The 288,358-nt window shown below is 41.1% G+C and overlaps 8 protein-coding genes across 11 annotated transcripts; 2 read left to right on the top strand and 6 right to left on the bottom strand.

Moving 5' to 3' along the window:
• Positions 1-18,798: 18,798 nt before the first annotated feature.
• LOC146614583 (uncharacterized) lies at positions 18,799-21,214 on the bottom strand. The gene is made up of 3 exons (XM_085376142.1): positions 20,778-21,214; positions 19,434-19,448; positions 18,799-19,184 (listed from the first exon to the last, which is right to left on the bottom strand). The coding sequence occupies exons 1-3, from the start codon at positions 21,199-21,201 to the stop codon at positions 18,799-18,801; spliced, it is 825 nt and encodes a 274-aa protein (XP_085232268.1). The 5' UTR covers positions 21,202-21,214.
• Positions 21,215-34,962: 13,748 nt separating this feature from the next.
• Positions 34,963-37,378, top strand: LOC146614582 (uncharacterized). The gene is made up of 3 exons (XM_085376097.1): positions 34,963-35,399; positions 36,729-36,743; positions 36,993-37,378. The coding sequence occupies exons 1-3, from the start codon at positions 34,976-34,978 to the stop codon at positions 37,376-37,378; spliced, it is 825 nt and encodes a 274-aa protein (XP_085232223.1). The 5' UTR covers positions 34,963-34,975.
• A 23,020-nt stretch (positions 37,379-60,398) lies between these two features.
• On the bottom strand, positions 60,399-202,811 carry LOC146614580 (inactive tyrosine-protein kinase transmembrane receptor ROR1-like). Of its 4 annotated transcripts, XM_085375475.1 has the most exons (13): positions 202,652-202,811; positions 112,314-112,376; positions 101,782-102,072; positions 101,489-101,522; positions 98,587-98,589; positions 76,570-76,697; positions 75,053-75,370; positions 74,726-74,971; positions 74,419-74,621; positions 62,769-62,948; positions 61,866-62,093; positions 61,300-61,664; positions 60,399-61,101 (listed from the first exon to the last, which is right to left on the bottom strand). In XM_085375475.1, the coding sequence occupies exons 1-13, from the start codon at positions 202,755-202,757 to the stop codon at positions 60,399-60,401; spliced, it is 2,868 nt and encodes a 955-aa protein (XP_085231601.1). In that variant the 5' UTR covers positions 202,758-202,811. The 4 variants fall into 4 exon arrangements, with proteins under 4 accessions (XP_085231601.1, XP_085231598.1, XP_085231599.1 ...); XM_085375472.1 differs by lacking the exon at positions 98,587-98,589 and having other exon boundaries at positions 101,489-101,528; XM_085375473.1 differs by lacking the exon at positions 98,587-98,589.
• On the top strand, positions 66,382-69,556 carry LOC146614581 (TOG array regulator of axonemal microtubules protein 1-like). Its single transcript, XM_085376565.1, has 9 exons — positions 66,382-66,437; positions 67,112-67,130; positions 67,339-67,678; positions 67,899-68,138; positions 68,302-68,425; positions 68,542-68,647; positions 68,745-68,983; positions 69,079-69,234; positions 69,322-69,556. Exons 1-9 carry the CDS (start codon positions 66,382-66,384, stop codon positions 69,554-69,556), a joined length of 1,515 nt encoding a protein of 504 aa, XP_085232691.1.
• An 11,018-nt stretch (positions 202,812-213,829) lies between the features above and the next one.
• pgm1 (phosphoglucomutase 1) lies at positions 213,830-222,909 on the bottom strand. The gene is made up of 11 exons (XM_085375787.1): positions 222,555-222,909; positions 219,817-219,979; positions 219,554-219,697; positions 219,215-219,340; positions 218,831-219,021; positions 217,875-218,029; positions 217,661-217,776; positions 217,432-217,567; positions 216,928-217,111; positions 216,445-216,579; positions 213,830-214,584 (listed from the first exon to the last, which is right to left on the bottom strand). Exons 1-11 carry the CDS (start codon positions 222,798-222,800, stop codon positions 214,495-214,497), a joined length of 1,686 nt encoding a protein of 561 aa, XP_085231913.1. The 5' UTR covers positions 222,801-222,909; the 3' UTR covers positions 213,830-214,494.
• A 3,873-nt stretch (positions 222,910-226,782) lies between these two features.
• On the bottom strand, positions 226,783-237,358 carry efcab7 (EF-hand calcium binding domain 7). Its single transcript, XM_085376086.1, has 13 exons — positions 237,072-237,358; positions 235,599-235,810; positions 235,133-235,219; positions 234,498-234,681; positions 232,974-233,095; positions 230,706-230,847; positions 228,800-228,909; positions 228,437-228,600; positions 228,076-228,209; positions 227,816-227,964; positions 227,480-227,689; positions 227,014-227,121; positions 226,783-226,863 (listed from the first exon to the last, which is right to left on the bottom strand). Exons 1-13 carry the CDS (start codon positions 237,199-237,201, stop codon positions 226,783-226,785), a joined length of 1,833 nt encoding a protein of 610 aa, XP_085232212.1. The 5' UTR covers positions 237,202-237,358.
• Positions 237,359-251,788: 14,430 nt separating this feature from the next.
• On the bottom strand, positions 251,789-270,886 carry alg6 (ALG6 alpha-1,3-glucosyltransferase). Its single transcript, XM_085376329.1, has 14 exons — positions 270,805-270,886; positions 270,483-270,567; positions 270,103-270,192; positions 269,790-269,878; positions 269,493-269,575; positions 269,041-269,105; positions 267,565-267,750; positions 265,183-265,318; positions 262,007-262,092; positions 260,540-260,624; positions 260,278-260,348; positions 259,130-259,198; positions 254,629-254,821; positions 251,789-251,986 (listed from the first exon to the last, which is right to left on the bottom strand). Exons 1-14 carry the CDS (start codon positions 270,884-270,886, stop codon positions 251,789-251,791), a joined length of 1,518 nt encoding a protein of 505 aa, XP_085232455.1.
• A 5,904-nt stretch (positions 270,887-276,790) lies between these two features.
• foxd3 (forkhead box D3) lies at positions 276,791-278,577 on the bottom strand. The gene has a single exon (XM_085375903.1). It carries the CDS (start codon positions 278,185-278,187, stop codon positions 276,994-276,996), a length of 1,194 nt encoding a protein of 397 aa, XP_085232029.1. The 5' UTR covers positions 278,188-278,577; the 3' UTR covers positions 276,791-276,993.
• Positions 278,578-288,358: the final 9,781 nt, after the last annotated feature.

The raw sequence follows: 288,358 nt of genomic DNA, 5'->3' as shown, positions 1-288,358 counted from the left end.
CTGTTGTTGTGTGTGTTTGTGTGTATTTGTCTCTTTCAAACAGGTGCCGGTCCTCACCTCTGCAGTGCTGCCGTCTCCTGTAGCGCTGCATGGTTCTAAGCTAAGTTTCCTTTCCTTTTTCTGTTCTCTTAGTTTTTGTCTTCAGGTTTGAAGTGTCTGTGTTGTGCAGCTGGTCTGGTCTGTCTCTAGACAGTTCAGACTGCACCCACTAGTAAATGGTGGAGGCTCACAGCGACATACTCAACACGCAAGTTTCTGAACTCTGCATGAGGGTTTCTCCGACGAAGTGAGGGCCGTGAGGCACAGCTCCCCGTCCCCCGGTGACCCTGCTAGGTCCACCTTCTTAGGGAAACCCTCTGCAGAGGAGCCGACAGAGCCAGGAACTTGTGAGTTGTGTGTGTCCACTCAGGCATCATTCATACTTGTTCTGTAGGCAGTTCCTGTCAGAAGGAGGAGGCACAGCAGGAGCGTCGGGGGGCGGAAGACGGTGCCTCAGTGCCTCTCTCCTTCTGACATTGTTAAAAAAAAACCAACAAATTTATAATTATTTTTATATATTTACATGTAGGTAATGTCCTCAAGTTCTGTATAACCACTTTTTCCTCTCTCTGTGTTTGTTTCTCATCTGTTGTTGTGTGTGTGTTTGTGTGTATTTGTCTCTTTCAAACAGGTGCCGGTCCTCACCTCTGCAGTGCTGCCGTCTCCTGTAGCGCTGCATGGTTCTAAGCTAAGTTTCCTTTCCTTTTTCTGTTCTCTTAGTTTTTGTCTTCAGGTTTGAAGTGTCTGTGTTGTGCAGCTGGTCTGGTCTGTCTCTAGACAGTTCAGACTGCACCCACTAGTAAATGGTGGAGGCTCACAGCGACATACTCAACACGCAAGTTTCTGAACTCTGCATGAGGGTTTCTCCGACGAAGTGAGGGCCGTGAGGCACAGCTCCCCGTCCCCCGGTGACCCTGCTAGGTCCACCTTCTTAGGGAAACCCTCTGCAGAGGAGCCGACAGAGCCAGGAACTTGTGAGTTGTGTGTGTCCACTCAGGCATCATTCATACTTGTTCTGTAGGCAGTTCCTGTCAGAAGGAGGAGGCACAGCAGGAGCGTCGGGGGGCGGAAGACGGTGCCTCAGTGCCTCTCTCCTTCTGACATTGTTAAAAAAACCCCAACAAATTTATAATTATTTTTATATATTTACATGTAGGTAATGTCCTCAAGTTCTGTATAACCACTTTTTCCTCTCTCTGTGTTTGTTTCTCGTCTGTTGTTGTGTGTGTTTGTGTGTATTTGTCTCTTTCAAACAGGTGCCGGTCCTCACCTCTGCAGTGCTGCCGTCTCCTGTAGCGCTGCATGGTTCTAAGCTAAGTTTCCTTTCATTTTTCTGTTCTCTTAGTTTTTGTCCTCAGGTTTGAAGTGTCTGTCTTGTGCAGCTGGTCTGGTCTGTCTCTAGACAGTTCAGACTGCACCCACTAGTAAATGGTGGAGGCTCACAGCGACATACTCAACACGCAAGTTTCTGAACTCTGCATGAGGGTTTCTCCGACGAAGTGAGGGCCGTGAGGCACAGCTCCCCGTCCCCCGGTGACCCTGCTAGGTCCACCTTCTTAGGGAAACCCTCTGCAGAGGAGCCGACAGAGCCAGGAACTTGTGAGTTGTGTGTGTCCACTCAGGCATCATTCATACTTGTTCTGTAGGCAGTTCCTGTCAGAAGGAGGAGGCACAGCAGGAGCGTCGGGGGGCGGAAGACGGTGCCTCAGTGCCTCTCTCCTTCTGACATTGTTAAAAAAACCCCAACAAATTTATAATTATTTTTATATATTTACATGTAGGTAATGTCCTCAAGTTCTGTATAACCACTTTTTCCTCTCTCTGTGTTTGTTTCTCGTCTGTTGTTGTGTGTGTTTGTGTGTATTTGTCTCTTTCAAACAGGTGCCGGTCCTCACCTCTGCAGTGCTGCCGTCTCCTGTAGCGCTGCATGGTTCTAAGCTAAGTTTCCTTTCCTTTTTCTGTTCTCTTAGATTTGTCCTCAGATTTGAAGTGTCTGTGTTGTGCAGCTGGTCTGGTCTGTCTCTAGAAAGTTCAGACTGCACCCGCCAGTAAATGGTGGAGGCTCACAGCGACATACTCAACACACAAGTTTCTGATCTCTGCATGAGGGTTTCTCCGACGAAGTGAGGGCCGTGAGGCACAGCTCCCCGTCCCCCGGTGACCCTGCTAGGTCCACCTTCTTAGGGAAACCCTCTGCAGAGGAGCCGACAGAGCCAGGAACTTGTGAGTTGTGTGTGTCCACTCAGGCATCATTCATACTTGTTCTGTAGGCAGTTCCTGTCAGAAGGAGGAGGCACAGCAGGAGCGTCGGGGGGCGGAAGACGGTGCCTCAGTGCCTCTCTCCTTCTGACATTGTTAAAAAAAAACCAACAAATTTATAATTATTTTTATATATTTACATGTAGGTAATGTCCTCAAGTTCTGTATAACCACTTTTTCCTCTCTCTGTGTTTGTTTCTCGTCTGTTGTTGTGTGTGTTTGTGTGTATTTGTCTCTTTCAAACAGGTGCCGGTCCTCACCTCTGCAGTGCTGCCGTCTCCTGTAGCGCTGCATGGTTCTAAGCTAAGTTTCCTTTCCTTTTTCTGTTCTCTTAGTTTTTGTCTTCAGGTTTGAAGTGTCTGTATTGTGCAGCTGGTCTGGTCTGTCTCTAGACAGTTCAGACTGCACCCGCCAGTAAATGGTGGAGGCTCACAGCGACATACTCAACACACAAGTTTCTGAACTCTGCATGAGGGTTTCTCCGACGAAGTGAGGGCCGTGAGGCACAGCTCCCCGTCCCCCGGTGACCCTGCTAGGTCCACCTTCTTAGGGAAACCCTCTGCAGAGGAGCCGACAGAGCCAGGAACTTGTGAGTTGTGTGTGTCCACTCAGGCATCATTCATACTTGTTCTGTAGGCAGTTCCTGTCAGAAGGAGGAGGCACAGCAGGAGCGTCGGGGGGCGGAAGACGGTGCCTCAGTGCCTCTCTCCTTCTGACATTGTTAAAAAAAAACCAACAAATTTATAATTATTTTTATATATTTACATGTAGGTAATGTCCTCAAGTTCTGTATAACCACTTTTTCCTCTCTCTGTGTTTGTTTCTCGTCTGTTGTTGTGTGTGTTTGTGTGTATTTGTCTCTTTCAAACAGGTGCCGGTCCTCACCTCTGCAGTGCTGCCGTCTCCTGTAGCGCTGCATGGTTCTAAGCTAAGTTTCCTTTCCTTTTTCTGTTCTCTTAGTTTTTGTCTTCAGGTTTGAAGTGTCTGTGTTGTGCAGCTGGTCTGGTCTGTCTCTAGACAGTTCAGACTGCACCCACTAGTAAATGGTGGAGGCTCACAGCGACATACTCAACACGCAAGTTTCTGAACTCTGCATGAGGGTTTCTCCGACGAAGTGAGGGCCGTGAGGCACAGCTCCCCGTCCCCCGGTGACCCTGCTAGGTCCACCTTCTTAGGGAAACCCTCTGCAGAGGAGCCGACAGAGCCAGGAACTTGTGAGTTGTGTGTGTCCACTCAGGCATCATTCATACTTGTTCTGTAGGCAGTTCCTGTCAGAAGGAGGAGGCACAGCAGGAGCGTCGGGGGGCGGAAGACGGTGCCTCAGTGCCTCTCTCCTTCTGACATTGTTAAAAAAACCCCAACAAATTTATAATTATTTTTATATATTTACATGTAGGTAATGTCCTCAAGTTCTGTATAACCACTTTTTCCTCTCTCTGTGTTTGTTTCTCGTCTGTTGTTGTGTGTGTTTGTGTGTATTTGTCTCTTTCAAACAGGTGCCGGTCCTCACCTCTGCAGTGCTGCCGTCTCCTGTAGCGCTGCATGGTTCTAAGCTAAGTTTCCTTTCATTTTTCTGTTCTCTTAGTTTTTGTCCTCAGGTTTGAAGTGTCTGTCTTGTGCAGCTGGTCTGGTCTGTCTCTAGACAGTTCAGACTGCACCCACTAGTAAATGGTGGAGGCTCACAGCGACATACTCAACACGCAAGTTTCTGAACTCTGCATGAGGGTTTCTCCGACGAAGTGAGGGCCGTGAGGCACAGCTCCCCGTCCCCCGGTGACCCTGCTAGGTCCACCTTCTTAGGGAAACCCTCTGCAGAGGAGCCGACAGAGCCAGGAACTTGTGAGTTGTGTGTGTCCACTCAGGCATCATTCATACTTGTTCTGTAGGCAGTTCCTGTCAGAAGGAGGAGGCACAGCAGGAGCGTCGGGGGGCGGAAGACGGTGCCTCAGTGCCTCTCTCCTTCTGACATTGTTAAAAAAACCCCAACAAATTTATAATTATTTTTATATATTTACATGTAGGTAATGTCCTCAAGTTCTGTATAACCACTTTTTCCTCTCTCTGTGTTTGTTTCTCGTCTGTTGTTGTGTGTGTTTGTGTGTATTTGTCTCTTTCAAACAGGTGCCGGTCCTCACCTCTGCAGTGCTGCCGTCTCCTGTAGCGCTGCATGGTTCTAAGCTAAGTTTCCTTTCCTTTTTCTGTTCTCTTAGTTTTTGTCTTCAGGTTTGAAGTGTCTGTATTGTGCAGCTGGTCTGGTCTGTCTCTAGACAGTTCAGACTGCACCCGCCAGTAAATGGTGGAGGCTCACAGCGACATACTCAACACACAAGTTTCTGAACTCTGCATGAGGGTTTCTCCGACGAAGTGAGGGCCGTGAGGCACAGCTCCCCGTCCCCCGGTGACCCTGCTAGGTCCACCTTCTTAGGGAAACCCTCTGCAGAGGAGCCGACAGAGCCAGGAACTTGTGAGTTGTGTGTGTCCACTCAGGCATCATTCATACTTGTTCTGTAGGCAGTTCCTGTCAGAAGGAGGAGGCACAGCAGGAGCGTCGGGGGGCGGAAGACGGTGCCTCAGTGCCTCTCTCCTTCTGACATTGTTAAAAAAAAACCAACAAATTTATAATTATTTTTATATATTTACATGTAGGTAATGTCCTCAAGTTCTGTATAACCACTTTTTCCTCTCTCTGTGTTTGTTTCTCGTCTGTTGTTGTGTGTGTTTGTGTGTATTTGTCTCTTTCAAACAGGTGCCGGTCCTCACCTCTGCAGTGCTGCCGTCTCCTGTAGCGCTGCATGGTTCTAAGCTAAGTTTCCTTTCCTTTTTCTGTTCTCTTAGTTTTTGTCTTCAGGTTTGAAGTGTCTGTGTTGTGCAGCTGGTCTGGTCTGTCTCTAGACAGTTCAGACTGCACCCACTAGTAAATGGTGGAGGCTCACAGCGACATACTCAACACGCAAGTTTCTGAACTCTGCATGAGGGTTTCTCCGACGAAGTGAGGGCCGTGAGGCACAGCTCCCCGTCCCCCGGTGACCCTGCTAGGTCCACCTTCTTAGGGAAACCCTCTGCAGAGGAGCCGACAGAGCCAGGAACTTGTGAGTTGTGTGTGTCCACTCAGGCATCATTCATACTTGTTCTGTAGGCAGTTCCTGTCAGAAGGAGGAGGCACAGCAGGAGCGTCGGGGGGCGGAAGACGGTGCCTCAGTGCCTCTCTCCTTCTGACATTGTTAAAAAAACCCCAACAAATTTATAATTATTTTTATATATTTACATGTAGGTAATGTCCTCAAGTTCTGTATAACCACTTTTTCCTCTCTCTGTGTTTGTTTCTCGTCTGTTGTTGTGTGTGTTTGTGTGTATTTGTCTCTTTCAAACAGGTGCCGGTCCTCACCTCTGCAGTGCTGCCGTCTCCTGTAGCGCTGCATGGTTCTAAGCTAAGTTTCCTTTCATTTTTCTGTTCTCTTAGTTTTTGTCCTCAGGTTTGAAGTGTCTGTCTTGTGCAGCTGGTCTGGTCTGTCTCTAGACAGTTCAGACTGCACCCACTAATAAATGGTGGAGGCTCACAGTGACATACTCAACACGCAAGTTTCTGAGCTCTGCATGAGGGTTTCTCCGACGAAGTGAGGGCCGTGAGGCACAGCTCCCCGTCCCCCGGTGACCCTGCTAGGTCCACCTTCTTAGGGAAACCCTCTGCAGAGGAGCCGACAGAGCCAGGAACTTGTGAGTTGTGTGTGTCCACTCAGGCATCATTCATACTTGTTCTGTAGGCAGTTCCTGTCAGAAGGAGGAGGCACAGCAGGAGCGTCGGGGGGCGGAAGACGGTGCCTCAGTGCCTCTCTCCTTCTGACATTGTTAAAAAAAAACCAACAAATTTATAATTATTTTTATATATTTACATGTAGGTAATGTCCTCAAGTTCTGTATAACCACTTTTTCCTCTCTCTGTGTTTGTTTCTCGTCTGTTGTTGTGTGTGTTTGTGTGTATTTGTCTCTTTCAAACAGGTGCCGGTCCTCACCTCTGCAGTGCTGCCGTCTCCTGTAGCGCTGCATGGTTCTAAGCTAAGTTTCCTTTCCTTTTTCTGTTCTCTTAGTTTTTGTCTTCAGGTTTGAAGTGTCTGTGTTGTGCAGCTGGTCTGGTCTGTCTCTAGACAGTTCAGACTGCACCCGCCAGTAAATGGTGGAGGCTCACAGCGACATACTCAACACACAAGTTTCTGAACTCTGCATGAGGGTTTCTCCGACGAAGTGAGGGCCGTGAGGCACAGCTCCCCATCCCCCGGTGACCCTGCTAGGTCCAATCTGGGTCCAAAACTCCGTGGGCTTCAGCTCCCAAAGTCGGATGAACACTGAGAGTTAAAAACGGTCTAAATTCTTTCATCTTTAATAAAATCATCAACCTTGCTGCTTTACCAGGTGTAACAATTAAGTTTAACATCCATGCATCAATGAAAACAGAATTTATTAAATTTAACGGAGTTACAAGTTAACAGGAAGTTAGCTTGCTAGTTTCCACCTAAACATTTCATACCATGTTCTGACTGAGAGATTTTTTAAACTAATTAAAACGTACAGCTCTGCTACCACTTCCAACATAAATGAAGACAGAAAAGTAAACAGCAGTGGCGTTTGCAGGGTTACTGAAGTTGGACTACCTGGTATATAAATGCAATGGCATAGCGATGACCTCTGCTCCTGTTTTGGGTTTTTATATTTTGCTTTATTCGTCTTGTGATTTGTATTTAAACAGTCGTTTTTGGTCATCTTGTTTCTTCAATTTCTGCATTAATACTTCAGTTCCCATTTTATGGCTTCCTCTTAATTTGGCTTTTGTTACTTTTCCAATCAGCGTAAATGAGGAGGAATGGTGAGTCCTTGCACTGCTTTGCTTGTTTTCATTTGACTGAACTAACTTCATTAGAGTTATTTGATATTGTATTTTGCACTATCCTACTGTATATTACTGTAATAGTAGTATTCTTATTGTATATATGGTATATCTTATTCCTCTGTTCCTCTGTCTCTCTTGCTGCATTGAGTATGTGTATGACTAAAGAATTTCCCTCGGGATAAATAAAGTTCTTCTTATCTTATCCTTAAGATTTGTACAACAAAGTATTTTCAGTTTTAAGCTGGAAGAATGGGGTTTTGCACAGCTTATCATGTTAATGCAAGGAAAAAAGGGCACGTAGCGCATCGGTGATGTGTTCACTAATATAGAACTAAAATGTGTGTTACCTTAAAATGAGCAAATCCTTTGTCACAAAGTTGTATATGAATACTGCTCATTGTATAAATTCAGTCATTTTAAAGTCTATCAAAAACAAGTCAAATCCTGACAATATTAATGAGACGTTTCTAAAATTCTTCTACACAGATGGTCTGAATTTGTGAAGCGAGTGGTATCGCTCTCCGTCCCCGGCAGTCGGCTCCTCCTTGTTTTTTCTAAGCCACGATTAGGCTCGTTGAGAGCAGGCATGTGCATGCAGACAGTGTTTGTTTTTACATCTGGTGGGTAACGTCCCTCCCTATATTTTTGGAACAGTACCTCTGAAGCTTGATTTAGATTTCTGCAGGAAATTTACGTTCTAACTTCAGATGTAACACCTCTTAACACTAAACCGGTCCATTCCACGCTGTTGTTTCCAGTTACAGCGTATATTTCCTGCTGAAGCATATTTCAGGCATAAGACAGAAACATTACAAAAATATACACCTGCAGGCCACTCTATTGTCTTTATTTGACTAAATGCACTAAATTGCTGCCACAAGCTTTTGAACACATGTACCTAATAAAGTGGCTGGTGAGTGTAAGAGTATCCTCAGTCCCAGCTTGGATAAAGACGTGTCTGTGTGTCTTTGTTCCCTGCAGTAGTGCCCTCTCCAGCTCAGTCATCATCCACATACCCCAGGACACTGTCCGAGCCAAAGAGATCATCGCCCACGTCAACACGCAGAAGACTCAGGTCAGCTATTATGCAGAGGCTATCTCAAGCTGCCAAAGACCAATCGCTCGCCAGTCTGGCTGACAAGGTACTAAAAGTGTTTGACGTTACGTGGGGACGCTTCATATTTCATTCATACCCTCTTCCTTTCAGACCCGTCAGCTGGTGACAGTGTGCGGCTGCAAGCTGCTAGCTTCAGCTATTTAGGCCCTGAACGCAGTACGGGGCGAGTACATCGCAACCAAAGCTTCTCCTTCCGCTGAGTCTGAACAAGTAGTGCTCCGCAATGACCAGGATACGCTGAGAGCAAAGTACAGCAGTCACAACAGCCAGTCGTCACTGCACGTGGACTGGCACGAAGAGGAGTGGGTGAGTTGATCAGCAGTTATTGGCTGTTTTCTGATTCCAGATTTTTTATTTCTTTAGCATGAGAACAGACAAGCTTAGTTTCTTGGCACACATTGTGGATACAGCTTAATATCTTAACTAGACTCTGAACTCTGTTTTTCTTTTCTTGTTGCTTCTTCTTCTTCTTGAGTCATCCCTCTCATGTTGATTTCCAGCTCAGGTCACTCCTTACTTTTAAGAAGTTGGAGGATTCGTGAGCAGATTTTTCCTTCACCATATCAGCCGACTTTATTCTATGAGAAAATACTCTTAAATGACTCTTCTTTAAAAAGTGTTCAGTGTTTTATGTCTGGTCCGTGTGTCATCTTTGTCTTTACAATGTTGCAGCAATACTGTAGTAATGATATGATATGATATACCTTTATTAGTCCCACAAGGGGAAATTTAAATGTTGGTTTAGTGTAAGCTCAGCTTTTTAACTAATGTAAGAAGTGTTATGACTAGGGTTGCCAACTCCCTGAAAAATAAATAAGGGACACCTCGTGGCCAGGGCCGGGCGACCCAGTTGTCTTCACCCTTCCCAGTGTGGTGAATTTTCTAGCTCTTTTTTTGTGTGTGAAATTATTTTTTTAACCTTTTGACTTGAAGTTGATTTAAGTAGATGCATATTCTATTCTTTGTGATATGAACACATGTGAAACAAATGATCATTTAGCCATTTATTTTTAGCTCAAAATGACAACATTAACACAGTAAAACAGGTCTCTTTCTTAAACAGAAGCCTGTCATGCTTAACTTTTGAGAATATAAGTAAATCTTTCTTTAAAAGAACTCTGTCCTGCTTAACTTAAAATAATAGAAAACAATAGAAAGAAAAATATTCTTGTAACAGTGCACATTTAGTGCATTTAGTACAATTGGCTTCAGTTGAGGTATTATTTCAGCTTTTCTAATGCTAATCAGCTGCTCCTGTTTGTAAACCCGCTTGTTCCCATGATTACGCATCATAACTCATCATCATTATTCATCTATGTATTACTTTTATGTATTAGTCATCAATTTGTTGTAATCATCTATCCTTGCAGTTGTTTATTACACAAAATAAATTATATTATCACACTTCTGGCCACATAGCGCTAATATTCACTGCACATGCCCATATTAACTTTTTCCAGCCAGGTGTTTTCCTTTTCCCATTCTTCCCTTTCTCTGAGGGGAACAAACATTGCTGCTCTAATGCTGGGCTCACACTGTGCGATTTTTGGCCCATTTTGAGCCGATTTTTGAGTGATCGGACCGATTTTGGCCTTCATCGTGCGTCGCTGCTCAATCACAGCTGCCTGATCAATGTTTTTCATTAGCAATTTAGCAAAGTTGATGGTAGTGGTGTGTCTGTGTGAGTGAAAGACAGAGAGAGCGAGCGACAGATTTTCTGTTATAACCTTCATGTTATGGAGGCACAGTGTGAGCACTCAGGTCGCATCAGAGCATCGGGCGGTATAGTGTGAGACCTGCATCGTGACCTACCAACTTCTAACCCCTGCGAGTCAATCGTGCAGTTTGAGCAGGAGCTGAATAACGTGACTGAAAAAAATCGCACAGTGTCTGCCCAGCATTAGGTGTACTGTCATCCGAGACTTGCACCGCAGAGTCGGCGTTTGTTTCCCTGTTGGCCATGCTTCTTGTTGTGGTCATCTGTTGTCTTCCGGTATTTTCTCCGCAAGCGACCTTTCCTCGACCAATGAGATGAGCGGTAATCTGAATTGTCATACTCGAATTGTCATAAGTGTGCTGTCAGCTCATTGGTCACAAAGCAGGAGAGGGGCTGGGAATTATGTTTTCAAACAAAGTGTTAATTCCATAAACATTTATAGACTACTTTTGATTCTCACTGTATTACGGGACAAAGTGCGTCCCTTATTAGCTCAATACGGGACGTGTACTTTTGTTTCGAAATACGGGACGATTCCGTATTTTAAGGGACGGTTGGCAACCCTAGTTATGACTGACTCGTTTTTAATACCTAAATCTGGCCTCAGTGCACAAACCTAAATGAATCGGTACATATGAAAGCGCCCAAGTCACAAGCTGTGTTCAAGGACATGGATAAAACAAAAAGGTTCAAATTTGTGCACAAAAACCCCACAAATCAGTGTCACTGTTTTAAAATCTGCTGCGAGACCGCTCTAAATGTCAGCTTTTTCTTTACGTAAAGACTGGGGTCTGTAACATATCAGCTCGTTTCTTATTTATTAAAGAACATGCCTGACACCAGGCTTTTGAGTTAACGGCTCCATTAGATCTCTGCAAGTATTTTTAAGTATTTTTAGGTTCTTTCCAGCAGGATTTGTGGCTAGTTCTGGAGCTTGACCCTAAAAGATTTCAGTGTGTCGGTGCTTCTGCTTTCCCTGTTGTCCTTCTGTTCCGTCTTTTTTTCTGTTTCTGTCAAATTTAAAAACAACTGCACTCTGAAATACACACTCTTTGCAAGATGTTGTCGAAACTAGTGGTTAGAAGGCATATTTGTGTTTGGTCTCTGATGGTTTATTTACACTTTTTGCAGGCCACGCCCACGGACTACAGAGCCACGATGAGCAACAAAGCCAAGAAGTCTATGGACTTCCTGCTGATGCAGGACACCGCCCCGACGATAGCCACGGACGTGTCACTGCAGTACCGCCTCGACATCGTCTTCTGCCAAACGGTCACCTACACATATTTTAATTATTGAATGTCTGAGCTGATGCGTTTATCCTGCAGTGACTCAGAGTGAAGGAGAAGGCCAAGAAGAAGTGTAAATATCATAAAAGCAAGGAGTTCAGAGCTCTACGACTTAGTGTCTTTATGGTATTTATGTGTGTAATGGAGACCAGGGGTTCCATTACCCTTACTTGTATTTTTATTAATTGACTGACTGATTTGTATTTAAAAACCATAATGAAGAAAAACACACACTGGTTGATTGTGATCTTTATTAGGTTTTTTGGGTTGTTATTTAAGTGACTCGTGAAAGGTGAAGAGACAGGGGGACTGGCCATCCTACCTGTGTCAGGAAAAGAACCCGTGTTAGAGCTGTTCACATTTAATCATTTGTCTGTAACCTAAATTAGTTGTATATGTAAAAAGAGAAGTGTTAACAGTACTCACTTTGTAAAGAGTAAAAGCAGCTCAATCACCTGCTTATGAGCTCCTGGAGCAAACCAATGTGCCAGGCTAGGGGAGTGTGTGTTGGAGTGATTTTGTTAAAAGTTGTCATTATTGTGCTTGGACCTTGTCTTGAACTGTATGTTCAGATATTTTTCTGTTCCTCCCCCACATGTAGGATGTTGGGGATGTTACTAGCTATAGTTTTCAACTGCAGGCACGATCTATGTAAGATTCTGGTTTCCTTATTTGGTAAGGAATGTTCACTTCCTGCCCTTTACAGTATGGGCTCACCATGTAAATGGTGGACTGTTAAAGAGGTTAAGCCATATACGAGGTTGAGGGGAGATACCCTTTTATGACTAGAGATGTGGTTAAAACGTTTGTAACCAGGAAGTCACGTATACACACACACACACACACACACACACACACACACACACACACACACACACACACACACACACACACACACACACACACACACACACACACACAGTGCCTTAGCTTTTACCACACAACATATGGGGTTTACAATGGGCGGTTGTGTAACTGTTTTCATTCAATAAAAGGCTGGAGTTGGAGTTGTCTGAGTTTGGGTGTAGAGCTTGCAACTCTGAGAATCTGACCAGGCTTCCCCTGCACAAGTAAAAACCAATCGAACTCTGATTGTCTTACTTTGTTCTGAGTCAGCGAGGGCTGAAACCTAACTGTGTGGTTAAGGTGTTTTAATGCAGCGGTCCCCAACCGCCGGGCCACGGACCGTCGTTTGGTCGAGAGATGAGGCTCGGGTGTGAAATGTATGGTTTTCAGAGTTTTTATCGTTATTTTGTTATCGTTTTTATCGTTAACTCTGTTTTCCTGGGTCTTTCACGTGTGTTATGAATAAATCTTCTTTTTTTCCGGTACCGGTACTAGTTTTATTTTGTTGTATTTATCTGTGACACCTTAAAGGCCGGTCCATGAAAATATTGTCGGGCATAAACCGGTCCGTGGCGCAAAAAAGGTTGGGGACCGCTGTTTTAATGTATATAGAAGAGACTGAAGTTTATATGTTATGGAATTATTTATAGGACTTGTTCCAAATCTTCATATGTCTATGATGTGCTATATCAGCCCATTCTCACTCCCGAGGCGTAACATGTCGACGTTTTGTCACGTCCCGCGGCGTTCCTGAGGAACGCGAAAGGAGACCTTCTTATGGTACGCGGCGGGCTATGGCTGGAATCCAGTGCAATGACACTCCCGCGGTAATAGACGTTCCAGCCCTGTATTCCAGCCCTAAACCTAACCTTATCCCTAGCCCTGACCATAACCTTATTCCTGACCTTATCCAGGCCTTTAATGATGTTAAATAGCGTGTTTCTAAGCAATTTGAAGAAAAAGAGCAAACATGTGTAGATTCAGTCCAGACGGTTCTCATATTTCCTCTTTTTTCTGAGGTCGTCATTTAGGAACGTGGTGGGTAGCCGAAAACGTAATATGGTGACGATTTGTCACCTAGCGTAAAATGTTACGCTTTGGGAGTGAGAACGTGTTGGTTATATTGTAGTGGTTTTCTTATGGGGAGGGTTTTGTTTTCCTTTGGTTTGCTGACCCCCAGACTTGGTCTATTCCAGATGCTCACCTGAATCAGGTAGAGTATAACAGGAAGCCATTTGCTTTTCAGAAGGGTTGGATTCTTTGCTGTATCACCATGTGTTCTCATTAATAAAGTACATTTTACTCCAGTCTCGTGCTATTTTAGTGGAAGTGACCCATGACCGTCGGCCAAAACTGACAATATGACTATTAAAAGTCTGAGTAATACTGTAATTTTCTGCTGCTCATTCCTGTGCAACATCCCATTTGGCCTCCCGTCATATTTCTTTTCAAGATTTTCTTATTTAATCACTAGTGTACATATATTTATATTTATAGATACATATATATTTAGTCATCTTTTCTCTTTTACCACGTCTCTCTAATATTTTGCTCTTTACTATTTTTCTATTTTTTATTTTATTATATTTTATTATATTTCTACTGTACCATGCTGCTGAGTGACTGCTGCTCGTCAAACACATTTCATTGCAATGTTGACCCTGTGTTAACTTGCATATGACAAATAAAACTGAAAACAGTAAAGGCAAAGGGAACACATCAAGTAAGGATTTCACACTCCCACTCACAACGGCACTTTCAAAGCATAAAGCCAAATATTTCAAAATTTCATTTTGAGGCATTTTAAAAATGAATGTGTTTGAGTTTCATTGCTCCAAAGCAATGTTTTCATATAAGCAAGACAACAACCAGTTTGCAACCATGTAAGTACAGTCCTCTATTGTAAACAGACGTGTTGGCAATCTGTCTGCGTTTATAAATTAGACAACAGTTATTTGCAGATCTTCATCAATCTGCCTGAGAGTGATTGCAGTCGGTCTGAGTTGGACTGCAACTGTTTTGAGTCAGGTTGCCTCCAAGGAGGCAGTTTATTATTTTCCTTTCCTAGTTGGAGAGATGGCTGTTGTTTTGTTTTTACTGTAGTGTGCTGGGCCATTAATGGCTCAGGGGCTGCAGCGTATCCGCGCCAACACCTAAGGCCAACGTGGAAAAACCCTGGATTAACGGAGATGTTCGCGCTTACAGGGAGGAGGTCAGCGCCCTGACCCACTGGTGTCAAGACAACCATCTCACCCTCAACGTCGCAAAGACAAAGGAGTTGATAGTGGACTTCCGGAGGTGCAGAGAAGTACACACCCCCATCACCATCAACGGCGCTGCTGTGGAGAGAGTGAGCAGCTTCCGGTTCCTTGGCGTACACCTGGCTGAGGATCTTACGTGGTCAGTACACACAAACAAAACAGTGAAGAAGGCGCAGCAGCGCCTCTTCTTTCTCAGGAGACTGAAAAGATTCGGCATGAGCCCCCGCATCCTCAGGACCTTCTATCGCTGTGCCAAGACAAGTCAATAAAAAACAAGTAATAACTATAATATTAAACTACAATAGAGAGAAAATCCAGTAAATATAATTATATTATGTAAAAAAATATACAAATATTTACCTCTAATTTAAAAAGACATTACAAGGGTACTAGTTTCATTTTAATCTAAACATAATCTAAATTGACACTAAATCAGTTTAAATATTACAGCTGAAGGTGATTTTAATAAATGTACTGCTGCTTGACTTTGTTTTACTACTGCAGTATAATTTATCATGTACAAAAGCTCCAAATGTTGTTTCTCTGACTTAATGTTCTGATGACGTTTGTGTTATTTTGCAGGAAATAGTCAGGACCCAGATGAACCTGTGCTGGAATTCAGTGTGGGTGAGTAATATGAGCATTTATGAAGGCTGTCCATGACCCGTAATTAAATTTAGCGTCATTAGTCTTATTTTGTCTCTCAGTGCAGGTATGTAATGTGACAAAACCTCTAATGATCTGATATGTTTGGGATGGATGGGCTGTGAATTATATAGTGAATTGTCTTATTTTGTCGCTCTGTGCAGGCTTTCTACTTACAGGGTGGTGGGTCTCAGAGGACAATTGCTACCCCTGTTGAAGTGAACAACGTGTGGAGTGCAACTGGCTTTGTGGCATAGCTGGCTCTGGCCTTGGACTGTGTGTTTTTACTTTGTACCTAAATGGGACACTGGACTTTTAACTATTATTCATTGTGTTTATAAATAAAATTTTAGAATTTTATTGACTGTCATCTTTTTGCCCACGGCGGAGACGGTTGGTCAGACCTAGAATCTCTTTATGTGTGTGTGTGTGTGTGTGTAACATCAGCAGGGTTTTGCATAAAAGAGTGTGAGCAGGTCAAAAGGTCAATTCATTTATTGTAGTTTTATGGCAGCACCTTCTAGTGGCCTTGAAGCAAACAGTCTCCTAACTAAGCCATGGCATCTCCGGTCTCTCCTACTTTTGTGTGCTGTGCTGGAGGAGCAGCATTGGATCTAGTGATACTGAGTAAGCTGATTAGGACCGGCCTGGAGAAATGTGGTTTGCATGAAGTATCAGGAGAAAAACAACCTTGTATTGTAAAATAATAATACACGAATAATAAATACTTTTCATGACATTCAGATTTCTGGACTCACGAGTTCATAGAACATTAATGTTACGAAACATTGAGATAAGTCTTAAAACTACATTGTATACTTATTATTTATTTACTTTAATCAGATTTGACTGGTATTTTTAAACATTAAGTTTTTGTTCCTTCAACTATTGTATTTAAGCTTATGACTCACTCACAGTATGTTTATATAACTGTCTAAAAAACAGTGAGGATGTGGCCGCAGTGGCTGAGAAGCAAGAAGTTTGCTTTTTCTTTTTTTTTTCTTTTTTTTAAATTGGGAAGCATAAATGAACATACCAGAAAACCCTGCACGAAGGAGCCATATTTGTTTTTTGTGTGTGCATAAGATGAAGCTTTAGTATTATTACACATATGATAATGGTGTTAGCATGCAACACACAAACTCAAGTGGTGTTGCCAAGATAGTTGGTGACTGGCAAGAAACTTCTAGAAGAAATCTGGTGACAGTCCAAAGCACAAATGAACATGTTTAATACTCGTGCAAGACCCTGCGGGAAGGTGCCAGATTGCTGTATTTTGTGTGAATCAGGAAAAGTGCACGGTGATGACTAAAGCTTATAAAACATCTCTCTCCTTATGTGTGCATATATGAGAAAGAAAATTCTGCCAAAGCAACTTTAGCTTCTTGCAAGCATCAGTACACAAAGGATGCTAACACAAAGCTAGCCAAGAACCAAGAGTGATTTTAAAGTTGAACGTATGCCGACCCCAGCAGCCAAAGGGAGCTCAGGGGAGAGCTTCTTGGGGTCCAGTGATGTGTCCTGAAGAGACGACATGAGCTCTCCCTCCTGTAGGCCCACCCCAGCAGTAGGTGCTGTCTGTCTCATTCCGAGTTAACTGCTACTCCTCTACATCTAAACGAGCCAGTTGAGGAGGTTCAGGCATCTGACAAGGGTGCCTCTTGAGCGCCTCCTGGGTGAGATGTTCCAGGCATGTCCCACCAGGACAGACAGGACACACCCAGGACATGTTGGGGAGATCACAGCACTCAGCAGAGAATGCCTCAGTGTCCCCCAAATAATGGAGGAGCTGGCTCGGGAGAGTAAGGTCTGGGTCTTCTCTGCTTATGCTACTGCCACCGAAACTAGACACCAGGTAAGCTCAGAAAAATGAACAACCTGTTTAAATAAAGGTTAATTTAAAAAAAATGTTTGTCATTAGCTAGTCTGTGTACATGTACTTCTTCTCCAGTGTTGAAAATGTTAAACTCACAACCTGCACATTTTCTGGTTGCATCATCAAATAAATACCCCCAAAAGTAGTCTGAGTACTTTTACACTGGTTTTATGCTGCGATATTTTCAAAGTCTTTCACTGAACACATTCAGTCACACATTGTTCATAATTTATTGGAAGTTTATTGTTTAATGTCCTGTCTAAATAACTTCAGTCACCATTTGTATTCATTAATGAATAACTGACTTCTAATATTAAAAGAAATAGAAACTGTTGTGCTGTTGTTCACGTAGAAGGGCCTGCTTCTGGATGTCCAGACTTTGTGCGTCAGTGGGAAGGTCAGGGTACAGGGTTCGAACCTCCTCATGAGATGTCGTATCTGCTGGATAAAAGCAAGCTACATCACATCAGGGATTGTCCTAGAGCTGCCCTACAGTAACAATCAACTGACTAATATATGAAATACTTGCAGTAGCACAATAATAAACACAAAGCAAAAAAATGTTTAGTGAAGATAAAAAAAACCCATCAAAGTTTTAGTTTGGATAAAGGGAGACAGAGCACCAATCTAAACAAGTCTAAACCATCTACAAAGTGATTGTAGGAGGAAACAACCTTGACTTCCTTTACATAGCTTAGTACTGAGAATAAAAGAAAAGCATGATTAGAATTATTTGTGCTTCTTCTTCTTTCGGCTGCTCCCTTTAGAGGTCGCTACAGTGGATCATCCGCCTCCATCTCTCTATTTCTAGCATCCTCCTCAGTCACACCAACCCCCTGCATGTCCACCTTCACTACATCCACAAATCCAGCACCACAGTTACTCTCTTCGCACCTTATCATAGCCTTCACTCCTACCCTCTCTATGCCTCCCGTCTCCATCCTCTTCAGAGTTGCCTCGCTTCCTTCTCTAATTCAATTTTCATCCAAAGTACTCCTTCTCTCTTCTCAACACACATTCTTCACATTAGCACATTTCCATCTCTATACTTGGTTACTCTCTTCCAGGACAATTTATGTGCCTTGCCATTCATTAAAAATCATTTTCTCCTTAGTGTCCAGCCTCACATACAACTCACTACAAGCCTTTTCCTGTGCCAGTGACACCTCTCTCTTTGCTGTGCACCTAGCCTTTTAGTACTCCTTCCTTCAGCTCCCTGACTATCCCACTCTTTCTTTGCCAGTCTCTTCCTTGAATACATTCCTGAATCTGTTATTATTTGTGCAATGAAAATTAAATCAAGAAAGATTTTGCTTTTACAGTCTCACTGCAGGTTGATACATTATAAGCACGCCTGTGGTTCACATAAGCATTAAAAGCTTGTATTACTCCCTGATGTTTTGCCTGTTAGCATGTGCAGCAGCTGGAGAAGGACTCCTAGCTGAAGACAGGACAGCTTCTCGATGTGCAGATTGGTCGTCTTCTACGCAGAAGCAAAGGAGAAAAACCCCAAATTAAACAGAACAACTACTTCTAATTACAAACAGACGTCTCTCTAAAACCGTGGCAGCAGTTCACCATGTCAAATGCTTTCTTGTCGTGCACAGTGACTATAACAATTAGCAGTGGCGTGCACAGACATTTTGGGGGGCAAGTGCTCCAGGGGGGGAAAAGGGCACTTTTTGCATATGTGGAAAACCTTTTCTTTTTATAATAAAAAAATCGCACAGGTTAAATGCAATTTGACTTTTATTTCAAAACATTCTCTAAAAATCAAAAATCACACCACAAAAAGATAAAATCTGTATCCAACTCTAAACTATATACATACATATTCTCAAGTGTCCATTAAATGGAGTGTACTGCTCTAAAGAAGCATCCTTCTTGGTGCCATGTCTTTGTAGATGTTGATGACCTCGTTGTAATTGATCTCCACATCTTTCTCAATGGCCAACAAGAGGAGATCAGACAACCTTTCTTCTCCACACAAACTTCTTAGTTTATTTTTGATTATTTTTAGCTTTGAAAAGGATCTTTCAACTGTCGCAGTTGTCACTGGTAGTGTTGCGTAGATCTGAATCATTTTGACAAAGGCAGGAAAGATCAGCTGGCCATTGTTTTCCCTCAGTATCAGAAATATTTCTCTGAGGTCTTTTGAACTAAAGCTGGAGTGGAAGACCTTTAATTCTGTTTTGAGCTGGTCCTCATCTTCTCCATAGAATTCACAGAGGATGTGGACAGCTTCAATGGCTTCTGGGTTTGGTGGGCCTACCCAGTTAGCATGCACAGTTAAGGGCTGGAAGGACTGAATGATTCTGGCCGTTGGGCTTCCAGTATTGTCCCCTTTGAACCTCCTGTTCAGTTCCCCAGTCATGATGTCCAGAAAGGTGAAATATACACCACTCCTGAAATATGCCTCCACTGACTCAAACTGAGCACCTACTTGAGGCACTGTGGTGCTGTGTTGGAAACGCACTGGAACTTTCCGCTTTCTCTCCTGACCAGGCACCACGGTAGGTACTGGAATGTTGAAACTCTCTGCCTTCTCTGATGCACATCTAAATATCTCTCCAAATTTCTCCTCAGACCTCATGGTTTGCAATGTGTGAAGCACACCATCAATTACCTTGTAGGCAGTGGAATGGTCCAACCCTTCTTCCTGCAGAGAATCTGATGCCAAAGCAGTGACTTCGAATACTGGTGTGGTGATTTCCATGCAGAGAATGAACATAAAATTAATGGCATTTCTGTACATCTGAGCATCACCTTGGGCCAGGTTAGGTGGGTCACTGTCACTGATGTCATCAAGGAGCATCAAAATGGCTTTCAAATTTCTCTGAAGTGCCTTCAGTGCTTTTTCCCTGCAAGCCCATCGAGTATCTGACAGCTGCTGGAGCTCCATAACACGTTGTCCAGGAAAGAGAGACTCCTGAAATTTGACCAAGGCAGCATGACGCTTTGGGGAGCCTGAGCAAAAGGCATACAATTTCTCCACCAAGTTGAAAAATGTCACAAAATGCTTGCTGGACTTTGATGCCTCCACTAGTACCAAATTGAGGCAATGGGCTTTGCAGTGCACATAGAGGGCCTTCTCATTGTGTGCACGGATTCTAGCTTGGAGACCTTTATACATGCCACTCATGTTGGCTGCTCCATCATAGCCTTGACCATACATGTTCTTCATCTCTAGGCCATTCTTTTGCAGAAGCAAGAACACTGTATTCTCCAGCTCCTGGCCTGTAGTTGTATCAACATTGCACACTTCGATGAATCTCTCCTTTATTTGCATATGATGAAAATATCGCACAACAAATGACACTTGCTCTTTGTGTGAAACATCAGAGGTTTCATCAAGTAGAATGGAATACATTTCAGCCTCTTTTATTTCACGTTGTATCTCCTTCCTGATGTAAGTTCCTAGTGCTGCAATGATGTCATTTTGACTTCTGTTGGAAAGCAGTGACACCTGGGGCCTTGTCTTGGTGGCTTTAACTGTGGCAATTTTTTCCAAATGCATTTTCAGCACACTATCGTAGCGGGAAAATACATTGACTAATTCACGAAAATTGCCACGGTTATCACTGGACTCACTCTCATCATGACCTCGGAATGCTTGTCCCTGACGTGCAAGATACACTGTTAGGTCAATTAATCTTGTCAGGATTTCTTTGTTTGTCTGCCTCTCTCGCTCTCTAACTTCCACCCCTTTTACGTCTGAAACATCAAATGCAGACTGAAGGGCCTTTTTCTGGAAATTGATCCATCTAACCATGCTTGTCATGTGCATCTCTGCGCTGGAGTGTTGTTTGATTTTTTCAAGAGCAGTACTCCACTTTCTGATGCCATCAGTTGTCCAGGCTGTTCTGCTTTTATATTTTTCATCCGAGAGGAAAAGCCGACAACTAAAACAATGCATTGAATTAGCAGTGGGTGAGTATTCCAGCCACACATTAGCAGAAAACCACTGTTTCTGGAATGATCTCCCCTCAGTTTTTGGGTAAGGTATATCAGGCTGACATGGGCCCACATTGCAGCACATTGAAACGTATCTGTCATTGCGCTTTATTTTAAATGTATGGATGTGTGTTGGATCTGTTGGGTATTGTAAAGCTGCTAACTTTGACATTATGTGATCGATCTGTTCTTCCTCATTGTGGTCTTCAGAGAGCACTACATCAGTGTCTGTAGGCCTAACTGAACCTGTTGCTGCATTGGTCGCGGCTTCATCTGTTTCTATATCTCCCTCTTCTGCTATGCTGGTAGATGGCATAGAGCTGCTTCCCTGCTGTGACTGACTACAATGGAACAATAATAATAATAATAGTATTATTATTTATCATAATAATAAGCTTAAACAGATAGTTTTAATAATAACCCATACTGCAAGTCTTGTAACATAGAAATAACTTTCGTAGGTACAAAATAATAGTTAGCTCAATGCCTGCTGATTAAGTTCATTAAAAACTAAGTGTGAACAGCTTTTAAGATTTTTCAATAGAATTAACTGCAAGGAGCAGGTTACATTAAAACATTAAAATAGAACCTGACTCTGCCCTTGACTCTGACCTTTCATCTTCATTTTCCTTTGCTTTCATCCAGGAGAGCAGAGAACTGCTTCCCTGGGCTGCCTGTTGTAGATCCCTTTCTTTCTCCTTTCTCAGCCTCTCTTTCCTAGGCATTATGCTTGCTGAAATTAGTAAATAAATAGACCAAAATGTATGAGAACGAATAAGACTGACTGTGGTCATTACAAGAACAGGGCAGAATGGTCGTTTTCACAGGCAATTGGGAACTGCCTATTTTTCCTTTAGCAAATTAATGTGTTAATGTTGCCAATATGTTACACCAAAAAAAATTAACATGTCTAACCAGTGCTTCTCAAAACTTTTAACATGCACCACCCCCAACACCGTACCCTTCAAACTACCAATAACAACGTCACTGTTCTGTCACAATCAGGTCGGAATTGATGGAGAGTGGGGGTTGCCTAAATGGTTTAGGTTACATTTTAAATGTGTCATTTTTTTGTTTATCCATATGGATGGATGGAGGGGGCAAGCTGGCAAAGTTTGTCATGTGCAGTTTCTGACAGGCTACTTCACAACAAAACAATTGCAGGTTGGTCTTAGAGGGCAAACAGAATAATTTCACTCGATTCATGGGTTACCTGACTGGTTGGGAAGGGAAAGAGCTGCCTGGGCGGAGGCCATTGTGGACTCCTGCCTTTGGCCTACATACCTGGGAGATGGTGAACACTTGCGTCTCATTAACCGGCCTCTACTTACGGGAAGAAGTTAGACTGCTCTTTGCTGGATTGTTGCTTGACTCATGTTAGTGAAGTCCTGGCTAGGACACTAGTAATCTAGTTCTCTTGGATTTTGAATCTTGTGCTAACACGTCGTTTCCCTGTGTACAGACACCCTGGACCTGCCCTTGTTCCTTACAGAAATTCCCGGTACGAGAGAGGAGTGAGAGACTGGTGAGACGCCAAGAGAGACAGGAGGAGAGTGAGTGTGTTCCCCCTGCTTTTCCCTGCAGATTCCCTGGAGACCTGATCCCTGCACCCTTGTATATAGCACTTTGACACTGTCGCACATTTAACTTGGTCTAACACAGGGCCATATAGGTTTTTTCCCTCTTAATAATAAACAACTTCATTTAGGAATTGCATTTTGTGTTTATTTGTGTCATCTTTGTCTAATATTTAAATGTATTCATCAAGGGTCATCAGTTCAGAGACTGTGACAGTTGAGACTGAGAACAAGAACGAAGTGAGACAGAGAAGCAGAATGGATGAATTCAGATGGATTCAAATGTTTTTATGTCTGATGCTGATGATTCAGATTGTAGGTAAGAATACAGGAAACATTTTTATAGCAGTGAAATAATAATCGTATCAATATTATTACAATCACTTACCAATAACATGAATAAGACAGCTGAGCATGATCTGCTGTTTTAGGGAAGCATGTTTATAAAGTTGTTTCTAAATTGATTTTCACTCTTATTGTAAAAAGTGCTGTATTCTAATGTTTTTTATTGGTTTTCTTCAATGAAGATTGTTGATGACGTCATTCAGCCTCGTCTAAATGTGATGACCAGAATAACTGTGATGGTACTAAATGTTTTTTTATTTCAAGAAACTAACAGCACAGCTGATCAAACTTTGACAGATCGGTGAAAAGGCCACAACTAAACCAGACAGATTGATTATTGAGGTGAAATGTTCTCTCTCTGTTATAAAGTATTACCCTATTTACTCAGCAGGATACAACACAGTGAAGTGTGAGGTGACTGATACACACAGGAAGAGTGCAGCCATTTACCTTCAGCCCTCAGCCCTCAGGTGAGGAAACAGGTGAGCTCACGATCAACTGTTTAAGATGACCTCAAATATTAGTTTGATAGATTTTAAATTTTTAAGATCTTTTTTTTTTCATTAACAACCACACTTTTTGGTTTGGTTTTGTCATTTATTCAGCTGAAGCAAACACAACAAAGGAACCAGCGAGAAAAACTGAAAGCAGCTGTCACAGTTCGGCTGTGTGGCAGGCAGGAGAGGACCCAAACGCAAACTCACAGAGACAAAAGGTAAACTCAAAAAACACAGCTTTATTGCTGGCGTGAAGTGGGACACGAAAAAACAATACAAAATAAACTAAACTGGGAAAACTAAAGCACAAAGAACCACAGGGAAAAATCACACAGCTATGATGGAGGACGCAACACTGACAAAGAGAAACATGGGGCTTAAATACACTGAGGGATAACGAGGGGGAATGAGCCACAGGAGGAGAGCACAGCTGAGAGTAATTGAGCAGGACGAGGCAAGGGAAGCAAAACTAGAAACATTAACATAGAACAGACTGTGAAAGTAAAACAGGAAACACACTGACGGAACTCAAGACATGTGGACTAAACAGACTGGGGGAGACAGAACATAGGGATCTGAAACATGGAACAGAAAGGCACAGTAAATCAACATGAACATAACAACGCCACAGGGGAAGAGTAAAACTGAACACGATGAACACAGAAACACCAGACCTCTTCACAATAAAACAGGAAACATAATGAGACGTAGACATGACAACCCAAACTTCACAATGTAAGACACAGACATGAAACACATGAAAAGCAGGGGAGATTTACCATAGTTGGAAACACGAGGGGGAAATAATAAGAACTAGAAACACTTAAGCATGATAACAAATGAACTTAGGAACCTGAAGGGCTTACATAAACTAAAACATCAAAATGAACTAAAACTCAAAACACTGGGTCATAAGACCCAGGATCGTGACAGCAGCACAAAAGGAGAGTTCATACTTTAGTTTACATCTTTTTTCCTAATGAATATTATTTACATTTTGATGACAGAAAATCACTTACCTATCCTATAGGAAACATAAGATGTAACATTTGATATGATGGTGTGGTTTTGGCAGGAAACATTGTTCACTTGAGTATCATGGCTGTTAAATGGTGTGAAAAGTTTTTCAAACATTAACATGCAAAAATGTTTCAAATTTGTTTTGTCTGCTTTATCGCAGCTATTTCGTGGTACATCGATGGAGCTATTGGTTTGGTCGCACTGCTGATAACAGCTGTGTGTCTCATCATAAGGAAAAGAATGAAAGGTGAGAACATTTACAGATACAACATTTGTAAGTTGTTCTATGAATGTTAGAGTTGACTGTTTTTGTCTTTCCAGGAAACAAAATGCAGAAGAATGAAAATCCTGTGAGTTTTGAAACATATAATTAAATATTCCTATATCTGCCACTAAAAAGACAATTAAATAAACCGCTCATCTTTGAGGGAGTGTTAACAAGAACTAAACTGCCTTCATAGAAATGGTTTTCCACTAGATGTAGCCGCACTATTGTCTGTTTTTCAGGGACTGAGTTCAAACCCTGCGGAGACTCAAACCAATTAGAACTCGGTGAGATCTCCCACTACACCCAGAGTTAAAAACACTTCTTCTTATTCTCTAAAAAATTGTAAATGCATGACACTAACTGAAAAAGCATCCAAAAGATAAGAAAGTTAGGCCAAAAATAAAATCAGTAGACCACACCATGAATCGTAAAACCTGAAGTAAGAGGTCAAAACACAAATGCAATATCTTGAGACATCATTTCTGAGAAATTAAAGTGATGAATGAAGAGTTGTTTATGTTGCATTACAGTGAGACATATTTTCAAGGATAACTGTTGGCAAAGTAGGATCCAAGTGCAGAACTCAAATCCATGTTAAACTCAAAAAGCAGCTTTATTGCTGACCTTAGCAGGCCAAAATGCAAAACACAAAATAATTCAGGCAACACTAAAAACCTGGAACTCACAAACTAGCCTCTAAGGAACATAGAACATAACAAAGAACAGAAGCAAACTGGGGCTTTAAATACACATGAGGAGATTAGGCCATCGTGGAGACTAGGAACTCAGTTGTACGGTGGCCCTGAGAGGCCACTGCAACTTAAGAAAACACCAGCAATAAGAAAAATGCTGCAAAAGCACACAAAACACAACGAAAAGAGGAAAAACGACAACGGAAATAGGAAAAAAAAAAGATTTGCAAAAGCACAAAGTGTTTCTGGGGAGACAATAACCTGACGGACCAGTTGCAGGAACCAAAATATGCTAAGAATTGCGCTGGGAGACACTTAAAAGAAGTGGAGGATTTATCGGTTTTGTGAGGAAAGAAAAGATGAGTGGTATATGTGTTAGCCTAACTATTAGCCTAAAAATCCATCATCAGTATTATATGAGTCATGATAAAACACACCTAGCATGTTTTGGGTTCCTGCAACTGGTCCGTCGGGTTATTGTCTCCCCAGAAACACTCCCCTTTGCTTTTGGAAATCTGTTTTTTCCTATTTCTGTTTTCGTTTTTCCTATTTACGTTTTTTTCCCTATGTCTGTTACCATTTTTCTTATTTCTATTTTGTTTTGTGTGTTTTGCAGTGTTTTTTTTTATTGGTAAATGGACTGATTCTTATATAGCAATTTTCTACTCTCCCAGAGTAGTCAAAGCACTGTAAACAACATGCCAATACTAATTCAGTTGTCTTTGTATCAGTTCTCATCCCACTCAATAAACCAGACAGGATGATGGTAACAGTATTACCTACTTAAAATTGTGTTTGATCTTCTTTACGTGTGTGTGTGTGTGTGTGTGTGTGTGTGTGTGTGTGTGTGTGTGTGTGTGTTAGTCGGGTTAATACATTTTCTGTTTTTATGTATCCTTTCATGTACCTTCCCCCTTTTTTCTGAAACAAAACTCTGTTCGATCCAAATTTTGTTTCAGAAACATCTAAATGAAAAACTCTGACATAGTCAGGCGCAGCTAAACCCAAATGCTTGTAGGTTACCATAGGCAACCACACTGAGTATTCTTAACCCCTTCTACAAATACCCTCTTTTAATGTGTAACACTTTGTGTATGAGTTTGTGTTATCTCTGGTGCATATTAGCTGCATGTGTGGTGTCACCTTTCCATTTTCTAACAGTACACTTGCATACCTCAGTGCTTGTCTTCCTCCCCCTTTTTTGGTGGTCTGGACACTGTGTCAATCCTCCACTTCCAGGCAGTCGCTTGTCTCCCCGGATTCCTTAACCTAATTTGATTCCCCACACTAAAACAGCCGCCTCAGTCCTCTTCTGCTCCTTTTCTTCTCTCCCACTTTTCAGTCCAATGGCAGTCAGTTTTTTCAGCTTTGTCCCGTGTCTCTCTTTGTCCCACTGTCTCTTTCATTGCCATCTCACTCCAAACATGGCAAATGTCAAGCTCAGACAGTCTTCTCAAAAGTCCTTCACACACAGTGAGGTTGCAGCTTGCTGGAAATGCATCTCCATCCATCGAATCTAGATGGTGGTTCTTCTCTTTCTGATGCCGTTTGCCCACAGCGCTGCTGGACCTCTCTGCTCAGAACTCTGGTATTGTCTCTTGGACTCCTGTCCACTGTTGATGTTCATGCTCGTGCTTCTGAAACTGCACTCGGTGTCTTCAGGGAGAGATCAGCTTCCTTGGAGCTTGCTTGTTCAGGATGAGGATGGGAAGCTGCAAAACAATTCAGCCAAAAAATTCTGGCTGGGTGTTTTCTTTTTTTTTTTTTCTAATGATTTCAACCTATAATTTTCTTCCGACTGCTGCCCGTGGAGAATTGATCCAGGTCCGTTCCCCACCTGTAAACGACAGACTGAGAGACTTTCATTATTCACTGTGACTGCATATGTTTTCATCACTCCTAAAGCAACACATCTCTGCTTATTTTGTTTTGATCTCTACTGACTTTAAACCCCAAAAATAAAATTTTATTTGGTCTTAACCGCAAACACAAAAATCTTCCTGATGTTGTTGTTAATTATTTTCATCCACCACACTCCAAATTATGTTTTCTTTTGTGTCCAGCAGGGGAAGAAGGTGACCTGTAGCGTCACTGCTTCCCCCAGTTGGAGACAATTTCCCACTCACACTTCCACACTTTTTATTTTCTTTGTTTTCATGATTTTCTTTCTCTTTTTTTTATTACCGCATTGTTTTACACCCACACATTAACCTGTTAACTCACTCCTCCAACCTCATTTTCCTTTCACCCCAACAGCTCTCATACAGTCAGCAATCAAATTCTCCATTCATCCTTGAGTACTTGATCACCTTTAAATATCACTGTTAATTTTATCAATTTATTTATCATTAGTTTAACACTGATCCACTGTTTATTTTTCTTTATTTATTTTCAGTTCACTTTCTCCTCTTTGATCGCTACGATTTCTTAACTCTTATTATTTCACAGAAAATCAAATAATCTACTTTGTCTCCCTCTTTGTCATCAAGGAATTCACACACACTCACAGGCTGCTCACTCGCCCCCACCTTTTCTTTCTCTCTCACACACACGCACACTTTACTCTTCGTTCGTCCCACCTGTGAACCCGCCCCCTCGAGGCTGGCTGACACACACTTCATGCTTCTCGCAGTCCCATTCAAACTTTCTGCGAGACACTTCTGCTGATTCAGGACAACGCCCCAAGCGGCACACAGAGCGGGTACCGTCCGCTCGTGCGCCTCACGAATTGTTCAAACATGCGCCACGGACTCGATACCGCGGTTTCTCTTCCCCGAAAAAATATAAAACCAAATTAAACCCCCCAATTGACTTCACAGCTTGCAACAATTCGCGACACGGCCTCCTGCCGCGATTTCTGCACACCACAAACACACACTTTTAGACACGAATTCTTTTTGTTACTTTAATTGACTCCCGTACTTCCGACGAGACGCTTTCACACACACACGCAATCTACACACACTGCAGTCAGTGGGCTGAGCCAAGCAGTCGTTCTCTCACTAACAAAGCAACTTGCCCCCACTCTCATGCACGTTATCAACCACGACTAGGATCCAATACCTAGCTTTAGTTATTTAAGGAGCCACGAATCCCCAGGTCACCACCCTGGATCTCCTGCCTTCAGGTCCTAGCCCCGCGTCCGAGACTAGGTGGGGTAACCAAACCTGTGACACGCGCAGCCCTTAGCTGGCGACGAGGCCTCTCAGCCCCGCTTTCTAACTAATAATAACACACGTTTCCTGCTGTAACGCACGGGGACGGATCAAACACCGCCACTTTTTTTCCTAATAACTAAGACGGATCAAACACCGCCACGGATGAAACACCGATTCTATTAATCCGTAACAAACGTCTCCTGCTTTAACGCACCGAGATATCCTAAACATCAACCTGAAGTTCTTATCAAAAGTCTCTTGCTTTAGTCGCACTGAGACGGACGCTAGCCGCCTTTTTTCTACTGAGTGAATTTACACTGGGATACGTTCAACTTAGCGAACAGATAATTTAGGCTTTAAACAATATGCACGGTTCGAAAATAAACAGGTCGTGCTTACCTTTTAATCATGTGAGCTAAGTCTCTGTTCGCCTCGTTTCACGATCTCAGCTCTGCCAATTCATCTCTGCATCTCGAGCGAATCCCGGGTTTCGGCACCAAAACTGTTGAGAAATCAGTTTTACCCCGGTTCTTTTTATTCCTCGAGCATCCAGAGATGGCACCGGACTCAGTAGTCATTTTCACAAAATCTTTATTCATCTTTATTCATCTTCATTTAAGCATGCACTTCTAGAAGGGAAGATGAGGCCGGTGTCCCTCTGCAAAAATCTTCACCCCTTTGTTAGTTACAGCCAGCTTTATAGAAGTAACCCCATCATAAAACCCCCTACGGTGTGCTGGAAACTCTGTGTCTGTGTGAGTGTGTGCGCATATACCTGTGTGTATGTGTGTGCGTGACAACTAAAACACTGTGGGGGTAGGTGACTCCCTAGAGGTCATAAACCCCTCTCCCTTCTAGACCACAGTTACAGGTATCATAAATGTTGCAACCCCCCACCCTAAAGCTTCCTCTGGGGAATTTCCACTCAGTGGGGGAGAAGCCTCCTACAATCCACTCCTAAGTTCAGAACACAAAGAGGCCTTTATTACTCTACACACAGTGTCTCTACAATAGTTCTATATTCTACAATAACACATTTCTAAACTCTAAATCAGCTAAATATTCTACACATGCGTGAAATGCAAGTGGATTCGACCGTTTGCTCTTTGAAACATCCCGGCAAAATGTCCATTTTTAAAATGGACTGATAATGAGGTGGAGTTGTTGCTGCGAGTAACACAAAAGCACAAAGTTGCAAAAGCGAGTGAGAATTAAAGAATTTGAAGAAAAGCTATCTGGAGCATGTACAGACTGCCCAAGAAATGAGCCACCCTGCAGAGCTGCTACTGGCCAGGGCCAACGGCTGACAGTTACTCATGTGCAGGACATCAAGTCTTCATTTGAGCTTTTCATCCCAGATTCCATCCAGAAAATTATTCTGGATTGCAGTAATCTAGAAGGAAGGTGTGTTTTTGGAGAGAGGTGGAAGGAGATGGAACAAATTCATCTAAGAACTTCTTATCCTTGCAGGAGTTTTCAGGTCCGAAGGGGAATCCACAGAATCCCTGTGGGATGCAGAAACCGGCAAGAACCTTTCCGTGCATCAATGTCTCTGGAAAACTTCCACAAAATTTCCAGGATTATCCGTTTTGATAACCGAGACAACAGACCAGCTCGACGGCAGAGAGACAAGCTAGCTGCCATCAGGACAGTGTGGGATAAGTGTGTGCACCACCTCCCCCTGTTTTACAACCCTGGGCCTAATGTCACCATTGATGAGCAGCTGATCCCATTTAGTTGTGAAACATATTGCTTCACGTGTAAATGTGTTGTGTCTTTCCACTCACTCCACTTGATTATAACTGATTTATTTTTTTTATAACATTTTATTAAAAAAAAACCCCAAAAAACGAGAAGCACATTAATTCATAAATGTGATCTAACAAAGGGAAAGGGAAAAAATTAACCATCTTTGCTGTTCATATGGCTTGTAATTGGGATGAAGTAAACATCTGTTGAGTAATTTAACATAAAATTGTTTGATAGTGTTAATTTGGAAAGCCAAAACTCTAGCGGGTCCACCAGACCCATGAACACTGGCTGAGTAACAAAAATATGAACACCACACAAGGGTTAAATCTGTTGGACCCATAAACAATATTCAAAAATTGTCTTTCCATTAAATGCAAATTCTTTTTTTTCAACAGCTTGAACTATGTTATTTTAAAATTGACAGTAGAGCAGAAGTCACTGCATCATTTCATCATCAACACGAACCTGAAAAAAGCTGTCTGATATATAGATAAAATAATAACAAACAAACAAACATACAGATATCACTAAACAAAACACCTTATCTTGGTTTTCTAGGTGTTGCTGATGGTGACATAGGAAACTTCAGGATCCACCTAAACAATGAAGAGAAAAACATGCTGACTCCTCAGTAATATCCATCCACTTATCCTTTTCAGTGTCGCGGGGGGGGGGTGCGCTGGAGCCTATCCCAGCTGTCATAAGGCGAGAGGCGGGGTACACCCTGGACAGGTCGCCAGTCTGTCGCAGGGCCAACACACAGAGACAGACAACCATTCACGCTCACATTCACTCCTGCATTCACACCTATGGGCAATTTAGATTTTTCAATTGACCTATACCTTTAGACGTGCTTGTATGAATGGGTGAATGAGGCATGTTGTTTACAGTGCTTTGACTACTCTGGGAGAGTAGAAAATTGCTATATAAGAATCAGTCCATTTACCAATAAAAAAAAACACTGCAAAACACACAAAACAAAATAGAAATAAGAAAAATGGTAACAGACATAGGGAAAAAAACGTAAATAGGAAAAACGAAAACAGAAATAGGAAAAAACAGATTTCCAAAAGCAAAGGGGAGTGTTTCTGGGGAGACAATAACCCGACGGACCAGTTGCAGGAACCCAAAACATGCTAGGTGTGTTTTATCATGACTCATATAATACTGATGATGGATTTTTAGGCTAATAGTTAGGCTAACACATATACCACTCATCTTTTCTTTCCTCACAAAACCGATAAATCCTCCACTTCTTTTAAGTGTCTCCCAGCGCAATTCTTAGCATATTTTGGTTCCTGCAACTGGTCCGTCAGGTTATTGTCTCCCCAGAAACACTTTGTGCTTTTGCAAATCTTTTTTTTTTCCTATTTCCGTTGTCGTTTTTCCTCTTTTCGTTGTGTTTTGTGTGCTTTTGCAGCATTTTTCTTATTGCTGGTGTTTTCTTAAGTTGCAGTGGCCTCTCAGGGCCACCGTACAACTGAGTTCCTAGTCTCCACGATGGCCTAATCTCCTCATGTGTATTTAAAGCCCCAGTTTGCTTCTGTTCTTTGTTATGTTCTATGTTCCTTAGAGGCTAGTTTGTGAGTTCCAGGTTTTTAGTGTTGCCTGAATTATTTTGTGTTTTGCATTTTGGCCTGCTAAGGTCAGCAATAAAGCTGCTTTTTGAGTTTAACATGGATTTGAGTTCTGCACTTGGATCCTACTTTGCCAACAGTTATCCTTGAAAATATGTCTCACTGTAATGCAACATAAACAACTCTTCATTCATCACTTTAATTTCTCAGAAATGATGTCTCAAGATATTGCATTTGTGTTTTGACCTCTTACTTCAGGTTTTACGATTCATGGTGTGGTCTACTGATTTTATTTTTGGCCTAACTTTCTTATCTTTTGGATGCTTTTTCAGTTAGTGTCATGCATTTACAATTTTTTAGAGAATAAGAAGAAGTGTTTTTAACTCTGGGTGTAGTGGGAGATCTCACCGAGTTCTAATTGGTTTGAGTCTCCGCAGGGTTTGAACTCAGTCCCTGAAAAACAGACAATAGTGCGGCTACATCTAGTGGAAAACCATTTCTATGAAGGCAGTTTAGTTCTTGTTAACACTCCCTCAAAGATGAGCGGTTTATTTAATTGTCTTTTTAGTGGCAGATATAGGAATATTTAATTATATGTTTCAAAACTCACAGGATTTTCATTCTTCTGCATTTTGTTTCCTGGAAAGACAAAAACAGTCAACTCTAACATTCATAGAACAACTTACAAATGTTGTATCTGTAAATGTTCTCACCTTTCATTCTTTTCCTTATGATGAGACACACAGCTGTTATCAGCAGTGCGACCAAACCAATAGCTCCATCGATGTACCACGAAATAGCTGCGATAAAGCAGACAAAACAAATTTGAAACATTTTTGCATGTTAATGTTTGAAAAACTTTTCACACCATTTAACAGCCATGATACTCAAGTGAACAATGTTTCCTGCCAAAACCACACCATCATATCAAATGTTACATCTTATGTTTCCTATAGGATAGGTAAGTGATTTTCTGTCATCAAAATGTAAATAATATTCATTAGGAAAAAAGATGTAAACTAAAGTATGAACTCTCCTTTTGTGCTGCTTTCAGTTTTTCTCGCTGGTTCCTTTGTTGTGTTTGCTTCAGCTGAATAAATGACAAAACCAAACCAAAAAGTGTGTCATTATTTCACAAGTTGTTAATGAAAAAAAAAAGATCTTAAAAATTTAAAATCTATCAAACTAATATTTGAGGTCATCTTAAACAGTTGATCGTGAGCTCACCTGTTTCCTCACCTGAGGGCTGAGGGCTGAAGGTAAATGGCTGCACTCTTCCTGTGTGTATCAGTCACCTCACACTTCACTGTGTTGTATCCTGCTGAGTAAATAGGGTAATACTTTATAACAGAGAGAGAACATTTCACCTCAATAATCAATCTGTCTGGTTTAGTTGTGGCCTTTTCACCGATCTGTCAAAGTTTGATCAGCTGTGCTGTTAGTTTCTTGAAATAAAAAAACATTTAGTACCATCACAGTTATTCTGGTCATCACATTTAGACGAGGCTGAATGACGTCATCAACAATCTTCATTGAAGAAAACCAATAAAAAACATTAGAATACAGCACTTTTTACAATAAGAGTGAAAATCAATTTAGAAACAACTTTATAAACATGCTTCCCTAAAACAGCAGATCATGCTCAGCTGTCTTATTCATGTTATTGGTAAGTGATTGTAATAATATTGATACGATTATTATTTCACTGCTATAAAAATGTTTCCTGTATTCTTACCTACAATCTGAATCATCAGCATCAGACATAAAAACATTTGAATCCATCTGAATTCATCCATTCTGCTTCTCTGTCTCACTTCGTTCTTGTTCTCAGTCTCAACTGTCACAGTCTCTGAACTGATGACCCTTGATGAATACATTTAAATATTAGACAAAGATGACACAAATAAACACAAAATGCAATTCCTAAATGAAGTTGTTTATTATTAAGAGGGAAAAAACACACTCACTCTCCTCCTGTCTCTCTTGGCGTCTCACCAGTCTCTCACTCCTCTCTCGTACCGGGAATTTCTGTAAGGAACAAGGGCAGGTCCAGGGTGTCTGTACACAGGGAAACGACGTGTTAGCACAAGATTCAAAATCCAAGAGAACTAGATTACTAGTGTCCTAGCCAGGACTTCACTAACATGAGTCAAGCAACAATCCAGCAAAGAGCAGTCTAACTTCTTCCCGTAAGTAGAGGCCGGTTAATGAGACGCAAGTGTTCACCATCTCCCAGGTATGTAGGCCAAAGGCGGGAGTCCACAATGGCCTCCGCCCAGGCAGCTCTTTCCCTTCCCAACCAGTCAGGTAACCCATGAATCGAGTGAAATTATTCTGTTTGCCCTCTAAGACCAACCTGCAATTGTTTTGTTGTGAAGTAGCCTGTCAGAAACTGCACATGACAAACTTTGCCAGCTTGCCCCCTCCATCCATCCATATGGATAAACAAAAAAATGACACATTTAAAATGTAACCTAAACCATTTAGGCAACCCCCACTCTCCATCAATTCCGACCTGATTGTGACAGAACAGTGACGTTGTTATTGGTAGTTTGAAGGGTACGGTGTTGGGGGTGGTGCATGTTAAAAGTTTTGAGAAGCACTGGTTAGACATGTTAATTTTTTTTGGTGTAACATATTGGCAACATTAACACATTAATTTGCTAAAGGAAAAATAGGCAGTTCCCAATTGCCTGTGAAAACGACCATTCTGCCCTGTTCTTGTAATGACCACAGTCAGTCTTATTCGTTCTCATACATTTTGGTCTATTTATTTACTAATTTCAGCAAGCATAATGCCTAGGAAAGAGAGGCTGAGAAAGGAGAAAGAAAGGGATCTACAACAGGCAGCCCAGGGAAGCAGTTCTCTGCTCTCCTGGATGAAAGCAAAGGAAAATGAAGATGAAAGGTCAGAGTCAAGGGCAGAGTCAGGTTCTATTTTAATGTTTTAATGTAACCTGCTCCTTGCAGTTAATTCTATTGAAAAATCTTAAAAGCTGTTCACACTTAGTTTTTAATGAACTTAATCAGCAGGCATTGAGCTAACTATTATTTTGTACCTACGAAAGTTATTTCTATGTTACAAGACTTGCAGTATGGGTTATTATTAAAACTATCTGTTTAAGCTTATTATTATGATAAATAATAATACTATTATTATTATTATTGTTCCATTGTAGTCAGTCACAGCAGGGAAGCAGCTCTATGCCATCTACCAGCATAGCAGAAGAGGGAGATATAGAAACAGATGAAGCCGCGACCAATGCAGCAACAGGTTCAGTTAGGCCTACAGACACTGATGTAGTGCTCTCTGAAGACCACAATGAGGAAGAACAGATCGATCACATAATGTCAAAGTTAGCAGCTTTACAATACCCAACAGATCCAACACACATCCATACATTTAAAATAAAGCGCAATGACAGATACGTTTCAATGTGCTGCAATGTGGGCCCATGTCAGCCTGATATACCTTACCCAAAAACTGAGGGGAGATCATTCCAGAAACAGTGGTTTTCTGCTAATGTGTGGCTGGAATACTCACCCACTGCTAATTCAATGCATTGTTTTAGTTGTCGGCTTTTCCTCTCGGATGAAAAATATAAAAGCAGAACAGCCTGGACAACTGATGGCATCAGAAAGTGGAGTACTGCTCTTGAAAAAATCAAACAACACTCCAGCGCAGAGATGCACATGACAAGCATGGTTAGATGGATCAATTTCCAGAAAAAGGCCCTTCAGTCTGCATTTGATGTTTCAGACGTAAAAGGGGTGGAAGTTAGAGAGCGAGAGAGGCAGACAAACAAAGAAATCCTGACAAGATTAATTGACCTAACAGTGTATCTTGCACGTCAGGGACAAGCATTCCGAGGTCATGATGAGAGTGAGTCCAGTGATAACCGTGGCAATTTTCGTGAATTAGTCAATGTATTTTCCCGCTACGATAGTGTGCTGAAAATGCATTTGGAAAAAATTGCCACAGTTAAAGCCACCAAGACAAGGCCCCAGGTGTCACTGCTTTCCAACAGAAGTCAAAATGACATCATTGCAGCACTAGGAACTTACATCAGGAAGGAGATACAACGTGAAATAAAAGAGGCTGAAATGTATTCCATTCTACTTGATGAAACCTCTGATGTTTCACACAAAGAGCAAGTGTCATTTGTTGTGCGATATTTTCATCATATGCAAATAAAGGAGAGATTCATCGAAGTGTGCAATGTTGATACAACTACAGGCCAGGAGCTGGAGAATACAGTGTTCTTGCTTCTGCAAAAGAATGGCCTAGAGATGAAGAACATGTATGGTCAAGGCTATGATGGAGCAGCCAACATGAGTGGCATGTATAAAGGTCTCCAAGCTAGAATCCGTGCACACAATGAGAAGGCCCTCTATGTGCACTGCAAAGCCCATTGCCTCAATTTGGTACTAGTGGAGGCATCAAAGTCCAGCAAGCATTTTGTGACATTTTTCAACTTGGTGGAGAAATTGTATGCCTTTTGCTCAGGCTCCCCAAAGCGTCATGCTGCCTTGGTCAAATTTCAGGAGTCTCTCTTTCCTGGACAACGTGTTATGGAGCTCCAGCAGCTGTCAGATACTCGATGGGCTTGCAGGGAAAAAGCACTGAAGGCACTTCAGAGAAATTTGAAAGCCATTTTGATGCTCCTTGATGACATCAGTGACAGTGACCCACCTAACCTGGCCCAAGGTGATGCTCAGATGTACAGAAATGCCATTAATTTTATGTTCATTCTCTGCATGGAAATCACCACACCAGTATTCGAAGTCACTGCTTTGGCATCAGATTCTCTGCAGGAAGAAGGGTTGGACCATTCCACTGCCTACAAGGTAATTGATGGTGTGCTTCACACATTGCAAACCATGAGGTCTGAGGAGAAATTTGGAGAGATATTTAGATGTGCATCAGAGAAGGCAGAGAGTTTCAACATTCCAGTACCTACCGTGGTGCCTGGTCAGGAGAGAAAGCGGAAAGTTCCAGTGCGTTTCCAACACAGCACCACAGTGTCTCAAGTAGGTGCTCAGTTTGAGTCAGTGGAGGCATATTTCAGGAGTGGTGTATATTTCACCTTTCTGGACATCATGACTGGGGAACTGAACAGGAGGTTCAAAGGGGACAATACTGGAAGCCCAACGGCCAGAATCATTCAGTCCTTCCAGCCCTTAACTGTGCATGCTAACTGGGTAGGCCCACCAAACCCAGAAGCCATTGAAGCTGTCCACATCCTCTGTGAATTCTATGGAGAAGATGAGGACCAGCTCAAAACAGAATTAAAGGTCTTCCACTCCAGCTTTAGTTCAAAAGACCTCAGAGAAATATTTCTGATACTGAGGGAAAACAATGGCCAGCTGATCTTTCCTGCCTTTGTCAAAATGATTCAGATCTACGCAACACTACCAGTGACAACTGCGACAGTTGAAAGATCCTTTTCAAAGCTAAAAATAATCAAAAATAAACTAAGAAGTTTGTGTGGAGAAGAAAGGTTGTCTGATCTCCTCTTGTTGGCCATTGAGAAAGATGTGGAGATCAATTACAACGAGGTCATCAACATCTACAAAGACATGGCACCAAGAAGGATGCTTCTTTAGAGCAGTACACTCCATTTAATGGACACTTGAGAATATGTATGTATATAGTTTAGAGTTGGATACAGATTTTATCTTTTTGTGGTGTGATTTTTGATTTTTAGAGAATGTTTTGAAATAAAAGTCAAATTGCATTTAACCTGTGCGATTTTTTTTATTATAAAAAGAAAAGGTTTTCCACATATGCAAAAAGTGCCCTTTTTTCCCCCTGGAGCACTTGCCCCCCAAAATGTCTGTGCACGCCACTGCTAATTGTTATAGTCACTGTGCACGACAAGAAAGCATTTGACATGGTGAACTGCTGCCACGGTTTTAGAGAGACGTCTGTTTGTAATTAGAAGTAGTTGTTCTGTTTAATTTGGGGTTTTTCTCCTTTGCTTCTGCGTAGAAGACGACCAATCTGCACATCGAGAAGCTGTCCTGTCTTCAGCTAGGAGTCCTTCTCCAGCTGCTGCACATGCTAACAGGCAAAACATCAGGGAGTAATACAAGCTTTTAATGCTTATGTGAACCACAGGTGTGCTTATAATGTATCAACCTGCAGTGAGACTGTAAAAGCAAAATCTTTCTTGACTTAATTTTCATTGCACAAATAATAACAGATTCAGGAATGTATTCAAGGAAGAGACTGGCAAAGAAAGAGTGGGATAGTCAGGGAGCTGAAGGAAGGAGTACTAAAAGGCTAGGTGCACAGCAAAGAGAGAGGTGTCACTGGCACAGGAAAAGGCTTGTAGTGAGTTGTATGTGAGGCTGGACACTAAGGAGAAAATGATTTTTAATGAATGGCAAGGCACATAAATTGTCCTGGAAGAGAGTAACCAAGTATAGAGATGGAAATGTGCTAATGTGAAGAATGTGTGTTGAGAAGAGAGAAGGAGTACTTTGGATGAAAATTGAATTAGAGAAGGAAGCGAGGCAACTCTGAAGAGGATGGAGACGGGAGGCATAGAGAGGGTAGGAGTGAAGGCTATGATAAGGTGCGAAGAGAGTAACTGTGGTGCTGGATTTGTGGATGTAGTGAAGGTGGACATGCAGGGGGTTGGTGTGACTGAGGAGGATGCTAGAAATAGAGAGATGGAGGCGGATGATCCACTGTAGCGACCTCTAAAGGGAGCAGCCGAAAGAAGAAGAAGCACAAATAATTCTAATCATGCTTTTCTTTTATTCTCAGTACTAAGCTATGTAAAGGAAGTCAAGGTTGTTTCCTCCTACAATCACTTTGTAGATGGTTTAGACTTGTTTAGATTGGTGCTCTGTCTCCCTTTATCCAAACTAAAACTTTGATGGGTTTTTTTTATCTTCACTAAACATTTTTTTGCTTTGTGTTTATTATTGTGCTACTGCAAGTATTTCATATATTAGTCAGTTGATTGTTACTGTAGGGCAGCTCTAGGACAATCCCTGATGTGATGTAGCTTGCTTTTATCCAGCAGATACGACATCTCATGAGGAGGTTCGAACCCTGTACCCTGACCTTCCCACTGACGCACAAAGTCTGGACATCCAGAAGCAGGCCCTTCTACGTGAACAACAGCACAACAGTTTCTATTTCTTTTAATATTAGAAGTCAGTTATTCATTAATGAATACAAATGGTGACTGAAGTTATTTAGACAGGACATTAAACAATAAACTTCCAATAAATTATGAACAATGTGTGACTGAATGTGTTCAGTGAAAGACTTTGAAAATATCGCAGCATAAAACCAGTGTAAAAGTACTCAGACTACTTTTGGGGGTATTTATTTGATGATGCAACCAGAAAATGTGCAGGTTGTGAGTTTAACATTTTCAACACTGGAGAAGAAGTACATGTACACAGACTAGCTAATGACAAACATTTTTTTTAAATTAACCTTTATTTAAACAGGTTGTTCATTTTTCTGAGCTTACCTGGTGTCTAGTTTCGGTGGCAGTAGCATAAGCAGAGAAGACCCAGACCTTACTCTCCCGAGCCAGCTCCTCCATTATTTGGGGGACACTGAGGCATTCTCTGCTGAGTGCTGTGATCTCCCCAACATGTCCTGGGTGTGTCCTGTCTGTCCTGGTGGGACATGCCTGGAACATCTCACCCAGGAGGCGCTCAAGAGGCACCCTTGTCAGATGCCTGAACCTCCTCAACTGGCTCGTTTAGATGTAGAGGAGTAGCAGTTAACTCGGAATGAGACAGACAGCACCTACTGCTGGGGTGGGCCTACAGGAGGGAGAGCTCATGTCGTCTCTTCAGGACACATCACTGGACCCCAAGAAGCTCTCCCCTGAGCTCCCTTTGGCTGCTGGGGTCGGCATACGTTCAACTTTAAAATCACTCTTGGTTCTTGGCTAGCTTTGTGTTAGCATCCTTTGTGTACTGATGCTTGCAAGAAGCTAAAGTTGCTTTGGCAGAATTTTCTTTCTCATATATGCACACATAAGGAGAGAGATGTTTTATAAGCTTTAGTCATCACCGTGCACTTTTCCTGATTCACACAAAATACAGCAATCTGGCACCTTCCCGCAGGGTCTTGCACGAGTATTAAACATGTTCATTTGTGCTTTGGACTGTCACCAGATTTCTTCTAGAAGTTTCTTGCCAGTCACCAACTATCTTGGCAACACCACTTGAGTTTGTGTGTTGCATGCTAACACCATTATCATATGTGTAATAATACTAAAGCTTCATCTTATGCACACACAAAAAACAAATATGGCTCCTTCGTGCAGGGTTTTCTGGTATGTTCATTTATGCTTCCCAATTTAAAAAAAAGAAAAAAAAAAGAAAAAGCAAACTTCTTGCTTCTCAGCCACTGCGGCCACATCCTCACTGTTTTTTAGACAGTTATATAAACATACTGTGAGTGAGTCATAAGCTTAAATACAATAGTTGAAGGAACAAAAACTTAATGTTTAAAAATACCAGTCAAATCTGATTAAAGTAAATAAATAATAAGTATACAATGTAGTTTTAAGACTTATCTCAATGTTTCGTAACATTAATGTTCTATGAACTCGTGAGTCCAGAAATCTGAATGTCATGAAAAGTATTTATTATTCGTGTATTATTATTTTACAATACAAGGTTGTTTTTCTCCTGATACTTCATGCAAACCACATTTCTCCAGGCCGGTCCTAATCAGCTTACTCAGTATCACTAGATCCAATGCTGCTCCTCCAGCACAGCACACAAAAGTAGGAGAGACCGGAGATGCCATGGCTTAGTTAGGAGACTGTTTGCTTCAAGGCCACTAGAAGGTGCTGCCATAAAACTACAATAAATGAATTGACCTTTTGACCTGCTCACACTCTTTTATGCAAAACCCTGCTGATGTTACACACACACACACACACACATAAAGAGATTCTAGGTCTGACCAACCGTCTCCGCCGTGGGCAAAAAGATGACAGTCAATAAAATTCTAAAATTTTATTTATAAACACAATGAATAATAGTTAAAAGTCCAGTGTCCCATTTAGGTACAAAGTAAAAACACACAGTCCAAGGCCAGAGCCAGCTATGCCACAAAGCCAGTTGCACTCCACACGTTGTTCACTTCAACAGGGGTAGCAATTGTCCTCTGAGACCCACCACCCTGTAAGTAGAAAGCCTGCACAGAGCGACAAAATAAGACAATTCACTATATAATTCACAGCCCATCCATCCCAAACATATCAGATCATTAGAGGTTTTGTCACATTACATACCTGCACTGAGAGACAAAATAAGACTAATGACGCTAAATTTAATTACGGGTCATGGACAGCCTTCATAAATGCTCATATTACTCACCCACACTGAATTCCAGCACAGGTTCATCTGGGTCCTGACTATTTCCTGCAAAATAACACAAACGTCATCAGAACATTAAGTCAGAGAAACAACATTTGGAGCTTTTGTACATGATAAATTATACTGCAGTAGTAAAACAAAGTCAAGCAGCAGTACATTTATTAAAATCACCTTCAGCTGTAATATTTAAACTGATTTAGTGTCAATTTAGATTATGTTTAGATTAAAATGAAACTAGTACCCTTGTAATGTCTTTTTAAATTAGAGGTAAATATTTGTATATTTTTTTACATAATATAATTATATTTACTGGATTTTCTCTCTATTGTAGTTTAATATTATAGTTATTACTTGTTTTTTATTGACTTGTCTTGGCACAGCGATAGAAGGTCCTGAGGATGCGGGGGCTCATGCCGAATCTTTTCAGTCTCCTGAGAAAGAAGAGGCGCTGCTGCGCCTTCTTCACTGTTTTGTTTGTGTGTACTGACCACGTAAGATCCTCAGCCAGGTGTACGCCAAGGAACCGGAAGCTGCTCACTCTCTCCACAGCAGCGCCGTTGATGGTGATGGGGGTGTGTACTTCTCTGCACCTCCGGAAGTCCACTATCAACTCCTTTGTCTTTGCGACGTTGAGGGTGAGATGGTTGTCTTGACACCAGTGGGTCAGGGCGCTGACCTCCTCCCTGTAAGCGCGAACATCTCCGTTAATCCAGGGTTTTTCCACGTTGGCCTTAGGTGTTGGCGCGGATACGCTGCAGCCCCTGAGCCATTAATGGCCCAGCACACTACAGTAAAAACAAAACAACAGCCATCTCTCCAACTAGGAAAGGAAAATAATAAACTGCCTCCTTGGAGGCAACCTGACTCAAAACAGTTGCAGTCCAACTCAGACCGACTGCAATCACTCTCAGGCAGATTGATGAAGATCTGCAAATAACTGTTGTCTAATTTATAAACGCAGACAGATTGCCAACACGTCTGTTTACAATAGAGGACTGTACTTACATGGTTGCAAACTGGTTGTTGTCTTGCTTATATGAAAACATTGCTTTGGAGCAATGAAACTCAAACACATTCATTTTTAAAATGCCTCAAAATGAAATTTTGAAATATTTGGCTTTATGCTTTGAAAGTGCCGTTGTGAGTGGGAGTGTGAAATCCTTACTTGATGTGTTCCCTTTGCCTTTACTGTTTTCAGTTTTATTTGTCATATGCAAGTTAACACAGGGTCAACATTGCAATGAAATGTGTTTGACGAGCAGCAGTCACTCAGCAGCATGGTACAGTAGAAATATAATAAAATATAATAAAATAAAAAATAGAAAAATAGTAAAGAGCAAAATATTAGAGAGACGTGGTAAAAGAGAAAAGATGACTAAATATATATGTATCTATAAATATAAATATATGTACACTAGTGATTAAATAAGAAAATCTTGAAAAGAAATATGACGGGAGGCCAAATGGGATGTTGCACAGGAATGAGCAGCAGAAAATTACAGTATTACTCAGACTTTTAATAGTCATATTGTCAGTTTTGGCCGACGGTCATGGGTCACTTCCACTAAAATAGCACGAGACTGGAGTAAAATGTACTTTATTAATGAGAACACATGGTGATACAGCAAAGAATCCAACCCTTCTGAAAAGCAAATGGCTTCCTGTTATACTCTACCTGATTCAGGTGAGCATCTGGAATAGACCAAGTCTGGGGGTCAGCAAACCAAAGGAAAACAAAACCCTCCCCATAAGAAAACCACTACAATATAACCAACACGTTCTCACTCCCAAAGCGTAACATTTTACGCTAGGTGACAAATCGTCACCATATTACGTTTTCGGCTACCCACCACGTTCCTAAATGACGACCTCAGAAAAAAGAGGAAATATGAGAACCGTCTGGACTGAATCTACACATGTTTGCTCTTTTTCTTCAAATTGCTTAGAAACACGCTATTTAACATCATTAAAGGCCTGGATAAGGTCAGGAATAAGGTTATGGTCAGGGCTAGGGATAAGGTTAGGTTTAGGGCTGGAATACAGGGCTGGAACGTCTATTACCGCGGGAGTGTCATTGCACTGGATTCCAGCCATAGCCCGCCGCGTACCATAAGAAGGTCTCCTTTCGCGTTCCTCAGGAACGCCGCGGGACGTGACAAAACGTCGACATGTTACGCCTCGGGAGTGAGAATGGGCTGATATAGCACATCATAGACATATGAAGATTTGGAACAAGTCCTATAAATAATTCCATAACATATAAACTTCAGTCTCTTCTATATACATTAAAACAGCGGTCCCCAACCTTTTTTGCGCCACGGACCGGTTTATGCCCGACAATATTTTCATGGACCGGCCTTTAAGGTGTCACAGATAAATACAACAAAATAAAACTAGTACCGGTACCGGAAAAAAAGAAGATTTATTCATAACACACGTGAAAGACCCAGGAAAACAGAGTTAACGATAAAAACGATAACAAAATAACGATAAAAACTCTGAAAACCATACATTTCACACCCGAGCCTCATCTCTCGACCAAACGACGGTCCGTGGCCCGGCGGTTGGGGACCGCTGCATTAAAACACCTTAACCACACAGTTAGGTTTCAGCCCTCGCTGACTCAGAACAAAGTAAGACAATCAGAGTTCGATTGGTTTTTACTTGTGCAGGGGAAGCCTGGTCAGATTCTCAGAGTTGCAAGCTCTACACCCAAACTCAGACAACTCCAACTCCAGCCTTTTATTGAATGAAAACAGTTACACAACCGCCCATTGTAAACCCCATATGTTGTGTGGTAAAAGCTAAGGCACTGTGTGTGTGTGTGTGTGTGTGTGTGTGTGTGTATACGTGACTTCCTGGTTACAAACGTTTTAACCACATCTCTAGTCATAAAAGGGTATCTCCCCTCAACCTCGTATATGGCTTAACCTCTTTAACAGTCCACCATTTACATGGTGAGCCCATACTGTAAAGGGCAGGAAGTGAACATTCCTTACCAAATAAGGAAACCAGAATCTTACATAGATCGTGCCTGCAGTTGAAAACTATAGCTAGTAACATCCCCAACATCCTACATGTGGGGGAGGAACAGAAAAATATCTGAACATACAGTTCAAGACAAGGTCCAAGCACAATAATGACAACTTTTAACAAAATCACTCCAACACACACTCCCCTAGCCTGGCACATTGGTTTGCTCCAGGAGCTCATAAGCAGGTGATTGAGCTGCTTTTACTCTTTACAAAGTGAGTACTGTTAACACTTCTCTTTTTACATATACAACTAATTTAGGTTACAGACAAATGATTAAATGTGAACAGCTCTAACACGGGTTCTTTTCCTGACACAGGTAGGATGGCCAGTCCCCCTGTCTCTTCACCTTTCACGAGTCACTTAAATAACAACCCAAAAAACCTAATAAAGATCACAATCAACCAGTGTGTGTTTTTCTTCATTATGGTTTTTAAATACAAATCAGTCAGTCAATTAATAAAAATACAAGTAAGGGTAATGGAACCCCTGGTCTCCATTACACACATAAATACCATAAAGACACTAAGTCGTAGAGCTCTGAACTCCTTGCTTTTATGATATTTACACTTCTTCTTGGCCTTCTCCTTCACTCTGAGTCACTGCAGGATAAACGCATCAGCTCAGACATTCAATAATTAAAATATGTGTAGGTGACCGTTTGGCAGAAGACGATGTCGAGGCGGTACTGCAGTGACACGTCCGTGGCTATCGTCGGGGCGGTGTCCTGCATCAGCAGGAAGTCCATAGACTTCTTGGCTTTGTTGCTCATCGTGGCTCTGTAGTCCGTGGGCGTGGCCTGCAAAAAGTGTAAATAAACCATCAGAGACCAAACACAAATATGCCTTCTAACCACTAGTTTAGACAACATCTTGCAAAGAGTGTGTATTTCAGAGTGCAGTTGTTTTTAAATTTGACAGAAACAGAAAAAAAGACGGAACAGAAGGACAACAGGGAAAGCAGAAGCACCGACACACTGAAATCTTTTAGGGTCAAGCTCCAGAACTAGCCACAAATCCTGCTGGAAAGAACCTAAAAATACTTAAAAATACTTGCAGAGATCTAATGGAGCCGTTAACTCAAAAGCCTGGTGTCAGGCATGTTCTTTAATAAATAAGAAACGAGCTGATATGTTACAGACCCCAGTCTTTACGTAAAGAAAAAGCTGACATTTAGAGCGGTCTCGCAGCAGATTTTAAAACAGTGACACTGATTTGTGGGGTTTTTGTGCACAAATTTGAACCTTTTTGTTTTATCCATGTCCTTGAACACAGCTTGTGACTTGGGCGCTTTCATATGTACCGATTCATTTAGGTTTGTGCACTGAGGCCAGATTTAGGTATTAAAAACGAGTCAGTCATAACTAGGGTTGCCAACCGTCCCTTAAAATACGGAATCGTCCCGTATTTCGAAACAAAAGTACACGTCCCGTATTGAGCTAATAAGGGACGCACTTTGTCCCGTAATACAGTGAGAATCAAAAGTAGTCTATAAATGTTTATGGAATTAACACTTTGTTTGAAAACATAATTCCCAGCCCCTCTCCTGCTTTGTGACCAATGAGCTGACAGCACACTTATGACAATTCGAGTATGACAATTCAGATTACCGCTCATCTCATTGGTCGAGGAAAGGTCGCTTGCGGAGAAAATACCGGAAGACAACAGATGACCACAACAAGAAGCATGGCCAACAGGGAAACAAACGCCGACTCTGCGGTGCAAGTCTCGGATGACAGTACACCTAATGCTGGGCAGACACTGTGCGATTTTTTTCAGTCACGTTATTCAGCTCCTGCTCAAACTGCACGATTGACTCGCAGGGGTTAGAAGTTGGTAGGTCACGATGCAGGTCTCACACTATACCGCCCGATGCTCTGATGCGACCTGAGTGCTCACACTGTGCCTCCATAACATGAAGGTTATAACAGAAAATCTGTCGCTCGCTCTCTCTGTCTTTCACTCACACAGACACACCACTACCATCAACTTTGCTAAATTGCTAATGAAAAACATTGATCAGGCAGCTGTGATTGAGCAGCGACGCACGATGAAGGCCAAAATCGGTCCGATCACTCAAAAATCGGCTCAAAATGGGCCAAAAATCGCACAGTGTGAGCCCAGCATTAGAGCAGCAATGTTTGTTCCCCTCAGAGAAAGGGAAGAATGGGAAAAGGAAAACACCTGGCTGGAAAAAGTTAATATGGGCATGTGCAGTGAATATTAGCGCTATGTGGCCAGAAGTGTGATAATATAATTTATTTTGTGTAATAAACAACTGCAAGGATAGATGATTACAACAAATTGATGACTAATACATAAAAGTAATACATAGATGAATAATGATGATGAGTTATGATGCGTAATCATGGGAACAAGCGGGTTTACAAACAGGAGCAGCTGATTAGCATTAGAAAAGCTGAAATAATACCTCAACTGAAGCCAATTGTACTAAATGCACTAAATGTGCACTGTTACAAGAATATTTTTCTTTCTATTGTTTTCTATTATTTTAAGTTAAGCAGGACAGAGTTCTTTTAAAGAAAGATTTACTTATATTCTCAAAAGTTAAGCATGACAGGCTTCTGTTTAAGAAAGAGACCTGTTTTACTGTGTTAATGTTGTCATTTTGAGCTAAAAATAAATGGCTAAATGATCATTTGTTTCACATGTGTTCATATCACAAAGAATAGAATATGCATCTACTTAAATCAACTTCAAGTCAAATGGTTAAAAAAATAATTTCACACACAAAAAAAGAGCTAGAAAATTCACCACACTGGGAAGGGTGAAGACAACTGGGTCGCCCGGCCCTGGCCACGAGGTGTCCCTTATTTATTTTTCAGGGAGTTGGCAACCCTAGTCATAACACTTCTTACATTAGTTAAAAAGCTGAGCTTACACTAAACCAACATTTAAATTTCCCCTTGTGGGACTAATAAAGGTATATCATATCATATCATTACTACAGTATTGCTGCAACATTGTAAAGACAAAGATGACACACGGACCAGACATAAAACACTGAACACTTTTTAAAGAAGAGTCATTTAAGAGTATTTTCTCATAGAATAAAGTCGGCTGATATAGTGAAGGAAAAATCTGCTCACGAATCCTCCAACTTCTTAAAAGTAAGGAGTGACCTGAGCTGGAAATCAACATGAGAGGGATGACTCAAGAAGAAGAAGAAGCAACAAGAAAAGAAAAACAGAGTTCAGAGTCTAGTTAAGATATTAAGCTGTATCCACAATGTGTGCCAAGAAACTAAGCTTGTCTGTTCTCATGCTAAAGAAATAAAAAATCTGGAATCAGAAAACAGCCAATAACTGCTGATCAACTCACCCACTCCTCTTCGTGCCAGTCCACGTGCAGTGACGACTGGCTGTTGTGACTGCTGTACTTTGCTCTCAGCGTATCCTGGTCATTGCGGAGCACTACTTGTTCAGACTCAGCGGAAGGAGAAGCTTTGGTTGCGATGTACTCGCCCCGTACTGCGATCAGGGCCTAAATAGCTGAAGCTAGCAGCTTGCAGCCGCACACTGTCACCAGCTGACGGGTCTGAAAGGAAGAGGGTATGAATGAAATATGAAGCGTCCCCACGTAACGTCAAACACTTTTAGTACCTTGTCAGCCAGACTGGCGAGCGATTGGTCTTTGGCAGCTTGAGATAGCCTCTGCATAATAGCTGACCTGAGTCTTCTGCGTGTTGACGTGGGCGATGATCTCTTTGGCTCGGACAGTGTCCTGGGGTATGTGGATGATGACTGAGCTGGAGAGGGCACTACTGCAGGGAACAAAGACACACAGACACGTCTTTATCCAAGCTGGGACTGAGGATACTCTTACACTCACCAGCCACTTTATTAGGTACATGTGTTCAAAAGCTTGTGGCAGCAATTTAGTGCATTTAGTCAAATAAAGACAATAGAGTGGCCTGCAGGTGTATATTTTTGTAATGTTTCTGTCTTATGCCTGAAATATGCTTCAGCAGGAAATATACGCTGTAACTGGAAACAACAGCGTGGAATGGACCGGTTTAGTGTTAAGAGGTGTTACATCTGAAGTTAGAACGTAAATTTCCTGCAGAAATCTAAATCAAGCTTCAGAGGTACTGTTCCAAAAATATAGGGAGGGACGTTACCCACCAGATGTAAAAACAAACACTGTCTGCATGCACATGCCTGCTCTCAACGAGCCTAATCGTGGCTTAGAAAAAACAAGGAGGAGCCGACTGCCGGGGACGGAGAGCGATACCACTCGCTTCACAAATTCAGACCATCTGTGTAGAAGAATTTTAGAAACGTCTCATTAATATTGTCAGGATTTGACTTGTTTTTGATAGACTTTAAAATGACTGAATTTATACAATGAGCAGTATTCATATACAACTTTGTGACAAAGGATTTGCTCATTTTAAGGTAACACACATTTTAGTTCTATATTAGTGAACACATCACCGATGCGCTACGTGCCCTTTTTTCCTTGCATTAACATGATAAGCTGTGCAAAACCCCATTCTTCCAGCTTAAAACTGAAAATACTTTGTTGTACAAATCTTAAGGATAAGATAAGAAGAACTTTATTTATCCCGAGGGAAATTCTTTAGTCATACACATACTCAATGCAGCAAGAGAGACAGAGGAACAGAGGAATAAGATATACCATATATACAATAAGAATACTACTATTACAGTAATATACAGTAGGATAGTGCAAAATACAATATCAAATAACTCTAATGAAGTTAGTTCAGTCAAATGAAAACAAGCAAAGCAGTGCAAGGACTCACCATTCCTCCTCATTTACGCTGATTGGAAAAGTAACAAAAGCCAAATTAAGAGGAAGCCATAAAATGGGAACTGAAGTATTAAGGTCCCTTTCAAGTCCATGTACCCAAAACGCACTCGTTGCTTTTAATCCAAACCAAGGCTTTTCCACAAAAGCGGTTTTGTTGGGACTGCAGTAATGCGTTTGTCACTGATGCAAGAACAGATAAAAAAAGGAGCGTTTTCCAGAACACTGAGCTGTACAGTTGTATCACACCCAGACATGCTAACCATACAAACATGCATATTTTTTGTTGCCACACATTTTCACCTGACATAAAAACACCTGCTGCCCACTGTTTGTCTTTTGAAATGAAGGCTAATGTTGCAGCCCAGACAATGGTGTTGCAAATAACACATTTACAGTCTCTGACTGAAGTTTTGCTACACAGCTAGAAATCTGAGGAACAGCTAAAACTGCTTTGAGTATTATGGTGAGTGTTCCCTTTTATGGCACTTGCATTGCTCCACCATGATTACATGCTGCTGAAGCATTAACTATCCCCACAGAGAGTGGGTTGATTTCTGTGCAATCAGACTTTAAGAAAAATACTGGGTGGTCTATCCCATGGTCAAATGATTCATTGCACATGTCAGGGGTATCACACATAAGAATCGGAATCAGCCTGGCAAAGACTCTAATCCGGCTCACTGGTTGGCTTTGGAAAATAGGAAGGAAGACATGAATTTTGGACATTTAACTGTATCTTCAAAACAGGTTTTACAGTTTTTCTTACTGATAAAGACCTCCTCTATAGCCATCTTTACTACACCAAAGTAATTAAAGTAATAGATACACAATTAACGACAGAACTGTTCATGGCTATTAATTGTATACTATAGAAATTTCTGTTTTGTTTAGTTTTTTTACAAAGTAGTATATTTTCTGTGAATATAATCAAAACTTTGTGTTGTGTAGGATTTCCTTATCATGTTGACAAACTGAAATGTACTGCAGAAATTGTGCTCCTTTATCGCCGAGATAACATGCGTAGTTAAACTTCTTTGTGCCGACAAAAATTGGAAATTTCACTGGTCCAGCCCACTAGAGATCAAAGTGCGCGGTGTCTGGACCTACGATGTCAAACGGGTTTTACATCCCTGGTATGTGTCAATTTAGTCCAGATATAAATGAACATTAAAAAGTGGTTTTCAGATGGTCCCTGTGATAGATGGCTCACCCATGCAGGGCTTAACCTGCTTTTTTTCTTTGAATGACAGCGGGATGAGTCGATGAGGAAACAATGGTGGAATGGGTTTTCAGATGCTGTTCATTGTATTATAAATCATTCATTTTTTTATTCTAACATTATGGCTAACTGAGGGACTATTTAATCAGTAAAACGTCATATAATAGAAGAAAGAAATCTCATCACATCTCTCAAAGTCTATGCTGACATCTTCAAATTGTCTAACCAAAATGTCAGAGGTCCTATAGTGAAAACTCATGACTATGATACAAAATGGCAGCAGATCAGTACCTTTTGAAGTGCTGGAAATAGAGTTTGTTTAAAATTTGTACTTTTTACAGTAAACCCTTTCATGCATGAATTATGACAACCTCAATCAAGATTTTCTCGTACTCATACTCAAGTATTCGTACTCATCTTTAGGCATGAAAAAAAGATTTCTGAACTTCATTTTTTTAAACATGTGCTTTTCAAAGAGTTTGTTACAACAGACATTTTAACTTATGAATTTGACACACAAATAAATAATATACGCAGTGTAAAAACTATAAAATAACAAAAATATATATATATTTAAATATGACAATATAATAGTCTCTGACTATATAAACTATCACACACTGATGTTATAGTTTAACATCAGTCACTGCCACCCACTGGCTGTCCAGTGGGTGGCAGTACAACAACTGATTAATTATTTTGTTCATGCACATTTGTAAAAATATTCTGAGAACACAACATTCTGTTCCCTCAATAAGAGCACAGTCAAAATAACATCTGACACATTCACAATCACAGAGACACGAAGCCCCAGAAGAAGACAGAAAAAGTGTGATTTAGACAAAAAACGCTGTCATTTCTTCCTGTAGACATACAGCACCTGTGGACAGTATTGTTTTTGGATCATCTGTTTTACACATTTTACATATATGTATAAAATCCGTTTTATATATAGAATTTTATGCCCAACAAAATGCATTTTTTCATTTCCTATTAGGGTGATTTAAAACAAGTTGGAAAATCTCTTTACCAAATTAACCTCTATGCCTTTGCCTTATGTAAATATGTAAATATGTAAATATTTAAATGTTATTTTGTTTTTTTTTCCAGTCTGCAAAAGCAGAAAAGGTGCAGCATTAAGTTGAATATGTAGCTTGTGCTCTACAGATAGTTTTTTTTTTTTAAAAAAGCTCTTATTTTGCTTCTCATCAGCATATTAATAGTCGTGTATGTTTATGCATGTTTGGAAAGAAATGAATCGTTTCACAGTGACTCAGAATCTGCAGGATCCAGGGGCCCGACCAGCCTCCCCCTGCTGCCTCAGGCCAGGAGGGGCCCCAGCGTGGAGTGGGATCTTAGACTTCAGGGCTGAGTGGAACCAGACAGGGTTTTGTCAGAAAGGAGTTGAAGTGGAGATGGGAGGGGTGGGCGGGGTGAATAGGCAAAGAGTGGCAGGCCTTGCCCTTGGAGCCCCACAACTGATACACACAGATGGAAAGCATTAGCCCTCCATTCGAGCACAAAGATGGATGGATTATTAGATAGAAAGTCTGAGTGGAGTTGGAGAGGAGAGAAGGAGAAGAAGGAGGAAAAGGGGTGTGAGTGTAGGCCAAGAGACTGAGAGGAGATGAGACGTGCATTCACATGTAAAAATGTCGAAGAACTTTGACATGTAAACAGTACATGATAATTAAAAAAAACCCAACACATATGAGGAGGAAGGAGGAAGACCATATAGAGACCGGATCTTAGTAGAAACGGTTTGTGCTGATTCAGTTTAGACATGCTTTGATCAAGTCAACATATACATATACATATACATTTGTCCAGGATATTTATTCAGTAATCAAAGTCCACATATGTAACACAGGTGATGGAGTGCTTTTCCACTGATACTGAATTTTTATAGGTGAGGCGTCTTTCCCCACCAAAGTGGATCAGTTTTATTCCAGCCTTTCTTGCAGTGTCACCTACAATCTGGAATCTGTATCACCCTTTTCCAACTTTTTATTAAAGCTACGGCCAGCTACGAGATATTCAAGACTGATGATTTTTTTATATGAACGTAACTTTCTAAAATATCTCTTAGTTATAAATGCTTTGTTGATTGAAGTCTTTACCATCACTTTCATCACTGAAGGCTTACAGCCAGATCTTCTAAGCAGGTACAGTATGTGGCTTAAAAAAGATCTTTCACAGAAACATGCATGCATGAATCTGTCTTTGTGTGCATTTGTATACATTATAAGTGAGTCACTCGCTAAAGGCTGTGACCTTAATCCCAGAGCTATTTATGCACGCTGTCTCTGCACATAAACATAAGCGTTCTCTTTACTTTTACATGCTGTGTGTGAAGATACCTATCTCTTAACCTCTAACAGATGTTTCTTCACTAAATCTAAGCGTAGCATTTAATACACACCTAGTTTAATTATCCACTTGGTCTACCTTAGTCATTTAAATCTCATTATTTATTTATTTTTATTTTTTATTTTTGGTTTGACCAAACAATCATACTTACTCAAAACATTTTAAGTGTAAACTAAAGGTGTAGAGATGATTATCATGTCATTACTAGAACAAATAAGTGGAAAAACAGCATGAATTTTTTTTTGCTACAATAAATAAATAAATAACCTGGGAAAGGTAATTGCATGCTCTCAAAGTCCTGTGCCGTAAGTCCTGCCTCAATCATTGTCTTGATTACCAAGGAGGGACATAGCAAGATTGTGTGATTAAAACTAAATAACATTACATTTTAAGGGGCAGCACGGTGGCACGGTGGTTAGCACTGTTGCCGCACAGCAAGAAGGTCCTGAGTTCTGTGTGGAGTTTGCATGTTCTCCCCGTGTTTGCGTGGGTTCACTCCGGCTTCCTCCCACCGTCCAAAGACATGCAACTTGTGGGGATAGGTTAATTGGATAATCCAAATTGCCACTAGGTTTGAATGTGCGAGTGAATGTGTGCGCGAATGGTTGTCTGTCCCTGTGTGTTGGCCCTGCGACAGACTGGTGACCTGTCCAGGGTGTACCCCGCCCCTCGCCCTATGACAGCTGGGATAGGCTCCAGCGCCCCCCGCGACCCTGAAAAGGATAAGCGGAAGCGAATGAATGGATGGAACATTACATTTGGACTGTGAACAATCAATGATATAAGTACACACGATGGGGAGGACCCAAGCCCTAAAATGCTAAGGCAGGCGAGGTAATAAACTTTAAACAGGAATCCAGAAACCAAGCATGAGGAACAACACACAGGGAGCACAAACAAAAAAACAGCTTGGAGCAGGGCAAAGGTGACGAGACAACAAAGATTGAATAAAAAGGAGGGGTAAAAACCAGAAGTGAAACTAAAACAAGGCACAGGAGGAAAAAGTAAAGCGGGACTAGTACGCCAAGACTAGTACTAAACCGGACAGGGGAACATGGATTGACAAATCTACTTATGCACAGAGGAACTCAAGACAGGGAATAACGAGGAGAGCAGAAACACCAGAAGCATCATCAGAAGAGGAACCAACATTTAAAAAAGGAAAACACACTTTAAAGCAGAAAACAGTATCTGGAGACTGGCTGATTTATTTAAGTGCCCAGTCACCCAGACTACATCAATGACCAGACTATTATGTTTATAACTCAAGATACAGTTAGTTGTTTCTTGAGATTATATGATAGATGAAAGGGTGTTGTACCTACAGATATACTTCATCCTACAGATTGATTAGTGTGTAATTATATTACATAACAAATTATTAATTATATATTCTCATAAACTTAGAGTTAAACCAATAAAAATACATAGCGGGAGGTTTCTGTAAGCTCCCACATTGCTCCCATCTTTGTCCCAACTGACAAAGATGGACTTCTCCATTCTGCCTAATCACACTTTATGTATGTGGCTAAAGATCAAACACAGACATAGCACGCCAAAGGCGGAGGATATAAAAAGTCTTTGGCATTCATGTGCAGCAGAGGCAAATTTTAATTAATGCCTGCACCTTCAATCTCAAGATACAGTCCTGATCAAAATGTTTTGTCTCACTCCCATTTCTTCTTGTGGCATGTTGAAGCTCTACTTGGAACCTTGTTAAGATCCAACAATGCAAAATATGATTTTTTTTTTTTTTTTTACCATTTTTCAAGTGGTCTTAAACTTTTGATCGGGACTGTATATGAGTATCTGTATCACAATAAGGACTGTTTATTTTTAAAATGACTGAATCATTTTAACCTGAACAGTGAGTGCTTCAGATGATGTTACTAACAGCAAGGTAGATAGCTTCATGGACATACAATTGCAGTGGTGGTTAAATGAGTAGTTTGAACACACCTATCCCTTTACTCTCTCATCTTGACCCTCCCAGTGCGATGAGATGATGCTAGATTCCATCCTGGAAAACCAAAAGAAAAATAAAAGGCCCTCTTGACTCACTGTTTACATGCTGTCTCCATAGGAATCTTATGGTAAAGCAGATACACCTTGATCTCTCTGCTGCAATGCTGTTAAGCCAGACATTACCTCAAGAGCCATTCACTGCACTTTGCCTGTATCCCTTGCTTCCCTACCCCTTCTATTCATCTTGCTTTTCTTATACACACCTCTGCTCTTCTTTATCTTCAAAGCCCATTGCAGCCCATTTCATTCTGAAATAAAGGGGCTAAATGAGGCTTCTTTAGCAGAAAACACCCTCAGGGCTCACCTTTCTTTGGTAACGAAGGGAGTGGTCATCCTTAGTTATGCAGGAAGCTGCTTCTCTGGCTTTGAACCAAAGAGATTTAAGCATCAGGGCGAGTCGCACGCATCAGCTAGACTTGTTTGTGTTTATTTAGACATGTTCTTGTCTGCATAGCTGTGGCAGATAATAGCTATAAGTACTGTTTTTTTTAACTGAATTATTTCGGTTGCACTTCTACTCTGCTACATGTCAGATAAAAATATTATACTCTTTATATTGTCTTTTAGATCTATCGCCATACTGGATTTACTTGTCGCTTTTAAGATTCTGATTACATTAAACTATGGGAAAAAAAGATGTTGAAATAAAATAAAATAAAAGTTTAAAACTATTTCCCTAAACCATTCAAAATATTTTCCATCCATCGTCTTCACTTCAACAGAAACCATAGTTCCTAGAAAAGCCACTTGAGGCTGGCTCCAATCTCACTTCCCAGAGATTCCAAAGGAACCTCCAGAGCTGAAAACTTAAGCCAGTACAGAAGGGCCAAAAATGGCAGTTTCCCTACAGTCGGTGCCATTACAGCAGTTTTGCACCAAATAGGTGTCAGTCCCAGTTCATACAATAGATTAGAGCCCTGCACTGGGACCAGACGGTTAAAATAAGACAGCATGTCCCGAGATTGTCAGCTGGGTGGAGAGTATAACTGATCTTACTAATTATGTGATATTACTATGTGTTAATATGCAAGAGGTCCGCCCCCTAGTGTCAGATCTCTCATATGACTCTGTGGCTCAGTTCATCTTATAGCAGTGTTTTTGCCAAAGCACGCTGCTGTTTGCAATTAAAATGCTTCTTACGTTCACCAAACAGCAGCTTCTTTCTAGAAAAGCTAATGAAGATGTGGAATATTTAGCACCTAAATATCCAGATGTTTTCCTCAAGAATCACAAAGAAGCTTAAAAAATAGTGAATAATAGACTGAATTCAACAGATGGCCAGAAATCTGGCTGCAGATTTCTCATATTTTGATATTGTTTTGCCTTCCCACAAATGGCCAAAATAAAGTTCATTCAGACACAATATTAAACAGCTTTTTAGAATTTAAGGAAAGAAAAGACGGTGAAAAGATTCAAATTGAAGGTTGACTGATTAGGGTTTTTTTTTTCCTAATCAGCTTGTGAGTTAAAATTCAACACTCTGCCCAATAGAACATTATTTTCATTTTGATATTTTATGTTTCTGAACCATGATTCTAAATCACCCATGAATGTTAGCAAGAACGGTCACATGTCCACATGGTACTCTGCCCTACGGCAAATGTTGATTGAACTTCCTGACAATTAGCTGCAAACTTCCCCAAAAAACTAATGGATGGAAAATAACCATTGCTCGCACCTATAATATAGTCACCCAGAAGCTAGTAAACAGGATTTTATTAAAGGACTAGGAATTAAAAAGGGTGCATTTGATAGCAACATCAGTTGCTCAGTCAGCAAGCACATGGTGTACCAGTACTGGATGTACAAATTGGTTTTCTGGATGACACGATGCTGGCATCTCCCATCAGCGCAGATGTTGGTTTCTATCAAATACAGATGCCTCCTTTCTTCTCTTCTGTTTCCTGTGCACTCCTCTCTTTGGTTGCACTTGCATGCGTAGCAAATGGTTTTGGTTGATGCCTTGGGAGAAATTACATTAAATGGTGTCAGAGCGCGGAGTGTCTGATGTAGGAGTCGTGAGGGTTTACTGCTGTGCTACCGCTGCTCACAGAACACAATCACAAAACAAACTGTTCCAGACCGGCAGCAGAAAATGTTTTGAGCAGTCTGAAAGTCTGCATTGCTGCTAATGACCGACTGTCTTCTCTTTTCCTGCGAACACTCGCAGGCTCATGCTTGACAGGGGGAAGAAAGGACACCTGCACTGCAAAATGGAGCTTCAGTTTTGGTTTGTTTTTTGCATGACTAGTTCATTCAAATGACAGAATACTTATTTAGTTTGTTGGTAATTATATTTTATCTCTGCAAAAGGGAAGAACATTACTAAATATTCTGATAGCATTTTCTGGTCCATGAGTTCATTAACCCTTTCAGGCCTTTAAAGGCAATGAAGCAAAACACCTAGATCAGAGCTGAGCTCTGAGGTTGAACCTGGCAGCGTTGAATGGACCGAAACATAACGTCCTAGAGGTGTTCTAGAACATTTAGGTTAGGTAAGTGTGAAGTGTCAATGATATCAATTGATCCTGGTACCTAATGGCATTCAGAGTCCTGTTGTCTAGGTTGAGCCTGTTGAGGTCATGAATATGCCTCCACAGACCATCACTGACCCACCAGCAAACCGGTTATGCTGAACAATGTTACAGGCAGCATAACATCCTCCACAACTTCTCCAAGCTCTTTCATGTATGTCACATGTGCTCAGGGTGAACCTGCTCTCATCTGTAAAAAGCAATAGATGTGGACCTGCTAATTCAGGTATTCTGAGGCAAATGCTAATCAGACTCCTCTGTGCCAGCAGTGAGCAAAGGGCCCACTAGATGATGTCTGGCCTTCATAAGTCTGTTTCTGATTATCTGGTCAGAGACATCAACACCAGCGGCCTGCTGGAGGTCAGTTTGTAGCTCTGGCAGATACTGCGCCTGCTGATGGAATAACGATCTTGTGCTGTTCTCATAGAGTAGACTCCTTTCTCCTGGAATGTCCTCCATGCTTGTATGACTTTACTGGCAGACACAGTCTGTATGTCTGTAAATGTAGAACATTACATCTGTTATGACATTCATATGCTGGATGACAGTCACTCTGGTTCACTTTTTTTTTTTTTTTCCCAATTCAAGGTGAAAGATCTGAATTTGAGCCTGAAAGAAATGAAGTGAAGCAGACAAACACACACCTGGAAAGGCTACACAGGAGCCATTTTTTCATCTTTGACTATTATTTCCAACTGTTTCCAGTTGTGACTACAGTAATCAAACAGCTAAAGGGCCCCACCACTTGGCCAACAGTGGTCACTGCAATTACAAGGCAAAGACATTCAAAACTGTTCTCAGAAATGGTGATTTGGTGGCCCCCAGTGGATTCACATTGCTATTACAAGTCTGTATTCTTAAAACGGATCGATCATACAACAGAAGCAGCGGGATTTACCAAACATTATTTAATAAATGATTTTGCAATACAAAACATCTGTGCAAAAATATTCAGACAAAATACAAAGCCAAGGCCTCTCTTGATCAATATGCATGTAAACCTGTTATGGGTACACTGGCATTGAAATATACATATACTTTTGTTTCTTCTTACCAATAAAAGACAAAAAAAAGGCACTATAATGAATTTTTGCCAAATACAAAAATACCTAAACTTGATTAAGATTCACAGTCTTGTGTACAAGTGGTTTGTGCACTGCTATATTAGTACATAGACTACATAAAAAAAGATGACTGTAGCCACAATGACGGCACCCAATGGTTGAAACCTTCACTTGAGCATTTTCACTTTTATTATTTTATTCTATTAGACTCTGTACACTCATACGGTAGCCATGCCTTATACTATTCTCTGCCTTATTAGCAATTGTCAGTGACAGCATCCTTAACAAAATGAGAAACGTCCTGTATTAAATAAGGCTTCACTGATGTCAAAAATCAAGTGAGAAGTGGACTGGACTGGGGGAGTCGCCCCCTGTTGGCCATCAGTGCAGACTGCGTTGGCCTTGCTTTTTTAAATCTGGAAGCAAAGTCCAGCTTATATATACAGTCTATGTTAGTATTCGTACATCATTTACATTGCTGGGGCTCATGGGTAAAGATGCTTAGGTAGCTCACTCTGCTTTAGATAAATAGAATCACAAAAACACACAGAGAGGAAAGGCATTTGAAAAATACACTCTCAAATGATTTCAAATAGCATGGAAACAAGAGCACACCCTTCATGCTGCTAATAACAGCCAACCAGCTTCACTACTGACCTCTACTCACTTGAATGCTGAGGAAAACTAAAGAGCAGTAGGATTTATAAAGACAACTGAATTTGATTGTGATGCCATTTTTGCAGCTACTTTTTTCTTGTTGCTACATTTCACGTGTCCACTTACTTTACAACTCAGAAATGCACTTTATTCTCTGCATGTCCTCAGTAAAAACAACCCGGATGTGTTATTGCTGTAGTTAAAACATGCACTCAGGAACATTCGCACCCATTGATTGTTGACTTGACACATTACTGCTGGTTTTCTGACTTTTGTTTTTAGGGAATGAAAGAAGCTTCATATTTGGCCTCTCATAAACCATCGTGGATGGCTGAGGCATAGTTTGTGCGGCTACGAAACTGAGACTCACCAAACACACACTTCGTCATCCTTCACTGGGAAACAGACAAAACGGTCAGACTTTTTTTCAGGTTGTACTTTTTCTGTTAAAAGCTGCACGTGCTGAGCTTTTTTTTTCCCATCTCCAAAATGAAATCCGTAAAAACTTTCGGAAAAAACATAAAAGACTGTATCCAATCAATTATGTGGCGAATGAAGTGTTTGCCCTGAGAACGGTGTGGGTTAGCTGTGGAAGGAAGCGAGTGCTTTGTGATGTCTTTTGTTCATCTGCAGGGGGCCCTCTTGCCAGCTCTGAAGTTAGATGCGATGTCTCCCGGAGAAACAAAACTGGGGGGCGATGATGAAAAGAAATGATACTTAAAGGGAGGCCGATCAGATAAACTTCCATCTTCACTGTGTCCGGTCTTCTTGTTGCAGATGTCTCAGATAGCGTGATGAAGTTGGAAAATAAAAAAACAAAAAAAAACAAAACACACATTCAGCTGTCATTCTCAAAGGGACTTCTTAGCACCTGCATTAGTGCTTTCATAGCTGTTGGCAGCATGGGAATTATGCATGCTAACATAAATGTTACTGATTGGTTTATGAGGGCCAAGGAGGCATCATTTATTGGAGCAGGCCACTGTTGATCGTTTTTATAAAGTTACTCGCCGTTTCAATTCGCGCTCCCTTGGATATTTGATTTTTTGTGTTGACAAGCAAGCCAATGAACTAGTTTAGAAAAAAAGGCACCTGAAAGTCATCACATGAATATCCATGTCTGCCTGACATCCTGTAGGAAAAAGTCCATCGAGTGGGAATTGTTTAGTTTTTTTTTGTCTGATTGGAACACAAACTGTTGAATAAGGCCACGGGAAGAATGTTTTCACCTTTAAAGTGTTTTACTTAATAAAAAGTTCATTTGAATATATATCTTTGTATTTCATTCATTCATTCAGGACCTATGTACTGTATTTACACAGAGGTTAAAATAACATTTTCAAACCATGATAGTAAGTACGCCTCCTGTAAACAGTAAGGCATGACAGAGTCAGACAGCTGCTTATATAGCCTGCTTAGTGTTTCTTGGATACCCAGATGTGTGGCACGCTCCATCTCTGTTGGGTCTCGGTAAGACCAGAGAAGAACTGTGACGCTGCGCCACTGGCTGAAGCGCTAAACGTCTCATATCTGGGATCTAAGCTCAAAGAGGTTGAATATTTACAGGTCTGCAGTGATGACTGAGTCGTTGTACATCAGCACATCAGAGTCAGGGGTAAGCAGTGCTGACGTCTGAGACACGTGGTCCACCATCCCCTTCTGGGAGATTTGTCCGTACACCTGAGCCGACCCTCCGCCGCTCCCCGGCATGATGCAGTGGGACAGCAGCGGCGTGTTGGCGTCATGGTTGGAGCCCGTAGTGGAGGGCACGCCGCTGACGTGACCCGTGCTGGTGGAGCCGCTAGCGCTGCTGGGGGAGCGGCTTTTTGGAGGGGGCAGGTGGTGCTGGATTACCCTAGTAGGCGGAGCTGGGGGTGCAAAGTGAGCTGGGAATGCTGCGTATCCTGGCGGGATTGGGTATCCGTTGACTGGGATAAAGCGCTGGTGGGTTTGGGTCACGGCCATGGGCGTCCATGCTGGAACTGCACCCATCTGTCCCGGCGCGGGAATAGCCTGGGCTGGGTAGAGGTACCCCGCGGCGGCGGCAGCAGCGGCAGCATAGCGTGGGTTGCTAAGGTTGCTGACGGGGCTGGCGCTGAGCGAGGTGGTCTGAGTGGTGGCGTTGCCTCCTCCTCCAGAGGGCGTGCTGGAGCTGGCGTGGGACGACAACCCCTCCCAAGCTCGCAGGCGGGCGTGAATATCCTTGAAGCGCGGCCGACGTGCTGGTCCTTCCTGCCAGCACTCTGTCATCAGACCATAAAACCTAAAAGCCAACAGAGTTATTTCATTACCACAAACAGCAACAATCAGACTGCTTCTAAAACTCTATTTGAATTGAATACACTAAACTAACCCTAATACCAGAGTCCAATAAAGACACTTGCACACTTGAGTTTCACCATTAGCTGGATGCACTATCTTCTTGTATACTTCTCATATTGCACCGGTAATTGCAACATACCTTGGTGGGCAGTCTTCGGGGCAGGGCAGCAGCTGCCTCTTTCTCACCATCTCCATCACTTCCTGGTTCGAGAAACCATAGTAGGGCTGTAGCCCGTAGCTGAAGACCTCCCACAGCACAACTCCAAACGACCAGATGTCCGAGTCTGTGGTGAACTTTCCCGAAGCGACGGCCTCAGGGGGCATCCAGCGGATGGGCAGCACAATTTTAGGCTGGAGGCAGTAGTAGTCTGAGGAGTAGATCTCTCTGGAGAGACCCAGGTCAGAAATCTTGACGTGGAGCTGCTCGCCTACCAAAATGTTCCGAGCTGCGAGGTCCTTGTGAACGCAGAAGTGGCTGGCCAAGTACTCCATCCCAGCAGCCACCTGGTTCACAATATTTAGAAGACGTTTCAAGGAGCAGTGAAAGGTAGACATTAAAACACTGATTTTAATTCAAAGTTTCTACATGAGCGATTAAGATCATCATCAACATTTCATGTAAATGGTTCATGTTTAAATGGAAGGCACAACAGTACTTCTTCCACTACGCTTGTAGCCAACTACGAGGATGTTTTTAGATCCTACCTGTATGGCCATATGCAGAAAATCTCCATGATCCAGGCTGGATTTCACCGTGCCGTCCTCATCGCTGCTACAGCCGACGTCTGAGTGTGGCGAACGCATGATGAGGAACTCGTGGAGGTCACCTTGGGGCAGAAACTCAAACAGCATGCAGACCGGCTGCTCCTGGGTAACCACACCCACCAGGCACACCAAGTTGGGGTGCTGAAGCTCGGTCAGCACTGCGGCCTCCTTTGATGAAGTTGGATAAATAACGGTGAATTTCAAAGAAACAAACAAACAAAAAAAGGTGGCTGGCAGGTTGATTTCAACATTTACTGGAAAAGTGGATATTTACAAAAGATGTGGGAGTTTAATGGAGAAACTGAGTCTGAAACTGTGTGGCTTTGACAGGTGATTATAAGAAGATCACCCAAGCTGGTTTCACAACGGCTCATTGATCACTTTTGAAATTGAGTCGATGGCAGTACCACTTTAAAATGTGGGCACAGTTCAGGTCTGCCTCACTTTCTGTAAACGGAAAGTGAGGATTACGTCTTACACATGCCGACTGCCTCAATCCGCCGTCACATCTAAATTTATCTGGACAACCTTCCACCAAGTTACAGTTTATTTTGGGAGCTATTTCCAGAGAACTCATCTACAGTTGAGCAGTTCAGCCGTCTCCAATCTTTCACTGCGTCTACCTTCTATAGACATACAACAAGCCGTGCTTGAAATCTTGTGGGCCTAGACGCCTTTCCTCTAAGAAAGCAGCCACATGTAGTTTTTAGCAATAGGATATTTTAGTGGTACATTTCATTTTCCAACTCTACACAAAGACGACTGATGTGGCTTCATTATTGTATATATATATATATTTTTTATGTGTGTTGTAAAAACGGTTAATTTAGAAACATTTCTTACTTGCTGGAAGTCAGCCCACTGCTGGGCATTGGAAATGTCTTTGAGGGTCTTTATGGCCACAAGCTGGGCCTGGTCCATGCCCGGCAGATACAGATGACCTTTGTAGATCTTCCCTAGAGTACATTCTCCGAGCTCCTCCATGAAATGGACGGCTGATAAGGGAAGCTCCTTGGCCTTGCTCTACAGAAAGAAGGAGGAGGAAAAAAATGGTAAGGTGACATCAACAGGTTGAAAACACATTCAACAAAAATGAAATCATTACTTTCTTTGTCGGGTCAGCAGCCTTTCATCACCGCTGTCCTTGTAGGGAAAAGAAAACATGATGTCGCTGCTTTCAATCTGATGTAGGCGAACTGCCTAATATAACACCAAATCCGTGTTTGAATTGTAGAAGAAAAATAAAACTATAGCTCAGAGCTGATAATTCACGCAATCAGACTCAGCCCATTACATCAGCCCCCAAATCGCCCCTTTCACGCCTCTGGAAAGCGATGTGGGAAAATTGCGAAATCTGGCAACATGTCGCAGCTTAAAAATGTCATCTGGCTGACAGGTTAAGCAAAATTTGGGAAGATGAGGCAATTAATTCTCTTGCCAGTAAACCCTAGAATCAGCTGCAACAATAGCAGAAAACAATGTAGCGCTCCCTGTGAGGGATGACTTTGCTTTTTCATCGTTTGGAACTCACTGAGGAGTGCTCTGACTGGAATGCTGGGTTACAGCACATCTAAATCCAACAGGAATGAGCTGGGCTGTGGGGTTAGGACAGGGTCAGGCACGTTTTGGAATTCATTTAAAGTAAATTGCAGTCAATTAAATCCATTTCCTCATTAAGATAAAGAAAACGAATGATTCAAATGGAGAAAATGCGGTTCAGCAGTTTCCCACAAACACCACAGCAGATACACTGTGTAAATGCCATCTGTTAGAAATTAGTCACCTTAATAAGTATATTTAGTGTCAGATTTCTGTGTAAAATAGTTGAGGGGAAAGCAGATCACTTGTTTAAGAATTCATGAGGACTGTTCATAAGATGCCCCCACCTTACCATCTCTCAAAAAAAAAAAAACGAAATCCAGGGAAAATGGCCTTCTTCAAAGGAAAGTTTATAAGAATTTATTTTTTATATTTTATGAGTGATTATTTTTTAATTTTTTAGGGGGCAAAGTCTGTGAGCTACACTTCTGAAAGTGTGAGCACAGACTTTCAAATCTCAGCTCAAGTTAATCCAATTTGGATGTCCGACCTCCAGCAGCAGCTTGGGAGGCCAGTAGAGGAGATGGGACCCACATTTTGTTTACAGCTTCACATGTGCAAAGCACGTAATAGACTTTAAAATGGAGCAAATCAGCTGAACACTTCACAGATATTAAAGCCTGATTATGGGGGAAAAACACATTTTCATCCATCTTCAGTGCGATAAGTCCCAGGTATGATGCCATAACTTTTTTTGAGACTCTTATCCAAAATCTGTGACGGTATTTTAATTTCTCAGTATGAATTTTTTTTTTTTTTAACATAACGTCTTATTACAATGTGTATCTTTCCCCTGATTTTTTCTTCAGGCAAATCTGTGATGTCAGGTTTCTGTGTGTGTCTTCTTTTTTTATTTTGATCATTAAGATTAGTCTTCTTTGCAACCAGAGCATGACCACGGTTGATAATCATACCGACCATCTCATTAGAACAGCACCAACAGATGACGGTGGGGATGTTGGGGACTGAATATTTTTTATATAAAGTCGATGGTGCCAAACTGCCACTCGTATCTATGCTTGGGAAGAGATAAAAGGTGCAGAAAGGTTGGCAGAGATTTCCAGATTCCAGGAACTTTGAGATGAATAATGAAATTCCTCTGTGAGGACACATGCACTCACACACTCACACATGCACACCGTCTGTACGAGCTCTGAGGGGGGTGGTGAGTGTGTGTGTTGTGCATGATGTGAGACACAGATGTTTTTAGTTATGGGTTTTTTTCCCCGCTGTCTTTCCTCCCCACACCCAAACCCTCAGATCCTCCTCACACCACCACAGATTTCTATGTGTGTGTCTAAATGGACTGTCATAGGCAGTAACCCTTGGGTGACCCCCTGCAAGCAAAGCCTGTTAGGTAGCAGCTTAATCCAAGACAAAGCTGCAGATAATGAAAACAGGAAAGAAAGACATTTGACTTAGTAAAACGTCTAAAAGTCGGAATATTTAGCCCATATAAAAAAGTTTTTAAAAGACAGAAATCACACAGCCGCTCCCTTTTATTAAAATTTTCTTGTAGATCTGTAAAATTTAGCTACAAGGCTGAATGGACGCATGAGGGCGGGGCTTTGGTAATCTTTCAGCTGATGGTTATGCAGTCTGCTATATTTCAGAACCAAGTTGGCAACAAAGACCATTTAAAATCAACTGTATAATTCCATGACTGCATGGCTGTCACTCTCCTGTAAACGTAACTCTTTGCAGACACAAGGTCTTCATGTAAACAGCAAGGAGAGACTCCCTTTTTAGGTCAGTGAAACATTTATTCTAGTCCCCCTCCCAAAAAACCCTCAGAAACTAAATAAAGCAAGGATATTAATGGATTCTGACGCATCTGTGACATCTGCAATTCTCTCCGCGGCTCTTCGCTGTAATACTATACGCCTTACCTTGAGCATCAGCTCAAGTGTGCCCAGCAATACATGCTGTCTAGATAAACCCCCAACCCTCCGCCCTCAACCACCACAATTATGTGGAAAAAAAGATGCGCTTACACGACATGACAGGGTGTGCAGCCTTGAAGGCAACATGATACTCATGCTGATGTGAGCTGTGTGTTTTACTGGGAGACCATGATATACATTACAAAAAAGAAAAAAGCTCCAGTGGTATTAGGATGGACAGAAGCATAGCAATGGAAAACTAGATCTACTTCTACTGAATCGAGAAAAGGTTCCTGAGAAGAGATTTAATTTTCAGTATATAAGAAATTTGGGGCGTTTCTGAAGGTACTGTACCATGTTAGAGCATCTTAACATAGAGTCCTTGAATACTAGGCAGTTGTAGAGGATGAGTTACTCTACTTTAAATGACTCCCACCCCTTATTGGAGGATTTCAGCTTCTTCCTTTGGGACAGAGGTTTGCAGCCCCTAAATGCAGGCGAAGCTTGAAGAAACAGCTTTGTCCAAACTGCTATTTTGTTGTCGTTGTTGTTGTTGTAGCAAATGACACACATGTTTTTTTCTGTATTTTTTTAAAACTGTATTTATTTATTTACTGTACTTATTTCTCTGTTTATGACAGTGCTTTTATCTCCTTTTTGCCGTTTTATATCAGTATAGTGTTGTCTAGTTTTAGAAGCTGTGATTAGGACGTCTATTTAAATTTGTTGATTAAAGATCATAATTAGAGATCATAAGCTGCCTTTGATTTAGACATGTCTGATATTTTTGTAAAAACACAAAATAGTGTATATATATATGAATATTTTCAAAAAATGCACAGAATGCTCTGTGAGTTCATGACATCATCATAACTGATTTACTGAGCAGCTGAGTTAGAACTTGTCACTCACACACTGAGAAGCACTCACAAACTTTCTGTTTCTAAACAATTTGTTCACTTTTTATCTCAGTCATGCCTGAAAAGACATCAGGTAACTTTTTCCATCGCTTTCGAGATTTGATTCAGAGAAAACTGTCACAGGCTGGGTCTCTGACCCAGCACTCTGAGTTTTCTTTGTATTTTTTGATATGTTGTTAGTTTTGTGTTATTTCCTATTTGCCTTTAGGTTAGGCAGTTATTGTTCCTGGGTTTTCTATGTTTGAGTTCTTGCATTATTCATCACGTATTTTGTATGTTAAGTTTGTGTTGTCATGTCTAGTTTTAGTGTTTCCTGTTTTATTCTGACAGTGTCATGTGTTCTTTGGTCATTGTATTTAGTTTCACTCCTCCTGGTCCTGTCATTAGATTCATGTCAGTCAGCTGTTTCCTCATGTGTCTCCACTTCCCCTGATCACCTCATGTGTGTATTTAAGCCTTCTGTTTTCTTCATGCCATTGTCAGTTCGTCTGTTTATTCTCACCAGATTCATGGTCATGGTCATAGTCATAGTCTTAGCCTGTTTATTTTCCACCCCGGTCATAGTTATAGTTTTTGGTCTTAGTACCTTTAGTGTTTTGTTTCTTAGTGTTTTGTCAGTTCAGTGTTTTGTTTCTTAGTGTTTTGCCTGTTTGCTTTGGTCTCTTGGTTCATTTCCTGCCGTCATCGCAATAAAGGTTCACTTTTCTGTTAATCATTACTATTCCTCGTCATCATCTGCTTTTGGGTCCTGTTTCCGCACACATCGGCGCACCCCGCCGTGACAAAAACGCACAGGTGGAGATGTAAGTAACTAAACATACTCATTCTTGACTTCTCTGCTGTTCAAATGTAAACGTTTCGGAGAGATGTGTTATATTTTGCTGCTTTGCACAGTGTAATTTTTGTGTAAGTCACTGTAGACAGAGCAACTGTCAGCGCTTCACCACAGAGTCCAGGATCCTGGACTTTCACAAAGCTCTGAGCAGTAAGAGAAATGTGTTCTTTCAACAGGCAGACACATCGCATATCGCACAGAGACCCAGAGATTATGCTGTGCGACTCCCACCTTTACCTAAGCAATGCGCAGGCTCTCCACAGAGAGTCCAGAGAAGCAGGAACTTAAGTCCCTGGTTGGATGACCCCTTTTGGAATCAGGAGGACCCTAAAAGAAGTCCGTGTAGCCTCAGCTCTGTAGACACACACACACCAAGTGAGCTGAGGGCCATTCCTCTCATTGACAGTCCTGTTGAGATGACACCGCTCACTCCAGTTCCTCCACCTCCTCGAGCAGCTTGTCCATCACAATTGCCTGTTTTCTCTGCTAAACATTTAGGAGCAGGTCAGTTCAAAGGTGATGCTTTTCTTTAGTGGTTACACCTGCTGTTAATCAGTTAGTTTAGATTTTAAAATTTGACACTGTAGATTATCTATTTTAATGCTAAATTACACATATTCTTGCTGTCCATTCATTTTATATGCTTTTTTGTAGAAAAAAAAAAATCAGGAAGAAAAATGTCTGTTTTTTTTTAGTAAGATGTCAATTTGTAGTTATTTATTTTTTGTCTAAACAGACACGAAGGTCATTCGTGGAATAAGAGTCTTGACAGTAAAAGACAAATTTGGGCCTATTTTGGAAAAACTGCAGCATTTCCAGGATGGGATTGTAACCTCACCTGGACACACAGTACCAACCAAAACATTTACTGCAGTAAAGCCTTTGACTCCAAAACCTCCAACAGTTCCCATACCGCAAAAACGAGGACCTCGGCTTGGGACGCTGCTGCGCCGTGCAAAAGTCGTCCCTATAGACGGTAAGTGGTTTTCCTCAGTAACTGTAGAAGATGCTGAATAATCAAACTTTAAATAAGAGATTTTTTAAAAAGATTTTAATGAACAATTAATCACTGCATCATGTACAATGCTTCAAATTAGAAGAAATTACATTTTCTCTTTACTAACCTCGTTGATTATCAGACAAGAAAGCAGACAGTCAGTGCAGTCAGAATAATCCAAGAGAGGGCAGGGTCAAACTCCCGCCTCTAGCTACACCTGTAGAGAGCCTGTCCCACAGCTTTAGTCTGCTGTCTTCAGACGACTGGTAAGAAACGTAGTAAGGAGACATTAAATACTGCACAGAAACAGTGCTGCATAATGTGGCTGTGTTATTTGTGGTGTTCCTGAAGTCGTGTTCAATGTTGTGTTGTGTAAATACAGGATTAAGAAAAGACAGGGGTTGCAAACTATTCAGTCTCTGGCAAAGCACCACTCGGACATCCTGAAGACTAAACTGCATGAAGTGTGTCTGGTCCTCACTGAGGAGGTATTGCACACTTTATGTTTCTTATGTGTTTCATGCAGCTAGTTTCCCTTCAAGTGCATACTACAGCCTCAACTGATGATTTTCACTCACATTTTAGGTGAAAAACCAACGCTCAGCAGTAGCCTGTGAGGCCATACATACCATCGATGAGCTCTACATTCAGCTCCAGAAAACAATGGACCCAGAAGTTGAAACAACAGGCCGAGCTCTATTGCTGAAGCTTGCACAGACCAACAACAACTTTCTTCATCAGGAGGTCAATCTGGCGCTTGATGCCATGGTGGAAAATTGCAGCCATGGACGGATTCTGAGCGCTCTGTTTAACACAGGACTGACGTAAGAGGAGAGAAGAAGCTGTAGTGATTTTATTAGAAGACATGAAAGAGAGATGATGTTCACTGAGTTGTGTGTCTAATATTGTCCTTGCTCAGCCATCGCTGTGCCGCAGTGAGGAATAGCACAGCTCAACACCTGCACCAGCTGGCTGACAAAGTTGGAGCAGCCGTCATCCTGAAAGCAGGAAGCTTCACTGAAAGGTTTCTAATTGCTGCCTCTAGAATGGCAGGGGATGCTGCACCTGAAGCCAGGTGGGTACTTTTAAATGGGTTTGAAGTGCATCAATGTTTTATTTTCTGTGAGTTTACACAATTAATGACAACTGTAATCTTCCACAGGTACCATGGGCGAACAATCATCAAGAAACTGACCCTTCACAAGGACTTTATGAATTTGTGGATGAAGATTGTCCCTGAAAAAGACAGGCGTCCTGTGGAGAAGAGCCTGAAAAAGGCTAATAATTACAGGCAGCAGGTCAGCATTCAGACTAGGCTCTCCTCTCCAGCAGGGCCTGGGATCCCCAGATGTGACAATGCAAGTCCTGACGAGTACAGAGGAGAAGAGCTACAGTAGCAGCAGCACTCTGAGGCTAAGCTGGGAAAGTGGTTGGAGGTTCAACCATCATGACCACAGACAGTCCCAGTCGCTCTGCAGGAGTAAACTTCTCCATCTTCAGGACTACAAACTATTTCTCTGAAGGACAATATTATTTAGATTTACATTAATTATTATTACATCATTCTTATTATTACATTATTTGTATTATTTCATTATTATTATCACATTTTTAAGATCCTGAATGGACAATGAATGAATAAATCCCTTTTTTTTTTTTTTCATGTGAATTAAAATGGCACTTTGGTTGGCACATATACAGTTTCTGTTTTTCTGTCAACAAATATTAATACATTCTTAGTTCTCTTGTTTTCGTTTTTAACCCAAGATTTTGCATTTTTATCAGGATTCAAAGTCATTTTTTATAACATAAAGAAATATTAAATAAATACTAGAAAGTGAAAATTTCAGAAGAAATTTTAAGTGTGTCTATGCTAATCAGTGTAGTTTAGTATAGAATTCAACTTTATTGTCATTGCACAGGTACAGGGCAACGAAATGCAGTTGGCATCCATTCAGAAGTGCTTTAGTGATATAGATATATTACAATATATATTAGCAATAATATAGATATGTAAGTATATTACAGAAATGGGTCTATTATGGAATGTTATAATGTACACGGTATGAAGTATGTTGTGAATATTCTATAACTATAAGTATGTACAGGCTGTAGTGAGTACAAGCTATGAACAGGATATAAATATGAAAAACTATACAGAATATGAAATAAATAACTTTACAGAAATAATGGGAACTATGCAAGTTGTAAACAGTTGTAGGATTAAAAATTATCGAATGTACAGGTTTGCCATTCATACGGCTACAGAGAGCAAAACTCAGCAGAGCAGCCATTCTCCACCATCAACTATGGTAAAAACAAACACCGCTCGCACCTCACAGATGACAGCTTACAGTTTTGTGTAAAGATGAGGTGACTTCGTACAGCCCCGATTTGCAGACGCTGTGCACAGAGGTTCATGAGCAGAAGTCCCATTGTACCACGGCAGACCCGACAATGTTTGCATGAACACGCTTTGAAGCATTACGTTATGGACCACTTTTCACACATGGTTGGTGTACCCACACAGCCGGCTGTAGCTTTTCAACTCACAGCCCAACACACACCAAAAAAAAAAAAAAAAACAGCCGAGAGAGCACAGACTTTACGCCCGTGGGTCCACCTCCCCTGCAGCGGCACTGCAGACCACGCCCTGCCACACACATCAAACACGTAAAATAAATATTTATGCACTTTTGCATTCACTTTTTGTTTTTTGTTATTTTTACACAGTGTTCTGAATGATTAACAATGGTCTACAGCCAATCTTGTGTATTAGTATACAAACTTTGGTTGTAAGATTCAGATAACTATTTAATAAAAGGTAAATATTTTATATGAGAGCAAGAAAGAAAAGTATATCTTTGTGTCCCCCTTTCCCTGTTAATGCCCCACCTGGCCCCCTGGCAAAAGCTTTGCTAGATCCGCCCCTGCACAGTTACCAGCTGTCAGCTACACAAAAAAAGGAGCTTGGTGTTATTTGTCTCTCAGAAACAGTTGATAACTTTCCTTCAACTCATTCATGTCACCTAAAAGGTAAACCTGTTTCTCCATCACCAGTTCAGCTCTGATGACTCAGTAAGGACATCTCATGGTTAGGACCAGCCCTTTTTTTTTACAGCTGTGGCTCCAGCAAACATCAGCTGATACTAGAAATTAAAATCAAATGAATTCTAACAACAGCTGATCAAGCTTAAACGTGCTGCTGTTGTTTAGCGCAATAAACAAACAAGAGAAAAGCCGATCATTGATCAGTTTCATGATTGAAGTTTCAACAGGCGAGAGAATGACAGGGGAGGCTGTCATAACGTTCAACATCAGTAACTTAGCGTGTACACAGCTGTCGTGCTAGCTAGCACGCAGACCGAGTTATTGTAACTGTCAGCACAAGGAAAATAAACTACACCTAAACTCGGTTTATATCTGACCCAAATAGAGTGCAGTTCATAACTTCTTACCTGAAATTCAGTTCACCTCACGCTCTGACCGACAGCCGCCTGCTTCTCCTGCCTTCGGTTTCCCTTATCCACGATTGAGCTCCATTAGCCACCACTGGTCGATCGGCGGCCGCCTCGCCGCCTCATATGTCTCTTTCCCCACATACAGTGGGGCAAAAAAGTATTTAGTCAGCCACCGATTGTGCAAGTTCCCCCACCTAAAATGATGACAGAGGTCAGTAATTTGCACCAGAGGTACACTTCAACTGTGAGAGACAGAATGTGAAAAAAAAAATCCATGAATTCACATGGTAGGATTTGTAAAGAATTTATTCGTAAATCAGGGTGGAAAATAAGTATTTGGTCAATAACAAAAATACAACTCAATACTTTGTAACATAACCTTTGTTGGCAATAACAGAGGTCAAACGTTTACTATAGGTCTTTACCAGGTTTGCACACACAGTAGCTGGTATTTTGGCCCATTCCTCCATGCAGATCTTCTCGGGAGCAGTGATGTTTTGGGGCTGTCGCCGAGCAACACGGACTTTCAATTCCCGCCACAGATTTTCTATGGGGTTGAGGTCTGGAGACTGGCTAGGCCACTCCAGGACTTTCAAATGCTTCTTACGGAGCCACTCCTTTGTTGCCCGGGCGGTGTGTTTTGGATCATTGTCATGTTGGGAGACCCAGCCTCGTTTCATCTTCAAAGTTCTCACTGATGGAAGGAGGTTTTGGCTCAAAATCTCACGATACATGGCCCCATTCATTCTGTCCTTAACACGGATCAGTCGTCCTGTCCCCTTGGCAGAAAAACAGCCCCATAGCATGATGTTTCCACCCCCATGCTTCACAGTAGGTATGGTGTTCTTGGGATGCAACTCAGTATTCTTCTTCGTCCAAACACGACGAGTTGAGTTTATACCAAAAAGTTCTACTTTGGTTTCATCTGACCACATGACACTCTCCCAATCCTCTGCTGTATCATCCATGTGCTCTCTGGCAAACTTCAGACAGGCCTGGACATGCACTGGCTTCAGCAGCGGAACACGTCTGGCACTGCGGGATTTGATTCCCTGCCGTTGTAGTGTGTTACTGATGGTGACCTTTGTTACTTTGGTCCCAGCTCTCTGCAGGTCATTCACCAGGTCCCCCCGTGTGGTTCTGGGATCTTTGCTCACCGTTCTCATGATCATTTTGACCCCACGGGATGAGATCTTGCGTGGAGCCCCAGATCGAGGGAGATTATCAGTGGTCTTGTATGTCTTCCATTTTCTGATGATTGCTCCCACAGTTGATTTCTTCACACCAAGCTGCTTGCCTATTGTAGATTCACTCTTCCCAGTCTGGTGCAGGTCTACAATACTTTTCCTGGTGTCCTTCGAAAGCTCTTTGGTCTTGGCCATGGCGGAGTTTGGAGTCTGACTGTTTGAGGCTGTGGACAGGTGTCTTTTATACAGATGATGAGTTCAAACAGGTGCCATTCATACAGGTAACGAGTGGGGGACAGAAAAGCTTCTTACAGAAGACGTTACAGGTCTGTGAGAGCCAGAGATTTCCCTTGTTTGAGGTGACCAAATACTTATTTTCCACCCTGATTTACGAATAAATTCTTTACAAATCTTACCATGTGAATTCATGGATTTTTTTTTCACATTCTGTCTCTCACAGTTGAAGTGTACCTCTGGTGCAAATTACTGACCTCTGTCATCATTTTAAGTGGGGGAACTTGCACAATCGGTGGCTGACTAAATACTTTTTTGCCCCACTGTATGAGGGGAAAGAGACATACACCGGTGGCTAGCTGCCCTCTGTTGTAGCTCCGCGTTAGCCACCACCCAACAACTCAGTTATTTTTCCCACATCGACCAGCATCATCGGCCCATATAAACGAAATATAAGTCCACTGAAACACAGACTGTTTGCGAGCGATCGGGGTGGGGGGTGGGGGGGTGAAAGGAGTTAGAGCCGCCTCACTGTAAGCGAAGCCCGGGTGCTTTTTAGCTAAGGGTCGCTAGCCGCGCTAGCTAGCTAGCAGCAACACGTAAGAGAACTTGCTAATATGGGATGTCTTGATAAAACGAGCAGCTATTTGAAGTTTACACACCTACATTCTCACCTGAAAATATCTTTAAAGTTTATTTTGTGACCTAGAAACACTAATAAAAAACATATATAAAACGAAGAGGTAGCCGCCATTGTTTTACTCGGCAGAATTGTGGGATATGGAGTTTTCCACCAAGCGGAAAAATAATAATAAGAATAAGAATAATAAAGCCGACGAATAGTAATAAGTGTGCCTCTTGGCATAGGCACACTTAAAAAGATTAATTAAGTGAGAGGACCAAGGATAAGGAGAAGTGTAAGGGAAGGGTGTGGAAAAAGAGACAGTGAGAAATAAACAGGAGGGAGGTGGTGGGCTGCAGTTGAACATTCCTGAACCTGCTGAGCTCTGATGACGGATCTGATGCTTTGTCTGAGACAGGTCGTTTCCACACACACTCAAGCCAGTAACCCCGGCATGCCGTGACATATCCCTAATGACACACAGAGGGCTGTGCCAGTGTTTTGACTCCTTCTGCAGTCTGTTTGCATGCCAAACGACAGCCTCTTTACAGTCATTACACAACAGCGTGATGATGCACTTAGTGTCCACTTCAAAATCGTGAAGTTTACAGTGTTTAATTTTTGCGTTGATATTACATGTAAAAAGTGTTCTATATCTGCAGAAATAAACGGTAATCTGCAGGATTACCAGGAAGGCCCTCCGTCATTTATTCCCCACCCTGAGTGCCATCTGCTGTGACTGTAACGCTCCCTACCTTAGGCTTGTATGCAGTCGCGAGCATGGACATCTCAACGTTCTGGCCGCGGACGGGTTTGGGTTGGCGCGTCACGGGAGGCCTGGAGGACTTCTGGTTGTTGCGGCACACGCAGATGAAGAAGAAGAGCAACGCGATGGCTAAGGGGATTACCACGCTGGGAACCAGGATGTACAAGATCTCAATGCCAGACTCCTTATGGTCTAAACAGATGGGACATCGAGAGAGGGGAATCATGTCATTTCACACGTCACACATGTGTCACAAAGGCAACATCGCAAACTACGATTTAAAACTAGTGTCTCACCACAGAGGGGTATGTCGCAGAGCTCCATTCTGACCCCCTCATCTAGTGTGAAGCACCAGGGGGCCTCGTGTTTGTTCCCTGGGTTGCGGCAGTACGAGTGTCCTCCGTTAAGCTCCGGGTAGCGCACAGCCTGGTAGTTGTGGCTGTGAGGATACTGGGAGTTCCACGGCTGACACTGACGCCCTGACTTGGTTATGCTTACCGTCCCTCTGTAGTCTACCCCACTGTTGTTATAACATTTGTGATCTGGTGGAATATAACAGACAATGATGTTTTAGCAGCGTCAACACAGTAAATCATTACAATTGCCACATGAACATGTCTCACTCTTGTTAATAGGCTCTGTCATAGGGATCCCGATCCTCAGACAGTTGGCGGCCTCGGGGCTGTCGGAAGTAGCCAGGTCATCGCAGTTTGGCAGTTTCAGTCTCTTCAGTATTATCGGGTTGGAGCGGGCGATGATGTACTCGGTTTTACACAAGTCGTTCTCCAGGATCTCGCATTCGTCCTTACAGAGGTCACGGGGTTTGTCGGACCCCGAGCTGCGGTCGCACGTTGGGAAGGCAAAGTGGCAGAGGGAAGGGATGGCGAACTGCGAGCAGCGGTCAGACAAATGGTTGGACGTCCCGATCATGGTGAAGGCCGCTGGGAACGAGAGGATTCAATTTCAGTTGCTTGAAAGTTTCTAAATAACGAAGAATTAGGAGACTGAATAAAAACAGAGAATTTCATACTTTAAATGCACGACTCGCGCACAGCGATGCTGTTCACTTATTGCAAACATGTGCATTGCTGCGGCTGTCATTATCACTACGGCGACTACGATGAAGAGGAGACGCGAATAAAAAGCGGCCAAGTGAACCTGACAACCATCCAAATGTTTCTCCAGCACATGTTGCTTGAGTAAAAAGGAACATAGAGATCAGTAAGTGTGACATTAAATTCAAGATGCTGAATCTGGACTCTGATATGATTTACAGTCCTACTGTTGGCCTGTTACGACTCTGTGGCGCCATAAATCTCAATTATCACTCGTCCTTGATGTTTCAGATCAGGCTCTGGATTCATGGCCTGCGTCATTCCCTGAACTGTTGCACGGATATAATCAATAATAACCTCTGAGGACAAACGCACGCATACGCATAAAACAAAAAGCACACACGCTGAGACACAGACGTGTAACAACACTGGAAACAGTGTGTCGGCCACATGTGATTCATACTGAGTGGTGAACTCCCTTTGAACTCTCTAAGTGACGTTCTGCTTCCTTCCTGGAGCATATTAATTATGATTACCTTCTGAAAAATCTGAATTTACACAAAGTTTTTATTGAATTACTACATCTTTTTTATTTTTAGCAGCAAATTATGTCTCTAAAAGAGTTTGGCAGTTTCAGTCTCTTCAGTATTATCAGTATTATCAGTATTATTTGTCTTTTAGAGACAAATTATGTCTCTGAAAGACATAATTTTCTCCCATTTAATTGAATCTACCAAAAATGCAGGTGCCATCTGCCATCAAGAGCAAGGACAGAAGAAGCGGCACTTATTCCAATTTTTCAAACAAAGCATAAAGAAATGACTTTTGGCTCAAGACTTTTGCACAGTACTGTATGCCCTTTGGTCATTGATTGTGTTCAGTTGTCTTTCTTGAATCTGCAGGAACTAAATATTTAGTAACATGGAATCATCTTCATCAAGTTAAGCCTGTACACACAAACTAATCAAACGTTTCTCATGAATGAATATGTATTTATGATGGATGTAGAAGTAAATTTAATCTATTCTCAAAACATTAATTCGATTTGTGTTGGCTCGAAGGAGGTTTAGCCCGCTCAAACTCACCTGTGATCTGGGTCTCAATCTCCCCCTGCATCTGCAGCGAGTCGACAAAAATGCTGCGGTTGCCGATAAAGCGGGCGCAGGCTATGCCTCTGTACGGCTGGCAGAATCCATCTTCAGGAAACCCGTTGCTGAGAGGTCAGAGGGGCGAGAAAGAGAGGGTGCTTTTAAAGTTCGTCTGAACAACATGAATCAATTTCATCGACTCTTTCACAGGAAAACCACTAGAGGTCAGTCTACATTAGCATATCCCACAAGACCAACTAGTTCCACTTCTGTGGAGGGAAAGGCTGCTCCTTGCTGCCTTTGCTTGGCTACAGATCAGGCAAACTCAAAGGCAGATATCTAATACACATAAATGTCCTTATTCACAGTAAACTGCTTTAAGAATTAATATCTCACGTCGGACTTTATTCGTGTTGCGTCAGAGAGTCGTCACTCTGAGCCACAATTTAAAACATATGAAAGGAGAAAGAGAGCAACCTTGTTTCTACAGATATGCAACTCCACTCAGTGAGCTTCTTTTGGGGCATTTCTTTTAATTTCCTCGTTAATGTAACGATTCTTATCCCGCTTAACACAGTCATCATCATCCTCTCCCCTTCCTGTCTCACTCTCTGTGCTTTTTTATTCTTTCTCCACACACACACACACACACACACACACACACACACACACACACACACACACACACACACATACACACACACACACACACACACACACACACACACAAAGCCCACGCTCACCGGCAGACCACTCGCTCAGTGTGAGATCACTTTGTCATGCGCTTTAAGTCATACCATATGGGACGTTAAGACCAGGCACAACTGCAATATGTGGTATAGGCGAGTCCACGATGCCACTGCATATATGAAGTATATCCTCATGGTGCAGACCTGCTGCCTGAGTAATGGCGAACAGAAGCAGCTAGACTATGACATTTTTAATATATTTAACTTAAAGTGCAGCCAATCACAGCTAAGACACAGGCCTCAGCTGTGATTGGCTGAACAATAACACCAATAGTCAAACATTTCGACTCTGATAGGTAAGGTGGCCCCGAGAGGTCGATCGGACCGCAGCTTATGAAAACACCAGCAAATAGAAAAATGCTGAAAAAGCACACAAAATAAAACTGAATAAAAACCCCAATAGAAATAGAAAAAAAGTTGCTAATAATCACAAAACAACACACAAATGTTTTTGGGGAGACAATAATGTGACGGAAGAGTTGCACAAATGACAAGCCAACAGTAGATGGCCAATAGCAAACTACCTACAGTATTATATGAAAGTGTGCAATTAAAACAACAATATAACACATAACATTGATGAATCCTCAACTGCTTTTAATGACGCCTCCGTATTTTTTGATTTCTGGCCGTTCTGTGGCTGGTCCATCACATTATTGTGTCCCCAGAAACATTTCTGGATTTTGTTTTTTCTACTTCTGTTTTATTCAACTTCTGTTGTGTTTTCTACGCTTTTGCTGCATTTTTCTATTTACTTAGTGTTTCCTTAACTTGCAGTCTGTTTGACCTTTCAGGGCCACCATATATGGGGGTTTAAAAAACACTATTGTGTAGCAGCCTAGTGAGAATTTAACTGCTTCTCTACTTCTTTTGCACATCATTCTTTTATTACAGCTTTACAGAAACGTCACTTTTGCTAATGAGAGTTGGATGGTTTACAAGAGATGGTACAAAGTGCGAAAAGCACTAATTTTACTCCACAAGCTGTAAAAATTGCACACACATTCCCCCATCCTGGTTTGGTGTGAGTGTGAGGTCAGTAGGTTACCTCTCTCTGTGGAGTGTTAAGTGACTGAAGGGCCAAGGTCAGTTAACCCCCTTTCCCTGTCTGTGCAGATCTTAAATGGGCTTTCCAGACATGGACACACACTCACACACACACTCATGCACACACACACCCACACTCACACACATGACTACCAGGGCAGCGGTCTGCATACTGCCGATTCCTCAGAGATAGGGTAACTTTACAACTTAATGCAGGTTTAAACAGATTTTATCCCCGGAATATGTAATTTCCTACTAAAATATGCAGTAATAATGACTTCATGTTGCGGTGGGCCTGCAGAGGGCTTAGCACCCCTTCAACAAGCCGCAAATGCATAAACTGATACTCCTTTGGATGTTTTTCACCCTTTTGGGGAAGAGCCGCCTGTGTTTAGGTGAAAGCAATAAAGGGAGTGTCTGGTAATTGTAAGCAGTAATAATTGAATAATTTGAGAGACTTACAATTGGTTAGGTTCCTGCCATTTTTGAACGTAATGAAGTGGAACATAAAAAAAGGTAGCTCTGGCATGAGAAAACATACACAAACGGGATAAAGAGCGAGGGCTGGAGTGTGTCCAGGCAACCCAGAGGTTAGTTTGGTTGTGCGTCACAGAGAACGGTGGACACAAACATCCACACTAGCATGAAGCCACACACAGACAAGCAAATGACAAGGGAGAGGAGACGATCCACCGCAGTGCAGCCAGATCCCCGCGGGCAAATTATAACTACTGCAAGTCAGAACGCCCTAAACCAAAGCGGCTCAGCTTGAATCCCAAGTCGCCCTCACTGGGCTTCCTGTATTTTAGCTTCTTTCACTGGTTTCCAAATCAACGGAGCTTCCAAGACCATGTCTAAGAAGATGATTAAAGCATCTCGTCTGGTAGGGAAGGAATGGATAACAGCATGTTCGAAGAGCGATAGACACATCTACGAAAACCTAATCACTGTGAGACATCTGAGGTTTTCCGAAAACCTCTCTCGGTGTTTTCTTGTCCATTTATTTTCTCATGTGTTTGTGTGTGTCAGTGTAAGCTATCCCGAGCAGGGGAAAGCTAAGCGCGGTTGCTATTTGTGTAAACAGTGAATAACTGTTCAGGCCTTTGATTTTACACACTAACGCCACGGGCCCTCTGTATAATGTTTTATAACAGTTAATTACAAAGGGAGCCTTCTCCGTTCCAGACTCGATCTATAATCCAGATATAAACAGAAAGACGAGCCTCACCACAGAGCCTAAACAAGGTGCTGAAGACACTGATGCATTGTCCAATTACATTTTTTCCGACCTCATTATTTATTCAGGGAAGTGCTTGCTGAGCAGCCATGGTCTTTTTCCACCCAACACCCAGGTTAACATCCACAGTATTAAATAGAGACTAGTATTTACCAGACCTGTGTGGTAAATACATTTGCACAATAGGTGTGTAGAAAAGATATAGAGTTCAACTCATTTGATTCATATGTAATTCAAGTATTTATTTACTTTTTTCACGCTCGAAATAAATAAATAGGGAGATGGATATAAATGGAACATCTAGCTCATGTGAGCCACATGAAGCAACCCTGAATTGGACAAATGGAAGACGTTGGATGGGTGGATGGTTGTTGAAGAATGGAAGTACAAAAACACCTACGTACATGTTGTTATTACCTGGTTGGACCCCATTATAACCGTCCTTTCAAAACAGCTTTAATTCTTGGTGGCACAAGATTTTATCCATACTAGCGTGAGAGCATGAAGCAGTTGGTGCACATTTTTCTCCCCTTCCACCGCATGCCAAATTGGACTGAGATCTGACAGTGTTGTGTGTCAAAATCCCAGTATATCAGCAGTTTCAGCACATCTAGCACCAACAACCATGCCACAGTCTTTGTTCAGCTTTCTTTTCCATTCCAATGCTTGGTTTGAATTTCTGCAGCTCATCTTGACCATGTCTGCATGGCTAAAGGGTTACTGTCATGTCATTAGCTGATTAGTTATTTGTTAATGACCGGTTGAGCAAGTGTACCTAATAAAGTGGGAGGTGAGTTTTATATAAATTTGAAAGCATCCAATAAGAGAACAAGACTGATCCTATCCATACTAACTATTTTGGCACTGTTATAAAAACCAAGCTAACACTGCTTTATGTTTTCAGTCTCACTCGAAATCCCAAATGTAAATCCACACGGTGGTGCTAGGAGATTGTCAAATACATAAGGTAACATAATCCAACATCTGCATATTATTGCATGGTAATCCATCTAATAGGTGTTGAGATGTTTTAATTTGAACCAATGTGGTAAACCATCAGACTCAAACAGCAGCTCTGGAGTCATTCTGTAAACTAAAATTAGGATTACAAGGAAAAGAACATGGACATATTTACAATATTGTGTCTTGAGCCACTTCAAATTTCTTTATGTTTTGCTAGCAAAATTGGAAATAGGTGCAGGGATATATTAAAACATGTGCAAGCCTACATGGAAATAAAGTATAGAAAGCAAAAACAGAGTTTGTACAATTGTAGTGTGAGAGTCAGTATTTGGTATTTGGCCACCTTTATTTTTCATCACTGCCTGAATTCCCTTTGGCATCTTTCTTATAATTTCTTTAAGTAGTCTTCAGGAATAGTTTTCCTTGAAGGCCATTTAAGTTTTTTGTTTGATGTTGCTTCAGCTAGATAAATGGGAACAATTGCTACAGGCTGCTAGCCCAAAGTTGCAATTTCAAATTGGTACCTTGCGAAGTTTTCGATTATGTTTTGACACAACACTGATTCATCATTTGAGTAAGGTGCCTTTTTATGCTTGAACAAGCCATAGGTCAGCAGTCAGTTGCTTGAACTGGTCAGGTGCACGGACTACACTGTGAAAAAGCAGCCAATGTCCAAACAACTGTGAAAAAGCACCGAGAATCGTTGCTCAAGACCATTTTAATAAACATCACAAGAAAGTCTGGCTCCTAGAAGCAAATTCTAAAGAAATTAGGAGTGGCTCAAAACCTTTGCACTGTACATTTTCAGTTTTTCACACACGTGCTTGGACAATGAAACATATAAACCACAAACTGATGATAGGATGGAGTGGGCTCGTTTTGATGTCTTCTCTCTGATCTCTTGACTAATACTGTCAGAACATCAGTACAATGACACAGACACGTTCCGGGATTTAAGGGCTGTGGTTTAACACAAACATAGAATTATCAGGAAAGGGAGAGTTTTCAGTTAAGGAAGAATGTTAAAAAATGTTGAGTCAACTCTGAATATCTCTAATAAGTTGTTCAATCTGGATTTTTTAAACCATATTCATCAAAACGTCCAAAGTTCTCAAGATTTCCACAGATTCCGCAAACTCTCCCAGTTCCACTTTCCAATGTGATGACTCGTCTTCACTCTTATCTGCTTTAACTTTTCCGTGACGATTTTTATTCATTAGTGGGACACATGGCAGTGAAGATAACTGTCCGACCAATGAACACAGAACATGAACACAGCTCAAAAAGGCTGTGACACGAATGAGCACACACTTTCTTTACTCCAGAATCAGAATCAGAATCAGAATCAGAAAGGGGTTTATTGCCAAATGTTGAGCAGGTTTACAACATTAGGAAATTGCTGCGGTGCTTCAGTGCAAACATGCTGTCATAAATAGCACTTAAATAGACATGGAAAAAAATAAAAGTAGGGATAAGAATTAAAAGTGCTACGTGGAAAGATATGTGCATGAGATATACATGAGATATATACATGAGAATAAGAATTAAGAGTGCTACGTTGAAAGATATATACATGAGTGCAGGTGGTGATCAGTGCCAAACATAGAATGATGCAGTGAACACAGCGTAGGGTCATGTGTTAGTGGCGGGTACAGTCATATGGTTATTGTTCATGTGTCCAACAGCAGAGGGGAAGAAACTGTTCTTATGGCGAGAGGTTCTGGTGCGAATGGACCGGAGCCTTCTGCCTGAGGGGAGCAGGTCAAACAGACTGTGTCCAGGGTGAGAAGGGTCAGCTGAGATCCGAGCTGCACGCCGCAATGTCCTGGAGGTGTACAGGTCCTGCAAAGATGGGAGTCTGCAGCCAATCACCTTCTCAGCAGAGCGCACAACACGCTGCAGTCTCTGTTTGTCCCTGATAGTGGCTCCAGCGTACCACACGGTGATGGAGGAGGTGAGGATGGACTCGATGATTGCAGTGTAGAACTGCATCATCGTCCGTGTTGGCAGGTTGAATTTCTTCAGCTGCCTCAGGAAGTACATCCTCTGCTGGGCTTTCTTGATGACGGAGGTGATGGTGGGCTCCCACTTCAGGTCCTGGGTGATGGTGGTACCCAGGAAGCGGAATGAGTCCACAGAGGTGATGGGGGTGTCAGACAGGATGATGGGGGGGAGTGGGGCTGTGTGCTTCCTGAAGTCCACAATAATCTCCACTGTCTTCTGGGCATTCAGCACCAGGTTGTTGTGGCTGCACCAGGACACCAGACGTTCAACCTCCCTCCTGTAGGCAGACTCGTCCCCGTCCGAGATGAGTCCAATAACGGTGGTGTCATCTGCAAACTTGATTAGCTTGACAGACTGGTGGGTGGAGGTGCAGCAGTTGGTGTACAGGGAGAAGAGCAGAGGAGAAAGAACACAGCCCTGAGGGGAGCCGGTGCTGATGGTCCGGGAGTCCGAGACATTCTTTCCCAGCCTCACATGCTGCTTCCTGTCCGTCAGGAAGTCAGTGATCCACCGGCAGATGGGATCAGGCACATTCATCTGGGAAAGCTTGTCTCGGAGATGGTCTGGAAGGATGGTGTTGAAGGCAGAGCTGAAGTCCACAAACAGGATCCTGGCGTAGGTTCCTGGGGAGTCCAGATGCTGCAGGATGAAGTGTAGGGCCATGTTGATGGCGTCGTCTACAGACCTGTTGGCTCTATATGCAAACTGCAGGGGGTCCAGGAGGGGGGCCGTGAGGGTCCTGAGATGGGAGAGAACTAGGCGCTCAAAAGACTTCATGACCACAGATGTCAGAGCCACGGGTCTGTAGTCATTTAGTCCAGTGATCCTAGATTTCTTGGGGACAGGGATTATGGTGGAGGACTTGAAGCAGGCAGGCACATGACATGCCTGCAGTGAGGAGTTGAAAATGCCAGAAAACACTGGGGCCAGCTTGTTTGCACAGTGTCTGAGGGTGGCAGGAGACACACCGTCTGGGCCGGGAGCTTTCCGAGCATTCAGGTTCTTAAACTGCTTCCTCACATCTGCTTCATGAATATGAAGAGTTGTGGTGGGAGGAGGTGGTGTGACAGAATATGACAAGCGGCCTCGTCCTGGTCTCATTTGAGGATTAAACTTTGGTGTAGGGTTCTGATAATGAAAGAAACCTTTAAGCCTTGAGGATATAAGCTCGAGTGTTTCCCCATAAGAAGTCTGTGATGATGGGTTTGTGCTGAGTTGTGGGGTAAAGGGATGTGAATCTCAATGCTCTTTGTTGGAGCATGCTATGGAAAGGAAAGGATTTGAGGATGATGAGAAGGGGGAGGGAAATCGTGATGACACTTTAGATTTTAGGGTTTTGTTTCCATTAGCTGCTCTGGGTGCTGAGTGAAGAGGAGATGAGCTGCTAGCAACATGAGGTCACAGCTGTTGTATCCTGATTAGGGATGCCCCTAAACTAGTTTTTATTTAATCACTCTCATCCTGGTTTGACAGGAATAATAAATGCTTTGACAGAATCAGGAGGTCTAACATGACCAATAACTTTTTGCTGCTCTAAACCTGCAAATTTAGTTGATAATGTACCTTTTTGTTACCAACCCATTATACATATTACGTTGTATAAATTCATAATTGTCATGTAAAAGAAGCCAAAGTGCAATGATGTGCAAATCATCTAAAGAGAGTCAGAAAAGAAGGTGACTGGTTGGATATGCCCAGTAAAGCTCATGAGTTGTATTGTATCACTTGAATACAACTGTTTGCAAATTTATGTGTTAGACGCTATGTATGTTTGCAACAGATTAAAGATGCCCAACAACAAATCAGACGGCACTTGTGCATCTGGAGATGCACAAGTGCATCTAAGTCTCCGTTTTTCAATTTGTCTGTGCAGCAGGTGAAATCTACACGCATTCGTCAGCATGTTGGGCTCTCTCCATTGGTGTGCACTCGTGATTTCATTATCACAGTAGGGCTGTGTAATGATCTCTTACTGACAGGGAGCCAAAATGGCCACCAGAGGCTGAGGCTGACTGGGATCTGTGGCTGCCAGTGGCCCGTGACCACACTGGGAATGAACAGCAAGTGAGGGCAAACTGAGGCACTGCATCAGGATACAATGGAGAGAGAAGGCCCTCTTGGTCATCATGTTACTGCTGCTCGCTGACTGCAACAATAGAGGCTTCTGTCAGAGAGAAGGAAACTAACAGAGCGCTAAGAGAAGAAGGATGTAAGAACAAACATGAGGGATTAATTTGAGCTGGTGTGCATTTTTTTTAAAAGGGAAAAAAATAAGGAGGCTTCTCTGAAAACAAAATCAAAATCACAGTTTTTTTCCATCCAGCATAGCAAAACTTTGGTAGTATGGTCGAAACTGCCTGAATGCTAAGCTTGATTAATATAGCCATCAGTATGAGGGTTTATTGGGTGCCAAAACCATGAATGAAGCTTTATAATACTAGGAGGAAGAAGGTTTCTTCTTCTGTGGTTTTGTATCACAGTATTAATATAAACAGTAACGGGGTAAACAGTACAAATGGGGAATTCAGTGTCTGCCGTTTACAGATGATCCAGCTGTTATTTTACTGCCTGCCTGGCTACCCACTCAGTCTGGTATCATTTAAATAAATGGGGAGGCTGCACTTTTAAGCACACAGACAGTGGGTCTAAGGCAAAGTGTATAAAACATGGATGTGTCACTGGTTTGGTTTGTGGACTACTGTTTTGGAGCCTCTATGGCCTTTTAAGAGACAAGTAACCAAACACTGGAGTGACCATATAAGCTGTGAGCTAATGCTAGCTAGGTTAAAAAGGATGATGCAGTGGAAACCAGCTAATTATGTGCTAATATAAAAAAAAATCTCTCTCTCTAGATATTTATCTCACTGCGACTGTAACCGGGGTTTAGACATTAGAATTCTCTCCTAATGAGTCATATTTAAGGTGTAGCATCTGTGCTCCACTGACCAGCAGAAAGGGTACACTTCTGAAGAGACCAGGTGCCAAAGAATCAAAACCAGACATTTTGGAAAACTGTGAACAACTTCACTTTAAAAAAATTTCCTCTTTTACAAGAGCAACTTTGTATCAATAAATATGGAAGAAGAGTGTTGTTTACATAAAACAATGAAATAAGACAACAAAATAGAGAATTATTCCGAAACAAAGTTAGTTACTCAGTGGCTTTGACCCTTTGAATATTTTTACTCTGGCTTCATTTTTCAGTCTCATTGCTTATCACTTGGTCTGAACATAGTCTACAGTCGCAGTCTTTGTTTCTCTGCTAATGCCAAATATAGAATTCTTGCACATACTTCAACTGATTTTTACTGAAAAGCCAGTGTAGTGATTAGTGACTTTGAAAAATAAAAGCTAAAGCTTTCATTAAGCTGTCTGTTTGAATAACTCTTGAATTGAGATAAAACCTAGAAAATTATTTTTGTAAAACACTTCACTGAATGCAACTTAGATACTTATCTTATCTATAATAACGCAAAAATGACTCCCAGATATAGATGCTGGTGTTGCACTGCGCTCTGCTATAAGACCCAGAAAAGTTTAATACAAGAGTTCAACATGCAGGAAAGGAACCGACATCAATCCCATCACTCCTCACAAAACTCCTGACCTGGTGACATCACTTTCCCAGAGGGCAGAAGGGACTCAGAGGTCCTGGAGGGTGGAGGGTTTGGGCAGTGAAGGTGTCAATCTGTCTGTCAATTAGGAGTATAGGAGGCAATATGTCTGCTTAAGCCTGACATAAACCCAGTGGTTTTTCGGCAGACGCATACATACAAACAAACAGAGCTCAGGGGTCACAGAGTCGAATTTGCTGCCTGAGGAGGAGAGGGCTGGAGGGTTTTCGCTTGAATAGCCACATGAATGCCTTAGCAAAAACTATAACCCAAAGCAAAGGAAAGTAAAGGAAAAAGTGTGATGAAGAACATTAAAAGGAGGGTCAAAGATTAATAAAATACAAAATACAAAGAACCTGGCAGCTCTGATATCTGAAAAATAGAAATGTTGATAATTTTCAGAACATCTAAAGTCGTTTAAGCAGGAAGGACCAGCAAAATGGGAAAACAGCCTTATAATGTTTGACTTCCATGTAACAAAAAATTAGGGCTCTGAATTCCAAACTGTCAGTCGAGTATAACAAATACATCAGTTCGTAATTTATTTTCGTAAGAGGTCTTCTCCCCCCGGAGAGCTATTACAAATTTTATTCTTGTTTTCCATATCTCTGTTGCAAATAGATTCCTGACTTTATCTTTTTTCTTAATAGCATTCCTTGAATTGACTCCAGGCTGCCAGCAAACATCCGTGTGGAAACAATAATGACGAGAGAAGAAAGGAAAGCAGAAAATAAAGAAGAGTGAAACAAGACTGCCAGGAGCAAACCTGCTTCTACCCCCCGACACACAGATATACACACACACACACACACACACACACACACACACACACACACACACACACACACACACACACACACACACACACACACACACACACACACACACACACACACACACACACAGATATATACACACACACTTTTGTGCATGATTTACGACAGCTTATAGCCTAGATCACAGATCCCAATCTGAACACACAGAGACAGACACTTAAAAAAGACAGGAGGACACATGTTTTGGCTAACTGGCTACTGACGGTGCTTAAGGAACAAGAATGTGCATGTTTGAACACAAGCACGGCTTCCTGAGGAAACTGAAATAATCCTTGATGAGAGCGAGTAAGAATCACAAAAGACACGGAGAAAGGTAACACTGTTGTGAAGCTCATAAATAATCCGTCTTTAAACACACTGGGGACTGTATGACAGAGAAAACACACAAAAAGACTTATGTTCAGTTTAAGGACATCCACCTTAAACGACATTCCTGTAACTAAACAAAGCTTCTAATGAACTGCTGACAGTATCTTCTGTATGCCTTTGTCCACTGGATACATTTTCTGCAATTCCCACGGAAAAAAAAGCATTACAAATGATAATACACTTTATTTATATAGCACCTTTAAAAGCAGTTTACAAAGTGATTTGCCAAAAGTGCAAAGCACTTTAGAAAGGTAGAAAGGTTTCAGGTGAAAAGGAAGGTGAAACTTAAAATTATATCTACTGCAATGTAAAAAAAACCCAAACAAACCCTAACATCATTAACCCTTTCAAAATTCGCACTAGCGAAATGAAAATGTCAGGGAGCTATACCTGAGCCTGTGACTTTAAACACTGTTCTGGGGGTTAGAAAGATAGTCTAAGAAATACATTTGAGAAAAGGGATACTCTTCAACTGCATGTTGATAACAGATGTCATAAAATACATGTAGATTTTTTCTTTCTTTTCTTTTACAGCCTCTTTTTAATTTACTGCTGGATATATTCAGTCCGGGTGCGGTGTTGAATTTGGCTCTTTGTCCTTGTAGGAGGTGATAGAGTGAACAAAGGTGCAGCATGTTTGATTAACAATGAAGACCAGATCCTCTGTGCTAAAGTTTGCAGTAAGAGCAGTTAAAAGGAAACAACAGTAAAAAGTGTCAGAAATCAATATGCAAAATACTGGATTTTGATCCCAGTCACTGAAAATATATCTTTGGTTCACTTTATAAATTTCTTTTTAGGATGAATGAACAATTATTACCCAATGTGATCAGGTGGAACCCCCTTTCCTTTGCTATACACATCAGTCGTGTTGCTGTTTCTCAACACATTTTACATTCAGAGTATCCAGGCATTTTGTCTGGAGTTCCTGGGAACTACAGGCAAGTAGTAATATGTTGATGAAACTGAAGCACACAACCAAGCTTAAGGAATGTGAGTACAACAGAAAATATTTATTGGAATGCTCCAGCCATAATAGTACAATATTCACCTGCTGTGTGACAACCGGTGTAAAGCACAAATCTTGACACGGACATAAGAACTTACAGGCATACTCAAAAATGGTTTTGCTGAAGGTATTTTAAGGGATATGACTTGTCTTCAAGGTCCAACCTTCCAATAATAAGATAAGTTAAGGCTCCTGCACTCGTGGAAACAAACACAACTATTCATTTGGTGAAAGCGCCAGGCAAACCCTCTCACAGCTGTCGTATATATTTACAATGTGCTTGATATATGTGTACGTATGTGCAACTTTGTGTATGTTCACAGAACCTTTTTGTGATGGAGGAAACATTATAGTATTTCAACAAACCAAAAGGTTTCTGTGCATGCACGAACCTCGCCGACTCACACGAACTGCTTATCAGCCGAAGCTGCATTATAACAAAGTCAAAGTCCCTCTAGAAGCAAGCCAGCGCAAAACACCACTAGACACATATTTGGGGAGTTATTCTGAAGCATTAGCTAAATTAACTTTAATTTGATTGTTTACTTAGACATGGAAATGGCATGTATGGAATCACAGGTCAAATCAGATGAAAACTGTGTAAAGTGTTTGCTGGCTTGGCTGCAAAAACAACCCTCCTTGCTGTTTGGGGGATTTCCCCATCAATTTAAAATAGGAATTCTTTGAGTTCTGTGTTTATACCAAGAGACATGAAGTCAAAATGATCTCCTAATAGCAAATAATTTCACTTTAGCTCTTATTGAGGCGGTCGAGTCCTCAAGATTTTCTGATTAACAAATGCAAATGCAACTTTTTTTTAGATTCTAACATTTTATAAAAAAAATGGATATCCTGATATATCTCTGCTTTTCCACATAGTACTACATGGTGTATATAAAAAAATCACTTAACACACTTAAAATAAATGTATTGAGTGGGTTAACTTTTGGAGGCTTTGTTTATTTTTATTTTTTTGGACTGACGATGATGTGAAAGTGTCAAAGTGTATCGTTAGAATGTATCAAAGTGCTACAGAAAGCATTATCAGTGGTCAGACAAAGCAATGGCTATGGGGAAGGGTGAAATCAAAAAGGTATGCGATCCCAGTTGTAATGCATTTGGCAAATTCATTTGTGACTCATAAGACTCAGTTATGAACATGGGTGTCTGTGTGTCATTTTTCACCACACAGACTAAGAGTTTTCATGCTAAGACTGGGTCAGCAGCATTTTATAAAGTCCACTTTAAAATTGCTAAAGTGCAGGAGCAGTGTAAACTCTAGGCATACAATATATCTCTTACAGTCTTTACAAAAACAGAGCTGAACCCAGGCTGGAAAAAGAAACATAATTTAATCAGTTTTGTCACCAGGCTCCAGCAGCCCAAATTTGCTCATACTTGACCTCACCCTATCCTGGCCCACCTAAGATGAGTTTGACATCATTTCACAGCAGTGAATGAATCTGATCAAAACAGAAAAACATACGTAATCTGGGCTCTCTGCCTCACAATGACACTAATAAAACTGTAGAATTGGTCCAGTGAGGTTGCATTCATCTAGCTTTTCAAGAAAATCCAGAAAAGGAGACTTTATCAAAACCCTGAATGGCCTTTGGTCACATGCATGCAATTTGGTGGGCGCCAGGACTAATAAATGCTAAACTGATTGATAAACTGACCTGAACTGATGGAAGATAATAACACTCTCAGCGCAAACTGCATTGATCACATTAAGTGCTGCATGCCATCTGGCTTTCGCTGGCAGGACAGCGATCTAAACTGCTAACAAAAGCGTCTATATAACCTCGAAATAGACACAACGTACACTGTGCCCATTTGTTTCTCTCACACACCACCAAGGGCAAAGAAAGAGCACTTTCTCTGCATACAGTTCCCTTTTTTCCTGTGCAAAAGTGTATATGTGTGTGTGTGTTCATGGGAGGTTTAGGGCAGAGTTCAGGGAAAACCCAAATACCCTGTGTAGACCTTCTAACCCTCAGGGAGAAACTGTGATTCACAAAATATCTCTCGCTCTCTCTCACACACACACACACACACACACACACACACACACACACACATACTTTGCCAGATCTGACCTTGACCAGACCTGCCAACGAGATCACCAACACACATACACAAAGAAACCTGGGAAACAGGAAGTCGGCCTTGTCCAAGCATGTGTGCGAAAGCTCCGTTAATAAAGAGTGGTGTATGAAAACTCATGTGTGTAAAGACAGACGTGTGTCGCGTCTAATGCCTAATAATGTAAATTGCTTTAATGGCTAAGGCCGTCTACAATTTATGCCCCCCCCCCCCCGAGTGTGTGGGGCAGGATTTAGGTGGGGCTTGTGGGAGGGAGGCTGTGGTGGGATCTCTGATTTCAAACAGCCGCTGGTGCTCTGGGACCAGGGCATGTCAAAAGGGCCCGTCCCCGATGAGCCATATTAGGGCCCTGATCCCCAATCAATCAGCACCACGCTAAAAAGAATCCCAAACAAGACGGCAATTAAGCCCCGCCGAGGACTTAACTAAACACGTGAGAGAGATAGGCTTTGTAAGAGCAACTCTGTGGGCACTTCTTTGACTCAGTTTGTGAGTGTGCATTTTTTGCACGCCTACTTGTGGGGAAAAAGGCCCCAATCTATGCAAAGTACAGAGGTTCAAAATGTCCCTGCAGAACAACCTTTGTTTTTCAAAGTGGAACAGTAAACACACTCATATTTGAACACGAAGCATCAGAGCGCCTACCGATTATGTTTTGACGACTAGACTAGAAGCTGAGTCTGATATGCAAATGCAGGTAAAAAGGAGACCTTTAATATGCTATAACTTGCTTTTTCACCTGGTGAGGTGACCACTGAACCTTTAACTATAATGCCCTTTTTTGACAATTTCACCAGTGAATTATATGATACACACACCAGCTTATTTTAATGGGGTCAGGCTGGAGGATTTGACTGGCTTTCATTGAATGACCCAAACATGGACAGAATACCTTTTTATAAATTTCGCCAAGAAAGTTTCCCCGCTTCATGTTCCACGTTTTGCAGATGAACATAAGCAAATAGGGGACTGTCCACCAGCTACTGCTCTTACCCCAATTAAACTGCAAGCAGGTTGAGAAAACTCACAGAGCCATTTGCGTGCAAGTCCGAATGGCAAGAAAAAAGACTTTCAGTGTGACAGATGTGTTCCCCCTACTCCTAAAATTAAAAGAGAGAGAAGAGCCCCATGTGTTAGTCTGAAGCGCTGAAGAAAATCAGCATGTGGTCGAGAAGAAATGCATCCAAAAATTGAGAGGGCCTGTCATCCCCTCAGTCTGAATGGGTGCGATGCTTGTGGTGTAGAGCAAATCATAATCAGTCCTGGCCAGCATCAGAGAACCGCAGCCGTGTTGACACTGGCACCGAGGTGCGAAGAAGTGAAACCAAAATCCAGGGTTTCTCAATACAGCACACAAGTTCACAGTCTCAGTAAGAGTCTATTGTGACCAAAAACAGCACATGCACTATGCTGCGGGCTGGGGGGTTTAATGGGCGAGTGGTTTTGAAATGGCGGGCCTGCATATCTCTCTGAACTAACAGGACACTTTTTTGCGCCTCGTTTCAGAGTTAGCATGCATTTGGGGTTTTGTTAATATCAAATAAGGCAACTGGTTAGCCAAACAGCATGTTCACCTTCTTCCTGAAGTTAAGAAATAACGTTTGTATGCTGAATGCGACTCTATCGCCAGGGGTTGCTAGCATGATGACATAAATAAAGGAAGCAGCTACCTCGGCTTTGTCCAACACCACAGATTCACATTTTATATGTTGATTGTGTTATCTGTAAAACTGCTAAAGTGATTTAAAAAAACCCAAAACCCAGATTGTAGGGTTGCAGGAGGTTATGTGTGGTGCTTTCTGGGAGTCCTGAAGGCAGTTGATGCATTTCAGTGTTTTCAATGGACTAAACAAACAGTTTGAATTTTGTTTACTTTGGACAGCAGCAGGCTGGCTCATTCCCTGTTCTCAGTTTTGATGCTAAGCTATGTTAACCAGCTGGTGCAGATTCACATTCATCAGGCTGGTCTACTCATTGTAAGGCACCTTAGTAGCTGTGCAATAACAAGAGAGAGTTTTAAGGAAACTTGCCATATGTGGAAAAATGTAATTACCCAGAGTTTCACTGGAAGGCAGCAGATAAAATGTGAATGCACCACATAAAACACTGCAGTCAGTGTAAAAAAAAAAGAAGCTAGTAACCACAAAGACAATAGGTGAGCCTAAACTCAAAAGAAATGCTTACTGAGAAGATAACACCCTACAGAAACGGCCCTATACTGATTAAACTACGTGACTGCGGTCTCTTGTTGCCTAAGAGCTGGAAGATCTTGAGAGGGAAATACAAGATACAGCCTTGAGCTGAAAATCTGTAATAGATTCCCTAAATAATTATTCAATTTAAAAGCTTAATTGTGGTTTAATTTTGCATGCTTTGCTGATCGTTGCCAGATTAAAAAACCCTCGACGGCATCGCTGTATCCTCCCCCCTGCTTGCAGAACACACCTAGAAGGCAGTGCCGTACATCAAGTGTGCAATTACAAGCCGTATTAATAAATCGGTGCCAATTACATAGATATTGCAAGCACAAACATTTCATAACAGCTGCTCTACATGAGGAAGAAAAGACTTTCCAGGGTCTCAATCAGTCTGTTTTGATTACTGCAGGCGCACAAGCCTCGTCAAGCTACAGCATCAACTTTGTGTGGCATCTTCAAGTCATTACACGTTATGAAAACGACTTCCTCAAACTAATTTGTCAATCAGCCCCAGCACCGTGCAGGGCGGGACACACACACGCCACGGTCCCGTCTATACAAAGTCAAATTGCTCCTGGATTTATTTATTTTTTAACCCTTTGATGCTTTGAGTGTACAACAGGATTGCCAGCAGGCTAAAAGGCGGAGCACGCCTCCGGGCCGTTGTCTCCTCAGCTCCAAGGTCGATTTAATCTAGTGTGTTGACAGCTGGCTAATTACAGAGCCTTATACAGTGTGTTGGTTGGTTTCTTGCCACACAGCCACATGCACACTGAGATACAGAGGACATATGTATATACACACATACACACACACACACATACAGGAAAAGTTAAGACTGAATGTGCGTTTACACTATATTACAGTTAAACACACCTGATTGGAGCAATCACCTCAAGTCATCAAGTTACATGTAAACGAGAGATCAACCGGCAAATTAATCGCAAGCTTATAAAAAGTAAAAAAAAGATATTACACACACACACACACACACACACACACACACACACACACACATATATATACACACTCACTACAACAGAAATTTTGATACAATAAAGACTTTCAGCTCTTGATGGACACTAATGATGAGTAAACCAGCACAGCGCGTCCTTCATCGAGCGCATTCAACCGTTCACTTCCTAAAAAGGGGGATACGTCGAAGCGAGTGAAAGGAAGATTAAGTGTAAGCAATGAGCAGAAAGGTTAGAGCTCTGACCAAATAAAAAAAGGAGCCAGAGAAAACAGAGCTGAGAGAATCTGTTCTCTGTTAAACCTGCCTCTCTTTTATTCTTCGGCACAGAGTGGACTGAGGAGAAAGGAGGCACAGGAGAGGGAAAGGAGGAAATAAGAAAAAAAGAAAACAGCCATTTTTGTGATTTTCTTAAGTTTTTTTTTTTTTACCAGCGCCGAGAGAAAAGCAGCGGGGGAAAGTTTTGCGAAATTTAAACAGCCTCGACAGCCGGGGTGCAGTGTTATTAATCTTTTCAAACAGCGAGAAAACCCCTGTATTATAAACACAGACAGAGACTCTGGGATCGGCGGCTGTGTTACGTAAAGTGTGTTTATTGCTTCTGTCAGATTAAAACTGTGTATATCCAGTAAGTCAACATCTTTATTTTGAGGGGGGGAAACATATATAAGCTGCTGTTTCTGAAAATCTGAAAAGGAACTAGGAAATAGAATAGAATAGAATAGCCTTTATTGTCATTGTACAGAGTACAACGAAATTGGAGTGCCACTCCCTTGGTGCAAGTTTCAATAATAAATATAAATGTAAAATATAAAAAGTACAAAAAAAACAATCGTAAGTACTCAAACAATAGTATGTACAATATATACAGGATAGCAGCATTAATATAATGACAGTATGAATAGCAGCATAATATAATGACAGTGACGGTATGGAATAGGTTCAATTGTTTTTGTGCTTATTTACTACGGTGATAGCTCTGGGAAAGAAGCTATCCCTGAATCTGTTTGTCCTGGTTTTATGTGACCTGTACCGTCGGCCTGACGGTAATAGTTCAAACAGTTGGTTGCTGGGGTGAGAGTGGTCCTTGATGATATTGCCAGCTCTGCTGAGGTACCGAGAGTTTGCAGTGACCTCCAGGCTGGGCAGAGAGCAGCCAGTGATCTTCTGGGCTGTGTTGATGACCCTCTGCAGTACTTTCCTGTCTGCAGCTGAGCACCCTGCATACCATGTTGTTATGCCGTACGTTAGGATGCTCTCTATGGTGGCTCTGTAAAATGTCACCAGCAGCCTCTCCTCCAGGTTGTTCCTCCTGAGCACTCTCAGAAAGTGGAGACGCTGCTGGGCCTTTTTAACCACCGCTGTAGTATTTGCAGTCCAGGAGAGGTCATCAGATATCTGCACGCCCAGAAACCTCATGGAGTGTACCCTCTCCACACAGCTCCCGTGAATGTAAAGTGGGGCCGGGTCTGCTCTGCCCTTCCTGAAGTCCAAGATAAGTTCTTTAGTTTATCTTGGACTTCAGGAAGGGCAGAGCAAATAACCTGTAATCTGTAGGAAGATGGAAAACACATCCCAGCAGACACAAAACACCACCGGCATTTAACTTACGTTAGTTGTGTTTCTTGTCATCTAGTAAACGTATGATCAATATTATTATGGCTCTGCTTTTGGTCTCCACCAGTATTGAGGAAAAATATCTGGTCTGCTAGCTGCTAATCACACCTGTGTGCCTTTCACTTCCATGCAGAAACTGTATTGTGGGTTTTGGGTCAAAGCTCTGCAGAACTAAAAGGAAATGTAGAGTTGGGTGATACCTCTGTGGGTTTGGCACCAACACAAAAATCTTTCAGGTTTTATATTTTACAGCTGCTTTAACCATATGAATGATGCAAACTTCCAAGTCATGCATTCAGTGCCTCCCTTTAGTGTTTTAACATTATAATTCAAGTTAAAAAAGGCATTTAAAGATCAGGTTCAGCCTAATGTGAGTCTCGTTCGAATGCAGACAGAAAAAGAGAGTAAATAACTGCATCTTCCACTGTTTTAGGCAGCTTTATCGCAGCGTGGGGACTTTAGATGCTAGCTTTTTCTGGGAGTATTTAACTGCCTCTGATGGGAGCTTACATCGGAATCTCACGCCGGCTCACGCGGCTAATCACACCTGAGCGCCCCCGACCCCGACCGGACTCCGGCATCAAAGAAAAACATGCAACTCCCAAATGTTAATAGTGCCATCGTCCTCCTACTCTGCTAACAGTATTTGTCTTTCACTCCCTTCACCCCACTCGCCGTGCATAGGCAGAAAAAAAGGGAATGAATAAAGTTGGGGCGCTCTAATTTTGGCAGGCGAGACTTTTCCCCCCTCTCCCTGTGTTTGTGCAGGCTCTGTGAAAACATCTCCAAGGTGGAGAGAAGATGGAGGAGAATGTCAAGCAGGAGCCCTGACACAGTAATCTGCTTCTTAATTATGGTAACTGCTGATATAATAGTGGACTGTGGACTGAATCAGCGCTTTAGATTTGATGCGAGTCAAAAGTAACTCACAGCAATTAGGCGTTGAAGCTTAACTTGGACAGATGACAGGTGGACCTGAAGGCACATTTTCAGATATTAGAGGAAAATACACCATGCATGGCTGTAAATATAAAGCTACAATGTTTGTACAAGTGAAATGGCTTCGATCAAAGGCTGGAAACACGGACATAGGAAGCCTCAAAAATAACACTTTCAGCTTATCACTATAAAACAATTAAAAATACAGTTCATATTGTTGTGCTGCAATTTTATTGTTGGACAATAGCAAAGGATTTCTGGTCTGCACTCGGACAAGTTAGGCCCACACTTGTCTGTTGCAACCACAGGAGTCGCCCCCTGCTGGCCACCTGCACTGGCTGCACTGGCCGCAAGCTACGTCGCGTTTTACATCGAATTTCTAAAATTTAGAGCAGCGGCGCTTGCTTGCTTCGCTGGTGTATGAAAACACAACTGATTCGTGCAACATATCCATCACATAAGACAAAATAACATTACAGGCACTACCAATGAACACTAATGTACATATACACTGTGGTGGGGTGTGGTACATGGCTCAGCTGTAGGGGAGGGGTGGTGTCAGGGGAAGGCTGACTGACACAGCTGATTTTCATGGTATAATTATGCCTTCCCTATTTGAGTGGGATGCCGGGACCTGACAGGAGAGCTGTGTGTACTACACAGGAGAGAGGCGGCTGTAAAGCTGCCTAACCGGAGTGGCTGCAAAGCAGTGTGCCGTGGGTCATCATGTACACATAACTCATCTCATCCAACTCTTAGCAAAAGTATCCTAAAATGACAAAATTTGCGATTAAGAGGGTTGCGAAACTGGCATAATGTTTCGGCTGTAACCTGAAAATTAAAACAATTTTCAGGTTTCCACTGTTCCATACCTGGAACAACAGAAACAGAAAGAATAAGTAAACAGACATGCCACGCATAGCCACATATCCATATTTAATTACTGACCATCTATTGGTGCTGCTCATTTTTAGCTGTTGGCATCTGGAAAGACAGAAGCCCTGAAATATCTTCATTTCACCAAACCTTTAACATTCCAAAATGCCATGCTTTAAACTTTAAGATGTCTCTTTCCATCTCTCAATCATCTACGTGTCTTTCCCCCCCTAATTTCAGACCTGCTTTACTGCACTTCCTTCCTCTGGTCTCAGGCAGCTCCATTCAACACAAACTGCTTGGATTGTGAGCTGAAACCTCGAGGCTCTCCGCACTAAAAACCAAACCCTCGGGACACACACTGTAATCCTTTGCACACCACAGAGTGTATACTTTTTAGTTCGGCTCAGAGGGGATGGAAATCTCAGCCCAGGCTGAAGCAAAGGCAGCACAGAGGACCTGAAGTTTGCGTTCAGGTTCAACAAGGTGGGTGGCGAGAAATTTTCCCCAAAATTTATGAGCAATACTTGCAGATAATTCTTCCCTACAACACCGCTGTCACTTTCAGCTTCTTGGGAGCAGGAGGTGAAAGAAAGAAAAAAAAACAGTGCAGGGTAAATGAATACAATTCACACAAACTGACAAGCTTCTAAACCAGATGTCTTTCAGAAAACTCTAAAGGAGCAGACGTTTTGATTGCTGAACAGCTGTGGTATGAGGTAACTGGCCAAAGGTCACCAAGTGTCATCATTAGGTGAACTTGTCTTCTTGATGGCTGCCACCCTAACTTTACAGCTAATAAGCTGGCCGTGACACTAATGATGAGCAGCAGCCCGCCGCCACTGCACCTCCACTGTTGTCAAAGGAGGCACCTGTCTATTTAAATGAAGGCTGTAATGACTGTAATGACTCGAGCTCGCGCTGCTTCCGCTTGACTGCAACCCTTTCCTTTAAAAGTCGACAGAAAAGAAAACAAGGTGAGGAGAAGGTAATTTCTTCCACACCCATGGCGTACAATGTGTCTAGTTTGTTGAAGAGCTAACTCGATGAGCTTTTCAAGGCTCAGGCTGATCACTGTGTTCTGCTGGATCAAAGTTTTCTTTGTGCAAACTTTTATCACTAGTATAAAGCCTTTGAAAGCAGTTTATAAACCTTAACAAACGTTACCATAAAATGATGTGTGACTATGATGCAAGAGCAGAAACCTCATGGTTTAAAATGATACTTTGACAATGAAAATTAATCTTTTATACATAGCATATGGGTGTATTTTAACTAGAATGCTTGAAAATTGTGGTTTTGTGTGACAACTGGAATGTTTGGCACTGTCCCAGTTATAATAACATACACTTGTTCAAGTGCTAGTTTCAAACCAAGCATCCAAAAGGGGAAGAACGGTGACTTGAACGTGGCATGATTGAAAGAGTTGATCAGCTGGTGTTTTTGCATGCAACCATCTCTAGGGTTTACAGAGAACGGTCTGAAAATGACACACAAAAAAAGAAAATGCCTTATTGGTGTTAGAGGGCAGTGGAGAATGAGCTAATGGGAAGGGAGAAGTAACACAAATAAGAAAAGATACTTACTTTGTGACTATAAGGTGACAATCAACCGACAACAAGGAATAAAAGTAGGTTTTAAAAAATAAAAAGAACTATTTAAACGAAAAACCTGTTATACTCAAAATATGCAGAAGAGCATCTCTGATCACACAACACAAACATTGAAGGGCTACAGCAGCAGAAGACCACAAAAGGTGCCACTGCTGTCAGCTAAAATCACAACTCAGCAAAATGGGACGACAGGAGATTGGAAAAATGTTCGAAGGTCTGATGAGTCGCAATTTCTAACTACAACGCTCACACTGCATGGTCAGAATTTTCTATCCTGCCTTGTACTAATGGTTCAAACTGCTGGTGGTGTTTTGGTTTTTCTTGGCAAAAATTGGGTACCTTACCACCAATTAAGTATTGTTTAAATATCTCAGCCTGCCTTAGTTTTCCCCTCATACCATAGTTTCAGGAAGGCCATGGAAACATTCCTCCTCCCATTTTTGTCCATATTGACGTGACAGCATCGTATAATCGACCATACTTTGCTCATCAAGAATTAAAGCAGTTCTGAAAGCAAAAGAGAGTCCGATCAAACTCTAGTAAGGTGTATCTAATGAAGTGGCTGGTGAGTGAATGTCAGTATGTAGCAGAAGGAGGCTAAAATCACTTCCTCCTACTTGAAATCTCATTCAATTTTCCATTTCAGTTTATTTCCAGCACGACCGTACTGCGAAGCCAAAAGTCTCTTTGAAATTTCTTCTTTTTATTGATGTTTCCCTTGAGAAAGTGCATTGTGATTCTTTTGTGAACCAACTGCATCATCTGTGAAAGCTGTAATTTGGCTGCACAGGAAGACACCAAAAAAACATGTAAACAAAAAGAAACGGCAGAAACAGATGTTTTAAGAGGGAGCGGGGCGCGTGTGCACGAGGCCGTGCATGAGGCCGCGCTCATGCCAGCGTGTGACTGGATATACTAAGTGTCTGACATGCGTTTTGTGCCAGCAGTTTTGATTCACAGGACGCCGCATGGAACATGGCAGCGAGCCTCGCCATAATGTCATTGGGGAAAATCATCCAGCTTCGTCTCTTTTGATCCTGCAAGAATCAAACGAACTGAAAAAAATTCAAAGAGGTTTTATCCAATAACCGGGGAGACGTTAAAACAAAACGAAGGAAGCATGCCAGACACAAAGAAAATTTTGATTTGGGCAGCGTTAGAGTGCCAAGAACATGAAAATGTTTTATGGAACGTATTTTGATGCTGTCTAAAAGAATTTTGTAGAACTTGGTTTTTATTTGCCACTTAAGGCCTCCTTTAATTTTATTTGCATGTTCATATTAGAGGATTAGCATTGTGGGTGCGTTTGCTGCTGGTATCGAATTAGGTGACTTTAAAGTATCATTTAACAAAAACCACTTACAAAATATGCAAGTCTTTTTAGACAGCATTATTTAAGGGAGAGTTCAAGTAATCGACCAAGGTCACCAGAAGACAGAATTCATTCTCGCTTTATACTCCTGGATCTGCTCTTTTCTGAACTCAGCTGTTTCTGTCAAATTTTAAGGCCCACTTACAGGGCAGAATGACTGTAATCAGAAGTTAGTGAAGGTGGGCTCTGATTATGCAGCTACCTTTGGAAACTATTCTAATAGTTGTCAAACACTATTGTTATTGATGTATATACTGAGGGGGGAGGTTGTCAAACTTCGTCTTTCTAACTTAATTATAGACTAGAAATCAGATCAATGCTTTCAATGCATTTTGTCTGTCAACACAAAAAAACAGCAGGTCCAATTTCATGAAACTTGGTGGAGTGATGCACTGTGGGCATTCTGTTATGGATCTGGATCATTTTTATTCGTTTTCCTCTAAAACTGAATGAATGGCACAGGTTTCGCATTTGTTAACATTATGAACCAAACCCTGTTTGCTCATTAAAGTTGTTGTGTGTGTAAGTGAAGTAACCCACTTTCTCCAATATGAGCATCAGTGTATTAGATGCTATATAGAGACAAAGCACTGTGTGTGTCAGTGTCTGCTTTGGGCCCCAAACTCTGCGCGCAAGTGTGTGTGTGTGTGTGTGTGTGTGTGTGTGTGTGTGTGTGTGTGTGTGTGTGTGTGTGTGTGTGTGTGTGTGTGTGTGTGTGTGACGGCCCAACAGTCCACATTCCAAACCGTGGACTGAAATATTCAAATATGGACCATGTGCGTGTCTACAGTTGGGTGGAAAAGCTTTCTAGAACAAGAGAGATCTGAGCTTTAAAGGCTCATATTAAATATTCATTTAGTTCCCCATGAGACCTGTACCAATAAAATGGAAAATTACAGACCAGGCCTTGTTATAAAGTGAGTGATTACTCAATGAATATGCTTTATAGGACGTCTTAGGGTAGCTCTTTGCAAACCAGCATTGAATTGCTGTAGCTGGACAAACAAATCATCGCTGTGTTTTCCACTTTCAAAACTGCATGTGCAGACTTCAGTATGAAGTAGGAATGCTCCATACACTAATATGTGTCTTTAGTTAAAATAATTATCAGAGTAAATATTAAACAAAATTACAGTGTATATTATCTTTTTGGTTCATAAGACCTGCAAGTTGCATGTTTTACTAACCTAAACCGATGAGGTGCTTGTGACACATGCACGAGCAGGTCTTTCTTTAGTTTTAAAGTTCCAGCAATATGTAAAATGCAATTCTCTCATAATCTGCAAGTTGTCTGTGGGATCTGCTCACAAACGAACTTATCTGAAGCTGTCCCTTGTATTGTGGTAATGAATAGACTGACAGAGAGAAAAATGGTTAGAGGAAAAGCGACTTACATGGGCTCTTTTGGCAGAGACGTAGGGAGCGGATCTGGATCTGGAAAAGAAGACAAGGGGATTTTTTTACTACAGGATAAACAATATTGTTTCCAGATTTTTCTCTGTGCAAGCTGCCAGCTACAAGAAGAATCAGCTGAGATGAGTGCTGCTATGAGGAGCCAGATCTCTAGGAAAAGAAATAGAAATAGGTGGGGGGGAAATGGACGGCAGTAAGTTTTTAAAAGTTTGGCTGTTTTATCAGTTTGAGATGCACAGATGCTTAGATGCTACTGGTAACAAAGTCTTCTCACCGAACTTGACAAACAGCACGCCCGTAGTGGAAACAGAGCCCTGGATGTTGGTGGCCACACACTGGAAGTATCCCGTGTCAGTAGTGTCCAGGCTGCGGATGCGGAGGCGTGATCCAAACAGCGTGGACCTGTAGGAGACCCGCCGCGGCTCCTGTACCACAGGAGCGTCGTTCTTAAGCCAGCGCACAGTGGGTGGTGGGTTTCCGGAGACACGACACAAAAGCTCGGCCGTCTGGCCCACGGAGGTGGTTATGTTGTTCATGGGAGCGTCGAGGCGGATGAAGTGAGGTCCTGGTAGGCAGTGTAGGTAGGATAAAAGAAAAGAATACGAGAGAGAGAAAGAAGAGACAGATGGTGATCGTGTGGAGGTGACTAGAAGAAAAATGCCCTTTGCATGCATTCTTTACAGATTATGAAATGTATGTATTTTCTTTGTTCTTTTTAAATGTACTTAAAGATGTTTGTAGTGCAGTAAAAACAACTGCAAAGTGCAAGTTTTTGATTTTTTGCCCTGTTGAAGCCAAAGCCAATTTATTATACCTGATACACACACGCACACACATATACACATACATATATATATGTATGTGTGTGTGTGTATATGTATATATGTATGTACGAACAAGACCATGAATGAAGAAAATCAAGAAAATTGTACTACACAGCCAAGAACGATGACATAAATCAAACAACACTTACTGTACTACCTCAGAGCCAGATATTAAATAAAACATGCTGCTGTGTGAAAAAGAAACGCGGTAAAACAAACTCCGTGTTTTCAGACACACATAGTCAGAGCCTGGTTTCACAAGTTATTTTGTGGTTGCCACTGTTGTGACACCTAATTTCTCTTTTCATCATGGCTGTATGATGCCAGAGGGTTTCCCCCTCAGATTTATGTGTATGAGCTCATGAGGCAATATCACCTGCGTTGCGGTCTTCGAAAAAAAGAAGAATCAAATTTAAAATGACTGGTTCCCAGTGTTTCGTGCCTGTTTTCAAACAGTCAAAACAAACAGCTCTTGATTACTGTTATGAATGAGAGGAATGATTACAGCGAGCAAAAAGTGCCTCGCCATCGAAACCAATTCATGAAGGGTAATGCTATTAGAACACACTGCAATACAAAGATGAACTAAATCGTGATTCCCTCCAGAACCGTATTTTTCCCCTTAAGCTGGTCAGTAAAAAAAAAAACTATCTGGAGGGCCACCTAAGAGTTTAATGTGCAGGAAAAACATTGGTCTTAATGTCATGAAAAACCTCTGGAAAGTTCTCTCAACCCCAAAACCTGTGTTAGGTATGCAGAAATGCTCCTGGTTACACAAACTGGCCAAGACAAACAAATAAGGAAAAGCACATACAGAAGAATCTCAAATGAAAAATGAATGTGTGTGAATAGAGAGGTTGATGGGTATAAATAGAGGCGCACACTTACTTGTGCGAGTACACCAGCACTCAGATTTTTACTACTGTATTCCATGCAAGATTAACTTCAAGCTTTTCCAAGGAATGTTAACAGAAAAATGTTAGAGAGCGGTCAGAAAATTAACCGTATCAACATCGACGTCTATGAAGGTGAACATGCTGGTGATAGAAGAACTGCATAAAACAGTGCTCATTCATATTACAGCCTTGTTTGAATAAACTTTCCTTGGGTTGGAGTGCGGGCCAGCTTTCTTTCACTGTGAGCATCCCGTGTTGTGGTTGGTGGAATGATGATGCAGTGTCTGTACAAAAGTTGGAGGGGCAGTCAGGCAGAAGAATGTGTAGTGTAACTTAGTAAAACGTGTACAGTGTAAGACGAAAAACTGCAATCACGCAAAAGGTGTCCACCTACATATTGAGCTTCATCGTGGGCAGTCTTTGTTTAAGGCTTTTGTAAAAGAAGAGAGAAGTCATCGGAAAAAATGTGTCTACTTTATGTTCTTTGAGTGTTTGGTGTAAAAACCTGAGCACATGGCCTCTATCTCAGTGCATGTGCTTGGCAGGTTGTAGAACACACACTCACAGCTTCTTCCATAAAGACTGAGGGCTTAACACAGCACTGTGGTACTAACAAGTACCACCCCACCACCGTCTCCTCTCCCCATTTTTCACCAACCTTAATATGACCTCTTTTCTTCATGTGCTCTACACAGTCCTGTATCTCAACATTACAGCAGCGAGATCAAACCCTTCAGGAGGTCGATGCTTTTAAAGTCAGCTGGAACAATGACTGTAAACCTTCATCCAATTTTCCTTTTTATTTACTCCTCCACTCCACCACTGATGTGTGCACTTCATTTCCACACATAAAAACTGGAAATGCTTTAGCATGACATCACGTAGACACAATGCTCTGTCACAGGGCTTTGCCGAAAGCTGTGAACCTGTTTCATATTTATCTATGACAACGACACACACAAACAGAAAATATTCCCCGAGTGAAGCCGTCTCCGCGTGCCACTTGTTGGTTTTCATAACTTGTTTATCCAGCCGTTTTGCTACTTTGTGTTTTGTTTTACTTTTAAATTGAATTTGTCCAATCCGATTATGTTACTGTTTCTAACGATCTTAAAAGTCATGAGACGACCATAAACATACCGAGATCGGTGGCGAGATTACGTTCCGTGTCTGTTAAGTCCAGTTTCACGCACATTAGGCAATGATATTTTCTTATTTAACTTCACTGTGGAGCGCTGTGTATACTCAATTTGTCGCATTAACCCTCTCACGGCTGCAAAAGGTAAAAATGTGCTCTGACCTCAAGTGTGGTGCAATCTATCACTGCCGTTCAGTCAAAATGCACTGGAAGTCCAGAAATCGGTTAAAGAGAAGAAAACGCTCTGGAATTTGTTGCTGATTTGTTTCTCAAAAGTAATTATGAGTCTGAAAGCATTCATTAAAGCAGTTAGACAGCTTTTAAACTTAAGGAGTAATAATTACGCTATTGGCATAATGTGCCTATTTCCTGATACTTGGTTTGCTTCGGGCTCTGTTTCTCTCCGTAGTTTACATTTTACTGCAATTTTTATGATTTCTGTCTGTACTGAATGTTGGAATGTCAGTAATCTGGTACTTCAGGGATGTCAAATCCCGGGTCTCATACAACCCACTTAGATTTCAAGTGGACCGGGCCACTCAAGTTTCCCCTTTCAGTCAGTGTGAACAAGTTTAACACCTCAGATATCTTAATATGAGACAAATAAGTATCATTTTAACAGCTAGAAAATATTCTGGTAGCTCACTGCTCAGCTTTACTGTTGATTCAAAGAAAATGCCCAATATTTTCCATTTTAATTTTAAATTGGAACTTTTCTGTCATTTAATTTTTTATCTATAACTTTATTACTTAGTTGTTGTATGAATGCCCTTGGAGAGGAAATACCTTCAAATGTATGAAAACACAGTTAAAAGTCCAAAATTTATGCCCTTCTTCAAAATGTCCAAAGGTATCCATTGGGCCCGATCGGAGTCTTTGGTGGGCCGATTCTGGCACCCAGGCCTTATGCTTGGCAACCCTGTTTTAGTGAGTGGACTACGCCGTATTACTGCTTTTCCATTGACAAGAGGCTGGTGCCTAATGTACAACTGCTTCCATGAATTTTCATTAGTTGAGTTGATGGAAAATAAAAATGCTCTTTGGAGCGGTGTGCCTGCACACTTCATTAGCCGTTATAATAACTCATAATAAAGCAGCGGGGAGCAGAACGAAGAGCGAAAAAAGAAAAAGAGACAAGAGGAGAAGACAAAAGAAGAGAGGTCAAGAGGAAAAAAGAGAAGGAGGAGAAAGATGTCCTGCCAATGCTTGTGTAACAAAGCCACTCTGTATGTAATTGTCCCGTGGTGAGTGTTGTGGTATTTGGCACAAGGAGGATGCTGAAACTCAAACCCTTTCTGCGGACTGTCCCTTTAATGTGGCAGGGGAGCTAAATGGTGTCCTGTCATCAGCCTGCATTTTCCTTGCAGTAGTTTTTGCACAATCAAACGCTCACATGCAGGCACATATATGTAAACACCCGCACACCCACACAACCGCCAAGGAGACAAACTATACGTGCTCGAAAACTGCACACATTACTCAGTACCTTTTCACGACATTGTATTCTATATGGTTTCAGTGAACATACATACAGTAAGGGTGTGACCGTCGGGGCTCCTGTCAACAAAACGCAGGTTCAGAAACACGAGTGGCTGCAAAGCTAACTAAACATATTCAACAGATACACTGAAGGCCTCGCACTATAGTGCTTCCAGCTTCCAGCTGTGGGTAAAGGTGAAGTTAATTAAAGCTGGGTCACTATCCAGCAAAGCAACAGAGGAAAGAAAGTAAGTAAAGAAAAAAAAGGGTACAAAATGAAACAAAGAAACAGAGAGCAATAATGAAAGAAAGCCTGCAGGGAAATGAGTTCAGTAAACTATCATCACCCCTGATTTCAGCCCAGTAATGAGCCTCTTTCAGCACGATAACTTCCTGCTACTGATGCATACTGATAGAGCCACGCTACCTGAATTGTGCCTGTTTGGTCAATCAAAACCATCCCCGCCTGCAGACAAAACAAGGGGTGCAATCACCCTCCATCCATCAGATAAGAAACAGATGTAAGCACAGGAGGGCTGAGCACTAAATGACAAACACATACACATATACTTTACGTTTATAGTTTTTATATTTGATGATGTGGAAAAATAAAGCTCTCTGGATGATTTGTTTGGATCTCATTATATTTATGACTGTTTTTGAAAAATCCTTGATTGGTCAACATAATCATTATCTTCACTAAACTGCTCAGTCTTGTCCAGAAACTGGTGTGTGTCTGCTTTTGTGTACACAGAATTTTCTGTGGGAACGAAGCTGTGGGAGAGTTGGAGTTTCGAGAGATGAATTAAGCAAACCAGACGAAATGAGAGAGCCAAACTAAGGTTCGAGTTAAATACAAACTTTAAGTTGAGCATTTTCCAGTCAGTGTTTCTTTGTGAGAGGCAGATGTTTGCTCTTTTAGCCAAAGATAAACTGTGGAGAGGGGGTGCAATTTAACGGATACATATGGGCAACGACGTTGAGAAAGTACCCAGAAACCTATCGCATCCCACATACATCGTACTTACTGATAAGTTTGTTCTCTTGCAAAAGCATTGGACTTGTCATTGAACACATGAATCCACGAATCTATCTGCAAGCAGCTAAAGCAATCATGTGGAGGTTTTTGATGCAGCCCCTTCCTTGTGACCGACTTCCCCTAGCAACAGCAGGCAACCTCCAACAAACCTTCAGCAACCATTTGTGGAATATACATTTTTTCTTCCTAGTGGCCTAGTGTTGCCCGCAGGTTACTCACAGTTATCTGGCCTGTGTGTTGGTCAGCAATCGATTTTTTATTACCATGCTCAAACAAGCGAGCTTGTGACAGCAAATTTTCTGGGAGTTACGAGGAGACCTTTTATTTTAAAATGTTCTTCATATCAGCAGTACAGGAATCAGAATAATGGAAATGGAAATAAAGGAATAATGTTTATTTGGGAAAAAAAATCAAAGTAACCAAGGAAGGAAGACATTCTGGTGAAGCTCAGTTCCATGCTTAAGATGACTGCTTAGAAAGAAAAATCAGAGACAAGTGAGGGAATCAGAGTCCAACTCTGTTTATATAATGTCCATAATCTGCGTTTATGAAATGAAAACTGTGCAAATCAAACATGAGAGGACTGTGGAGTACACTGATTATGCAGTGCAGAACCACAAGAGTTACTGTGCTGTTCCTCTGTGAAGCCAAGTGTTTTGGCCAGCTCTAACAAACAAGCCCACCCAGGGCTCCATATATGCTTGAAGCTAAAGACACAACAAAGAATAAAATGGATGCTGTGCAAAGAGAAATTAAGTCATATATTGTCCTTAACTCCATCCCTATATATAAAAACAAACACAGGCATTTTTTCCACAAAAAACTGAATAGATTTGATGCATGTCATTTGGGCTGATTGTTCTCTTTGTTCCCTGATTGCCAAGACTTTGTGGAACAATTTACAGTTTTTTCTGATTGCTTAAGCACATTTTTTGTAACTATTGGCTAATTTTGCAAAACTCTTCACACAAATAAGAAAACCTGTCACCCAATAATCAAAACATTGTAGTTCTCTTGCAAAAGCAAACACAGCTAGATTAACTCTTCACACCTTCGTAAAAATGGTGTTTCCGTATCAAACAGTACACACAAGCCATCATCTACTAAGCACACAATGCGCCAACTGCACACTGATGGTATGAATACAAAACACATCTGGCTTTTGCTTTCTCTGTGCACAAGGTAGGCTATGTCAGTTTGAGCTCATACTTCTGTCATAGATCCATAAGCATAGAGGGATCCAAACTTCAAGTACATCAAAACAAACACAAGTGTTTATTTCCAAGTATAGGATTATTTGCAATCGCCATAATGACTATATGGGTTACTTGGTCTGCAGTGAACATGCTTCCTCTGCCCCAGCATCTGGTCATCTAGCAATTCTGTAAAGTAACAATTTCAGTATTTTTACATCAATGGTATTGGTGTGTTTCTCATTGGCATATGGCAGTGCTACAAATCTTTGTGCGAAGTGACTGTACTGACCGATTCTCATTTCAAGATGTCCTTATGGTACTTGCTACAGTGTAGCGGCTCGAGTTAGGCTGGACCCGTTGGCCAGCTACCCTCAGGGTCATTCCACGGTTGATTACATGGTCCACTATTGTAGCTCTGATGTCATCAGCAATTCTATTTCTTACTCTTCCTACCCTTCCTCTCCCCCCTCCTCATCTTCCTCTCCCCCCTCCTCATCTTCCTCTTGCTCCTCCTTGTCCTTGTCGTCCTCTTCATCCTACTTCTTCACCTCCACGTCCTCTTCCTCGGCCTCCTCTACTTCTCACTCTTTCTGCTCCCTCCATTGTACTCCGCACACACAGCTTACCTGTATTACAGTTTTTTTCAGTCGCTAACAAGCGTTTGTCCAAACAGTTGTCACATTTGCAAAACTCTAAACACAATTAGCACAGCATCGGTCTGTTGTGGCCATACCATTCACACATTTCATGTCGTGTTCACCCAATATGCAGTCAGTGAACACATTTCCACAATGCTTACATTTTCTTAACAGACAAGCTATACCTCCCAACAAAATTATGGACTGTTTTTGTAGTATCTACGAATGTTAACACACAACATCCCACAATAGCAAAAACAATATTCCAAACCTTAGATACAGTATAAAAGCCTCTGCTTCTGCAATGATATCAGTACAAAAACAATATCAATATCAAAAATATATCTCAGCTGATAATAAACAAACAACTGAATAATTGAGACACAGCTTATTTATGTTGGGTAAATTGGGCCAACCACAGCTTCTTCCATTCTGGCTTAGACTCAGTGGGGTTTATAAGGCAAGACCTTGAGGAGTGATGTTTTTGGAAACAAAAAAAAGACAAACACTGTAATGTCTGGTCGAGGAAGAGTAAGAGCAAGGGGCCCAGGGAGAAGAGCAGGCCCAAGGAGAGGGCAAGGTAGAGGTGTAAGAATGCGTGGTGGTGGCATTCCAAGGGCTGCAAGAACAGTAGTCAGTGATGAAATTCGTGCCACTATCATTGACCATGTAATCAACCATGGTCTTTCACTGAGAGAGGCTGGTGAAAGAGTGCAGCCCAATTTGAGGCGGTCAACGGTTGCCTCCATTATACGCATCTTTCAACAAACCAACAGGTAAGTATTGCATTTTACATGGATTGTTTCTATTCTCACTTGACATGTCAATATGGTCATACAGTAATGCATATGTTGAATTTTTTGTCTTTCTAAAGAATGCAACGTCTTCCACCCTCTGGGGGAAGAGGAAAGCTCCTCAGTAATGATCAGGAGCTTGCCATTGTAGAAATGGTTACTGCAAATAATGCAATAAAACTGCGTGAAATTCAAACTAGAATTGTGGTGGACCATGAGATATTTGACAATATCGATAGAATCAGCCTCACAACCATTACGCGGACATTGTCCAAACACAGAGTGCGGATGAAGCAGCTCTACACTGTTCCCTTTGAGAGGAACAGTGAGAGGGTCAAGGAGCTACGACGACAATATGTCCAGGTATAGTGTATATTCAATCCAATGTCCAGTTCTATAAGCTTTGCACTTTGCAAGTAGGTAACCTACACAATACTAGGTTACAGTACAGTATGGTATACAGTAATAACATGACTTACATAAACTTTGTTTCAGAGAGTTATGGAATTGGAGGCCAACCAGGCCCCTCATGAATTCATATACATCGATGAGGCAGGATTCAATCTGGCCAAAAGGCGTAGACGTGGACGAAATGTAATTGGAAAAAGGGCCACAGTTGATGTGCCAGGACAGAGAGGGGCAAACATTACCATGTGTGCAGCAATTGCAAATGCAGGATTACTCCTTCACAGATGTCAGGTTGGACCCTATAATACAGAGCGCTTGCTTGCCTTTCTCAATGATCTCCACCAGCGCCTGGTTCCAGAGCAGGGTCAGGAGGGTGAAAACATGAGGACCTTTGTAATTACCTGGGACAATGTGGCTTTCCATCACTTGCAAGCAATAACAACATGGTTTGAAGTCCACCCAAGACTGGTAAGTCTCTTCCTTCCACCCTATTCACCTTTCCTCAACCCCATAGAGGAGTTCTTTTCTGCATGGAGGTGGAAGGTTTATGACCATCAGCCACATGACCAGATGTCCCTCCTTGAAGCCATGGATGCCGGCTCCAGGGACATCACAGTTGACGATTGCCAAGGGTGGATCCGACATACCAGGCGGTTTTATCCCAGGTGCATCGACTTGGCTGACATCAGATGTGATGTTGATGAAAACATGTGGCCTAACCCTGAAGATCGCAGAGATTAGATGCAAATTTTTTGCCTTTTTTTAGCCCCCCTCCCCCCCCCCCCCCCCCTTTTTTTTTATCTTGGCTTTTTGCTGTTGTTTTTTTGTTCAGAATGCTCTTGTGTGTTTCATGGATATTTTGTTCACTGTAAGCAATACTGTAAAACTTTCTCTGTCCTATCATACTGTGTTTCTACTGTACCTCCTGTAGTAAACAGTAAAGAAACAAAAACTTGTTTGCTTTTTACTGGAATGCTTTTGAATGTGAACATTACTGTACATGTGGACATACAGTTACCAACCAAGACATTTCTGGTGTCAAAATGGTGGATTGCATGTTTCGCATGCAAATACCTGTAAAACTGAAACATAAAAGTCTATGCAGTTTTTGTAATGTCAATAATAGCCAGTATTTTGAAACCTGGTGTACTTTGATTGACTGCATGTACCTTGTGGAGTGAAAACAAGTGTTATTCTTTGACAGACTAATTTCATTTTGAGTCAGATTTATAGTGTTTTTGTACAGTTAGTGTGTGCAGAGAAAGATGTGTTCTATTTTGAAATGAAGAGTTAGTATATATTTAACAAAATGTATTTTTGAGAAGGAAATTATCCATTTGGCCAATTGTGTTTTTGTAGGTGTGAGTCTGTGTTAAGAGTTTAGAAAAAGTATCTGAAGTATGGGTAGGCGCTTGTTAGCGATTGAAAAAAACTGTATAGTGCTTAGGCTGATTGCAAAGTGAACTAATTATCTAAAAAAGTTTTCACATGTGAAAGTGTGCCAGACAGTTGGCAAGTTAGTGTTAATGATAGCCATACATGTGTATACTTTTGCTAGGAGTGTGTTGGAAATTTGGTAATTGAGTGTTGTGCAGTGAATTGTGCCTACAGTTTAGCAAAGTGTGTGTTACAAAATTGCAAACTGAGTGCAAAGCAGTTTTTGTGCTTTTAGTTTTGCAAACTCAGTGAGTGGTTTTGCTATAAGTCTGAATAGTTTTAGAGATTGTGCTACAGGAATCACAGTTAGGGTTTAAGCATTCAGAAAAAACTGTAATATAAAGGAGAAAAAAACATATTCTAATTGTTGAGGGTCAGGGTTAGGGTTAGGACTGTGCTCATTGTGATGAAAACTTAAGACCTCAGAAGTACTCAAGTGCATGTCCAGAGCCCACAAATGTTGGTATAAACATGAGGTCAAAATGCAAAGTTTAAGAAGATGTACTAAAAGCAGCAGCACCTTGGAGACTACACTGGTATTTTCCACTTAAGAAAGAGTAAATGTAGATATAAAGAAATACAATGCTCCTGTGGCTGTATTTCCATATGTTGAGTAGATCAATGTGCAATTTGTTCTGTCAATTATCTGCTCTAGTGCCTTACACTGCAGTGGGTGTCTGGGTTGCTGAAGTCAACCATGTGGAGGATGTGTAATTTTTAACACTTCATTTAAAGTAATTTCAACAGCACATGTGGGGTTACAGTTCAACACTGTGTGTGTTAATTTGAACTATGAACATGTCATCATCATGTTGTCTCTAACAGATGTGCTCATAGTTTTGCCAGAGTGAGCTTTGTTAAGAACGTCATGCATGGGTTATCTGTGGTGTGTGTGTGTGTGTGTGTGTGTGTGTGTGTGTGTGTGTGTGTGTGTGTGTGTGTGTGGTGTGCATTTACCATCGCTAGAGGTGTTCCACAAAGTGGCAGCTTGCATACTGGGATCTTGGGGGAACTCAGATCCTGTGAAGAGAGGAAATGAAAAGTAGAAAAGCAAAACTTTTATTTTTAAATGCTTAAACATTAAATGCTTTAAAAGGTTGAAGAATTGATGTCTTGCATATATTTTCCACTAGCAAAATGATGATGATGTCGATGTTAATGCCAACTACCAGTTAGCATTAACATGGGTTGTATCTGATGCTTTTGTGCGTTTTTAGTATTTATGACATAGACAATTTATTTATGGTCGGAGACTCAACAAACTGCAAATGTTTGCAAATGTTTGCAAAAAGCAGCAACTAGCAAGGAAACTCAGTGAAAGGTTCCAAATGATTGGAACCTTTCAAGCAAGTTTTCAGTATCAGATATCTGCACAACATAATTGCAACATGTAACAAATGGACATGAATTAAGTAAATTTGAATTGAAACTACGGGGTTTTTTTTTTATATAAAAAGTCAACATAGCCAAGTACCCACTTGAGGCCTCACACTTAAAATGGAGACTCTCACAATCCTGGTGCTTTGAAACAAGACATGATGAGAGAAGGGTAGATAACTGTTGACTCACTGGAGTCCACCTGCTCCACTGATAAAACCACTGGTTGCAAGAAAAATGTTTGTATTCCCCAACTGGTGGGTGAGTCCTTATTGGAGGTTCCTGACTGTTGCTAGGTGATATTGGGCACAAAGAGGGTGCTACACTAAAAACTTCCTTAAGCTTGCTTTGGTTGCTAGCAAATAGTGTGGAAGAGGCTGATTTGCCTGCAAACACTACTGTTTTGCAGTATGTAGCGATACTCAAAAAAGTAGATCACAAAGTGGAAGTAGAGGACATCTGCCCAAATCAGAAATGGCACATGCCTTCTTTTAGAGTGAAAACTGGGCTTCAGCACTGCAGCCAACATGTTTCAAAAAAACTTTTATTTTGAAAGCGAGTCTCTCAGTTTCCAGTTTGTGCCACACTTTTTACAATTTCCCTCCTTTTTAGAGAGTAGTTGGCGAGTGCTTGGGCCCAAGTTATCATGTTTCATGCAAACCACAATTTCCTAGTGACCAAAGCTATTACAAAGATGTTTTTGCCAGCTGGTTGGGGGTTGCACTTTTTTCTCTATCAACCTGTGGTTGCCACTGGATGACCGACCATTCTCTAGGCATATGTCACTGGGGCTTTATCAATTGATTTCCCAGAGACTGTCATCAAGCTCCAGCAACCACTCACCAATAGTCGGGGAACACACGACTGGTGGTTAGCGGAGGGTCATGAACGAGTCTCTAGGCCTGTGTGGCTGGGCCTTATTCACTTGACCCTACATTGTCACCATTATTGTCATGTTCCTGCAAAACATCAAGGTAACTTGACTTGTGTTTACAACAGCTAGTTTAAAAAAACAAAAACAATCAGCTTTACAGCTGCATTCTTTACACCTGAAAGCTATATCCAAATGTAATCCACATGGTTGTGACAAAGTAAAAAGAGGGTCACAGACTCAAACTTTCTGAGCCAGTGGCATGGACCTACATTTAAACAATGCTTAACCACAATTCTGGAGAAACTTTTCTATGTAAAATACTGTGTACAGACACAAACACACTGCTTCTTAAATGTAAAATAACAGTGGTGATAACGCTGTACATTTTCTAGTGCAGATCAAAGGTTTGGGTGTACAACAGGGAGCCTATCAACAAGCCATGTGGACCTAATGCGCTCTTATTACCAGCTGAAGACAGAGCTGCTCTCTGCTTTTCATTACTGGGGAGAAGAGACAGAAAATCGGCTTCAGAGTGCAGTGCTGCAGGTCATAGGTGATTCCTAACAAATTAAACAGCCAAAAATGAAGGACTGGCAAAAAACTCTAAGCTGTTTTACCTTCACTGATTCTCAGGGCACCAGACCGCTGACAAACTTTCAGTTCACATACAACATCCCACAGTTCTAGCCGGCTACAACAGTGTGTGAGTCTGTGTGTTTTGGTGCAGGCTGGGATAGTTCAGCATGATGAATAGGCAAATGGTTGCCATCCAACTTTGGGAACGTAACCTAAAGTCACAAACGGATGTGAAAATGCAAGCATGTGCATGGACACCGCTGAGAATTGACTGCAAACTTAACTATACACATGGTGCATTTGTTTCACACATACACACGAAAAATACAGAATTCCTAAACACGTCATAAATATTTTTGAATTAACAACTTGAAAACTGACAGTGCGTGGCATGCAGGGTGACAGTCGAGGAGAGAAAGTCTGCAGACAAACAGCACCAGGAGCCTGGTGACACAGGGTCACGCTAATTGGGTGATAATGTGTCAGGATGGTAACGACTATGTGGTGGTGCTTGTGAAATGAACTGTGTTAATGAGCAGCGCTTTGGGCCTCAGCACCTGTTAGTGAGGAGTCTGGAAGCTTGGCAACAGGCTCACAACAACAGGCTCACAGTTATGGGTGTTATGCTCATGATTGTTAAGAGATATGTAGCAAACCCAGAGGGCAGACATAGAATCAAAATGTGTCTCTTTACTAAATTAGTAGTTCTTCTGTAATGCTACCTGATTCCACAAGCTATTCTGCACTTTTGGAGTTAGAATGACTTGCTGGTTTCTTCCAGGAGGCTACTAACAGTGTCTTATGGCATGTCCCGGCCCCACGGTGAGTCTAAATTTACTCTGTGTTCTCTACTGTTAGACTAAGAAGTCTGGAGCTCTGTGCTTTACAAAGGACAGAGGAGAGTGGACGTCGCAACTCACTAGCTTCACCAACACAAAGCTAGCCAAGGGCAGCCAGGTGAGAGTTCAATAGAAGTGGATGGTCGTGGGAATATAGTGAGGGAAGGGGGAGGAGGACGAAGTGCTCGTTTATGGAAAAGGAGGCACAACTGTGTACTTCTGAGAAAAAAATGTTATCATTCCAGAAAGATTTGAAGTTTATAATTTTGTTCAAAAACAAACACTTGTGCACAGCGATTTTGCTGTTATGTCTAAGGTCTGCTTACTTCCTGTGTTTCATTTTTTCCCCACATTGTGCGCCCTTTAAAGAGAACACATTTGTTCTCTTTCATTAAGACAATCATCTGGAATATCTGGGAGAAAATGCAGAGCAATTTTGAGATTAGCTTTCTAATGTTTCTCAGCAGTGGAGGCGAGCTGTTGTATTAGACCTGTTTGTTAAAAAGGACCTAAAAATAGATCCCAGGTTTCATCAGCTGTGGTTCTGGCCATTGATTGAATCACGATTTGGATACTGACTGCAAGACCCATATGTACCTCTGTACTGAATCCCTGTCTGTCAATATGAATAACCAAAGAAGAACAAAAGCATTGCTTGCATTATAATATAGGGAGGAAGAAATCGTGCACATATGTGTACCAGTCAAGTCTTTCGACCATGAACAGGCTGTTTCCAGTAACATTGTCTCAGAGTTGCAAACATTTTAAATTACTGAGGTGGCAGATCAGAAAATAGTGATGAGAAGGGAAACAGAGATAAGGAGTTTCAACAAACCCAGCCTATTTTTTGCAGTGGTCAGGAGAATGGCCAGACTGGTTGGCGCAGACAGGAAAGCAACAGTAACTTGTAACAAACAAGGTATTTAGACGAATCTATCTGAGTGCCCGTGTCAAACTTTGACGCAGACGGAAGCAGCTGGAGTACAGCCAGGTGCTCCTGTTATCAGCCAAGAACAAGAAACTGAGGCTACAGTTCACATGGATTCAGCATAACTGGATAACAGAAGATCGGAAAAATGTTGTCTGGTCTAATGAGTCTTGATTTCTGCTACAAAATTCGGATGGTATGATGAGAATTTGGAATATCCTATCCTATCCTGCCTTCTATCAAGAGTTAAATCTCATCTTCCCAGTTTCTGATTGCTGCTTCTAGTAGAACAAAATGCTGTTTCACAACGCTCAAATCATCTTAAACTGCTTTCCTGAACGTGACAGTGAGTTTGCTGTACTCAAATGGCCTCTACAGTCATCAGATTTCAGTCCAACAGAGATTCATATCATAGATGTGCACCACGCAAATCTGCAGCAAATATGTGACGCTATCATGTAAATATGAACCAAAATCTTGGAGAAATGTTTCCAGCAGCAGATTGAATCTATGCCTTGAAGAATTTTCAAAGTCAAAAACAGGTTCAATCCAGACCTAGCAATGTGTACCTATCAAAGTGATCTAAGAAACAAAAGCAACTGGACTTCTTTAAGTTTCTCAAAAATACCTCACCTCTCGTCTGAGAAGCTTGGTGGAGAGTCCAAGGTATTTAAGGCTCAGTTGAAGTTGTCCCTTAAGTGGGAAATTGACCTAGTATTGATCATGTGCCTCTTTAAACTGAGCCAAGACGTGAAAAAGGCTATTGGTCATTATCAGCAGAGGTTTTGTGTGAAGCCGTTGCGTTTATCAAGTGGCTCAGCCACTCCAAAAATGCATGGCACAACACAGAAGAGACACCTCGACAGGATGAAGGTCACATTTTGTTAATATTTTTACCGTTCACATTTAGGCATCTGAAATAGGGATAAGATCAGAATGCAAGTTTTGTACTACAAGAGTCCAGCTAACTTTAAGCTGTGCTTCTGCAGTTTCAAATAATTTCCATTTCAAAAGTCACAAGTTACTTTTCCAGATTTTCCAGATTTCCATATATTTCCACTGGTTTTTATTATAGTGATGATTATCACAACTGTTAAAAACATTTTTATCTCTAAGTACTGTCGAAGGCAAGCAATTGGACTTCACTTGGAAAAATAAAACTGTGAACATATTTTCCATAGCATGTCAGAAGTGACACTTTTAAAAATTCAATTCTGGTATGGCAGTGAACGCCCATCAAAATTACGGATACGTGACAATCTTTATAAGAGTATCATGTTCCCTTCTTGGCTGCTTTGTCATACTTCATTCACGTTAAAGCTCTGGAACGTCCTCTTTCATTTGCAGCTGAGTGCCACTCCTAGTAGCAAAATATGCAGTAAATGGTTAACGTGAAGGTGCCTCTGAGAAGTCCAGACATCAAATCTCCACACAGAAAATTCCATGAGAGCAGCCTCTGATCCCCGTCCAGCTGTATTTGGCTTACGATGATAAAAATCAGGCAGGGACACGAGCTTAACCCCCATAAAGCTCTCCGAAATTGGTGTGACTTTACTGTCGCAGCAGTGTATGGCAATTAGTGCAAATCTTTAAACTCGAAGGCTTGGGAATGAGGAAAAGGAAGGAGTTAACAGAGAGCTAAGAAGAAAATGAGACACTAGGTTCCTCACAGGGTAAAGCTTAACCAAATCAGAAATGTTCAATTTGAGCAGTTATGCGTCGCAACTAATATGCTGTTATATGGTCTGGGGGGCTGTGTTTGGAGCCAGGGTGGTTGGTGTGGTGAGTGAGACTGATGTATGAGCTCTCCCACTCTGTTATTAGGGCCTCTCCCAAGGCCCCCTTCCATCCCTATTAGCTGGAAAACTGACCTAACTCAGGGGTTAACTGGAAGAATGGGAAACCAACCATTTTCACAGTGCAACTATGAAATATTTCTGCCTTTAAGAGATGAAAGCTACAGATGAGGAATTATAATTATTTCTTTCTACAATTTGTCTTCATCAAGTCTCTGTTTCCATTCAGCAAGTTTCTATTCCTGTTCTGTCTCTGTGATGTCAAAGAGAGAGGGTGTCCTTAATGTGGTCTTCTTGAACACACCGCTACAGCTGTGGAAACAGAAGCCCCACCAACCTGCTGGTCAAGCCTCCTGTTTAAGAGGCAACAAAAAGAAGGAAGGAAAGCAGCTAGTCTCAGATACTGAATCAACGTGTAATGTAACCCCAGTTACAAAAAAGCACAATGCAATGATGCAATGCAATGCAAATCTCACAAACCTGTGTTTTATTCATACTAAACATATATGTGAATTGTTGAAAATGAGACATTTTAGTATTTCGTGAAAAATAGAAAAAAGGGGAGGTTAACTAGAAACAGATCGGTAACATGCTTGGGTATAAAAAGAGCTTCATAGAGAGTTTCTCAGAATTAAAGATGGGAAAGGTTCACCATCATCTATAAAAACTGTATCTTTATAGTAAGATGATGCAGAAATATGGTGATCTCTGACCTAAAGATCATTTGGATGGAATCATTTGGAATCATTTGGAATTGAGAGATTAGTTTGATATGTTTCCTATGTTCTAAAATATGTTTTTATCTGTATTTAACATGGAATTGGGGTTTTAGATTAGTTGAATTCTGAATTGTGCAAAGTTTCTCTCTTAGAGTCCAGAAAAAAACAAACACAAAGCTAGTACTGAGCACGTCTCCTTTAAATGCTCTAATTTTCCCTAAAAACCACTCAACTCATCCCCTGCATACTGACATGAAGGAAGTAGCTGTGAAGTTTTTATGTCATCTACTTTTCAAAAATGTGAAGTTTTAGACAATGTAAAGTTTGAATAAAACAGTTAATATTCCAGTAATCCTTAATGAATTATTAGCCTCATACTCTCAGACTGGAAAATGAATGAAAAGTTACAATCACTAAATGGCAACAGGCAGTGAAGAAAAAGAGTGGTGAGAAGTGAGGGAGAGAGGAAAAGTGAGGGACTACAAGGCAATTATGGATAAATTGAGTGAAGATGATTTGGAAAATGTGAGTGCAGAGAAATGACAGAAAGAGAGGAAATAAAAAGGAGAACCCTCAAAAAAAAAAAAAAAAAACTCAGTAAAAGAGCCGCTCGTAAAATCGACTTTTTAAGAAGTGGGCTTCTGTCCCACTGAGCAGAGTGAGGGTTTATGTTGGCTGGAGAGTTTAGAAACCACAGCGAAAAACTGTTGACATCTAAGAATCTGGTAACCTGAGCGAAGAAAGAAAAAGGCAACACAAACAAGTAGTGGGTAACGGTAACTCAAGTGGACACGTTTCAGGTTAAGCCTTCAGTTACAGCAGGTTTGTACACAACACTGTTCAAAACATCCAGGCGCTTATGTGGTCTGCATTGTGTTGAACTTGTCCTCTACTCATGTAAGAGAAGAGTAAAGTAATCCTTCATGCAGATTTGAATTTGCAGACATTTATATTAGGGCTGCCACAAACGATTATTTTGATAGTCGACTAGTCACCGATTATTTTTGCGATTAGTCGACTAATCAGATCATCATCCATTGGACGTACAGCTTATTGCACCAGCAGCATCTGGTCTTATATAACTATCATTAGCTTACAGCTTGGAGTGTTTGTGCTAACTAAAAATAAAGACAAGATGGTAGTTTATTAATTTTTAATGAAATTTGCAGATTGTTTCGGTGAAGTTTAATAAACTCCTTGCTTTCTAAAATATAACAGGACACCGGAGTATATTCTCCAGCGTCTCACACTTCTGATAATCAGCTGTCTGCTTGACAGTTTTAGCTGTGCAAAAACTATAACTTTAATCTCAGCCAAACCGATTTACTCAGGAACAAATAAAATACTAAAGAAAGCCAAACAATAACATTTTTAAGTTATCTAAGTGACTTATATATATGTTTAACCTGACTAGCGAAAGACGGCGGTGGGTTTGAAAACGATTTGCCGGGAGTCCGGTGTTCTCACGGCTCTAGTTAGCCTTGCCCCCGCCTAGCTAACGAGCTAGTGGGTAACAGACGTCTCCGAAAACGTCGGAGCGCTTTTGAAAATATGTGGTGTCTTGATAAACTGAGCAGATATTTGAGGTTTACACAGCTACATTCTCGCCTGAAAATATGTTAAACGTTTATTTTGTGACCAAGAAAGAATAATAAGAGTAAAGTTAAAACTAACTAGCTGCCGCCATTGTTGACAACTGCGCTGGGCTGCGCTATGAATTCTGGGACACAGCTTCTTCTTCTTCGGGGTTTAACGGCAGCTGGCATCCTTGTACATGCAGTGCTGCCATCTTCTGTTTCAGTCCGTTATTACACTCTTAAATCCTACTACTCATTCCTGCGTCCTTTGTGATCTTACAAAGCTTCAAACGATGCGTCGACTATTAAATTAGTCGACGACGATTTTAATAGTCGACATAATCGTGACTAGTCGACTAATCGTGGCAGCCCTAATTTATATGCAATGTAAAGTTTATAAAAGCTGGAATAAATGATGTTGGTAAAGTCATTTTAGAATTTTTATTACAAATGGAAGTAACGGTATGACCAAAATCATAATAATCCTAAAATAAGGTGAAACTGATTCCATTAGAAAGAGATGGGGAGGGTGTGTGTGTGTGTGTGTGTGTGTGTGTGTGTGTGTGTGTGTGTGCTTGTATAGCTGCACCTGGGTGCTTGTGTGCAGGTGTTTGTTCCCAAGCTCGACTAAAGCGTACAAAGATATAAAAGCAGGCCTGTTTAGGAAGCATTTACTGAAGACATTATGGGGCCGAGAGCACAGGAACTACTTACTCTCTCTCTCACACCACACACACACCTGCATTGCATTTGAAAGTACTGCGCTGTAACCTTATATGAGCAAAGACAGGGGTGAGACACACAAGAGAGAGGAAAAGCAAGCTAGGCTTGGGAAGGGAGGTTTTGAGGAGGTAGATGACAGGAGGCAGCATGACAGAGGCCTTTTTGGATCAGAACAATAGGCAACAACAGGAAGGGCTCATGTTGCAGCAGACATTTGCTCCAACATGTAAAAAATTGTGGAGAAAAAAAAAGGCACATTGCTTCCCATCAAAAAAAAAAACAAAAAAAACACCAAAAAAAGAAAAGACAAAGTGCTAAACAGGGAAAATGGTTTAATTCAAGTTAAGAATACTAAAAGTGGAATTACTGCTTTGGCTGATAGGACATTCATAATAAAGTTTGGGTAAAAACATCAAATTTGCAGGCAGCACAGTGGTGCGCTGCCTCTTAGAAGCTAAAGGATTCTGGCTGAGGCCTCTCTGTGTGGACTCTGCATGCCCCAAAACCTGTATTTGAGGTTAACTGATGATTCAACACTGGTCTTACATGTGAACATGAGTGTGAATCATAGTTTGTCTCTCTGTGTGTTGACCCTGTGATAGGTTGGTATGTCTCACTTATGACCAATTTCAAGCACACCGTAAAGAAGCTGAAGGTTACACATATGAACAAGTAAAAGTGCTCAAGATGTCAGTTCTGCAAAAAATGATCTGGCAGTGTGAAGCTCACATCAACAGTTGTCACTTGATAGAAAGAAGCTTGTGGATGAAGCTGAGTAAACTGTGATGCAACATTCTTAAGACAGATGCTCTTTTGAACCTGCTGGAGAAACTGAACTTTGAACTCTCTGCAGGTGAAAAGCAAAACAGGAATTTAAACCGTTAGCTGGAATTATCTAGTTGTGGTTTTAATCTAAACCAGCGATCCAACATGATTAAGTTCTTCAGGACTCCTCTGTCTAACCCCACAAAAGTTAAGCAGACTGCACTGCATGCAGCTTCCCTCCAAGAATAAAAAAAGCAAAACAACCAAGTGCAAGAAGACCATATAATGTATACTGATAGTATTTTGCAGTAATATTAAGGGCAGGATATACAGGAAAGCTGGAGGCATGGTGGCAGCTTGCAAATGTGCATTTTCACCCATAACTAGCACTTGTGACTAAGTACGTCATTGGAATTATATTTTTTTGACAGTAATATACTTTTTATGTGGTAATTCTGCAATCAGTGTACATATTTGACACAGAGCAACATCAAAAAAGTACTAATCTCTTAAAGTGTTCAGAATTGTGACCCAACACACCAGACTACTGCTGCCAGTCTTTGAAATAGGATAGGCAACTCAAAAAGGTCGAGGAAAAACCCGCAACATGTAAACTTGACACAGAAAGGTCTCCATCTCAAATGCAAGGCCAGCTGCGCAAAGCATCTCTTATATTCTACTGTTTTGTCATAAAAGAAACCTTTTAAGTAGCGCCGTGCTGTGCTGATGGTTCTGCAGAGGTCCTTCCCCACGGATTAAACAGGCCGACGCGAGAGCCCCTGCTGTCCCTGTAACGGAAACCATGCTGATCTTTAAGGCCCGGTTAGTCCATTTTGGGCGAGGCTCCCCCAAGCTCCTGTTACCAGCGATGTAAGCAGACTAGCGAGGAATGTGCATGAGCATGTTACCACCTACTGTGAGGCTCATCTGTTTTCACCTGGCAGAGCTGACACAAGTGTGTGCACAAGAGCTCAGCTTTCTGGAAAAAGTGATCGCCTTCAAGCAGATAGACAGAGCGCTGGGACCCTGACGTAATCTGTCTGCTCATCTCTTCACGGAATGTGAACAGAGACATCACACGCTGTGCAGAAAGAGCACCGAAATGCAGATATGAAACATAAATGGACAGACATAAAGCACAAATGCTCATGTATGTTTTATATCCATTTTTGAAGCGTCTGTCAAGGGTCATGAGCGGAATCTAAGATTTAAGACCTAAAGCCAAAGCCAGTCGGGCTGTCTGCATGTAGGACATGAATACAGACGTCTCACTTGGCTTTTGAACGTGACTTTTCTGCTAAAAGTGTATCATGTGTGCCAACAGTCTGAATGGTGTGAATAATAGCCATGCCATTTTACATGCCAGCCTCTACAAATGGGTGGGGGGCTGGGGGTGATTTGTATGAGTGCTCAGGTGAAGCCAGGCAAACGGACACACACACACACTCCATGAGCTCACTGACAGCAGTCCTAAATTCCTTCAGGATGACAAATTTGAAAGGAGAGGCCAGCGCAGATGGAATCTGGGAAGAACAGGATGATGCTGTCAGATTTCAAACGTGACTCAGATTTAGCCATCATGTGACAACAGTTGGGCCGGGCGCCATTCCAAAAAACTGTTCTTTATGTCTGTCTGAACCTCCTCACTCGTGTTATAGTCATCATTTCAAAAACTCTGGGACCCGAATAGTGCACTTATTTGCATTTCTCAGTTTGTATTTTCATCAATTACAAACATAAAAATACTAACTACTCACATCATTGTATGTGCTTTTTAAAAGGAAACCACCAATTTTACACACCGGATTCTTTCAGGCATGCTTTCCCTTTCCAGAATCTGAAAGCTCTGTCACTTTTTGTAAAAGTCGCAACACCTCTCATCCAAGAGGCCTTTTCAGTTCTAAACTAACTAGCAGAGCATCCCAAATATTTAATCTCTAGTTTACACGTGGTTGTGAGGGGTCGTTGACTCACTTGAACGAGACGCAAAACGTCTTCATAAACCTAAAGACAGACGTTTATCTTCTTTTTAAGCACAGCCAGACAGCAATCCTGCTTGCTGCAGTCGTGTGGACAGGCAAGTACAAGATTACAATTTCCGCTTTTGAATGACAGTCTGTGACTCCGCATGTCTATCTGCTGCAAGTGCAGACAGACACACCGGCACAAGCAAAACATCTCCAGCACGTGCTGATATATCAATTCAGCGAGGGCACATCAGATTAAAGATGAAAGCTGAAGTTTTGGTTTATTCAAGCTGTTTTTACTTTTCCCTTTTCCTGCAGTTTACACCTATTATTACAAACATGCTGCATCAGTTCCATCTGCAAGCATCTCCAAAACAAAAAGGGCCATACATCTTCAGTTAAGTTACAAAAAAAGTATTAGCAGAACAAAGCTGGAATTGATTTTTATTTTATGGTGAGTCAAGTGTGTACGAATACATTGCCATACCTGCATATTCAACGCAACTTAAAACTACCCAAATTACGCTGTTTGTTGTCATGCTTGTATGCATGTATTGATTTTCAGTGTTGTGCATATGGAAATATTACTTGGCTTCTACTGTCACTGCTGTGGGTATGAATGAAAGGTGAGGTACTTAAAATTAAAACTGGCCCACGTGAATGCCAGAATGCTGGCAGTGTTACAGATCCCACATCTAAAAGGGGCTGAAAAAAAACCGTCTGATTATATTACGTAGAATTATTTCTTTATGGTTGCATAATGTTAAATATCATGCTAGGCTTCATTTCTGTACTCTAGTCATCTACCTGTGGCCTGTGAATTTTCCTTTTAACACTACTGTGCTGAATATGGACTGTGAGATACACAGGCCACTGCGTGCCTGCTTCTGACTCCACAGATAAACTGTGCTTAGTAATTCTTGGATGCCTGTGGGAAACTGGGTGTGAGGCTTGTCTCCATCAACTTATAACTGAGTCAGCTCCCAGTAACTGACGCTCGAGGAGATACTCTGCCGCAAAAAACCTGACTGCAAGCCAGAAACAAAGTATGACAAGGAAAGGAGGGAAAATGAAAACAACAAGTAGTGGCAAAGAGGAGGCAGAGACCAGGACGGCAAGAGATGAAAGTGTGAGGAAAAACATCAAGCGCGCAAGAAATATTCATTCCAGTGAAAATGTCCAGTGTTATTCTTATTTCTTGGTTTTCCAGCCCTATATTAAAGACCGACTGTTGGCAGCCAACAGTGAGAGTCTGAGGCAAACAGAGAACCTCTGAGCGTTTCCAGCACGCTTCTCTGTCAATCATGTAGATCCTCTATAGGAACTCTCTGCTTGTTGTAGGTTACAAAAATAAACACCAGCATTCTTCCACTTGTTTAGATGAAAAGGTAGCCAGCTAATGAGGAAGACAGGAGGACGGAAAGGAGAAAAAAAGGGACAGCATAAAAAGATGAGTGGTGAAAAGGAGATGGGGAAAGATCTGAAAAAAGAAAGAGCGTTTGTCGCTCCGCTACTGTGGTAAAATCATTTTGAGCTGGGGGACTAAACTGCAAACCATAACATAAAAAACAGATTACACATACATTTAAGATGTAAAACAACAAGCCTCGACTGTCCTACCATGGTAACTGGACACGTATAATATTCAATTCAGTCTATTCAGTTCAATTTATGGCATAACAAATCACAGCAACAGTTGCCCCAGGATGCTTTGTGGTACTAAAAAATAAATCTTATCTTATCGTTGCACTGGCATGCCCCAAATTGATGCAATCCTGTAAAAGTTTCTGGCTTATTTTCACATAGTGACTGCCAGCAACCACCAGCAACCAGTTGCCAACCGGCCAAGGAATGCTTGTATTTTGTGGTTTTCCATAACTTTCATGCAAAACTTATTATATAAAAATAGAGAAAAAAATTGGATCGTCAAAAGTTCTTAACATTTTCTTAAATTAGACTAAATAAAAAATCCTTATCATTGCAAATACAGGAAACTAAAAGCTGGGATTGAAATAAAACCAGAATGTCAATGACATAGCAGTTCGTCCTGCTCAGATTATTGTCCATAAAAATACAAATGTGGGATAAAGACCCATTATGAAATTACTGTAGGCAAGTTTTACTAAAATCTAACCAATACTCCTGGAGGAGTAGCGAATCTTATGAATTATGGACAGATTGACTGTCTCCATGAGGCTTAAGATCATTGGTCATTTGGCCAAATGGGCTAAAAAATAATTTTTCCAAAGCAAAATCCCAACACACACAAATATTAGAAAACACCTCCCCCGTGTATTTCCATGTTTTTAAAGGAAATCTATGGGCCAGAGGATCAGACTATGGATCTGTCAGTTGGTCCTTTTTCCAAACCCATCTGGGCGTCTGCAGCTTCATAAGGTATCACTAGAATCCAGTTTCAGCTACAAAATAGTATTTGATTTTAATTTTCACAACTGTGACATGAAACTAAATTACCAAACATGTAAAAGAGAAAAAAATAAAAAATAAAAGACATTTTTAAAAGAGAGGATTTAGGTAGGGGGCTTTAACGGGGAGGATTTGTCAAAATGGATGAAATCTACCATCATGCACACACGTACAAAAAACCAGATGGACAAAGTGTGTGTTTATGTGATCATACACTATGTGTTAGAAAAAGAGAGACCCTGTTTTTTGATTCCCTTTTGTCTCATTTCTGATGTCAGACAGAGAGGTGAAGACACCTGCTCCGGATTTGCTCAGATCCGGTGGGGGTGGGGAAGGGGGGCAACAAAATGTGAAGAAGAAGAACAAAGCAGAAATTTCAAGCAGATGTAAGTGACGAAAACTGTAAAGATGATATAAGGTAAAGCTGACAATGTGGAAAACTCATGGAATTGGAAACGTATACCGGAAGATTTTTCAAAAGCAAGTAGCAATCGGGGGAAAAAGAAGGAGAGGCTTTATAAGGTAACATAGCAGAGACAGTTGTGGGTTAGACGGTGCCAAATGCAGCATGGAAAAGTACAATTTATACAATGATAATGGATAATGCACGGGGCCTCGAAGACACAACTGACACAACTGAAAAACAGCAACTGATGCTGGGTGGAATCTTGATGTAGTATTTTTATTGGATGCAACTGTGCACTGACTAAAAAAACACTTCCACTCAAGTAATCCTTGTGGATGAAACAGGGTTTAAATAAAATCCAGGCTTTCCAAATCCATTCCCATACCTACCACCTACATTTTTTTCTTAAAAAAAAAATCAGAAGAGAAGCTAAAGTGCCAAAGAAAGACACACAAAATCTGCCACAAGAGACAAAGATGAGCATTAACTCCGACATTTCCAAAGCTTGTCATAATTTCCATCTTGTTCCACTAAATGACTGGTGCGGGGGCTGACTAAGCACATCTCGTAAAGCATCCCAGTTTGCTTCTCCAAAGACAGTCTCACCCCACCTCCCATAAACTGTTTTCTCAAACGAACACACCTCATAAGTGATCCACCTCCACCCCAGACGACGGCAAGGAGTATAGGGAGATGGCGGCACTGGGGAAAAAGGTGTTTAAGGAGCACTACAGGCATAAAGATGTCTTTTGTATTACACCATTTCCTGTTCAGATCTCCCAGGCTCCAAAGACTAAATTCTTCTTCATCTGAGAAATGGGCCGAGCTGATTGCTATGTACCTTATTTCCAACACAGACTCATTGCAGTTCCTAAAACTGTCACGAAATGTATTCTTTTGCTGTTTGTTCAGGGACATGAACGGAAACTAATCATTTTTGTGTGGTTGTGTCTCTGTGTGTTTAAGTACATGGGCACAAAAACATCTGGAACACAATATGATGGCACATAATTTGTTCCCATGTCTTCAGCCGAATCTATCAAAAAATGTCAAAGATAGTGCATTTTCAAATGCAGAAGCTAGTATTTTTACACCAACAAGGAGAAAAGAAAAATAATCCAGCAAAGATTTGACACAGGAGATTCAATTTCAATTTTCAATTATACATCACAACAACAGTCGCCTCAAGGCGCTTTATATTGTAAGGTAGACCCTACAATAATACATACAGAGAAAACCCCAACAATCATTTGACACCCTATGAGCAAGCACTTTGGTGACAGTGGGAAGAAAAAACTCCCTTTTAACAGGAAGAAACCTCCAGCAGAACCAGGCTCAGGGAGGGGCGGGGCCATCTGCTGCGACCGGTTGGGGTGAGAGAAGGAAGACAGGATAAAAGACATGCTGTGGAAGATTAATGACAGGTATAATTCAATGCAGAGAGGTCTATTAACAAATAGTGAGTGAAAAAGGTGGCTGAAGAAGAAACACTCAGTGCATCATGGGAATCCCCCAGCAGTCTACGCCCATTGCAGCATAACTAAGGGAGGATTCAGGGTCACTTGATTTAGCCCTAAATATATACTTTAGCAAACACGAAAGGTTTAAGCCTAAGCAATCCCTAACCTAAATTAGAGATGTATCTGACCTTTAGGTCCATCTACTCTTCACTGAAGCCTCATCAGGAATGGTCTCAGTGGAAGGATGTTTATCAAGAAGCCATTTAATGACAGGAAACAGAGAAAAGGCTGAGGTATGCCAAATTACACAAGAACTGGACTAAAAATCAGAGGCAACAGGGCTGATGGAGTGATGAATCCAGAGTTGGAATTCTTGGTTTAAATCAATGTCAAAATGTACAGAGGACAGAAGAGTGAAAATCAAATGGTTTATGGCTCCATTTGAGTGAAAACTGAAGGAGTTATGATTACAGAAGTCCATCAGATGCGCATTTCTATATAATCAGATTTGCAGTACCATCTGTTAAGCTTCCAAGTGGCAACAACTGCATTTTTCAGCACGATAATGATCCCAAACACACTCCCAATGCATTATGCATTATCTATCAGAAATTATACTACTGAAGCAGCGTGGGATGATCTTGACAGAGAATGAAAAGGCAGCCAACATCCAAAGAAGAGCTTTAAATGTCCTTCAAGAAGCCTGGAGAACGATTCCTAAAGACGACTTAAAGAAATGACAAGAAAGTTTGCCTCATGACATCAACAGCACTGGACAGTTTTCATTCTATCATGTACTGTTCTCATTAGAAAAGTTAGGAAATTATAGCATTTGAAGATAATTCCAGAAAGTAACAGCAACAGGAACTTTCCTCAGTGTGTAAAAGGATGTGGGTTCCTATTGGTTATTACTGCTGTGTCGACATGAGAGAATATAGTTAAGTAGCTAATTAAGTTCAACAGGAATGCACCATTAAATAAAGAAGCAAGAGATGCTAAAGTTGGTGATCTATTTATAACAACTTAATAAAAATGGGTACTCAAGTAAAATTAATGGACTTTGGAAAGATGGTGCTTTTACTCAATCTTTCCATAGTCTCATATGTCTGCTCTACATTTCCCTGCAACTTCTTGGAGAGGACAGTAATCAACTTAATCAACTGTGCTATTATATGAGACTGCTATTTATTCGTAGCCCTTTCATACAGCTTCAGTAGTTATCCAACTAAAGCAGAGAGGAAAGATCTGATTTTACTTATTTATGAAACGTAGTAGAACATTGCGTTTGAATTGAATGCACTTAGGTTGATGGATTAAAGTAAAAGGTTACTCTTTAAAGGCAGAGTAACAAAGATGGAAGTCTCCATCTCACACTTATCCACACCATTTGGAGTATTTATTGACTTTTGTGATACTACTGAAGAGGCAAGAAGAAAATATGTGCAATATATAGAGGAACTGTGTGACGGCTCTTGTCATCTGCACACTCATGTGCGCCTGAGAAAGTTCTTGCATGTGCAGTGTCCATGTGTTAGAATTGGCAGCAGGTTGGTGTATTCTGGCCTTGATTACGCGTCTCTTTTCCGTCCACCAGTCGCCAAGTGGAGCAGTGAATTACCCTGCCATCTCCGCGGTGTAATTGGGGACACATGCAGCCTTAAACCTTTCATCCCTCCCTACCCTCCCTCCATCCATTCGTAGGTCAAAGTAGCAATGAGATCAAATGCTCTCCTTGGTGGAGAATTCCTCAATAAAACAACAAGTGGGCAGGAAGGGCTGAGAAGAGTAAGATGGGAAATCAAAAGAGACAGAAAGGGTAAAAGAAGGAAAAAAAAATGCAGAGACATTGAGAGCATATGGAACATGTTTCGAGTAAAATCGCTGGCCCCGATGTTATTGTGGTGCTTCATTTAACGGACAAAAACATCTCATTAAATTTCAGTATTATCTGTCTTTTTGCTTTTTTGCTTTTGTTTCTCACTTTTCCACACTTTTCAGGAGAAACACTCCTGCACTTTCTGAATTTATTCCCTTTTAAAGGATCAAATTTTTTTCAAGGATGTCCCACAAGAACTCGGTCCGTGACTAAGCGCGTAATACCCCTGTAATAAAATGGAATTCCAAAGTATTAGAAATAACAAGGCAGCACGGTGGCACGGTGGTTAGCACTGTTGCCGCACAGCAAGAAGGTCCTGAGTTCAATTCCAACATCAGGCCGGGGTCTTTCTGTGTGGAGTTTGCATGTTCTCCCCGTGTTTGCGTGGGTTCCCTCCGGGTACTCCGGCTTCCTCCCACCGTCCAAAGACATGCAGCTTGTGGGGATAGGTTAATTGGAAAATCCAAATTGCCATTAGGTGTGAATGTGCGAGTGAATGTGAGTGCGAATGGTTGTCTGTCCCTGTGTGTTGGCCCTGCGACAGACTGGCGACCTGTCCAGGGTGTACCCCGCCTCTCGCCCTATGACAGCTGGGATAGGCTCCAGCGCCCCCCGCGACCCTGAAAAGGATAAGCGGAAGCGAATGGATGGATGGATAGAAATAACAATTGAATTATATTTGCATAGAAATAACTAAACATATGTACGCTAGTACAGGTAATTTTAAGTAGTTATTAATTCTGGGTATTTTGCAAAAAATAAAACACAAAGTATAATGTAAATAATTGTGTTGTGTAATTTTTCTTGCAAATTTTGTGCAAACAGAAACAGCATTACCCCAACTTACATAGTTCACTTTGGGCATGTGCCGTATTATGGCGTGGCTTAACATTCCCCAACTTCCAGGTATTTTACAAGAAAGGCAACAATCCTTTTGTCTACACTCTTTTTGAGAATTATGTTTGAACAGTGATGCAAATGTGCAAATTTTTATGCCATTTCTTTTTTTGTATTGTAACTTGATGAAAGGGAACAGTCCTTATCACATATATATTGGTAAAATTGAATAATACAACCTCTATTGTGTACTAAATGAACATGTAATGAAAATAAGTTGAATTGATCCACTCCATATTATGGGAGATTTTAATGGGGATTTTTATTTTTCAATTAATTACATGAAATTTCAACTAAAACAAAATATTGCAGAGGATTTACATCCGTAGTCAGAGGTTGTATTATAAAGTGTTACCAAGCAGCCAATATACTGTCCTCATTATCTCTCTTGTATATACATTACACAGTGTCCAGTGTCCTTTTTAAAGAAATAGAGCCATGATGGGCTCAGGTCTGGTTCACATTAACATAAACAATCCTCCCTCCTCTTCCAACAGCAAGGAGCAACAGAGTCTGAGAAATGAGAAAAGAAATACCAAGTGTCCACTCATTTGTGATCTGCGGTGACAAATGTAGGCACAAAAATAGTCTGGATCAAAGCAAATGCATAGCTAGCTTTTAAGACTACAAAACAGTTTATCATCAGTTTCGGACAGAGATGAAGGAATTTTTCCCAGCACTCTCCAAGTCTTTGATGATACAGTGTAGAGCACAATGACGCACACAGTCCTACGCTGTCAGAATGATTTCACTAGTTACTGAGCTGTTTTATGAAAGGCGTAAAACTGATGTGTGGGATTGAAGAGAACCATTTAGGGGATAAACTGAACGCAGGCTGAGACGTGCTTGGATGGGTAGTTAAAGCAGGAAAAAAAAAGAAGAGAGAAGACGTGAAAGCAATAAAGTTTTAATGCTGTCTTTACTAGGTCACTATTATAAATAAAAATTAGTTCATAATTGCTTGGCTGGTTAAATACAATTTAAGCTCCCCATGATGAAGTGCAGCCTTGTGTCTGAGTGTATATACATGTAGTGTATTGTATAGCTGCAGGCTGCAGACAGACAGCACAGACACTGGAGTGTGTCATGCTTCACATCTGGTGGATGGGCTCTGTCAGCTCCGTTCGTCTGCCTATTATTATATAGGCATGAAGCCTTTGAACTGAGCAGCCACTGCTGACAATCACCAGACTCCAAAAAGGCACGGGTGCGCTTCTTTCTCAGTAAGTGTTTTTCATGCTGTAAAGTAGGGCTGAACGATATATCGCATTTGCGATAATATCGCGACATGATCAAGTGCAATTTTCTAACCGCAAAGGCTGCGATTATACTGCGATTATAAGGCTGTCCAAATTACTACCATATCCCAGAATTCATAGCGCGGCCCAGCCAAACTCCAGTTTCCAGCAATGGCGGCCGCTACTAAGTTTTAAAATTACTCATACTAATCTTTCTGGGTCACAAAATAAACTTTTCACATATTTTCAGGCGAGAAAGTAGTTGTGTAAACATCAAATATCTGCTCGGTTTATCAAGATATCCCATATTTGCAAAAGTGCTTCGACGTTTTCAGAGGCGTCTGCTACCCACCAGCTCGACAGCTAGCCGGGAGCTCGAGGGTTACTGATGCGGCCGAGAACGGCACAACTCCCGGCACATCATTTTCAGATCACCGCGGAGTTTCGCTGCTCGGGTTAAACGTAATATATAAGTCACTTAGACAACCTAAAAATGTTATTGTTGGGCTTTTTTCAGTGTTTTGTTTGTTCGTGAGTAAATCGGTTTGGCTGAGATTAAAGTTATTAGATTAGATAAAATAAAACTTTATTAATCCCCCGGGTGGGTTCCTCCTTGGTTTTCACACAGCTGACTAAACGTCAAACAGAAAACTTATTAAACAGAAGTGTGAGACAGTCGAGAATTTACGCCAGTGTCTGGTTATATTTTAGATAGCAAGAAGCAGACGGCCGAGTTTATTAAACTCCGCCGAGACAGCGGTGACGCTAATCAGAACTAGACCGTCCAATTTCACGCCTTTAAACTTTAAAGGCGTGTTTGTGTGTGTGTTTATACAATTGCTATTATGTTTGCACTTTATGTGTAATGTTACTGACTGCAGAGATCAGTAAGCTGTGTGTATTTTTTATTTATTAGTTTTATTTATTTAATATTATTTTTTAATTGAATGACTGTCTAGTAGTTCACAGATGTCGAAAAACTGAGTGTGGTAAAGCCACTGATTTTTTTTAATGTATATTTCTGCAATCTGCACATTGTACTGACTTTCATTTTAATGTTTACACCAGGGTTCCTTGTCAGCACTTTATGCTCAGATGTTTGTAAGCTAAAAATAAACTATTGTGTATGTTCAAATATACTGTTGTGATTGAAGAAGTTAAATAAAAATGTCAGTCATCAATTCATGCATCACCTCATGTCATCATAACAGAGGTCTGTCTTCCAGGAAAGAACAGTTTAAAATTAATGTAATATAGTATTGGCCATACTATATGATGTATTGCTTGTCTTTGTTTAATAATACAGAAGACAAAGACCTTAAAAAATAATCGCATATCGCATCGCAATCGCAATATTGGGACAAAAAATCGCAATTAGATTATTTTCCATAATCGTTCAGCCCTACTGTAAAGAGATCATACAGTAGAGTCATTTTCCTCAGACAACGTGACAGCCAGGTGTTTGGGCAAAGGAAGAGGCACAGAAACCTTGAAGGAGGAAATTCTCATACTGTATTGCACCATTTAAGGTAATGCACAGCTTGCGGATGTTAGAGATTTAACTGGTGGAGAAATGACTAATGATTCCTTATCCTTCGATCAAAACAGGCTACAATATTCAGCTCAAGTGTTTCCTAAAAAGTGGAGTTCCTGAGACAAAAAGTCCCAATTTTTTTTTCTGCACAAAAATCTGCAGTCCTGTTTTTTAACGTGCAGATGTCATCACCTTTTATGGACTGGTCTTGATATAGATGAAGTGCCTGAACACATGCAAAAGACCTCCATAAGTCTTCCACAATAGGGAAGTAAATTTTGGTAGCTTGGTGTTTCCTGAAGTTGTGGGCAGTATGCTGAAAGGTAAGCTTCTTCAGTTGTCTTCAATAGCAGTTTAGGCAATTTTGTAGTGATTTGAACCCCAAGCATATTTTAAATACACCATTCTGCTAAAAAATAATTATTTTAAAGATGTGTGCTTATGTGCATCCCACTGCCTCCACATCTGCACCTGCAAACTTAATAGAGGCTCCAGCTGGAAGACACGAACGCTTGTCGTTTTGAAATGGCCTTCATGGTGAACAAACACCAGCTCTCAGGTGACCATCCTTCACCATCACCTCAGCAGAGAGAGCCCAGAGTGAAGTGAAGATGGTGTTCTGCAAAGCATCAGACTTTTTTTTTTAAACTGCCTGTTCTTCAACTAAATGAGGCCATTATAAGCTAACATGGAAGCAAGTTTAGCATTTATACTGGACAAAGAAAAAGTCCAGTAAAAAAACAAAACAGCTGTTTTAGCACTTTTACACTCTGCTTTTGGGTACAGCTGAGCTTTATATGCTACGTTACCATCCTGACACCGTGTATATGGATTAGCATGAACTCAAATACACAAACAAGACGCAATAACAAAAGATTTGGAAAAACTTTTCCATTCAGCGTGTCATTTGCATACAATATAGGAGCGGGAATAAACTGTATTGTTTCCACATGTGAAGGGAAGAGTCTGAACAGAATTAAACTGAAATCTGAAAACAGTTTTCCTGTCACATATCACCAGCTGCAATTTTGCACAGTTCGTTGCAAGGCGGCATGTGTGCGTGTGTTTATTTGTGCATGAGCGCATTCACACACGCGCGCATACACAAAGTTACCCGACCCAATCTAAGAAACCACATGTTGCAAGTGAAACGAGCACATGCAAAGACAGAACCACACACACGCTCGATCATACAAATTTCTCTCATATGACTGATTCAGCCTCCGCTTGCATTTTACTGCTTACCCCGTGCATGTCTACGAGCACCGACGCATGTATTCGAACAAATACCGCACTGTATTGTTAGGCCCGTGATTTTAAATCACTTGCAGGCTAAGTTTTCTCCAAAATTGTCTTCCTTTTGTTTGACTGAAACGTGATTTAAGCTCGAGCCTTTTAAATTCTTTCATCACACAAGCATGCCAGACTGACTCTATGATCCACACTCCACTTACTTTGATTGTTTTTGGTAGAAATTTCTGTTCTGGCTGGCACTCTGCAGCACATGCCTGGGGCTGGCTAAGTGGGAGCGTCTGCGCATGTGGTGCCCCCCCACTCCCCACACATACAAACATCACAGTTGCCTGATGAAAACCACCTCAGATTTGTCTCATTTACAAAAAAAAACAATCTTAAAAATGTCACGCTTCTCTTTTTCAACAATATTTAATCAAATTGTTAACTGTAAAACTGACATGCTGTGCTTTTTAAGCTACACGGCGATGACACAGGGAAGCAGTTTGGCACACCACTTTTGGTCAAGACTCATTTATGAATGATTAAACTGAATGTCTACAAAGCTTTGTGCATTCAGTTATCCAGTGAAATAATACATCTACTGGATAATCTACTGCATAGCCTCGGATCGACTGAGAGCCTCCTCAGCTTAAGCGATCCTTTCTGTTTCTATCTGGTGACGTAATCTGTTTGAGTCGTGTCCAATACTTTGACAGGAGCACAGAGGGAGTAAAGAACGGCTTCCAGATTGTACAATCCTTTAAATCCTATGAATCCAAGCTTATTGCATGTGTTTATCAACCCTGCCATGTATATTTGTGTTTGAAAATGCACAACAATGACATCAACATCACAGCAGTGGAGCTTCTGCATATCTGAGCCACATCAAAGTGTTTTTTTCTCAACTCTGTTTCTTCAATAGACTTTCGGCCAGTGTACTACAAGCCCAGCGGCATGCCTGGTATAAGCTGAACTCCCGCCAGACCCAAGTACTAAGTATGAATCTGTGGGCTTTTCAATCCACCCAGATCGGAAATCAATAAGGGAACTAAGAGCCTAAATTCGAGCAGAATCCATAGAGGTACTGCTAACAGTAAAATCTCAAAAACTAGTGCTTTAGTATTTGACTAAATCAGTCTCAGCTGTGCTCTGTGTTCTGAAATGAGCTGGCTCCGTATCGCATCCTGAAACAGAACATTTCTGATAAATAATCGGGGCTAATAAGCTATTTCCAAACATATGTGGTAAATGGCTCTTACATAGTGCTTTTCTACTCTATGTGAGCACTCAGTGCTTTAACATCCCTTATTCAGTCATTCATACAAGCACTTTTTTCTACATCGAAGTGCTTTCTGTCTAATGCTCACTCACATTCACACTCACATGAATGCATCGGAGTGCAACTTGGCGATCAGTATCTTGCCCAAGTATTCCTTGGCACGCAAACTAGAGCAGTCAAGCATTGCACCACCAACCTTCTAAATAGTGCTCTACCTCCTGAGCTACAATCACCCCAATATCAGTGTATTTGTCACTGTGTAAATGATAAGAAATCCAAAGACAAAAAAAAGACACCACACAATACGACAACGAAACCTATTTGAAAAAAAACAAAACATGTTTAATATCTACCAATATAATCATTCTCTGATTTTTTAAAAGATATGAATCAATGACCAATATCTTTAGTAAAGCTCTTTGTAAGCATACAATATCAGCTGCACTCACGCTCATATTAATGAGAAAGGCTTGTGGAAATTTTTAGATCTAAATTTCTCATTGAAAGATCAAAGCCAGGCTAATTCTTGCACCACAGCAGTACTATTGAGCATATGTGCAATAAAAGTATTCACCTCGTTCTTCATTTAGATGGCGGGCCCCCACCGTAACCTTTATGACGTCCAGCTGGACTGGAAGTCACCGCAAGGACAAGCCGCTAGATATTAAGATCTGATGATCTGTTTTTGCTTGCAGAGCAGATGGCATAGCAGGCGATAGAGCTGTTGCCCGTAAAGTAACAATAGAAGCGACTGTACCGTCCGTGACTAGCTGACCTTTCATTAGAACTGGAGTGACAGTGAGACAAGGCTAGGCAGGAATGAGAAAATGAGCAGTCACTCAGGCTATGAATAGACCTTTGTGTCATCTTCTCTGTCTAGAAGAGAGGATAGGAAAATAAGGTTGATGATGACTGGGGGGGGGGGGAATGAAAAAAAAACAGAGTGGAGGAAAAGGAAGAGTATTAAAAAAAGAGTGGATAGTGTGGAAAAGCAGAAAAGTGAACAAAAAGCATAGACGTGGATGGTGTTAGCAGGTACCAAAGAAAGCTCTCGAGGGTAACAGTTAGCCAGTTGGGATCTGAGGAATCCTCACTGCTATAAATCCACTAGAATTCTGAGCGTGCCCGCTGCCTGGAAAACAAAGCTCATGTTTTCTTTTGGTCCTGTTGTTTAATCACTTGCACATGAGGGGAGGAACAACAAAGCTGGAACAGCGGAGGCTAAAAGACAGAAAAAGAAGGGAAGCGCTGGGATGAGTGGAGGCGGCCACTCGGGGCCAAAGCCTTTGATGCCCTCGCTTGTCTTTGAAGCTTTCCAACAGTTGTGGAGGACTGAGAAGACAAGCAGAGCAGGCACACAGCAAGAACAGAAGGACCAAACAAGGAAAGGATTGTGCAAAGAGACAATAAGGGATAACAATAAGAAAGTGAGGAAAACAAGAGGCGAGATTGGCATTGATTCTGTTTCTTGGATTGGAAAAGACCTCTGATCAGAAGCTTGAGAGATACTCTATAGAGACTACTCTATATGTCTATGAAACCCCCTCCACATGCTGCATCGTGCCCAAACCAATCATATTCTCACTCTGTCCTTATAATTCAGCTTTAAAAAAAATAATAAATTCAGCTTGAGTATGTTACAGGATTGTGAAACCCAATCCTTCCTTATGCCCTTCCTTTGCTCATCTGCAATCAATCTGACAACAGTCCCTGTGCAGGGGTTAAACACAGCAAGCAATAAATCCATTTCCCCACAAGAGCTCTTTTTCTGTCCACCACATACAACTGCTGCTTCACATGTATAAATAACTCCTCTCTCCTAACGGTAATGGTGCAAAAAAGTATAAACTGAAAGGCAAAGCTGAGGCACTGTCACAAAAATTAGCATCATATTTCAAACTTTAAACTTCATTTCATCACATATTTAAAAACACATTATCTTGTTGTGCTTGTGGGCCATTTTTATTTCATGGTAGTTTGCTGTCTTTCAACGCGTTTACTTAAAACGTTTTAATCCGAAGCCAAATTTCTTTCTTTCTTCTTTTTTTAAGATCTTCGTCGTGACAAAGTGGATTCATTTCATGAGAAACGTCTCAGTAGGATTGCGCTGTTTCTTTTGTGTTATTTTTAACTGCAGTTGAAGATGGGTCCACATTAGTTCAGATGTCTTTTCAGACCCGACAGTTGAGTTGACTCAGTCAGCTCACAACAAGCAAACTATGGCTCAGATTTAATGTGAACTTGCAAACAGGAAACAACTGCTTCCAGCTATGAGCAGTGCTGAAAGCAGTGTGCATGAAATGGATATTTTAAAACCCTGAATGAGTGAGTAAAAGTATGCGCTAATGTAGTGTGAAATGAGTTTATAACACTGCAGTTAAAGGCCACTGATGTTGGAATGAGTTGAATATGACTGAGAATATTATATAGACTATATCGGCAAAAGTATTTACTTGTCTGCTTTCTAGTGCGTATGAATTTGAGTGACATCCTGTTCTTAATCCGTAGGATTTAATATGGAGTTGGCCGATCCTTTACAGCTATGACAACTTCAACTCTCTGGAAAGGCTGTGAGTGTGCTTATGCGAATTTTTGACCATTCTTCCAAAAGTACATTTGTGAGGTCACATGCTGAAGTTGGACAAGAAGGCCTGGCTCACTCTAGTTCTCACTCTAATTCATCCCAAAGGTGTTCAGTCAGGTTGAGGTCAGGACTCTGTGCAGGCCAGTCAAGTTCTTCCACACCAAACTTGCTCATCCATGTCTTTATGAACGTTGCTTTGTGGACTGATGCACAGTCATGTTGGAACTAAGGGGCACTGAAAATAAGTGCTTTGCACCATTGCATCCACTGCTTTGCATCATGGTTGGTGATATATGCTTGGATGCAGCTCTGAAAATGATTTTCATCTTCTCGACACATGTACACACACAATATCCGAGACATTCAGCCCGAGCTTTCCACTGCACACACACACACACACCTACACACACACACACACACACACAAAAACACACAAACGAACACACACACGCACACTTCATTACTTTTCATTATCTTTGATGGCTATCTCTGCTGCCAAATCCAGTTCTGTGTTGTTCTTTTGGCAGTGCGGCTAACACTAATCCAGCATCTTGAAAGACAATTCTCCTGTGATTCAGCTGATACTTCAGCTTTTATTTCATTTTAAACTAAATGTTTATTCTCAGAAATACAGGCCAAAATTAAACTTAGAAAGAGTGCCTGGCTTTTCCCCCCGCTCTTAATTTAACACTGGTGTTGGGGGGGGGGGACTTTCTGAAATAATTAAAGCCTTGCTGCTCATTTTTCTTACCCCTGAAAGATGGCTTAATGGCAGTAAAATTTATCACCAGCACAGATTAATGAGAATCATTACATACGACTGAAACTGCAGAACGTCTTTCCAACATTTAAAAGCGAATAAAAATTACCCCGTCTATGCATTTAATGCCAGCTGAAACAAAAGTAGAGGTTTCCCAGCCAAGAGAAGTACAAGGCAGCCAAACAGCTCGCTTTGACATCCCCGTTTCTTATGATAAGGAATTTTCATGAGAATCACTGAATAGGCATTGTGTTCCTCATGTTTGTCCTGGCATTCCTAAGCCTTGTGTTTATTTGGGTCTACTGTCTTTAAACCTGTAGGGGAATAAAAGCTATTCCTGTAATGCTGGCCACCTCAGATTCCCATCATACCCACCAAGGGGCCAAACCAGGCAACCCGCCAGTGCTGAGAACACCAGCCATAACACTAACAATGCCGGACTCGTGCAATTAAAAGTCATCAAATGCAAAATGATGGCATGATGAATAAAGCAAACCTGTCGTGGAGTTTAGCCAGTGTTATTAGAAAGCAGTCATCCTTCACCTCTGCCCTGTGGATCGTCTGTACTCTAGTCCACAGCTCTATTTATTCACTTTGGTGTGCTTGACCACAAGGCATCGTTGTTCCCGCTGCATTGTTCCATATCGCATTTGCTAAATTGCTCGCTTCCAAAACAAAACATCCATCCACATTTGTCCTACGGAGAAAATAATAAACACACATCTTCATACAGTTTGTGCTGACAATGAATGTGAATTATGGGTCTCTGAATCCTCTGGAGTGATGTGCATTTAATGACGCTTTATTTTGTTACATAAGTAAAAAGCTGGGGTCAAAGGTCAACAGAAAATTAGAAGTAAAATATCTTTTTCAGCGTTTATGTTAACAGTAACACTTGAAAGCTGAGCACTGATCTCGCCATTTATGTATCTCTGCCAGTGCCAGATGTTATATGGTCCTAAAGAAAATGCTTCAGCTCCCTATATGTTAGATAATATAGATTTGTGGCAGGCAAATACAGGTAGTTGGGTCATTAAAATAGTGCACACTCTTTCAGAGTCTGGAACTGTAGAGCACACTATGGGCTGTTAATGCAGCTCAAAGGAGCTTTCAACCCTCCTGCTACCTCTTGAAGAGGCCCGGGATATTTCCTGGTGTTGCTGGCAGGAGTATTAAAATTCATACACATTTGTCTTTGTTTGTGTGTAAGTGTCTGCCTTTATGATTTACTGCATCATATACTTCTTTCTTTACTTTAAATACAGAGTATGTGTGCATAAATATCACGAAGCTTTTCCAAGCTTTGGGGCACACCAGCTTTCTCATTTTTCCATTTCTCCCCCCTTACACAGAGAGGTGTGACAGCAACAAGCCCTGACGGCTGCTTCCAACAAGGACAGTCCCAGCTCTCAGTGCGAGTCCCATAAAGAGCAGGCTCCTAAATTTTTACAGGCTGACAACAGCCTGGCTTCCACTACCTGCAGAAATAGTCCCAATCACTTTTCTGTGTGACAGTTTTAGCAGTAACTCGACCAAAATGCTGAAAATAAAGTTAAATTCTCAACAGATTAAGTACCAGCAAGCATACTGCAATCGACATGGTGCTCTTAAGAAAAGCAAAGCATGGAACTATTCCTGCTTTCGGAATACCAGCTTAGCTACAGAAGTAAGTAGTAATTCAAAAGTACATCCAAGCATTGATGCATTCGTGAGCCTTTACTTTAACCGTCACTATGAAGTCCCAAGCCCCAACAGTAACTTGGACCAAATTAAAACTTTAACCTCCAAATAAGACTTAACCCTCAAAAAGACCCTTCAAGGGTGTGAAAAATAATGAGAGTGAAATCTAAAGTCCAGCATCTGGATGACTTAAAATGCTCACAAAAATAGCCAGACAAGACCATACAGATATAGAATTATAATTATTTAGTTACTATTTGTGAGATCCTGGCTACATGCCACGGAAGTGACCCTTCCTCGGAAGGGTGATTGGCTGTCTGACCTGCCGAAGAGTGCCCGTTCTCTACCTTAGAGACAAGGTGCAGAGTGCAGTCATTCAAGGGGTCAGAATAAAGATGCTACTCATCAGGCAGTTGGGATGGTTTGGTGGATCCTGCAAGTATGAGGTTCCACCCAGGATATGTATGTGACATATCTCTTGGCTTGGATAAGCGGAAGATGGATGGATGGCTTTTGTAACTGTTTTGTATTTTTTGTAAATTTTGGGGATTTTTTGTAATTTAATTAGCATTGACAGTTGCAGAAAGCTGCAATCTACAACCTGCACATTCTGCACAGCTACAAGCTAAGCACAGCTAAGCATAATCACACACACACACACACACACACACACACACACACACACACACACACACACACACACACACACATACTTTCTTAAAGGGGCTCTTCTCTCTCTCTCTCTCTCTCTCACACACACACACACACACACACACACACACACACACGCACACACACACACACACACACTAGATCCTTACAGCGCTCCTCTTATCAAAACAGCAACTTTATGATTGCTAGCATTCACCGGCAAATGTGAAGCATTTAGAGTACAGTTGTAAATTGTAGCCGTATAAAAATAATCAGGGTTAATCTCTCTTTGAACGGGTTCTGCACTAGTTTAAAGAAGATGCTCTTGGCATGTGAGTGTTGTACATGACAGACTTCATGTCAAACCGAATCATACTGTTTGGATAACCTGCTAATTCAGTTTCATAACACTGCACAAACTGTGAAATTACCATTGAGAGAGCATTAAGTGAAACCAGGCATCTGAGGCACCTACTGGAGTTAGACTGCAATGCACATAGAAGACATATTAATTTGAATGCCACTGCATGAAAGGCTACTTCACACTTGAGCCCTTGCTGAAAGGTAGTAATGATTGAAAATGTGTCATTCAAGTGCAAGAGTTATAAAGAGCAGAGGCATAAACACCTCTCTGTAGCCTAACTTACAGAAAAGAAACATCCTTCACGCTGCTGTGTACCAGATTTGGCATTGCTCTCCACTCATCAGCTCATACATATAGTCTGGCAACATGAAGCCAGATCCAATTGCAGGGTTTAAGCATGTTACTAATATTGTCATTATCCCCGGAGACCTTCAGATCTGCTGTGCCCAGGAGTAAGTGAAAATAATAGGCAAGAATAACTGAGAGCGGCTGGTCATTCCTGTGATGATTTATGAAGAGGGGTTGACAGTAAGTGTCATCTGATGGCGATTGTATGCCCATATTTATGACTCTATTTTTCTTACTGATCCGACACATGGGCTGTCTCTATCTCTCTCATCCTCTGGGGTAAAATCAAACTCGGTGTAACGCTTTGATGGGAGCTTTTCACATCATTTCAAGGAGCTTGTGACACAATCACTTTTAGTCCAGGCTGAGTGAATCATCTTGGCTTAATGGACCATTGAAAATAGGATCAGAGAATGGAGGCGATGGGAGGGGGTCCCCCCTAAACTGTAAAGCATATCAGGGGGTGGGTGTGGGGAGATAATGGAGGAGTTGAGGGATGAGAGAGAGGAGAGGGTAAAAGAAGAACAGAGGGTTATAATGATTAATCCAACCAAAACTACAGTGTGTCACAAAGTGCTTTCACTAGCACAGCAGGAGCAAAGTAAGGAGAGAGTGCAGCAAGAGGGAGACCAACGAGAGACAGGAAAAAAGTTCAAGAAAGCTCATAAAAACAGCGTGCATCTTTTTTATTTTAGCACTCACTGTGACTTTTACAAGCTACCGTGGCAGAGCTGGGGAAGCGGGTTAGCAGACAGGCAGGGGGGGACCGGAGCGAGGCCCCCAGGTACTGGAGCTCTCTCTGCAGCACACGACCCCCGGCTCTCGCTGCGATGAGATCACGGGTGCGGGCAGGCCCGTTCTTGAGCAAGAAGGATCCGATGGCAGCGCCGGCATAAAAAGTGTGTGTCGTGTTGGTAAAAGAAAAAAAAGGGCGACAGTGCTCTGACAACCTGAAGCACTACAAATGAAAGGGCACAATGAAGAAAAGAAAATCTGCTGTTATCTACGAACAGGACACGCTTCTCCAATAAGCAGGCATCTGGGAGCTGAGTGTGCTGATGCTTGCAGCTGCGTGTGAGCAATGAGAGACAACACCTGTGGCGAGCTGTGTGGTATTTAAGGAGTTGGCATTATTACTTGATGAGCTGAAGTGCATTTGCACTCAGGTGTGTGTGTGTGTGTGTGTGTGTGTGCGCCAAGAAAATTGTGCCCTTTGTTATGGTGCTATTCATTTTTTTTTAATGCTGACTCAGGAGGTCTTTTTCTTGCCTAACCCATAATTTCATGCTCCAATGATGAGATTAAGGAAGGGGTAATATTTCTTGATGGATGTGGAGTGTAAATACTTAAGAGAATAACAGCAAAATCTAACAGCAGTGTTTTTGGATAGCTACAAGTGTGAGGCTATCCTTTGTGTGTGTGTGTGTGTGTGTGTGTGTGTGTGTGTGTGTGTGTGTGTGTGTGTGTGTGTGTGTGTGTGTGTGTGTGTGTGTGTGTGTGTGTGACAAGAGTCCCTTTAAGAAAAGAAGCCTTGAGGCTATTCAGAGCTAATAAATCTAAGCGTGTGTGTCTGTTGGTGGTGTGTGTTGATCCGAGGGCCCTTTGGTGGGTGGAGGACAAGAGACTGATGTCAAACATGATATGGTAACAGCTGGAAAGTTCACTTTACCTCCGCCCTCTGCACGCTTTCTCCCTCTCGCTCTTTCCCTTTACTCCTCCCGCAGGCAGTTGTTCTGGTTGGCATGTGGCTAATTTGGCTAAGTTCTACCCTCCGTCTGCTATTCTAGGAGTATACACTGCATATTGCTGTATGTTTTTGGGGTTGTTTTTGCATAAATTTATATTTATCATCTTAGTTTCTTTTTGCAAACAACTTTTGGCCCGGATCAGTGTGCATCTACCATCGGTAATAACCATTAAAACAGGTTCAAAGTGATGTTTTATGGAGTTGGCAGCATTGCGCTTTCACCAGGCTCCAGTCCAACATCCAAAATACAGTTTTTCTTAACAATGTATTCAGGCAGGTCAGGCATGATTTACAAGATAATTATCTCTTCTACACAAGATAACTTTGGCTCTCCATTACCTCCCCGTGTTGCTTGTGCTCTGAACCTCCTGAGAGTAGTACGGGGAGATGCAACGGGTATGACACAAGGCACCAAAAATGTTGGTCAGCTTGTGAAAACTGAGCTTTTTTATTTGATTTGCGTATGATAAAACCAAAGACAACCAATAAAAAAGCAAATACAAAGAAAAGAGTTCATCCAGCAATATCTAGATACTTCTAGCATCCTTTGTTTGGTCAGTGAGCCTCTGAGCCAGGGGCCAGTGAAACTGTTACTGCCATCCTGCTGCTTCCTCTTACCACTTCCTGCTGCTACTTTGGTAAGTGTTGCAAAGGAAGTATCACCTGATTCCTTCCCATCTAAAACTGTCTTAGTGGGTCTTTTTTTTTTTACTTGTTGTTTTGTTTTGTTTTTTTGGCATCCTGTTGTAAGAAAGTTTAGATGATCCTCTTCTCTCATCCCATAAACTATTCTTCTTTTGCATAAACTCAAACCAAATCTGACAGGCTGTTGCTTAACTATGTCCAACCTCTCTCTACACACGGAGCCATTATTCTGCTCCTCTTCACATCTTCCCCATCACTCCTCCTCTCTGTTTTCCCTTGGGGGGAACCCCGTCATTGTCATTACACCTCCCAGCCTGATGAAAACTTCCCAGGCTGGGATCCAACTGCACAGCGCAAAAAATTCCTTCTTTTACGGCCTTCACTCGACTAATAGCTCAAGCATTCAGCTGCCTTCAAATAAAGCCTCTGTCATTTTCACTCTGCCTGCTGCCGCCCTGAGCGCACATACAAGGTGCAAATATAAGATGAATCGCACACCCCTTGCATTATCTGTCTGTTTACCCCCCCCCCCCCTTCCATCTTTTTCTTGGCAATGCAAGCTTGTTATTAATTGTCGATCTGGGGTTTCTGTTTCTTCTAGACACAAGAAGAATGTACAAAAACAAGATGGTGTTTCACATCTGGGAGGTGGAGGGGTAATTCATAATGAAACAAAACAATGGGCCTTCTTTACCAGCACACACACAGGCTGGTGACGGCACGACTGGAGACTGATGTTGCTGAATGCAGTTTTTGTGATGTCATCTTAACTAATTGCATTAAGCTGATGGTCCACCTAATGGATCATCAGATTCCAAGAACCCCAGTCTGTCCACTCACCCCATCCGAACAATCTGTTCTTTAGCCTCTTCTTCATTGTCTGTTACTGGTGTGTCTCCAGTTTATATTAAACACAGATGGAGGAACCATTTAGATACTTCTACATAACTGCAACTGCCAACACCACCATATCTATGCCAATACTACCCTTATTGGGGTCCAGACAGATATTTATTACAGTCATTACACTTGGTGTTACTAATTATTTCTTTTCCACTAGTAACAGTCTGTTATGTTGTGACAAAGACGGGAGCCCACAAAAACAGACAGTAAAGCTAAACCACTAACCAACTCCAGTCACAGTGATTTCAGACTAGCAGACTCTGTCTAAACGGCAGGTTATAAGACGATTGTATCTGGATCATTTTGTTCTTTCCAGATGGCACGTACTGAGATCAGGTAATCTCAGGTCACGCAGATGGCTTCATCTCCCTGAAGTTTCTTCCTTCACACTGTCACCAAGTACTTGCTAATAATGGATCATTTGATTGGTGCAGTTTTATCTTCTTTCTCTCATCCTTTTCTCTGTATGTTTTATTGTAGGGTCTAGCTTACATTATAAGGCACCTTGAGGTGACTGCTGTTGTGATTTGGCGCTATATAAATAAAATTGAATTGAATTGAAAATTTAGTTGAATTATCTGTAGTATTGTACCATCTTTATTATTCAATTCAATTCAATTCAATTCAATTCAATTTTATTTATATAGCGCCAAATCACAACAAAAGTCGCCTCAAGGCGCTTAATAGATACAGAGAAAAACCCAACAATCATATGACCCCCTATGAGCAAGCACTTTGGCGACAGTGGGAAGGAAAAACTCCCTTTTAACAGGAAGAAACCTCCGGCAGAACCAGGCTCAGGGAGGGGCGGGGCCATCTGCTGCGACCGGTTGGGGTGAGAGCTTTGCAATGGCCCTTAACACACTCCCAATCCAGTAAAAGCATACCTGGTTAGAAAAAAACACCATGGCCTCCTCGGAGCCTGAACCTCAACATTACTGAGGCAGTGTGGGATCATCTTGACAAAGAGTGAAACAAAGTTCAGAGTTCAGGTTTTGTTGACGAATAAATGTGGCTGTATCAAATATTGACTTTCAAGCTCATTAGAATTGTACAAACTCTGTTTATGCCTTGTATGCTTTTACATGCTTTCCTTCTGTGAGATGGACTACATGCACAAGATATCTTTTTACACTGATAAATTTTTTTATGGTGATAAAGCCAACATTTAGAGGTTGCTAGTAAGGTTAATGACTGGTTAGGTTTGGGAAAATATCACAGTATAGCTCAGAATATAATATAATTGATGCACGTTGAAAAATGACACTTAGCAGTACAAGGCAGGTTTAAAGGTAATGCCATGGTGTCCCATATAAGCATCCATATGTGGCAAGTTAGGACTGAGAAGCGTCTCACTGTGGCCTCCATCTGTGAGCCAACTGGAACCTTACGGATAATAAATGATTGGTTACAGGCAAACTCTCAGTGACGTACAATTACTTTACCCACACTCTTATATGTGCTCTAGTTTAACAAATATATAATCTACCAACACTAACTACAAACACAAAACCTAACCACACTTTGAACAGTGAAAGAACTGCCACCCGCTCTTATTTACACTGCTGAATCACACATATCCTTGCATTATGCATTATCCTTAAGACAGCCACCAAAGTGATTTTCTATTTCCTGGGTCACAAGCATACTGTGCAAATGACAATGTTTCATTCTATAAAACACACTAATGCACACATTCATGCAAGACAAAGGGGCCTATTGAATGCAGAATGCTAACGGCCCTTCATAACAAAGGCAAGCTGGAGCAGACTGAAGGAGAAAGCACATAACCGGGTCCAAAGTCTTCATCAAAGTGGACATTTGATAGCTGCTTGTGAGGCTGTTTGCATGAGATTCTGACATTGATACCTTCTAATAAAACAGCCGACTGCATCCGTGCATCCAGGCAGTCGAAAGGTCACTCCTAATAGGTCAACCTCGGACAGATGGGCAAGGACAGAGCGGGTGGTGTTTGTAGGTGCTTATTCCCAAAGAGCTATTTGGTTCCCTACACACTACATTACTGTCTTACTCTTTTGACTGATAATGCACAATAATATTAAAGGTCAAGCAAGAAGAGAATGAGTACAGAAACCACAGGTCCTTTCATCTGTGGAAAACAATAATGATATCAGCCTGTTAGGCTGAATACTGATGTTTGTGGCATGAAGAGGAGTTGTGTCTGTGAACATTTACTGCACATATGTGTTAGTTTCAGTCCTGTTTCAGGACTTCTCTTGGCTCCCAAACACTCCTTTTACAGCATAACAAGTTTGGAGAGCATGCATTATGCTCATCCACTTCTCTTCTCCAAGTCCTGACAGCAAGAATCTATTATTTTGGATGAATATTCATGTAATCCTTTCACCAAAAACTCTTCAAAATGAGTAGAGATGTTTCTTTGATCCAAGAATCACACATCAAAAAAACTGCAACTCCTACATCAAAACATACATAACTAAAAGCCCGTGGCATATCTTTTACTTACGTCAAGGAAGAATGTACATTACCGAGAGAAGAAAAGGAGCAGCAGCTTTACATTCTTGCTGGAAAGGATGTTGATGGATCTAAGCTACAACTCAAAAACCAAACGGAGGACTGAGGTTATCATGCAACATGGTTCAAGGGCCAAATCTAAGCACACCTGAACCACGTTATTTGCTTTGGCTAGAGAGACAGGGTGGCCTGCCTCTCCCTCTCATCCTTTTCTTCCATTTGCCTTCTCCATCCAACTGAAGCAAGAATGAATGATATTGTAGTGGAAGCACAACGGAGCGCATAGCAAATCTCAGTTTAGGTGAAACATCTGTCTGGAGTTTGGAAAGCAAAATTTTCACATGTAGAGAAACGGGGCCGATGTGAGGGAGTGTGTGATAGGTCAATATAATAAAAAGAATGGAGGTAAAGAAAGAGGAAGTAGACAGCAATTTGTTTGTCCTTGGTAAATTAATCTAGAACTAGCAACCTGTGGCTGTATACTGGGCAGTCAGGTTGGAGTATTTGTTTCTGTTCATAAACATATGAAATGTGAGACTTTGAAGGAACTCAATAAAATTGGTATTTAGAGTTATTTTCTATAAAGTGAAGGTTCAAAACTAAATGCTGCTGTAAAGAAGATACAAATACTAATACTTTCAAGGTGGTCAGCATCCAGACCAAACCATCAGAAAATGATTCTGAAGAATGTGAACATGTAACAATCAAGTTTACCTTTGACCTTATGGATATACCACACCATCAATACAGATTGCCATCCTATCTGTGAAATTTTGCCTGGGAATTTTTTATTTGTGGCACAAAACAAGATTTTTGACCCCTCAAAATCTAACCAGTTCATCCTTGAGTCCAAGTGAATGTGAATGTTTGTGGTATATTTGAAGAAATCCCTGTGCTCAGTTAACAAGAACCGAGTGGGAATCCTAAAAACATAATTTCTCTTTCTTAGGGGCATGAAACAGCTACACAGTTGCTCTCTTACATTTTCCTTCCAGACTTCTCTTTTTCTCAGTGTAAATGTTTAAGACACAAGCTTTTCTGAATACTATCTTTCATTTTTAAGTTATAGAAAAAAGGTCAACACTTCTATCCATACTCCCGATCCTCCCTACTCCTGTAGAGGGTCATTAAAGCATTTCCCTAGGACAGATGTGGCGAGACAACGCTTTATCTTAAGGTTCATTGTGAGCAAAGATGGCTACGAAGATTAACACACATGCTTACTCTCCAGCTTTTGCTTCCTTACCTCAACCAGTCCAAGACTTTAGAGCCTGATTACCTCCGAGGCACGTCTAGAGGGATTATAAGGAAGCAGATAAGCAGAGGTTTGAACACAGCCACAGAGGTCAGGCCTTTCATCTCAGCATGCTGAGCAAGCTACTGTCAGTGGGTTTGTGCACAAATGTGGCATGAGAGTGTATGGTCAGTGCCACAATTCACTAGTTATTGTTTTATATTATTGTATAATTATTACTTATAACATATGAAAACTGAACTACACTGAGTCACACTAAAAACATACTTCATTATTTGGCTATCAAGACCTACAGCACTGTACCCGTGTCGCAAATCCATTCAGCAGACCTTTATTTAATCAGAATCAGAAAGACAAGCCCTGATTCGTGCCAAAATACTGTATCATCACAATTACATTACTAGGTTGGGTCATGCTAAAGTTCTTAAAAGAATACAGACTGAACGTTAGGATCTATTAAAGCGTGTAACAAGTTCAAGCACGGGCCACTTACAGCATCATTTGGCTGGACAAAGCAGATGAGGAAATGAGTTCTTTTCTGTGCAGCTGGCTCTGCTCAGCAAGCATCTGGTTGCAAGGAGGCAGAAAAACAAGCCCTCTGAGAACTTGAATGAAGAAACTGTGTCCAATTAATTAAAGGATAATCGTCACCGGATCTCTCTGTCCCTCTCTCAGGCCAACATGTTTGGTGGTGAGGAAAAGCAAGAGAGCATGCAGCCAGGGGGCTGAATGAAGATGAGAGAAGAGTCAGTCAAGTTGTGAATGAAGTCGGTTGAAAGGGTTTTAGTAGGTTTCTAAACATTAATGGGGGAGCTTCCATATAAGTGCAGGACCACCAGCCGTGACAGAACTTCTCTCACATGTCCGGCTGCTTTAGTCCAGGTCAGGGCTTTAAAGCAGAGGTCAAACGTTTCCTTTAAAGACCTTGTGGAGAGCAAACTTGTACTTAAGCTTAAGCTACTTTATAGTAGATGGTGAAACCTCTTACTTACTGCTTCTTTATGTTTGATTGTCAGTCTTAAATGGAAAGCTTATATAATGCCATAACTGCAACACTGACTAGCAATAACCAAAAAAAAAAATCACTAAAGTGCTATCATCGAGAGGTCAAAGCATGACAGAAAAGACATAACACCATGCCATTTATTCACATGAGAGTCACGACAAAAATTTTCAGCACACTGCTGGAGAGGAAAATAGGAACAAAGACTTGTAGACTAAGTACAAGCACAGGAGATAAAGACATTTCAAAGCTTTCATCTAGCAGGGCTGTTATCTGCCCCTCATATCACAGCCCAGAGCAGCAGGACAACTTCAATCACACACATAGAGCTCTTCTTCTCTGCCTTGCATTCCTGTGTGTGTGTTGAGGTGAGATGTCTAGAATGAGAAGTGCCGTACTTTGCTTTTTGTCCAAATGCTACATCAACTCTAAAGGTGCCACACTTACAAATATTAAACACAGAAAGGCTGACAAATTTCACGCATATTGGCTAGTGTGCGCATTTTATAGATGAACAATTACACGAGCAATAGGGAAAAGTGAAATTTGTGAGGAACACGTACCAGAAAGCTGTGTGTGAAAGCCAGAGAGGGATATACGCAGAGACTTGTCTGTTCCGCCTGTGAAATGGCACCTCGGGGTCGGATATGATTTCTTACTAACGCACAGGAGAACCTTTGATTTACTGCTCCGAGACAATTTTTACAGATTACACGAGCGATATATAAATCTTCCCTTAAGGTTTTTAAATAGGCCGAGTTCAGTGAGTGGGAGGTGAAGACAACGTCGCAGCACTAAAAACCAAACATGAGAAACTAGAAGCTATGCAGGCACCCCGGGAGAGGAACACATGTCAGAGATCTTAGAGAGAGAGAGAAAGTCAATGAACAAACAGGTCATCGATTGGCACGTTGCATGTTGTCTCTTTATTAACTAATTTAGTTGCAATGTACTGAGTGCAGCCTGCATGATGGGCTTACTGGCCTAAAATACAAACATTTAAAAAGTAGAACTGGCCCAAAAAAAAGCCTCAATATTATCACTAAAACACACACATTGGTAATACCAACACAGTGCAAGTAAACCATTTAAATTTAATAATTCTCCACTACCTATGGAGTATTATATGTAGCGGGGACAGGGAAACGTGTGGAGAAACAGAAAAAGTCAACTCAATTTTAATTTTTTTTTTGTATAGTGCCAAATCACAGCCTCAAAGCGCTTTATATTGTAAGGTAAAGACCTACAATAACAGAGAGAAAACCAAACAGGAAAGAATGAAGCAGCAAAAAATGAGGTGAAAGACTGTCAGGGACCAAGCAGTAAAGCATAAAGGACACCGGTGGTTTTAATTCAAAAAACGGGTTTTATTGACCCAAAAATATGAAAATATATTTAACAAAGCCAAAACTTAAACAGGCAGACCAATAAAAGAGGTCAACTCAACAGACTAAACTCAAGATAATAATTAACAAAACCTCAAACAAACATATGGTAAACTGACCTGCTGAAATGACACACAGGGGGACTTAAATACTGGTTTAGCTAAACCAAATGACACACACGGGGGAAAACAAGATGGCTGCCATATAACCAACTAATACAAAACATTTAAACAAACATGAAACACCCCCCAGGCAATGAAGCATGTGGTGCAATCCAATTAGGCTGTCAGCAGTACTTCAGGTCTCCCAGCCCTTTGCCACACCTTTTGCCAGACAGGAGGAGACACCAACCCCCAGGTAACTCAAACAAAGAAAGATGTATTAATATAACATAAAACAGAACTTTGACCTTGCAAGGTTAATATTAGTGATGGGCAGATGAAGCTTCATGAAGCACTGAAGCTTTCCATCCAATTGGTTCACCCCAACGCGAAGCTTCTTAAAGCTTCATTTGCTCTAGTAGGACACCTACTGGACGTAAAAATATTAGTTGGCATGAATTTGAAGAGTGTGGCCTTTTGCACACAGCCTGTAAATGTCAACAACAAGAGGAGTGTGTAAAACATCTATATTGCAGTGATGGCAGTATACTGTGTATATTTATGCTGGCAGTATGGAAAATGATTATTTGCGGCAAAGTTCGAACCGCTTCCTGAACCAGTCACGTGGTACAGCCGGGCAGCGAGGCTTCGGACGTCATCATTTTCAGCTCCTCCCATAAATGAAGCAAGCCTCGATACGCGCTTTGCGGAAACGCCCCCTCCATTACTCGACACACGCTTCGAAGCCTCGATACAGAACGTCACATCACTAGTTAATATGTGTGCACGCCATATAAACATTGGAAGGTGTGATGGAAAAATGAATACATTTAATAAAGAAACGATATTGAACAATAAATAGAATATTTTAAAGTAGTGACTGTAAATTAAACTAAAGTGAATCAACGGGTGATGAGGTGTGGAGCTTACCATGTGTGGCATGCCATCACAAAGACGAAGGGAGATAAATTGTGGGGCTTTTGCTTAAAATAAAGCTTTTCCAGGCGACTTTTTTTCTTTTCCTTTTTTGCAACAGCAGTGTAAGGCATCCCTCTGTATAATCCTCTGGCGGTGACAGATGCAGAAAGATGGAAGGAGTGAGGGATGGCGGTGGAGGTTACGTGGCTGTACGCACACAATTCCACACTGTCAGTAGGGTCCATATGTCACTGTGTGCCTACTGCATGTCGATACTCTGCGTGCGTGCACGTTCATAATTTGGCAAGCCACGTATCCACCTCTGAGAGCAAAAATGTCCTTGTTCGCCTTCTTGCTGTCTTTCCATTACGCTGTAAAAGCCATTTGCTCTTCCTGTAAAACCTTCTGGGTCACCTTCAAGTTGTGCAGCTGCACAAATAGTTTAAATCACTTGCGACCATCAGCTTATTAAGTGAATTTTGGACATCTGAGGACGTCGTGGCAGGACGGACAAGGCTATTATATTCCAATGAATCTTCGAGACAGTTATAACTACACCTTTTCAACCTTTGACAGACGAAATGGTGAGACCAGTTCGGATTCCAAGTGCTCATCAGTATCCAGTTTATTATATCACTATTTATTCTGAATGGTCTCTTGTCTTCTAACAATAACACAACAGTGAAAGTGTTTCCATCCACCTGCTTTTCTTCCCAAAAGTTTGCACAAATGTGGAAAGCAGCACGCTGAAGTGCAATGTGGTGACGCAATTAGGAAAAAGGGTATATTTATGTAATTAGTTTCACTTGACACTAAACTTTTACCAATTAATTAGTAAGTAAGTTAGAAGTAACTTCCCCTAACCCTGGCACAAGAACCAAGAGTTTAATTTTGTCATTCCCTTGATCTTTCCGTTTCCCACAATTTATCAAGTAGTGCCAAAGTCTATTTTGTCTATCTCTGTCCTCTCCCTCGGGATACGTCAATCCCACAAAACAAAAAGTCCCCATTCACACACACACACACACACACACACACACACACACACACACACACACACACACACACACCACACACACACACACACACACACACACACACACACACACACACACACAGGCAGTCCTTATTCATAGATTCTTTGCTGACTGTGACATGCAGTCTTGGTGGGTGAAAGATGCAACTGGCTTGCTGGAGGGAGTGCTTAGAGCAGGTTAGCCGGGGTCATCGAGACAAAATGTGAAAGAATTCTGTTTTTCAGGCCCTGGGGCATCTCGTCCCTCATGTGAAAGCTCCAGATCTTCTCAGGGCCAGAGTGTTTTAGCAGGTGACAGGTACCTGTGGATGCTTGGGAAATTTCCATTTTTCCAACTCCTCCTACACTTAAGTTGAAAAAACAATTGAATGCTATTGGCGTGCAAACTAATTAATTTTGCTAGTTAACTATTGTCACCTGCTTTTTTACGGTGTGTGTGTGTGTGTGTGTGTGTGTGTGTGTGTGTGTGTGTGTGTGTAAGCGATTGAAAAGAAACCCTATTAATTGAAGACCTCCAGTCGTTAATACAGTCATTGCATGTGCATGAATGACATACCAACAGCCTTTATTAATCCATACACAAATACACTTTTTATACATGGACATTAAAAGAAAGAATAAATGACTGTGGAGACAGATGCTGGACTTCAGGTTCGCGGGTAACAGGATCATGGGAAAAGTCTCCATACCATATGTTTGTTTTTAAGTGTGTGCATGCGTGTCTACCTATTGGCAGCCTCTGTCTCCATGTTTGAAGTCTAGCCAACAGGTGGTCTGGTATTCTTTAACATCAACAATGGTCAAGGAAAAGACAAAGAGTATAGGCAAAGACCAGGGCAAGTGAAGGATTGGGAAATGTAAATTCAGGCAAACTGAATCCAAAAATGATTTGGAATCATCTATAGAACAAATAATGATACGTAATGGTAACTGTGTACTCGCGGTATTCTTTTCCCTCATGTATCTCTCAGCAGGTGTGGAGAAAACTGCATCTCCATTAAGATCAGGATTTTTTTTTCTGAATGGGATGAGGAGCTGTACAGGAGAGCAACATCAATCACTGACATGAGCGTGGAGGTCAGCGACAGTTCACCGGTTAGAGAAGACTGAGCAAGAGAAAAGGATGAGATAAAGAATGAGAGAGGGTGGGAGCATGAGACAGAGAGGATTAGAGTCTGAGTGTGTCAGAAAGAGACATGGTCTAAATACAGAAAGTAACATAATTAACATGACAGGACACGGAGGGCCATGAACCTACTTTAGACTTCTAAAGAGTACAATTGTTGAAAACTGATAAATTAAGTCGGCCTAAACCCCGAACACTGCCATCCTTGTACATCACCCCTTCTCCCATTTACTGACAGAGATGGGCAGTAACGCGTTACTTGTAATGTGTTACTGTAATCAGATTACTTTTTTCAAGTAACGAGTAAAGTAAGGGATTACTATTGCAAAAACGGTAATTAGATTACCGTTACTTTCCCGTAGGAACGCTGCGTTACTGCGTTACTAAAACCGTGATTTTTTGCGAGAATGTCTCATGACAGTGACGTAAGCAAGTGCGATGGTCTTGGCAACAGCTGTGTGCAGATCAACAGTGGATCATATATCGAGTGCGGGAGAGAGTATGAGCGTGCAGCGTTTAAAGCGTGGAAGTACTGACCTTATTTTGAGTTTGATTCCATAAAAAGTGACAAAAGCATTAATGTCCGTTGTGCGTGGGAAGAAAACGTCTTTTTACAGCGAAAACCCCCCCCTAAACTTCCAAGCAAGCACCGAGTGCGCTACGACGTAATGAGAAATTCACAGAGAAACTCGCGGATTGTTCCACTGACCGCTGCGGCACACCTCACCAGGGTAAACCTCCGCCTACCCACTCCTGCTTTACAGGTGAAAATAGAGCAAAAGGACCGCTAGTCTTTGATTTTATTTATTTTCTGCTGTGTTTTACTTGCATCTATTTGAAAGAGTGAGTGTAAACACAAAAAATATTTTATTTTATGTGCTGGAATGTGCAGAAAATAGGTTTAAATATTAAACAAATGTCTTCCAGTCAGAGAATGTTGCATATAATTCAATTTTTGCTTGATGCATAAAGTTAAAAGATTAAAACTAATACAAGTTTTAAAAAGAGACTTTTCCATTTGATTACATTTTGTATGATGGATTATGCAGAAAAAGTAGAATTGGGCTGAAAGATCTATCGCTTTATAACCTCTTCAGGTTGTAAATCATGTTTTTAAAAAGTAACTAAGTAACTAAGTAATTAATTACTTTTGAAAATAAGTAATCAGTAAAGTAACGGGATTACTTTTTGGGGGAAGTAATCAGTAATTAGTTACTGATTACTTTTTTCAAGTAACTTGACCAACACTGTTTACTGATTCATTTACTTCCCATGTGCACTATTCCCACCATCCTAAATGTACTTCACTCGCTGTGTGTGTGTGTTCGTGCATGTATGTATGTGGCACCCCTGCAAGTATTAAAACTTGAACGTGTTTGGTAACATTATACTTATATCCTGTGTTGGAGCAAAGGCTGCACACGTGCATGTGTTTAAGTGCACATAGATGCGTGTCTGTACTTACTTTACATGTCCAATATGTAAGAAATGCTCTAAACCACATGTAGTCCTATACACCATGTAGCTCAGCTACAGGATCCCCCCTCCCTGGTTTGTGATGAATTATCTCCCCACTGAGGTGTATTTATTTGTTGGTTTGTTCCCAGAGTTTTTTGTTTGTGGAGGTGGAATTGCACTCCCAGAGCAGGACTAAGGGTGTATTTACACAGCCTACAGTGATTTAAGGCAGGATAACAGGATGAAGTCCCCTTGTTAGCATAATTTACTATTTTCCAGAAACCTCTCCCTACTACTTTGCACCTTATTAAATGTGAGAGCAGAGCAGCGTCTGGCTTCGGGTGTTACTGTACAATGAAGGTCACTTGGGAGAACTTACGGGCTTGTGAGGAAAAGTTTTGTTTCCATTCTACTGTACAGTGCTCAAAGGTTACTGCCGGAGAAAAACCAGCCTGTACCTGGACCTTGTTTTAAACTTTGCATGAATTGAAATGCGTACAATTCGGCCAATAGCTAGGTTCCCGCTCTTTGGCAATCCTCCCCTGAGTGTGACTGGATCGGTGGCCATAGCAGACTTCATGAGGCCAAAACGAGCAGACTATAACTTAAAATGGCGCACTGGGAATTCTCTGTTCAGTCTGAAAAATGGCAGGGATAAATAAAAGTGGATTTTGACATGTACGCCCACATACACATGCACCGTGTAGTGGGCTGCACGGTCCATTGGTCTGTGCTGGATCAAATTAGGCTTTGAGCACATAGATTTATCAATATACGAATCTTAAGGCATTTAAAGGAAAACTCTGAGAGCTATGTTCATCAACTGTTCCAGATCCAGCTGTGAGATGAGGAGCTTTCAGTAAAGGAAATGTCATAAATTATTTCCAGTGCAAAGGTAAGGTGGGAAAACACAGAAAAGACTCAAAAGGAAGGTGGAAAAAGCTAAATGCTTCACACTGGTTACCGAAGCACAGCCTCAAAACACACCCAAAATATCTGTATTTTAAAAGGCATATCCCTATGAGTGAAGTATCAAAAGGAGAAATACTAATATGTGGAAATCAATCCTTGTCAGATTTATTGTTTCTACATCGATCGACTGACCAGGGGCTGGAATTCGCCAATTCAACTCTTCTTGACCCAGACCAGCTAGTCAGGCTTGCAAGTGAAGATGGTCCATTTTATGCATGAGTAACATGCAAAAACACCAGTGCAGGCAAGCAGTTGCATGCATATTCACAGCCTAATGCTAATGTTGGGTGACTGTGGCTGTTAGCAAGTTCCTCAGAATAAGTGAAGAAGACCAAAGTAACACACAGGGGAAACATTTGTAACAACAGACCTAACAGAGACTTTAAAATCACCCACCCAGGTTAACATGCTCAGTTTGAAAAAACTAACAAAAGAGAAAGCGGCTAAAGCTATACAGAGCTGAAAGCCAGCTACAAGCCAGCAGCCTTGGTATGAGCAACAAAAAGAATGAAAAGAAAATCACAGAGACAAAAATACAGATTGCATATAAGCCTATAAGAACAGAGCTTCATTTGATCTCTTACTTCAAAAAGAGATGCTCTTTTGGTAAATTATGGCCCTGTGTAGTCTTAAACAGTATCCTTTAGGGCAAGGCTACTTTGTAACTGACACTGTGCTACTGTTTAAACTTCATGTATCCTTGGTTTTTTAGTCAGATTGCTTGTGACAGCAGATTTTAAAATGTGAGATTTTAGAATGGCGGTCCACAAATGAATGGACATCGCGATGGTCATCTTTTATGTACAGTCTATGGCTGTATTTATGCAAGATGATCTCTCTCAAACATGTCAGAGTAAGGACAGGCTGTAGCCCAAACACAAATGTCCAAGCCCAGCTACCTTACATTTCATAATAAAGTACAGTTCTTGGATAAATGCTCTCGGCTGCTTTGCACCACTGTATCACAGCGAGCCAAAAATGTCCGGAAAAATGGATGAAGACAAAAATTTGAGTGCACAAAAGGTTAACGATGACATGTCTTTAATTACAACAGTATAAATTAAGTAATCCATCCATATTCGTTCACAGAATGTAGGACACACCTGCTCTTTGTTAATGGGCCGAGTTCTGATAAATGACTGTGTGAAAAAGAGTGTTGCAGATGCTTCCTTAAAATAATGAAGAAATGGGGAAAGGATCACATATTTGATCTGGAGTGAATTAGTGGGAAATCAGGAAAGATGGGTGAGTGGTTTTGTGTGTGTGTGTGTGTGTGTGTGTGTGTGTGTGCGTGTGCGTGTGTGCGTGTGTGTGTGTGTGTGTGTGTGTGTGTGTGTGGAGGGGGGGGCAGTGTTAGAGGCCAGTTGAGCCTGTTTGAGGCTTGGAGCATGGGGTTGACGAAGTGAGCAGAGCCCTGGAGAAGAGAATCTGGACGGCTGTAAAAGAGCCATAAAACGGGGTCGTGCAGAGGGGACACAGAGAGGTCTGGGAAAACACCCCCTGACACTCTCAGCATCCCTCACTCCCTTCTCCGCTCGTCCACTCATTCACGCACATTCCTGCAGCGTCTCTCAGTGCGTCTGTCTCGCTTTTCTCAAACCACCAAATCTATCATCATCTCATCCTTCTGCTCCAAAGCTGTATTCTTCTACACTCATTACTTCTGTTTTGCGATGCCAGAAGCCATATTAGTGTTTCCTTTATAGCCATTTAGATTTACCGTTTCCATGCAGATTTTTTTTCTCCTTTAAAAAAGTCACTTCAATAAATACTGAATGCAAAAAAATTGCAGTTTAGCAGTTTAGACGCCAATTTTCTCTCTCTTTGCAAATTACAAAGTAAGCTGCACAGAATACTATCAAGCATATGTGAAAACACTACTATTGTTCCTCTGGGAATTGTGATTGACTTTTTTTTAAAGAGCACACCAGATAAATGATTCTATGTGTAATCAACTAGTCTACAGCTTAAAACATATATCATTTGATTAGCTGATCAAATTAAAATTTGTGGACAAATTCAGCTGAAAATGGATGAATGATTTCAATGTCCTAGCAAAACAGCAGAGCATCTGTAGCCTCTAGGTTTCAAATGTGAGAATCTGATGCTCTGGTTGTTCTAACATTAGCTCAGGATTAACTCACTGCTGAAGTTAAACATTTTTTCACTTGTAAAAAGGCCAAGCTTTATGGACTTGATGATTAATTACATAAATAAATAATCCGCAGGTGAATAATGGCAAGCATCCTCTGCTGGAGTATTCACACTTCTACCACGTTTATATATAAATCTCAGGGAGATGCAGCAAAGTTTTCGTTGGCTTGTTAAAACTGAGAAACAGCTCAGTGCGCTGAACCCTGACCTGTGTGTTGCAATGCTCACTCACCCATCATCTTAGATGCCATCCCTCTTTCCCCGTATCCATCTCTCTGTCCTGTCCTCCCTCTCTATCGTTCTCTGTCCTTCCATCCCATATGTAGATCCACAGACTGATAAATGCTGCTACTCTATTATCCTTGACAGCCCTTTTCCCCCCTTTCATCCCTCCCTCCCTCCCTCCCTCCTGCATTCCTTTCCTGCACATCTTCGGTCTCTGTCTTGAGGCCTGCTCTGATTACCCATAATCCATCCCATTCCCTCCGCCTTCCAGATGATGTGTGGGCTGTGTTCAGCCAAGCGCTGTCTCAACTTTATGTTGATGAATGGTGATTTGACATCATATCAAGATAAGCAGGTAAAGAGATGCCAAAGGAGGGGTACAGTGGCTGACTCGAGCTTGTCTGACTGTCATCGGTAGTTCTTGGCTAACAGCAAAAGGCTCGGGTGTACTTTTTCGAGAACAATTTACTGTATATGGTTAAATCATTCACCTGAGCAGCTCGCCATTGTATTTTTTCTTTCTTTGCTGGCTCATCTCTGTTTTACATTCCATTACACCACGCAGCCAATATAAAGAGATCCCACATCATTAATATACATTTATGATTCACCGTATCCGCCTTTAGGGGCTCATGTTTCAAAGATTAAAAAAAAGTGTGGAGCTGTACTTTCAGTAAAGACATTTTTACAGTCAAAAAGAAAACCTCCAAGTTCAGTTAAAAAAAAAGGAAAACAGTTTTGAACAGTAGAGTTGAAATGCATCGTAAGCCCTTATACAAACCCTAAAACACAGGGTGGTCACACCATCAAATTGACAGATTGAAATTTAAAGCCTTTTCTTCACATATTTTGGGGTCGTTAAAAAATAGCACTAGTTGCTCCTTTAGGCAGTTCTGGGCACACCTGAAATGACTGAAAAGTGACAACATAAAGCTTGAGATGAACTAATGTTATATAAATTTTAAAAAATACCAGTAGCGGAAAAAGGCTACAACACTCGATGGCTGTACTATACTACAATAGATACATGCTGATTAGGGCTGCCACAAACGATTATTTTGATAGTCGACTAGTCACCGATTATTTTTGCATTAGTCGACTAATCAGATCATCATCCATTGGACGTAAAATGTACAGCTTATTGCACCAGCAGCATCTGCTCTTATATAACTATCATTAGCTTACAGCTTTAAGTGTTTAAGGTCTGTGCTAACTAAAAATAAAGACAAGATGATAGTTTATTAAATTTTAATGACATTTGCAGATTGTTTCGGTGAAGTTTAATAAACTCCTTGCTATCTAAAATATAACAGGACACCGGAGTAAATTCTCCAGCATCTCACACTTCTGATAATCAGCTGTCTGCTTGACGTTTATTCAGCTGTGTAAAAACTATAACTTTAATCTCAGCCAAACCGATTTACTCAGGAACAAATAAAATACTAAAAAAAAGCCAAACAATAACATTTTTAAGTTATCTAAGTGACTTACATATCATGTTTAACCTGAGTAGCGAAAGACGGCGGTGGGTTTGAAAACGATCTGCCGGGAGTCCGGTGTTCTCACGGCTCTAGTTAGCCTTGCCCCCCGCTAGCTATCGAGCTAGTGGGTAACAGACGTCTCCGAAAACGTCGGAGCGCTTTTGAAAATATGTGGTGTCTTGATAAACTGAGCAGATATTTGAGGTTTACACAGCTACATTCTCGCCTGAAAATATGTTAAACGTTTATTTTGTGACCCAGAAAGAATAATAAGAGTAATATTAAACCTAACTAGCTGCCGCCATTGTTGGAAACTGAGCTGGGCTGCGCTATGAATTCTGGGACACAGCTTCTTCTTCTTCGGGGTTTAACGGCAGCTGGCATCCTTGTACATGCAGTGCTGCCATCTTCTGTTTCAGTCCGTTATTACACTCTTAAATCCTACTACTTATTCCTGCGTCTTTTGTGATCTTACAAAGCTTCAAACGAGGCGTCGACTATTAAATCAGTCGTCGACGATTCTGATAGTCGACGTAGTCGTGACTAGTCGACTAATCGTGGCAGCCCTGATGCTGATTTAGATTCAGTGTTAAATCAAAGTGGAAAATAAGAGGAAAAACACAGCGATACTGCCACTCTGCACTCTCACACTCATTTTTTTTATTGCTTGCAGTTTCACTGTAATGTCAAAATACATTAGTCAACTCATTGCATTCTAAGCTAAGCCTGAACAGAAGCTTACCAACTGATGTATTGCTACTGGTTATTTTTACCCCCTGACAAACCACAAGTAGGGTCTGGGATTACACGGGCAGTATGAAAATACTGGAGCCCCCTAAAGACAACAAAAAACCTACCCATGCAAGCTCACACAGGACACAGGTGGTGTCCTTATTTCATCATGTCACACATTCACACAGTGGGGTTTAAAAACTGCTACTAAGACATGTGCAGGCAAACTTTCAGAGAGACATGAACGCAAAGCTTAAAGCACACCGTAGCAGCAGAGGAAGGGTCTTAGAGGGACAAGATACTGTGACCATGTACGCTCACTTCCCACTTAACACTGAGGCCCAATACTCCCACGCAGCAACTCCCCAACCTTCACCAGCTGGTCTTGACCGAGGCATGGCGTGTTCAGCGCACAGTCTTTCTCTTTGCCACCTGCTTGTGGAATGTTCCATGTGTGCAGCTGTGTATGTATGAAGCTCTCTAATGCGCCAGCAGCAGCAGCTCAGGTTGGCTCGTTGAGAACTCTAATTGACTGCCGTACTGTCTCTGGCAGGGGTGACTGAAAAGCTCATTAGTCCCTGAGCACCACTGACCCGTGACCTGGCAGGGCCTCTCTGTCTGAACCACTGAGGTCTGAACACAACAGAAAAGAAAGTAAAAGTAAAAAATGTCAAAGTAAACTAGAGCACATCCCGAATGTTACTGAATTTCAGTCAGTTTTGAAACTCGCCATCCAACTTCCTGTTTCATAAAAATGTTTGACATGCTATAAGACGTCTAAGAGCTCAAACAACCCACAATATGATATTATCAGGATGCGATATTATTGAGATTGAGATTATTGAGTATTTCAGTAAAAGTAAACGTGATAAAAGCAACATTGTCAAATATGTTTTTATCCAAAAGATACAGTTACCTCACTTCAGTTATTGTTTTGCTGCAAAATGAGATTTAACATTATACATGAATATAACCAATCCAATTGTGCTGATTAACAAAGAATCATTCACATTGATGGCAACATTTTGGCAATCTGTCTGCACTGATAAATTAGACAGCAGTTATTTACAATCTGTCTGAGAGTGAAATATTGCGATACTGTGCTGCATTGACACTGCATTGATAGTTTCTGATGAATTTGGCAAAGAAAAGCATTTAGATTCAAGCTTCACCCAGAACCCAATGGCTATGAAAAGTTGCCTATAAGCACTGACACATATATTGGCGTTTTAATATACAGCTCCTCAGATGTCAGTCTGACTTGTGTTAATCATAAAGTGCTGAAGTATTGCATCTGCACCGAGCCTAGCTCTGCTAAATGGCCGAGAGTGTGAATGAGCCAACCATCGAGGAATGTGGGTCACACATGATGCAAGTCAGCATGCAGGCCTGGGCTCTCTCTCTCTCTCTCTCTCTCTCTCTCACTCACACACACACACACACACACACACACACACACACACAAACACTTACATATTCACTTTATAGTCTTTTCACCAATCCCACAAACCCACAAGTGCTGTCAACCGCTTGATATACATGCGACTGTCTTCAGCTTATTTGTATTTGTTCTAAGCAATTTGACATTTGTTTAGGACCCAATTTTTAAGCCATCCTGTTTTCAGCACTTTAAGTCTGACATGCTAACTAGATACTCTTACTGTCACTCTCCCTGCCAACAGGCAGTTGTAGAGAAGGACCAACCCATGCCCGATTTAGACTCATTAATGACAGCTGTTATGTACACCATCAGCCGGGAAGGAGGGAAAGAGATGTTGGTCAGCGAAGTTGGTGTAAGAAAAGAAATGTGAAAGATGAATCATTGGTTATTGTAGAGCATTTTGAATATCATCCCTGTCCAGAGTCTGTTTCTTTATACCTTGGCATATAAAAAAAAAAAAAACACTCAAAAATTCATGTGTCTCCAGTGATTTAAGACAGGAAATTCTCATAATCTAATCCTGCAGAATACAAGCGGATAACTTAAAAAGCCAATTGCCTTTGGGCCTGGCGGTTTAGGTGTTGTGGGGCTTAAAGGAAGGTAGCGGTGTAGGAAGGTAACATTGCAGCACAGAGAGGGACAGCAAGCATGAATGAACACTTTGTGGAGTGTAGAGGAATGCAAATACAAGGTCCAGGCCACAAAATGAGAAAACAAATATCCTCCTTTTGCCGTGCTCCTACTTTAGCTGTCTGTTAATGTGTGTCTGTCCTGTTCCCTTAATAATCTATCACTGGACATGTCACATGGCAGGTAAGATGCCACTTGTAATCAAAGGAATGCCTGATGTCCCGTGGTTTAAAAGAAGTATCAAACAGGTTTAACTTTAAATGTGTTTTAAATTTGCAATTAAATTAATCAACTACGTCCTAAATTACTGATTGATCTTTCGCTACAGCCTCCTTCCATGAAGTCCTTCCAGAAAATGATCGATCAAGTGCCCAACCCTAATCAACACGGGCCATTTCTGTGGCACACTAACAATTTGGATTTGTTTTTAATGGACATTATCGCTGACAGACAGCGGTTAAGAGCTTCTTATGGGGCTTCTGTTGGACAACGAGGGCATCTGTGTCCAACAGCGAGGAGGCCGCCGAAGGGTGGGAGGACAGATGACACCCCTGTCAACGCTACCGCCGCAAACACCATGAAAACATACAGCCGACTGTCCCGACCTCCGACAGCCTTTCCCTTCCTTTGCTCTGTGTTCAACATATGTGCTGTTTTGTGCCACGTTGAGCAAATACCATAAAAACAGATATGGAACCGATTAAGAGCATTGAAACTGGATCTTAGGACTGTATTTTTTTCCACTGCACAAAGGGCAAAACTTATCACAGCTCTACGTTTTACGATTTTATATTACACAGCGAGAGCAGCTCGGTCCAGAAACCTTTGCCAATGGTCTTTTCGAACTATTTATTGAGGAACTGGAAAAGTGAGAGGAGGGGTGAATTAGTGGACTGTAAGAGCACCCAAGGGGGCCCCGTGGTTGCATTCAGTAAGAGACATGCAAGGATAGACAGGGTAACAGTAGCTTTTAACTCCAGCAATAGTGGATAGATGGCCTGTGTTGAAACTGGTATCTGCACAATTATAAGATCACTGACACAATATGACTCACAAGAGGTTTTTTTCTTGAACCAATTATTTATTGATTTTTTTAATATTAAAAGAAAAAGGCAGTACAAATAAACTCTATGAATCTATAACTAAACTTCACACACAGCAATTTATTTTACTGATAAATCTTTCAATACAGAACTTAAGAAGTTAGAGTTCTTAAACATAATAGAGTGAATAAGCACTTCTATCGAAATATGATTAGTGGTGTTGAGTTCCTGCCAGGTTCTCACCATGCTAAAGTAGTTTTTATCCTGTAATATGAGGGCTATTAAATTTTTTTTCAGTTCAAGACCAAGAGGAGACACTTAGTCTCTTGCCTCCGATCCAGAACCATGAAAGCATATTTCTAAAAGCGTCATGGGAGGAAAGGGACCCGAAACAGGTAGGCCTGTGGCCAAATGTGGCTCCCTAGCTCATAGTTTCAAACAACAACATTTAATACAATCCTGCATTTGTGAAGGGTTGAGGGAGAGCTTATAAAGACAAAGAGGTCCACTTTTGAGGCTTTATTTAAAAACATATTAGACTAACATGTCCAGATTTATTTAGAATTTCTTTGTCTTTATGATGAAAAATAAACTAGAAGAACTGTTGTCTGTGAAGGTTCTCAGTCATCCAGGTCATCGTAGTCAAAGGAGCTTGCAAAGAAAAGCGTCTGGACTTCTTTAAGTTGCTTGAAGACGTTTCACCTCTCATCCGAGAAGCTTCTTCAGTTCTAAGGTCAAATGGTGGGGAGTCCCAGCCAGGGTTTCGGGTGAGCTCATTGTTGTCCACAGGACAAGACTCAGCAGTCCATCTGCATCTTAAGAATAAAGGTCACTCTTTCGAGGATGCCAATGTTCACATTTTGGACAGAGAGGACAGATGGTTTGAAAGAGGAGTGAAAGAAGCCATCTATGTCCACTGTGAGCGACCATCTTTGAACAGAGGCGGGGGTTTACGACACCAACTGTCTGCCATCTATAATCCAGTTTTGAGTTCCCTCCCCAGACGCCTTAATGCCCACTCACATCCTGGGTCATCTGACCTCACGAAATCGCATGATAAGGTGGGGCCAGGTTTCACAATGAACACACCCGAAACTCTGGCTGATTGGGACCCTCACCCAGTTTCACACCTTGGCTCAGGCGATTAGAGGATCATCAGGGGTCCTTTTGTCCCTCTGTGGGGGGATACTCCCACTAGGTTTAAATCTGGGACTCTCCACCATTTGACCTTAGAACTGAAGAAGCTTCTTGGATGAGAGGTGAAACGTCTTCAAGCAACTTAAAGAAGTCCAGACGCTTTTCTTTGCAAGCTCCTCTGACTAGAAGAACTGCTCTATACTGTGCAGCAATCCATGTCAACAGATGCTGTGTTTTATGCTGGATGATCTGGATTTTCAGCACTTCTCTCAAGCTCTTGTTGTTGATAAGTGGCAAAAAAACATCTTCAGTCTTCTCATCTGCCATTATTCAATGTTATTATTGTTAGTCCCACCTGTGTGGTTTGAATTTGTTGGGAAAAGAGAAGCGACACTGATGAGTTTCATAGGATTTGTACAAAAACTAGACACTTTAAGTGCAAGAAACACTGCTATAGACATGATATGCCATATTCTTACTAAATTATTTCTTTAAAAAAATCAAGGGATTAAAAACTTAAAAACATACACTACTGTGACAAAGTAATTAAAAAACAAATACCAGCAGGATCTTGTGGGTTGGTGTGAAGTTAAGCTGTAATTAGCTTTCCCTACTGTGGCTTGCCACAGAGGTATAATAATAAAAAAAAAATATTACAGTCACACTGGGAAAACCAGTGCAATGAACTTGCATTTGTTTACTTTGCACATGGGAACCGGTTCTTGTAGTCAGTTGCCTTCTTCAAAGCGACTTTGGTGTGTCAAGGATGTTGCTGCCTGCTATTAGTTTGGGACTGAATGGGGTCAAGTTGGTAATTACGTGCAATCTGTTTGTGACGGCAATTAACTGGGATAAATTGGGGAAAATTGCAAATCTGCTAGCATCTATTAAAACTCTGCTGGTATCTACATACGCAGAAATTTACATTACTTACATTCAGAGTCCAACCAGAACCCCAAGGAACTGAAACACAAATTCACAAATAGTGACGCAGTTGCTGCAGGACAATGGTTTAACTGCAAAATAACACTTGATACTTGGCAACCTAGTTTGATATAGGAATATAACCAGAATACAAGTAGTTGGCAAGTCCACTATTGAAAGACCCGGATTGCAGATAAATTGTCCTAACTGGCGGGAAAAAAAATCACTGCAATCACCGAGCAATGACGGATTTTTTTTCTTGTTGCAAATAGGCTGCCATCCTGTTTTTACGCTACTGTGACTGAGCCATAAAAGGTTACATGTCAATCAGTGATGTAAATCGCCTCCATTTGCTTGATATTTCAGAGACAATAAAGAGAACATTGAACAAAGATAAAACCATTCACAACCCAGGGTTAGCATTTGTATTTTACTGCTCGGTTTGACTAACTTGATATAGAAAAAAATAAATAAATAAACAAAAAATAGTATCTTAAAGGTAAAGTGTGAACATTTTCACCACTAGACTTCAGTAGATTGCACAATGCAGTCAACTGAAGTCTGTTTTCCTGTTTCTCGGCTCGTAATGCTCTGTGTCCTTTATGAAATTTTGAATTGTGTCGTTGTTTCGAGCTGTAGTTCCCACAGGCAGAAGAGATTTCCAAAAGTTCTGTTCTCTCATGTGAGGATAGCATTAGAGGTTTGTTTCCCAGCATCCTGCACTCCTCTCATTAACAACCCATCCATCAAATGGGCCGCTGTCATCCTGTGCTGCCACCCTGTCATTTAGCTCGCTGCAGAGAAACAACATACTCACATTACTCATTACTTTCCTTACCAAAGTCTGAAAAGTGAACATGCATTTTTGGACAGGGGTTGTTTTTTTTCTTCTTCTTTCAAATCACAGCTTGTGAATGTATCCATGTGGAATTTGTGTACGTGTGGTTTCTAAAACATACATTCGTTCGCATTACAAACCCTTGCAATGATAATCTAAATGTTGGGGGGCAACAAAAACAATGGGATGGGAAAGGAAACACACACATTATTTTAAAACTACTGCCTTTATGTAGCACAAATCATAACAACCAATCCCTGGAGAATGTGAGCAATTTTGAAGTGGCTTGTGAAAGTGGTCATGTGTAGTTTTATGTGAGCGAGGCTGCTTTCCCCTGCAAAGGTTAACGTTTAAGGGGGAAAAGATGCTTGAGGGCATGCCGAGGTCAAATCCATGTTTTAATCTCTATCACATTCCTGTGTCAAATCTGTTACTCTCCATCACACTAAATCTGATGAAACACAACAAAAAACACACTTTTCTCTGACTAATGCCTTGCAGAACCTTCGGCCCTGCACAGCATGTAGGCCCCATGTGAGCATGAGGGTGTCTCCATGACTAAGCTGTGAGTGAAATGAAACAGAATGCTACAGTGATAAATTAATGCCGGTCTTATTTTTCTACAGCACTCTGGCCAACAAGCAAGTGAAAGTATCACCAATGGGAGACCCCGATATGCTTTCTAACTGAGATAGGACCGAGTATCTGGGAAATCACACGGACAAATGCATACTCTCTCAACCTCTCTCCCAAACAATACTCAGGGACACAATGCACCTGGTCTCTCACCATGGCCGCAATGACACTCTGCAGGTCCCAGATTCCAGAGTCCAAGAAAAACAGCAGAGTGTGTTTGCAGTACACTGCACTCTGAGAGGCATGCACAGAAATGTCAATAAACTGAGACCATGCGAAGCAAAACAGAGAGAGCTCAGACTGAATCTGCAGATTGGTGCGTCGCCTACTTTAAGAAAAAAAATGTCACAGGACTGGGTTTCTTCATAATGTCAATCCTCAGGCCACAACACCCACTATCACATTTTCTGACGCCAGAACAGTAGGAAGGCTAGTAACACATTACATGACGCAGTGTTTATGAAAAATACTGCATGCAGGCTATGTTTTAGTTGGGGTTAAACATTCTCTACTGTTTTGTTTTTCTTTACGTAATGTGTGTAGAAGGCAGGAATACTGCGCTCTTATTCTGAAAGGCCCAAGCTTTATTCTGTGTTATATGTTATGTGCTCTAACCCTTCAATGTTAAAGCGCATATCATGAAATAATGTTGCCCATTTTCTTCCTGGGTGTTCATGGGGAATAATGCCAAACATATATTGCAGAAAGTGAAACTTTGGTTGGTAATCAGCTACATGCAGGTACATGCTGGTAGATGTCATGTTTGCATTGCTGAGAGTAACACAGTCACACGTTCTTCCAAAGTCCCAATAAAACCTGACTTGACCTGTCCTTAAATGGCCCTCCACATACACGTCAGTGGGCAAGCCATAATTACTTTTGCAATATTCATCCATTGGCATCCACTCTTAACCACTTGAAAGTCTTAAGAGGAGTAACAGTATGAGTAACACTCTTTTCTAAAGACAAAATACACACTATGTATATTTATGAGTACAATAATTCTTTTTCTCTGTCATACTTTTATTTAAAAAAATGCAAAGCACAGTTCTGTAAGTTCCTGTAGCAACCTGTACGATAAAATCATCACCGATACAGAAAACAAATCATCAAAATATTTGAGGGAATGGATCCGACCTTTAAAAAAACAACAAAAGAAAGCACAACTATATACTAGATTAGGATTAATGAGGCTGATACAACATGTTGAATGGTGTTTAAAATGGACTTATTCCACTACTTTGAAGAAGTTCCCAAAATAGTAAAACCACAGAGAAAAGAACAACGAACTTTAGTCTAGGGACTGAAGCCACCGCATGCTGTCAACGTGAATTATTTCTTTTGATTACAAAAGGAGAGGGGAGAGAGAGAAAAAGAGCAATTCATTTAGCCATGTGTGAAACATCTGCAAATTAACACCGTTTTCTGTAATGTGAAAAATCCTTTGTTTCCCTTTTTCGCTGGGATAGTTTGACAGTTCTCTCCCACAGGTCTCAACAAATGTTCAGCTTGATGGAGGGAATAACTTCCTTCTGAAACACGAACATGACGCCTCTCCAATTGGAAACGGCGATGTATTTGGAATACACTTGACCAGCTTGTGTTGAAAATCTTTTTATTCCTTTTAATGCCAAAGCCAAACCCCCCAGTCTTTTTCTCCCCCGCCCCATCCCTTCCCTCATGGTTTAAGTTAGCCAAAGATGCCTGCATTTGATTAGGGCTTCAACGTCAATAACGCCTGTTTGGAAAAACACCCTCAAAGGGCCCTAGAACGAGGATCAAGAGGAGGGCAACTGGTTGATAGGGCCGACCGAAGGAGGGATTATTTGGAAGCAAGGGGAAACATGATAAGGTATTGTGACTTCATGTGCAGTCCACATGTTACTGTATCGTGTTTGTGTGCCCATATGATATGACAGCTCCGCTTGACTGCTTAAAACACAAATCTTTAATAAGTATAACCGTGGAAACAGGAGGAGACAGAAAGAACAAAGCAGAGCCGAACATTCGAGTGAAGGAAGGACATCGATGATGGATGAATAGGAGACGTACAAAGCACCTCAGTTTACAGATGTGGTGCAAAAGCTGTACGGACAGAAGAAGCTGAATTTCACTGCTCTTCCCTCTGGTGATTTTTTTTTTCCTTTTCCTTCCACAGGAACCTAATTGTGGCTAATTTGGGGTTTTTGTGATACTAACTGTGAGGTCAAATAAATGTTTGCTCATGTGTGTAAGGGAGATAATAACGCTACAAGCCCTTTCCATTCTTCCACTGGAGATACAGGGCAACTGGGGAGCAGCTGGAAGCCAGGATGGCAGTAAAATTAATTAAAACCTTTTATATATCTTGTATAAGGCGGTCAATTTTCCACATTTTTATGAAGTAATTCTACGAAAGTGCAAAATTTATTTAAAATTAGTTAAGGTATGTCACTTATGTGACCTGAAGCTTTGTTTGAATTAAGTTAAAAGTGCACCCTGGTGATGATGGGTAGATCACAAAAGGTGCATGAGCCGATTACGTGACAGTTATGCAGTATACTTCAACATATATTCTATATATAAAGTATAATCAGTGTATATGAATAATTAGCATTTTTTATGTAGGCAGAGTCATGTTAAAAGTAGCTCACTAGCTGAAGAAATGTATGCATCCCTGCCTTAGCGGGTTAAATCTGTTTTATTTGGTGAGTGTTGAAATACAAAAAAGTAACCAGCTCAACTAAATTATAATGAACATGGGGGGGAAAGGCCACACACGATTAAATGATAGAGAAAATACTGGGTGGATTAATCAATGATGGAAAAACTTAGTAGCTGCACAGCTCCATTCAAAATCCAAAGAGAAAAAAATGGTAATCCTGATTTGGCAGCACTGCTTTGTGATATTAGAACATTTTCTTTTTTCTCCTTTTTTTTCTAGCAGTGAAATAATTACGACATCACAGCACACCCTCAAACAAAACACCCTCTGTGTTTTTGTGAGATTCAAGTGAAATTTTGGTGATGGCTGAATGCTCAGTGGTTAATATGCACTGGAAACCGCATGCATGCATGTAGGGTCATGCTGCAGCACCGTGTACTTGGTGCTTGCTCTGCCAACAGTGGGTAAGCCAAGCAGTCGCTAGGAATCAACAGTCGAATGGTTGACAAACATGGAACAAAGTGCTTATATAATATTGTATATGTGAGCATATTTGGGTTTAACGTGTCGTGTACGTGTGAAAAGACACGCTGCATGTGTTTCCGCATACACAGGATACACTGCCTGCCTTTTCGGGGCATGAATGCTTGCCTAAATTAATGCCACAGTGGAGGTGTGTGTGTACATTAGCGCCAGAAGAGAAAATCCTTTGCATGGCCCCTTAAGATAGACAGAGTGTATGACTAGACTATGGGTGGTCCTCTTCCTCCCTCCAATTACTTTGAGAAAAACAAAACTTCTCTAAACCAGTTGGCCCTCGAGAAAAATCATATGATGCAGCCATCAAACTGTTTTTTCTTTGCTGTTCAAAGAAAAAGACAAACCTGCTTGTTCTTTACATGTTGCGGACGTTCCTTGCACGCATGTGTTTGGAACTTTAAACGCGCACCTTTGTGGATTCAGTTTATTATTTTCTCAGTGCTAGAAAAAAAAAACATGCAGTGCATGGACCTCCACTTTAAGTTCAGCACACGTCATGACAGGCGTTCACCCTCGAACTAAACATCTGCAAACATGCGGCACACTAAACCAAGCCCGCAACCTCCAAATACACTCGTGGCTGGCTTTGAGTTTGGGGTTTTTTTTTCATACCACTACTAAGAAAATACTTTCTGAGGAGCCGGGCAGCAGCTACACAGCCATCCACATCTTAGCACCGCAATTAATTGAAATTAGAGCTAAACAATGAAAAATAACAGTGTTATTGGTTCAAAGGAGTGAGATTTGGAATAATATTCCCAGCTATAATAAGAGTACGCACTACCTTCAACGTATTTAAGACTCATTTCAAGTGATGTCTATTTAATGCTTTTAATGCTGTGTGCTTTCATATTTATTTGTTGTCTTGTGTTTTCTTATTGTACTGTGGATGTTTTCTTGTACACTGTCAGATTGTAATATTTATATTTCTTAATTAGCATAAGTGGAGTTTCGATTAGTCCTTTAACCAGATGCAAAAACAACTCAGCAGCCCCAAGCTGCTATTGGAAACTACTTTACATGTTAAAAATGTGGCACATTAGGATGGATTAGAGATATGTAATAAGAAAAGTAAGATTTATTTAATGAAAGGCAACAAACTTCTGCTGGATCTTTGCAAACAGAAACCATCCCCTCGCTCCATTTCACAGCACCAAGCATTAAATATAGCAGCGAGAACTCATGGCCTTTATATACACAAATATATAAGCACTCACGCAAACATATATATGCAGTGGCGGGAGAGGTAGAGGTGTAACACCCCGTGTCACCTCCAATAACATACCAAATCCATCAAAGCGCCCCTGCATGCAGAATTGAAGGCTGCAACTGCTGGAAGCACAGATGGTTTAATAAAACAGCACTGGGGCAAATGAAGGCTTTGTAGATTACAGCACATAGTGTGCCATTCACGTCATGGGCTTGACCCGTGATTATCATATATAATCCCATTACTGCCACATACTCTTTCATCCAAATATTTAGTACAAGTGCCAGCCTTTCTGACAGTCGGTGTACATTTAAAATGGAAAGCATGGAACGTTCACAGGCAAGTTTTGCATCATGGAAAAGCATTTCATATTCCAACTACAAGATATGATGGAGGAAAACGTCAGTTGATGCAATAAAAATAACTTTGCCCACTGCTTGAGGATCAATAGTTACAGCCATCATTGTGCAGAAGAGACATTTCACTTAATATAATCTTCTGCCTATAATGATTGTAAAATGTGTATGTATATATGTCTCTAAGTACCCTATCTCCTCCTTAATGGGTGGTTCAATCTTTTCAAAACATTGCACAAACATCGTCACATATACGGTGATTATTAACATCTGCATTATAAATCTCAGATCTTTTGATTTTCATATTTGTTATCTTAATTTCATCATCTCCCTGCAAATGCCATGTTACACTGTCCATTTGCACACGCCATATGCATCCGGAAAATTAACGGTCACAAAAATTTGCACCTGTAACGCAATTTCATTTAATTCCCCATAAAAGCCTGGCAAAAACTGCCCACAGGGCACAAAAAGCACACCCACTAGGGCTGCCACGATTTGTCGACTAGTCACGATTACGTCGACTATCAAAATCGTCGACGACTGATTTAATAGTCGACGTGTCGTTTGAAGCTTTGTAAGATCGCAAAAGACTCAGGAATAATAGCAGGATTTAAGAGTGTAATAACGGACTGAAACAGAAGATGGCAGCACTGCATGTACAAGGATTCCAGCTGCCGTTAAACCCCGAAGAAGAAGAAGTAGCTTTGTCCCAGAATTCATAGCGCGGCCCAGCTTAGTTTCCAACAATGGCGGTAGCTAGTTAGTTTTAATATTACTCTTATTATTCTTTCTGGGTCACAAAATAAACGTTTAACATATTTTCAGGCGAGAATGTAGCTGTGTAAACCTCAAATATCGGCTCAGTTTTCGGAGACGTCTGTTACCCACTAGCTCGATAGCTAGCCGGGGGCTAGGTCACTAGCGCCGTGAGAACACCGGACTCCCGGCAAATTGTTTTCAAACCCACCGCCGTCTTTCGCGACTCAGGTTAAATATATATGAGTCACTTAGATAAATTAAAAATGTTGTTGTTTGGCTTTTTTTTTTTTTTTTTTTTTTTTTTTTTAGTATTTTATTTGTTCCTGAGTAAATCGGTTTGGCTGAGATTAAAGTTATAGTTTTTACACAGCTGAATAAACGTCAAGCAGACAGCTGATTATCAGAAGTGTGAGATGCTGGAGAATATACCCCGGTGTCCTGTTATATTTTAGATAGCAAGGAGTTTATTAAACTTTACCGAAACAATCTGCAAATTTCATTAAAATTGAATAAACTATCATCTTGTCTTTATTTTTAGTTAGCACCTTAAAAGCTTAAAGCTGTAAGCTAATGATAGTTATATAAGCTGTAGTTTTACGTCCAGTGGATGATGATCTGATTAGTCGACTAATCGCAAAAATAATCGGTGACTAGTCGACTATCAAAATAATCGTTTGTGGCAGCCCTAACACCCACTGATTAAAAACAAACTACTAAATGTCAGCTCAGTTCTTGTAATGTGACTTAAATCTGCAGTTTCAGGCCTACTGAACACAGAACTGCAAAACAATGGGCTCCGATTGGAACTAGTCTTTGGACTAATTAATGTAAGGTAAGGTTGAGTATCTTTTTAGAATGTGGAAATATATGAGGACAATGATTCCTTGTCAAGCATTCCTTTGTAATAATTCCTTGGTAGATAACCAAGCTATCATCACACGCCCACAGTCTCATACTGAGTGCACTAGTTCAAGAAAAAACGGATTCTCTTTGTATCATAATCATCTTTTCTTTGTTTTTTCAAAATAGACTAACATTCAATAACGTTCAACAGCTGCAGCTGGCCTTTTGTTCTCTCTGGAAAAAGGAAATAGTTAGATGACTGTTAAAGCTTACAGTAAACATTTCAACACACTGGATTAGATTTGTTTTTCTTACAATTTATTCTGGTTGCCAGTGAGGAAAAAGAAGTCTGCTTTAACATTTCCTACAGTCACCTTGATCACACCATGGATCTGACTTGTGCTCCACTATGACGCTTGGACACATGCAGCAATTCTAACGCCCACCCATGTGCCAATCAGCCCACTGTCCATCAACAGTCTCATACACAAACTCACCCAACTACTGTGAAAAAAACCTTTTAAACCACAAAGGAGAAGGGCCAGTTTGCCAAAGCACAAACCCAGACATTACACACACATGCACGCACACACTCGTGCACACACCACAGCGTCCAACCTGCCCGCCTGTCAGCACACCAAAAGGCTTCTTTGTCCTTTGATAACCCTCGTCCAGCCGTCTCTACAGGAGGCTGTCTTTCTAACAAGTCTGCCCATGCAGGAGCTCTGAGCCGGGGGCAGAGAGCAGAACAATGCCCTCTCTCGTGGAGGACGACTGCTCACGCGGGGAAGTATAATGAAATCCATGTCCCACCAGCCTTTCCCAAACTAACAACAAATTCCTCCAAAGAATTCATTGATTTAAAAAAAACCCAAAAAACTATATCTAGAGCTGTGGCCAAGGCACCCTCAAAGGTCTCTCCAAACTCTCTCTCTCTATTATTTTTAGTAGCTGCAAGCAATAAAAGTACATTATCCCAAACAAGCATCAGGACTAAAGTGGGGACAGGAATCTGATGTTCTGGATTTGGGTACAGACATGTTAGCCAAAACAGAAGCCTGGAACTAATAAGAGTGGGAGAAATCAAAAAAGGTGCATACAAAAGAGGAAGAAGTAAAGCAGAGGCAGCAGGGACATGGAAATGCTGACCTCTGTTCTGTGTGAGATGGGCTGTGAGGAGTGAAAAGTGGTGGGGCTCATAAAAATCCTGTCTTTAGTTTGCAGTCGCTGTGGAAATCCCGTCTGGACCAGTCACCACAACAAACACTGAACTGTCCATGAATCACATCTCTCTACTTTCCCCTCTCAGTTTCCCCTTTTAAACATCTCGTCTTGCAGTCAAAAGTGGGAGCTAAATGGGGGGGGGGGGGGGGGGGGGGGGGGATAAATGTTAAATTGTAAAATGCTCTTCCACGGGAATGTGCCATACACACCATGTTATCATTAATGGATTATTGTTGGTGGAATTGACACATCTCCCCTTTAAACAGGCCTATATGTCTTACAGATGTTACCTCATCCCAAACAGAACTTTTCCCCATTTTTACCATTTGAAGACTTTTCTTGATTTTGTTTTGTCTTTTCGCTGATATGAACTCACCTTTGTCCCAAAACTACTTGTCTGAGCCTTTTGTGTTTAACGTTTCTGTCAACACTTTAAAGGAGTTGGCGGCTTTGTGAAAAATGAGCCAGAGCGCATAGTAAAGGGAGGTGATTTCCCCTGAGCCGCTTGTAATTGCTTCAAGCTTGGACCAGACAGGACAAAACCAGGAGGCCTGGTGCAGGAAGTAGGACAGGAAATGGTTTGTATTCAGCCACCGAGGCAGCATGTTGGCTTCTCCTAAGAAGTGGACTGGGCATATGTGTCATGACGTCGTCATCATTCATGGTTTCTGTAAGATTGTACTGGTTTTAGACATATGCAAGGCTGAAATGCAAAGTAAATTGCACGTCTTCTGACGTCCAATCAGACTTACCACCAGCATCTTTGTCCCAGTGTTGGCATGCCATTGATTTTTCTAGGTCATTTTAAGTCTTAGTCCATGTTCCCTAAGCTCTCGTGGTCTGGTTCCTATCTGGGGGGTCAATCTGATGCTGCAGTCTTTGCCAACATTCATACAGAGGCTTTGAAGATCTGCTTTAAATCAAAAGGCTCAGACTGTCTCTTCTCATGCTCAGATTGAAAACATAACTTGCTTGCGCGCCTTTACTGTGTCAGCAGTATAACTTACTACAAATGAGTTCAGAAAATATTTCTGTGCCCACATGCAAGAAAAATGGGCAAAGATTTCCAGAGAAGGACAGACATTTTGCGTAAATGCCTCTGAGATCTGGACAGTATGTGGAATTCTGAGCACACTTCACTAAATACGCACAGGGAGCCTTTATTGATTTAATGACTAAAGAGGTCTGATCTAATCTAAAAATCATCCAAGTGGCCATAAACAAAAGCAGGCCAAGGTAGGCGTTTGTTTCTATATAAATGGCCCTTGAGGGTGAGAGTGGCATTACTCACTCCCCTCAGGACTAAAAGGACCAGTGAGCGCTGGGCCATGGAGACTGAGCAGAGCTGATCTAAAGGACTTCACCTCTAAAATAGTACAGCTGTCTCATTAACTCCAAATGCCTCGATAACTGAACAGAGACCAGTTGGACCACCAGCGGTAAAGAGAACACCCCGGAGCAATGGAGAGAAAGCAGGTGAAAGTTAGAATGAAACTGGTGAATGGGAAGAGGATTTTTTTCTCTCTTTTCTCAAGCGATCCTTTTCCATTTCTGCCTCCCAAAGAAAAACCCTGGGACCTTCCTTTGCCATCTTTTCATCTCCTCCCTCTCTCTCTCCCTCGCTTTCCACATTTTCTTCTTTCTTCGAGCTAGGATTAGCTCAGCAGGACACCGGCATTCCTTCCCCACTGGCAGCCTTTGTCTTGACATTCCCACTCCTCCCAGTGTCCTCTGCAGCCCTGCGCCTTACCAAGAAAACCAATATACTGGCAACAGCTTTCACTTTTTTTCTCCCCCCTCTGAAAATGGCAACCAGTTTTACATCAATGTAATACAAGTATTAAAGGGTAAAGTGATTCCGTAAGGAACCACAGGTCAAAGTGTTGGATAGGTCTACAAACAAAAATATACTGTACACTAACATTTAGACAGGGTCGTGCCTACAGTGTTGAACTCCTCTTCACTTCTGACTCGAGGTTGGGGGTGGCCTTGCAGTGACTTTGATCTGGGGTCGGTTATGCACTCGTCGACTACCTGGTGTGATGTTTTGTATGGGGGTGGGGGCGGGAGGTGTTGAGATAACGGATACGCAGTCAGAAACAGGGCGTAGCTGTGCTCTGCACTGCTGCGCCCCTCCAGGAAAGGTCAGCATATTGTTGCAGACATGTGTTAATCCTATTACTCCAATTTCTGTGTTTGAGAATCAAAACGTAGGTAACATGGTGCTTCTTTTGCAAAGCTTCAACCCACTGCTATCTTCGATAGCCACCAACCAGAGGAGCTCTGTGGTTTTTAATAAAACTACAGCATCTGCATGCAACAATATTAATACGCAATAAAAGCTGGTTTCATAGTCCAACAACATTCCCTCCTGACAATCTTATCTGACCTAGGAAATAAACACTGATGGCCTCTAAAAAACATACCCTGCTCAGTGAGCTGCCAGAAGATATCATTTTACTTCCCATTATTTTCATCGTAGATTTAGACCTTTCTGCATTTTGGCTGCAATGAAGCCATCAAATGTTTTCCCTTTCACCTTGGCAAAGAGGCTGTCTAAGCTAGCCAAACTGTGTAATATTTGAGGTCTTTGTAAGTCCGAGGCTGAGAGCTGAGACCCAAGAAAACTTTATTTCAGGGGTATCTGGTTTTCTACATGCATAATACGGTGATATTTTCCAGATTTTTGAATGGTTAGACTGCTGTAACCCAGCTTTTCTTCACTTTCATTCTATTTGCTGGTTGTTGTACACAGTTCAATCGAACACAAAGATTCACGCTATGCGCAAATCGGTCAACTAGTTTTAAAAGTAAAATAAAAAATAAATAAAAAATGAGTATTAATGATTTGCCAGTGTTAAGGTCAGTGCATCTAAGCTGCTTGACCTTAGCACACAAACCTTTTATACCTGTATATTGCCTGTACAGATACAGGTGTCAAGCAACCAGCAGATGCTACCTAGACACAACTAGCGAGGTTCAGATGAGGCAGGATTTATTGCTGCGCAGGGAATATGGGGAGACCAGGGGTTTAAGAACCGGCTGCTTTCAAGGAAGAAGCTGCATTATAACAATATGACAGCTGTCAGCAATGATTTACCAACCATAAGATACTCACACACAAACCTGAAAAGCACATGTTGGGTTTTGGTTTTATATTCTGATCCAGGTTGAAATCAGTGCATGAAAGATACTTGACCTTAACACATAAAACAGACAAGGACAGCAGGAGAAAGGAAACTAGAGTTACTGCCTCGTGGTTGAATGCCAGCGAGGCAAGCTGCAGTTTGAATGACACGCCTTTTCAAACCTGAAAATGTGTTGTTGTTTTTTTATTATAATATTGCTGTGGTTGACCATAAATTGAAAGATGGCAACTTGTCTGCAAACAACCGCCAACTACTCTCTGACCAGTAGTGAAATGGTGACAAGTGCAACACCAACTGGAACGTTTGCTTTCAAAGTAAAAGCTGAACCTTTTGCAATGTGTTATCTTCAGTGCTTTTACTTTGAAGGCAAACCGTCCCCATCTCTGGTTTGTGTCACACTTTTTCTACCACTCAGCCAGTAGTTTGCAAGCATCTACACCAAGTCTGACAAGACTTCAACCAATACGAAGCGGTTGCTGACCAGTCCCTTGGCCTGTGTAACTGAACCCTTAGATTCAATTTGAATGAGTTCATCCTTGAATTTGTGGCAGAATTCCATCTAGGCACACATAGTATTACATTCATAAAATGGCACAGAAGTGAGATCACAGTAACTTTGTCTATGTGGCCCCCAAAACCCATTCATCCTTGAGTCTCTCCGAATGTTTGTGCCAAATCTTAAGTCGAGAATGGGACAGAGTAACAAAAAACCAGTTTGCATAAAGATGGTCACAATGAGAAAAGATAGAAAGATAAACATCCTGTGAAGGCAACAGGAAACGTGTTATTACATGCTCTGGAAAACACACAAACCTCTATACTGCTGATAAAGATAAGCCTGGTGCACTGTTAGTATACATACAAAAGTAGACATGTTTTATTGTTAGTTAGCTCACTAGTTTTATTAGCAATACTCATGTCTGCCCTTTTAATTTCTATAATGAGTGAATCAGTGAGAACACAGTGCCCTCAGTGTGTTTGTTAATTACACAGATGGGATTTTTCATATGATGTCCAGGTCCCAAAAGGTCCCATGTGTGTGTGTGTGTGTGTGAGCACTGCTCTCAAGCCGCTAGCTTAGTTTACACAAAAAGGTCATTTTAATCAGGTGAATACCAGGACGCCAAATCTACGGGTCTTTGCCTGAGCATAAACAGAGGATATCCCTGGGCTCAGCCGGGATCACATACCTGGAGTCATGGAAAAGTCATTTCTGGAACAGACTGGAGCAATCCAGTAACCTCCTGCCCTCCTGCTCAGCTTTCTCTCCCTTCAGACTCTGTATCTGAATCATCTCGGGTACGAGCGTTCATCCTCACGTCTCCTCACGACTCCCCCCCCCTCTCTCTCGCTTGCTTCCCTTAGCTCCCAGATCCTTTTGACTATTATTATTGTATGGCTTAGCAGCCGGCCCACGAGACCACGGGGTCAAATTGACACAAATGTACAAAAATAAAAACACCATTACTTACACAAGCATGTTCACATGCTTGAAGTTACACATTTGCACAAGTGCATCGCATTCAGGATCACAAAGACATGCACAAAAGATACACCAGTCAGGCCAAAAAACCCTCATCAGGCTTATGATAGTAAATACATGACGTCTGTTTGTTGAATGAAAACTCACTCCTGGTGTCTATGTCTCCTTTGTCTCTCGTTACTGTCAACAAGCCATTATTATTTCTTAGGCATATATTTTGTTTCCAATCACAAAAAATAAAGAAAAGAAATATGAATTACGACTCATGAGGCGTTCACTATTTCGGTTTTAAACATGGGAAATTTGCCACACACAAGTAAAAGCCTAACAATGTAATATAAAAGTCTTATTTTAATAAACTTTAATTCTAAACAGTGATTAGATATATTACTTTGGTTGTGCAGTCCAACATACACCCTGGGCTCTGGGCAAATATAGGGGTCTCAAGCCAAAGTCAATTCAAACATTTTGGATAACTCGGGCCTTTATTAGTGATGAGTGATGATCAAACAATGAAATATCTAACTGAATCCGAGGTAGCTGCTTGTAATGTGTACAGGAATTTGCAGCCTCCCCTTTCCTCTCTCTCTGCTGCCGTCTGGCATTGCCTCTCTTCCTGTGGGTGATAACGTACCGATAAGGACTGGCTCTTTATCGTAAATGGACACCAGTTAAGGTAATGCGGCAGCCATAAAGTGGCGACCTTGTTATCGCAGTCTGATTTGTGTTAGAGTAGATAGACATTTTGTCTTGACTGTGTGTGTGTGTGAGAAACAGAGATAGAAAGAAAGCCCTGCGAAACTTCACAGCATGATAGGAAGCTCTATATCTCTCAGATAATTATCACACGGTAATAGAGTAATCAATATTAAATCAGCTGGTAATCACGGCTTTGAACCACTTATCAGATATAGCTTTACAGCGTCAGCACATTAACACAACAACAGCACACGCTTGCAGCAGACAGACCTTGCTGACTATGGGAAACTCTACACTGGTACTGATTAAAGACTTAAAAAAAGAACAGTGAATTGTTGTGGTCGCTTCTATTCTGAGGCTGCCTCTTATCCATTTGCCTCTATCAGTAGTGCTCACTTGTGGAGGGCACTGGAGCCTCTGAAAGGCCTGGATCATTAAGAAACCACTCATTCACTTGACATGCGTTTCTCTAAGTGGTTGTTGCTTGAGCACATTCTTAAAGGAAAAGCATTGGACTGAAAAGCATCTGAACAGAAACATCAGTTGATGTCTCATAAGATTTAATTCATTTTAATTTATACAGCTCCAAATCACAACAACAGTCACCTCAATGCTTTAAACTACATTGCAATAATATAGGAAGAAGCGCAACAATCAGATGACCCCATGTGAGCAAGCACTTGGCGACAGTGGGAAGGAAAAACTACCCGTTAACAGGAAGAATCCTCCAGCAAAACCAGGGTGAAGTAAAATGATTGCGTACCATCATGGCTTGGAGGTTATAAGAGAAAGTGAGAGAACGAGATCCAGAAATGCGACTCATCCTCAAGTCATTCATTGTGGGAGGTGAAGTGTGAGAGTGTGTGCATGGATGTGCGTGGATGATGATCGTACTGATTCACACATTCAGACCAAAGAGAAAAAATAAAAGCAGCAGCAGGTTTTTTCTTCCAGATGTTTTACCGAATCTGACTCCTGTCTGAATTTGCTCAAGGCCACAACAATAAGAATCACTCAGCGTGGGATAAGAGCCAACCGTTTATTAAAGAATAAAACATCATCCTTCTGTCTGCACTGACAGACATGCACATTATGTTTTAACATGAACAAAAAGATGCACACAACTTCTAGGCGTTCCAGTTCCACTAAATACGCCTGCACAATATACACACAATGGAGGCACTGTGAGTCATGCTTTAAAGGGGTCAAATGGGTGGCTTCTGCTATTAAAACTCCCTCCTGGATCGTCTGTGCTGACTTTATATGTCACCTTAGTACAGTACTTTGTTGTTAGAAACCTCCACACAAGCTTTTAAGATCTTATGAGTAGGGGAATAAATTATTATAATACTGAATTCCACATGATAGAATTATGCATAATTTAGGTTTCCAACAGGTAATGGCAGAGGTATTATCTGATTTGAGTAAACGTAAAACCTTTTGCCAACCCCTTTGAAAGCAACACACATCATTCATACACTGTTTCCTCTAAATCCAGTCACTGAAGTCTGAAGTATTGTGTGTGACAGGTGAAGCGAGGCCACTCTCGGAAAAACCAGAAAACGGGTCACCTTAATCATGAAGCACTCCAAGGAAATGGCACAACCAATCCAAGAAACTGTGATAGCGCCATGCCAAAAAACCTGAAAGCCACTGGAAGGGATGCTGACTGCATTACACTCAAAATGGGAAAAATGTATAATCGCAGACTGATTTAATTCCATTTAACAAAATTACAAAATGACATCAATCATGCACTCCCTGTTTTTCCAGCAATCAAAACGGGATTTGTGTACTATTCTGCTCAAATCCTGAGCTGGATTTTAATAACTTCTGGAACATGATGAGAAAGAGCATGATCCAATCTAAATTAATTTACCAGCTGGGTTGGGCAGTGCGGAGCAGTGGGAAAGCTGTCTATCTCCTTAAAGAAACAGGAGTTTTATGCGATTTCAAACCACAGAGCCAGGTGGTCCTGGAGCAATGGGCAAAAAGCACACAGGGGAGCACGCAAAGAAACATGGGATAAAAGGAGAAGGGTGCAATTTGGTGGAAAAGATTAGATCAGAAGGATAAGGTGGTTGGATAAGGGCAAACAAAAGAAGGTAAAAGAGAGAGAGAGAGAGAGAGGGAAGTGACTAACAAGTGTCTGTTCTTGGGCTAGTTTTCTGAACTCTCAGTGGACCACTGTTGGAGGAGTGAGCTGGGGCAAAAGAAAGAAGAGGTGGGGGTTGTAAGGTTTGTCACTGAACACCTGCCTCCACTTAACCCCTTTCCCTCTCTTTCTGCTTGAGCTGCCTCTTTCAGCCATCTCCTTTCCACCTACCCGGGCACCCCCTTCTTCCCCGTCATTCATGCGCAGGGCATCCTACGGGCTCACAGGCCAAAGGCTCCTTCTTTTCCCAAACATGGGAGGTCCCTCACAGCAAGGCAGGGGGACTTAGCCGCCCATGCATTCAGCTAGTAAGCAGAGATTTCTTAAAGCTCTAGAAAGCAGTATTGATATTAACACTGACTTGAATATACTGTTGTACAGTGAAAGGAAGTCTGTTACTTTCACATGTATTTTTCTAGCTTTATGCTCGTTCTTCTGGTTCACAAGTCTGTGTGCTTTTATCCCAGTGGCGCTTCATTTAGCACAGACTGATTGTATGCAACCTTTTTGCATTTACAATAAATTAGCTGTGGAAAAAAAGTGCGAGGGCCTTTTCCTGAGGAGCTGATTAGCAGAATCAGGGCAATTGATGCTATGTTGGTTGCGAAGTAGGGAATTATATTCTTATATATTCTACACTCATTGGAAACTGTGTTAGGTACACCTGTTCAATTGCTCCTTAAGCAAATATCTAATTGCCCAATGTTGACTTGGTCAAGTCGATCTGGTGAAGTTCAAACAGAGCATCAGAACTGGGAAGAGAGGTGATTCAAGTGACTTTGAGTGTGGCATGGCTATGGTAATTGAAGGGCTGTCTAAATATTTCGTAAACTGCTGATCTGCTGACATTCTCCCACGCAACCACCTCTAGGGTTTACAGAGGATGCTCCAAAAAGGAGAAAATATCGAGTGAGTGGCAGTTCTCTGGGTGAAAATACCTTGATGATGGCAGAGGTCAGAGGAGAATGGCCACATCGTTTCAAGCTTACTGGAAGGCAACTCAAATAACCACTTGTTGCAAACAAAATACGCAGAAGAGCATCTCTGAACATAAAACACATCCTATCTTGACCACACTAAATGCCAACAGAAGATTGGAGTCTCGATTTTCTGCTGAATATAACACTGAGTTTGTCTCCACAGTCAATCCAGTGAAGCACCTCTAGGTACATGATGGTCGACACCTCTGCAGTAACTGCATCATGCTATCACGTCAATAATAGCATCATGCAGTCTCTTTCCAAAATCTCTGAGGAAAGTTTCCAGTAACTTTCTGAATCTATGCCATGGAGCAATAGGGCACAGAAGGTCAAAGGTCATTGAATCCAGCACTAGTACTACGTACCTATTGAAGTGTCCAGTGAGTGTACATTGGAGCATACCAATTCAGATTTCAGACTCTCTGCACTAAGACCTTAACAATTGCAATCATTTATTCTACCCCGATCACCATTAAGAAGTATATATACTTTTAATTACACTGGCCTTACTTGAATTATGTTGGGCTAAACATCTAAAGCGGCTAAAATTTCAACACCATACTATAAACACACGTTCAAGAGCACTTTACACCACCACGACAGAATGTGCACATTTTCTCACTTTCCCACGATGCAACCAACCCGGCACTCCATCCCAACTGGTGGTTACACCAATTAAAAGCCTGTGTCAGGTCAGGAGTTATTCATTTAACATTAAAGAGAACACGGGGTCCTTCTATTCAGACCCACCACAGGCATCAACTCCCCCTCTCTCCTCCTTTCACCCCGTTTTCCATGCCTCATAAAAGATCTGCCCTTCTCTCTTTCACTCTCTTGTTTGCCCAGTGTCCCTCCTTCATTCACTCGGTCCTTTCCTCTCTTTAGCTCTTCAATTAACCACCTCTCAACAGCCATCCGTCCCTAATCTGGTGGGCATCAGTGAAGGTTATGGTCAACAACAGATAAAACAATCCAGGTTTTAAATGATTACCAATAATCGTCTTGTTTGTTTTTTGTTTTTAGCTTGCTGACCTAGCCTGGACACATCATCGTTACTCCAATAACACACGAGGCAGACATGACACGAGCTGCAGGGGTCACTAAGCTTAAAGAGTGTGTTATACAGTAGGTATCCCAAAGGTGCTTTATTCAGAAACAAGAAGATGCTTTGCTGTTTGAATGCGTCACTGCCTGCCTGACGGTCCAGCAGCATTTTAATGTCCTGTGAACCTCACATTAAACACATGCAGACAAAAATCGCAGCTGTGCAGACAAGATTTAGTGGGAGCCGGGAGAGCCGTAAATAAATGTTGGAAATAGAGACGCCAAGTCAAGTCAGATCAAGACATTTTCACATGAAAATACAGCAGATAAACGTGGTCAGCTCACTGAAAGAGCAACACAATATGGCATTTTTCAAAAATTTTAGTACATCTAAAGAATATAACATATCAAAAACAACTATACGATAAGTCAAATGGAAATTTCTGTGTCCAACAGAGATCATGAGAATTGAAAATTGACTGGAATTTAAAAAAAACAAAACAAAAAAGCAGACTGTTTATTTTTAATGGAAACCTAGTCTGACAGCAGGTCTGACTGCATTCTTGGAGGTCCGGCGGCACCTTTGGGACTAGGCTGAGTCTGATTTTTGAGGAAGTGTACTGATTTGCATGAGTTACTTTACAGATCCTTCCCCTTTTGATTTCTCCGACTGTACTGAAGCATCAGGGTTCAGGGTCACTTAATGAAGAGCTCTCCGAGGGCTTGCAAGTGCTGTTCATGGGTACACTTGAAGGGCATGGCTGCTACTATAATTGACTTCAAACTCCAACCAGGCGGCTCAAAAACATATTTAAAGCAGAACACTTGCAGAAGCCTTTCGGTAACAGCTGTGACATTTATATCAAAGTCGAGAGCAGCTCTTCACGCAGCTTTTTGCAAACAGTGCGAATAAAGCCTTTAAATCTGAAATATTAAATGCGATGACTGTAAATAAGAATTGCATACTGTAAGCAAGATGTCGGTTTATGCGCTGTATATACAAGGAGCTCGTGGGATTACATTGTTGTCCAAATCCTGTCTACCTCTTGGTGTAGCTGTAATTTGTCTGCTGCAACTTTGTGTCCTTGTTTACCCAAAGTCTAACTAGTGTGAAACCTGAAAATCCTGAAATGACGGGCTAAGAGTGAAAGGCAGTAATCCCACTAAATCTCAGCTGTGAGCCTCGCTTTGATAGACACTGTGCTTAGAACGACTGAGCTCCCTGCCTGGGTAAGAGAAAGAGGGGTGAAGGGAAAACACGACAGTTGTGGTAAATAGAAAAAAAAAGAGCAGTGAGATGATGAAAACAAGTGGACAGATCAAATACAATTAACCCTCCCCCCTAAAAAGGAAGAAAAAGAACAAAGAATGAGTATGACAGTCAGGAAGAGTATGCACTGTGAATTTAAGAAGTTCCACTTTCAATTAAACTTATACCAAGATGCTCCACTGAGGTGATGGCACTTCTCTAGTGGTCAAAGAGACAGCTAAGCTAGGTAAAAATAACGTAGCTAGCAAGAAAGGCTTGGCCGCTGAAGAAGAAGCTCTGAAGACTGATGTTTTTGTGGCTACAAGTAGTGTCCAAAAAGATCTATGGAGGAAGTGAAGTCTAAGCATGTCTGGGTGCTACTTATTATCATTCAGTTAAAAGGAAATGGATATTTAGAGCAACTAACTGTGTGGCTAATGTGAGCGGTGCTAACAACTTTCTTTCCCAGCGTGTACCACACATGTGCATAGCTGCTACATCCGTTACTATAATCACTCGTCTCGTCAGTCAATGCACCATTAATCCACAATGTAAAATGTGTGCAGATTTATATGACAGCTAAAGCTAGAGTAAGTATTTCTACTTTTCATTTCAGGTCTTTGATCTTGCCGATTTTTTTCCCCTCCCTTCACATGCTCGCCTGTGTTTCTAGTCGCGAGGTATAGTTTATGATTTGCTGATAGAGCGGGCAGGCAGAGGTCTTCGGTGGGTCGCTCGAGACAAAAGCTGCTTTTTAGCTCTCGAGGCTGATATCTCCCAGCTCCGCTCCCTTCTGATAGCCGAAGTATGCCGGCTGGGGTGTGGGGGTGGTGGACTGGTGGTGTTTGAGGTAAAGGGCGGGAGGGGTGGATGCTTCTCCTGGCCTCCTCTCCCTGCGGAGGCTGCAGTGAAAATGACTTTACCATGCGATGTGCTGTGGTCGCTCCCACTACGCATGTAACCCAGTCAAACTGTTCTCGTCTTAATCTGATTACTCGGGTTATGCTGGGACGCCATGTACAGAATATCTTATGTAAAAAGCATATTCATGTTTCATGCTTGTACCCCAACCCAATCTCCAACCCCCTTGAAGTGGGCTAGAACCCCCCCCCCCCCCCCCCCCCCCCCCACATACACACAAACACACACAAGAAGAGAAGGCATATTCAGATAGTTTCTGTAAAAGAAAGAGAGGAAGAGAAGGCAAACTACTCAAAGCGCTTTTAATAATGTATCCATATCTACGTGCATGTTTTGCATGGAGCGATGGGAAAAACAAAGTGTGAGAGAGTAAACAAGGACACCAACACCAGGTGAGCTTTCCTGAGGGCAGCTGGGAGTATTTTTCTCCTCATTTAGCAGTTCATGAAAAAAATCACAAGCTTCCAGATGTGACAGAGGGCATGCACCCTGCTCGCACACACCATAGAGACATGCAGTTACACACACACACCAAAAAAAAGGGAAAATCTGACAGAGAAACAGGCCTCAGTCTAACCCAAAGTAAATGTGTGTGGCACAGATTTACTGTATTTCTAACTAAAGTTAGCGGCAGATCTCTATCGCGAGAATCTTCGTCTCATTAAAAGAAATGTCAGATGAAGGAAACCGAGGGTGAAGACATCAAAGGGGTCTGCAGGGAGCTGAAGAAATCTGGCTTTTAACTCGTTATAAACCCACTGACGGCAGGAATTCTCACTATGAATTCCTACGAGAATCCGTCGTCATGCATCCTCATGCACGTGCACTGAAGTATAACACCTATCGATTTATTTACATACGTGACCTCTTAACTTACCAAGCAGTTCCTAATTGTTACTGACCAACAGGCCACTGTAGTTTGACGTGCATACTCATGGGTCCACACTGAGTACCTGTGGCTCAGTGGTGACCTACATTCCCCTTTTGTTATTCCACGCATATCGGCACTGTGTAAAACCGCTGGCTGCTAATTGCTTTCACATTACAGAGCAGCCGGGTGATCTTGGTGGCTTTCCAAGACCACCAACACTGGGACAGGGGGTGTGCACGTTTGCAAAGGCATACCACCAATCACGCAAAGGCTGCATTACTGTGCAAGCACAGGGTTAAAAAACACGCGGGCTGCTATCTGCCGGCAGTAAAACACCTTTCGTCTATTGTCTTGGAAACTCTTTAACTACTGTTTTTCTTCTAGTTTTATAAGACTTGAGCCAGGAAAGCCTTTTAAAAAAATCTGAATGACTAACTGTCGCATTTAAAGGGAGGAGTCTTTGCAAATTTCTGGAGACATTTTTTTGCACACTGAGTGATGGTATTTGACAATCAACCAGAGTCCTAGGACTTCCGAAACACGTTTACAAGCTTACAATAAATTCATTAGCAATGAGCTATTTGTCCCAATTAAACATGGAAGGGCAGCTGGCAGGAAAATTACAGCTTCCTTAAATAAACTCGCAGGTCTACAGCAAGCACAGAGGCCATTTCTAAATATATCACCTCGCCATAGTCCTACCCTTCAACTCGGTCCAAGTGCACTCTGGTTATCTCGTTTTGATGTGCCTAACATGTTTCAGCCTAATGCAGTTCAGCAAAAGTATCAAACAGATCTAACAGAAATCAAAGAGCCCATTTATCAAGTGCAGAGACATCGGCTTTTTGCACTTGTGAGCAACAGTAAGGACTCTGATGCACTAAATCTTCTGTTTGTCACGACTCGGGGAAGCGCGATCACACAGACGTCATTTGGCCATCAGTGGAACGCTGTTTTTTATGACCAAAATGAGTGGAAGAGTGTCGGCTGTTTGCAGCGATCATAAAGGGGCGCTCAGTTGCCTGGAAATTCAATGTTTGGAGGGGCCGTGTGCTCTCCATGCACGCAAGAACACATATCGAGACAAAAACACAATGTCCACTCCTGCTCAGGGCCGTCACGAGTGTTGGTGGGGGGAGGGGGGGGGGTTAAGCTAGCCAGCTGGCTGGAGTTAAATCAGGTTTGAATTAAAGGGTAAATGGACTAACAAATCCCAGGGAGTGCAAAGCGAGGGCAGTGAGGAGGAGGGTGGGGGGCAGTGGGTCACCGCCGTCTGACTGAGGACACAGAGGATTGAAAAGAAATGAAAATAAAAAGTGAGGAGAGCAGAACACATTCCAGATCTGAAATAACTATATCTTAGACAGTTTTCACAGCAAACTGTCTGCTTTGGAAATCTTAATAAGTATCGGGGGGGGGGGGGGGGGGGGGGCATTAAGATGCTGACAAAGAGTAGGAGAAAACTGAAGGAGGAGAAGGAGGGTTTAGACAAGACGTTGGTCTGCCAAACTCCATCGCAAGTCCCTGCCATGAGTTGTCCAAACTGTTGAACGGTACCAGGAGGGGAAACTTCTAAACCGAATCCATTACTGTTTAAAACTCCCACTCAAACAGTCGTGAATCACCACTGCGGCGATCTGTCTCGATCCAATTTATCAGCGCCGGCCCGTTTAAGATCAGCACGCCAGCCGGGCACGTCAGAAATAATAAGCTCCAATGTCCACAGCAGAGATGTCTCAATATATCTTTCCCCTGTTTAACTATAGAGGTCTGCATACATCTACAGCGACGGGCCGAGAGCCTCGTTGCAAAACATCATTACACAATGCATGCACGGTATAAACAGCTGTACATTTCAATGAAAAGGCCAATAAATATTCTATTTAAGCGCACCGGGGGCCGTGGGTAAACGTCTGGAAAGATGCTGACGCTGTGCCATCTCTTCTTTGCTCCAATTATGGTTGCAACGACATGACAGGTTTTATGTGCCATTAGAGCTTGCTGCGGGACGGTGAAATGCTGGGAATCTGTTTTTTGCTCTGGTAGGAAATAATGCCGCCTCCATGCATTGCTCAACAATTCCAAATTTAATCCTTGGTTGGCTTTTTGTTTTTTGTTTTTTTTAAGACACAAGTGCTGACATGGCATGAGATCACATCATATTTTAGTGTAAAGGGTTTAACGACGTTCATAATCAGGAGCACTTAAACCTGTGTTCCAACTGCTACAATGGCTCAATGAAGTTGAGATAGAGGGCTGAGAGGTAATGAGTTCTTTGCGGGCAAAGCTTAGTGCTGCTGAGGCAGCCACGCAGCGGTTAGACAAACAGGCAGTGGGATCACAAGGGCCTAAGCCTCTTATATAGGCCCCTCTTGTGGAGAAGATCACTGACTTCTGGTGGAGGGATGAAGGTCAGGAGTTTTCAAAGATCGTGAAGGCCTCTGCTCCTCTTTCTACAAAGGCCCCTACCCCTTCCGACATTGCTGCTCGGAGGCTGTTTGTTTCAGTTTAACGGGTCGGATCATTCAGATTCTTGACTGATAGGACTTAGCTGGGAGTAAATTTAAGCCTGCTGTCAGTCAAACACCTCTAGGAAAATATTTTCCCGTCTCAATAACATTCGTAGCCTGCTCAGATTTCTCCGTGCCGAGACAGTTCCATCCCGATCCTCACTCACCTCCTCGTGCTTTAAATCTTTTAATCCCTTTCTGCAGAGAGAAAAAAAACCTCCACTAGTTTTGGACTCCTTTTGCTTCATGAACCTCTTCCTCTTTCCCTCCCCAGGTCCCTTCTCTCCTGCTGGGAGTCACAGGGCAATGTAGTTTCATTTCCTGCCCTGCTGAAATCAATGCTCTCTGAAGACAAGCAGGGGTTAGAGACTTAGAGGGAAGACGGAGACAGATGTATAGAGAGACAGGAAAAGAGAGCAGAGCTAGGTGTGAGAAGACTGCTGGCATGCGGGACACAGCCGTACCAGCACATAACCTTAAAGTGGGGTTGCTTCCAAGTCGGCGTCAGCTTTGATAAACATCTACCGGGAAGTAAAACAACCGTTCAAAGCAGAAATATGAAAAACAGGAGGGCAGCTTTAATGGGTAAATTGAATTTTCCCCTCAACACTCCCCATCATTTTTATTCGCCTCAAAGACGGATGGGGGAAAAAAAGAAAAGCAGGATAAATGTATGAATTCCTGGTCAGGAGCGAGCCAGCTGACGAGATCCCTCTCCAGCTTATGCCAGGTTCGATACAAACACGAGTTGAGCGAACACAAAAGGAAGAGAAGTGGAGGAGATAACATACATTTTGTCACTTTTAAAACAAAGAGATTCCTGCTCCATGACTGTACCGGATTTTCTTTCATAAGCATTCCTGCAGATCTGACCACGAAACCCACGGGCCGCTCAGACTTCAAACACAGGACTGCCTCCATCATTCTAAGCTCTGGTTAATGCATCCGGACAGTCAGAAGCACATAACCTTCGGTCCTGCTGTTATTTTCACTCATTTGCTACAAAACAGAGACACACTCTGGATAGTTAGGCAACAAAGGAATCAATAACTTTTCACCTTGGAGGGAAAAAAAGTTGCCTTATAGTGAGGCCATCAAGCCAAAAGGGATATGAGTATGGTAACAGCTATTCCTCACCACAATAAAGGGATCTTTGAAGGCTTGCCCAAACTCTTAAGAGTTAAGCATGCCATAATCTGCTAAAATCATGCTACCACCAGGTTTCTTGAGTAAAAGACAAAGTGGAAAATTAGAATCTTAAAGTGAGAATTTTTTTCAAATCTGCATCGTTGAACATTTTTCCTCTTTCACCAAATCCGATCAATGACAGAAGACTTGACCGCACAGGGACAGCAGCTTCCTGGTGGTGCTAAATCAGCCAGATGCCTGGGCAGCAGTGGTTTGGTAGATGGGCATTTAACTGCAGTGACTGCATTTCAGACTCACATCCAAATGAGACCTTTAACTCCAGATTCCTCGGTGAATGCGGTCGACACAGGATTAGAATGGATAGAAAGGGGATTTCCATTTAAGTCAAATTTCTTATGGTCATTTGTGCCTTTTTCCCCTCTATTCATGCTAAGTCACTGTTAGATTTATAGTTGCGTGCTTGCATCTAAATTTTGCCCCTGAAATCTGGTGTCACAATTCACAGGCCGCACATGCAAACAGACCTGTTTTTACCACAAAATGCTGACTTGGCGCCGTTTGTCAGCCTAATGGAAAAAAATGTGCGAGATCAGTCGGACAACGGGACTGTGCTGCCACTTCAAGGCGCAGCCTCTCTCGAGTCTTTTTGTGTGAATCAAGTGGCTGGGTAAACACTGGCTGCTGGTTAAACAGGGCGCCTGCACGGAGAACAAGGTGACGAGGCTTTGGTTAAACAAACACACTAAGGCCATGTCTCCACTAATGCTAATACAAAGACATTTGCTGAAGGTGACTACGCTGCACTGAAAACACGCTGGATTTAGTAATATTACCCCCTACTTGTTTAGTTAAGTTGGATTGTATTTCTTTAATATATGTATGGACCAAAAGTCTTCACACTAGAGCCAGATGGATGTTTTGGGTGTAAAAAATTCAAATGCTGATATTTTGGCACTTTCCGCCAATGTGTTTCACACACTCTGCCAGATGTGCTGCCGACAGCGCTCAGAGTCGATCCTCTGCTGAACCAACCAGGTGCTGACAATGTTTCTAAATGACTGACTTTCCTTTCCTTCTGTACTGTATTGTTTTTATATATATTGCATTAATTGAGTTACATTGCAATACCAATATATCCATAGAATATAGAGGTGGAATAAGATGGAAATAGTGGCAAAGTAAGTTCAATTCAATTTAGTTTTATTTGTATAGTTCCAAATCTCAACAATAATTGCTTCAAGGAACTTGACATTGTATGGTTAAGATCCTGCAATACTAGAATGAAACCTATGAGCAAGCATTTGGCGACGGTGGGAAGGAAAAACTCCCTTTTAACAGGAATAAACCTCAAACAGAAAAAGGCTCAGGGAGGTGATATGCTAGAGGTCTTTAAGATATGATGGGGCTTGATTCAAGACCTTGTTTGTAAGGAGAAGGCTTTTGAATTAAATTCTGCAATTAACAGGGAGCCAATAAAGAGAAGCCAGTATGGCAGAAATGTGTTTCTCTTTCAGTCAGTTTGAGAGCTCAAAGCCTGCTGATTGGAGCATTTTTATTCCCCAATAACAAACAAAACACATAAATAAAGTGAAAGGAGCTTAGTGTTGTTTTAGCAGATCCCTAAACCTGTTTAGTGGCCAAATAGACTTGTTAAACTGGCAGCTTTACACTAAAAACCTTTTTAATCCCCAAAAGGGAAAAATGCTTCAGCTTCTGGCAACGACGGGATTACAGTTTCTGTGGCCACTAAATGTAATCACAAAGCAATGACAGGCCAAAGACACGGGAAAACACTTCTCTCTGCATCTTATACAAACATAAAAACCTCCTGAGTGGCTGCACGAGAGCCTAAACAGACACATTCAACAAGGAAGCACACAGTTTATTCAAGCCGAACACAAATCATACGATGCCCCGTAAAATCAAATTTCCTGAAGCCCAAATGTGTCTGGTTTAAGTATTTTGCAAGCAGGCTGAAGTCTATATGCCGAGCACTTTCGGCGTGTGCTACGGCTTCGCTCCAGAGGCATGAAAAAAAATGAGAGAGAGAGAAAAAGTAAGAAAAATAAAGATTTGAGCGAAGGATCTGCTGGGAATGATTTTGGAAATTGTGAGAAAAACGCATGTGATACGGTTCTATTAATAACTGCGGAGTGATAAGTTTATACAAATGCTACTGTGGAGCTGATGGTCCAGTGCTTTTTTTGCCGCGTAACCACTGCGTTCTGAAAAGATTACCCACAGAGCCTCAAAGACGCATCAAGAGTTGCGTTGACTACGGAAAAATCTGGCTAAAGATCCCTCTCATGATCTCGCCATGGCTGCAATGAATCATTTGAAAGAATGAAGTGTTTTTGCGTCAGCTGACAGCACAAGATGCCGCTCCATCTCAGCTCTAGTATGAGAAGCCGCATACTGGCAAACAATCCTGCCAGAAAGCCTGCACGAGTCGTTATCTTTGTTTCCCTGAAGAGCGTAGGAACTGCTGTGGAGCCACCCTGCTCTCAGTTATTGTTGAGTAAACACAAGCAGCTCAGCCAAGAGCAGCATGTCAGTCAGCCAGGCAAAGAAAGGAGAAAAAGTTGAGGAGCCACTCAGAAACTGAAGAGAAGGAGAGGGGGCAAAAGAGACAGTGTGTGTTTGAGAAAGAGAGAGAGGACACAGCCAGGAAAGTGAGAAAGTACAGAAAAGAAAATTAAAAGGGAAAGAATGCCAGCATTAGCATGTGATTGCCAGCCAGATAGGAACAGTGCCAATGAGTTTTGATGTCATGCTGATGGTTTTGAAAGGTAGCAGAGGGGTTGACTATTTTCTGATTCTCATCATGCGGGGAAAAAACGTCTGTGTGTCCCCATGAAAACATGCAATGATAGGCAAGGCTTTTCTAAAGAATGCAGATCATCTGCGACCACGAACACTGTGTACTTGTTAGGGCTGAACGATATATCGCATTTGCGATAATATCGCGACATGATCAAGTGCAATTTTCTAACCGCAAAGGCTGCGATTATACTCTGGACATGTCCAAATTCATGGGCTGCATCCTCCTGAGGCCGCATTTGTAGACCGATTACGTCACAGCGACGCGCCGAAGGCTGTCCAAATTACTACCATATCCCAGAATTCATAGCGCGGCCCAGCCAAACTCCAGTTTCCAGCAATGGCGGCCGCTACTAAGTTTTAAAATTACTCATACTAATCTTTCTGGGTCACAAAATAAACTTTTAACATATTTTCAGGCGAGAAAGTAGTTGTGTAAACATCAAATATCTGCTCGGTTTATCAAGATATCCCATATTTGCAAAAGTGCTTCGACGTTTTCAGAGGCGTCTGCTACCCACCAGCTCGACAGCTAGCCGGGAGCTCGAGGGTTACTGATGCGGCCGAGAACGGCACAACTCCCGGCACATCATTTTCAGATCACCGCGGAGTTTCGCTGCTCGGGTTAAACGTAATATATAAGTCACTTAGACAACCTAAAAATGTTATTGTTGGGCTTTTTTCAGTGTTTTGTTTGTTCGTGAGTAAATCGGTTTGGCTGAGATTAAAGTTATTAGATTAGATAAAATAAAACTTTATTAATCCCCCGGGTGGGTTCCTCCTTGGTTTTCACACAGCTGACTAAACGTCAAACAGAAAACTTATTAAACAGAAGTATGAGACAGTTGAGAATTTACACCAGTGTCTGGTTATATTTTAGATAGCAAGAAGCAGACGGCTGAGTTTATTAAACTCCACCGAGACAGCGGTGACGCTAATCAGAACTAGACCGTCCAATTTCACGCCTTTAAACTTTAAAGGCGTGTTTGTGTGTGTGTTTATACAATTGCTATTATGTTTGCACTTTATGTGTAATGTTACTGACTGCAGAGATCAGTAAGATGTGTGTATTTTTTATTTATTAGTTTTATTTATTTAATATTATTTTTTAATTGAATGACTGTCTAGTAGTTCACAGATGTCGAAAAACTGAGTGTGGTAAAGCCACTGATTTTTTTTATGTATATTTCTGCAATCTGCACATTGTACTGACTTTCATTTTAATGTTTACACCAGGGTTCCTTGTCAGCACTTTATGCTCAGATGTTTGTAAGCTAAAAATAAACTATTGTGTATGTTCAAATATACTGTTGTGATTGAAGAAGTTAAATAAAAATGTCAGTCATCAATTCATGCATCACCTCATGTCATCATAACAGAGGTCTGTCTTCCAGGAAAGAACAGTTTAAAATTAATGTAATATAGTATTGGCCATACTATATGATGTATTGCTTGTCTTTGTTTAATAATACAGAAGACAAAGACCTTAAAAAATAATCGCATATCGCATCGCAATCGCAATATTGGGGCAAAAAAATCGCAATTAGATTATTTTCCATAATCGTTCAGCCCTAGTACTTGTTTAATGCTTTTGACCATTCCTCCAGTGTCACCTATCAAAGTGAACACTCCTCCTCAGGCTGGTTAACCCTAACACACAGAGAGAAAAAGATCACGGCAATCAACCTACACAGAGGCTTGTGTGCAGTCCTCCAAGCAGCTAAACAGACATTATGCTGTGCGTAAGTCAAGCGCTCAACAAGTAGGCCTAAACAGGAAAGGGAATTATCCAAGTTGTGTCCACCACGAAGAGGAAGAATGAAAAAAACAACAACAAATAAAGGTCGTAGAACCACCGAGGAGAAATCAGTGAAAAAGTCTGTGTATGTGGCATCTGTCTTCTCTGAGACACAAGTTAAATGTTAAAGGACCCACATCGACACAAATATGGACAACTGTGTCACCCATAATCAGTTGTTCCACATATTTTTGACACTGCCCCCAAGTGGAAGTATGCAGCTACCACAGATGTGGGTCTGAGGCCTTCGGTCCAGCTGCTGTGACCAGATGATGAGTTGATTTAGTGCAAAATGCTGCACATTGTGTGGTTAAAGCATCACAACTCTGATGACTTTCTGCATTTCTCTCTTTTAGATCTTTGTATTCTTTGGATTTTGAAGCTTTAGCCATAGAAAGGTTATCTCAGACTTAAGTGTTATGGACTAACATATTACTAATTGAATGCAGAAACAAAATAGCAGATTAAAAGAGAATGCCAAACCCTATACTTAAACAGCTGTGAAGAAACGACACGCATATTTCTAGTTTTGCACACAAATATGACAGTGCCATCTCTCTTAATAATCCATAAAGTGAACATATCTTTCATGGAAAACAAATATTGATTTTTTTTTGGCAGTGACGCCCATTAAATTGGGGGTATTTCATCCCCTTGGTGGGAGCCTGGTGTTGTACAAAGATTTAATTGTGGCTGAACTGAGATCTGCCCGTCTGCTTCCAGTAGGAGTTTCTGAAGTCCTTAATGCTAGACAAACAGGGCTTAAAAAGATTTACTCTGGCACATACAGGAGAGTTTAAAAAGCCATGTTTCATCCGAACCCCTTATTAAATGAAATGTAGCATGATCTCCACATATTAAGCACGAGCTGTGAAGGACACTTGCAAAGCAGTAATTTGATAAAACTCGAACAAGGAGTGGGGCTTCAGTGACATTTAGAGCTCTTTAAAGCAGCACCCTTTCCCCACGGTCCACAACGCGAAACCGTGCCAAGTCCGTATGGAAAATTGATATGCAGTATGTGTGGCTTATTCCATTAGACTCATTAAAGTGTCACTTTGTCATCAGCACGGTCTCTCTCTTAAAGCCTACCTTACAACTGCAGCAAAGGACTCATTGTGTTGTGTGTATAAAATACAGCACAGAGCTTTTTTTTCTTTTCTTTTTTTAATGTGGCAGGAGTAATTTGTCTTCCAGGCAGCAGCCAAAAGACATCAACACAGAAAGTATCAAATGGAAGGTATAGAAAGCAAGTTCATTTGCGGTTGGACGTATACGGTACAGGTCAGTCGGCGGGAGCGGGAAAATATGGCCAATTAATGCTCTGCTCTGGAGAACGCTCAGTCTAGACTCTCACTCTGCTAAAATCATTCAAGTGCCATCTACACACTGGCTCCTCAACTGCAGCACCAAAGCCTGAACCGATGTTGTTTCTCCTTTTTTCTTAATCCAGACCGCAGTTCCCTGAACCCTGTAGAGGTTTTTTCCTTTCTAACAGGCTGACCTCCTGTGCAGACAGTAAATTGCAGGAAAAAGGTTTTCACGCTTGGCTACAGTTTGTAGTGGCAGAAACTTTATCAAACGTCTCCAAAGAGGATCTGAGTGCAGCGCTTTTAGCCTCTGATTAAACGCTGCCTCTCCAAGGAAAACCTTGCCACTAAAACACCACCCCGCTCCACTGAGTCCGATTTGTGGAAATGGGAGCATTTTTCTTTCTCTCTTTTTTTTGGTTTCTGCCAGTATTGCGCAAATGCAGGAAATTTACACTTCTCGTCGTTCACAAAAAAAAGGCTTTTGCCTCACTTGGCAGAGCAGATATACAAAAGAAAGGAAACTCAAATCTAGCTCTCCTTTTTAAAAAAATTCCTTTGACAACCCAACTACTGACAGCATATTATCAGGACATTCCAGCCAAGCAACATAAGGAAAGTTCTTCTGAATCTCCTATTATGTGAATACTGCAATTGTGGGTCTTATTAGGGGGAAAAAAACAACCAAAAAAGTTGCACTCAAAGAGTCATTTGATATCTTGAACCTTTTTATTATCATTTGGAAGCAAATTACCTGCTGGCTCTACATCATTTAAACAATTATCACACAATATTCTCCAAAACAGTTTGCCCCGTGGCAGCACTGAGGCACGCCGAGCCTCGGCAAACACATGTGCCTAATAACGAGTGGGAAGTAGGTAATTGCCAGTGCACGACATAGTTTACACACCGGCGCTTTAAATCAGTGACATAAAACAGAGTTTGAGCTTATGATTTACAGGCGTGTGCTGATTAAATTAACGTCTATGCTTTTTCTCCCAGTTTCGCACACTCAGAACTGAGTCAAGCTGTCTCAAAATATGTAGATGTGTGTGTGTGTGTGTGTGTGTGTGTGTGTGTGTGTGTGTGTGTGTGTGTTTAAAAAAAAAGACATACATCTCTTTCACACACACGCTTCCTGCCACATTCTTTTGCGTCTGCCAAAAGCTTTTAGAGATCCTCGGCAGTTGATGCCTGACTTAGTGTAATGTGCAATGTCAAGAGCGGAGGAGTGGAGTTTTAGACGCGGCCGGGTCATCGATCTTAAAGAGATGTACCACTCGAGACCGAGCCAAACATTTGCCAGAGCATCTGGATAAAACGCTGAATAATTTGAAATAGGCACTCTCAAAGTGAGAAACGTGCCATCACATGCACTGCGCAGCTTAAAAAATACAAAATAAAAATCAGCAGAAGGAGTGGCTGATATGTAAAATTTTTAACAAGTCCTCATAAAAGAAACGAAACCACAAATTCTGAGCTTTCTTTTTCACTTCATGTGGTCTGTTTCCCCAAATAAGAGTCTAAGAAAACACCAGGAGACATAAAACAGTCCAGATAGGCATGTCAGTGGCAGACGCACCAGGACAAGCTCCTACACACTCAGCCTGTAAGACCAATTGGATTTTCCAGGGGTGAAGTGCCTTTATTGTCAACAGTGTGTCCCACTGAAAACTGTACCGCGTCAGTTCCACCCGGCATGATTTATAGCCTTCCCAAGTGTTATTAAACGGCTAAATGCAATTCTAAACACATTTCCCATAGTCCCTGCCCTGCACTGGACCTTTTCATGCCCAGAGGTGAATGTCCCACATTCAGGAACATTTACACAGTTTACATGGATTTAAAACATTTTTTGTCCATTTGGTTTTAGGAATTTGTCATAAGATTATCACTGAGCCGACAGATGAACATGCAGTGCTTATCTCCATGTTTAAATAAAAAGGTGGGACTTTTTAGCATGGCTGCTTTTAGCTGAAATCTGATTTCCACGCGGTTCCACCTGGGTTCAAACTCAGGTGATTCAAACAAAAAAAAGCCCTGCTGGCACAGCAAAAATAAATAAAAAAATAAAATAAAATCATGTTTGGACAAAAAATAAAAAGCCCTGTTAAACTTTAGGTGGCCTTTTTTTTTGTCCCCCACTCTGCACAAATGCATGGCAGTAACATTTGTGATTTACAAGTGAAGCAGTGCCTATAAGAATAAAATCTCACGATCTGTTGGTTTTAGCACCCTGAGGGCTGATAGTGATGCCTAAACTGCTTTTGGCAAGTAGAGGGAATGCACGGGGAAAATCATCAAATTTCCTACAATCAGCCAATGGTGTACATTAACTGACATTTTCTAATCCTGCAAATGAAGAAAGTATTTCCTTAGGTTTAAAATGTTTTCTGAAAGGGTGCACAGATTTTTAACCACTAATTGGCACACCCTTTTGCATGTCCACCATATAAAACAAAATCCTTCCCTGCGGCCGGGGAAACGCCTGACCTTTCCTGGAAATGCTCGCATTTAAACTACAGTGACAGACTTGTGACCTCCGACCTCTTCAATGGAAGCACACAGCCTGCCCAGCGCACCAGACGGCGGCAAATAAAGACAACAACGACCACACTTTAAAGATTCCTCTTTGTCCCGTTTGCTCCGTTGCAACCACAGTACAGCCCCTGATCACTTTGTCCGGAATTATTGTCTTAACATTTGATTACAGTGAAACCGCACTGTTGTTCCTCTCTGACTCTGCCGAAAAAGACAGCATTGTCCACAAACATATCCTGGAGCTGCTGTGATTAAGGGATAAAAAAAAGCTTGCAAATGAGTGTCATTAATGTGCAGCACACCAGTAAGTTTCATCATAAAGTGACATTCATTTAAATGGAGAGAGAAAATCAGAATGAAAGTCACTGGAAGCAGCAGCTGCCGATTATCTCTGGGAGAAAAGGATTCTGAAGCTTTTTTTGTTTATAGATGATATTAGTTGAAGAGGGTGCCATGGGAGTTTTCTTCATGGAAAACAGTATTAGTATTTCAAAATTAATTTTCAGAGTATTTTCCCTCTGGATCGTATGTGGGTGGGTGGGAAACACAGTCATTTCCACTTGTCTCTTTCCAGATATGAAGTACCTAAAGGATCAGGGGGTTTGGCTCCTCTCCACTTCATATTCAACCATTAAACTCCATTTGAGGAATAAGTTATAGCTAACTCATCCACTTAAGTAATGTGAATTAACATTCCTCTCTGCCTCAGAGCAAAAAAAAGAGAGGACTGAGGATACAGAGAGGAAAGAGAAAGAGAGAAAAAAGACAGGCCTTGGTGAAATGCTTGACGCCCAATACAGGAAATGCTGCACACCTTCACTGTAAATAACAGTTGAAAAGGCATTTATGGAGGACGGGGATAATCCAAGCAAACCCCGAAAAACTTTCCGGAGACAATTCATCACCACTGGTCTGGATGGGGAGTATTGTTTCATACACTATAAACACTTAAAAGCCAGGACAAAGGAGGAAAATGCCTTCCAGGAGCAGCTTCGTAAACAATTCAAACTCAATTCAAACTCAGTTCAATCACACTTATGGGAATCAGCCACAGGCCACTCGCATTTGCTATCAGGTCATCTTTAACTTTAAGATGCCAGCACTGCACAGGCACACATGGCTCTGTGCAGTGCAAACTGCAGTGAGAGAGTCCGGACACACAAATAAACTATAATAAAGAGTTATTTAAATGTCTGTGTTGAAGGATACACGTATACGTAAACCGAATCCTGTTTCCAAGAGGCCACAGGCTTCTGGAGCCCATGCATGCATCCCCATCTTACTGCCTTCATCAGCGATAACCCCTCCCGCCATCAACCAAACCTAACACTACATGCAGTGGTTGTTTGCCTTTTAATTAAATAAGCCTTCACACATTCCTTATCTTTAACGCTCAGATTTTTGAGGGGCGTGGTTAGAGTGGGCACAATGGGCATCCAGCTGACTCGTTAAGAGCCCCCCTATTGTCCGCCACTGGAGTGGAGTATTTCCCCGTGCCGAGCCTTCAGAATGACAATGGGACGATAATCTAAAAAACCAAAGATCATTTGCATGAGAAGAGAGGCTGAACGATGGCCGGCAGTATGGGGTCACTTAACAGATGATTTCAGGAGCCACAGACAAAAAGTCGGCCTAAAATATACAAGCAAAATGTAAACATGGGGATGGATGGCTTGAACCGTCTTTACAGCACGTTAAAATAAAAGAAGCGCAACGCCGCAGCGGAGCGCGTTGGGAACATGTTGGAAGCCCTTGCAGGAGTTTTTCGTCAAGGCTGACAGATTAGAAAGTTGAATGTCAGCAGAGGAGAGTAGGAAAATGGATGATTTTAGAAGTGAAGGCTAAGGAAAAAAAGTTTTGGGAGACTCACCAGACGCGCTCAGGTCCAGGACACTTTGGAGGAGCAGGGCGATCCAGAGCGCGCATGGTGGACATCTCCAGAGTCGCTGGTTCGCCGCTGCCCGGTTTAGATACATTCCTTCGGTTGTGTGTTAAACCTTTCCACGCTTTTCACATCCACCACACACAATAATCAATTTCGAGTCCGTCCCCCTACAAAAAAAAAAGTAATATAACCCCAACAATAATAATAATAACCACTCTAAGCTCGGCGTTTTGATCAGTTCTAGGTCGTTTCAGCAGTTTTTTCAAAGCCCACCAAAACTCTCCCTAGGATGAAAACAAATTGGTGCTTCTTGAAGAAAGCTGTCTCCGTCTGTCCTGGCTTCTGTGCCTTTCCTCTTCGCTCGAGCCCAGCTCCGCTTTGCCTCCTCTCAGTCTGTCTCTCTCTCCCTCTCCGACTGAGCGCAATCCTTCCAGCAAACTTCATCGGGAGAAGTTGTGCCCACAGAAGCCACATGGCTCTGATTAGCCAAGTGTCGCCATCGTGCGTGCACTACAGGAACTGTCCGGAGGGCGGTCAGAGTCTACCTCGTGTGTTTTTTTTTATCTGTGAGTGAAATATCTGAGGAGTATTCAGTTTTTAGATGGAGACCCCGCATTTGTGCTTCCTGCTTTACTTCAATCACTAAAACGCTTAATAGAAGAGATCAGTGATTCAAATCTCTGCCGTAAAATTCACGACAACTGAATTTATATCTACAGCTGTTTATATCGAACTATAAAGTGCATCCTATAAACTTAAAAAACGAACGTATTTGTTGTTCTTTTTTTAAAATTTGCATATTGGTTGCATAGTTTTATATATTGACCCATTTTATATTTGTTATGTACAATTTGGGGCTTTTCCAGATAAATAAAGTATAGCAATTAATAAACAAAAATCAACAATTAAAAGAAGACAGCATTCCCTCTAAGCCACGTGTAAACAGATTCCCTGGATCCAGAAGTCATATTTTCTTGAGAACATCAAATCAAAGTCTACCAGTTGCTTTTTCCTTTTTAATCTGACATGTGATTGTAAAGATACTGCGAGATCTGTGCATCTTTGTACCCAATTTCACCATGGTGAAGAGTCCTTTCAAAAGTTCCTGGATCCAGATCCAGATCGGCTGCACCTTTGGTAAAAAATGTTCATGCAAATCCCTTTTTTTTTTAGTGCAACCAAACCAAACCAATCCCATAACTTCCTTGGTGGAGGTAATTAAATAACCAAAGAAAGCTTCTCAGTTCCCTGCAGGCTGAGAGGCACTAAACAGCCTTTTTGTTCGAGCTGTCACTGGTACACATGATTTATAAGGTCCAGTGGTTACAAGAAGGAAAATATTCTCTAATGAAAAAAATACACGCTAAATACACTTATAAGAAATTCAAGGAGTGTGAACTGAAGTTACCCTTATGATTGTGCTTTATTGCACTAATGATGTTTAAGGGAACGTTTAGGTTTTCCAACAAAGTGTAGAACCTTCACACTTTTTGAAGTCTTTTTTTTTTTAAACGAACACCACTTCCTGTTTCCTGTGAGCTAACTCTTTAGAAGATCAAATTAAAGTGATTTAAGAAACTGCAAATGGAGCTTAACTGATCTCTCTGTATTAACTGATAATGATCCATCTGGTGCTGTTCAGTATAGTTTTTCTTTAATATTTTTAATTAGATGAATAATGTAACATACTAAAAAACAACATATGCAAATGTTTAACTCATTTTACATGCATTAAGTGTATAAAACAGATGAAAGCTGGAAAGTTACAAAAAGAAAGAAAAGACAATGTTCTCTTGTGCCTGGCTGGACACACACACACACACACACACACACACACACACACACACACACACACACACATCTCAGTATAACTATTCAGACGTTTACAATACGACTGACCAAATTCACTTCTCCTCTGTAAATCCACATTCTGTTTAATTTCACTCTGCTGACTTCTGGATTCTGACACATGCATTGTCTCTGCAGGTGTGTGTGTGTGTGTGTGTGTGTGTGTGTGTGTGTGTGTGTGTGTGTGTGTGTGTGTGCACGGAGGATTTTGAAAGCCATTTTGGGGAGCAGGAAAAAGAATGGTAGCAATTTAGTATCTCTGGTTCTCCAGTGCAGCGACCCACCTCTGCTCATTAGAGGGAAACATCATCCTCTCTGAGGTATGTTTTGATTTAGCTGTAACAGAATAAAGGAACAGTGTGCATAAATAATGCTCGACACTGAATTATTTGCCAGACTCAAGAGACGAACATGAAGTGGGTTGCTCGCAAGCAGCAGTACTTTACCCTGCACTTTGTCAGCCCCAAGAGTCCAGAACATGTCATGCCTGTCTCATGATCCTCTTTCCCTTTCTTAAACCCATATAGACTCAAAGTCATCCCAGAGTACAGGGATAACACTCTTCTAACCCACCGTAAACCCAGGTGCATTCAGTGGTCTGTACAGTGGCCCTAAGAGGTCAGTGCACTGCAACATAGAAAACACACAAATAAACAGAAACAGACACAAGAAAATTAACTAAAGTCCTTAAAGCTGACTTGGTCTGCGTTTATTATTATTTAATCTGTTATAGTAATAAATGGATCACATTAAACATGAACAAAGTTTCAATAATAATCTCATCATATGTGCAAAGCAACCCAAATGAGCCAAAAGCTCTCAGGGGTTCAGACTTCCCTAAATGCTCATCTTCAGGTAGATATCCCTAATGTGGCCATCTCAGGCTCACAGCACTGGTTGTGGGAACAGAAGCCCCACCCACATGCTTTTCAAACCTTCTGTCTACAAGAGGCAGTCAGTCAAATTTAAAGATAGGTGAAATGGAGCTAAAAAGGTCTGTTTCAGTCCGTGGGCGAACTGAGTGTCTGCACAGAGGCCCAGTGTGACAAATAAGGATTGTTTGGAATTGTTAAGCACACAAAGATACTCCAGCAGAACCTGACAATTAAAAACATGGAGCTGGCAGTTAGTATGACAAGTGCCCTTTAGACACATTATTCTCCACTGTGTGACTCTGTTCACTCTGTAGCCAAAACTTTAATTGCTGATCCTTACAAGTCCCTGGGGATTTAATTTGACTGACTTATACTGAACACCTTTAAATAAACAAGACTCTTGTCTCGAATTGAAAGATTGCTGTCTTTTTCCAACTACAAAACCAGTCTTCTTGTTTAACCTGAGATATCCGCTGACATTGGAAAAACTGTTTTCAGTTACCTTAAACTTGAAATGGTATGAATTGTAAGCTGTCCTAAAATGAATTACACCCCTTGGTGTTCTCAAAGCGTCATTGTTGCACGCTTTATGATTCCTGCAACTGTTTTTATCCATTTCTTGTATTGTTTATTTATGTTATTTCCATCTGCTAGCTGCATTCTTGTAATTGTTATTGTTCTCAAGTCTCTCTTGAAATGACAGATTAAATGAAGTTTCAGTTAAAACCATCAAATACTCACAAACAAGCAAATCCAGAAACTTCAAGCTCTCTCAAGACTGTTCTGTGTTAAATTTCTTTAATGCCGTGGATTGTATATCAGCACACTTTTGCAGTCTCCTTGGTCTGCAACTACTGGAGTAGCTGAGGAAATTAGGAATACATTGATTACGATGGTTGAGAGATATAAAGCAGCCGACTGAAACAGCTGCCTGATCCTCTGATCGAAACCAGGGCTGCGGTCAGTTCATGTAAATAAATATGGCAATTCATGACAAATGAGTGTTCAGCTGCACTTTAACTCGTTACATGTAAGAAGTCTTTCATACCCGAGTTTAAAGCTGGCAAGAGGGAATTTTCTTTTGAAGATATACTTCTGCTTAAGTAAATTTATGGTGGAGGAGTGGTGAATTTCGGACACTGAAATACAGTGGGGCAAAAAAGTATTTAGTCAGCCACCGATTGTGCAAGTTCCCCCACTTAAAATGATGACAGAGGTCAGTAATTTGCACCAGAGGTACACTTCAACTGTGAGAGACAGAATGTGAAAAAAAAAATCCATGAATCCACATGGTAGGATTTGTAAAGAATTCATTCGTAAATCAGGGTGGCAAATAAGTATTTGGTCACCTCAAACAAGGAAAGTCTCTGGCTCTCACAGACCTGTAACGTCTTCTGTAAGAAGCTTTTCTGTCCCCCACTCGTTACCTGTATGAATGGCACCTGTTTGAACTCATCATCTGTATAAAAGACACCTGTCCACAGCCTCAAACAGTCAGACTCCAAACTCCGCCATGGCCAAGACCAAAGAGCTTTCGAAGGACACCAGGAAAAGTATTGTAGACCTGCACCAGACTGGGAAGAGTGAATCTACAATAGGCAAGCAGCTTGGTGTGAAAAAATCAACTGTGGGAGCAATCATCAGAAAATGGAAGACATACAAGACCACTGATAATCTCCCTCGATCTGGGGCTCCACGCAAGATCTCATCCCGTGGGGTCACAATGATCATGAGAACGGTGAGCAAAGATCCCAGAACCACACGGGGGGACCTGGTGAATGACCTGCAGAGAGCTGGGACCAAAGTAACAAAGGTCACCATCAGTAACACACTACAACACCAGGGAATCAAATCCCGCAGTGCCAGACGTGTTCCGCTGCTGAAGCCAGTGCATGTCCAGGCCCGTCTGAAGTTTGCCAGAGAGCACATGGATGATACAGCAGAGGATTGGGAGAATGTCATGTGGTCAGATGAAACCAAAGTAGAACTTTTTGGTATAAACTCAACTCGTCGTGTTTGGAGGACGAAGAATACTGAGTTGCATCCCAAGAACACCATACCTACTGTGAAGCATGGGGGTGGAAACATCATGCTATGGGGCTGTTTTTCTGCCAAGGGGACAGGACGACTGATCCGTGTTAAGGACAGAATGAATGGGGCCATGTATCGTGAGATTTTGAGCCAAAACCTCCTTCCATCAGTGAGAACTTTGAAGATGAAACGAGGCTGGGTCTTCCAACATGACAATGATCCAAAACACACCGCCCGGGCAACAAAGGAGTGGCTCCGTAAGAAGCATTTGAAAGTCCTGGAGTGGCCTAGCCAGTCTCCAGACCTCAACCCCATAGAAAATCTGTGGCGGGAGTTGAAAGTCCGTGTTGCTTGGTGACAGCCCCAAAACATCACTGCTCTCGAGAAGATCTGCATGGAGGAATGGGCCAAAATACCAGCTACTGTGTGTGCAAACCTGGTAAAGACCTATAGTAAACGTTTGACCTCTGTTATTGCCAACAAAGGTTATGTTACAAAGTATTGAGTTGTATTTTTGTTATTGACCAAATACTTATTTTCCACCCTGATTTACGAATAAATTCTTTACAAATCCTACCATGTGGGTTCATGGATTTTTTTTTTCACATTCTGTCTCTCACAGTTGAAGTGTACCTCTGGTGCAAATTACTGACCTCTGTCATCATTTTAAGTGGGGGAACTTGCACAATCGGTGGCTGACTAAATACTTTTTTGCCCCACTGTATGTCAGGTCGCCACTTTGAGAACTTCTGGTGGAGTGTCTTGAGGACCCAAGACCTTTATTGCATCTGCATGATTTCACATAAGCAACAAAGGTCTTTTGTTCTCCAGCGGTATCACACGGACAGCAAATTCAAACTAAATAACCCTAAATAACTGTCAAACCAGAAGAAATTGGGCATGACTGATTGCAGTCTGCAGAAAAGTGTGAGGTGACGTGCACCATCTGTAAACCCCGTTTCCCCCTCTGCGAAGCACCTTTCGAGATTTTCAGTTTAAGCAGCCGGATGAGTGTTTAGGTTTTCTCCACAGTAGGGAGACTCAGCAGGGTGGAGGAGGCTTTGGAGGGGGGGAGACCTCGCTATTGCACTGACCAAGTAGTGAGTTTACATCTGATATTGGCCTGTTTTTCTTTTTGCCTGATGTCTGTCGACTTCATTTTGACCAAAGCAGGACAAGATTATTAAAATTGCAACCATGCATGCTGAAATCCTCGAACTTTCATGTCGGAGTGGAGCGGGGTTCTAAAGGGCTCTTTGAAGAGCAGATCCCTTGGGCTTTCTGCTGTGGCCACAGCAGTCGGACAGGGAGGCTCTTTGTTAAAAACCAGGCGATGATGTCTCAGTCAATAAAAGAGCATGAAAGTTGATGATGGCGATAATGATAGGCCTTAAAAATGGCCTTCCTACATCTTCTCACTATGTTCTCTCTTTCTTTATATCCTAATAACACTAACAGCATGCACTTTTACTTGACGTTCCTTGCAATAACGCTGAAAATGTGTTAGCACTTTGCGCATTCTTTGAGCGGCGGATAACTGAGGACGGTTTTCACCACAGTTTAGACATCTTTAAACAGCTGACAGACTGTCTGGCCTCACTGCGTCGTCTGTGTTCACCCCCACCAACCCCCCAAAACAAAATGTAACTTCTTAAGGAACACACTACAATCTGTGCTGATACAACAGCATGCATCATGCAGAACTGCAGGGGCCTCTTTCCCTCTGTCAGTTCTTCACTGTGAGCAGGCAGCACCTTTGTGATATACAATTAGGAACTGAAAAGATATCAAATTTCCTACAAGAGAAACTCCAGGAAATAGGTCAGTGTATGCAACGGTGCCAAGGCAACGCTTTATTGTCCTTTTCCTGTCTCTACAAGGTCCTAAATCATGTGAAGTTCCAGTGAGCAGGAGAGTAAAGGGCTGCAGTTGATTGTTGTGTACATCTTCTTTGTTTTGTTTGTATTTGTGTATGGAGTGGGAATAAATGGAGCGATGCGAGAATGACTTTTTTTTTGTCTCGTCTGCAACGGTAAATTTTAGCTTGTTGATTTGTGGTAAGACCTCAGCACCCACGTTTCTTTCATCTTAAATTCTGACACGGTTCCCCCATAGCCCCTTCATCAAACACACACTCCACAGGACAATGGGCCGCATAAGTGTGGTGTCTCCTGGAGTATTTGTTGACTTATTACCTGCAGAGCCAGAGGAAGAGTTGGAAGGGATTCTAACTGGACCACATCCAGGCTCCGTGCAATGTTTGGTAAAACTGTGTGGTCAGAACTCATCTTGTCCCAGTTTTTATAGCCTCACACATCATCCTGTACACTTCAGCTCCACACCCGGAAAGTTGAGAGTGTAAAGATGGCGATGACTCATGCAGTGCCTCTACATCCATCAATGCCATTTTTTAGGGTGTCTAAGACATTTTTAAAATCACACACTGAGCTCAAACTTGTTCACATCTAGAAAATGAACTAGAACATCAAATAAAAACACTATGTTTTTCCAGTCTTTAGATTAAAAATATATACAATATAGTGTCATTTACATTATATAAGTAGAGCAAAGACTTTTCATTGGGACTGTGGAACCAATGGAACAGCATGAGCAAAAGACAGATCAAAGCGCCCATCCTAACCTCTGCTCATTGCTTAAAGGGCCTATAACGGGCAGATGTGGTTCAAAACTGGGTCATCTGTTTCCGTGGTCTTGGATCCTGAGACCACAGAATACCTTCAAAGGTCTCTTGAACCACGCCTATTCTGAGCTGGGGGGGGTTTTGTGCTGATTTTTTGTTTTTGTTTTTTGGCTTATTGCTGTACAGTGAGTAATTAAAAAGAAGGCCAGCACATGAGAGATGCTTCACAGCAGCCATGGAAGGTGTTTTTATGAGAAGTAACATTCATCTGCTCTTTGTACCAAATGAAAACAAAAGCAAGATGCACAATGCAGGTACAGAGAGCGCACACAAATCCACCTTAAAATGCATATAAACAGAGCACACAGAATGCAAATGCAGTTCATATGCAGTAACTTGTACACAGACACAGACATGGAAGGATTGGTGTTGAAAACTTCTTGAAATTTTACATTTCTTCAGTTGTTGTATTCAGTGTAATGGGTATTACATTTTTAGATAAAGCATCAGCAGACTTAAAATATAATAATGACAATCAGCTTTATTGACCAAGTATGTCTACACATACACAAGGAACTGAGCTGGATGGATGGACGGATAAGATAAGATAAAACAAAACAGTATATACAGTACACTTTGATGGTGGATATTTTAGGTACAGACGCTGTGTGAGTGTCATTAGTGTCCATCAGAGTGACTACCTGTGGAAAAACACTGTACATATATCTGCTTGCTGTGCTGTACAGTGCTCCAGAGGGGAGGACTTGGAATGGGGTGTGATGGGTCTTGCACTGATGTTGCCTGCTTGTTTCCGTATTCTGGATTTATACAAATCCTGAATTGAGGGGAAGTCGGTCGGCACCAGTGATTTTTTTCTCCTGACCTCACTGTTCATGGTCGTCTGTTCTTGTCCTGTTTGGTGGCTGATCTGAACCATACAGTGATGGATGAGCAGAGAACAGGCTGGATTGTTGAAGATCTCCTGAGGCAGGTTGAACGTCCTCTGCTGGGCCTTTTTGACGATTGTGTCTATATTGGGTGACCACTTCTGGATGAAGGTTCCTCCTGAAATCCATTGTCATCTCTACAGTGTTGAGCGTATTGAGCTCTAGGTTGTTCCGATTGCACCACAGGACCAGCTGTTCAACCCCATGTTTGTATGCAGACTCATCGCCATCCTTGATGAGTTTGATAACCGTCATGTCATCTGCTTCCTGTCTGTCAGTAAGTTTGTGATCCACAGACAGATGGAGGCTAGGAGTGGAAGACTTGAGGGATGATGGTGTTAAGAGCTGAAGTGAAGTCTATAAACAGAATTCTAGCATTTGTGCCAGGGCAGTCATGGTGTTGCAGGATGTAGTGCAACACTATGTTGACATCATCCACCGAACCGTTGGACCGGCAGGTAAATTGCAGGGGGTCCAGCAGGGGACATGTGATGTCCTACATCTAGGTCACAACCAATCTCTCAAAAGATTTCATGACTAGAGACATCCGGGCAACAGGCCTGTGGTCTTTTAACCCAGTGATAGAGGGTTTGAGCTGTAGCTGTAGCTACAGGTGGTAGAGCAGCTACTAACCGGAAGGTTGGTGGTTCGATCCCACTCTGCATGCCAAAGATCCTTGGGCAAGATACTAACCCCATGTTGATCTCCGATGCATCCATCAGAGTGTGAATGCGTATGAATGTTAGATAGGCACTAACAGTTTAGAAAAAAAAGTGCTTGTGTGAATGGGTGTGATAGGGTGAATGAATTAGTTGTATAAAGCGCTTTGAGTGCTCAGATAGCGTAGAAAAGCGCCGTATAAGAACCAGTCCATTTCTTGGGGACTGGGACTGGATGTTTTTCCCTGATTTTTAAAGACATTACTTTCAGATACTATTTATCTACTGTAATGTCTGTGTTAACTTTGGCATTTTTTGAACACTCAACAAAAAAATAGGAAGAAATGTGTTTTTTGTTACAGGGTGGTAACAAAAAAAGAGACAATTTAAAACAAAAGGCAGATTTCACAATCAGATCTCCAACAAATGCTTCATCTTTAGGAGGAGAGAGCCCACGTAGGCACAAGGAGAAGATGCAAACTCCTCACAGAACGGTCCCAGTCACCCTGAGGATTCAAACCCATGATCTTCTTGTTGTGAGGTGATAGTGCTAACCGAAGCATCACCATGCCATGTATGCATCACACAGAGTGCAGCAGAAGAGCTGCTCATTTTTGCACATAACAGTCAAAACTACCTCAGAATCTGATTACATTCAGCATACTAACCTTCAGCATTCTCAAACTACCTAGAAAATGAAGGTCAATCCTTGAATTGTGATACAGATGACTGAGTAAAAGGATCTCATGTATTTAAGTGTTACTAAAACTATTTCTTACTTTACTTCAAATACTTTATATTAACATGACTAGAGAGCAAAAAGCCTTTGAGAATAGTGTCTTTGTCTGCCACATCGCCCTCTTCTTGTATGAAAGCAATGAACAGGCTGCTCTTAAAAAAAAAACCCACACGGCACCATGCCAGCTCCAGAGAAAGCCATTTGGATATCTAATAGCTTTGGACCAGGTCAGCTTAATGTAAGCCTTATTGCGATTACCTGATGTAATGACAGCCAATCCAAATAGAGCCTGTAAGCCATTATGAGCCAAACAAGGGGAACACATTATGCTTTGCGCTATGTCAGCCTGACAGGGTCTGAACAATGCAGCATGAAAACGTTTCCACCCAGTTACTGCGACTCCTAAGGGGATGGAGAGGAACTGTTTAGGGCAGTTATACGTCCCAAACGTACCTTTGAAGACTAGCAATCAGCCTTAAAACCCCCCTATCTGCAATCTTAACGTAAACAAGAGATGAAAGATTTGAAACATTTACTCAGAAATGGCTCTTAATAGAAAACAGCGCCACGTGAAATGTTTTAAAGCCTTAAAAAAATGAAATAACATTTAAAAAAAAGAAAGAAAAAAAATCACAGGAAATGTGTATTAACAGTCAATTGTAACATAACGTCATCAAACAAGAAACTCTTTAGACAGCCGCAAGAAAATACAACTTGACTGGACAGTTAAGTCCAGCTCAGGAACTTTAATTACTTGCTATAGGCTTTGGAGGCATTTGTGCAAACAGGTAGAGCTGTTTGTGTTTAGAGTGAAGAGGAATGCCACCAACTTCAAATGTGTATCATGTAAAGAGAACAAAGTTCCCACTAATACAGTACCTAACTTCTCCTGATCTACACCCCCCCTAAAAATAAAAAATTCCATTTGCCGTTACATAGTTTTGGATCCTTTAACTTCCTGCCACTATAACTAATTGGTAGGATTACAGAGACCATTGCTAAAACAAGAAGACTTGCGAGGGAGGGAGAGAACGCATCAGTTTATACTTCGCTTTCCTCAGGAATGTCTTTGGAGAGGCATCGTCGTCTTGGAAGCACTTCAGGCTCGTCCTACAGTTTGGCTCGCGCTCTGCTGAAAAAGATCTCGGCGTTTACATAGAATAACTTTCAAACTGAACAAAAAGCAATCACTAAACAACCCTACACACACGCACATACACTTTCACATTTGCCTTTTGAATGCTTTGTTTTCTTAATCTGTTTCTGTGCAGTTACCACTTCTCTAAATACCTGCTGTTTTCAAGAAGAAAAGGTACAGTGCCGCTCCATATTTGTGAGAATATGACAGACGAATGAATGACAAGAATTTATTAGACAAACATTTAAAAAAAAAAAACAGAACAAAGAAACAGGACTACGGCCCTTTTATGTAAGGTTCTTTTATTCACTGGTGGACGTGTTGGTTTAACAGTAACTGTGGTTTGGTGTATCCCATTAGGCTAATGTGGTGGTTTTGGAGATCAGGAGGAGGAGAAGGCACCAGGTCAGTATGGGGGTGGGGAGTGGAGGGAAAGGGGTGAGGTTTCCCCTAACTGCTCAACTATGGTCAGTGTGGCACTTTTTCAGTTTTATGATATATAGTTTAGGAACAGAGCAGGACAACAACATTATTATTCCTGACATTACATTAAGCACATTTTTTCTTGAAATGAACACAGAGCATGTTACTGAAGCAAACTTGTTTCTAAAGTCCAATCTTTTCTTCATAACATCGGAACATGATCTAATGCATTTATGTCATTTTAAGCTTACAGGACAAGATCAGAACCCTCAGGCAGATGTTCACCAACATTTCAAAGAAAACACCATTAAAGCTCACTGGGTACTAGCACTAGAGACAGGAAATGGATGACTTTATGCAAAAATTAAGAGCTGCTCATGTATTCACCCTGCATGTTATTGTCCAGCTCTATTTCTTTAAAAAGAGCTAGGAACTGAAGCCAAGACAGCATTCAAGGGCAGCGTCACCCCAGACAGAGTGTCAGTATCCTGTTGCTGAGCATGAGCGGAGGCAGTGTGGCAACGGAATCATGTGATCACAGTCGGGCCGGTGCGTCCAGTCCTCTCTTTGAGCTGGGAGAGCTTGAGGGCGATGTCTACCAGAGGAGCCAGGATCGCCTAGACGAGATACATAAAGAACAGCGAACGTCGGACTTCCTGTTCAGGTCATTCAGTTTATAGAAGTCCTTCAGTACAAAGCAGCTTCTTCTGGTTCTGTATTGCTAAGCTGCCGTTAATGCCGCCAGTATCAGAGCTATGAGCAGAAACCTCAACTAGCAAGGCCCAACTGAAGAGCTGCCAAAATAAAACTACTTTGGTCCAAAATATGCTAAGCCCCTTTTTAAGAAGCTCAGTTTTAAGTGGACAAATTACTTTAATTTTACATTTAAATATTGTTTTTAATACCTCAGACATCTTCAAATTCTGAGTTTCCCCCCTGAGATATCCTGATAGACATTTACTTTTATTCAGCAACTGGGAACCACGGTCTTGTGATCAGGTGACTGACTTGGCTATTGAAGAATATCACGTTTCTTTGCTTTGAGAAACGTGTGTTGCTTTTGCAGTACGCTTTGGGCGGTTATCCATTTGCACTGCAAAGCTCTGTCTGTTTGCAGCTTTTAAATGAATCTGAGCAGAGACTACAGTCATCCTGCTACTTCTATCAGCAGTCACATCATCAATAAGCACTAGTAATCCAGTTCCAATGGCAGCCACAACATCGGAATTATGAGTCGTCTCTCCTTACTTTTCTCTTCCCACCATTGAAAAAGTTAATCTTGATTTCATCTCTCCACTTTTTTACCCCCAAACTGTGCAGACTTTCTGACCTTCATGGTCCTCAATCCAAATCTAATTTAAAAACAACAACCACCACCAGTGGTTTGCAGCTACTTGTAAACCTGCATTTCCATTCATTAAGGTGTCTCTCAATTATTATTATTACCAACTTTTTAACAGGCCTCACCTGGCCATCAAACTGCTTGTCAATATAGTTATTTGTGAGTTGGAAATCTGCACTTCTATCACAGAGTGATGACTGATTGATGTCAAATCCACTTCGGTGGTCTACAGAGGCAAAACTACAAAAAGTGTGGCCTTGCCCAACAACCTATGGGCTCAACTCTATATTCTTACATCTACTATTTTTTAAGAACGATTAAATTAGAAGAATCTAAAACATGACCAACATCGAACACTATTAACTGTGACAAAACACGACGCAGCGGATTCATAAAATAAGCGCTTTTTGTATCAGTTTTGTGTGAGGTACTTTTTCTTCTCTAAATCCACACAGAAAGGAGATCACCCCATGGGTGTGTAAATCAAACCCACCCAAAGTCAGCCAACTGAACCATTAACCTGCTGGCTATTTATCTGTCAAGCTCTGATTCTGAAGCAGTATGTTTCTGCTTATCTGTTCATTCATAGTGTCCAAGCGCTGAAAAGGATAAAGAGCTGGAGCAGAACTTTTTTCTTTCTTGTACTACATCACCTCCCTGTCTGCACCATTCAAAATTATTTTATGAAGTGTGTCTAGTTGGAACTTGCATTCTTCATTTTTTCTTACCAGTCCAGATAAGGTGCCATAAGTCAAAACTTGGCCAAACATCTCCATCATCTCATCTCCCATGTTGAATAAAATCTCTCAGCCTGTTTTTTTTGTTGAGGGCTCCACCCAGTGCTAGCTGGCCATCGTACACGTTACTGATCATTCCAGGCAACCCAAAAGGTTGAGAAGCCCATGTGAATATTAAACTGCTGTGATGTAGATGGATAAAGGGCTGACAACCTTTATAAATATCTTTTTCCCCCCCCTCCCTCCTAAACAATTATTCACATGCACGCAAATAAAAAAGATTCGTGAAAAAAGAAAAAAAACTTTGTAACTGTTTATTTTCCTATCTGATGACTTCATTGTCTAATCTTTTTCCTCCCTGGATCCAACCAGCTGGGATTACTCCTCTCTGTCCTCACCTGTGGATCCTGGTAAATTTTCTGCGCGTCCTTCTCGTAGCTGTCTATGTAGAGCCTGATGGTTGCTCCAGCACTGCCTGTACCGCTGAGACGGAAAATGACCCTCGAACCGTCGGAGAAGATGATTCGGAGGCCCTGGGAGTGCGAAAGAGAAACAAAGATGTAAGAGATGGTGACAAATTCAAATATCGACTGAGCAGTAACATGTGGTTATATAATGTACGAGGTGGGAGTTATTCCATGTGTGTATGCACAGGGGTATGACCTCATCAGGTATTTTGCCAGCTTTTGAAACGCATCATTAGCAGGTCTGATTTTAATATGGAATCTGTTTTAAATTGGATACAGACTCTTAGTAGCATCTGAAGTGGAAAAAAAACCCCCAACAACTCTAAAACATGAGGCAAGCGGAGCACTGTTGCAGGATATTGTGTAAATTGTGGACTGCAAATATTAATGGGGTCTGTTTTGCAGGCTGCTCACCTGGTTTTTGGAAACACTCCCATCGACAGGGTCTGTATAGGCAAAATTGTCAGCGATGGCCACCTCGTAGGTCTTATCACCCGATGAGAACTTCTTTCCTTTAAAGGACGGATCGAACATTGCCGCCTCCAGATCCTTCATCATCTTATTGGCAGCATCTGAGTCAACTTCCTCATAGTCGTACCTGGAAGTGAAGTTAGACCAAGATTTTAAAAATATACATAGGAACTCATTTTCAACTACTTTCGATAATGACACATTTTTAATCTGAAGAGACAAAAGTAAAGAAAGTTTAATTATAACTGTTGCACTCCACTTGTGCTGCATTTCTCCAATTTGCCACTGAAAGGCGCCATTCCTGCATAGTCTCAAGTAGAGTTTTTTAAAAATGTTTTGACAGTGGTGTTTAAAAATTCTTAACACTGTCAATGGTGTTTAAAAACCCTCATCTTTTAGGATTCAAACTCTCATTTCATAAATCGTAATGCAGGCATCTCCTCTGACCTGGTGAAAAAGTTCCTGCCAAACTTCTGCCAGTGATCTTTCATTATCTCCTCCACGCTCTGTTTCCTGGTGGCTAAGATTGACAGCCACGCAAGCACCGCCCACAAGCCGTCCTTCTCACGGATATGATCCGAGCCTGTTTATTAGCATAGAGAGATGTGATTGGGTGAGGGGCAATTCTTACTGGTGTCAAAGCTAAAAAAAGAAAAATGTGATGACCGAGTCTCACCAGTGCCAAAGCTCTCCTCTCCACACAGAGAGAGTTTACCAGCATCCATCAAATTCCCAAAGAACTTCCAGCCAGTTGGAGTCTCATACAGGTCCATCTGCAGCGTTTTAGCCACACTGAAACACACAGATTACATCATATAAGGAAAAAAAAGATTCTTGATTTGCACTTTTTCCAATTTACCCAAAAATATAAAAACTGTTTTGGTTTTTACTTGTCCAAGGCTCCACTGGTAGGCATGCTACGAGCCAGTCCTTTGACGCCGGTCTTCTGGAAGTACGGGATGCTTTTGATGTTGGCAGCAATGACAGCCACAGAGTCCGAGGGGTTCACAAAGAAGCCATGTTTACCCAGCACCATGTTGCGATCCTGAAGAGGGGACAAAAAGATGGCAATCCTGAGCTGTGATATTACTTTATTCATTTACACTGTAAACACTGCAATAGTTACATCCTTTTTGCACACACCCTTTTCTTTACCTTTTTCTAATGTAGCTGTCAATTTTCTTGATTTTTTTTATAATCACACTCTGGATATTTATTATTTGGTGATTTGTATATATTGTGCTATTCCTTATATCTTAACATACTGTACTGTTAAATAGTCTAGTCTGTTTTTGTTAATGTTACTGTACTGGAGCAACTGTAACCCACATAATTTCCCTAGGGATTAATAAAGTATGCTGATTCCGATTTGGTAATCGGCAGCAGATGGTTTAGTGTCAGTACTTCCTGAAAAAAAGCTTTTAAAACCCTTCAAATCCCAAAGTATATAATTTTTGTAAAACATTTCTTAGATTATATTGATAATTTTGAAGACAAGTTTACCAAATAGTTCTCGTGATTTCTTTGTTAAGCATTTGGTCTGTTCCTTTCATGAAACATGAAGCTGTCAGGAGGAAGGGTGAGGAAAACGGCTAACTAAAAACATTCCACATTAAGTGCTGTTCCAAAATTCAATCTCACTCTGGGAAGTAGGCCTAAAATTGTGATTGACTCATGTAATAAAGAAAATATAAACTTTGAATGAAAACTTATTAGATTAAATACATTCTGAGTGATTTCATATCACAGATTGATATCCAGGTCCAGACTTCATAACTCTGCCGCCCAGCTCTTGCCAATACAGCTGTTAAATGATCCTTTATTAGGGGAATGCTGAAGAACTTACACCATCACCATCAAATGCAGCTCCAAAGTCATATTCTCCACCTTTCATGGTTTTGACCAGGTCAGCAGCATAGGTCAAGTTGGGGTCAGGGTGGTGACCACCAAAGTCTTCCTGGGGCACACAATTGACTGCAGAGTTTGCTGGAGACCCCAGCTCTTCGCACACTATCTTCTTCACATAAGGACCAACCACTAGAGGGAGTAAGAGCGCCATTAATAAAGGATCACACATCACATGCTGCCATGGTCACTAACGGAACAAACTTTCCTTTACACTGTGATGCACAAAGATTATTTCCGTTTGTGTTGCCTGTTGGTAATTTATTCAATTTAGGAACTAGCATCCACTGTTTGAATGACCGATTTAATACATGCTCATCCCTACCTCCATGCATGGCATCCAGTCTGACATTAATGTGATTGGCTCCTGAAAGAAGCTCCTTCAATGCAGCAAAGTCAAAGATCCCCCTTAGCATCTCTGCATAGTCATCAACTGAGTCCACAATCTCCACTGAGATAAATCAAGAGGGAAAAGCAAAGTTGGCACACAAGTCCTGGTACAAATCACAGCAGTACATGAAATTACAAAGCAACATGTATTCAAGATTTGAATAGACTAGAACATGTGTTTACAAAGAGAAGAGAGTTCAAGACGTTGGTATTAATTTAACTAATTCTTCATCTTTCAGTTAAAGATAGGATTCTGCATCCGTGGGTCTGTTACCTGTGAAGGGCTTGAAAGTGTCCACTTCAAAGGTCTGCTTGCCAATCTTAGACAAATCCACTTTGAGGTCTGGGCAGATGTGATACTCCTGCAGGCTTTTGCTGATCTCAAATATTTTATTTGTAATGCCCTCTGGAGCAGGTCCTACGTTCAAAGTTAAACACTGGTTAGAAACCAGGCAATGCCCAAATATGGAACATTGAGCAAACTATGACTTGGACTATAGTGATTAGAGAAACAGTGGGTCTGTGCACTTGTCTCACCTCCGCTGGAAATGTTGTACTTGATGCCAAAGTCTCCATTGGGGCCTCCGGGGTTGTGACTGGCTGTGAGGATGATGCCACCCACTGCTTTTCTCTTGCGGATCACACAGGAGACTGCTGGGGTGGACATGATGCCATTGTGACCAATCACTAGGTGATTTATCTGCAGGCAGGAACAGATGCACACGTGCAAATTAATGGACACAGGCAAAAGTGTGTGTTTGTTCACAGCTCCAACCATAATGTAGAAGTAATAAGGGTACTGATGCTCCATGCAAAAGACTAAATTAAACACCTTTTCCATTGACTAACCTTGAGAAGGTTATCCACACCTTTCTCCAACATCCATCCTGAATTATTCCAGTTTTGTTATTTATTTATTTATTTTAATACGTCAGATTTTGCAAATCATTATTGGAGCTAACCCAAAACACTGCTGCTGGATGACAGCTTGAACTTATTTCACCCATCTTTGCACCATTATACTGGGTAGCTGTGCATTTTATATTTCATTATAAATTTTGTTTACATGCAAGAGCTTGCAAGGGCTCGCCCCTGACTATGTTATTAAACTTTTTACAATAGTATTGCCCAATACCAAGTGGTTAGATCAGCTGAACAGCAGCTGTGAGTAGCACCAGACTGGCTCTTACAGCCAATATTAGGTCCTCTAACACACTAAGGGTATTCAAATCTGAAATCCCGAGCCGAGTAGCAGTTTATTAATGAGTGATGAGTCTACACTATAATGAAACTCAGATTTAACAAAACTGCTGCTTTCAGCTGGCTATAAAAGTTTGTCCCTGTAAGACCCTCAAAGTGAGAGATGTGTGTGCATTTATATATGTTTTAAATTCAGTAAGTGCAAATCTACAGTGGCCCTGAGAGGTCAAACATACTGCAACTTGAGAAAATATCAGCAAATAGGAAAAAACAGTTCACAAAACACCACAGGAGTAATTAAGAGGAGACAATAATGTGCATGACAAGTTGCTCTAAACACCTAACAGAAAACATATATGCAGTATTAAATGAATCATGCGATTGAAAGACATTAGCTCGAGTCTTTTTTCCAAAGCACAACATAGATGAATCCTCAACTTCTTTTAAGTTGATCTCGGTACATTCCTTCACATGTTTCAGTTTTCTGTCACCTCCGTCATTTTTTTATTCAACTTCTATTGCGTTTTGTGTACTTTTGCAGCATTTTTTTTAGATTTGTATTGTGTTTATAAGCTGCAGTGCATTTGACCTCTCAGGGCCACCATACAAATCACATTTGTTTATAGCCAGCTATATTATGACCTGAGCTGGCCCTGCTGCCCAGTGCTTTACAAGTGCTGCAGAATAGGTTATATTTTGACTCCTTTTATAGTTTTGAAATCATGGCATTATCGCGGTCTATTTAACCACACAATGGTTTGCTTTGTGCAATCACACGGGCAGTAGTGCATCTCTGTGTAACTTATGATACAATTTCACCCAGATTTCCTAATATAGACCCAAAATTACAAATGCCCACCAAGATTTGCCATCTTCGTGCAACTTACACCTACTTTCATTAGATGAACCCTCCATTTAGCAATGCTTCTTTGCATTAGCTACAAGAAGGACAGAGGCCATCTAATGAGAAGGAAGGTCACAGATCGAGGCTAGACTACAATGAATATGTCCTCTCAGAGAGTGAGGAGGTTACCTTGCAAATAAATAAGAAGGTAATAGGGTTTGATAATATTATGTTGATGCATTCTCACTGTGCATCTCTCATTTATGCACAAGACATATGCAGAGCAACGTGACCGGCTGCAGACCACGCCCCCCGATGGCCTAAAATCGTTTGAGTAACATCAGCCAGTAACCACACATTCAATGAAACATCACAACGTTGGCTTATCGTGCCTTCTTTCCCAACATCTAAACCCGTTTTGTTCCCTTTTAGAGAGTTGGGCAAGACGGACCAAGAGCCTAAAAATATATCCAATGATTGAAAAACGGCGAGTCAGGGTGTAAATGTCAGAGGTAAGGGTCTGACATGCAAGCGACCTCCTTCGTGCACTTTATCCAAAAGATCACCACGGTCAAGCAGGCTACCGGAGACAGCGCATGGAAATCCAGAGGGGGGATGGCGATACGTGCCAAAGATTCACTGACTGCTTTGGACCTTATGGAACAGTCAAGTAGTTTTCCATAAACACAGTTTGAATGAACTGGGGCCAATATCAAGGCGCAGATACAGGCAGGAATGTCATTCAGGATTCAGCGCTGTCTCTCGTGGTTAAGAGAGCTTGTAAGAGCAGCTGATTAGCCACCCCAACTGTAGTCATTGACTTTAAAGTATTGCATAACTTTACATGAACCCATTTAATATAGAACTGAACAGCACCTCTCGAAACATTTTAATATGCAGAACGTAACCCATGTTTAAATACGTATATTTATGCTAACAAGTTAATAATACATGACCTGACAGTAAATATTTTGAGCATTTGGTCGTTCTCTCGGTTAGCATTAAGCTACTTAAGTTACTCTAGCTTTCTATGTAGCAAACTTTTAATTTTTAAACTAACCAAATAATGTCAAACTAATCAACAGACTAGTTATTTAGGAATGCATCTGATATACTTGACAGCTAGCTTGATGTGAGCCTGCTAGCTTACAAGCTATTCTATAGGAACAGATTCAGTGAGCTAGACGCACACATACAGCAAAGGTGAACAACATGTCGTTCTGCTACTGACCCCGTTGGCAGCTGAAATCTGGACGATCAGCTGAATAGCGTCTTTCATGAAAAACCTCCCATCCCCTCCCACCACCAGAGTGGCCGCCTGGCGCTCGGCAGGCTCGATGACAGAGATAATGCTCTGGATGAAGTTTTCCGCATAGTGCTGGTTCTGCTGAAACACCGTCACCCTCTTCCTCAGACCGCTAGTCCCGGGCTTCTGGTCCGTGTACGGCTTGGTCTTCACTGTCGTAATTTTCACCATTTTTGACCCCCAGCGAGCACCAATGGTCACCCCCGTGTAATCCGCAGTCCGGTCCGACAAGCAGGCGACTGCAGTGTCGGAGCAGCCACACGTACACACCGGGCAACTCCCCCCTTCAAACACCCGCCCTCCCGGTTTAAAGAGAAAGGAGGGATCAAGGAAGAGTTCTTCAGTCTCAACAACAGCGCAAACAGAAAGGTAGAAAAGTCAAAATTCATACAGCTTTTCAGCCATTCTTGGATATTGCTTAAAAATGAATTTTTATAACTGCAATATGTGGGGAAAATGTCCACAGGGCTGTAGGCAAAACTCTAGAAACCGTAGGGATACGCCCCCCACCAACATTAAGATAAAGTTACTGATGAAACGCTCTAATCACAACTCAGGAGCTCATGTTGGATATTAAATAATACAAAAATATGTTATTTGTGTTGTTTTATTTGCACTATATTTTTAAAAGTCACACACCCAGCTTTTTGATCAATGGTCTGATTTATTGAAATCTCATCCATCCCCTAAGTGTCTGAGATGTATTAGCCACTAACACCAAAAACAATAATATTTTGCATTTTTTAAAAGATCTAAATAGTGTTATACATACATTTTTATAACATTAATGAATACAGAATTATGGTAGACTCTTTATTCGTAAAGTGATCATTTTCGGTGGTTTAAAGTGGTCAAATTTAAACACTGAGTGAGAATACAAATCTTCCCTACAGTTCATCATCCACTGTATGAAACAAGCAGTTTCTATTGTGTGAGAACGAAGTTACACCTGCAATACTCATAGAAAAAGATGTATGATTATTTGCAGGGTAACGCTTGCGACATAGCCAGTTTCGACCCATTGCTGTTTGCCTTTTGCTTCACAGTGTTTGATCAACATAAGTAGAACAAAGTTTACCATCAGATCTGTCAAAACAGAAGGTTGTCCTTAAGTACAGAAGTACTGTGCAAATTCTTCATATTGTGCTGAGAAATGGAAAATAGGTGCAACAATTTATAGAAACATGTGCAAACGTAAACATAAATACAGCACTGCTACAATAATGTTGAGGTCCAGTCTATGTGGAGGCCAATCCATGACTGATAGTATTCCATTGTGTCTTCTTCTATCTAGGTATGCTTTCACTGAATTGTGTTTGGGATCAGACTACAAAAACAGAGGCTCCATATGTTTTGCATATGGCTGTGGGCTCACTGTTGCACCTCTCTCCTGATCTTTTCTGTAAATACTGATGATGATTTGAACTACAAATCTCAGACTTGGATTAATTGCTCAGTCATACCTGTTGCCACTGATTTTCAGTCCTTTTCTTGTGTAATTTGGCATACCTCAGCCTTTTCTCCCCATTTCCATTGGTTACTGAGACCAATTCTGATTATTATTGTACTTTATTGAGCCCCGTGGGGAAATTGCTCTCTGCATTTAACCCATTCACTCAGTGAAGCAGTGGGCAGCCATTGGGCGCCCGGGGAGCAGTGTGTAGGGACGGTACCTTGCTCAGGGGTACCTCAGGGTAGCTGTTAAGGGGAATCGAACCCCCGACCTTCCGATCATGGGGCAACCACTCTACCTACTGAGCTATCCCTGCCCCATGATGAGGCTTCAGTGAACAGTAGATGGATCAACTGAAGGTTAATCATTTCTCTGGTGCTGTGTCTGGATTTTTTCCCCCCGTTTCTTAAAAATATGACTTTCAGATACTGTTCATCTGCTGTAGTCTGTTTTTTCAGGACTGACATATCTTCTTTTGTCCTCCACTTGCCCAATTTCCTTTAAGGACATTGCACACCATGCTGAGATATTCCAAGTTTTCAACAATTAGCTATTTCAGAATTATATTGTTGGTGCATACATACTATTTAAAGCCTGTCAAACTGTTTTATTATTGGGATTTTTCATAGACTCAACAAAACAAAAATGGAACAAATTGGATTTTTCCAACAAGCTGCTAGTTTTTTGCTGTGTTGTCTGTTATGTGCAAACACAACAATGGGTCATCTCTTGAGTTAGGTACCTTCTTATACGTAAACTGTTCACGTCCGTGTTAACGGACATGAACAGCATTGACTAATGCTATATATAAAAAAAAGAGCGGTAACACTTTTGTACACTACGATATACATTTATAAAATGCATATTAACAGTTGCAGGGAAAAAAAGTTTCCGACTATAACATTAGAACACAAATTTGAACCCAATTAATTTCATTGAGAAAAACAAACCAGTATTACAAGAAATATGAACTTCTGGGATTAGCAGTAAATATCAATGTGTGAGTGGGTTCCTGGTTTTAAAGAACAGGGATCTGTTCTTCATAAGAAATGTTTCCAGAAGTGTATCAAGGGATGAACAAAAGTATGTGAGGAAAAAGAATTAATGATCAGACTGTTACAAAAACAATTGCTAAAGAGTTTGCAACCCACAAATCACACAGATTGCATGCAAGTGAAGGATTTCCATTATTGTAACTAGCAACACGCAAAAAAAGAAACTAAATCTCTTGTAAAACACACATAACGGAGAAGTCGTTTGGCAAAGCCACTGTCCAACTGCAAGCAGCTGAATGACACCAAACCCCTATGTTGGGAAAAGAAGAGCAGACAGGGGCCTGAAACATTAAATGCATCTCACATGTCATGTGACATTTAGTGAGCTGGCTCTACTGTTTCAGTAGAGAAAGTCAAAGGTCAAATAATGGCCTGAGAGATATAAATAGAAGGTCAACACTGTACTCGACTAGAAAGGCCAAGGGCAAATAAAGCTTAGACCCGAGTGCAATGCAAAGGAATGCATTTCATTGCCAACCCCCAAATCCCCAACCCCTCCAAACCCTGTAAAGAGTATGGATGAATAGCTGCACGGTTGTATAGTCTGCAAAGCTTGAATGAAAGTTAAGGCACAATTCTTGGTTACATTCAACAAACATCCACAGCATTTAAACTGCTGCAGTTCAGTGTGAACTAGGATCAGTTTTTGTCTTCTTCACAATTGGAATTGAAAATCTGCTTTTCACAACTGTTATCTGTGCCTAAAATCATTCTGATTCTTTATAAATATTCTTGAACTGCAAGACTATGTAACAAAATTAATGACTTCAGTGATGGCCACAATCAGCTAAACATGTACTTACAAGTGTCTCTAATTCCAGGAGACAATGTTGGAGCCAGAATGACATTCCTGTGTTTATGGAAAACTTGCTGATAATTCTCTAATGTCAAATTTAATGAATCCTTGACAGGAATTTTCAATATTGCTGTAAGAGATTTTTTTCAAATAATTAGTATTACTAATTTTCAAACACATTTATGTGAACAGAAGGACTTTTGTTCTTTTCCTTTAATTTTCTTATCTGTTCTGTCGAAACAAGATGGTAATGACATTCAGCAATATTAACATAAGTAAAATCCACCGTTACATGACAAGAGTGATAAAAAAAAAAATGAACATAAGAAAGTGTTGTGTCCCTAATAATGACATAACACTCTATTGTGACATGATAATAATGACATGATTTTCTAAATGTTAGAAATTAAACCCTTAATCTTCAATCCTTGATTCCATGTATCACAGTAATAACAAAGTAACAAAGACAAATTCAACAGAGAGAAATAATAAAGATAATAACAATAATAATAAAACAACAGAAGGAAAAAGAAAACAACTTAAAACAGCAGGAAAATTGTTAACCGTCTCCATTATAACCAGATGTTACACAAAACTCATCGACTACCTACAAATTCAATATTACAGGCCAGGCAACAAGTCAGGCAGCTGAAATGATTAGGCACTCAGCCATTTCTCACAGTAAAAAAATACACATAATCATTAAAGCAGAGCTAGAACAACTTATGATAATTCACATTCATGATATAATGCCAGATATAGAACAAATCGCTCTTTAGTGCCCACATTTAAAACCTTGACGAATACATTTTAGCCAGAATATAAAGAGCTGTCCATTCAGGCTGGACTTTACATTCCGGGTAGTATGGTCTCCACACAGCTGTAGATCCAGTCCTGTTTTTCATTGATGGGTAGAACATGTTGGCACACCTACAGGAAATCATCAATATCCTGCATCATGCTTTTTACATGGAGTGAATAACTTAAATGTTAAAGTGTCTTTTTTCTTCTAATAAAATAATAATGATTATAAATTCATTATAATATTAGCAAAGCAGCATTGTTACCATGCCTACTTACCATTTTAGTCCTGGCTGGCACTTCTACAGCAAACACTGTCATGCCTCTGCTACTGCAGCAGTTCCTGCTCTGCTCGTTGTTCACATGCACAGTCACGCTCTGGTTTGTCTGCAATCAAAGCAGTCAGTGTGCAACTGATTATTACACAGAATAAAGCTAAACATTCTCATGATAATCAGGTGCACTCTTATAAAGTAGCTGCTTTGCTTCACTGGATCATTCTTTTAGAGTCGCTCTCGTTGCTATGAGAAAGGACACTGCTGCTGCATAACAATTACAAATGAATAGTGCGTCTCTATAGCAGTTGACTGTATTAAGACAGTAAGGTTTGGGTAGTGCTATCCACTGCAGATGTTTGGCAAATACAAGTATCAATCACGTTGATGCTCTAAACGAACACCATTTTTATTTAAGGGATTATCTGTGACATTCTTATAATTCCTCCTACACAAATTTTGTACTCTACCTTGTTGGTAATGAGGGAGGAAATCCTGTGCTCCCCTTTGTAGGTGTAGATGAACACATTGTCGTGTCCCCTCAGTGCTTTGGCCCCTGTTCTAGCTGTGATGGACTTCTGGAGCGCCTGGTTCAGAAGCTTGGGCCCTGAATCCATGCTGAGGGGCTGGATGGATGGCTGAGTGCTTTCACAGTATACGTCTATCTGGAATGGACAGGCCTGGTGGAGCGGGAGGGAGGGTTTATGTAGTAAGTAGTCATGATGTGTGCCTGATATCAGGCTATTGCATGTATGCCAAGGATGTATGTTTATGTATTCTGACTAAAACCATATATGCAAACCTACCTCTACCAGCTCCAGCATACGGTTGTAACCCATAGCTTCCAGCGTGACCCACATGTCTGCAGGGTCTCCATCTTTCTCAGTGGCCTCCATCAGGTTCAGCTCCATGAATCCCTGTCGTGTCAGCTGGTTCTTTCTCATATCAAAGTTTTCTGTTACCACAAGGAGGTAGAAGACAGCTTTAATATCACCGTAATATCAATATAATACTGTAATAGCGCCTTCTCCTCCAATTAATTTCATATTAATTTCATAATTTTTACCTTTGCAGACGGCCCAGGCATCCTTGTCACACTTCTCTCCGCTGGTCCTGAGCTCAAAGAAATTGTACTCCTCCAGGCTGAGCAAACCATTGCCATCAAGGTCTATAATCTCAAAAATGTCAGACAGCACCTCCCTGTGGCAGAAACAGAGCAACACAGAAATATCAGCAGACCTGCAGGCAGCCAACTTCAACTTTTTCAGATGTCCTCACTCCTTCAGGTCCTGTGAGAAGAACAGAGGTAGCAAAGCACGGCACACTTTTATCCCAGTGTGGATCCACTGAGCTTTATAAACATTTTATAGATTAGTAAACACTGAAATTCTCACCAGTCAAACACTGTAAAACTGAGACAGCCTCACCTGAACTCCCTGGTCAGGTCTAGTTCTTCTGTGTCAGTCCTGTAGAACAACTCCACGGGTTTACCAGAAGGGCTCTTTCTGCTCCTTTTCTTTAACCTGCAGCCACTGGTGAAGGGAAACAGGTGGTATGTCCCAGCATTCAGTTCCCCTTTCCAAATATACTTCTACAGAGATAGAAAAAAAGAGGTTGCACAGTAAACAGACAACACCAAAAATATCCTGGCATACAATATCATCACATTTCAGCTTCCCAAATGATTCCAGCTTTTATGATATCAGTGGATCTGGGTCTGGCTTTTATATCAATCAAGTCCCAATGGAACTGATTTAATAATACGGACCTGTTAAGACAGCCAAACTTACTTCTTTGTCTTTTGACTCAGTGAAACACACTAAATTTGTGTCTTCTTTAGTTTCACCAGCTGACATGACAAAAAGTGCTGTGTCCACTGTCATCCATGCTGAGGACTTGTCTGAAAATTAGAGCAAAACCACATGAATGCATAAAGATTTTACACAGGACTTTAACATTTTAGCTCTACAGACTATTTAATTCAGCACAGATTTTTACCCTACAAGCAATAAGGGAGGGTTCAAAGAAGATCAACTTACCCAAGATTTTCAACGTTTTTTTCTGATTGTACAAAATGAAATGGACCGATGAGATTTTACATTCCTCGAAGACTTTTTGCAGCCCACATTAATCCAGTCAGTCTACTGATTGAGCCAAAACAAATAAACTGATGTGCGCCTTCCTAATAAATGATCTTCCACTGAGCTGAAATTCAGTCTGACCTGATGCTACACGATGTAACAGATTTTTAAACAGCAAAAGGAAAGTAAATCTTCTTTGTGATTTCTATTCTACAATACTTTATGTTACAGCATCACAGGGAACATCTAAAACCACTCAGCTCAAACAGTGGTTCTCAAACACTGTTCAATAATGTACACCCCCTTTGAAATGTTTCTTCACCCAGTTAAAGTCGTCTGAAAAATAAAGTACAACCTCTTTCAGTTTTTATATATCGGGATAATAAAAATAACCTCACCAGCAGGTCTAAAAAATGAGGTAAATACAACCTCAGATGAACTACAAAACATGACATTATGTCGTTATCCCCTGCATTACTCCAAAGTACCATCGGGGTATTCCAGTGAGAGATTAAATATGGCCCTGTCCCTTTCTTATAGTAATATACACAACCCCAACTCAAAAGAAAAGAGACGGGACACTATGCAAATTCTAAATGAAAACAGAATTCAATGATTAGTAAATCCCATAAACCTATATTTCATTCACTGTAGAAATGTTTAAAGTGACAAAATGGACCATTTTAAGAAAAATATCAGCTCATTTTGAATTTGACAGCAGCAACATGTCTCAAAAACGTTGTGACAGAGGAACAAAAGGCTAGAGAAGTAACCGGTCCTAAGTTGGAGGAACAACTAATTATGTTAACTGACAACAGGCCAGTAATATGACTGGGTATAAAAGAGCATCTTAGAGTTTCTCAGAAGAAAAGCTGGGCAGAAGTTCACGTCTACAAATAGTGGATGAATTTCAGGATAATGTTCCTCAACATAAAGTTGAAATGGTTTTGAATATCTCATAAGCTGTCTTTCATAATATCATCAAAAGGTTAAGAGAATTAGAGATTAAGATCAGCATTCGATGTCTGTGAACTTCAGGCCCTCAAGTGGCACTGGTGTGGAAATCAGGAACCCTTTCAGAAATCACTGCGAACATAGTTCACTATGCCATCTACAAACACAGGCTAAACTGACACCATCGATGCTGAAAAGCAGATTTTAGAGCAACGCATGCGCCCATCCTGACATCTTTTTCAGAGAAAGCATCGCATATTCCAGCAACAAAATGGTAATCCACAAACTGCTTCTATTACAACAGCACGGCTTCACAGTAGAAGAACCCGGGTGCGGAACTGGCCTGTCTGCAGTCCAGACTTTTCACCAAGTGAAAACATTTGGGGCATCATGAAAGAAAAAAATATTTCTACAAAAAGACTCAGGACTGTTGCACAGCTAGAATCCTAAATCAGAGAAGATGGAACGACATCCTCTCCTAAAAGTCCAGCAGCTGCTCTGCTCAGTTCCCGCATGTTTACAGACTGTTGTTAAAAGAAAAGGTGATGCTACACAGCGGTAAACAGATGCCTGCTCCAGCTTTTTGAGATCAAATTCAAAATGAGACAATATTTTCTCTAAAAAGATACATTTCCTCTGTATCTGCAGTTTAAGTACCAACCAGGTCTGTGGCTGAGGCCGAGTGGTTGGATGGTTAGGTAGACGGTTGTCGTGTGGGGGATGTGGAGCTGGTACTGCAGAGCGCTGATACTCCCGTCGTCTTCCAAAAAGAAGCAGCCTTTCATAAAACTGTGATTCCAACCCTAGAAAAATGGAAAATATTCCTGTTCTGACTCAGACATTAATATAATATTGAGGAAACAGTGAGGAATAACAGTTGTTACAGTTGCATAAATACTATGTGTACAGTTTTCCTTAGTTACTTGTATGCTATTAAGTTTTACTACGTGTGACCCCATCTTAGATCTCAACACAATCTGGACACAGTTTTCCTGGTTGACAACAAAACACATTCATTCAGCAGAAACCAAAACTAATGTGCAGCTCCTGTTTAACAGGAGGACTGATCTCGTGATAGGGACAAAGTGAATAAAGCAGTCAGTCATAACAGTTAAGCAGCTCGCTTGATTAACAGAAAGTGCCATTGAGATAATTACCACTCCAATCTTCATGGGGGCATATCCATTATTACCCAGCTAATGTCAGCTCGGCAGCATGAAAACACACGTTATACACGCGCTGATCCAGAGGAGGGCAGCAGAGTCCCACTGCCTTTCTGCCGCAGCCTCAACTAAATCTTCCTCTAGGACTTGATATGGCAAATTGGAGTCCATTTAACTTTGATAAATACAGACTTTTCAATCTTGGGCCAGCGGTCATTCAAAACTATCAAGAGGCTACTTTGGCAAAATTTATGAATCCTAATATTTCTCTCCTTTTGAAATCCTGTTGTTCTTATTTCTGGCAGCACAACCGAAATGAGGTCATAATTTGAAATTGAACAGGAACATCAGCGCGAGGAAGTTTTCATTCCACTCATTGGAGACACATTAAATGAAAACACAGTTGGTGTGGACACACGGTAAGAGGGCATTGAGGGCCAACCGCGTCTGGAATAGGCTATATATCCTTTTAGTGGACAAATAAATCACCAAGTTAAACAAAGAAAGTACCATAAAGACGGAGCATGTCACTCCTTTAGAGAAAAGCTATTTTCTCAAAGTATTTATCTTGGGCTGAGAGGCATAAAAGATCAAACCATAACACTTCAGAGGTTTGTCCAGACAATATTAAATGAGGGGAAATGCCACAGGCTCCCATCCACTGCTTAAAGACATCAGAATTAATGCCCCCATAGAGAGAGGGTCAGCCTGCAGACTAATACAGGCGCTGTCACCTGCTCCGGCCACAGGTCTGATTTACTGTTTCACACAGGGTCACAGGACACCGAACCAGCCACAAACACAACCACACACACATACACACACGAGCATTTAAACCGCAGCCTTCTCATTTTGTTACACTTGTAACCTGTACATAAACACAAACACTCAGAATAAGTAAGAATAATCCTTACTGGCTGGGTTTCTATTCATGAAGACATATTTGCATCCCACACACACATCCACACACACATTCACACAGTTACAAAAACACATCCTACCCTCCACCCACCACCTCCCAGTCATCAGCCTGTGGCAATATAAAAGCCAATATGGCGAGCAGAACTTCCCCTCAGAGGTAATCTCTGGACAACCATTCTTTTACCTCGAGGTTGTCTGGCCCTTTCCAATCTCAACACCGCGCTCGCACCTGAGAGATGGAGCAGGGGGTTGTTAGTTTTATTTATATATTTACTCCCCACCCCCACCGCCCCTTTTGCTGTAAAGCAAACCAGCTGAGGTTAAGCCAGAAAGAGTGAAAACAAAGAGTGTGAGATCAATACAGTGTATATCTGTCTGCCCTGGGCTAAATTTGCCCATCAAAAATACTGCATGACACCAGGCAATGCTGTAGAGCTTCTTATAATGGGGTCCCTCGCACAAGGGCCCCACGTACTTAATATTTCCAGTTTGGTCTGTGATTCAAACTTAACAGCAATGCATAAACTCCAAATCATCTACAGATATTGTTCATTTTCTCATTAAATTAAGTTTTCTCTAATCAAATGCTGGTAAAATGTGGTTTTAAAACAGTGATATCAATGGATGGACTCTTATTTAAAGCACAAACTGATTGATGATGACTTTCATTATCACTTAATTATTTCATTTCGTTAAATTAAACACAAATGTACACTCTTCTCTGGTTCCAAGTGTACAAGCCAGTGTAATAGACTGAGAGGCTCTGGGAAAAACTGACAGGTTAACCAATAATGAAGTTATTCATTAGATGTAGCTATGAAGTCAAAACGACTGAAGGGGGTTACCTGTAAACCTGAAGGCTCTGGGAATTTGTTGGCTTTAGTGCTGCTGGATGTCATCGTGATTGAGCTTGACAGAGACGAACGTCTGCTGCGAGCTGAAGAAGGCCGGGAGGATGAGCGGTTGTCTGCAACACACACACAGGCCAGACACGTAAAAATTCTCATGGACACACACACACACACACACACACACACACACACACACACACACACACACACACACACCTCGCAACTTTTTTTTTTTCCTCGAAGACTAATTGAAGCTCGAAAATGTCAATTTGCTAATGAGTGGTCTGATTGTTTCGAAGTCTGGGAAATGGAGATGCGAAGGAATGAGACGGACTTATGAGCAAATTACCGTAGCAAAGAAATAAACAGACCCACTGTCATTGTGTTTGTCACAGATCTATTTTGCTGGGACTATTCTAGGTGGTCTACAGATGCATTAAAACGTAACCCCCCCAACAAAAGCTTCCATGTGAGCGCACATTGAATGTTGGGGTAGTTTTTTCTTCAGCAGAATGAACAGATAATCATCTCTCAGCAGTTCTTGGTAAAGAGAAAAAAAATATGTCAAAATTACCCATGTCTGATATGATTAAAATGTATATCTTGGGGCAGTTCTGGTTTCTACTGACAAATCTAAGACCAAATGAGCAGTCCAAATTGTTTTCGAGCTGGAAGAATAACCCATTCAACATGTGCGATCACGTAGCATCTTGTGTCAGAGCCTTGTTAAAATGTAACGCGTATAAATCAATACATGGGAGAGGCGCAATAATGTGATAATCCCGACTACTATCTGGAAGCTCATTTGTTTTTGCAGCAGTGGTGGACTGGGCCTCCTCTCTAATCCCTCATCATCTCCCCAGTGAGAAGTGGTGGAATCCTCCAAATCAATAACATGAACATGGACTGACCACTTAAATCAACCCCATCTATCTTCCCACTGTGAGCCTGTCCTTGGCTCGCTCATCCTGGACCTCGGTTCTTTTCGACACAGTGCTTCTAAAGTGAAAAAGTGAGCGTTTAACATCCACTTAATAAAAAAAAAAAGTGGCTGGAGAAGCACACATTTCTCATGTTTGTAAGAAATAGTAGTTTAGCAAGTTGGAAATTACCAACTTCGAAAAAAAGAAAAGAAAAGAAAAGAAAAATAATCACGTGGGATTTCAAAAGTGATTGAACGCCTGGAGTTTTCCTCAGAGTTGACAGAGCCAATGTCAATCTCTTAATGGCAGAAATGATTACTCAAATCAAAACACTTTACAGTCTCCTCCCTCCAAACAGGCCACCTTAATTGTGTGGCTATTATGATGTATGGACTGTCTTAATGAGGTGATTTGTCATGGAGTGAGTGAAAAATCGATCAGTAACCGAGCAAATGGGAAATCTGTGTGTATGGGTGTGCATCCAAATATATGAAAATTTTGCACAAAACTGTTGTATAGTTGATGTTGTTTTTTTAACCAAAATTTTGATATCTCTTTTTTCTTTTAGCTCTCGCTAGAAGGTCGAATCCTGCACCTTTCTTTGGCGTCGTGTCCGAGTCCGCCCGCTGAGTTGCTGATGATGCTGATGACACGGAGCTCTTTGGCGGGCTGTATGATTGACTGCCAAAGTTCAGTCTCTTCAGCTTGGCATCAGCCTCAAGTCTCTCCAAAGCAGCTGTTTGACACTGCTCTACTGTAGACGCAAACAATCTGCAGAACTGACAGCAGCAGGAAAGCAAGAGTAAGAGGATGATGCATGAGCGATACTTTGAAGCAACAAGCAGCGGGATGAATGTTTACAGTCTGGTGTTAGGCAATGTTAAGAATGAGTAGAAGACGTATTAAATAAACATGAATGTGGAACAAATATGAGGAAGAATTAGAATTTCGTGTTACTCATTAATGTTCTGAGTAAATGGCATATTAAGATATAGTGTATCCATAACAAAAGTCCAGTATAAGCAAGCAATAAGAATAATGACGGAAGACTGAAAATTCAGTATAAACCTGATAACTTCAATGTTTCTTTAAGGCTGCACGACTGCACTGTACAGTATGTGTGTACAATCTGTGATACAGGAAACAGGGACAAGGGCTTTTAAGATAAGCTGTTTATAAAGTATAATTACATAAAAATCAGCAAAAGTCATTTCATATGTCTACACTTACTTCTGCGTAGTGCAGTTTGCCATCCTTGTTGATGTCAGCCAGTGAGAAGATAGCATTCACCTCCTCTTTTGTCATTTTCTCTCCTCTCTAGAAGAGCAAGAAAATATGCTTCAGTTCGTTTGCCATGTGATTTGCTAGTAAGATATTTGAGGTAACGAGTAGCTGAACAGTTGTACCTAATGTCTTGATGCATCCTCAACCATCCAGGTAAGTAAATCCCAAAAGGTTGATTCTGTTCAGTCTCTAGAAGTCACTTGGATGAGTGACGAAACATTTCTCCCACTGAAAACGCTAATTCCAGATGAACAGAATCAACCTTTTGGGAGTTGTACCTAATGAAGTGGCCAGTTAACTCAAAAATGACATCTATAACAAACTTATATAACCATATACCATACCATATTCACTTTATAACTAAAGTATAACCACTTGATGAAAATCTAATCCAAAGTGTTAGGCTACTCACAGTGATTAAGGCCTTCTCCAGTTCACTGTGTGTGATGTAGCCGTCACCGTTCACATCCATCTTTTTAAAAACTCTCATCAGCTCACTCTCCTCAGTTTTCTCCTCATGCTTGAGAATCTCACAAAAGTCATCAAAGTTCAGCTTAGATGTTGTAGCAGTCCAGTATTTATTAAGAGTGGCACTGGATGGATTTCTACCAGCTTGTTGAAGAACTGAATGGAGGAATAGGAAACAAATGTTTACACAAATAAATAAATAAATAAATGAAACCCCCTGTATCCACATTGTCCTGATGGTAATCAGGACAAGGAAATCATTCAGATGAATAGAACCGACAGTATTTTACAGTGAGATATGCAACCTTTTACCTCAAAAAATTTGATGCCGACTCAACTTCAATAGAAATTATAATTAAATTCAACACTTAAGGTGAAGTTTATTTTCAAATTTGGCCATCCTTCCAAATAGGATGAGCAGATGTCCTTCTTTAAGTGGAAATGCCACAGCATTTCTGTTCCCTGACCCCCTGTCCCATATTTTAACTGGTTCTACAGGACATGCACTTTTCTCCATACTGGATTTTACCAAATGCACATGAATGGAGGGTTTTTTGTTTTTTTTTTATAGTCAGAAGGTTAGCCAGTATAATGCCATACTCAAAGAGTTACAAGTTTCAATTCACCAAAAATAAAAACATTAAAAAAAAAATCACAGCTTTGGTTGAATTTTCAGTTTGAACAGAGGGAGAAATATGGTGTGAAGTCACAGAGAATATGTGTGTCATAATTGGTAATTATTGCTAAAAACTGGGCAGCACGGTGGCACAGTGGATAGCACCTGAATTCAATTCCACCATTAGGCCAGAGTCTTTCTGTGTGGCATTTGCATGATCTCCTGTTGTTTACATGGGATCTCTCCGGTTACTAAGACTTCCTCCCACAGTCCACAGACATGCAGTACCCTGCCTCTTGCCCTAAGACAACTCGGATAGGCTTCAGCCCCCCCACCCCCCGCGACAGAAGAAATAAGTGTGTCAGTTTAAGGAGGCTTATAGATGCTTCCCTAATAAAATATTAGAGTGTGTATAAAGACTGTTGAATGAGGCTATAAGAGCAAATTTTAACTTTTACTTAAGAGAACTGCAAACACAATTGGCCTTTACATGGCAAACACCAATCCTGGATTTTTATCTTTAAATTAGCGATGAAAAACCTCCCGTCATTGTTAATGTTTGCCCCACATTTAGGTTGTTGGGATCTGGTCACCCTGGTCTCAGAGTTTGGGGGAAATTCCCATTTTCTACTTTCAATCATTTCTTTTCATAGTATAAGTATAGAACACAGAGAAAAGTGGCCCATTATAGTGAAACTCAGCGATAAAAACTTGTTACTTACTACACATCACAATCACAATGAACTGCTTACAAAGGTTTATTTGTTGCTAGCTAACAATCAGTGAGTTGTCTTCGCTTACCACGGCATAAGTGCTGTTTCGAAGTGATATTTGTCAAACTAGATCTGAACACAGCCAGGTACGCGGCTCTGCACTGCATGTAGAAAGCCTCATCCTCTTCAGAAGGACGGGGTGACTCCTGAAAAGACATCTTCCGAAGAACAGATCGACCTGCTTACCCTTAGCTAAGTCTCGCCAGCTTAGAAAAAAACGGTAGCCGGATATGGCAGCTTTTACCTCATTATCAAGCTGTGACCGTCATGTTTAACCAGCTAAATGCAGTGTATTGAATAAGATTAGAATGAAACAATGACACTTATCGTCACACATCATACTGGTACATCTAGGCTGTTGCTATGTAAACAAAAAAAATCCAACGGTACGCATGAAAACGGACACGGAAGAAACACAAGTTAAACGTTCCGGTTGCTTTTAAAACGGACGTGAAGCGGTGCTTGCCCTGCCGAGGTGATTAAAAACAATATGTATGATAAAAAAAACATCGCATTTAAAACGTTGTTTGAGTCTTTGTTTTTAGGAAAATGTATTTTAGGAAGTTCGTATATAGCAAAACATAAAAACTACAAATGCGATCGCATAGTAAGCTGTTCCTGAAGGCTTTAAACTTAAAAAGACAAAAAAAAAAAGGATAAAGTATTCTTCCGTGAAAATTTGGTAGCTCTTTATTACTTTAGGTCGTTCATTTATGATTTTTTCCATATCATCTATGTTAACATCAAAGAATATGTACATAACAACAATTCAGGCTGTGAACACTCATTAAAGTAATATCACCTGTTTAAGTAAGTGTGGGCAATGCAGCCCTACATGAACTACACCAATAGTTTTTTGCTGCATTATAGTTAACTTAAGTTGCAACAAGTTTAAAAAACAAAAACAAAGATAGTTTAGAGGTTTTAAATATACTTGTAATTTACATTCACATTTTTCACAAGACCTTTTCACATATATAGAAGTTCTTAAAGGTCTGCTGATAATGTATTCACAGCTACAGTCCCCCATTCTCAGAGGTCAAATAAGTTGACAAACAATCATAATTTTAAATATAAGTATTCTTTCAATACTTAAATGAAAATCCTTTCCTCTCAGTGAGTGCCTGAAGTTTAGACATTACCAGAGAGGGTTCTTCATTTGCTGCTTTTCAGTGGGTGTCTCTGCATTCATTTTCATAACCTGACAATTTAGAATGTACAATTGAAAAGTTGCTCTATTGGCTGGGTGAATACTTCAGGCAGCAAAAACCCAAGAAAGAGGAGCCAAAATGGAAGGACAGGCCCCTGCACGGTATGTACCTCTGGCAGATAGAGGAGGTTGTTGACATGCACAAATCCTGCCATCCTACTAGTGGCTGGACTGAAAGACAGGATAGAAACAAGCTTTAAATGCAAGATCCATAGAGACAGGGGTCTACCACTCCAGGAAAGACCCCAGGTGCAGACTGTGTAAAGATGCCCCTGAGACAATCCAGCACATAACAGCAGGGTGCAAGATGCTAGGAGGCAGGGGAAACATGGAACGCTATAATCAAGCTGATTTCAAATACAGATAGCTTTTCACATTCAATTTAAATATGATGCTCAAAGAGATGCCAACGAGGAAGCCCATCATTAAACTGCAAAAACAAAATAAACCTATTAGAGAAAAAGGAAAAACTTCAGGAGTGGCCAAATCCACAATCTGCTGCATTCTTGAAAGGAATGAATGTTATGACAAACTATGACACAACACCATAAAGCCTGAAAGAGCACAGTAGACAACTTAAGTGGATGATGACAGAATTATTTCCATGGTTAAGAAAATCAACTTCACAACATTTAACCAACTCATAAATACTATCAAGGAGGCAAAAGACACCTTTGTGAATGGAGATACAAAGAGTAGAAAAGAGAGTTCATGATCTGATGCATACCACATCATTGAATGACAGAACATCATCAGTATGTGTTAAGTCTAATTGTTGAATGTTGCCATTGTGTTTCTTAAATTTGTATAGTCTTAGTTTAAGCAGTAGGATCAAAGCCATTCCTTTGATCCTGACCACCTCTCCAGCCACTCTGTGCTGGGGGAGGTTCTATTGTAGATACATCCTATCTGAAAGATCTGTTTCTTCTGATGTAAGCTTCCTGGGTTTATGACCCTTTGATCAGCACACACACACACACACACACACACACACACACACACACACACACACACACACACACACACACACACACACACACACACACAACAAACACACACACACACTTACATACAGTCCTTGTCTTTGTAACCAAAGGGGGGTTGCAAGGGGAGGTGTTTTGTAAACTATTGTTTGAAGTTTGTCAATAAAAAGGCAGCGAGAGGAGGCCACCATTTGGGGTTCTTTGTCGTGCTGGACACAGATGAGGGCTTCCCTTGCGCAAGCGATCGAACGTTGTTGCCTTGCTTTTCTTTCATGGGAATAAGTCTTAGAGACAGCGGGGTCTGAGTTTAGACCCAACAGTATGTTTACCTCTGGTGTGACTGCTGATAACAGGATGAAGTATACAGGACTGTACGCTCTGTTCAGATTCTGCTAAATGCTGCGAAACTGATCAGACAGCGCGTCACAGTGAAAATGGATAATGACCCAAAGCATGAGCAACACAAGAGCTCTCAAGGCAAAGAAATGGGTTATTCCAAAAGCGGCCAAGACTGTCACCTGATCTCAACCCAACAGAGTGTGCTTTTCAGTTATTAAATACAAGACTGAATTCAGAGAGACCCACAAACAAGAAGTAACTGACGTTTGCTCCAGTAAAGGCAAGGAGAGAATATCAAAGCAGGAAACAGCATTTGGTGAAGTTCATGGGTTCCAGATGTCAGGCAGTCAAAACAATCTTTATTTTTTAAATTATGTTACTTTGTCCAGTCATGATTGAGCTTCTAACAATTGTGAACTATGTATAAAAATGTCTGTAAACAGTTTCTGCAAAAGTTTTGTTAAACCCCCTAAATTAAAGCTGAAAGTCTACACTTCAATCACATATTGATTAATACAGTTTTTTTTTTTAAACTTATGGACCAAATTATAATGAACAATTCTTTCCTGAGAAAGAGAGAAATAGATTTCAGCTTCTTTCATTGTACAAAACCTGCCATCCTTGACTGGGACTGCAAGTTCTTAAGCCGATGTGTTGACAATGGTCCACGCATTGCTCTGCAGAGACACCAACAATACTCACAGGTGTCTCTGCAGAGACACTTTAAGCATGAAGTATGCGCGCAAAATTCTCATCAGCCCATTAGCCCACATTTTGTTAATTCTGTCCAGACAAATGTAGGGGTTCCTCCGATTGTATCAAAGATAGCACCAATATAGGTCTCCTTTTTTAACACATAGACAGAGCCATCTTAGAAGGTCTGTTTTGGACTGAGGAGTGTATAATCTGGGTGTAGAATGATTGGAATCACTGCCTGCACGTACAAGATATACAGTGGGGCAAAAAGGTATTTAGTCAGCCACCGATTGTGCAAGTTCCCCCACTTAAAATGATGACAGAGGTCAGTAATTTGCACCAGAGGTACACTTCAACTGTGAGAGACAGAATGTGAAAAAAAAATCCATGAATTCACATGGTAGGATTTGTAAAGAATTTATTCGTAAATCAGGGTGGAAAATAAGTATTTGGTCACCTCAAACAAGGAAAATCTCTGGCTCTCACAGACCTGTAACGTCTTCTGTAAGAAGCTTTTCTGTCCCCCACTCGTTACCTGTATGAATGGCACCTGTTTGAACTCATCATCTGTATAAAAGACACCTGTCCACAGCCTCAAACAGTCAGACTCCAAACTCCGCCATGGCCAAGACCAAAGAGCTTTCGAAGGACACCAGGAAAAGTATTGTAGACCTGCACCAGACTGGGAAGAGTGAATCTACAATAGGCAAGCAGCTTGGTGTGAAGAAATCAACTGTGGGAGCAATCATCAGAAAATGGAAGACATACAAGACCACTGATAATCTCCCTCGATCTGGGGCTCCACGCAAGATCTCATCCCGTGGGGTCAAAATGATCATGAGAACGGTGAGCAAAGATCCCAGAACCACACGGGGGGACCTGGTGAATGACCTGCAGAGAGCTGGGACCAAAGTAACAAAGGTCACCATCAGTAACACACTACAACGGCAGGGAATCAAATCCCGCAGTGCCAGACGTGTTCCGCTGCTGAAGCCAGTGCATGTCCAGGCCCGTCTGAAGTTTGCCAGAGAGCACATGGATGATACAGCAGAGGATTGGGAGAATGTCATGTGGTCAGATGAAACCAAAGTAGAACTTTTTGGTATAAACTCAACTCGTCGTGTTTGGAGGAAGAAGAATACTGAGTTGCATCCCAAGAACACCATACCTACTGTGAAGCATGGGGGTGGAAACATCATGCTATGGGGCTGTTTTTCTGCCAAGGGGACAGGACGACTGATCCGTGTTAAGGACAGAATGAATGGGGCCATGTATCGTGAGATTTTGAGCCAAAACCTCCTTCCATCAGTGAGAACTTTGAAGATGAAACGAGGCTGGGTCTTCCAACATGACAATGATCCAAAACACACCGCCCGGGCAACAAAGGAGTGGCTCCGTAAGAAGCATTTGAAAGTCCTGGAGTGGCCTAGCCAGTCTCCAGACCTCAACCCCATAGAAAATCTGTGGCGGGAGTTGAAAGTCCGTGTTGCTCGGCGACAGCCCCAAAACATCACTGCTCTCGAGAAGATCTGCATGGAGGAATGGGCCAAAATACCAGCTACTGTGTGTGCAAACCTGGTAAAGACCTATAGTAAACGTTTGACCTCTGTTATTGCCAACAAAGGTTATGTTACAAAGTATTGAGTTGTATTTTTGTTATTGACCAAATACTTATTTTCCACCCTGATTTACGAATAAATTCTTTACAAATCCTACCATGTGGATTCATGGATATTTTTTTTTCACATTCTGTCTCTCACAGTTGAAGTGTACCTCTGGTGCAAATTACTGACCTCTGTCATCATTTTAAGTGGGGGAACTTGCACAATCGGTGGCTGACTAAATACTTTTTTGCCCCACTGTATCTGTATATTTGTGACTTTGTTCTGCATAAACAATCATTTAGTAATCTCTATGTGGGCAGCATTTACTGGACTATATTGCGCATGTCAGTGCAATCGAGATTGTGTTATTAAGTATGTGGGGGTTACTTGTACAGCAAGCGTAGAGTTCGTTTATGTTTGAAAAAGTTGGAAAAGTGACTACCTAATTCACAGCTTTTGCCATATTTTTTAAGATTTTTTTTTATTAATCAGTCAATAAAAATTGTAGGCTGCAAATTATGATTTTTTTTCATTGCTTTCACATTAAGTACTAAAGTCTGTACAAAGCTACAGAGAACTCGGTTTTATGAGTTGCTATATTTCAGTTGTCACAGTTGCCTGATGGTCATAATGACATATCAGAATTTAATGACAGGAGGCACAGAATGACGGAGATCCATCACTGGCCAAATTATCGGTGATTTACATAGCACTAAAAATAGTTGTATAAGAGTCACTTAACACAAGGGCCATTTCCTTTGCCAAGGCAGACATTTGGTATTGGGCCCATCCATCAAGACAAGCATTAGTTTTTAATTTTATATTGCTGTCACTAATGTGTTACACGAGCTCAGTTTACAGTACATTCATAACACTCACTTGATTATGTCACATGGGGTTGGGGGGGTTCACCGGTTACTTAACTTATTATAAATTTCCAAGCAAATGTAATATCATTTGGGGAAATCAAACCCACATTGCCAGATAAAGCCAGTTACACTTCTAAGCCAATAAAACAGTACAGTAAATCACAATAAAGTGAATTTAAATAGCCAAATAAAGATTAAATCAACGGCTGATTTACAGCAGGATTTTAAGATGATCAACTGTTTACAGTTACAGACAATTTTTTAGCTCACAGACAATCAACAAATTGAAAAAAATATAATTTTCGCAAGTTTTCTATAAGTGCTATCTATTGTTCTGTTGCAGTGTACCATAGTGCTGAATAATCCTAGCCTAGTCAGTATACTGTATGATAGATGTATACACAGTAGGAGGATTGATATAAAGACTTTGTTGTCTCTCTCTCTTTTGCAGCACTCCATGCAGTCTAAACCAGAAAAATCAGTGGACGCATTCATCAGAAGCAGCAAAGAGCTGGAGGAAATATTCGTGAGAGAGAGACTTTTTCTTTGGTCCTAAATCTTTAGAACAGGCGGAAATGGCTCAGCTTCCATCATATCTTCAGATTGAGAGATGATGCTTTTTATTACATACTGAATTTCACTCCTGACATAGCTTTTCCTTTCAGAATCGCCGCTTGCGTGGGCCGCGCGGTATTTCTTTGCTCATTCACTTCCAGTGGGGGCTTTTCCTCCTTTATCTGCTATCTGTGTTTGTGTTGTTTGTTTGTTTTCTGTGTTTTAATTAGTCAGCAGAGGGCAGCAATGAACAATGCTCATTTGAAGGCTTTACTCAAGAGAAATATAGAAAGTCGAGTAAGGACACAAAGAGTTTTGTTTTCAGAAAGTCACTGACCCAACTTAATGTGAAATAGCTTGAAATACTTGGTTTATATCTATAATATATTTGAGCCAGAAGCTGCATAAAATAAGAGTAAAGATTTTACGTCCCGTGTTTGAAGTCATACTCATGACATTTTATTCCCATTTACGTAGTGCAACAATAATTAAATGGAACACTCTGTATTAGATCAAAAAGCTTTTTACTGCTTAGCATTCGTGTGCAATTAGGCTTTTAAGCCATCAATTACTGTATATCACTGGAGTTTTGTAACGCTAATTATCAAAAAAGGCTTTATGGCCACGTGGTAATCAAGGCCAAAGGTTAAATAATATCACAAGATTTACTGGAGATTAAATCTGTCACATGTTCAAAGATAAATATAGAAAGCAACACTTATTTTCTTAAAGGCAACATTTAGTTTGAACTGTTTGACAACTTGTATATTTATTACTTTCTTGGTTCTTCCTGACCCAAAAAGCTCTGTGCAGTTTACATACTTTGTCAGAACAACTGATCAAATTATAACTGAAGTACTTTACTGTTATATTTTCTAGTGACCGCTTTGGCCAAATGACTCCATTCAGATTGTTTTGATTGTATCTTTTGGTCTTTAAATGACTCAAAGAAAACATTTTTGCTCCAATTGTTTGGTTGACTTTGCAATGATAAGGAAAGCAAACATAGTCACAAGGCTGTTTGATTCCCAAGGTCATGCCCATACTAGGTACTTCACTATTTGATTTTCTCCCCCTGGATCTTCTTTGCTGTTCAACATTAACAGCATCAATTGATCCTTGTTTAAGATGCTTAGACAATTGTGTGCTCTGTGACCTTTGGAGAAAAACAACATTTTGTTATAGTTACACAAACGAGTCAATAAGCAGCTTTCCGAGGGAAAGAATTAATTTGATTATTTTAGGCACATATTGTGCCTGCAGCAGAGCAATTCTTGTGATTCAATCGCACAATGAGCATTTGTGGAAAATGAATAGCAGGCATTGTCAGGAAGCGAGCTTGTTTTCCGATAAGGTTGTTAGAAATTATTTTAATTAGTTCCGGTGAGCAAGCTGAACATACATGATACATTGTGGATCCACACCTCGGGAATGTCACATTTTTTGTCACATGGTGGTGCCGTGAAATTTATCAGCTTTGCATAAACCTCCTTACAACAACAGACTTCACAATGTCAAGGCAGATAGCTGTGGGAGAGAATTGGCCCTCTATGTGCACTGAGACACACATTTTTAAGCAAACAAACTGTTATTCAAAGATACTAAAAAGCTTCGTCTACATCTGCTGGGAGCATGAAATCCAGACAGATGATGCTGACGGTATCTCGAGCATGATTCAGCTCTGGTGTAAAATGTTTGTTCAGATACACTGATATGACATTTACATCCTATTGGCTCCTGTGCTGAATACAAAGGTGCAAAGTGTCCCACACACACTGTAAAAGGCTGAGTGCTTAGCAGATGTAGGATTATTATGTAGGGTTATCTAGCCTATACATTTTTATTTGCCCTGTTGTGCATTATTATGTAAGTATTTATTAGCGCGTAGTCGGCATGTGGAGTAAATACTGGTTCAGGGACAGTTGAAATAGACTGTTTTCCACTAACAGACTCAGTACCTATTGTATCCAGATACAGATTTTAAATTGGACTGCACTATCATCACTGGAAAATAATTTGACTTAAGTGAACGATCATTAGTTCATTCATTGTACGTGCTTCACTCAAGTTATTAGACAACAGAGATTGGAGATTTTTTCTGTCTGTAAAGATGAAAGCTCAAAAAGTTTTGCATGAAATCTGATTAAACTTTGCAGGGGTGTAGATTGGGGTCATGTTAGCAATCCATTAATTTTGGCTTAAATTCATTGAAGTCTTCAAGGTAAGCTCAATGATTTATTATTCAAAAATGGGCAAAAAGCCTTATAATTCAATAGATTAATCTATTGAATTATAAGAGCAATTCAAAACTCTATTTTAACTGCTGTTGTTTGTATTGAAAACATATAGGCATATAGGGAATGATACATGGGGAGTCTAAATATCACTTTACTTTGGACCTCTGACCTCTTCTTTGAGGTGAAATCAGGTCAAACTTGAATAAAATCTTATTTGTCTTTAAAACTTTCGCCACACGTGATCACATTTGACCTCTGACATTTACATTTCATATCTGATTTTCTTTCAAGTCGACCCAAAACTGCATTTTATCTTTAAAGAAAGTGCCGTCAAGAGAAAGAGAACGAGCTGCCTAGTCAGTATAATGTTATATATAAAAGCTTAAGATACTCATGGTGAATTATTTACAAATCATTACTTATTATTCATTATCTGCTTTTACAGAATGTTTGTGTAATAAAAGTAAACAGGGACAAAGGAAACAAAATGACTATATACTATTCAGTTAATACAGTCCAGAGAGTGAGCTGCCTTGGTGGAGGTTTTACTTTGGTTCTTGTCTTTGCCTTTTTGAAAGCGCACTTTTTTTCCTTTGCCAGTTAAGAGTTTGTTGTTTCAGTGTTTCACAATTTCAGAAAACTGGAGAAAGCTACTATATTATTAGAGAGAAAAGATGTCGTCTTGCTGCATTTGTTGCAACACTTGTTGTTGGAAAAAATTGACTGTTTTAAGCTAAACTTTGCTAATTTTGCTAAAGTATAGGCACTGTAGCTATAAGAGTTATGGGATAATGGTACGCAAAACACAAGCAAAGGAAAGTCAGAAAGCCTGCAGCTATCTTGGTAAGGTCAGGAACACAGTGAGGTCTGACTTAGTAAAGGTAGTAAAGATATGCATGGACTTTTCTTATCTATTTCTTAAAAGTTACAAATTCCTACTTTTACAACTGCCTGTTAGTAGCTTTGTATAATGTCTGCATGTCAGAGTATTGCATGCCATAGCAAACACATTAAAACCAGCCCTTTCTTCATGGTTAGACTCTGCACCCATGCACACTTACCTTGTTCCCAGCTCAAGCCCGTAGCACCTCCACCACCTATATTTAAACCTTTGTTTCTTCCCTTCCTTTGGCTACTTGTTTCTTTCTTTTGGCCCTTTTGTCATTTCCTGCCTGACTGCAGTGATAAACTACTTTGTTCCTCACACAAAAAGTACAGCACTAAGAAGCGCTTACGACTGTCCTTTAAGGTTAACAAAAGTTTCAGTAAGCATTCTAAAGAAGTCACATTCGGTAAGCAATCAGGCTTGAGGCGGGCATAAATCCTCTGGGCCCAGTCGCGGCATTACAAATACCCGCAGCGCCTGTATGTGCTGATGACTACAAAATTGAAAAAGAAAGGCCCTAATAATTCTGAGGCAAGTTTCCCTCTGCAGTAGGTATTGATTATTTGTGTGTGGTGAGAGATTTGGAAAATTCAATTAAAGGAGTTGTGCAAAGGATTCATAAATTCAGCCCCTCCAACCCGTATCGAGACACGGTTATGTTCTAAATCAATGCTGCACTTCACAATATATTTTCTTAGCCACATAAAAATAAATAACATTTAAACAGTTCTGCTTACTGCAGAAACAAATTTTATTTTCTCCCAAGATTTTCAGTAACAGTCAGGTACTGACTTGTGCACATCTTCGGTGTGGTGACGTATTTTTATTGCACTTTTCCCCATAAGGAAGTCCTATATAATATGAATTTTGAGATGACAAAATGAGGGGGAAAGGGTGCAGCTCAGCAGTGTAAAAATTGATCAGACCGTAGATGGGGCCACACCGGGTGGGGGGTAGGGGGAGGGGAAAGATTTGTATGTCGGCAGTAATGGGCTGTATTAAAAAGAAGATTCCTTAAGATGTCATAAAAGCGATGGGGGCTGTGTCGCAGGTCGCGGGCCGCTGGCCCAGCGGCTCCCAAGCTGTGGCACATCAGTCAGCTCATGGACAGATGCCACCTACCCACCAGGAGTTTTATGCTTTCTGATTGAACACATGCTTGCAATCAAAGAGGGAGAGTTGTATATTAGACTGTTTTGGCCCAACCGAAGCCGGTGGTCTTCGATCGACACCTTGGATTGCAGAGTATGCAATTTTATCCGATGCGATTCCTGATTTAGTAAGTGCCATTGCCATTTTATCTCAGGAAGCAAAAAGCAAAAATACACTTCCATGCTTCTGTGAAATGTATAAAGGCCGAGCAAGCGGTCCTTTTCATCATCATAGATGAGTATAATGCTCAGGGGATGGTGAGTTACCATCAATTAGTGACTTCCAGTTATGGTTTTCTTGAGGTTATTTTTGTGTTTGCTCCTTCAGATCTTCACACCAGTGGTATAGCCTCAGTTACAGCTCAGATTACTGAAAAACTGGCATCTAATTGTAAACTTTTACCCGTCTGTAAATGTTTGATTTCAGATTTAATCACTTCTCCTTTCAGTTTTATGACAAGATGAGAGATTGCTCCTACATTTTTAGGAAATCAGCTATGTCCCAGCATACACTAATCCCCCTTCAACTCTAATTTTGGATGTAATGTAAAAACTGACAGAACCACGGCCATGTGTACATCTTGGTTTGTTAACCGATAGCATTGGGAATGCAAAACACACCACCTGGTAAACTCTCTTCTTTGTGAACATTCAGTTTTGACAGCGACTGTTACATTGTGTGCAATATCACTGAGTGCCAGAGGAGTTACAATCATGTTTTCCTCTCCCATACTCCCCAGGTTTTTGTTAGCGAGGCATCTCGGCTGTTGACAGCTAATGGAATTGCTCTTCACCTCTTGTGCGTATGATCCCACGGAGATAAGGCAGGAGATGAATGTGGAATCTGCGCTGTCAGTTGTGTGGCTGAGATGTCTTGGAAGCCGTCATTCATTTGTGGGAGAGTGTCTGGAACGGTAGGAGCGAATCCTTTGACATGTTAGACCACCACCACCCCCCCAAACCCCTCCTCCGGAGCCTCTGTCTGGCAGCTGACAAATGTTGATCCTACATTAACCACAATGCTGCAACGCTGTGCAAATAATGTTCTTCAGATGGCAACCCTCATCCCCTTTATGGGTAAAACTATGTATGCAATCCTCCACACCTGCGCACTTTAACACCTTTGAAAAGTAAATGTGGTGAGGGGTGGAGGGTGGAGGAGGGCAAACTGTCTTACACAGCACAGTAGTCTCTTTATTTGGCAGTGCCTGGGAAGGCCGAGGCCTCTCACTGCCCGAGCCGACCTAAGCAACAGCTGGTGCTCGCAGCAACATTTCCTATTTCTGCCTAAGGTGGATCGTGTAACTCTCACTTTATCACCCATAGAGGCCACGTGAAGGACAAAGCCAGCACGCCCATAAACAAAACTAATGTTTTCATACAAGCCCCTTTGGAGATTGGTAGAAGGATCTGTGGTGCTTTGAACCCCCCAGTCCTGACACATTACAAACAATCTCATACCTTTCTCACTGAAGGTGGGGCACTTGAAACTGTGAGCTCCTCTTTTGACAAGGTTAAAAAATTGATGTTAGATCTAAAGGGAGATATTTTTTTAAATTTCACAACACAAAGCTTGACATCTATTGCTTGCCACACTAAAAGTCAAAGCCACAGTAAAAGGGTAAAGAGTATTCTGGATGCGTATTCAATAACATGATGATAGAGCCTTATTTTTTACTGTGGCTTGAAAATACTTACTACTGTGTATTTGAACTTTTTGAAACGCTGGGAGAACATGAACTTAAATCCTGTCTCACAGTCTGAAATTGTCGAATGCGATATTTGTGTGTGACTTTACAAGCGCAAACTAAATCTGTCTCAAAGAGTTGCAAGAGTCGCACAAGACAGCCGGTTGATGCAGTGAGAGTTATATTTCATTATTACCGCTTGTTACTGGGAATACGATCACCCATAGTGCAGTGTGTTTACAAGAGCAAATCTGCGAATGATAGATGGCTGGATCTCCAAAACAGAAAGTACTGTGTGGTCTTCTCGGCATGCAGCGGTCAGTACTGAAACAATGTGAGAAGATGTATTTCATTTTACAGCATGTGGACAGCTCTGTGTGTGTCATCTACCTGGGTAAGACTGCAATATCGAGCTGGGACATTTTAGGTCCTGGCATGTATGACAGTGGCCCCTCTCAGCTCGTTACACTGCAAAATCTGTAAAGGAATCGTCTGAGGAACGTATCAAAGAAGCTCAGAGTGCTGCTTTGGCCTCTGCTTCTCCTATATCACAGTCCAAGTGAACATCTACGGGATGATCTGTAAAAGAAAGTGCAACCCAAGAAGGCAACGCTTCACAACTTTCAGTAATTAAAATATCTGGATAACCACAGGACACCCAAAGACAATTTGTGGAGACTTTCCGGGCTAGAGCTCTTTAAGCATGAGGTGGACAATATTCAGCAGATGGTTTTAGTGTTGTCTTTTTTTCTACAAAGAAGCAAGAATTTTAGGTTTAGCTTTTTGCTTGGTAAATGAAGTATCAGTTATCACAACAAAATGAAGTCGCTCTTTTTGATTAAACTCAATTCATCTTAATAAATGAAAATGAAACGGTTCTGAAAGAGCCGTTTTCTTGAAATGTATTTTACGGTTTTATCTTACTTACAATTCTGTTTATCTGTTATAATATTAACTTATTTATCCAATATTCTTCATATCTACTTTGCCAGACTCCATCAATACCAGAATTTTTTTTTTTGTGCCAAGCTTTTATTTGGTTTTCTTTGTCTTGTTGTTATTGTGATTGTTTGAATATTTGTTTCTTTGTTTCTTATTCTTTGGGCTTTGGAGGAAAGAAGAATGATTTTTTTTTTAAATAATTAAAAAAAAATAAGCAAATGTTATAAAAAAGAGCAAGCCAACACCTTTCACACCACCACTAATTGGCCCCTTGTGTTCACGCCCCATTGTAGTAACTATTAACTCAGATCTTGGGCTCCTATTTGTCCCTGCAGCCCTTTATTGGCCGCCAGCCCGGAGCCTCAGATGCACAGGCAACCCTGGCTGACCTGATAACATTTATAGTTGTAATGGATTTTTTTATGCCCGTCATTAACTAGCAGAGAGATTGGATATAGAAATTGCTTGTACCTTTTTCTGTGGTATTTCAACTTTATAGCATTATGTTCAGATATGTCACCTTCCATCATCCTTATTTTAAGGCCTCTCCCGTCACTGGTTTTGTTTTAAATGTACGGGTCTTTTGTGCAGGACACTTGTAGTATCAAGGGCTCGTAATGAATATTTAATGATGTTGAGTAAAGGCTCGGAAAGATATAATTTCTGTCCAATAATTGGTTCTCTCTCTGCCAGACCTTTAGGGGTGATTTAGCACGCAACATGCTTAATGTAGACAGTTTATACGAAGCTGCTTTGAATCAAGTCATTGAACAATGTGGCAATAAAGCGGATGTTCATTTTTAGGATGCTAGTAAATTTGATTTATTTTCGCAAAAACTACATTTGTACAAAACAGCTTTAATATTAGGCAAAAATGTACAGTGAAAAAACAGTTCAATGAACTTCAATAAAAAGTTCACATGAATGGGTGGATATCAGCATTGGCAGGCCTGAGTGCAGCACATCAGGTGCATCTTTACCACCACCTCAAGGACATAATGTGGATAAAATAACAGAAACTGTTCATAATATGATTACACATGACCACAAACTTTGGTGTCAATAGTTGCCATAAAATTAGACCAACACTTCTGGTCCCCATGAAAAGGAAACATTACAGCAGGTGTTTATGTTATTGTGTCTACCTCCTGTGGCCAAGGCATACAGGCCTATAAGTCAGTATAGGCCATACAATGCCAGGTTAGCCAGGAATTGTGTATTTTTTTGGTAATTTATGAGTAGTCTGAGCAAATAATTCAACAAGGTAGGTTAATTTCACATGAACCTATATCATTTTTAGCCAAAATACATTTCGTGACCTTGACAACATGGAAGATTTGTCTTTGAATTGCACTAAATTCATTGGTCCACATTGAAAAATACCACAATTTCCTTTCATTTCATGTCACAATTCTTCTGAAATGCCATTTATCCAACTCTTTAATGAGCACTTGTGTTATTTTGTATTTTGTACACAAAGGCATGGGTAAAAGGCCTCATGCACTTTAAAAGCAGATATACCTCAGTGGGTAAGGTTGACTTCACTGGTGTAAAATCAGATCAACACCTTCACCTGTGGTGTGACTTAGTTGCTCTTCTTCTGGCTCTTTCTGCTGGGAGGCTCACTGAACTGAACCACGTTGAAATGTATAAAAGTTCCCAAAAAATGCAGGAAAGCTGTAGTAGATATTAAGACTGGGAACAAGTCGGGCAGATGGGGCGGAGCGATCAGAACTGCGGCTGCGATGCTCAGGCCAACCATGGCTGCAATGCTGATGTAGAACTGTAAGAGATAAAGGCAGTGTGATTGTTGGCTCATTGAAATGAGACTGGGAGTTACAAGACCATGCAAAATGCTGATATCATAATAAACAGCACAGAGGCTCAGAAAAAACTGTGGATTACGTGCTGCTTTACAACATAAAAGAAAGCATCTCATGCTAGTCTAACAAAACAAGTTCACCTACTAAGTTAGTTACTTAGCCAGTGCCTTCATTTACACTGAAAACCTCTTTCAAGGTCCTTTATATTGTACGGTAAAGACCCTACAATATTAGAGTAAAAGATGAGTCTCTGTGAGCAAGCATTTGGAGGCAGTGGGAAGGAAAAACTCCCTTTTAACAGGAAGAAACCTCCAGCAGAACCAAGCAGGGGCAGCCACGTGTTGGGACCAGTTGGGGGGCCGGGAAACGGGACAAAAGACACTTATGTGAGGAAACAAGTGTAACTTTGTGCCTTTGGTCAAAGATGGGATCTCTGTGGCAGATAAGCAAAAATTTAAGAACTGATCAAAATGTTTGGAAAACATTTGTGGAGCTTGGCTTAAAAATATATTGCTGTGACACAAATATCTTTTACAGCTGTATTCATCAAAATAACAGCCTTTAGTCAAAATCTTTCATGTCGAGAACTCTTAAAATAAATGTAATAGTTATTAAATGAATTTTTTCATTTAGAAACTTGTAAAAACTGATTACCCCGGGCTATAAACAAACTGTTGACTTTACCCTTAACACTAACTATGCACATAACATCAAACTAGTAATTTAATTTAAAATAGAGCTCATATGACATTGAATATTTATAACTAAGTGACAGACATCAAATTAGTCACTTGAGAGGTGCTATAAAGAAACGAGGTCTGCAATATCATATTACAGCAAATTAGATTTTTTTTCTTCAAGGTATGGTCACTGCTTTTTATCTCGTTACAGATTTGCAAACAGATGTGATGGTGAGCGTCACATCATTCATCTATCTGCTTGCGGTTTATGACCCAAAGATCAGTCTGTGAGGTGCAGGAAGCACCTCGGGCCTGCCAACCGCCCAGCCGCCCAAAACCCATGAAACCTTATCCCCATCATTGGGGCTCGCTATTTATGCTGCTTGTGTAAATAAATATATCTAGGCAAACCTGTGTTAATGACACGTGCTATAAAAATACACCTTCTCCTAATCTCTGACACCCCACCAGTGCCCCTGTCGCTAAGGGGTCGGCAGAGAAGCCACTTCAGACGCTATGGAAACTTAAATAAGCGATAAATAATTCTTTGGTTGGCAGCAGCGTTCATCCCTGGACAGCTTACACAGCTTACACCAGCACATGATATTTATTTATACAGTCGGGCATGTCTTCTCACACAGTTGCAATTTAGGTCTAGTGCTACTGGGACCCTGATATCAGCACTCTTCTTACTACAAATGTATCATCTGTACATCCTCCACCCACTATGTAACAGAGAAAACATGTCTTTGTCTTTGTTTGCCAACTGCAAAGCCGAGCCTTTATTATAAGCAAGCACACAACATGAACGAAACCACACTTAAAAGATAAAGCGTTAAATCCAGCTAATGAAAAATTGTTCATATTGGGTTGTGCTGGAGTTTTACCTGCTTTTTCTTGTGCGAAATCTGTATTTAGGTCAAAGTCTAATTTAATCTGAATGACCTTTAATAACCTTTAGTAGCAACAAACTAAAACAGCAGCCATAATTATAAACGTTAACCCCATCTGTGGGACAGCACCACACACAGCCAAAATCAATGCTCTTTGACTTAACAAACTGACATTTACTTTGATTTAATGTCTAGATTTTAATTCTTCACACTACTATTTAGTGCAACTGGTAACAGTGAATCATATTTTAATGAAATACGTGCATTCAAGCGATTTGTAACTATAACTGAAATGTGTGAGTGTGAAATATGTAGTGAACTAGAAGGTTGAAGAATCTTATTGGGATCTTCAGTGAGAAATCTGCACTGTAGCTACGTTACTGCAAACCGCTCTGAAACCCTCAGTGTAACCTGACATGCACCTGATATGGAAATGTAACTACACGTCACGTCGATGGAGCAGGCAACTATTTTGATTGACCTGTTCAGTACGATCAATTCCTCCAGTGCATTTTCGCATACGCAGTTTTTTAAAAAATTAGCGAAAGCATAACAATCATCGTCTCAATATAAGGAATAAGGACTGTCGCCATAGATGTGAGGGAATGTAGAAAGAAATGGAAAAACCTGAAAGAAAAATATGTCTACCTATGAAAAAAAATGGCCATAACAAAAAGTCAGGACCCAGGACTCAGGATCCAGCAGTTCATTTCTTTCTGTTGAAACAAATGGACTGGACACGCTCACATGCTAATTAACACGTCACATTGCACAAACATAAATGCTGGCAACGATGTCGGTTACATTGTAGACTGCTTCACAGGCTTTACAAAGATTCCCTACAGGGGCCATCTAAATAAGGCCTTACACTGGAAGAACCCCTAAGTGTACTCAAGTACAGTTCTTGAGTAAATGTGAAACAGTTACAAGATTTCATATATGCATGGTTTCTTTTGATGTGCAAACAAACAAATCAGTGAATATTTGGAACTATAATGTAAATTATTATAACAGCACTTCAATACTGACCTTCCATCTCACTATAAAGGCCAGGTCCATCTTCAGTACCCAATAAAACAGCTTGTTGTAAGCTCCCAGTCTCAGTTTATCCTCTGAACAGTGATCCAGTGCAGACAGTAAATAAATGCTGAAGAAGAGGAAGCCCAAAGAGGTCACAATGTAGGGCACCAGCAGGCCGTCCTTCAGGAACAAAGGAAGCATGCTGCACACAGAGACAGGAAAAGGACAAGCATAGCAGATTTTATTACATTTTAAGCCTGTCTGTCTGTTGTCATGGCAGAATCAGTTTCAACTACTGTAGCAGGACCTACTGCACACATAGCAATAGCAAAATATAGCTATGAAAATTCACAGGTGTGTAGTTCAGACCAAAATGAGCATCAAGTCTCTGGATGGTCCTGTTCCAATACACGAATACAAAGTGAAGAGCACCACGGGGCGACCGTGGCTCAGGGGGTTGGGAAGCGCATCTGTAACCGGAAGGTCGCCGGTTTGATCCCCGGGCTCTCTGTCCTGGTCGTTTACACTTTACCCTACCGCCTACTGGTGTTGGCCAGAGGGGCCGATGGCGCGATATGGCAGCCTCGCTTCTGTCAGTCTGCCCCAGGGCAGCTGTGGCTACAACCGTAGCTTGCCTCCACCAGTGTGTGAATGTGAGAGTGAATGAATAGTGGCATTGTAATTGATATTGACATGAAAATCGTCAAGAAGGTCATTGAAGGAATTGTAGGACCTCTAACATATATTTGCAACTTATCATTTCAGACGGGAAAAGTGCCAAACAAAATGAAAATAGCTAAAGTTGTGCCGCTGTATAAAACCGGGGATAGACGCCACTTCACAAATTACAGGCCTGTTTCTTTACTACCACAATTCTCCAAAATCCTAGAAAACCTGTTTAATAAACGATTAGACAAATTCTTAGATAAATATAAATTACTCTCTGACAGTCAATATGGATTCAGATCAAAAAGATCAACATCTCTGGCATTAATCGAATCAATTGAGGAGATTACGAATGCTATAGATCAGAAACAGTATGCAGCTGGAGTATTTCTGGATCTCAAGAAAGCATTCGACACAATCAATCATGACATATTAATTAATAAACTGGAACGGTATGGGATTAGGGGGGTTGTACTGCAATGGGTGAAAAATTATTTAAGTGACCGGAAACAATTTGTGAAGCTGGGTGTCCATTCCTCATCATGCTTGGACATTGCTTGTGGTGTTCCACAAGGCTCTGTACTGGGTCCAAAATTATTTATTATTTATATAAATGATATTTGTAAGGCATCTGATATATTAAAATTAGTATTATTTGCAGATGACACAAATATTTTTTGTTCTGGGGGGAATCTAAAGGAGCTGCTGGATACAATTACTTCAGAAATGTGCAAAATTAAAAAATGGTTTAACAGGAACAAACTATCGCTAAATCTATGTAAAACTAAAATTATCTTATTTGGGAATTCCCTTAGAAATGCACAAGTGCAGATTCATGTAGATGGTGTGGAAATTGAAAGAGTACTTGAACATAAGTTTCTTGGTGTGATTATAGATGATAAATTAAACTGGAAGTCTCATATAAATCATATACATAACAAAATTTCAAGAAGTGTCTCAATCTTGAGTAAAGTAAAACACATTCTGGACCACAAATCACTCCACATTCTCTATTGTTCCCTGATTGCACCGTATTTGAATTACTGTGCAGAGGTTTGGGGCAATACTTACAAATGTTCGCTATCATCAATCTTTATATTACAAAAAAGGGCCATAAGGATAATCCATAAAACTGGTTACAGAGATCATACAAATCCACTATTCTTAAAATCAAAAATTCTAAAATTCACAGATCTGGTTCATTTTCTCACAGCACAAATTATATATAAAGCAATAAATAACCTGCTTCCTGACAATATTCTAAAAATGTTTTCTAAAAGGGAACGGGGATACAATTTGAGGGGGGAATTAAATTTAAAACATCCTCGTATCCGTACAACATTAAAAAGTTTTTGCATCTCTGTGTGTGGAGTGAAGCTGTGGAACAGACTAAGTAAAGATATGAAGCAATGTCCAAGCATGGCGCAGTTTAAAAAGCGGTTTAAGGATATGGTTTTTACAGGGTACAGGGAAAAGGTAGAGATTTGATAGGGTGTTCTTGTCTAATATTTTCATGTGTGTGCGCATGCACGGGTTTGTTGGTATGGGTATATATGTATGTGTATATGTATGTATGTATGTATGTATATATATATATGTGTGTATATGTATATGTGTATATATATATATATATATATATATATATATATGTGTATGTGTGTGTATGTATGTGTGTATGTATGTATGTATATGTATATATATATAATATATATATATATATATATATATATATATATATATATATATATATATTAAATATATATAAAATTGTAGGTTGTGTATCCTTCAGGTGTTAATGGGGTTATTGAAAATGTGTATATGTGCGTATGTGTGTATATACGTAGGTATGGATAGATAGAAACATATATGTGTATATATTAAAAAAAAAAAAAAAAAAAAAATTACACATAACATATAATGTAATTACAAGGAGGTATTTCTGTAGTCTATTGATACTAGATAGTGGAAAAGGGGTGGGATTAAATAAGCTTATGCTTCTTCCTGCTCCTTTTTGAACATGGACGTTATTTGGAGTTGTGGTTGCTCGTTTTCCTTTTGTTTGCTTTGTTCATTTGTCTCTTTTAATTCTATTTTTTTTTTTTATACTTTTTCAACATGTTCAAAATAAAGATTCAATCAATCAATCAATCAATTGTAAAGCGCTTTGGGTGCCTTGAAAAGCGCTATATAAATCCAATCCATTATTATTATTAAAAGCACCCCCAAGTCTCACATTCTTTTTCATTCTTGGCATCTTTGTATCTCTACAAACAAAAATATTTGCACCTGTATAAAGACAGAAAAGTTCTGAGGATGGGCATGAACTCACGCTGATGTCTTTGGTTAGTTCAATGTAATATAGCCCCAAAAGCAAGAATCACACGTGATTCTTATATCATGAAGATATTATAGCTATTGCCTTTACATGCAAGGTACAGCTGGACATTTATACACACAGTGTATAAATGTGTGTATCAGAGGAGGAAGACAGGACGTCTTCCTCCTCTCACCCCGAACCAGTCGTGGCAGATGCTTGGCCCTCCCTGAGCCTGGTTCTGCTGGAGGTTTCTTCCTGTTAAAAGGGAGCTTTTCCTTCCCACAGTCACCAAGCGCTTGCTCGTAGCGTTCATCTGAGTCTTGGGGTTTTCTCTGTATTATGGTGACCTTACAATTCAAAGCAACTGTTCTCGTAAATTTGGTGCTATAGAAATAAAATGCAATTAAATTAAATTAAATTAAACTGAACTGAAAAGAAAAGGGACAATATCAGATTTTTAAATGATTGTTAGAAAATAAATCAAGTTTGATCCTACAGCTGATGGAGAGCACGACAGAGTTTCATACCCATCAACATCATTAAGTTGAGTGCAAAGTTTGTTAAGTGCAGTAAGTCAAACAGTTTTTATCCTGCAGGCCTGTATGTGCATGCATCTCCCAGGGAGAGATGGCTCTGTAATTCACGAGGAGCTTATCTTAGTTTAGTAGAGGAGCATGGGCAAGAACAACAGTTGACTCACAGTGAATCACACAACGCCCCAGCTTATAAAAACCTTTCCCCAGACAAAAAACTACTTATTCAGATTTGGACTCAAACAAAAAAACTTCTATTCAGTAGATAAATGTTTAACACTTCCTCCATTTACACTGACTGGCTGCATTCAGTGGCCGTAAAGTGGTCATGCTTGACCATCCATTCAGCCAGTTCTGCTAACAAAAGATGTATTTTTTTTTCTTTTTTAAATTAGTCTGGAGAGGATGCAGATAATGTGAAAGTCCAAGGCAGACTGTACAGGGGAGCAGCTACAGAATGACCTCCTGTCCCTACACAACACACACTTAGACAGCAGGCATGCAGACTATGCAGTGTAATCCCCAGATATCCTTATACTAAACCACACGCACAACAATTAGTGCTGCCGGAAGAATTTAACAACAGCTGGTGAAAGTTAGATGGAGCATTTGCAGCACTACTTGTGTTTTTCATTCATGGTGCTTAGCTCCAACCCACACAGCACACCATTTAACTTTTCAGGTTAATTTTTGTATGTTTCTCATTAAATAAGAGATAGAAAACAAAGTAAAAGAAATGACAAGAAACAGCACCCAACAGCCGGACACCAGATTTATACGCAAGCAAATCAAACGGGACATTTTAAAGCAATTATAATTGCTGAACTTTTTCCCATCATAAAAATAACTATAATTGCATAACTCTATTATTCCATTATCCAAGTTGCAGTAAATAAGATTTAGAAACAAATCTAACAACAGATCGCCTGTTTTTATATGTTAATCTTCCAACCTTTGTGTGTTGTCAGTGATTTCAAAAGACTTTCCTTCTTACCTGAATGTCGAGGCCTGTAGGAACCAAAGGGCCATCAAGGGGAGGTCATTCAGCAGGAGACAGGCAGGCCTAGAAAAAGAAATTCAGATGAACTCAATATTAAATAGACTGCCGTGACTTTTGCGATTAGACAAGACTAGAGTGAAAAGAATATTAAAGCTACTGAGCTGATCAAACATCCACTTACAAGTATTTACAAGTCAGTCAGTCTTTGCTGTACCACATTATTTTATTCGAGAATACATCTTTTACACTTTAGCTAAGTTTTCTATTTTCATTTGAAGAACTGCCAATGTTTTGCCAAGAAGTTGCAATGATACATTTATGACCGCATGCGTCACATGCACATGCATCTGTGTTCATATGCGTTTAAGCCTGTTGCTAATTGAACTTGCTAGCTCGCTTCAGTGCAAGTTGTACACTCTGCTCAAAGGGGGGCACTTTCCATCAGTCCCCGATCCCATAATTACAGTCAGTGCTCTTCGGTGATCCTGTTACAGCCCAATAATTGATCCTGCGCAAACAACACCCCGAGCTGCCGCCTACCATTCTTTCCTAATCCCTGGACATGTATTACTGATTGATTCAGGAGGACAGGTGGGAGATATAACTCAATAGTTAATAAAGCAACAATCTACCCTAATCTAGATTAATAGATGAGCCCAGATCTAGGAACCAAATCCCTCGCTGTCAAATCTATCCCAGGCTTTTCACCCCACCTACAGCTTTCTACATATGGAGGTAAATGATAATGAAGCACGCACGCACACACACACCTCACTTCTTTTAGTGCTGCTTTCACCCTGTTAAATATGACCCAGCTCTGACACAGCACAAATCATGGCAGTGGAAGCAGGGTTCCTATCTGTGTTGACAGAGGTGAATAACTTCTCGGTACTTAAAAAGAAATCTGGGGGTACAGCAGGAGGATGACGTCATTTTTACAAAGCGAACATGATTTGAAACCATTAGAATTCTGTACGACATAATCTGAGATTTGACAAGGCGAATGGCTCCTTTGTGAGTAGAAATTAAATCTATACTCATGAATATTTCAGATATCGCTACAAGACAGAGAAAGTACCATTTACATTTGTCACTCAATGAGACAAACCTCAAGAAGTTACAATTATCTTCTTTGTACTTACAAGGCAGCCAAAAGGATGGACTTCTCATGGACTTGAAAGGAGAAGAGGAAGAACGCCAGGGATGAATTGACCTTAAAGTGACATTGGGGCTATCAGTAAAACTGCTATATTTAATATTACACTTTTTATTACAAAGGGAAGGAAGAGAAACATATTCGAGATCGTCTTCTCAAAAAAGAAACTGGGTTTGTTAAATTAAATATGATACTTATGTATGATAAACCTCACTGGCTTAAAAATGCTGAATGCCAAAAACACTCACCAAAGCCAGTTTAAAGTGCCAGAAGGTTGGTTTTGTTAATAGCCTGATACAGGAAGGTAGAACCGCCAGGAGAGTGCAGGCAAGACTGAAAAACAAATGAAGATGGAAGATGAAGTTACTGAAGGAAAAAACAAAACAGTATCACCTGTGCTATGTAGGCAATGTTATTCTAAATTGCATTTGCATGACATTTCAAGGTTTGTATGCAAGTCTTATGAACTGAGTGGACGTGGATGCATGGAAATGTTTTTCATGAAGACTTTCCTAATACATTATTTTACCAAGGCAACAAAATACATAAAAACAGCACGATTTGTTTTCATTAATTGGCACTGTATGAATATCAGCATTTAACTCTCAGTTCATGCCACAGTTCTTTTTAGACAGCCCTCTGATCTGTAACCAAGTTGTGTGCAGTGCCGTAATGGACCAAAATAATGGCCCCTGCTGAGGGTTACCAGGCAGTAACCCTCAATTGTCACCTTCTGGGGGTAGAAGCGTGAGAAAAAAAACGTGTTGGAGTCAGTGTGTATAAATGTGCTGAAAGGTCAGGCTGCGAGTTAGTTTGAGGTGTCAACTAACTAAACTACAAATCATAGAAGACAGAAAGAAGTGTACATGTACAATATACACAAGAGTAATGGCAGACCTGTAAGTGGATATTTATTGTGTATGAAAGCAAGTGTGCTACTCGTGTGCTATGTGTAGGGCATTTGCTGTCTGGATGGAGCTGTATGACTTTACACAGCTGATTCATTTTATGTACACCCACAGCAGAGCATTTAGCAATCCACCCTGTGCGCCATAAAGACAGCAGTGTTTTTCATTTGTTTCAAATGCACGACAGTAAAAGAAGTCTAACTTGATCCCCAGACTTAGCAGTCTGGCAGAAACGTGTCCGTGCTGCGAACGCAGGACTCCTAAATTTAGCGTGCTGGGTTATTTAAGCAGGCTCCACCACGACGCAACTGTTGCAAAAAGTTTTTCTAAGCGTGGCTGCACAGGACCCCAACTTTTGGTCAAGATAACTTCTAATGTATGCGGAGAATCAGCTTCTCTTTCATACCTACATTAGAATTACATTTGCACACAAGATCCATAATTATGCTAAAACAAACAAAAAATAAAACCTCGCCGTCACATCGATTGAGTCTTTTCAATATTTCTCGGGTGTTTTAAAATGTTGTCACCACATTTTCAAAGAGATCAATGACTTTATGTTCAAAAGCTCCTCATGAGATGTAAGTGATGACCTTACTTCCAACTACTGGATCACTGTCTTTAAGCTTGGTTTTTTCAGGAAATGAAAGGAGTGAGGAAAAAAATCAAACAGAGGGAGAGAGGGAGAGAGAGAGAGAGAGGAACTGTGTGTGTGTGTGTGTGTGTGTGTGTGTGTGTGGGGGGGGGGGGGGGGGGGGGGGGGGGGGTACAATAAAGTGAAACTTGTTAAACAGATAGAGGGATCACCTGAGGTAGAGCTGAGAGTCACCTGACAAAATGGATCTGATCTTTATCAGGGTGTTCAGGCTGCACCATGTGTTAGCCACTTTATCCTGTACACACACACACACACACACACACACACACACACACAAACACACACCTTGGTCAAATAGAAAATGGCAGGAAACACAAAGAATTAATTGTTCTAAGAAATTATTCCTTCTCAGAAAGTGTAACAAAATTCCTCTGTGGGATGACGTTTATTCATAACCCTCCATCATACATTTTCTCTCCTGTCAGGAAAAGCATGGGGCTTATTTGTAACCTTGGGGTTTTGGGATCAAGTTTGATGAAGTCGATATATTAAGCCAATAACTTTCTTTGAATTCTATTTTCTGACAATAGCTGTTATCTTTTTGATTTGTTGCTTTGCTGATAAATGTCAGGCATTGGAAAAGTGAAGACATAATTTCGAGCATGAATGGATGTTTTTAAACTATAATCCAAAATACGGCTATAAAAATTTAAAATATATATATATCTGAAACAAAAAAGAAGTAGCAAATTCTCATTTTTGGGAGGCTGAATCCAGAGGAAGTTATGGAAAAAATAAGCATGTAAACATTTACATTATTTACTATTATCATTATTAATCAAAAGTCGTGCAATTTCTCATATTAGTGTCACTTTTGTTAATAATGTGCCTCATTTCTAAGATGACTGAAATTATATATACGATACAGTACACGGTATGCGTGAAGCTTCCTCTTTAATACCAGCTGAAAAGTACTTGCAGTTTAAAGCTGATATCAGATGAGGAGCTCATTGTGTGTGCTTCAGCTGATTTAAGTGCTTAAGCAGTTGTGCAGGGATATCGAGGCCAAAGCCACCAGTGTGCGCCATGATATCACACATCACAGAGGCTGTGGATGTTTTCACTGTGTGATTCTATCTAGAAAATCTATTTCTGGCCTCTTCCCTCTCTTTTGTTCTACAGCTGCTGGCTGCACAGCTGTGCCGATCTTAATGGCAAAGTAGTCAGCAGCACAGGGCCGTCCAGTGCTGTGTTTTCTCAGCCCAATCCCTCTGTCATTCCTTTCTGGCTCATTGCTCCAAATAACTGTTACAGCAGTGCAGCAGGCAACACATGGATGTCAGGGTGGGCTGAGCGAGAGCGGTGCAGCCCCCTTCACCTATAAACTAGCATGGAATTTCACAGGGAGAAGCATTTGGTGCCATTTTTGTGTGCAGGCAGCAATGTGAGACGCCAGAATGCAGCTCAGTGGGTAAACTTACAACTGCTCCCTCACAGAAGCCACCGGGACCACCAGTCACCAGCCCTCTTCTTCCCCACCGCCCCTTCTCGCCCCGTCCCCTTGTCCGAGGCGTCTGCTTACGTGCACAATTTCCCAATTAGTTCAGGACAACTTGCCCCCAGCAGCCCCCTTCGTGCTGTCGTCACAGGCGAGCATAGTGTCTCTCACACCCTGTGTATTATGTTTGAACCATTTCGTTGAACAAATACTGCCGCGGTGCTCGATGCCAGCCGCTCCCCCGGCAGAATTTTCAATTACTTCTCACATCCGTGACACCTTATGGTGGGTTCCACCTCGGGAACCGGGACAAGAGGGGGTTACAGGGTTTCAGAAACGAGAGCCGCAAAGCTTGGCCTCCGAGCTGTCAGTCACACGCACGCAGTTACTTCAACTCAGCCGCTTTCATCACTCTGACTGCGGAGTATTCTTGTTCGCCATCATCACTTTACTTTTTTAATTAATATCATATTCCAGTGACCAGGCTATAAGTGGGTGACCACGGTATATCAAACATGTACGTTTGTTCTTGCAAAACAGTCAAACATACGCTTATGTGTCTGTTTTCCGAAGATGTAGTCAGTAGGTGAAAGCAGCTGTCCGACGTGCTCTGATATGCCTTCAAGTGTTGCGTCCACCAGACTCCTTGGTTCGTATGGCTAGAACATGGCTGTGCTACGAGGTGGCGAAAACAACCTGGTCATAAATTAGTGAGATTTATCTCTATCCTCCTACTGTACACCCCAAACCCCAACACCTCCCGGAGATAGAGTGAAACTGATCTCCTGACCTTTCACAGTTTTATTCCACTGTTTTCTTTGATCCTGCAGGGTATCTGTTTCCAAGCAGCTAAGCGCTAGTGGATGGAAGGGTATTTCGCCATGCTGTGAGTACGGAACCAGTGCAATAGCGGAGTAGTGCCGTGTGTGTTGTTTCTAACATTGGTAACAGCTTAATGCTCGAAACAGTAGAACAGTAAATCCTTTAATAGGAAACAGCATTTCACAGTAATTCTCAGCCCAAAGAGAAGTCGTTTACCAGTGATCATAAGATGTGAAGTTGCTGATATTGATCACAGTAATTTGCTTTGATCAAACAGAAACATAACTGCACCCACGCTGGCTTAACCCACAATGGAAATTTTTAAAGTCCATATACATCCCTTTTTATTACATGTCACTGGTTGTACTTGGAATTGTATTATACTTGATTAAAATAATTGCTGTCTTCCCATTTTCAGTTAAAAAACTCAATTCAAGATTAACACGGCTAGTATTCGTTTCAGCTCTATATTATTTATATAGTGCAAAATCACAACAACAGTAACCTCCCTACAATAATACTATTTTGGATAATTTTTTTTTTTTTAGAACCAACCATTAATAAATGCATAAAGTAGGTTTTCAGCATCACTCTGTGACAGGATGTTTCGAATTTTAGAGATATTTTTGGAAAAATGCAAGAAAGCAGTCCTAAATATTTTTTAGTATGCACATTGAAGGACATATCCTGCTGAAAAACAGCTCCAAGATTCAGACCAAGGTAATACCGTCCACACTAGTTAGAAACCAAGTCTCTAAGATTTTTAGTAAAATAACCTCAGTTTTATCTGAATTTATAAAGAGAAATCTTTATGGATTTAAGATGTTCCTGCAGTTTAACGAATTAATGTGTGAGTTCTGGCTTGGATAGATAAAGTCAGGTATCATCTGCATAGCAATGAAAATGTATGCTATCATTTCTAGTAACACTGCTTAAGAGAAGCAGGTATAGTGTAAATAGAATGCAGATGTTGTTATGACAAAAGCATACATGTTTTCTTTTTAATATTATGTTTGTCAGATGTGGTTTTTTGGTAAACCTTTGATTTAAGGAACTACACGTTACCTCAAACAGACCCCGAGCCACGGGAAAAATCCTCCTGACCACCTGCATGGCCTGGCTGGGTTCAGCCAGGAAGGGCAACCAGCAGAGGGCAAAAGTCGCCAACACTGTTACACCAACCCTCACCAGCAAGAAAAGCCTACATGAAAAGACAACCAGGAGAGTAAATAATCATATGTCATAAATAATGAACTAATGAAAACAAGCAATTACTAATACTTTCCCCACTTCCTATAATCACTTTCCCCCAGATGCTTTAGTATTTACTTTAAAATTGTCTGTGAAAACAGTTCACACATACTGTGTGCAAGTCCTAAATTTGGGCTTTGACCCTTGTGTTAAGGAATGCAGTGAAAGCCATGCATCAGCTGAAAGTGTTCAGTGTAGGTCAGGATATCTTGTCAGCTGTAACTGTGAAGCTGCTGGTTAAGTTGCACACACAGGCATAGCTGAGGAGTTTGGGCATGGCCAGAGTGTCATCTGGACATATCTTCCCCCCGGGCCTTCTAATCCAGCTCTCCATTTGCTACTAAATGCCCTTGGTACATTGTTACTAGATAAACAGACACTGGACACACTAGTAACAGCATCCAATCTGATTACGTGACACTCCTGAGGACACTGCTATCTTATACACTGACATTACATATCTAGTGTGGGCATTCTGTTGAAACATATGTGCACAGTGATCACAGAGTACAAGCAACAAATGTAGAGTTGAACATTCAGGATTTCACAGTCATCACTATAAGTCCTCCTGAGACATTTTGTGTTCGGCTCTAGTGAAGGGCATCACTGATCGCAGCGTGTGGGGGAAAGGCAAGTATGCACACATATATATATAAACGCGATCCACCTGTAAACTGGAAAGCCAAAGAGTCTTCTGTGTTACCTTATTTGATTGCTTTTTAAGTTTAATGAACAAAAGTACAGTGCTCAACAAATTTATTAAATCACCTGTTTAAAACTAAAAGAAATATATTGCTACTTATTAGGAAAACAACAAACTACATACAGGTTTTTATACCCAAATTTGAGCCGGCACTTTGAACTTCTCTAAGAATTTAGAAATTAATCAAGTGTAACATTCAAAAACTGAAACTTATCTTTCTCGTGAGTAATGTCAATGAGTAAGTGTAATTTGGCATATTAATCAAAAAACAATAATGTGCTTTTTCTGCGGTCACAACGACCGAGACCGACAGTCTCGGTCGTTGTGTCCTTGGGCAAGACACTTCACCCGTTGCCTACTGGTGGTGGTCAGAGGGCCCGGCGGCGCCAGTGTCTGGCAGCCTCGCCTCTGTCAGTGCGCCCCAGGGTGGCTAATGTGTGTGTGAATGGGTGGATGACTGGATGTGTAAAGCGCTTTGGGGTCCTTAGGGACTAGTAAAGCGCTATATAAATATAGGCCATTTACCAAAGGGCTTGCACATGTTCTAGAGAAAAAAATGTTTTGGTAATTACCAATACTGTTAATTTTGGGCAGCTATGACATAAACCTTACATCTAAAAAAATTGTTAAGCACCGTAAATACAATCCCAGTAAACAATATTGGGATTTTTTGTTTGTTTGTTTTTAAATGCTGTTGCTTTTCTTCCACATAGTAGCACTGTGAACTTTATGTTACCACCAGCACGCTAAAATGCTTACCAGTGTTGTGCTTAAAATTGATTGTCTTCCAAAAAGTAATTTACGATATTTGACATAAAACAATTCCCCATAACTGCTGTAAATAACTTGTTGGGCTATGATCTGTCAAACATATCACTTATTAATGATATCAAGCCATTTTGAGCCAGAAAGAACAGTCTTGTTACAAGATAGAACCTAAAACCAGTTTCACCCTTAAATATTTTTAAGAGAGATCTGGCCAAGAGGGCAGCAGATACTGCAACAAAAATAACATCACAGCTCTACCGAGACATTTTAAGTGGCCCAAAAAGACTGGACTGATTAGAATGCAGGTACAAAAATTAAAAGTCACAAGTATACCCGTACAAAACAGGACATTTCTTTATTTTATATGTAACCCTTTCAGAAAATCCTGTTGATAACAGGCTGTTTACCAACATAAGGAAATGTATTACACATAGAAAACACCTAAAAATATTGGAAATTGCTTTAATGCACAACACTGGGATTTGTTAAGTAACCATTCTCATCATTTTAGCTTACAGTATTTGAATCATACTATTATCTTTTTTTTTTGCCTGTCCTGTCTGGCACTGTAGCAATCAGAATTATTGTCTGAAGGCCAAGAAAAATGGACCCCAACTGGACCCTTGAATCATACTAAGAATCATACTATTATCTAATCAGTGCTAAAATTGTGGGTGAGGTTGGAGATGAACATCTGGACTATGGAAGGAAATAATAAGACTCACCCTCGGCCCATCAGGCCCGTTTTGATGCACTTTCCCAGAAGGTAACAGAAGAAAGGCAAAGCATGGTACAGCTCCATCTGTTTGTAGTTGAGAGCCAGAGAGAAAGCCATGGAGCCCAACACATCCCAGCCCAGACCCAAAGCCAGAATCCCCCACAGGGCAAAACCCAGGCTCACTCCGTTGTACCTGATACCGTTAAGGTTAATTTTGGTCTGGAAGGGCAATTTTCTGGAGCTAAACAACTTAATGTTGCAGATGTATAACAAGCGATCCAGAAAATAGCTGCTGATCCTGAGGTCAGTTCTGCTGCATAGTGTGCACATCGTCAGCTTTTCATTGTTGTATTTGGCAGTGGCTGAATAACAATAATAACAGCCTGGTTAGCTGGTGCGCTCTTCATCTCTTCAAACTGTTTTTGTAAATCTATTGTTTTAAGCCAGAACAACAAATGTTTTTAATCCTATTGAACCTACTGTATGTAGGAAATCTGAATAATAAAGAATGCAGAAATTCCACATCCATCCTAGGATCAGCTGTTCAGCGTTTCCATAGATATGCTGTGGTGCTAAATCTGCCCCATGGGACAAGCTGTTTTTTTTTTGTCTTTTTTTTTAAAGTTATGTTATGTAAGTCAGTAAAATAAATGTATATTTTTATGTTGTTAAAATATTTTAAATGCTTAAATCTCTGTTTCTCAGTGAACTAAACTCAAAAGATGCTGCAAATATATACAGTGTTAAAAAAAAAGAAAGAAACACTTTTTAATCAGAGTACAGCATCAAATCAGTTAAACGTCTGGGATATTGATCTGGTCAGTTAAGTAGAAGAGTGGTTGTTAATTCAGCTGCTTTAGTGTTAATGAAATTAACAACAGGTGCACTAGAGGGGCAACAATGAGACAACCCCAAAAACAGGAAAGGTTTTACAGGTCACTGAGATTATTTTTTCCCCTACTTTTGTATGTGCCTAGGGACAGTATCACTACTCGCAGCCTGAGGTGATACCTGGACCCTACAGAGGTTGCACAAGTAGTCCAAGTCCTGCAGGACAGCACATCAATGACATAAGGTTTGCTGCCTCCCAGCACAGTCTCAAGAGCATGGAGGAGATTCCAGGAGACAGGCAGTTACTCTAGGAGAGCTGGACAGCACCGTAGGTCCTTAACCGACCAGCAGGGCCAGTGTCTGCTCCTTTGTGCAAGGAGCACAAATTTCACTCCTAACACATGACCCAGTCCATATCAGTTAGAGATATCCAGCATGATTTTTTCCCATTGAGATTTGATCTGTTTTAGAGCAGTGCATTTAAATATAACTCACTACACTTTATTATGATTGGAGCTTTCAAGTGTGATACCTTTATAGGTCATTATTTCATATTACATTCAATTTAATTACATTCAGGACAACCTTAATGGTACATATAATATACAAGAATACAATTTATAATAGGAATGCACGTGTGCATAAAGGATACTGGAAATGTCCGTAGTCAATGAGAATTAATCCTGGGTACAGTAGAAAGCAGAACATAACGGAAACCTAAAAAGGGAAAAGGACAGACATTTTAATTCAACGCAGCAGTAAAAACACAACCTTTTAAAATCAAATCCTGTGAGAAGCTTGTTTAACTACAATTCCTCTTTCACTGTTTGATAACATAAGACACCGTCAAAACATTAGAAATGATCCCTTCAAATTGACTGCACTGTAAATGTATGAAGACCAGCTGAACTGTAATAACTTCTTGGAAATGTAATAACATCATATAACCAGATTAACTTACAATAATGACGCCATAATTTCCCAATTTGGAGGTCTAGTGCTGTAATCTGTTTTAATAAGGGTGGGTTCCCAGACTGAGAGAAAATGGGCTGGTCTGGGTCTTTAACTGAAAACTAATCATTTCATGCTCAGCTCGTCTCTGACCTTTTTCTTAGAGGATCCATCAGTCAGGTATAAACAGTATAAAACCACCGCAGGGATGTATATCAACAAATCTGCAACTAACACTGAAACAAAAAGAAAAAAATACAGACTGCATGATCTCAAATTTACGTTATACAAAGTAACAGAAAAGGTCCATGGGTATACAATGATGTGAATGATTACAGTGATTTGGGCATAATATCTAAGCAGGTATAACCACAAACATTGCTGTAAATATGAAGTAGACATGGATTATGAATGCTTTTCTTTTTCTTTCACCTCTCATAGTTACAGTACCTGTAGTTCTCATGAATAGCTTGTGCTGTGTACTTTCATAACCTCTGGACTTGTGGAGTTCCACCCATTCAGGGTTTATTGTTTTGGCTCTGCAGAAACAACAAAGCATGTATTTTGATTTTTTTTTCTTTTTCCTTACAGAAAATGTACAAATACTTAACTTTATTGGTTCCTAAAAGTGGGCAGCTGTGTTATTACATCACTATACCTTAACATTTCTCCCATGGTATGCTCACTCTTGTTCTGTCTCTCTCCTAAATTAACATTCAAATATTATGTGAAAGATCCTTTTTAAATAATCCAAATGGCTTACAGATAAGCACAGATCCAGCTGTGGTAAGCAGTGAGGGGAGGATAGTCAAGACCCCAGTAGTTCAAGTCATTGTTTGTAGTATTGAAGTACCTGGGGGAGCAGAAAGATCACATAGTTTCATCAACAAAACTGTTTCATACTACATAAGCAATGTAGCGTGTACTGTATATAGGAAAAACTGTTGTTGATGTTATCCGTATTTAATGTTTCGCACATCAATCCATCTCAAACTTGTAAGCTGGACACAAGAGCAGGAACAGCACATGTCAGTAATGTGCGTCTTGAGTGTCACAGTACATTTCTCAAATCCATGACCTGTAATAAGACCCAGTTACTACAAACAGGTCCTGTGAATAAACACCGGGAGGTGCTAGACTGACCATTCCTGAATGGGGAGGTTGTAGGTCACTTCTTGCCAGTGCCTCTGAGCTTCATAATCGCCGAACATGGGAGGTTTCCCCGCCCCTGGTGGAAAATCATTGAGCCGTTAGTGTGAATACTATGAAGCTTGCATCATGAACGAATGGCCACCACACAACACACCCGCGCTAACACGTTTTTAAATCACTGAGTGGACGCTAACTACCGAAAGAGTCACTCTGATACGGTTAAAACAATTTGAAAGCATTGTTTTGACTAGTATAAACAGCACTGTACCAAGGGAAAGTAGTGTTTAAACGCCGACCTCCACAATTTTCCTACCTGAATATGAATTTAGCGAAACTCCCCATCTCGCAATAATGGAAAGCAACACGCAAATTGATACGAGACTCCACGTCTGCATAGCTTTACTCGGTAAAATGAGGATTTGTGGAAGAAATAAACAATAAAAATCGGTACATTGAAACACTTTTGAAATCTGTTTCGCTTCCTGTATACGTCACTCACCAAGTCTTCGTTTCAACTACTCATTGGTCGCTGGATTTCTGACGTTGCGACCGACAGTTATGATGCGTTCATGAATACTATGGAAATAATTGACATCTTCACTTTTGTCGATCATTCGTTCAGTTGTTGCAGTAATCAAACGCGTTTTAATAATCCAGTTTCAGATCATCCAAGACCTTTTTTTAACACGTGACAGGAAGTTTTTTTGGTATATTACTCTCACAGTTTGTGCTCACTTGTTAGAAGTTACAAGTCGAATAATGTATTCTAAATTTCCCAGGCACAGTGAAGGCATCTCTGAAAAAAGATTTATGATGGGTATTATGCATTATTAAAGATTTATTTCTTCCGTATTTTCGCTTCTTTTTTTTTGCAGCTGATGCTGAATTTGGAGGTTAGAGGCCGCCTGGTAATAAATGAACACTCCTAAGATTGCTTAATAACATGGGTTGGGGGGGCGAGGCTGACTGCATAGGCATTAGGCAACTCCAGGCCTCCAGTGCTGGTGTCCTGCAGGTTTTAGATGTGTCCATTATCCAATACAGCTGATTCATAACAATCATAATCAGGAATATGAATTTGTCAATTCCAATAGTCTACAATATCCACATAACATGATTACATTTATAATGAAAAACATTTTAAAATTTCTTATCAATATAAATATGACTATGAAACATTTTTGAAATCTCAAATTATATCCAAGAAAGCAAAAACATAATAATACTATACAGTTTATAATATATTTAGTTGTTTTCTGCAAATTTGGAGGTACGTGGAAGCAGAACAAACAAATTGGCAGATAAAATGGATGCACATGGAATCAATAAGTTTGGACATTAAAGAAGCAAGCATCCATGCCAAACTGGAAATTGTTGCTGTCATAACAAATGCTTAATTCTAAGTCTTTGCAAATAGCTCAGGAACAGCTGATTTCACAAAATTTATATCAAAGTGACAGAGAAAAATCCACTATATAATCAGCAGCAGAGGGGCGACAGTCTAACTAGTGTATTAGTTTGTGTTAATCTTCTGTACACAGATGTAGATATGGGTATCACATCCTTACCTTGTCTTCCCTGCACACTGTAGGCTAAATCCAAGCCAGAGGGCGTCTTTCTCTTTGTGACCTTTTCTTTTGTTGACACCATCATCTTTGTTCTCAAGGTGTTAGGGTTTGTTGGATGAGACATGTTCCTTGTGGTTCTGGCATCAATTATGCATAAATAATAATAACCTCGGACAACTGCTGATTTGCAATGACACTTTCATTACAACAGCAGCAGCCTATAACTCACTGGTACCCATTAGTTATTAATGCCCAGCCACGCCAGCTTTACTTTGTCATTTATTGCTTCATCTCTATGCCTTTTTAAATATTCAGCAACTGCTGTACCTACATTTACTGTCTGTAATCTCCGCCCAGGAGAAGGCTATAGCTTGTGGTGCAGGATGACCTAGTTATTATTAAAGGCCTAGGCCTTGCTTCCCAATGTCACTAAAGTCTATCATGTCAACAGTCATGTTTGCTACAGCAAGTCAAGCCGGATCAACAAATCCAGAACTTCATAGAGATTTCTCCTATTATGTCTTATTTGGGAATTGTGATGATAAAGAAGTCCTGCACCTTTTCAGATTCATTCTTGAGTGCATAATTAATTGCCATTTGGAAAAATCCTGCACTATTTGTGTACACTTAATAGCATTTCAATTCTGTGCTAGGCTTTGAAAGCCTACGTCCAGAGGGGTGTTGTATCAGTCTGGTTCAGTCTTTCAGTTATACTTGGCAGTCACTCTCTGAAACAAAGGTCATGGTTTGCACTTTAACAGCTTACTTTGAACAATATCATCACCCAGATGTTTAATGTTCTGCATGGATCAGAGACTTCTCTGGTATGTTAAAGACACATCCACCCTCATAGGGTCCTGCAAAATGTGGAATTTTGGCTTCTGAGATTGCAGCATCATTACACTCTTAAACACTAAATTTGTGTACTTGGACAAGACAGATAAAAACTAAATGCAAATGAAGTTCAACAGCCATTTTTGCCTTTCGGTGGGACAGAAAGGAGGATTTAAATGGGCTCATGAGCTCTAACAAGCCTCAGTGCAAGTGGACAAATCACTATTATATATTCCTGTGCAACTGTTTACTTGGGTTTCAGTGAATGGACAAATTGAACTATTTTTCATGCATCATTGTTTGCAGTGATGTCATTTCCCAACCTGCTACAGGATGTTTTTGTTTTACTTTAGCATCCCACAGTTTGTGCATGGGCTTGAGTCCCAAACCTGAAAGCTAAAACTCATACAGAGTTACAGATGACTATACACTGCTCTAGCAGCTAATATTGATCACGCATAAGCAGCATAGTGTAACATCAGTAATTGAAAGTTTTTGGTTTTAAAGGTTGTACTGTGAAAAATAAAGTGCATTATGTTGGATATTAATTCAATTTCTCTATAAAATATTCCTTCTTAATCTACCTCACGCACTTTGAACTTAAGAGTTGTAGCAACTTCAACGGGCAGTGATAATTTCTCTCTTTCAGTTTTCTGTGTATAGGTCTTCAGATTCCCCCCCACCACCACCACCACCACCACCTTTTACGTTTTTTTTTCTTCACACAGGACAGCACAAACGTATGTCTAACACAAAAGAGATCCAAGTAAAAGTAAAAAAAAATGTTATGTTTTGTTTTTTGTTTTTCCCGATAATCTAACTTTAGGTTCAAAAAGAGCTGTGACCTCTTTTTATATCACGAATGCTGACTGGACACATTTATGCATTGATAATATACTAAAAAAAAGGATTTGTTACCTATCATAGCCACAAGCACAATCAGCACTAAAAAACAAAACAAAAATACAAAAAAAAAAACAACCTCTACATAAACTCTTTCCGCTCAGGAGGTTATATGGAGGTAAAACAAGTCAGGAATCACAGAGAGAGAGAGAGAGGGGCGGGAGAGCGAGCTGTATTTACAGATTGTGCTTGGATACTAATATAGCCTGTCTGGTGGAGCTGTGGGAACTACAACCCAGGCTTTTCTCCACCTGTGCACAAGCACGTGCAGCTGCATGGCTCATTATCGTGTGCGCCCGTGCGGGCGGGCGCGCGAGCGTCTATAAATGAGCGTCTTCGTTCGTTTAGCAAATTGTGCGCCATAGTTTGCACCATAATTACACGAAACTGCGCTTGGTTTTGATGAAACAACAAGTAAGAAATAACTTTAAGCTATTTTAATTTTAATAATAGTAATAATAATATTAATAATAGCCATTAACTCTGTTATTGTTATTATTGCACTGGCTTACCCTTTAAGTAGGCCCGTGCTGCTAGAAATCTTGTTCATGCCTGTATTTGCAGCACTGCAGCTTCGGTTCAGGAATTTAGTGCTCTGTCGTTAACAAAAGCTTTGCTTTCGGTGTTTCCTCTCTGTGTTGTATCTTAAATATTAACACAATTAACGTTACCAATTTTAGCTTAAAGGGAAAAAAACCCACTTGCAGATACTCTGCTACAATGTTACTACAAACTACAAAAATAATAGTAAATGGTAAAACATCACTTATGATCTAAAATCAAATTTGCAGTTAGATTACTCGGATAAATTTGTCCAGCAGGAAGTGTGTGTGTGCAAAGAAGAAAGAAAATTAGGTGGAAAATGTTGATGTATTATTTCAGGTTTTCACAAATATTTATTTTATTTATCATCACCCTAATTAAGAGCCGCAGGTGTATGTTGACGCCCCCTAGCGGCATGGATGTCACGGCCTCAAGGTGTTGTCAGCCTGCAACATCGCTCCTGTTGCAAGATCTCACACCCGGGCTTCACACTGCAACACTGCAAGTGTAATTATAGATGCTCGCATCCTATAAGACAGACGCGCGAGGCTGGGTTAATGTTGCTTTGTGGAGTCTGAATCCCCGCTCGTAGCCATGTAAACACGTCACACAAGAAATAAATTAGAGGTTTAAATAAACAGGTTCAACAAGTGCAAGTTTGAGTCTTTTTGGTATTTAAAATTTGATGCTTTTTCTGAATATTTCTGCATCCCCCAAAATTTCACTCACCTTTCTCTAACTGTACTCTTTAGCCATCACTTCATTGTAGAGCTTGCTATATTTAATGCCTTGTCATTTTATAATCGCATGATCGAATGGCAAGGGGAAAAAATGGCAGAAATGATCAGAAATCTATTACGGGCAGTGCAATGCAGACAATGTCTCACATTTTAATTTATATATTATTTTTATGTTTCAGTAGATAAATAATCAAAGACTGGTCTTTAAAATAATAACATCACAGTCACTGCTGTAGGTAATTTGAATGATATCAATAGTCTGAATAATAATGAATTTAGTAAGTAGAAATGTCACGGTGACATTGGAGAAGACTTTTGCATCATCAGCACCTTCTTCGGTGTCTGAAAGTGAATTGGAGCGGAGAGAGAGGCCTTTTTCTCTTTCCCATGGGGATCAGATAAATATAGCCCCTAAAACCCCTCGCGCTCACCCTCTTTCTCTCTCTCTCTCACACACACACACATTTACACATTCACACTCTCGCTTTCATATGCACACACGCACACCACTTGCTGTTTGTGTAAAAGTGATTAGCCAGACACAACTGCGAAATTGTTACCTTTATAGGAGCCAAGCCACAGAATATCGCGCAAAAGCGTACAGCGTGTGATGTGATGGTGAACCTGTGGTCTAAACTGTAACCCCCTGTCAGGGAGCATTGTCAGGAAATTCCAGGGTAAATACTTTAATAAAGGGCTACACTGATTTGTGCTCAATATTCACCTCTTTATGCCACATCCCATCATCTGAAATATGATACAAATTAGATGTATGCCTTCCTGCAAAAAGCATAAATATAAGGTAGGCATACGCGCAAATTTTCAGGATTGAATTTACTCTATAGCAAGCTAATCTCAAAGCTTTTACAAGTTTTTTATTTTTTTATTTTAAAATTTACGATTACATATTATTCATACACCTTTGTCAGTATTTTTAGTTATTTTTATTTGCATACTATTGTTAAATTGTAACTTTAAATATGTTTTTAAACGCTACCACGTCAATCGCAACAGCAGTAAAAAAATATATTTTGTTAAATTCTAATCCTTAGGAAGTGTAAAGTAAACTGTAAAGTATAACTAATTTTTTTCTATTTCAATTTCTAAATAATGAAATACTTTGAATTATGCTGATAAAATGAAACATTGAAAGTAATGTTAAAAACATATATGTTATATATTATTATTATTAATAATAATATTTTATATATTCGATATTTTTAAGCCTGAAAACAGACAACAAAAAAAAAGACAGCTTCGATTTTTTTGTGTAGCAATATTAATAATGTATGCTTTACACGAACTGTGAAGTTATTCAAATTAAATTTACGATTTTTTTTTTTACCGTGAAAAATGTTCCCTTGAAATAATGCGATTTTTTTTCTCAAATCACGTGTCAAAAATGTTAAGAATGTTAATAATGAAAATTGATTTTTAATTCTTTCTTAGATTTATTTACAAATAAATTCAGTTTACAACACAATATAGCTACATAGAATTACATATATTTGTATTTTTTAAAAATTATTATTATAAACAGTCTCTTTTTTTCCAGAGGTTTTGTGTCTTGTATGAAAAAGAAGCCAAAGTAACTATGTCCAGTTGAGCTTCTGTTACAAAAGGAAAGGAGAAAAAAAACGTAAAATAATTACCACAGATCTCAAACAGGAACAAAGGGGAGAAAGGAACAGGTAAAAGTCAAACTGGCAAAATCATTTGTCTTTTTTTATACAAATATTTACAAATATTACCTGTACAGAAAAAAATCTTCTTTTTCGTTTTTTGTTCTCTGTTTTTCAACAGTCTTTACATGGCTTTACAGTCCAGTGCTGCCTATAAATTTGTGCTTTTCACACTTCCCAGTAATAATTTCTCTATATAAAAATAAGAGTTTGCTTTCTCTTCGGTTTGAAGTCATTGTGAAGGCCATTTGGACACTGCCGCCGCCGCCGCTGAGGGTAAAACGTGTCCAGAAATAATATTTGAAGGTACACTGAGGATGGGCGCGATAGCGGCTGAGGTCCGTGTCAGAGAGAGGGACTGCGCGCTCAGCAGGGCCGACTGGACGGTCACAGGAGGCCGCAGGAAAGCCTGAGCTGCGCCCGGCGAGGAAGAGGAGGCACTGGACACCCCGATTATATTTTCTATACTGAATGAAGGTCTGTTTGAAGGCTCTGATTTGATCATAGACGCCGTGCTGAGACTACTGAGTTGAAGCTGAAGGCTCGGGCTGAGCTGAGAGTTGAACGCTTTTCTGTTTAGCTCCGCCGAGGGCAGGAGAGGGACGCCCGGGGGCAGCATGGGACCTACAGGGGGGATGTACGGGTACTGCAAAGCAGCCGGATGGGAATACGCCGCCGGGTGGATACCGTAGTGTCTCCCGTAGGGCCCTCCAAGACTGTACGCCCCGAAACTTTGCATCATGAGAGCAGTCTGGTCCCTGAGCACATCTGGCTGAACTCTCTTGAACCTTTTCCTCCTCCTGAGGAAGCTGCCGTTGTCGAACATGTCCTCTGAAGCGGGGTCCATGGTCCAGTAGTTGCCCTTGCCGGGGTTACCAGGTTCCCGAGGGATTTTTATGAAGCAGTCGTTGAGAGACAAGTTGTGACGGATGGAGTTTTGCCACGCCGGGAACTTCTCACGGTAATAAGGGAAGCGGTTGCTGATGAATTCGCAGATCCCGCTGAGGGTGAGCTTTTTCTGCGGGCTTTGCAGGATAGCCATGGTGATAAGTGCGATGTAGGAGTAAGGCGGCTTTACCAGGCTACTCTTGGGCTTCTGGATCGCACCTGGCGCTGCGCTCTGGTCGTGACCCTCTCCTTTTCCGGTGCCCGATTCTGCCTCCCCGGCGCTCTCGCAGCACGGACTCCCTACCCCGGACGTCATCTCCTCTTTCTCCACCTCGATCTCGTCTTCCACCTCCTCGTCTCCCGTTTCCCCCCGGAGGTCGTGCAAGATGCCGTCTCCTGGGCTGTCGCAGTCGCTGTCCACCCTCTCCATGCCCTCCTCATCTCCCTCGCCCACTACGTCAATATCCACGTCCTCGGCTGTGAGCACAGTTTGGCCGGACATGTCGCTGGCTCGTTCGCTGCCTCCAGACAGGGTCATCTCACTTCTTACTGACACCGTTTTATTTTTTTTATTATTAAAAAAGTCTCACTGCAGCCGAAAAAGACAGAGCAGCCGCGCGATCAGTGCGCTCGCGCTGCTGGTTGTCAACAGATCGGATGCTTTCCCCTCCCCAAAAATCTAAATGTGATCGAACCGGACGCCTGCCAGTCCAGCCGACAAGGAACTTCAAACTTCTACAAATATTTCTCCACTCGGTCAGTGAGCAGGCCCGGGGAGCAGCACGTCTCGCCTAGAAGTTGTTTTGCAGACAGCGCGACTTTTGCGCTCCGACGTCCCTTCTCGGTGCTTAGATTTCCTGGACGAGCGATATTTGGAGAACCGAGCCGAGATGACACATGCTGCTCTGAAAAAGGCCGGGGCTTTTAACAAGACTGTCTGATAGATTACTTTCCCTCCCCACTATAAGATATACTATCAGCGCTGGACACGTGGTTTGGTGACGACAGACGCCCCCCTGTCCTCTCTCCACTCTCCTCCCTCCACCCACCTCTCCTCTCCTCTCTGTTAAACCATGCAAACTGGAGTTGTTTCATGGATTTGTCAACAATGGGACATCAGCAGTGCTGCTTTCCGCTTATTTTTGTGTTCGTCCGTCATAGACCATTTAACGGTGGCAGAGGGAGGAGGAAGAGGAGGAGGGGGAGAAAATTGGCTCGCGTGATTGAAAGATCTGACGCGCAATAATGTGACCGCGTTAAAAAACAAACCAAAGCTTTAACTTTGCTAACGCGAACTCTGCTGACAGCTGCAGAATGAAAACGACAACAGCTAAGTTAACGGAATCTTCCTTCAAGTTCATGAATGTATTGACTTCTATATATATATATATATATATATATATATATATATATATATATATATATATATATATATATATATATATTTATAGAAACTGTTTAATTGTGCATGCGTAGTTTATTTTTAATCCCCACACTTTATTTTAGCGTAGAGTCCGTGCATGTAACTCTCCTTGAAAGGATACGTTAGACATGTTTTTTTATTGATATTTTTGCTTGCTCTGTTCATTCGGTGCTGGAATTGCATGCCTCGGTGCTCCCAGCTTTAAAGCCCGGTCGCGTAAATCCAAGCAGCGAATGCAAAGCATGAATTCCAGTCTATTTATTCCCGCAGGATTTAGCCGAGGTGGGAAGAATATTGAAGAAGCGGCAGCAGCGACGATGAATGGGACGAATGCAGAATTTCCTTCAGAGTTTGGAAGAGGTGCTAACGACCCCCCCCCCCCCCCCCTTTCCCCCGTGTCCGTGTCACCCGAGTTTTTGCATTTGAAAAAAAAGTAGGAAATGCGGGCAGCGGGTGAGTGCAAAGAGAACGTTTATTCACAAAAGCGTGAAGGTGAGCGGTGCAGGCTGAGCTCTGACAGAGGGGGCACGTCAGGTCCTTTACACAAGGCTTCCTGCGTCGCGTGCGAAAATCTGGGAGGACTGATAGGAAAGCACGAGCTGCTGTATTTAGGCCGTTTGTCAAAGCGGCTTATCTTAACGTTTGTGTGTTAAAATAAAAACAGCAATTTAGACATTTTCGAGCTTGACATAGGCGCCTTGAACGTACACACGGTTTCTGGAACCTCTCAGGAGGAAATACCTAAAAATCAGCACGAGCCAGTTACTTAATGTCAGGGCTTTATTCAAATAAAATTAACGATACAACACTGAATTATTATTATTGTTATTATTATTATTGTACTTAATTTGTATAATTTGGGGGTAAATTTGATCCCTTAAGTGCCTTCACAGCGCCTCTTCACCGGCACCTGAGCTGGCGAAGCTAAAAGTGGGATTAAATTAAAACACTATCATTAATAATGCGTGTGTGTTCGGGTCAAAAGGACGGAATCGTGGATTCCGATCGGACTGGCTCCGCGTTAATCTCTCGATGACCCGCGCGATCTGGATGTCCGTCAATACCGGGGCTACTTAGAAGATGAATCCAGAGGCTTGGGGTCAACTTTCATCCTGTTCCTCCGCGCGGCGAGAGTGTATTTAAGGAATCGCTTATTTGCTTTGTGGATTTGTCAGATTAAAACATAAAAAAAAAAAGATATATAGTTGAGTTTTAATTGACAGATTTTTTTCAATATATATTTTTTCTTTTTAAAAGGAAAACTTTTTCCATCACAGTTCGTTCTTTTCTTTCTTTCATTACATTCGGGCGTTTAACAGCAGAATAACTCATGTTGGGCCCAATCAAGAATCCTCCTTTTCTTTGTCTTCTTACAGAAGAAATCTTTTACAGGAGCAAAATAAGAGACACGTGGGTATAGCAGATGTTTGATTTTATTTATTTATTTATTTATTTTTACAGTTTTCTTATATTTTTGTTTTACTTTAAAGAATCAGATGATCGCAGAACAGCTGTCCTAACCCCCCTCTTTTAGGAAAGGCAGGTGCAGCAAGCCTTCATTTAAAACAAAAAATAAAAAATCCCGGAGTTGCAGTGTTGTGTGAAAGGCGGCGTAACTGCTGATATAACCTGACTGCAAAAGCACCGAGAGGGGGTTTCAAACCCGTCCTTCCTGTGATCTTTTGAAGCCTCATAAATCCGCTTTTATACCTCCGCAGTTTGTTAATGAAAAGTACGTTTTAAGCACGCATGCACGGCTTAGCGCGACAAAACCTTTTAGTGTAATAAGCCATCTCGTTCCTGGGTGGAGGTGGGAAGAGGAGATGGCGGTGGAGCAGCAGAAGCAGAAGCGGCGGCGGTTGAGGCAGCACAGGTGATGGAGAGGAAAGAGCCAGCACATGTGATGAGTGCACGCCGTACCAGCAAGGTCACCGAACAAATAATTGTCATCATAATAAGGCATTATGCTCCCGCGATTCCTGCTTTCTGCCCCGTCCTCGTGCGTCTGTCCCTGGGTTCAGAGGTCACCTGCAGAAGCTGGGAGGTTGGAGGAGTGCGTTGCTCAGAGAGACTCTGGCGAGGCTAACGCCTCAGACTGCTACAGAGCTGAGTTTGTCTGAATGAATAAAGGTGACAGGAGACGCTTATTATCAAAATTTGGTGGCGAGGGAAAAGAAAAGGTGAAAATATGTGACTTATAATTTATTTTTATTTAGTCTACCAGATTGGACAGCATGCTTATTTTGTGATACTACTACTACTACTACTACTACTACTACTACTACTACTACTACTACTAATAATAATAATAATGATAATAATGATAATAATGATAATAATAATAATAATAATAATAATAATAATAATAATAATAATAATAATAATGAAGGGGTGAATAATTTTAAAATAGTTGTAATTTTCTTATATACAAAGTATTTGTAAGTTGTATAAATATATACAAATCATATGTTTCTATAAATGTATTAATATAAATATTTAAAAGTATGGCTGTATTATATTTTTAATTGTCGATAATTTCCTGACACAGGCGTCAGGGCTTTTTAGAGTAGAAAACTACTGGAGGTTTTTTGGAAGTGCTGTCCTAATAACATCCCAATTGGCACACAAAAACATTCGGAGTACAAACAGCTTTGTAACAGCTTTTCCTGTAAAACTCTCAAAAGTAACTTTGGCGTAAAACCTCGCGTGCGCACTGGTGAAACCAGGATCTTTATTTTCCTGCAAAATATGCTTAAGACATCTGTAAAATGTTATTTTATATAATTATTCATTTGCATGTCTTGAGGGAGTCTTTGGAATAATAAAACGTTGTGCATGATGCAAACATGACAATATTAATGCTCAAAAATGCAACTTTACATTGAAGCGGGCTAAATAATTCACATTCTTGCACGGATTTTCCGCAAAACCAGATCTTTAAAGGCAGCTCACTGATCAGGTGACAGAGTGCATCTCTAGGGGCAGCATGCAACTCCCAATGTGACGATAAACTGATACATTCTTATTGCGACCATTATGTTAATTATTTCACAGCAGTCAGTCAGATCTTTGGATTGTCACATTAAATAAAAAACGAAATAGCTCAATATTAGAATATCACAACAAAACTTTACACATTCTTCTTCCCCAGAACTGGATTTTTTTCACATTTTACTCGTAAAATCCAGAAGGCAGGTATGACAGCTTTTCACCTCCCCTCCTCTTTTTTGTGTTCGTTTCTTCCTCTTCTCTTTTGGAAATCACCATTTTCAGCCCTTCTCAGAATCCACTCTATCAACCTGCGAGTTTCTGTCAAACAATATGATGGAGCTCATTTTTTAACCCTCCCTCCTGCTGGATCGGCCGCAGCCAAATCTCTCACATGTCACGTCAAAAGCAAGAAAAAAGGACCTAGAATGGAAGCCAAAGATCCGAGCGTGTATGCTGTCTCTCTCTCACTGTGTGTGTGTGTGTTTGTGTTTTGTTGGACGTCCCATCTGTTTGACGCGTCTGTATAAAGACACATTTCAACAGGTCAGGCTGCGCAGTTGCAGCAGGTGATCCATGAAACGTCGTGCCTTTACTCACTTTACCATTTACAGCTCATTCACGGGCCGTTTTTGGATGCTAATGCGGTTTTATATTTTTAATGGAGATCGATTGAGCGATAATATCACGTTTAAGGGGACACACCCCACGCCTTTCTATTGATTTCCCAGTCTCAAGTTTAGGTCTCCTACTTACAGCCACTGTTTTCCATCTTCCCTTTAATAGTTTCCCCCCAGATCAGCATGCTTGTGTTTCAGGTAGGAAAAGAAAAAAAAATCAACTAATTTCTTTCATTATTTGAAAAAAAATTGGGGGGATTGCACTCTTAGTGGACACTGGCGATATCTGGGTCAAGCGGCGAGCAGAAATAAACTCATGCACAGCTTAAACAGCTGTCTGTCACTAGAATAAGTCGAAGACCTTTTTTTCTAGCCTGATGATTTTCGTGTTGTGACATAAAAGATAATTTGAAATAAATCAAGCAAACATGAGAAACAACAATAAAATAAGAGAACGTAATATATGAAAATTCGGGAAAAAAATCAAAAGATTTTATTCCCGTAAGAGATGTATCTGGTTACAAAGAAGGACACGTTACTTTATTGTCGCTTTGAATTAATATTGACTGATCATTTTCACGTCCTTTAATGTACACAAACCACATTTTTTCATTTGTTTTTACATAAATTTGTATTACAATCTAATATCAAATATTTTAACTCGTAAACACGCCGGCCTTCGCCCCTGTCCCACCCCTACGGCTGCCCGTGAGTGAGAAGCCCCCAGGAGAAGGCTGGTTGCGTGGAAACTCGCAGGTGCTGGTGGGAAAGTGACACCTTCAGTTAAATGCAGCCGGATTACCATGCCATTGTGTGCTTGTTAAATACGCGCGGTGTCACCCTATTTGTAGGTTCATTGTCATTCAGATTAAGGACTGAATCGGAATATCACTGTGTTGCGATTCAAGCCGTAAACAGTGCAAATTGGCCCAATTGCGGGCATTTAGCGCGGTGCCAAAACACGCGCACCTCGTCTTTGAACTGAATCACTGAAAGAACAGTAAACGATGTGCTAATAGTCACAGCCAAAGATGTCAAATGATAAAGAAAGCATCTCAGAAATACCTATAATAGCGCTCACAGGTTCATCTCCACGTTTTTAACCAGTGTGTAAGTTTCAGAATAAAAAGTGAGGAAATCAGTGCATTTAATAAACGTTTCACTGGATTTTGATTGTATTGGCCCTTTGTTTTCAGGAGTACACTTGATTTGAGGTTATTTGCCATTGCAAAAATTCTTGAAATGCAGAACAATAAAAAAAAACCCTTATCTCACATTTCTTTGATTTCACAATGAAAATCTTCACGCGCCAGTATTAATGTTTGCATCCAAAGCACCTTTTCCCCATAAGCATGGAAGAGAACTCTCATTCAGCTCGACCCCTGAACTCAATATCCTCCTGCTTATTGATGCATATATATAAATAAATGTAACATCACAGTAAATCACCTCCTACATCCCCCCTGCCCTACACGTAATAATACACCTTCACATAATCTGTCAAGTTCTTCACAGAGACACTTTACCTCTTCACGAACCCAATTATTGTGGGAGAAAAAAAATGAGATAATGAGACAAAAGCTTTCGGTCGGAGAGGAATGGTGTTTTCATTGTATGATTGACCGAAATGTGTGTTTGTGTTTAAAACGTATGACTTACAAAGAAGCTTAAAATGATGTATAAATGATGTATAAAAAGGTCTAAGATCACATTAGTATCACTTGTCTATAACGTGCTTGTTCTCTTGCAGGCCTAATATTATTCCTTTAATCTCCAAACATAATATTTTACATTTAATGTATGGCTTCCCCTATTTGCGTTATTTAAAAAAATGTCCTTGCCTGTTATTCCTGCGGGGAAGTGCATATCACACATCCTAATCAAAGTCCTGGTTCTGTCCGTTGAAATTAAGGACTGCACCTTTAAATTGTCAATTACTCTGAGGTTAAGTGGACTGAATAGACCCAGTGATTCAAATCAGGTGTTCCACCTGATCGCACATTGCTATCTGACTTCATTTCATTTTTACCCCAGATGGCGAAGTGCATTTCACACACAAAGAAAACATAAACTTACTTCGTTTCAGCAAACCTATTTTTACTCCCCTTCCAGTATCCATTTAAATACATTTAAACTGGTCATGAACACCTAAAGAGTGCCTGAGTAGATGTTGCAGCCTTTAAGCTATGCTTCAGTTCTCTTTCACACTAAATGCAGCAACAGAACTACAGCAGTAAAAATACACAAAACCTTTATATAAAACACAAGATAAAACCATCTAAAATTATTGCAACAGTGTTGCATTACAATATTTGCTTTTAGGTAGAACGTCTGCAGATAATAAAGCAAACAGCATAGCGGGGTTAACAACAAGGTTATCTCCCTTGCATCCATGCAGGGAGTCCAAAGTAAGCATCAATATTTTACAATCCCTCCAGAATCCTCTTCAAAGATGTAATCAATGCCTCCTATTCATTATCCATGTGTATGTCTTCTAGGTATGGCCTTTGTCATTAAGCAATAATTCTCTTCGCCACAGTCCCACATTACTCTGCAGCTCCATACTTTTACAAATGCCTTGGGGCTATAAATACTAATGAAATCTCTTTGCTTAATTTGATTTTGCTGGTACACTTGCAGTTATGGCTGAACTTTCCCACGAGAGAGGCTGATTGAACACTTTCAAGTCCTTATGGAAGCAGGAAAACATTCCAAAGAGCTGGGGAGATCATTTCCATAATTACCCCGATTGGCAGCCTAATGACCTTCTGTGACAATAAAAAGATCTCTTGTTAATTCCATTTCTGTCGCTGACATTCAAGAGATTCCTATCTTACATGTTTGAGGGTTCACAAGATAACAAGTGTACTTTTTTTTCTCCCTGTCGTTTTTCAGCGAGCAAAAGAGCAGCCCCATTCAGTTTGGCTCCCCCCAACACACTGCAGCGATGTGCCTCCGCCTAGCTCTGAAAGGGATCTGCTTGTGCCTGCATGGCTCGTCCACCCTGCCCAAAAGTTGGATAATTTATGGGCCTGAGGGAGATTATAAAGATGGATCTTTGAGGCAATCAATTCTCATGTTGCGTTTTGAATGGTGGGATAGAAATGAAGTGCAGAATAATTAAAAAGATCACAAGTCCCCCTTCGCATGTAATAATGAGTAGCTCCAGAGGCAGTGGGCTCTGCCACAGTGCCGGAGGAAGCGCCTTTGATTTGACTAAGAGGACACCCGGCCTGGTCCAACACTCTGCTGCACAAAAGGGGGGATTTCACCCACCGCCACACACTGAGCCAGCCTTGAGGACTGTGTGCTTGTCCACCAGCGAGATCATAAGCAGATACTGTTGTCACAGGAAGTGGCGGGGGGGGGGGGGGGATTGTTGCTTGGATGTCAGAGTTGGCATGAAAAGTGATGGAGGCGGCTGTTTGGAACATGTTTCACAATGCTCAGTGTTATGGGATTTTAAAATAAAATCCATGCGCCCTTTGCATATGAATTCGTGTCAAAATGTACCATCAGCCCTCTGCATGCACAACTGTGAGTTGTTGTGTCCTGATGTAGTCAAATACAGCCTTTTTTATACTTCTGAATGCATTAGGCCAAATGTGAGACTTGTGTTTGTTGGTTGGCTTTTGGAAAATAACAAATTTCTGAGGAAATGTCTCGGTCCAGTCAGGCTTTGTTGCATGAGTACACTCAAAGATTGATAGAGGCTCAATTTTTACACGCACACACCACAGCTTCTCAATATGATCACAAAATAAGGCAAAAAGGACACTGTTATGAGCTTGGGAGGGTATCTTAGAAACAGATGTCTGCGTGTGTGGCTGCTTTTCTCTGCTGGATAGGGGGAAATGTAATGACACCTGGCAGCAGGCTCACACTGAATATCATTTTTCTGGTCACTTGGTCAACTCAATGTTGGCGAATTGCACACACTTTGAGAGTAGAACACAGCTGCAGGCAGCAGTTAGAGTAGATTTTCCTTGTAAAAAGGTGTTAACATGTGTTAAGTGATAACCTTGCATAGTTCTTTTATGTAGTCGAGATCAAGTGTACGTGCAGGACTCGTGATTCATCCTCCTGATGGTTCTGAAAAATGCATTTTTGGTGTGGAGTTTTCTAATGCACTGAACAAATAGAATACCAGTGTGGCAAATCTCAACGAATGAGCTAGGGCATGATGATAAATTTGCAATGTTAATATCTGGAAGCATTGGGGATGATTGAGTGTTGCTGGGCAGCTACAGTTGTTTACTTAAAAAGATCAATGGACACAGTTTTGTTCTTGAGCCAATATAAAAAGTGACAGAATGTAACAGAAAATGTGAAAAATTCCGACAACGTTCAGGAGATGTGCATGGGTCAAAACTGCTTTTTTTTTTTACATTTCTTTTTGACACATTGAGAGTCCAGATTCAAGATTTTAAACCTTTTGATCAGTACTTGTGTAGTATTGGTGGTATTACCATAATGATAAATGATGTACGTAGCTTCAAAATCATGTGTTTGAGTGTTTGTGCAATTTGTGCATGTAACAGGGCGGCCCTTAGCGGCTGGAAACACAGTGAGATGGACCAAGGCAATTGTAGTGGAACAAAGTAATTATTTGCTATACAGCTCGCCTTACAACAATTAATTTGTCGAGCTTCTTCACAGCACAAAAATCCATCCTCTAATGACAACTGGCAGCCTTAAATATGTTCAGCTGTCACAGACTTAACCATTATTCCACTCTCAGGTAAATTCTTAAATCCCAACCTTCCACCACAGTATACAATATATCAATAAGAATAAATAAATACATAAATACATTTTCACATTTACATATTAATAAATATTTCACACTTTAATGTTACACCAAACCCAATATTATAAAAACCCAGAAACCCAAGCACAAAAAGATTCACCACACTCTCTTTACCAATGGTCTCTCCCGGAACCTTTAAATGGTGTCTGGACCCCCAGTGAAACATTTGCCCAAACACCTTGAAGAGGACACAGGCAAGAAAGCTGAGTAATCATTATCTTACACTTATTTGCACCACTTTCATCCCTAGATTTCACACACACATTTGCATTAGTTTTCCTTATTGGTAAACCTTAATCACAATCTCAATCACCATTCTTCTCTCCTGACAGACAACCACCACATTCCTTGATGAGGAGCAGCTGTGCAGGATCTGAAATAAGGCTACCAACTGATTTTAAAATTCCCAATAAATGGTCAATAAATATTTAAACTTGTGTGCAAATCCATGCTTAAAGTGCAATGCTAAATAAAGTGCTTGATAAGGTGCTTTTAACAAAGTGAAAGGTGTGCTCTAAAGTGCTATACAGATAATATAAATAAATGCAGTAAGGGAGTCCTCTTCCTTACAGTGAATAATGCTGAGATTTGATGTTTTTGTGTCATGTGAAACCAAAATCTGTGCGCTTTTGAAATTGAAAGGATGATTTAAAAAACAGTGAAGAAGGACCTAAGATTCAGCACATTATATGATTCTCTTTGAGAGGCAGCTTTTGCTCTAAATATGACTTTACATAGTCCTTTTATTCAGTTGGGACCATATGCAATGGCAGCCTCTGAAGAAAACAACTTTATGCCTGTTACTCTGTGCACATACCATCGTCCTGTTGAGGGCACAGTTTCATGCCATCTGTTGGCTAGAACAGGT

The sequence above is a fragment of the Diplotaxodon limnothrissa genome, linkage group LG17, assembly GCF_057381915.1.
Source record: "Diplotaxodon limnothrissa isolate DT_005_m linkage group LG17, D_limnothrissa_male_GT1.1, whole genome shotgun sequence".
Classification (NCBI taxonomy): domain Eukaryota; kingdom Metazoa; phylum Chordata; class Actinopteri; order Cichliformes; family Cichlidae; genus Diplotaxodon; species Diplotaxodon limnothrissa.
The sequence above is the reverse complement of the archived record's forward strand: the minus strand, read 5'-3'. Positions and strand labels throughout refer to the sequence as shown.

Bases quoted from the DNA above. Each gene is read 5' to 3' on its own strand.
- LOC146614583 (XM_085376142.1), bottom strand. From the start codon at position 21,201: ATGCCATCTACCAGCATAGCAGAAGAGGGAGATATAGAAACAGATGAA.
- LOC146614582 (XM_085376097.1), top strand. From the start codon at position 34,976: ATGCCATCTACCAGCATAGCAGAAGAGGGAGATATAGAAACAGATGAA.
- LOC146614581 (XM_085376565.1), top strand. From the start codon at position 66,382: ATGCCTGAAAAGACATCAGGTAACTTTTTCCATCGCTTTCGAGATTTG. The intron at 68,426-68,541 runs GTAAGAAACGTA...GTGTAAATACAG, and splicing joins CTGCTGTCTTCAGACGACTG to GATTAAGAAAAGACAGGGGT. The intron at 68,648-68,744 runs GTATTGCACACT...CTCACATTTTAG, and splicing joins GTCTGGTCCTCACTGAGGAG to GTGAAAAACCAACGCTCAGC.
- LOC146614580 (XM_085375472.1), bottom strand. From the start codon at position 202,757: ATGTATCTAAACCGGGCAGCGGCGAACCAGCGACTCTGGAGATGTCCA. The intron at 102,073-112,313 runs GTAAATGCACAC...ACTGCCTACCAG, and splicing joins GTGGAACACCTCTAGCGATG to GACCTCACTTCATCCGCCTC. The intron at 101,529-101,781 runs GTGAGAAGACTT...CTTCTTTTCCAG, and splicing joins CGTGCTGTTTGTCAAGTTCG to ATCCAGATCCGCTCCCTACG.
- pgm1 (XM_085375787.1), bottom strand. From the start codon at position 222,800: ATGGTGAAAATTACGACAGTGAAGACCAAGCCGTACACGGACCAGAAG. The intron at 217,568-217,660 runs GTGAGACTCGGT...GCTAATAAACAG, and splicing joins AGAGGAGAGCTTTGGCACTG to GCTCGGATCATATCCGTGAG. The intron at 216,580-216,927 runs GTGAGCAGCCTG...TCGCACTCCCAG, and splicing joins GGAGTGTTTCCAAAAACCAG to GGCCTCCGAATCATCTTCTC.
- efcab7 (XM_085376086.1), bottom strand. From the start codon at position 237,201: ATGTCTTTTCAGGAGTCACCCCGTCCTTCTGAAGAGGATGAGGCTTTC. The intron at 228,210-228,436 runs GTGAGGCTGTCT...TTTCTGCCACAG, and splicing joins GACCTGACCAGGGAGTTCAG to GGAGGTGCTGTCTGACATTT. The intron at 226,864-227,013 runs GTAAGTAGGCAT...GATTTCCTGTAG, and splicing joins TGCCAGCCAGGACTAAAATG to GTGTGCCAACATGTTCTACC.
- alg6 (XM_085376329.1), bottom strand. From the start codon at position 270,886: ATGCAGACGTGGAGTCTCGTATCAATTTGCGTGTTGCTTTCCATTATT. The intron at 270,568-270,804 runs GTAGGAAAATTG...ATTTTCCACCAG, and splicing joins TTCGCTAAATTCATATTCAG to GGGCGGGGAAACCTCCCATG. The intron at 267,751-269,040 runs GTATCCTTTATG...TAACGGTATCAG, and splicing joins ATTGACTACGGACATTTCCA to GTACAACGGAGTGAGCCTGG.
- foxd3 (XM_085375903.1), bottom strand. From the start codon at position 278,187: ATGACCCTGTCTGGAGGCAGCGAACGAGCCAGCGACATGTCCGGCCAA.